At 31.1% G+C, this 270,244-nt stretch overlaps 9 protein-coding genes across 14 annotated transcripts; 4 read left to right on the top strand and 5 right to left on the bottom strand.

Annotated features, from left to right (window-relative positions):
- Positions 1–3,843: 3,843 nt before the first annotated feature.
- LOC122272138 (uncharacterized protein CG3556-like) lies at positions 3,844–40,031 on the bottom strand. The gene is made up of 11 exons (XM_043055314.3): positions 39,785–40,031; positions 35,441–35,598; positions 35,155–35,344; positions 32,797–32,916; positions 30,071–30,284; positions 27,168–27,418; positions 23,816–23,994; positions 20,102–20,294; positions 16,881–17,052; positions 15,494–15,615; positions 3,844–3,961 (listed from the first exon to the last, which is right to left on the bottom strand). The coding sequence occupies exons 1-11, from the start codon at positions 39,864–39,866 to the stop codon at positions 3,894–3,896; spliced, it is 1,749 nt and encodes a 582-aa protein (XP_042911248.2). The 5' UTR covers positions 39,867–40,031; the 3' UTR covers positions 3,844–3,893.
- A 9,403-nt stretch (positions 40,032–49,434) lies between these two features.
- Positions 49,435–77,962, top strand: LOC147803401 (uncharacterized). 2 transcript variants are annotated; one of them, XM_087151070.1, is made up of 10 exons: positions 49,435–49,592; positions 52,585–52,748; positions 55,596–55,779; positions 59,532–59,722; positions 61,592–61,754; positions 69,493–69,612; positions 72,242–72,361; positions 76,045–76,191; positions 77,606–77,855; positions 77,909–77,962. In XM_087151070.1, the coding sequence occupies exons 1-9, from the start codon at positions 49,538–49,540 to the stop codon at positions 77,821–77,823; spliced, it is 1,362 nt and encodes a 453-aa protein (XP_087007196.1). In that variant the 5' UTR covers positions 49,435–49,537; the 3' UTR covers positions 77,824–77,855; positions 77,909–77,962. The 2 variants fall into 2 exon arrangements, with proteins under 2 accessions (XP_087007196.1, XP_087007197.1); XM_087151071.1 differs by lacking the exon at positions 72,242–72,361.
- A 4,109-nt stretch (positions 77,963–82,071) lies between these two features.
- On the top strand, positions 82,072–110,544 carry LOC139426931 (uncharacterized protein CG3556-like). 2 transcript variants are annotated; one of them, XM_087151063.1, is made up of 11 exons: positions 82,072–82,222; positions 84,745–84,908; positions 85,621–85,807; positions 90,547–90,666; positions 92,150–92,369; positions 98,107–98,354; positions 99,645–99,823; positions 102,811–103,006; positions 104,620–104,791; positions 107,827–107,963; positions 110,270–110,544. In XM_087151063.1, exons 1-11 carry the CDS (start codon positions 82,168–82,170, stop codon positions 110,335–110,337), a joined length of 1,746 nt encoding a protein of 581 aa, XP_087007189.1. In that variant the 5' UTR covers positions 82,072–82,167; the 3' UTR covers positions 110,338–110,544. The 2 variants fall into 2 exon arrangements, with proteins under 2 accessions (XP_087007189.1, XP_087007190.1); XM_087151064.1 differs by lacking the exon at positions 110,270–110,544 and having other exon boundaries at positions 104,620–104,797; positions 107,827–107,928.
- Positions 110,545–113,310: 2,766 nt separating this feature from the next.
- LOC122272859 (uncharacterized protein CG3556) lies at positions 113,311–144,441 on the bottom strand. Of its 2 annotated transcripts, none has more exons than XM_087151057.1 (13): positions 144,372–144,441; positions 137,104–137,267; positions 133,527–133,710; positions 130,758–130,939; positions 128,982–129,147; positions 127,360–127,479; positions 125,116–125,329; positions 123,144–123,391; positions 120,892–121,070; positions 119,529–119,721; positions 115,810–115,981; positions 114,571–114,710; positions 113,311–113,502 (listed from the first exon to the last, which is right to left on the bottom strand). In XM_087151057.1, exons 1-13 carry the CDS (start codon positions 144,424–144,426, stop codon positions 113,435–113,437), a joined length of 2,085 nt encoding a protein of 694 aa, XP_087007183.1. In that variant the 5' UTR covers positions 144,427–144,441; the 3' UTR covers positions 113,311–113,434. The 2 variants fall into 2 exon arrangements, with proteins under 2 accessions (XP_087007183.1, XP_087007184.1); XM_087151058.1 differs by lacking the exon at positions 144,372–144,441 and adding an exon at positions 141,843–142,060.
- Positions 144,442–151,465: 7,024 nt separating this feature from the next.
- On the bottom strand, positions 151,466–183,938 carry LOC147803400 (uncharacterized). Its single transcript, XM_087151288.1, has 9 exons — positions 183,834–183,938; positions 177,437–177,600; positions 175,918–176,110; positions 172,816–173,009; positions 170,989–171,151; positions 169,860–169,979; positions 162,656–162,772; positions 159,273–159,344; positions 151,466–151,713 (listed from the first exon to the last, which is right to left on the bottom strand). The coding sequence occupies exons 1-9, from the start codon at positions 183,886–183,888 to the stop codon at positions 151,466–151,468; spliced, it is 1,326 nt and encodes a 441-aa protein (XP_087007414.1). The 5' UTR covers positions 183,889–183,938.
- Positions 183,939–188,010: 4,072 nt separating this feature from the next.
- On the bottom strand, positions 188,011–210,612 carry LOC122273277 (uncharacterized protein CG3556). The gene is made up of 11 exons (XM_087151062.1): positions 210,285–210,612; positions 205,876–206,033; positions 205,590–205,779; positions 203,249–203,368; positions 200,505–200,718; positions 197,881–198,131; positions 194,201–194,379; positions 193,509–193,701; positions 192,032–192,203; positions 190,605–190,726; positions 188,011–188,127 (listed from the first exon to the last, which is right to left on the bottom strand). The coding sequence occupies exons 1-11, from the start codon at positions 210,364–210,366 to the stop codon at positions 188,060–188,062; spliced, it is 1,749 nt and encodes a 582-aa protein (XP_087007188.1). The 5' UTR covers positions 210,367–210,612; the 3' UTR covers positions 188,011–188,059.
- A 6,047-nt stretch (positions 210,613–216,659) lies between these two features.
- Positions 216,660–244,567, top strand: LOC107437168 (uncharacterized). Of its 3 annotated transcripts, none has more exons than XM_087151066.1 (9): positions 216,660–216,841; positions 222,893–223,056; positions 224,387–224,570; positions 228,381–228,571; positions 229,825–229,987; positions 236,284–236,403; positions 238,886–239,008; positions 242,695–242,841; positions 244,230–244,567. In XM_087151066.1, exons 1-9 carry the CDS (start codon positions 216,787–216,789, stop codon positions 244,445–244,447), a joined length of 1,365 nt encoding a protein of 454 aa, XP_087007192.1. In that variant the 5' UTR covers positions 216,660–216,786; the 3' UTR covers positions 244,448–244,567. The 3 variants fall into 3 exon arrangements, with proteins under 3 accessions (XP_087007192.1, XP_087007194.1, XP_087007193.1); XM_087151067.1 differs by having other exon boundaries at positions 216,669–216,841; positions 238,889–239,008; XM_087151068.1 differs by lacking the exon at positions 238,886–239,008 and having other exon boundaries at positions 216,662–216,841.
- LOC147803399 (uncharacterized) lies at positions 217,693–219,886 on the bottom strand. Its single transcript, XM_087151056.1, has one exon. It carries the CDS (start codon positions 219,740–219,742, stop codon positions 218,045–218,047), a length of 1,698 nt encoding a protein of 565 aa, XP_087007182.1. The 5' UTR covers positions 219,743–219,886; the 3' UTR covers positions 217,693–218,044.
- A 1,287-nt stretch (positions 244,568–245,854) lies between the features above and the next one.
- LOC147803398 (uncharacterized protein CG3556-like) lies at positions 245,855–267,839 on the top strand. The gene is made up of 10 exons (XM_087151287.1): positions 245,855–245,991; positions 248,822–248,985; positions 249,691–249,877; positions 253,631–253,750; positions 255,246–255,465; positions 257,546–257,793; positions 259,792–259,970; positions 262,814–263,009; positions 264,988–265,159; positions 267,686–267,839. The coding sequence occupies exons 1-10, from the start codon at positions 245,937–245,939 to the stop codon at positions 267,837–267,839; spliced, it is 1,695 nt and encodes a 564-aa protein (XP_087007413.1). The 5' UTR covers positions 245,855–245,936.
- Positions 267,840–270,244: the final 2,405 nt, after the last annotated feature.

Below are 270,244 nucleotides of genomic sequence, written 5' to 3'. Positions count from 1 at the left end.
TACAGATGATTTTAAGTGACCAAGTAGATTGATCAAAGCTACTTCCCTGTTTCTATACGCGCTTATCAAAATGAATGTTATTGTTGCTTCAGAATTATTATGTCATACATTTCACGCGGTTTTAATCAACATATTTATCACTGCAGGATGTTGTGTCTCATTTCAATCGGTAAACTGTCACTTTATCCTAGACAAAAAAATTACATCCATTAATAAACAGATATATTAAAAAAAAACTAGTCAATGAACTAATGAGTCAGTTGACATACTTAACACAAAAACTGATTTTAGTTCTTGGTATTTTTCCCAGTAAGTATTTCCTACGATTATAATAATTTTTTCATAAGTGTGAATATATTCATTGATATATCAATTAATATATTTACTTAAAAAAACTTTTTTTTTTTTAGCTTTCTTTATACAAGTACTTCATTTGACCTAATTAGGGTGTGCGATTTTAAAACTGAAGTTAGTTTTGTTCATAAAGCTGCAGATATTTTTCAAATGATATTTTTAATTTAGAATTTTTATTGTTTTAGCGTACAAGTTTTTAAAGAGTGTATTAAGTTTATATAAATACCTATGTATTTATCTGCTATTTTGAAAATTACGCTAAAGACAAAGAAATATGACCTTTACGTATCGAACAATTCATAGGAAAATTTGCCGTAGACAAACCTATGGTAATCTATGACACCCATAGAATATTGTACGACAGGACGCCATAGGCTTATGGCAACCATGCGGAAATTTTTTCACATGCGGTAACCTGATATTATTCTCTGCACCCCATCCTCTTGGTCCTGTCTTTTTCCACAGCTGGCAGTTTTTAGCGTGGGAGGAAAACGGTCATCTTTTCTGCCCCTTGGCTCTTTACTTTAAAATATAATTTTATGATCTTAACCTTGTGACATTTTCTTTTCCTCTCACAGTGGGTGAACTTTTAATTGCGTACTGGACGGATATCTGTTTTTTTAAAAAAATTTTTTAGCCCTTTGACCTTTCTCACTGTGAAACCACGTGTTGGTCTTACTGTCCTATACTGATTCTTCTATCGACCAATGGTTTCTTCAGGGGTTGAACAGCCCACTTTTTTTTTCATTGCCCTTCCTAGTACCCTTTTTTTCCAATTTTCCCCTCATTGGCTCTTCACGAGGGACCCCTAGTTTTCTTAAGGTGATGCATGACGAAAAAAGCGATACACTCTCTTAAGTCGTCATGAGAATGACGAATTCAATTTTTTTATGACAAGATTTTTGATTTGGTGATGTGAATGTTCGAAATACTTTGAGGAAAATATTGTTTTTTTCTTGTGCTTGATGAAATGATAAAATGTGAAAGCTATTTTATGGAGCAATATCGATGTGTAAAAACGATTCAACAACAATTAAACAGATATTTATAAGTGATCAGTGTTCTGCGTTTTTTTTTACCACAATACAGCATCGCTGTCTCATCGCCGTGTTGGGTGAGTAGTCATTTTTTTAAATAGTTAGCTCAGATAATAATCAAACACACATGAATGTGGTACTTTAAAATGTTTATAGGCATTTTTCCTTATCACTTGTATTAGTTTTTTTGTTTTATTCCCTTATTTCTAAATTTATGACCCAATGGACCTATTGGGTTATTCGGTGTTCAACAATGCTGGACCACCACTATTCGGCCTATTTAAACGCAATTTAAGAAATAATTTATAACCTTGCCATATTCACCTAATTATTAATTTGTTTTAATTTCTCATGCATTCTTGTGGGGTTTGCCTTGCCACATACACAACTTGTCTATATTTTTTTTTAGATTTTATGTGTGTAAAAATTCAATTGTCTTGCCAGTTTTGAGTATTAATCATTAATTTTATAAATCGTTTATGTTTACCTATTACTTTTTAATCTTAACAATATTATTTGTTCTTAATTCCTAACTTGCACATTTTAATATTTAAACCTTTAAACTATAAGACTATGGTAATCTATTACACCCATAGAATATTGTACGACAGGACGCCATAGCCCTATGGCAACCATAGAAATTTGTTTGCATTTATATGGCATAGATACCGTAAGGCTATGGTGACCATAGAAATTTGTAAGGTAGAACACCATAGAACTTTGGTAACATAAAAATTTGTATGACATTTATCTGGCAAGATGCAAGATACTAAAAGCTTATGGTAAACTTAGAAATGTGCACGGTATTTACATGCCAGAGCACCATAAGCCTGTGGTAACTATAGAAACCTGTATAGTATTTATGTATGCAATGGAAAACAAAAAAAAAATGTTACTCGGAGTAATCTGCAGTACAAATTCGAACTGTTTTTTTAATAAATTTAATCTAATGTAGGAAAAGAGAATTACCGTTAATGTCAATCATCATCTACTTTAAGGTAACTTAAGACTAGAACGAGTTGTTATATATATATACAATTTTTGATTAATATATTAAAATGATAAAGATTGTGGCGTAGTCATGCCATTATCTTTTCCCACCAGAATTTTATCAGAGGTAGAATTGGATGAACGAATACCACTAGTTGCCGTTTTTGCTAAAAACCGGGAGAGCTGTATTAAGTTCATCACTAAGTCGTGAGTCTCCGAAAAAGATATATAAATTTGTTAGAAGATAAGACATCATCAAGCTCCTGAAAAGTGTTGAAGATGAGAGATTGATAAAAATGTGACAATTGTGTCTTTAAGATCAAGGTCAGCAAAAGCTGCAGTGTACTACAATTTTTAAGCATCACCCTGAAAATTTTTCTAAAACTCTTTTACTGCTCGAAATCTTGATTTTTCTTATAAAAGAAAGTAAAAAAATAAAATATCTTAGTTGACTTCTCTGTTCTAATAAGTATGACTATTTCTCTGTTGGGACTTTACTACGAAGTCAATGATCTTGGGTTCTAATCCCGTTCAGGGCATGAATGTCTTTCTCTGTCTGTGTTTGTCCTCCGTTGAGTGGAGTTTGAATGTGGATCACATATAAATGGATGTCTTTGTCAAATCGGCGCGTGGGCTAATGTTGTTGGGTAATGTTTTAAGCTATAATAAACAGAAAAAATGGACATATGAACTGGTTAAGTAAAAGAAGGCTTACAACAAAAATTTCTGGAACTATCACGTACTAATCAGTGTGCCAAGTTCGTTCTTCGTTTTATTGTCATTAAAGCACTTCGTTAAATTTTTCATGTTCTGTTTTCATTAAGGAATTACGTGTATTTTAAAATTTTTTAAAAAAAATAGCAAACTCGATAATACGTTGCATTTTAAGCCTTCAGCCTTTCTAAACTTGCAAAGTAAAGACAGAAATCTACTTCCTCTTCGCGTTAAGGCCGACAGTGCCATTACAAGAATACTTTTAAAGTCTCCGGACACGATTTCTAAACTTTATAAGCCAATTTTATTGACATTTCTTTTAAATAATAGATACTGGACAATAATTATTTTTCTTCCTCCAGCGAAACTTATTTAACTGTGCAATATTACGCCAAAGGATAGAATTATTTTGCATATAACTCTGCCAAAAGTTCACGTTTAAATTTTTTTTTTTAATTCCTGAAAACTCCTAACTCTGGGAGGTTTCTGTTGTTTTCTTCTACATGTAATTCAAAAAAGTTCTCCGCGAATGTTATCCTGCCTCAATTCTTAGTCCAGGAGTTGCTTTATATTCTGGTTTGAGTTTAAAATTATAAGGCTCTTTGGATTTTAACTCTGCTGTTGTAAAATCGAAAATTGACTCTGTTGTTCAACGCTGGTTATAGAATAAAATGATGTTTCAACATCTGATTGTTTTATTCCTATTTATTAAAATATTAAGAGACAATGAGTATAAAATCAATAGCAATAAAAAAAGGAAAAGTCAAAACTGTTTTATTAAACAAAAAGATACATTGTTTATAAGATGGCTTTCTTGTACCACATGACAAGATGCTCTTCGTCTTGCATGACTACTTGATCTAGACCTAAGTAGACATATATTACATTAATCATGCTTTTAAAAATGTAAATTTCATGAAAAAAATTCAATTATAGAAAGGAGGAAATTAATGCACTCTACAAAATTTAAGATGATATTATTTTATATCATTTCATGTACTCAACAACTACTTTGATATTCCTAGTTATTTTAGATTTTTTCATGCATCAAATTTTAATGATTCAACAGGTAAACTTTATACTTATTAATTAGGTATAAAAGTATTGATTTTCCTAAATAAATCAGTAAAATAATTCAGCCCATGGGGTCCCCAACCCTACGCCCGCGGGCCCCATGGCGCCTGTCGATCGGTCTAGGTGCGCCCGCTGCTTGTGCCCAAAGATAAAGTATTTCATTTTTCCATTTTACCATTAAATGCTATGTAAATACATACTGAAGTACGCTGGCTCAGAAAAGGTAAAGTACTGGATAGATTTCTACATTTAATTGAAGAAATGAAAAATGATCTTACAGCCAAAAATCAAACATTATTAGAACTAAGAGATCCTCTTTGGCTAGCAGATTTGTCTTTCATAACGGACATAATGGAAAAACTAAATATAATTTAAACTTGGAGCTGCAGGGAAAGGACAAACATATAGCAAAAATGAAATTGCTTAAAGATCAATTTGAAAAGCGCTTTCAACAATTTAATATCATCGAGCCTTAGATAATCTTTTTTGTTAACTCTTTTACCAACCAAATAAACGTGACCGTAATAACAACAAACATTTCAGAATTTCTTCAAGTAAGGCGAGAAGAAGTGGAGATAGAAATTGTGGATCTTTATCCTCAAAACTATTATATCAGATGAGAAACTCTGGAATATAGTTGAAGGAATAAATGCCATTCTTAAAAAGAGCAGCACATAAAATAAGGTCGTTTCTTGGTTCCACATACTTGTGTGAATCATTGTTTTTGACAATGAATTTCATAAAATCAAAATATAGATCCCGACTTACAGATGAACACCTTGGCGATTGCTTGCGAGCAGTTCTCCCAATTATGAAGCGCTGGCCAGCGAAATGCGATGCCAAAGACCATATTGACTGTATTTTATATATAATTTTTATACTTCGTATGTTTTGAAAGCAATTTAGTAATAATTTAATTTACACAAGAATATTAATACTAATTATATTCATATGTTAAATTAATTTTTCTCAATTAAATTTTTTGTGCAATTTATGTCATGTGTATTATCACCTATGTCTATCAACTATAAATTTATCCTGAAAAAATAAATGGTGCCCGCCATTCAACCGATATTCTGGTATTTGCTCTTAGGTACAAAAAGGTTGGGGACCCCTGATTTAGCCAGTGTATTTTTTCTTTTTACCTTATTCGAAAACGCTCGAGCTGCAGAAGTTACCACTAATGCTAGCTCTTACACTGCGCATAAACAATAACTAAATTCTGTTTTTTTTTTAATTTATATATTTCTTTTTTTATTTTACTATATTTTGAATTACTTATATTAATGTAAGGAAGCAAATTTCTACAACATATACTTAAATATTCCTCGTTAGCAGCGATATTTATTTAATAATGATCAACTATGGGTCTTTAGCCCTGTAACGTATCAAGCTATATTAAGAAACAGTTCTTCGGTTTTATTTGAAAAACATTTATTTCACTCCACAACAAATAAAGTAACAAATATAAAGTACCCGTAACGGGATAATTAAATCTTATAAAACAAACTAGATAAACCCGTAACGGTGTATATGGAAACTCAAATTCCACAACAAAAATTCTCTGTTGTTCTGAAAAGGTCATCTAATTTGAGTATTGAGTATAGTTAAGTGCGGCGAGCTCTCTGCTAATTCGCGATCGCAACGAACTATAGGGGGCGTTGTTGTATGAGACGGATACCTGCGATTTCCATATGAACTGTGATTCAGTTATTCTAGAGACGTCTTTAATGTAGCACGTAGCATTGCAACGTTCCTTCTTTATTGTGGCTAATTAAATTTAAAAAAGAAAAATATTTGGTATTCTTTCTTATGCAAACAAAAACAAAATGGTATCTCTTTTTATTAGAGAAGGAATATCCAAAACACATCGGAAAAATATTTGTACATTAACAGAAAAAAATATGTATATTCTGATAAGAGTTAAAACCTAATGCCCGAGAAATATTTCTACTAAATTTAATGATATAACATGAAAGGCCCATTTAAACTTTACATTCTATAGTTTTAAGAATCATATTACTTCGAAAATTAAAATGAACAGAAAGTATACATAAACATTATAATTTTATGAAATTTAATTTTGTAAAAACAGGTTTTTGACAATAATTTTTATCAAAAAATTTCAAGTTTCAATAAAAAACATTATTTAGAAACTAAGAAACGTAAAATAAAGAATGCTGACGAAACAAAAACAAAAAAACAATTCTCTTTTGTCGCCATTTTTAGTGCTACGAAAATTCGTCTTTGGGATTTGCCAAAAACAAAACAAGATGCAATTTTATTTTTTCAGGAGGGAAATATTTTACCGAAAAAACGAAAATGTACCAATTTCCACAACATGAAACTTTTTCTTGGTAAACGTACATTTTGGAAATGTTATTTCATTTGGAATCTTATTTATCAGAGTTCATATGGCGATATGATTGTTTTGAATCTATGCTAAACTCTATATCGGCTCATTTTCCACCGAAATCCGACTGACTACTTTATTTTAAATAAAGTGTTTTATTTTATGATTTGTAGCAAAAAGTTTAAGTCTAGATTGACGGCACTTAAAAACCGCCAAATCTGTAGCGGCTGTGGCGTTAATACGTAAGTACCGAATTTTTATTCCATACTTTTCTGAATCATATTCCTTCAAACATTAGAATATACAAGAAGTATACATAAACACATAATGTTATACCATTTAATTTCTCAAAAAAAGTATTTTGACAACAATTTTTATCAAAAAATTATAAACTAAAAAACGGAAAATAAAGAATTCTTAGGACAAAAAACGATTTTAAGAATTCTTTACATTGAAATAAAAACTTTCATATTGTTTCCTTTTTTATTATTCTTATAGTTCTTAATCAGACGTAAAAAACCATTCTGTAGAGAACTATCATCAGATAAGAAAAAAAAAATATTTGCAAGCAAATTTTTTATTATAAAAATCATAACACTCACCAGTTTAATAAATCCGTAGAATTCCAAATGAAATGTTCTTCGCTTGAAAATTTTATTTTCAAATAATTGTATATGCATAGATTATCCCTTCATTACTTTTAGATAACATACCACACATCAAAATTTTATAAATGTATGATCTCGATATGAATTTGAATATGTAGCTTAAAAACAGAATAGCTGAATTCTAGTTGAAATTATTCCTTCAAAACAAAAATAATAATTACCAAGAAAACGATACAAATTTATTAACAATCAGCACAAATGAATCTATTTCGAGTAGTTCGGATGATTCTTTATTGTTGTTTTACGAATAATATAGATACAGAAATATATACTATTCTATAAAGAAGAACAATATTCTATAACTATATATTAAGCAGTTCTGTACATATTCTGAATTCTTATTTATTCATTGGAATGACGAAAGCAATGCTGATTTCACTTTAATTTGTAATGAATTAAAGACAGAAAAAATTATTTTACCGTAATACACACAATCTGTAACAGCAAGTGATCATGAAATTGGAAGTTATGTTGTTGGTAATAGAGAGGTAAAAATTATAGAGAAATTTTTCTTCAAATGCTTGGCGTGTTCTGCTTCAATGTTTGGCATGTTCTGGTTAGTTTTTTCAAGAAGTTCTACCTTTTCCTTAGGGAAATTTTGCTTCTTATTTGCTGCTAATGAAATGGCGTCCGCCATTGCCAATGGCTTTGTGGGAACTAATGTCCGATATTTTCAGTCTCCCGCTAGATGGCGTACTCGAGCGCTGCGATCGCGAATCGCTTATAGCTCTGAGTCTTCTAATTTTATCGTCTGCTTTTATTTTTTTAATTTATCTTTTTATGTGTTTATTTTATTTATGCTTTTGCCAGCTCGTTATTTTTTGATATTTTTTACCTTTATTCATGCTTTTGATAGCCAATTATTTTTTTAATATTTTTAGACTTTAAAGCCCCTAGTCGCTATGGAATCCAAACCCTGTAATAGCATTCTTCCGGACAACATTCGCGGAGCAGCATTTACAATAAGTTAACGAATTTAGATTCGGCCTAGAAACATATATATAAACATTAATTACTTGGCAACAATTAATTACTTATTAATTATTTAGATTCGGCCTAGAAACATATATATAAACATTAATTACTTGGTGTTACGTTTTGAAATAAGAATCGGATAGGTTTTGTATAATGGAGAGTTGGGTGAAAGCGTTTTTATTTGTCTCCAAATAACTTTTGACTTATACAATGGAACTCGAGTTTATGTTTTAGAAATATGTTGAAATTTTGTATTTTCTTTTAAGAATTTTTGTTTAATAAAATTTAGGAGTGGAAGAAATGTGTTACAATTCTTGCCGTACTCAACATTGTGGTGACCCGGAGTAGTGATAAAGGAATGGATGCAATATTAAGAAAACGCAGAGCTACTAGAGCTTCCTTTACCAAAACGTTTAATACTTTATTTGAAGAATTAAATAAAGAGTTACCAGATGATAAAGTATTAAAAACTAAAAGTGCCACGTTAGAACGACTATATGGAATATTAAATGAATTTGACTCAAGAGTACTGGAAGAAAAGTTTGATACTGAAGAAGAAATTGAAATAGAACATACAAGTACCGAAGAGTATAATGAAAAAATGGATCTCGCTCGTGTAGAAATTGCAGACTATTTCAATAAGAAAGTTGAACCATCCTTGGCTTCCTTTAGTTCGTCGCCAAAGCTAAGCAGACGAAAATTAAAGTTACCCAAGATTGAATTGAAACAATTCGGAGGTGACATTAAGGATTGGCTTACATTCTGGAATCAGTTTAAGCGTATCCACGATGACCTAGAAATGGAAAAAGAAGATAAATTCCATTATTTATATCAAGCAACCGTAGTTGGTTCCAGAGCTAGAGAAATCGTGGAGAGTTTCCTTATTGAATGCTTAAAAAATAGATTTGGTGGTGAAGAATTATTAATTGAATTTTATGTCAGAGAATTATTGAGTCTAGTTATTAAAAATGCCACAGAACAACCGAGAAGAATAAATGTAACTCATTTATACGATAAATTGGAATCGTACCTTCGTTCTTTAGAGTCAATAGGTATGACCAGTGACAAATACGCAGCAATGTTATTCCCTTTGGTTGAATCGTGCATTCCTGAAGAGATTTTAAGAGTTTGGTTAAGGAGTTATTCAACAACAAAGGTTCAAGAAAATACGTATTGTGAAAAATTGAAGCAACTGCTATTGTTTCTGAGAAACGAAGGGGAAGGAGAACAACGAATTTCTTTAGTGAGAACTGGATTCAAATTTATTGCTGCTGGTACTAAGAAAGAAAAGAAGACTGAAGCTGATATATTTATACCAACAGCAAATGAGTTATTTTCTGGAAGTAAAAGCTCGAGGACTGTGGTAGATAAAAGGTGTCTATTTTGCGACAAAAACCACGAGAGTAAAGATTGTTTTACGGCAGCCAAATTGGCTTAACATCAGAAGCAAGAACTAATTAAGAATAAGAAAGCTTGCTTTATATGTCTTAAGTTTGGACAAAAAGCAAAATATTGCAAATCAAGTGTTAAATGTCTAATTTGTGCTAAGAGACATTGGTCGATCATGTGTGCAGAATTATCGCCAAACAAGCACGAAGTAAAAGATGAAAAAGTAATTGATTCGAGTGAATGCCAAAATGTAATACTTGCGAATTCTTGCTGTTCTGGAGAGATATTCCTTCAAACTTTAATGGTAAATATTGAGAGTAAAGAAGGAAAACGTGCTATAAGAGCATTAATTGACACTGGCTCTCAACGCTCATATATTCTGAAGAGCACTGTTGAGGAACTGAAATTTCGCCGAATTGATACTCAAACATTGATTCATAGCTTATTTGGAGGGTCAAAATCAAGCAGCGAAATTAATAATCTTTTTCCTATTAAAGTTACCGATTTGAAAAATAGTTATAGTTGTAATATGCATGTTTTGGATCAACATAAAATTTGCAGTTTTGTTCCACGACTTCATGATGGACCTTGGATGCAGGAAATGGTACTGAAGGGCATCTCACTTAGTGATATTGGGAATCATCGACAGCCTATTGAGTTATTAATTGGAGCCGATGAAGCAGGAAAACTTTACACTGGGAAAGTGTGCAATTTGGCGTGTGGTTTAACTGCAGTAGAGACTTATTTAGGATGGGTCATTATGGGGAAAATGAAACCCTCAGTAATTGACGCCAATCTTTCGAATGTTTTGATTTCTCTATTAACTCAGACCACTGACATAGAAAACCTTTGGAAGCTTGAAGTAATAGGTATAACAGATGCATGTGAAATAAAAGATCAAAAGGAAATAGAGGACGCAGTTCAAGTGCACTTCGAAAGAACAGTTAAATTGAATTCTGAAGGACGGTATGAAATTTATTTGCCATGGATCAAAGAAGCCAACATCTTACCTGACAATAGAAAAGTAGCCGAAAAAAGATTACTATCAACTACAACAAAACTTAACGAAGCTAATATATTTTTTGACTACAATGCAATTTTTGAAAATTGGTATAAGGAAGGTGTTATAGAAGAAGTCCCTGAACAACTTAAAGGCAATAATGCACATTACCTTCCTCACCGAGCAGTTTTTAAAAACAGCTTGAAAACTCCGGTGAGACCCGTTTTTGATGCATCTGCCAAACAGAAAGGATCTTTTTCATTAAATGATTGCTTAGCCAAGGGGCCAAATTTGCTGGAACTGATACCCGTGATAATTCTAAAATTTAGAGAAAACAGCATCGGGGTAATTTCCGATATAAAAGGTGCCTTTCTTCAAATTTCAGTAAATGATAAAGATCGTGACTACTTACGTTTCTTGTGGTGGAAGGATGATAATAAAACAGAAATAAAACTTTTCAGACATTGTCGTGTAGTGTTCGGGGTAAACTGCAGTCCGTTTCTGCTTGGAGCAGTTATCAAATTTCATTTGAGACAGTTTGACTCTGAAATTGCCAAGAAGTTATTATATTCTTTTTATGTGGATAATTGTGTCACTTCTGTGAATACTGAAGAGGAATTGCGGAACTTCATCAATAAATCGACCGAAATAATGGGCAAAGGAAAATTTGACTTAAGATGCTGGGAGCATACGAAAATACATAATGATGAAGATTAAGAAAAAGAGGAAGTAACTAAAGTACTTGGATTACTGTGGAACAAACGAGAAGATTCCTTGTTTTGTGATGTACCAAAAATGAAGATGAAAGATATGCCAATCACACGGCGTACAGTGTTATCTGTCGCTCAAAGAATATTTGATCCAATTGGATTTAGTTGTCCAGTCACATTGATACCAAAATTGATTCTGCAAAGAAGTTGGCAAGAAAAACTAAGTTGGGATACCGAATTAACAGAAGATTTGAAAAAGGAATTCTTAGTTTGGCTTGAGGATTTACCTTTATTATCATCAGTAAGAATTCCTTGCCAAGCAACAGCAGTTAATAGAAGTTCCAGTAGTTTGCATGTTTTTGCTGACGCTTCAAAATATTCGTACGCAACTGCCATTTTTCTTAGAAATGAATCGCAAGATGAAATAAAATTGCAACTTTTACAGGCAAAGTCAAGAGTTTCTCCACTGCGAAAAATTACGATTCCAAGACTTGAATTATTAGCTTGTTATATTGGCGCTAAGTTATCTGAATTCGTCACGAAAAGTTTAACTCTGGAAATAAATGAAACATATTATTGGACGGATTCAACAACTGCCTTGTTCTGGATTAAGAAGAATGACCTACCCTGGGGAACATTCGTTTGTAACAGAGTGAAGAAAATACGTGAATGTAGTGATCCCAAGGATTGGAGACATGTTCCTGGTATTAGTAATCCTGCTGACTTGCCATCTAGGGGATGCACTGTTTCAAAGCTTCTGGAAACTAAATGGTGGGAGGGCCCACTTTGGTTGTCCAAGTCTAAAGAAGAGTGGCCTAATTTAACCCCAATAGAAAATGAAGAGGAAATATACTTAGAGCAGAGAAAAGCCGTTGTGGCAACTCTTTCCTGCGAGAACACTCAAAATTCATTGATGCTAGCATATTTTTCGAGTTACTTAAAAATTTTAAGAATGACGGCATGGATTCTAAGATTCCTCATAAGTGCTCAGAAAACAAAAACTGAACGAGAGATTGGCGAGCTGAAATTGTACGAATTGAATGAGGCTGAAGAGATATTAATGAAGCAGATTCAGCAAAAGTCATTTAATGACGAAGATATCTCAAGGTTAAAATCTTTATGCGTCTTTAAAGACGAAGAAGGTATCTTAAGAGTAAGCACCAAGTTAACTGAAAGAAAAGACCTTGAAAGCTTTATCAGTCCTATACTGCTGCCAAGCACACATAAACGTGTGGAATTAATGATTTTTTACATGCACAAAAGTATGTGCCATGCGGGGATTCAGATATTGATGTCTAAATTAAGAGAACGATTCTGGATTATAAGATCTCGTAAGTCGATTCGCAAAACTTTAGCTCGTTGCGTGAGATGTAAAAGACACCAAACTACGAGGATCGAATGCAATCCAGGAGTGTTACTTGAAAACAGAGTCAAAGATGCATTGGTGTTTGAAATAACAGGAATAGATTTGGCGGGACCTTTGTTGCTTAGAGAAAAATGCAAAGCATGACTAATTATATTTACATGTGCTGTCTACAGAGCCATCCATTTGGAATTGATAACTTCTCAATCAACACAAAGTTTTTTGCTTGGTTTACGACGATTTATAGCCAGACGAGGAAGACCGAAAGATATGTATAGCGATAATGGCACCAATTTTACAGGAGCTAACAACCTATTTAAATCGTTAGATTGGAAAATGATCGAAATTGAAGCATCTGTGAATAGGATTCAATGGAACTTTAATCCTCCTGCTTCCCCATGGTGGGGAGGATTTTGGGAAAGAATGGTGCAGATGGTTATAAAACTTCTTCGTAGGGCTTTAGGTCAATCAGCTTTAAATTATGAAGAAATGACGAGCGTCCTTTGTGATTGTGAGACAACAATAAATTCTAGACCTCTCACTTATGTCTGAGAACAAGGGGATGAACTCATTCCATTGACGCCAGCTATGTTCTTGAAAGAAATAGATGATTTCGGAGTGCCAGATTTAGATCAACTTGATCAAGTAAATTTGAATAAGAGATTAAGGTACCAGCAAAATTTGCGCAATGCTTTAAGAGAAAGATTTAGAAGTGAATACCTTGGGCAATTATTACAACGACCATCAAAGAGTAAACCGATTGAACCTTTGAAAGTAGGAGATATTGTTTTAATCGAAACTGACGGTAAAAAAAGAACTTTATGGCCAATGGCTAAAATAATAGATGTTTTTCCTGGTTAAGATGGGCAAGTACGAGTGGTTCGCCTTAAAACTTCATCCTGTGAACTCGTCAGGCCTGCGCAGAAGATTTTCCCACTCGAAATTTCCTCACCCACTGAACCTAATCTAATAAATAATGAAGCATGCAAGAATAAACCAGAGAAGGACTTGCAGGTAGTTGGAAAAACAGTAAGAACGAGAAGTGGAAGACTTATTAAAGTGCCAATTAAATTTTTGAGCTGAAAAACTTGGACTTTCGGAACAGTATTTAACATTATAATTTTCATTCATTTTACTCATAGAAATATAATTAGTTTTGATTAGTAAAGTAAACCTCCAATCAAAACGGTGGGAGGATTGTTACGTTTTGAAAAAAGAATCGGATAGGTTTCGGAGAGTTGGGTGAAAGCGTTTTTATTTGTCTCCAAATAACTTTTGACTTATACAATGGAACTCGAGTTTATGTTTTAGAAATATGTTGAAATTTTGTATTTTCTTTTAAGAATTTTTGTTTAATAAAATTTAGGAGTGGAAGAAATGTGTTACAATTCTTGCCGTACTCAACACTTGGCAAGTTCAGTTTTTTTTTCACAAAAGAGAAACATCAATACATGTTCAATAATCCAATTAATTATCAGTACAATTAGTTCATCAATACAATTAATTATTCCGTATATTATTTTTCTCACTCAATATTTTTGGATGTCTTAAGTGCGAGTTAACACGAAATGGCGGGTAATTTTTGGATATGCACGATCATATTGCCTTGACAAGAATACTTAACTACTATGCTTCAGTAATTGACGAGAGAACGAAGCGAGCATGGGTCGCGAAGCAACCCGAAAGAAACTACAATAGACCTGAAAACTTAAATTTTCAGTTAAGCAGCCGCCGGTAGATTTTAATAACTCATTTAATAGCCGCTTTTTGAAAACTTTTTTTTTGGTTTATCAAATTAGATGTTTTCTAAAAAATTTTCTATTAAAAATAATCTACGGCTTGAAGAAAAATATTCGAAAATAAAAATAATATAAATAGGCGACATCATTTAGTTTCAGATACTGACTTTAAAGAATATATAAAAATATTTGGGCTGGCAAATTACATTTTATGTATACATTAACACTTTGAAATCTGTGAATTGTTAAAGAATTCTTCTTCCACATAAATCTTTCCACCCCAAATTGATGGACAATTTAATGAAAACTTCTGCTTCCCAGAGTATTTTTTCTACATTGAGCTATTTTTATCATTAAGCGATTTTAAACAAAAAATTATGAGAAAAATGATCCGTAGTTTATTAAATTTAAATCTCCACTTCTTTGTTCTTGACCCCTCACTTGTTGACTGGTTATTTTCAGATCTAAATCTCCACTTATTTTTGCCAACCTGTCAATTGTCGAGTGGTTTTTTTTAGACTAACTACGAAATTTGTCAGGAGGTTGGTGAGCAATGGCAACGCCTCGTATAGGTAGTCCGATCAGACCACTCTGAAGGATATCAACTTACCGAACGAGTCATTTAATACAGAATATAGTTAAAATAAGAGAGTGGTAGTAAATATATGACTAAAAATTTATTTATTTATGAATATTACTGGTTTGCCTTATTGACTTGTCAACGACTACAGATTAAATTCTCAAATACATATATAAGATAAATTTCTATATATAAGATAAATTTCTATATATAAGATTAAAATACTTTTATAAAAGGTTTTGGGTACATGCGCACAACTGGTTCACTTTTTAAACATTCTGCGCGGACTACTTATAAAAGACCGTGTGGAGGTTTCTTGATGTAGGAGGTGATGGCAATAGCCGGCAGGGTTCGGTGGATTTCCATGATTTGCAGTTAGAATTTTTTTTTAATGTATCACTGCGTGTTTTAGATGGGAATGATTTAGATTATTGAACGTACACCGTAGAACAAAATTTTAATTAATCGATGATCATTAATCTGAGTCCTTTCCAAGTCGCAAATTTTCAGAAATGTTAAAATGCAAAAATCTTAGAAAATGTATTACCTTTTATACATCTGCTAATGCTGTGAGTAGCATTGCCTTTGTAACAAAACCAGAACAGTCCTGCTTCTGAATCATTAGTTACTTCATCGATTTGATACACATACATATTTCTGCTCTTAAACCTGAAATTTAAAAGAGAAAAATATAAATTAACTGAAAAATATGTTCTTTCAACTCAAGCCTTTGTTGTCAGGCCACTCTCAGATTTTAGAAAATTTCCTTTTTCTGTTATTTCATGGAAAGAGAATTTCTAAAGGTGTTGGCAAAAATAAGTTCTATATTTTTTGTAAAATAGCGCATAGTGGTGACGTAGCGTATAGTTAAAATAACAAACATATAAGTGGTATAACAAATAGCGTAGCGTATAGCGATATAGTAAAAATAAAAAGAATTTATTTTTTTGGCTGTTGATTTAATATAATTAGATTCATATTGCTGCCGACCAGATGTGTAGTAGTCAGAGAGCTGACCTCACATCAGCTAGGTCCTGGGTTCATACCACGGACAAGGCATGACTGTGGGAGACTAATATGATGCCGGTAAAAGAGTGGCCATGAAACTTGCCCTAAAGATATCCGTATGACGATTATCAGTCTGATGGGAATTGAAATAAAATTCATATTGCTTATGAAACGAATTCAAAGATAACTCCGGCAGTTTAAATCTAATATTTGTGATATTATCTATTTCACCCTATAAGTTTTGTGATTGGATAAAATTGATATTAGTCGTTATTTTTTATAACATAAAGAAGTGGTAAATAAGCTTTAAAATTTTTATCACATTTTAACTTATTATTAATGCCTAGTAACAAAAAGCGGTTTTTATATGAAAAGCACAGACATAAAAAATAGTAGCATTTATTTTGTTCTTTAAATTTCTTTCAATTTTGCTAAATATATCTTAGACCAGTAAGACCACTGCTTGTAAAAGATTTATTTGAAACTTATTGAACCTTCTCATTGTCTTTGAAAACAAAAGGCCACGATTTTTTGGAATCTTTTTTTTCATGAGCACGCATTAAGCAACAAATCGCTCCTGGGTTACAATCTACTAAAAAAAACACGCTTTTTGGACTAAGAACAGGTGTAAATAGAAAAATACGCATTCTTTCAGCAGCAATACTTGCACAACTCATAATTCAACTTGAAGGTAATCTTCGTTTAAGCAAACGAAAGCATTTCTTATGCATTTTGCTTAGCAATGAAAACCCTCTAATCGCAAAAGTTGAGTTTTTGAGTTGTGCCACTATCATCATTTCGCCCATGAGCGAAATGATTAGAATTTTTTGTACATAAGCTGTAGCGGTTCTGTTATCTTTTCCTGCCTGGTACGCATGCTGTACTAGTTATTACCATAAGAAATGTTCTGAAATTATTTGTCTTACGTGAATTTGTAGTCTTTAGATGCTGCCAGCTCCATTACATCATATGCTGTGCAGTTTACGGGTGCCAGTAATGAGATGGTGTGAATCACATCTTTCCTGTCTCCCATATAAAGAGAATATTGAATGCGCATCATTTGACCATCATAGTAGCTCATTTCGGAAGTAAAACTATCTAGAATAATAATTCAAAATATAAGAAAACCATAACGAATCAAAAACTGTACCTACAATATACAGCGACTATGGAGAAAACTTGGAGAGGTGGTTGAGCGTACTGAAATATGTATTTTAGTATAAAAATAGAGGGTCTAAAGTGACCTGTAAAGGTGTGAACACAAAACGTAACAGTGGAGGAAAATTTTGTTTGTTTACAAAATTAACGCTAAGTGCTTATTTGCAGCGATACAGTATTCGCAATGAATGTTCAAAATGCGTTGTAGAAGGGATGGGTAGGAATCGTTAAAACATCAGAACCCTGTTCGTTTCTGCCTACTGCACAACCAGGTAATCACATCTGTAGTTCGCATTACTGTCAGTTGTCGCAATTTTGAATTGAGAATACTGTATTGCTGCAAAGAAGCACTTTTGATATTGTAAATTGATGCATTTTCCCTTCCGTTATCAATTCAATACTTTACTTTAATCTCTATATTCCTAAACAAAAATGCAGGTCTTAAAACTCTCATCCACTCCGCCAAGTTGGCCCCATAATTGTAGAATCAACCGTCATAAATAAAGTCTGATTTTCAAATTCTCCCTATTTCACAAAACTGTCGCTGCAGCAGCTGTTTTGGGTGTTCAATTTTTTTTTAAAAAAAAATTGCTTTCGTGCGTAAAAACTTCTAGACTAAGAAATTCAAAATTAAGAAATCCAAAATTTAAACAAATACCGGTTTTGAAATGTGCTCGTTTCTCTCCAACCTAGCCTTGTTACGTAACAGAACCGGTTGAACTGGCTTTAAATAACAAGATTTAGGCAAATTTTTGTAGAGAAAACAAAACAGTTAATAGGCTCCTTCAATCATCTTAAAAAAAAGAGTATTTTTCTGAATCAGACTTTAACTATAATCACACAGTATATAAAATATTTTATGTACAGTAAACGTTATCCAGATACGTAATTTAAAAACAATTATTAATGATTAATAAAAATTAATTATATAGCTTTGCGGTTTGAAAACTATGACGACGCAGTTTTTAAGATTGCCTAAATGTATTCAAGCAGTATTAAAATCGAAGCGTAAAACGCAGTGAATAAGCTGGGAAAAGTTTCCAACTAAAATGAATATATATATTTACTAAAATGGTTACAAAACTCTACGAATTCTTTTTCTAGAAACTTAACTTTAAGTTTCGTTTATTTAAAATGGTCATCAAATAAGTTTTTAAACATCTACTAAATTTTTTAAATATTATTTTCCTTGTCCAATTTATTTATTTTAAGGAATTGCAACTGTGCCTTTTATGAAAAATGTGTATTTTACTACTTATATTCATATATGGCAACGTTACTTTTAAAAAGTAACGGGTAAAAGTGCAAGTATTTTTAAAAAAAGTAACGAGTAAAAAGTAAAAGTACAAGTACTAAACAAAAAAATTAACGATTTAAAAGAATATTTCTAGGAAGTTGAAAATACAAAGTAACCTAAAATTTTATTGAATAATATTCTTATGTTCTTTAATGTTTTTGCAAAATTGTTGTTATTTATTTAATTATTTTTAATTTTGAAAGTTATGGACATTAATTTATTTTTAAATTCGGAAGAATATTATAATATAATTTTACAATATAATAGTATAATATAATTTTAAAATCAAACGTAATTTTAATATCAAACTATTTATGGATTTGCACGAAAAAGAAATTTTATCTATTGATTTTAACTTTTAGTTTATTATTTTCATTTATTTAAATTACCATTGATTTAAAATTGTTTTACTCTATAGAAACGCGTTTTAAAAGCACAAACATAAACGAAATAATCACGGGGTTTTTAAAAATTTATATTTGCTAATTCAAAATAAATATTTGTTAATTTATTTAAATAAAAAAAAAGATAAAAGTGGTAGAAATCATATTATTGCGGAATAAAATCTAATTCGAATGTTACAAAGCTACTTCAATAGTGAACATTTAAAATACCCAGAAGCCAAACCAGAAGTCAAAATGATCTGTTTACATATAAAAAGGAGCTTTAGATTTGTGTTAATTTTAGAACTATAAATTTTTTTTTACAATTTTATTTTTATTTTCGGAAACTTTATTTTATAAATAAATTAACTTGCTCGACAAATTTGATAAACATTATAACTTATGTTAGAAAATAAATTTTAAAAAAATGCATTCATATACAAACCCCTATAAATCCAATAAACAACAAATTATATTTTGTTTTTAAATATAAATTTTTTTTATTTTAAAATATTTCATAATGGCAATTTTTGGATTTGTCATAACGATGTGCAATATTAAATCCACTCATAATCAAAAATTATGAGCAAAAGTTTTATTTTAAAATTTTATGATATGAATAACTAATACGTTTACGTAATAGTATATATGTTACGTTTAATATAATTCAAAAAAAATATTTTGTTTCAAAATAAAAATAATTATAATATTTTAGATGTCATCCTTTATCACACGCAATTTTCAGAAGATGAATAATGACTGTTCTGGACACACAATTCTGGAGAACACTCCACTCACAATGATAGTTGCAGTCAAAAAAAGATCAAAAGAGCCGTCTTTTCCCTTTCAGGAATGACAATTTTAAAAGGTCAAGGTATTTAAACACGAAGTTAGCTGTGAATGCATATATATTGCACATTATTTTTATAAATTAAAAAAACCTAAGCATTTTTTTAATTTAATTTTTTTTACTTATTAAAATTTAGATTACTTATTTTCGAATTTTTGATTACGAATAATTACAATTTCCACTTGTCATTCTAAATTCTACAATACGTAACTTAATCATACTTGATCAGAAAAAGCGATTGAATATTAAAAAAAAACTTTATTTTTTTTCTGAAATTTTGATGAATTTATCAAATTTTTAATTTGCTATATATGGTAAATATTTTATGAACATAGAAGTAGATAAATAGAAATAATTTAGAATCTAGTAGTCAAATTATAAGAAATTTAAAATTATTACATAATTATAAGAGATTTAAACTTATTACATAAAGTAGGACAAAATTATTCTTTAGATTACCATATCCTTCCCTTTTTGGATTTAAAGAGCAATTGATTTTGGAAATGTCTGAGAGGCTTTTAGCATTTAGAATGGGCAGGACTAAATAACTTGCGAGAAGGTCATGTGACATTTTAAGTTGCTGCATTAGGTAGTGGATAGTTGCATTGATATTCCAGTCTATTGCATTTTCTTGACCACTTGAAATAAGAGCCTGAAACAGGAAATTAATTCATTATATATGAAGTGCACTATTTTATACACGGTGAATCAAAAATGTGAAATATATTTAATATCCTTATCTATAAATTCAGATTTTTAAGAAAATTCTCGAAAATTTTCCAAAAACTATTCACTGATTTTCGAAGAGGTAATTCAATCCCATACAATGATGGCTCATCTTTATAAGAAAAGTACCTTTTTTGGGAATTGAAAAAAAAAAGAAAATTATAAATTTCACTTCTAACTTTTCAAACAAATATGTATGATTAAAAAATTAAGAACAATTGTTATTTAAAGTCTAATAATGATATTTTATAAAATCAATTTGGATATCCAAAAAACAAATTCTTTCAAAATTGAATAAAAAACAATGGATACCCAACTAAAGTAATTAAATTCTATATAACATCATTCAGTTAATTGCATATTATTATGAATAAATTTACTAAACTTCTTTATTAATTTATATAATTTTTACGATGAGCAAATCCAATTCGGGCAAATCCATGGTTAAAAATATGTGTAAAACAGGCAATTCATGTTTCTTTCTCTCTCTTTCTTTCTTAATTAAAGTTAATTTTAAAAAATCATTGAAATTGTACAATTAAATATCAACCTCATTTATTATAAATTTTAAACAATCCAGTATAATATTACCTTGCGCACATCCATTTCGGGCCCATCCTTTAAAACTAATAAATCAATGCACAGCATAACAAATCACTTCAGCAATGCAGTAAGAAAGGCACTTTAAATTCCTCTAGTTACACTCAATTTGCGGTTTTGTTTTCATATTTCGTGATCTGGCAATCTTATTACGAAAATATTTTAAATCATTCTTGAAAATTGTGCCGTTCATGTAAGTTAATTTGAATTCTCTACTCGCTTTACAAATTTCGTCTTCTGTTTTGATCTGCTTTTTTTTTTTTTTTTTTTTTTGGCATTTTATTTTCTGTTTTTTACGTGATAATACTTACTTAATATGTTCTATTCTATTTTGTTTCAGATATTTTTTTAGTGCTTCTCACACTATTGTATTGATATATTTTGCTTTGGCTATATTGATATATTAGAAAGCACTCATTTTTGCAGATATAATCCTGTGAGTTGATGAAGAGATTATATATTTAATTTTTCGGATTTTTATTAAATTTTTATCAATTTATTTTTATAAATATTTTTCATTATTACGTAATTTTTTGCATGTTTTCTCTACATTTTAAACTTATTTTATGAGTTCTATATACTTGCAGCTTATAGGCAGTAAATAAAACTTAATGATTTTCTTAATTTTCTTCGTTTTCCTCTTCTTTTTTTGTCATTTTTGCATTTATTCATTGTGACTCAGCGATTTTTGACTTCAAGTTATGCATTAATTAACATTTGATAGTATTCCCTTTACTAACAACCATGAGAAAGACTTTTTTTCCCTCGACCTTTTTAACCGACCTATTATAATACATTACATTTCCCTAACTTTTATTGAGGAGCACTTAGATTTTGTGTCAGTTGGATGCAAGCTTTTCATGAATATGGCTTAATAAATAATAATTACTTATAGCCTGGTGCATAAACCTGCTTATTTCTAAACTATCGGCAACGTTCTGACGAGTACATAAAAGCTGACGAGTAAATTTCCTCTTTTAAATCGTTTTCGAAGAAATGGCGTGGGGAAGTGTTTTTAAAATCAAGCGATGGCTTTAATCTTTTATAAAGAAAAAAAAAACCTGAGTTACCCAGTTTTTGCCTACGGACTCATGTTTCTGGATACATTGAAACCTTATATTTTTATAAAATATTTTTTTATTTATTATTATCATTATATTATTTAATACTATTATTATATTATTTAATTTTATTATTACATTATTTAATATTATTACTATATTATTTAATATTTTCACTATATTATTAAATATTAATAATAAATATATTTAAATGTAATAAATATATATATATATATAAATATTCTATTTTTTGTAATAAATATATTTAAATATTCTATTTTTTTCATATTTTAACAGTGAACATTTTAAAACTCTTTGATAGAAGTTAAAATGCTAAATAGCATCGAGCAAAAATGTAAATCACAAAGCATAAGTTGACAAAGAACAACTCCCTTACAGTTTTAATACCCATTAGCAAAATTCGTGTTGTTGGGTATGATGGCATGCGCACCGTATTTGGACGTCATCACACTTTTCAACTAGATTCAAGAATAATAGTAAAACAGTGCGCATGCGTCCTCATTCGCATGTGTCTTCTTTTTTTCACTTTTAATTTTGTAATGCATTAAGTTGAAGAGTTTAAATTTGAGATATGGGACCAATGAAATCCCATAAATACTTCTTGAGTTGCGAATAAAAGAGAATTTCATCATAAATAAAGATTGGGGAAAAATTAGACAACAACCATTTGGCAAAGGGTAACCTGTGGTCACCTTTCACGATCACAATTTAAAAAAAAAATTACTTTTGAAAATTAAAGAAATTCCAATGATGAACTGTTTCTCTTAGATCTAAATAACTGCAAATAAGCGCAAATTACTTTTAACGCAGGTAGGAAGTTGTGTGAAAGACTTTACCTTTATCGCAGAAAAAGACGCACACACACATGCATTATTATTTTTTTTATTTCTTTTTAAATTACATTAAACCTTTTAACTCTGAACTTTTAACCATGTTCTAAAATTATTTTGCCCCTTCCTTTGAAATTCTTAGTAACACGATTCTTGATTTAAATTTTTTCTTCCGAAATGCATGAAGCATGTCATTTGCTTACTTTTTCCACTTTAAATTTACCAACCCTACTTCATACAGTCAAACCCCGCTATAGTGAGCCTTCAAAGGACCGAAATTTCGGTTCACTATAACCGGGTGTTCACTATATCCGTTACGCAGGCAATTTCACTAATGGTTCCCAAACTCCTCCCTTTTATTACATTATATTCATATAAATGACTGAAAAATATTATGTAGTAGCAAAAAATGTGTTATTTTTCATCACTCTTCGTCTTGCGTACAAATAAAAATTTGTTATCTTTAGCTGATGAGCAATCCTCAACATCAGATATGGAAACACTTCCCGACTCTCAGATAATTTTTCTTGAACTTCTGTTATTCCGCTTTTTAAACCTGTCTAACCTGCCATTCTAGCACATAAAAGTAGTTTCTATGGATGGTTTTAAAAATCGGTATATGTATTTATTTTGAAGTACAAATTTCAAAATTATTACAAAGAAAAGGGGGGGGGGAATCAGTCGAAGATAGAAAAAAGTTCATTATATCCAACTTCCTCACTTTTTTGGTTCACTATATCCACTAAAAATAGCATTATACGTGTATAGCAGGGCACGTGACTGATCATTTCGTTCACTATATCCGGGAGTTCACTATAAGCCGTGTTCACTATAGCGGGGTTCGACTCTAGTTATTTTGTTAGTTCTGATCGATATAATTTTATTAATATATTTAATTGTATCTACTCTCATAACTTAAATAAATATCTTCTAACCTGAGTTATTAAAGATGTTGTATGAAAATTCCCGAAACTGCCATCTGCAAGCTGCATTTTCTTGAAACGTTGTAATGTATTTTTATACTTAGTTTTTATATTTGCGTTCTTACTATGACTGAAAAACATTCTTTGACTTTCATAGCAAGACAAAGCCATCACAGCAATTGCTTGATAATCTGAAAAATATAATTGATTATTTTTAAGACATCAATATGTTATATTTTAAAACATGGTCGGAAAATATAAACGAATAAGTTAAAAAAAAAGATCTAATAAGCTTTGTAATACTAATATTTATTAAGTGGAAATTCCAGATTAATACAAATCTATGCTGACGAGTAAAAAAAATAAATATTTTATGCATTCTAATGATTCCTAAGAGGAATTAATTTAATTTATACTATAGAGGTAGTGTAACGAATTATTTCAGGTTATGTGCTTTAACTTTTTAGTTTTTACACATCATTTTGTCTTAGACGTTTTTTTGGAAAACGGACAAAGTCAGAATATAGAAAAATGGCACTGTTGATCAAGTTAAAATTCAATTCCTTAACTACTGTACCATTGAAAAATCAACGTAAACGACTAAGTCAAAAATGTGATTTTTACACATTTGGCCTTTTTCGATGATAAATAACGCATCTCAAAAAATTATTCTTTCCAAAATTAATTTTTATTAGCTTTCTTAAATTCTTCTTTAATGTCGGTAGTATTTGAGAGGGAAAGAAGAAAAAAATTTCAAGCCTCTTTTCTCAAAATATACCTTAAACACTTAATTTTAAAAAATATGGATAAGCAATTAGCCATCTAAATGTTAACACATTTAAACGTGACAGAACATGTTGCAGAGGCGGAATCAGCGCTGTCTGTGTAAATAGAAAATAAGCTATTCTATAGTGCAATGATGACACAGACGAATTTTTTTTTAATGGCGAGCACTTGGGATGTATTGCTCCATTGGCCTCTAATGCCAGAACTGCTACTCTCTTCCCAGTGGGCACCCAGTTACCCAGTGGGCACCTGTGGCGAAGCCACGGTGTTGTAGCAGCGTCGCACAACCACAAATCCGTTTATAGGGCGGGTCACATTCACACACAAAGGAGAAAGGACATAGAACACAGAGGGAGAGAGAGAGAAAGAAACATCCATGCCCTGAGCAGGATTCGAACCCGCAACCATCGGCTCCGCAGTCAGGCACGCTAACCACTCGGCCGTCTGGTCGGCACACTGACGAAACCAAAGAAATTAATACTCAATTGTAATAGAAGAATAAAGCTAACCAGCCTTTACAAACCACCCAGAAATGTTTTTACAGAACTACAACTTTAAGACAGTTTAGAAACTATTGTTGTCAGAAATAATAACGAAAACATATTGAGACTTAACGCAAAAAATACTTATGTTGCTTACGCAAAACTACTACTAACGCAAAAAATGTTATGTTACGTTGACGTTTGAGCGGATCTTAGATATTTACGCTTTGCTAGTTTCAAATCTGTAATCGACTTCTTTCTACAAGCTACAGTTTCTTCGTAATATAATATTATATATTGACCCCACTTCTCTGGTACGTAAGGAGTTATAGGAAAAATTGATAGGGGATTCCGTTTCATGATGAGTTACATTGTCAAAGTCATGTGTTTTTGACTGCAAAAAACGTCTGTTGAAAATTGCCCTAGCCTATTAAAGACATAATTAAGGCGAAAATTCGAAAAAGCCACCAACATAAAAGAACACATGACCCAAACATCAAAATTGTGCAAAATATTCAAATTAAGAAAAATAATAATAAACAGGAGGAAATAGCTATATCCGTAACATCCTAAACAACATGGCTTAAAATTATAAATTCCCTGTCACTTAATGTCAGTATCAGTAAAGTTTATGAAGATCATTAAAAAATTGAAGTGTCTACTGACGCAATGAAAAGACAATCCGTATTTGATGAACAACCTATTGAGACTCCAAAAAATGCATTCAGAATAAATACAACGAAATCAAAGAAAATTGAAACCCACTTAACATTATGAAAGTAAGCACCTCTCAAAAAGGGAAAGCTCTTGCACATCATAAAATTAACAATATGCCTGCTTTTGATTCAATTACTTTCCAAAGAAATGGAAACACGTAATTTCATTTTTATATTATAACCCAAGCAAGGGAAAAAAGATCAAAATCCAAAGAACTAGAGACCAATCAGTCTCTTTACTGCACTCTCAAAAATTCTTGAAAAAAATAATCCTAACTGTACGCTTACAGAATGGATTTCCAAAATCATTTCGACTGTAAAATAACTGTTCAGAATATTTTTTTTGAAGTAACTCGTAATTAGAGTTAATTTTTAGCTCAAATATATTTTAATGACATTCCAATTCAGCAGTTAGGTTTAATCTGTCAAATCAACAGTGTTGTCAACAGATTAAAAGAGCTCTCTGTCCCCTTAACCCTCTCATTTGTAAGGCCGATTCTTACTTATTATGTTTTCCCTGTTCTCCATAATCTCAGATAAATGAAAAAAGTAGAATCTTTCCAGAGCAAAGCTCCCAGAAATAAATCTTATCCTTTACATTCTGATATTCATACAAATACATAATCACTCAGTATATTCGTATGAAACACTTAACAGAGGAGAGATCTCAATGCTCCTACCATTAACAAAAATAAATGCAACATTTTTCAGTGAATGCATTAGAAACTAACCATTTAGGCATTTTTAACATCGAGATTATCAAAGAATAATGTTAAGGGATGGGGTTCTAGCTTTTCTACATCGTTCAATATAATCTATGGTAAATATAATTTCTTCACTGTTTTAATCATACGTACCTAATTCAGTTTAGCTTTATGTTTTAGACTTCTCCAAGTTCTACAGGTATTAGTTAGATAACTTAGATAAATGATATTATATTAAATTATATTCGTATGAAACACCTTACGAAGGAGAGATCTCAATACTCCTGCCATCAACGAAAATAAATACTATATGTTTCAGTGAATGCATAAGAAGCTAACCACTAAGGCATTTTTAATATCGAGATTATCAAAGAATAATGATAAGGAATGAGGTTCTAGCTTTTCTACATTGCTCAATATAATCTAAAGACATTGGAAATATAATTTCTTCACTGTTTTAATCATACGTACCAAATTCAGTTTAGCTTTTTGACTTCTGCCAGTTCTACAGATATTAGTTAGATAGCTTAGATAAATGAGTCAATGTCCTCTATAAGCAGAATGCTTAGTAAAAGAAAATTTGTAGGTGTAAAAATATAAATAAATTGCAATAAAAACAACCTATTCGACTTTCGAAAATATTGTATGAAAAGGATTAAGATTCTTTGTAGATTACCTTTAAAGAACTCGTAGAAAGTATTATTGATGCTTAGGGTTTTATCCAGGTCTTGTTCAGCATTGAGAGGCCAGGACTCATTTGCATTGCAAAGACTCAAATAAGTTATGGGGTGCGTGAAGTTCTTTGACGATTCGATTTCTTCCTTGAGGAGTTCTATCAAATTTTGTCCAAAAAAATGACGAGGATTGTGACAAGTTATCAATAAACCATTAATAAGCATACTTAGAAACTCGCTTGACAAGGAATTTCTGTAAAACAATTTTACAATGGAAATAATAAAAAATATAATAAAAATAAGAAATATATTACTATATAAAATATACATAAAATATAGATACATTTATAAAAATAAATTTTGATAATTGGTATGGTAAAAAATTAAAATTGCTATTAAATACAAATCTTTCTACCTTGCTTTTGTATACAGTACGAGTTAATGATTTTACAGACTAGAGTAAACTTAATAGTTAACGTTTTTTTATGATGAGTTTTATAAGACATAAAACAAAAGTAAAAAGCATGAGACTGCAAGCTTATTAAAAAAATATACTACTAAGGGACTCACTCACATACATAGATTCTAGCCTAGATAAAAACCATATGTTCTTAAAAAAATATTTAATCTATAATTTCTTTTATTTAAAATAAAAGTAGAAAACTTCTAATAAGCTATTGAGTTTACATTTATACAAATTATAATATATGAAAAGAAAGTGACGCAATTGTAATGAAACTCCATAAACAAAAAAAACAAAAAAGAAAAACGAAAGGTTTTTATGACGAAAGGTCCTATGAGACATAAAACAAAAAATAGCATGTGATTGCAAGCTTACTAAAAAAATTACTACTAGGGGATTCGTAATCCATACATAGATTCTAGTCTAGATGAAAACTTCTAGTTAGCTATTGAGTTTACATTTATACAAATTATAATATATGAAAAGAAAGTGACGTAATTGTAATGAAACTCCATAAACAAAAAAAAAACAAAAAGAAAAACGAAAGGTTTTTATGACGAAAGGTCCTATGAGACATAAAACAAAAAATAGCATGTGATTGCAAGCTTACTAAAAAAATTACTACTAGGGGATTCGTAATCCATACATAGATTCTAGTCTAGATGAAAACTTCTAGTTAGCTATTGAGTTTACATTTATACAAATTATAATATATGAAAAGAAAGTGACGTAATTGTAATGAAACTCCATAAACAAAAAAAAAAACAAAAAGAAAAACGAAAGGTTTTTATGACGAAAGGTCCTATGAGACATAAAACAAAAAATAGCATGTGATTGCAAGCTTACTAAAAAAATTACTACTAGGGGATTCGTAATCCATACATAGATTCTAGTCTAGATGAAAACTTCTAGTTAGCTATTGAGTTTACATTTATACAAATTATAATATATGAAAAGAAAGTGACGTAATTGTAATGAAACTCCATAAACAAAAAAAAAACAAAAAGAAAAACGAAAGGTTTTTATGACGAAAGGTCCTATGAGACATAAAACAAAAAATAGCATGTGATTGCAAGCTTACTAAAAAAATTACTACTAGGGGATTCGTAATCCATACATAGATTCTAGTCTAGATGAAAACTTCTAGTTAGCTATTGAGTTTACATTTATACAAATTATAATATATGAAAAGAAAGTGACGTAATTGTAATGAAACTCCATAAACAAAAAAAAAAAAACAAAAAGAAAAACGAAAGGTTTTTATGACGAAAGGTCCTATGAGACATAAAACAAAAAACAGCATGTGATTGCAAGCTTACTAAAAAAATTACTACTAGGGGATTCGTAATCCATACATAGATTCTAGTCTAGATGAAAACTTCTAGTTAGCTATTGAGTTTACATTTATACAAATTATAATATATGAAAAGAAAGTGACGTAATTGTAATGAAACTCCATAAACAAAAAAAAAAAACAAAAAGAAAAACGAAAGGTTTTTATGACGAAAGGTCCTATGAGACATAAAACAAAAAATAGCATGTGATTGCAAGCTTACTAAAAAAATTACTACTAGGGGATTCGTAATCCATACATAGATTCTAGTCTAGATGAAAACTTCTAGTAAGCTATTGAGTTTACATTTATACAAATTATAATATATGAAAAGAAAGTGACGCAATCGTAATAAAACTCCATAAACCAAAAAGAAACATATTTTACATTTTATTAAGAAAAAGAAGTACAATAATTATTAATATTTTCAAAATTTTTATTATAGTTCAAGCTCGTTTTCTCTTATTAATATTTGGAAACATGACTGAGTTTATTAAATATACTTTAACTTCTATTTTAAAATATCACAGAAAATCTGAAGAAAATACTTAGACTTCACAAAAATATCTGAATTTCGATTATTTTGATTCTAAATACTGCAAAATCAAATTTTTTTGAAATTCTTATAATTTTTTACAGAAAAGAACTATTGTTTTAAGACCCAACGTGAGAAACGGTGAGTGAATATATGGTCAATAGATGAATCTTTGGGGAGTTTTTAACTTGACTTCAGGTAACCTAAGATTTGAAAAATTCGATTGTAAAATTTCTTTTTAACGATACCTTGCATATTCTCGATGTTTCACACTCGAAGATTATTTATTACGAAAGAAATTTTACTTAATTAGACAATTCAGTGCTTGCTCTGTAGCCTGAAGCATCTTAAACGATACACATAGAGACGCTCTATAAATTGAATCCTTATTTAATATGCAGTTCTTATTCATATTTACAAAAAAATCTTGCCGTAACACATTCTGGAAAAAAAAACTTTTATTTCTACTAGATGACTAAAACTAATGAAGAGTAGATATTATGTTCTCAACAAGAACTTTGAATATTTATAAAAGTACAATTAGCAACTAGAATCAAATAAAATGAATTGATACTTCGATACGGCAACAGATGCTAAGAGCTTTGCTTGTTTTGCCATTAGTTCTTCTTCTAGGTGTGTACCATCAAATCTGCCATATCCTGCTAGGTATAACGCAGAGATCATTCTGGGTGTATTCTCGCGCCAGCCCCATGAAGAAGTGCGTTTACTTTTTATCCATGTTACCTCCTTATCAAGTGCATCTGCAACCCCTTGTACGGTACGTATGCCTGTTTTCAAATTAAATAAAAGCAAATATTAAACAAAAATGTTAATTATAAATATCATGACTGCATATTCTACGCTTCTGAGAACTTTCCGTGATAGTGATAAAATGTTTTTTAAAAAATGATAAATATTTTCCCCCGGTACTCAGTTAAGCTAGGAAACTTTCGGAAAATGAATCAGCTAAACATTCGCAGAGGATTAAAAAAAAAAAAAAAAAAACATTACAACTTTTATGGTTTTTACCATTAAACTACTTATTTATCCCGAATTTTCAGCGAAGAATTTTTTTTTTGTAAATATCCCACCGTACAACAAACGACATAAATTTGAGTTTACGACTAACGTTCAACTCCGTAGCCTTGTTATTTTGAGTCCGAAAACAAAGAAAGTCCTTTTATTTTTGAATTTGGCTTCGTGGACGAGTTTTTATAGAACAAACCAGCATTTGCGTAACATGGAGAGGAAAACCTCCTACGGCAAAGGGTCTTGAACCCATGAATCGTCTACCAGTGGGGATATTTTACGTCAGCACTGTGGTTAGCTTGAGGCTGGTGTGGAATTAACATCGACCAATCATCGTTGGGATTCAAACCCAGTTTATTTCATTGGTAGACGAACGATCTATCCCTTGAGCCACCACGGTTCAGAAAACAATATTATTATATTACAATCGTAGTGGAACAGCCGACCCAAATTTTTGGGTTTACAACTACTAGTGTTCAACTCCGTAGCCTTGTAATTTTGAACCCAATCCAGAAGGCAATGGAAGTTCAAGTATTGGGAGAAACTTCCGTTTGTGGAGCACTTTTTGATGGAAACCAGCATCTGAGTTGCATGGAGAGGAAAACCTCCCGCAGTTAGTCTGACGGGAAGAGCAGTCTAACCCATAATCCGTCACCCAATGAGGATATTTTAAGTCAGCACTGTGGTCGGTGCAAGCCGGATGCGGAATTCGTATAGATCAGCCGATGCTGGGATTTGAATCCGGTTTACCTCATTAGAAGGCCATCACTGTTCTCTGAGAACAATAAAAGAGTTTCCACTCCAATGCGAAAGCATGCGAAAAAAAAGGACTCACTATTTTTCTCAAAGCGAGGAAAAGTGCGACGCTTTTTTCCGCCTAAATGTATACAAAGCCCTACTGTGGTAACAATCTTAACTACTAAATTTGCTACAAACCTAAATTTAAGCATTTTATATAGTATAATATGTATGGTTAAGCCTTAATTGCGCACAGGGGAAAATACAAAAAAGAACCTGCTTAGCTAGCTACTTCCAGGCACTGCTGTTTTATTATTTTTTTCAACTTATTACTCTATTCTTATCAGGACTGATCGTAAAGACACACTGAAGTCAAGCAGCACTGGCTGCGGTCAGTAAACGAGTAGGTGACCACTTTGGTCAGCTTACATAGTGAAAGAGGGTGCGCGATATCTGTTTATTTAAAAACTTTTTATAAACTTGTGCACTCAGACAGAAAATAAACTAAAAATATCCTTTCGGAAAAAACCTGAAACTTTCTTAAAAAAAATGACTTCAGATTTAACCCTTTAACGGGCCCTTTATTTCTAGTAAAGGTAAATTAAAGTATTTTTGGAATTGAAATTGTTTTAAGAACAGTAACTGATATAAAAAAAAACTCATTAAGTTTATAAAAATGCCATTTTTTTGGTGGTAAATAGATTTAACATGACCTATTAGGAACTTTTATACGTTTTTTAAAAGTGACAAATGGTTACCAATTTTATTGAAACTCACTTCAAGAAAGCTGAAGTTATTGAAAAATGGAAACCTAAATTAAATGCGGTAAAACGTGGTGGTAAGTATACTTACGACAGCCTTCAAAACTGCACACCCGAATAAGGTAAGACCAAGTACTTGTATAAATGCAACAAAGAATAAATTCCCCAATTAAATAAACCAATAATTAATTAAATACAATAATTAATAATAATTACAACAGTAATTGATAATTAATTAAACCAAAAGAAATTAATGAGGACTAGAAATAAGTGAATTAATGGTATAAAATTATGCAAACCTTTATAAGGACAGAGGAAAAGTTATTATTATTTCAAAATTATTGTAGTGATTGTGGGGAACGTTAATTATAGTCGATATGAAAATATTTTATATCAGGTCTATGCAACTTAAATAGTAAGTAGTGGAGGAATGCATTTGCCGATGAGCATTTTTTAAAACCATGAATCAAAACATTTTTAAACATCAGCAAAATAATGTCCGAAACTATATAAAGGGTAATTTCAAACTGTAGAATAGTTTATGCTCTTAATCAAACAATGTACCTGCTAAACAAAATCTTGGGCCTTCTAACAAAGGTTCTTTTAACGTAATTTTCCCCACTTACGAATGATAACAAAATATTGAAACAAGCGTGTTCGTTTAGAAACTTCAGATCTTTTCTTCGTAATAAAATTATGGCATGGTTTTTTAAACAAAATTTAAATAGAAAAAGAAATTATGAAGATGCTAAAACTGTAGTTGTATTCTTACCACATCCAAGTTCATCAGCTCCGTCTTCACAATCTTTCATCCCGTCACATACGCCAGCCTTCCGAATACAAATATCTCCGGAGCAATGGAAACTGTCACCATCGACACAATTGATATATTCTTCAAAAAATATATAATTAGGTATATATAGTATATATATGAAAAAGTCTTTGTTATAAAGAAAGAAAAATATATAATGCAAGAAAGCCTTATTGTGCGACAGAAATTGGTCACAAAGAAATTGAAAAATTAAGATATTAGTAACTAGTCTATAATTCAGTTTTGTTTGTCAAAGCTATTGTTGTTGTTGTAATAATCCATTAACACAAGGGGTGCGATTGTGTTTGTTTTCCAGTAGCGCCATCTATGGCCAAGAATTTGACTTCTGCTACGCCCATACGTCACACCCAATTATAGGGCAGACCCATTCATTCATTCCTTCATCCACAGATCATCATTTTGACCTGAACCAGACAACTATCAATTTCCAATTCAGAACTCCCAGAGGAATAATTTGTTATGGGAACGTGGAGGACTTTCTGACCCGATAGAGTTAACGCGCATCAGTCACCATTTACTACAAGGGGAGTCTTCGGTCGGCTCGATTCGAACTCCTGTACTCACGAACGAGAGTCCTGCGCCCTGCCAGATAGGCTGTCCCGGCCATTTAAGATATTTCATAAATTATTATAAAATCATGGCAGAAAACTAGATACAACTAATCCAAAATTAAATACTTGATTAGATGAGTATTTCACAGCTTTTATTGCTGGAAATAAATTACAAACAAAGCAATTTTGCTTCACTCTTTTATTAACATTTTTTCACGGAACATGAAAATATTGAAAATCAGCTTATAACCGCCCCTCAGAGAACCCAACACACAATGAATGTTTTGAGATAAATGATTATATCATAAAATTATATTTAAAAATAAACTAAGCACAAAAAAGTACTGTAAAAAGAGCCAATCATTAAAAATATGGAATATGTATATTTAACAGCTATTATATTTTTTATTTTAATTTTATAACTGTCGTTGAAAAGCCGGTCCATTTTTGAGTTTACGACTACTTATGTTCAATTCCGTAGTCTTATAATTTCGAACCCAATCCAGACGACAAGGGAACTCCTGGATCAAGCATTGAGAGTAATTTGCCTTCGTGGAGGACTTTTTGATGGAACTTACCCACATTTGCGTTGCATTGCATGGGGAGGAAAACCACGAACCCCCCCCACTGTTATATTGACGGCAAAGGGAGTCTAATCCATGATCCTTCTACCACTGAGGATATTTTACGTCAGCACTGTGGTCGGTGCAAGCCGAATGCGGAATTCGTAACAGCCAGGCATCGTAGGGATTCGAACAGGGGTCACCACATTGGAAGGCGAACGCTCTATGCCCTGAGCCAACATGGTGCTAACAACTATTATATTTTATTTTATAACCGCAGTTGAACAGCAGACCCAATTTTTAAGTTTACGTCTACTAATGTGCAACTCCATAGCCTTGTAATTTTCCACCCAATCCAGAAGACAAGGAAATTCCAGGATCAAGTATTTGGAGAAATTTGCCTTCGTGGAGGACTTTTTGTTGGAACAAACTCGAATTTGTGTTACATGGAGAGGAAGACCACCAGAACCTCCCATTAATTTTTTAAAAACGAAACATGATTTTATATTTTATGGATTCCAAGGGGGAATCTGTATAGGAATACATTTTTTTAAACTTATTTCTTTAAACGACAAGTATGTTTATCGAATTTGTTCAACAAATTAATTTGTTATTAAAAATTCCGAAAATAAAACAAAATTTCTAAAGATATAGCAGTGTTAAAATTAATATAAATTAAAACTCCTTTTTATGCAAATATGATTTTTTTCAACGATTACTATGTAAATTAATTTTGCAACATTTCATGCATTTTAAAGTTTCATGCATTTAAATTAAAATTTAAGGCATTTTAAATTTAAAAAATTATATGTTTTCTTACATACTTTAATGAAATTTAAGGTTGCTTTGAAGTTTCAATTTCCTCGAAATGTACTTAAAAGTCGTTGCTTTTTCAGTTTGTTTTTGTTCTTTTTACTCGTTTATTTTTGAACTCATAACATTTTACTCGTTACTCATTATTCAACGTACTCGAACTTGTTCTCGTTATATTTTCAAAGTAATGTTCTCATGTATTGGAAAAACATACGTGAAAGCGTGAATTCCGCACAGTAAAGTGAATAGTTTTGCACTCGAATAAGTAAGTTAAAACAAGAAACGAAAATGTTATTTGAAGTTTGATCCAAAAAGAGCTAATTCTTCTCAAGTTTTCGTAAAAATGACATCAGATGTTATTAAATACTTACTCTGTTGCAAACGTAAAATGAAACTCGCGTTGTACCCATCTGGAAAATTACCAGCCAATACTGTAAAATCAATCTGGATAAGAGTTGCTGTAGTTTTAACCTCTTGCAAAACTGAGCGAGACCAGTAAGGCCAGTACCTTACCCCCCGCTCATCTTCGAGTTTTAAAGTAAGGTTGCCTTCGGAAAGAAGCTAAAAAAGAAATTTTTTTTGAAACTTTTCGCAGGCTACTAAATTATTTTCATTTATTTATCAAAGGGCTATTCTATATCCGTAAAAATCACTTACCTTGTCCATTAATTTCAATTCATCGAGTTGAATGTAAAATTGATTATTTGAAGGATTTTTTACGGTCCAGCACTTATGATATACTCCACTTCCTTGCACTATGTAAAAATCCGAAATAGCTGCATTCATCGATTTTTCCAAACAACCATAGCTCAAATCTACAATGAATAGCGTTTTTATTTACAGAAGTATTATAGAAATTTAATAATTCAAATAGTAAAAGTGGCTGAAATATATATATATATATGTATATATATGTATGCGCGCATATTTCACCTCGTCTCACAAAAATCGGCAGGTCTGTACAGCGCGCCGTTCAGTCACACTGACTTCTTTCACGTGGAGTGTTTGCGTGCGTTCGTCGAAAACAGAAAATGTGTGAAAACACGGAGCAGCGAATATGTATCAATTTTTGCTTTAAGCTCGGTAAAACGCGCACCAAAACCTACGAGATGATGAAAACAGCATCTGGAGATGAAGCGATGAGTCGTGCTCGGGTTTTCGAGCGGTTCCGGCGATTCAAGGAGGGTTGTAAATCAGTGGACAAAACACGTAGCACATCCTCCCTACTCGCCGGACATGTCACCTCCAGATTTCTTCCTCTTTCTCAAGATCAAGAACACCTTAAAAGGACACCGGTTTCAGGACATTGAAACCATAAAACAGAATTCGACGCAGCAGCTTCAGGACATCCCAAAGGCTAAGTTCTAGAAATGTTTCGAGGACTGGAAACATCGTTGGGCCAAGTGTGTTACTGTCAATGGAGCATATTTCGAAGGAGATTGACTCAAAACCTGTTTATGTATGTATGTTTTTGCATAATAAATTCAGTCTCGATACTTTCTGAACAGCCCTCGTGTTTGTATATATATATATATATATATATATATATATATATATATATATATATATATATATATATATATATATATATATATATATATATATATATATATATATATACCCATACGAATAAGGAAATCTTAGGTCCTAATCTACGCCACATCTTTCGTACTTGAGAGAGTCGTGCAGGAAACATCTTTCGCAATAGTCCCATGCAAGATACCACGAAATTCAGAAGGATTCTGACTTCGAGAAAGGCGTAATTGTTGTATATCATAGAAATGGCAAGTAAGTTAAACTTGCTTAAAACAATAATGTCTTCTTGTAATTACACAGTGGAATATGAGTGGTGATTGTCTAAATGTGCTTCGATCCAGCAGACCCGCAAAAATAACACAGAGTCACGAGTTCTGTCCAAAGAGATTGAGGAAAACCGCACTAAACTAAAACCCTACGTACTCCAGGAGTTACAACAAGTATCCGGAACTTAATGTACTAAACACTTTTAAGAAGTTACACAGTATTGTATTTTGTGAAACGTTATTTTGCTCAAATAAAAATATAAATGCGTAAATAAAAGTCAGTTTAGAACTATACTTTTCATGCTTTATAAATCATTTCAACTCTTATAATCTCAACTTTATCTCCAACTCCACAAAGTTGGATGTAAAGAAGAGAAAAAAAGGAATCCTCTAAACACACATATACAAAAAGAAAAGATAAAGGGTATATGGTAAACACAGCTCTGATTATTATAAATGATTTAATTTTCTGCTTTACTATTAATTCCTGTCTGAGGGTAGTAAATGAAGTTATTATTTGAAAGCAGTTAAAATATTACAAAATGCCACTTGTTTAGATATAGCAAAGTGTTAATTTCCTTTTTTTACGCCCCTCTCTCTCAATAATAAGCTCTCTTACTCATCTTTAATTAATAAAAATTTTTCCACCTTCATTTTGTTACATATATATATATATATATATATATATATATATATATATATATATATATATATATATATATATATATATATATATATATATATATATATATATATATATATATATATGTATGTGTGTGTGTGTGTGTGTGTGTGTGTGTGTGTGTACAGTACCGGTCAAAAGTGTAGACTCACTTGTATTTTTTTCAAAACTTTCAAAAATACTTATATATTTCTAGCTTAAACATGTAATTTATCTAACATGAACATCAACAAACTTCCCAAAATCCTATTTCCATTTAAAACTGTTCATTATTTTTTCATTTTGTATCTATTCTATAGTTGATTACAAAATGAACGAAATTTCGTGTAAATACTTAATATAAAAAACGTGTAATTTATTTAAACAATTCCACAAATTTTTTAGTTTATAAACAATTTACTGTTCATATTCGTATTTAAGGTTACTTATAAGTTGATTTCATGTACATAACACATTTAAAGTATCGATATAATAGCCTTAATTTGTCAGAATGACTTGGACATTTTAAAAACAAAGGTTAAAATTTTTTTATATAATTTATTACAGAAATATGGGTCAAAGGCCAAGAAACACGTGCAGTAATTATTGCACTTCATGGAGAAGGCTATAAAATGGACAAATTGCCCTTGAAAACTAATGTTTCCTAGATCATTGTCGTCAGAACTTTGCAAAAGAAGAAAGAAACTGACCGATATAAGACCACCAAAGATCAGGGAGACCTATAATAACAGCCAAATGTGAGGATGAATTTATCTGCATTCAAAGTAAGCGGCAGTGGACTCGAACAGCACCAGAAATCTTTGAGAAATTGAATGTTACTAGACAGAAACCTGTGTCAGTAACTACTATACAACATCGACATAGTGACTAAGGTTTTAAGGGTTGTGCAGCTGCTAAAAAACCTCTTTTGAAAAAACGAAACATAGTTAAACGACTGCAATGAGTTAAAAATCCTGTTAAATGTTCTTCAGAACAGTGGTCAAATGCTTTTTGATTGACGTGTCAAAATTTGAGTTGTTTGGAAGCAAAGGAAGGCAGTATATTCGTCGTTTAGTTGGTGAACATATGAGAAAACAATGTTTACTAGAAAACTGTTAAGCATGGTGGAGATTTAGTTACAGTTTGAGGATGCTTTACCTGCGACAAAGTTGGAAATCTTGTAAGAGTAGAAGGCATTGTAGAAAAAAAAATATTACCATAAGAATAGAAGGAATATTTTTTTGCAGCGTTGCGATTTTTTATGTGGACAGAGAATCGTTAGATCAATCCTCCAACATTAATCCTATTGAGCTCTTGTGGGATGCAATGTACCAATCAAAACATCTCGGGACATCTTTACTTAGTTGCTGGAACCAGATCTCAACCAGAAAATTGCAAAAACTAATAGAAGGAATGCCAAAAATAGGCACTGCTGTGATTAAAGCTTAAGGAGTATGTTTCGAAGAATCCAAGATTGGACGAAATTCATAAGTTATGCATAAAATTATACCATACCTTACCGCATAAGTGTACCTATATTTGCAGAAATAATGTTAATTTGTTGTGATTTTCATTTTAAAAACTTTGTTATTTGTTCATTTTTGAAAATTCAAGAGTGAGGCTAAACTTTTGACCGATACTATATATATATATATATATATATATATATATATATATATATATATATATATATATATATATATATATATATATATATATATATATATATATATATATATATATATATATATATATATATACAGAGGGAGAGAAAGATAAAAACACAAGAAAACAAGAAAAGATAAAACAAAAAAGTCAAATGAAAAAAAATTAAACAAATCAGAGGTTTATATAAGTAGAGAAATAAAATTATTTGAAATTTCAAAAGATAAGAAAACAGAAAAATAAAAACGAAAATATATAATCTCATCATCAGCTCACACTATTATAACGGTAAAAATAATGCTTTCTAATATTGTGTTAATAAAGTCAAATGTAGGATTAACACATAAATTTTCACCTTCAAAACCAACAAAAATAAGCACTTCCTCAATTTTGAAAACTCCGTGAGTATGTACGTACATAAGAATATGTATACGTGCTAATACGCGATGCAATATAAGTGTACGGAATTGTGATCACGTAAGTGTAATCCTGGGCCACTAGAGTCACAAAGGCTTGTTTACTGTATCATTCCAAGATGGGTGAAATGTAAATCAGGCTTTATGTGTGATCACGGTGCTGAAGGGGTTAAAAACCTGATAGATTTATTTTTTCGTTTTATTAATTTAGCACACGTATGAAAAGGGGGACAGATTTTTTCTCTTCTTAAAATATTAAAATTTATTTTTCTCAAAATCTTAATTCAAATGAAAACTATCAGATTTTTAAAACGAATGAGAAATATTTTTAAAATCATAGTGTATATGGACGACTTAAATTAATAACAAATTTTTAATAACTACCATTACTTTAAAATATAAGAATAAAATGTATTTGCAATTGCGGATTATTTTCGAAATAAAAATTTTAACTTACAAATTTGGCAGAGCAGAATTTCTAAAATAAAAATGTGAAAAGTTAACATTTCAAACGCACGCGCTCTTCGACTAATTTCCATCTCAATTTTGAAGCTCGCCCCAAACTTTCCGCTTTTATAAAGGAAACGTTTGGTCTCATTAATTTATTTCAAAGTTATGTTGAAACAAACTGACGTTTATATGTATAGCAATCAATCAGATTTGTCAACAGAAAATGTTTGTTTGAAATCAGTAATTGAATGAAACATACTGCAGAAAACAGAGACGGGATTAATAAAGTTAGAAAACTAATCAAGAAAAAAAGACCCATCTAGGGTATTAGGTTTGCAAGATTCTATCGAAAAGGAAAAAAAAAGTCTTGACATAATATAACACAATTTCCTACTGTTGTGTATTTAATCAAGTAGCTTCACTTTTCCAACTACTGCATTTTCGAAATTAAACAAACTAAATGATGAAATCACTCTGAAATTTGATATTATTTTGGTAAGCAATGGAAAAAAAAGGGATTTGAGACTAAAATTTAAACATGAAAACATGAAAGGGCGCAAAAAAAAAAAAAGAATTCTTAAACAACGATTTCATTCATTTTGAAAAGTTAGTTTATAAGACAAGGAAGTTGCTTCCATCATTTTTATCGTCTCGGACTCTTGAAATCATATTTTAATGATAGACATTTGCGAAGGGAAAACTCCCTTAATTTGTCATTGACCGCTGGCAAGTTTAACCACGTCAATCTTATCTTTATTATAAATTGGACAGAAAAACACATAAATACAGCTCCAATAATTAATAAAGAGTTAAATATCTGTGCAATCTTTTTTACTCAAGTGACTTAGTTGTATAATAGGTATATTTCTTCTTTTATTTTATCATAAAAACCTACTCCGTCAAAATGGCTCATTTAAATTATTTTTTGTATATTCTGGGAATAATTTTTTTGCAAATGTGTAATTAATAAATTTTTTTCATTATATATCTTTAAATTTTTTTTCGTTTTTTTGACATAATATTTAAACATTTCATTTCTTCAATATATTTTATTTTTATTTATTTATTGAAAAATCAAAAAAACGTTTTAGTTCGTGTAACTAGGTTACTTGTTTTTAAAGTGAAACTTTCTTAAAACCTTCAAAAAGAATAGAATATGAATTTTCTGATAAACCTTCTAAAGCTATGAAATCTTAAAGAATGCTATAAAAGAAGGACGTATTTAAGGATGCGATAAAATAAATAAATATTGCTAAAGGAATCCCTATAGAATCACGATAAAAATGCACAGATTTAATAATTATTTGACATTTATCTACGGATTCGATTTGCGACCTACATTCAAATATAATATATTTAAATATTTATTTAAATGTAATCAGATAATTTAAAAAAAATATTTCATATAAAGACTACTTGCAGTGCACAGAAAGATTTTTTAAAAAAATCACTTAAAAAAGGAAAATAAATTTTATTATTTTAAGAAGAGAAAAAAATTCAGCATATTTCATATGTGTGCTAAATTTAACTTCACTTCATATTTTTCTATCAGGTTTTAACCCTTCAGCAACGTGATCACGCATACGTGAACGTTCGATTTACACTACACGGATAACGGTATCATATATAAAACAAGCCTTAGTGACTCTAGCGACTCAATGACGTAAACGTGACAAGGCATGGACGTGATCTCAATTCCGTGCACTTGTACTACACCTCGTATTAGTACGTATACGCATTCTTATGTTCGTATAATTTGCGTGTTAATCCTTAATTAGGGCATAATTTGTGTGTTAATCCTTAATTTTGCTCTTTTTACAATGCTAGAAAGCACTATTGTTTACAGATATAATCGTGTGAGTTGATGATGAGATTATATCTTTTCGTTGTTATTTTTTCTGTTATTTTTTTTTTACTTCTTTAAATATTTAATAATTCTACCTCTTTTTATTTAAAATTCTATTAAAATTCTTTTTTCCTTTTACTTTTTTTAAAATCTTTTCTTTATCGATATATATATATATATATATATATATATATATATATATATATATATATATATATATATATATATATATATATATATATATATATATATATATATAAGTTAAAAAATTGAGAAAATATGGAAAAAAATAAAAAATAATGACAAGAGAAGAAAATTATTAACAATAATTTTTTAAAAGTATTTAAAAAACATAATTTTTAACATCTTAAAAAAAAAATTTAATTAAAATTTGGAAAACAAAACTAAGAAAAGATATAATCTCTTCATCAGCTCACACGATTATATCCGCAAAAGGAGTGCTTTCTAATATTGTATTAATATAGCCAAAGCAAAATATATCAATACAACAGTGTGAGGAGCACTCAAAAACATTTTAAACGAAATTGGAACACATTAAGTAAAAAATATGTACGGAAAAACAAACAAATATATCGAGCAAAAAACTGAAAATAAAATGTAAAGAGATTAGAGAACAGTACACGAAAGGAAATCTACATAGTGAGGAGCGAATTAAATGAACTTACGCGTACCGGAATCTTTCAAGAATGATTTATAATATTTTCGTAATAAGATTGCCAGATTACAATATATGAAAACAGAAGCATAAATAAAGTGATATCTTATGGCACGTTCTTACTGCAAAACTGAAGTGCGTCTAATTTGCTAGTTACCTTGGGTGGGCCCGAAAATGGATGCGCACAAGGTAATAATATAATACAGGATAATTTAAAGTTCGTAATTAAAAAGTTTGATAATTAAAACAATTATTTAAAAAAAAAAACAGGATTTACTCGTTTTGAATTAATTTTTAGCAGGAGCCAAATTATTATTGCTGCTGTAATCCAAAAATTAGGCTCAAAGAGCAATGCTCTAAACACACGAAATTAGAAGACGAACTAAAAACGGGAAAAAAACGAAAGTAAGCTAATAGTAGATAATATTAAGCGCTACAGCTGCTTTAAATATGATCACTATAACATAGCACAATAAAAACAAAACCGAACTAAAAAAGGAAACAAAAAGAAAACGGAAGTAAGGTAACAGTAGATAATATATGCAGCAGAAATGCAGCTTATGCGCAGTTAATAAAACTTATTAATTAGTTTCGTTTCTCTCTTTGTTTTCATTGTGCTATATATATGTATATATATATATATATATATATATATATATATATATATATATATATATATATATATATATATATATATATAATATATATATATATATATATATATATATATATATATATATATAGTATATATATATATATATAGACATATATATATATATATATATAGTATATATATATATATATATATATATAGACATATATATATATATATATATATATATATATATATATATATATATATATATATATATATATATATATATATATATATATATATATATATATATATATATATATATATATATATATATACTTAATCTAACGGTTGTAAATATCTTGAAAATACTAAATGGTAGCGAGATAACCGAATATCCTGTCACTTAAGTGCAAAGTGCCGTGACTGGAGTCCTCCCTATCAGTTAATTTGAATAAAAGTGTTGGTTTTAAGAAAAGATGAAACTTTTAGTGGATTTAAAAAAGATGGTGCAACGCTGAATTGGCTAAGGTTAGTAAATATCTACATTTACTCTCAAAATTGATTATATACCCTTTCAACGTCTATTTTTAAAAATAGAAAAAAAGAGTTTCGCATTTTTAAGATAGAAAATAATCTTTAACTCAGTGGATAAAGAATCGGATATCAAAGATAAATCGGAAATCTTTTGGAGATATCTTCAGAGGGAGGCATTGGTCCACATTGAACTGTCTGGCCAACTATGATGATGAAATATTTATTACTAAATGATTAGAAGTATAAAAATAATCAAAGTCATAATATTTTAATCACGTCAGTTGTTTTTTAAGAACTTAAAATTAATTACAGCGAAATTAAAAAACAATGTGTGCTTTCAAGCTTAAAACTAATGCCTTTATCATATGCTGTTTGGAAGAAAAAAACAGTTTGCAAACTGCAAGTGCATGAAATTATAGATATTTCCTTAGTTTAATTAGTTCTTCTTAATACTTTTATGCTGCTTGACATTATTTTATTTTCTTAAATTTACTTTTAAAAGTAAAACAGTAATTGCTTATTAACAAACAGTGTGATAAAAAGATATTATAATAGAATATAATTGAGAAAGTGCTCAGCACGAATTGTTCTTACTAACTTGAATATAATACTTGGTTTGTAATTAAATTTCATGCTGAGCACTTTTTCAATAATATTAGATTAAAAAAAATATGAACTCTTGAATAAATATATTGTATATATTTGAAGAGTTCGCTAAATCGAAGAGAATACCGAACCTGCAACCTGTCATCGAGCACATCTTGATATTCTTTCTTCTCGGAAATTAGCTGTAACCGACTGCAAGATACAAATGTCATTTTTGTTATCGCGCACTTTTCCCAGCATATAAATATCTGTGAAATCACCAAGCTACTATTGCTACAATAGCAGAAAAAGTGAACAGTTCTAAACAAACTATAAAAATAACAGATTGGCAACTTTTTTCTAATATACTTAAAATAACAGACCTGCCAGAGACCCAAATAAATAACCCAATAGACATCAATAACTCTATCTTTAATATTAACAAGAAATTACTAGCTGCCCATAAAGAGGCTACACAAGAAAAGATAAAAATTCCCCATTATATGAAGCTACCTCCACACATTAGGCAACTAATTCAATATAGAAACAAAATTAGGAAAAAGTGGAGAAAATCCTTCGATCCACAACTAAAAACAATTGTAAATAATCTCAATAAACAAATTAAAAAACAATGCCAAGAACACCGGAATGAAACCTGGGCGGAAAAATTAGAATCATTAAATACGGATGATAATTTCCTCTATAAACTCACAAAAAATCTCAAAAATAATAAAATTATCAATAAGCCAATTCACGGCAAACAAGGCCTAGTGTACACGGCCCTTGAAAAGGCCGAGGCATTCACAGATACCATGGAAGATCAATTCTCGGAAAACACGAATAACTGCGATGAAGACTTCGAAAATATTGTACTCAATGAAAACAGACTATTCTTTAACAATAATAGGCCCAACAATAACCTAGAACCTACAAATTTTAATGAAACAAACACTATAATCAAAAAACTTAAATCTATAACAAAGCACCAGGGGGTGACTTAATAACGAATAAAATGATAAAAGCCCTCCCTCAAAATATCATTAATTAACTCATCATTATTTTTAATAAATGTCTAGCATTTTGTTACTACCCAGAAAAATGGAAAGAAGCAATAATTATACTTTTTCCCAAACCACTTAAAGACCCAGTCATGCCACATAATCATAGGCCCATTAGCTTATTACCTACACTAAGTAAAATCCTTGAAAATATTATATACAATAGACTTAAAGATAAATTGCATTTGCTTCCTGATGAACAATATGGGTTCAGGAGCAAACTCAATACAACCAAACAACTAACTAGAATAATTGACTTCATTGGCCAAGGACTTAAAAATATACAAAAAGCTGCATTTCTAATGCTAGATGTTACCAAGGCATTTGACAGGGTCCGGCACGCTGGCCTTCTTAATAAATTAATAAACCTTAATTTTAACCCAGATCTTATATTTTTACTTAAATCATACCTCCACCAAAGACACTTCAAAATCCGATTAAATAATAATACTGTATCAACTAAAAGAATCATTACAGCGGGAGTTCCCCAGGGAAGCATCCTGGGACCAATTCTCTATTTATTTTATACCATTGACTTCCCAGTAGATAAAAACGATTATAACAGTCTGACGGCCTTCTTTGCCGATGATACAGGCATTATCGTTAAGTCTAATTCATTACCCAACGCCATTAATAAATTACAAGAAAAAATCTGTAATTATGAAAACTGGTGCTCTAAATGGAAAATTGATATTAACGCCCAGAAATCTAATCTCCTCTTAATTAAAAAACCCAGAAACACAGTAATACAACAAAATCTTGCATTCTTCGATAATGATATACCAATAGTCGATAAAGCGACTTATTTAGGACTAACAATCAACAAAAATCTCAACTGGAATGACCACATAAACCATATCATAGCAAAAGCATATAGCATTTATAATAAACTCAAATGTCTTTTAAACCCACATTCTAAATTATCTCTTAAGAATAAAAAATTCATTTATATTACATATATTAGACCCATATTAACATATGCATCACCAGCCTGGTGCAATTTAAATAAAGCACAGGCAAAAAAGCTCAATGTATTCCAAAATAAAATGTTGCGTAGACTCTGCGGAGTCCCATATTTCATCAGAAACAATGCTATTCATAGAGACTTAAAATTAAAAACCTTAACCGAAACTATCACAGATATTAATATTAACTTCTTCAATAAAGCAATAAATTGCGATGTTGCGAACTACAATAAAAAATTTTCAAACTGAAATGTATATTGAGGATAGTAAAATTAGACCGATAGCGCACTTCCTCACGAGTGACGCAATTCTTTCAAATAATTTTAAAATTGCACAATTTAAACCCTGAAATCTAATTTTCTCCTTAATTTAATTGAATTAAAAAAGGCCTTTTTTAGGGCCTAAATTTATCTTCAAATTTTCCTAGTTCACTAATACACCACTATCAAAACTGGCGCTACAAAATAACTTGTACCCCGGAAATTCTAGCCCCGCCCAGATCCCAACTACTGGACCAATCAGATCTTAGCACCACCCCAATATGATCTTAATAGTTCTTTTGCTTAATCTTTTCCTTTCAAGATTCCACATCAAGACAGAAACATCTAAAGACCAACAAGTTGAAGATGAACAGGTAAAAGGCCCCTTCAGGGCCTAAAGGCCTCAGCCAAATCAAGGACGACGACGACTACTATTACCACTACTCAGTGTGTTATACATTTATTTTGTATTTTAATTTATTTTAAGTTGGTCACTCAGTTTCGTGACTGTATATTTTTCCGGGAAATAAAACTTTTATTTTTATCTTCTGATTGTTATGATGTTGTCTTTGGTTCCCGAAAATGTGAGAACGTTATATCTAGTTCCTACATATTTGAATAAATATTTTATATATATATATATATATATATATATATATATATATATATATATATATATATATATATATATATATATATATATATATATTCTTGAAAACTATGAAAATTCAGCAGGAACTGAATTTATTTTGCTATATTAATTTTAGCTTCCTCTTAAACTTTCACATGAACAAGTTAGAGGTACCGCCTAGTCTCCCCATTACCTACCAAGGTAGCAGAGAACCATGAATTACACGTCAAAAATACGTATATTTTACCTTTAAATTTTACAAAGCATTCGTAAAATTTATGTAAAGTTGAAACGTCGAATTATAGCAAAAAAAACGGTTCGAAAGCGTAAAATACATGTAAAAGTATACGTAAATAAATTCGTTTCTTTTAACAAATATTTTATCAGCCACATTTTACTAGTTAAAGGAACAGTTGCTAACGTAAAAGAATGCCACGTTTCAACAACAAATCTGGATCGAGATACCCAGATTACGTCACTTGTAGGCATCCTATTGCAAATGCTCTATGGCAATCGTAATTAACCCTTTCAAAGGCCGTGGGAAGTATACTTACCACTACTTTTAATTTAGGTTTCTAATAACTTCATAAGGATTTGTTAATAACTTTCTTGAAGTGCGTTTGAATAAAATTGAAAACCTTTTGTTAGTTTAAAAAAACGTATAAAATTTTTAAAATACATAATTCCTTTTGATGTTTGTAACATTTATACTTTTTTTTTATAAATAAAGAAAAATAAAAGTCAATATGTTCCTAATGGGTCATGTTAAATGTATTTACCACCAAAAGAATGGCGTTTTTATAAACTAAATGAGTTTTTTTTTTCTTATAGAAATTACTGTTCTTAAAACAATTTCAATTCCAAAAATACTTTAATTTACCTTTACTAGAAATAAATGGCCCATTACAGGGTTAAACTCCTTAAAGCCGCTAACACATCTGTTACCATTTTGTTATTTTTCCCTGTTTATTATTAATATTTCATTAAATATTTCTAACTAGTTAAAAACTTATATTTGCCAAGAGCGAAAGAGTCTAAATTCTTTAAAATCGATAACTATTTAGTAAAAAACTTACATTTACTGATATAGGTACGAATAATATAATTCATTCCGAGGAAATCAGTATGCAAAAAGAAATGATTGATTAGTTTTTTTCAATATTTCTGTTCATTAATCATTGCAATTTTTTTGTTATGGATAAAGTGACATTTAACCATATATGGCAGTACTTTTACTTTCGTTACTTGTACCGCCGGTACAAGTAAAAAGTATGTACTTTTACTTGTACTTCGTTACTTTTTAAATTTAGTACTTTTACTTGTACTTTCGTTACTTTTTTAGGGAAAAAGTACAAGTATTTGTAACGAAAATATCGAATGAAATCGTTACTTTTTTCTAAAACTTTGAAAAAAAAATATTTATGTTTTTTTTAATTTATAAAATTAATGTGCAATATATATGCATTAACAGCCAACTTCGTGTTTAAATACCTTCTGTTTAACTTATACTGCACATTCAATTACTTTTTACTAGCTCAAAGGTCACAAAGCTAACTGAAACCCCGTGTTTGCTTTGTTTACGCTTGTGCTTTTAAAACGCGTCTCTAAAGAGTAGAGCAATTTTAAATCAATGGTAATTTAAATAAATAAAAATAATAAACTAAAAATTAAAATCAATAGATAAAATTTCTTTTTCGTGCAAATCCATAAAAAGTTTGATATTAAAATTATATTTGATTTTAAAATTATATTATACGATTATATTATAAAATTATATTATAATATTCTTCCGAATTTAAAAATAAATTAATATCCATAACTTTCAAAATTAAAAATAATTAAATAAATAACAACAATTTCGCAAAATCATTAAAGAACATAAGAATATTATTCAATAAAAGTTTAGGTTACTTTGAATTTTCGATTTCCTAGGAATGTACTTTTAAGTCGTTACTTTTTTTGTTCAGTACTTGTACTTTTACTTGTACTTTTTACTCATTACTTTTTAAAATAAGAACTTTTTACTTCTTACACGTTACTTTTTTTAAAAATACTTGTACTTTTACTCGTTACTTTTTAAAAGTAACGTTGCCATATATGCATTTAACAGCTAGAAATAAGACATAACATCCTGCAGTGATAAATGTGTTGATAAAACGCGCGTAAAATGTATGACATAATGATTCTGAAGCTACAATTTCATTCATTTTGATAAGCGTGTGTAAAAACAGGGAAGTTGCTTTGATCAGTCGACTCGGGCACTTAAAATCATCTGTAAATCATATCTGAGATGGGATAAATCCCTTGTCAACAGATACTTTATAGCCACAGATCTTTTACATCATATTTAAATTATACACATTTGAGAAGGGAGTATTCCCTTGATTTGTCATTGACCACTGGAAAGTTTGACCTCATTATTGCTATCACTTCTATAAATTGACAGAGTTTATGTGTTATTGTTGGGAGAAAACACATAAATACAGTTTATGCAATTAACAGTTGATGATCTCTTTGCAATCTTTTAATGCGTGTGGAAAGTGTTCTGAATGTATATAAAAGGGTTGGTTTTTCACTCAATTTATCATAAGAATCCAGTCAGTAAAAATGACTAGTTTTAATTTTTTTTTCTGTATTCTAGGAATACTTTTTTGTCAAGTTTGTAAGTAATGAATATTCTTAATAATATTTTTATCTCTTTCTCAAAGTTATATTATACTCGTGTTTATTCGATATTTTATTTAACAATTTTTCCGAAACATATTTATGTAAAGGTTTTAAAACTATTAACCACTGCTATTAATATATTTATAGTAATGTAAAAAAAGAAAACAGTAGCATGGAATTAGCTCTTACCAGCTACCAGCTCAGCACCCAGAAAAAAATAAAATATCAGTAGAAAAATTTCTAAAACAACATTCTGAAAAACTCACCTTTCCAATTATTTAAAAACAATTATGTTGGAGAATTTCTAATTATATACTCTCTACTAATAATAAAATTTATTTGTTCAATTGTTTAACACCATAATTTATTTCATTAATTGTTTAGCAATTAAACAATTGTTTTGTCTAACTGTTAAGCTTAATTTACTTTATTTCAATTTAAGCTATTCTGCTATATTTAAACAGTTGTTTTAGTGTTGTTAAAATTTCTTTCACTTTAAACAATTTAAATCCAGAATCCTGCGAGAAATAGGTTACTTCTGGATACATTTATAATTTATTGTTATTTATATTTATAATACAATTTATTTGTAGAACAAATTTTTTTTTTAATCGTTAAACAATATAGTTTATTTGCTTAATCGTTTAACAATATAATTTATTTTTTCAATTGTTTAACAATGTAATTTATTTCATTAATTGTTTAACAATTAAACAATTGTTTTGTTTAAATGTTAAGCTCAATTTAATTTATTTCAATTTAAGCTATTCTAATATATTTAAACAGTTGTTTTAGTGTTTTTAAAGTTTCTTTCACGTTAAACAGTTTAAATCCAGAATCCCGCGAGAAATAGGTTTCTTCTAGACAAATATGTTTTGAAGGATAATACAATTTATTTGTAGAACAAAAAATTTTTTTTGTTTAATCGTTAAAGAATTTAATTTATTTGCTTAATCGTTTAACAATATAATTTATTTTTTCAATTGTTTAAAAATGTAATTTATTTCATTAATTGTTTAACAATTAAACAATTGTTTTGTTTAAATGTTAAGCTTAATTTAATTTATTTCAATTTAAGCTATTCTAATATATTTAAACAGTTGTTTTAGTGTTTTTAAAGTTTCTTTCACGTTAAACAGTTTAAATCCAGAATCCTGCGAGAAATAGGTTTCTTTTAGACAAATATGTTTTGAAGGATAATACAATTTTTTGTAGAACAAAAAAATTTTTTTGTTTAATCGTTAAACAATATAATTTATTTGCTTAATCGTTTAACAATATAATTTATTTTTTCAATTGTTTAACAATGTAATTTATTTCATTAATTGTTTAACAATTAAACAATTGTTTTGTTTAAATGTTAAGCTTAATTTAATTTATTTCAATTTAAGCTATTCTAATATATTTAAACAGTTGTTTTAGTGTTTTTAAAGTTTCTTTCACGTTAAACAGTTTAAATCCAGAATCCTGCGAGAAATAGTTTTCTTCTGGACAAATATGTTTTGAAGGATAATACAATTTATTTGTAGAACAAAAAAAAAATTTTTTTTAATCGTTAAACAATATAATTTATTTGCTTAATCGTTTAACAATATAATTTATTTGATTAACTGCTTAACAATTAAACAATTGTTTTGTCTAAATGTTAAGCTTAATTTAATTTGATTAAATTTTCCTGGTTTTTGCATTCTTAGTTTTTGCCGTTATCGCACATGTGTTATGATATTAAAATTTCAGAATTTCGGTAGCATTTATTTTAAATTATTTCTGCTAATTACATATAAAATATTTAAAGAAATTTCATAGGCTGAGAAACTACGTTGCGTTACTTTGTATGCGAATCTTTTATTCACTGTTTGCAAAATTTATATTATACTTTATGATTCTTCGTTTAATAATATTGATTAAAAACAATTTTATCCATTGCTATGGCTTAATAATTAAAACATGAATATAACGCGTCATGATGTTAAAAATTTTAAGTGATTCGTACTCACCTGGAAAAAACTAAAAACTGGTATCAATTTTGTTGTTACGTAGCTAAAACTATTTTGTTGCTAGCTTACACTAACAAATTAAAATTACTTATCATCTACCTTCGGATCTTCACATAATTATTATAAAAGAAGATGAAGTATTCTGGTAGTTATAAACATAATTATGAAGGCACCAATTATATCATGCGGATGGTAATGGTATCATTTCAGTATTATATTATTGTGGCCGTTTCAGATACATTTTAATTTAGATATGAAAGAGGTATATTTATCCTTCCTTCATATACTTATCACGAAGCAAATTTTATATTGGTATATAATCTATCTTAATTAAGTGATGAGTTTCATTTTTTTAAAATTCCATTTGCAGAACTTTCAAACATATACGCATTTTAATTTCTACCTACAGGCACATGACATATAGTGGTGATAATACAGTGTCTTACTTTCGGATAATACTTAGTGATAATACAGTTTCGTACTTTCTGTTCTGTTTGCTATTAACTATTTACTCTCAGATGTCTAATCTCAGCCACTATATTAAAGAAATTAGAATTTTATTTCAATTTAAATCCATTTGCTTTAGATAAATTTTTCAAAATTTCTTAAGACTCGGGGAAATTCGTTATATCTTTGAAACATTCTAACTACAAAAGCTATCAACTAACCGTGAAAACTTAGCGGTACTTAATAGAACTATTCAACTCTTTATTCAAAGCAGAACATGTCGAATTTTTAGCACGATATCCACTACATGACAACTACAAGTTAACCCTTTCCACTTCGAAGACACTTATAAGGCGACATTAAAAAATACCACAATAAACTTTAAATTTTTTATAGATTAATAATTAGCAAATTACTGCATTAAGGACTTAAAATGATTTAGCGCTTACGTTAGTTCAAACAGCATTTTTAAGCACTCGGCTTGCAAATTGTAAAAATCTCCCAAACTTAAGAGTTTACTAAAACCAAATATTTATGTTTTAGGTTTGGTCTATTCATCTTGCAAAGAAATAAATGGCTTAACAGGTGATATTTCGTATACCTATTTCGTCAGAGGCGCTAGCCTCTATCATAAATGCTGGTTTTTGAAAAATCCCGAAGAGAATGTGATTTTCATTCAACTTAATAATGTTAGTTTTCATAACAGGGTAAGTACTTATATAAATTCCATGTAATTAAACACATTCTCTTCTAATATAAATTTATACAATGATAATTCGCGAAAAAAAAAACTTCAAAAAAATGCGAAATAAAAAATGACGAGGGATAATGATTAATTTTAATGTTTTCCTAATTTATAAAAACTCACCCGAAGAAATTCATTTTCCTTCACCATAGTAGCATCAATCTACGTCCGATCGTAAGCACCACTGCTTCCTCGGTGGGCTCAGAATTCTAAGGGGAAGTTGAGACTCGTATTTAAATAAGAATTGAAGAAAAAATATTTATTAAATATTGAGTATTATTGTATTTATTTTGTTTGAGTATTCAATTTGTTTCGTATCAAAATTTCATAAAAATAATTCACTACGCATATATTACATTTTATTAATGCAGCATTTAATTAAGTTGCAGAAGCATAAATGCGAGACGAGAAATGGATGTGCTCCTTAGGACAGTGCTACGAGGTTTGGCTTTAATAGGATATGACATCAGTGCCTATACTAACTGCACGACATAAAGTCCAGCGCCTTTCCTTTCCTGGGCTCATGACTCATATTGGTTGGACCCTGGGTCAGATGGGTCACGATTTCAGCTGATAGGTGAGTTCGAGTGCAGTGGCGTACGCAGAATTTTTTCAAGGGGGTGTTAATAATTTTCTGAAACTACTAAAAGAAATTCGAGTATGTAATAAAGCACTATTATTTCCCTAATTTAGACAGCTAGACAATTTTGACTTTTTATTTAGACAGCATTGTTTAGTTAAATTTTGATTTGATTTTTTAAGATTAAGATCATCATGTAATATCTTCTTGCATGTAATATCTTCTGAAAAAGTCCAATGTCATATGGGTGGGAAGTAACACATTGAGGGCCACTTTTACATTTATCAGATTTTGTTATGCTAGAAACATTTTCTTCAACGGGAGTATCACATTTCTGTACAAAACTTATATTGGAATTAGATGCTGTCACCTCACTGATTTCAGATCGTGATTTTTTCTCAAAATGATTAAAAATTGTCAAATTCTTGCGATTTGACGTCCTAAAAATCAAGATCTGTGCCAATATATATATATATATATATATATATATATATATATATATATATATATATATATCAAGGTCAAGGAAACTGAGATGGGCACAGTCGGCCTTGGCCCTCTTAATGGGCTGTCGCGCCACTGAGTTAGTTATATATATATATATATATATATATATATATATATATTGGCACAGAAATATCCGCTACGCTACTATCTCAAAGTTTCGAGCTGGAATGAATAACTTAAACGAGCACAGTATCTCCAATGGTATTGTTACTGATTTCTTCACTAGTCGAAATAGTGGCGACGACGGGTTCGGCGATTGAATGGACTTTTTCTTAAGAAAAAAAAAACAGATTTAGCGACAAGCGGCAGAGATAACTCTTAGTCTGACTAACTAACTCCACTAGCTAATTATTCAAGTTTTATCAGAGTACCTATCCAGAGTTGAATATCTACTCCTTCATCGCAATAGAAAAATAAATTGGAGGATGGGAAGGGGGGTGCTCCGTTAACAGTAAGTTAAATCTCATAATGTACAACAGTTGAAAATCAAAATTCAAGCCTGGGTTATACATAACAATAAAAACGCAATTTGATACATAGTAATAGAAACAATTGAAGATAAAAGAAAATTATTTACACTATATACAAGTACTAACTCCACTGTACTGCGTTCCCCCTTTTATATAATTTTTCACTCCATCTCCAAAATTATCGAATTGTCTCAAAGACGACAGAACGTCTAGGATTCCAGAATCATCGCGTGAAGACCTCGCGAATGACGGCCAGTCTCGAAAACTATCGCGAATGGCAGGACAGAAAGGAACCAGTCGGCAACAGTATCACGTGAATTTGGTTTCAAAAGTACAACCCTATTATAGTAAATGTTTTCTCAGTATTCTGAGAAATACCGTGAGGAAAATAAAAGTAGGCATAAGGCAAATAAAAATATATAGTCTTAAAAAATAGCCCACATAATTTCTACTAAAATTTTTATTTTTTCCATTTTGTCTGAGCTCAAGGGGGTGTTTAGATCCCTAAACCCCTCCCTTGCGTACGCCACTGTTCGAGTGTGGCAAAGACCCCCCCCCCCCCCACGAAATCATAGACCCGAGTTGTTAACAATGAACCGTGCAATCTGGTTGTGGCTCCATATTAGTGTGGACTGCTTTTTCAATGCATGAACTTGGTCCTATGGTCCGATCATTGCCTGTCAATGGTAATGCTCACTTACTTGGAAACCACTTGCAGTTGTTCAAGGACTTCATGCACCCAAACAACGACGGAATATTTATGCGTGGCAATACGTTATGTCAATGGTTCTTAATTAATCACGACTAGTTTGAAGAACATTCTGAATAATTCCAGTAAATGTTTTGGTTACCTAAATTGCCCAACATGAATCCTATCGAACATTTATAGGATATAATCGAGAGACCAGTTCGTGCACAAAATCCTGTGCACCTGCAGCATTTTTGCAATTATGGGCATCCTGAGTATGCATGGATGGATATTCCTGCAAAAGACTTTCTACTATTTGTTCAGTTCATACCACGTCGAGTTTCTACACTTCCTAGAGCTAGAGGTGATCCGACATGATATTTAAGTGTATTCCATGAATTTTGTCACCTCAGTGTATAAAGGGCTTGAACACAGAAAAAAAAAACTCATCATGCCACTGATTTGTTAGTGTTAGTAAATTAATCAGTATTTTTAAATTTTAAGGATTCTGTAGCATACATTAAATTATGTTTTTATTTGTTGAGTATTATTTAATGTTTACAGCCTGCTTCAGGTGGTGTTTTAACAATAAAATTTTTGTCAGAAAACAAAGATTTTAATGTGTCTTCTCAATCTCAACTTCGCAATTTTACAACCACGTCTTCTGTTGTTGAAATCCATTTCAAAGTGAATTCAGGTCGATTTGCCGATGGGATGAAAACAGGTTTCTCATTAGATTTCAATCATAGTAGGTATTATTTTTTTTCCTATTGATGATTTAGAATAATTTAATTAATAAATTCATTTCTCTAACAATTGTTTTCTTCACCTCTATCATTGTTCTCAAACCCATTGATATCGGACTTATTGCGATAAAATAAATAACCCATTGATATCGACTATTACAATATTAGTTATCCAAAATTTCATCTCGCATGAAGAGTAGCAACATCGAGGCCATTATTTGAGACTTCAAGGTCAAAGAGGATAAGGTCGAGACTGCGACACATTTGTCTCGCTTCCTGTATAATGTATCAAGAACATCCCTTTCTGGCTTAACAGTCTCACAGAAACTTAATGCAGGTGGCATGTAGTCTGCGTCTCTTGGACTGTGAAACACAAAAAGAACCATCTATCACGGTGCCGAGAACACCAGTCTTGGACAGAGGATGAATGGAGGCGGGTTCTTTTGAGTGGTGAGTTGAGATTCAGTCAGGACAGTGACTCAAGACACGTTCTCATCTCTCTAGAATCCAGGAGTCGATATCAACCCTCAAACAGTGTCGAAAAGGAACACTAACTTCGAGGTGGTTTGATAGTCTTGATACAACTATTGATACTACTTTAGTATGTATCATGTTAATTAGAGTTAAAAGCTATGACTCATATTAAAGTTAAATTAAATTTTAATGATTAAAAATATCTTGAACACAATTAAACAACATTCTAGAACACAAGTGGGGGAGACACTAAGATTACTCACCAGGGCGTCATATCTAAACCTAGTCACCTTCTAACACTCAGGCACTGCTTCAACTGATTCCTAAATGGGTGCTCTCCCTACAGCAAGAGGGAACTTCGCCAAACTAACCCTTTGGCTCACTTTATCGATGTTTTTGGCGCACTTACTATTTTGGGACTCCTTGCTCTACATCTGTCTTGGTAAGCATAATGGCAGACAAGCATATTAATGTTCATGTTTTCGGTATAAGGTATTCTGATAGGTCAGCGGTGCCGGGACGAGATTTCTGCACCCTGTGTGACACTTTTCTGTGGAACATATGGATCAATTTTCGTCTTTACGGACGATTAACGCCTATTCAGATAAAACTCAGTGGTGAACGAATACCTCCAATCGGTGGATATTTAACGCGTAGAGCAGTGTTTCTCAACCACTATGCCGCGGCCCTTTTGTGTGCCGCAAAATTCTTAAAATGTGCCGCCAAATATTAGAAATGATGAAATAAAAATTATAATGCTTTTTTTTATTATGAGTAAAGCTTAAATTAAAGAAAAGTGTATAGATATATACATACTTTTTATAATTTTTCCACGCTTTAAACGCGTGAACATGTTTGTCGGCGATTGTATTGTCTCTGACAATCTTAAAATAAGATGGAAGTGTTTAAATTGTATATGACGCACAATTTTAAAAAATGTTGTAAGAGCTAATCATTAAAGTAAGCTATGCAATTAATAAACAAATTAGTAAAGGGTAACTAAAAAAACAAATATATAAAAAACAAATTAACAAAGGATAACTAACAAAAATTCATCTAACAATTAATAATTAGCAAAAAAAATAGTTAATAAGAAATCACAAAAAATAACAGTTAATAATTATAGAAAACAAGCTAACAATTAATAACTAGCAAAAAAATAAATAACTGTTACTAACTAATAAAAAATTGGTCGAAAGAAATAATTAATCCTTTTTGTTGGTCGAGAAAAATTATTAATCCCCATTGTGCTTTTGTAGTACATATTATTTTATTTCACATTCATAATTATTATCACAATTTATTTAACACAGTGTAAAATAGGTAATTAAACAACTTCTAATCTAATTTTTTTCATTGTGTGCCGTAAAATTTCGAAATCGCTAAAAGTGTGCCGCAACAAAAAAAAAAGGTTGAGAATCACTGGCGCAGAGTGACATGCGATATCCCCGGATTTTAATCCCAACGGACACGCATTGGACAACCTAGGGGCTCAATTGAAACTCAAAAACCAGAAGAAAACATCTTTGCTGAAACAACACTGCACGCTTAAATTAATATAATACTATTTACTTATTTTTCACTACAAAAAAAAATATTGACTGCAATCGAAGAATAAACACATAATACAGTATAAGGCAAAACTTCAAGGCCAGCGAAAAAATTTTAGGAAAATGAATATAAAAAGAGTTTAAATATTCATATATAATTAATTTTTAAGGTGTTTCAAAAAATGAGCAACAAATGAGTTTTGTAATTACAAAGTTATCAAAAAAGTAGTCTTTCCAAGTTATTATTTCAATTAAAGTAAAAACTTTTTCGCTAACATAAAATGTAGCTCACAAAATATTTAGAAGCTTAAATTAGAGCAATTTTTCCGAATTACTTCAAATGTTCTGTAACTAGTTTTTGACTAAGTTCGGTGTCTCTTTCATACATTTCGTCGACGATTGTAGATTTCAACTCTAATAATGATGTAAAATGCCTTCCATTTGCATTAACTTTTCATACTAAGTCAACCCATAGGTTCTATATTGGGTTGAGACAACACCTCCTAGAATAAGGAAGGCCTCAGCACGGATCAATTTAGTAGTCCGATGTGACAAAGTTAACTGCGCAGTTGATGAAAAATAAGAAAGATGTCATTACGTTCGGGATACTAGGCTGCGCAGTATTTGAAAATACGAAATATGTCATTACGTTTGAACTACTAAAGGATACTTATGGTAACCTGTGCAAAGGCCTACTCTTTTCTAGGAGGTGTTGGTTGAGATCTGGATATTTAGCTGGTGAATTCAAAAAGTATTGGCTTGAAACCAAATTTTTGTATTGTTACTTAAAAGAATAGTTACCTTGCTGTAATATCCAGTTCTTTCCCGTAACTATAATTTTACATTTGGTTTTGCCCATAATTTTTTTCAAAAATAGTTCTGACTATCCTAATAAATTATAAATAATATAAAAGCTAAATATTCCTTCAACAGCCCATTGTTAGCCGAGGGATAACGGCTTTAGCATTAAAGGAGTAATGTGGTCAGTATTGCGCACAAACAACCTTTACTTTCCAGACAAGCTGATACCCATCGGTCTTCAAGCAGCCACTGAAAACTGTATAGGAGTTCTTTACAAGACGGTTCAGTGGCATACACACTGAGGTATCGCGGATCTTTATCATTAATGTAAATATTTATATTAAGATCTAATGTCTGAGTACAGTATTTTTTTTTTCAAAGCTAAAGTGGCAACCGAAGGAAATAATCACTTGATATAAGCAAATATATGCCACCACTTTTTTTTTACATAGCTGTTTTGCATACCCGGACCAAATTTTCTGACAAGGCATTAAAGGGTTAAAATCATTTATTGGAGTCGAGTTTACTTAATTTATTTTTTCTTATTTTATCCATAAACCAAAACCTGGAACACAAACTATAGTTTGTCTATGTAAATAACTCCCCTAGTCATTCGTCAGGAGTAGTGGCGTTGACTATTGTGATGAGGTTTAACTATTTCAGGTAGAGGTATTGGATCATTATTTAAGACATGTTTTAGTTCGGTTCCGCGAGAGAGAATCAGTGGAGCTATTTCTTGTTTCCATAGTAGCAGACGGCCATAGGCTTTGTGGCTAGGGGAGTTCTTTCTATGGACAAACTATAGAGTGTTCTTTCAGACTAGATTCAGTTGTTAAAAAAGTTAATGGTCCAGATTAATGCCATATTCTATATAACGTTGTCACTTTCTTAATTTCCTTTCATTTGATTTAAATTATTATAATTTTCAGACTGCAACAGGATACTGACTGAGCTTTATGGCAGTATAAACACTCCAAATTATCCAAGGTACAGAGGTGTAAAGACAGCAGAATGCATTTATGAAATAAGATTGAGACCAGGATATCTGGTCAATATTACTTTTCACGATGTAGAAATAGGTTACGGTGATAATGATGACTGTAATATAGATTATTTACAGGTGAGATTCTTTTTTTTCCCAAATCACTAAAGAACCGGTACTCTTTGAAGTAATGCGTCTCTAAAGAACCGGTACTCTTTAAAGTAATGCGTCTCTAAAGAACCGATAATGATTAAAAATAACGTTTAATTTTTAACTTAACTAGAGAAAATGGGGATTTTGTGTATTCTATGGTTAATTTGACATCTTTCAGATTTATGCATCATCACGTAAGCTCTACAACGCAAATTTCGAAGTAACTGCGCATGCTCGCGTATTTTCCTGATCCTTATCTTTACGTTATTTGGAGGAGAATAGCGTTATACAACTACAAGCACGAAGGCTTTGTAAACGCTTGAAGATTGTAGCTCAACACAGTGTTGTTTATAGCTGTTGTGAAATTGGTAAAAGATACGTATAAAATTTTAAAAAAGTCAACATTCCATTAAATTTGTTTCAATTTTAGTTAAAATATAGGGAAAAATTATATTACAATGAGCCCCTTAGTGCCCCAAAAAATGCATCCATAATTTTGCGGTTTGGCTGTGTGTTTAGTCACATACAGTGTGCGTGTGTGTGTTCAGTCACACAATAATAATAAATAAGGCAAAAACTATAGAGATATAGTATACAAAACTACTGTATACAAAAACTATTTAAAAGCTATAGAGTCATTTGAGAGCAAAAATATAAGCTTTTATGTATATCTAGAGAACACAAGGTACCTTCAGAAAATTTTATAGTTTCCTATCGCTTTCCTTTTAAAGTGAAATATTTAACATATTCTACGTGCCTCTTCATATTTTAAAAGGTACATGATGGATGCGATGAGTGACAAATCACGGCCCTGGTGGCTAATAGCCAATACATACTACATACCTGCAAACTTTTCCGGAAGATTTTATTTTCATATTTAAAGTGGTAGCAATACTCATGTTATTCCAATTAACTTTTTGAATTATAATGATAATTATAAATGAGTTTGACCACCACTACATATAAATAATTACAACAAATATATGAAAGCATAATAATCCTTGCACAAGCAAAGACCGCTTGTCAAAATTTAAATATATTTTTGAGTCAGATTGTTTTTCGTTCATTGTTTTACAACCACTCTGAAAATCCATATTTGGAAAGAGTAAAGGTTGGCAGGTATGCATACTACATACCTGACAACTTTTAATCCCTTCCATTATGATTTTTCCCAGTGGTAGTAACATGGAATTAAAATTTCGATTGTAAGCAGAAAAATACGTTGCATTTGAAGAAGCATCAGCTGGCAACCATGATATCGACGCATATTAATATATATGCTTAATTTTTTTAAGAATAGTGGTGATCAAAATCATTTAAAAATAAAGTTTATAAATGAAAATATAGTATATATTTACTACCATTTTAAATATAAAAATAAAATTTTACGCCAAATGCGTAAAAGTTGGCAGGTATGATACTAGGACTAGGTTTGTGGTTAGGCTCTTAAAATGTTTTCTGAAAGCTTTAGTCCGAAATTATCTACCACTCTAAAAGATATTTTTTAAGCAATTGTTGTTGCTGGCAATCCTACATACTGATATATTGGTAAAACTTTGGATTCTTGTTATTTAACAGTTTTGCTTTTAATTGACTAAATATTTTCTCCTCCAGGATATCAAACACTCTCTTTTTATGGTAGGGGTCGAGCTCCATCTTGTAGAAATAACCCCTTGTCTTTAAAAATTGTAGGGCGGGAATGTTAAATGTCTGGGTAGCTACTCAATAACATAGACGTGCATAAAAGGACTTGGGAGCTCCAATTGATCACTGATTCAGTTTAATATCTATATTTTTGATTGCATTTTATTTACTGAGATCAACAGCAATGGTATAGCCTTTATCCAATTCTAGATTCGTGATGGTAACACAGAAAAAAGCCCTCTAATTGCCGAGATTTGCGGAAGTATGGAGTCATATTCTGTCAAGTCAACTAGCAATCACTTATGGATGAAGCTCAAAGCTGGTTTTGTTCTAAATAGAGGATTTTATGCAAATTACACAGCAGTAGCAATTGGTAAGATAAATAATTTTAGGTTTTCTTTTAAAGGGTACTATTTTAAGATTTATTAAATTATTTATTTTTATTATTATTGATCTTAACTTTGAAACGTACCTCGTTTTTTTCTCCTTTCATCAAACGTTAGTATTGCTTTGATGTCATTTTTGTATTACATTACAAAACCTTCAAACGTAAACTAAACTAGAATTTTTTTTTTTGTAATCTAATTCTGTTACAATCGATTAAGATTCTGTTCAAGTAGTGGACTTAAGGAAGTAACCTACGTCTATTAACGTTTTCATTTTGAAGGTCTCATGTAGACTTAAATTGTTACCGCATATTATTGAAAAATTTAATAATCTGCTTGTGTTAAAAATAAGTTGATCTCGTGTCTTGGTATTGACTTTACTTAACAGAGGTATTCGGAGTAAAGAGGTTCGGAATATCGAGGACCTACTGCAATCTAAAAATTAATGTCATTCCTAAATTAAAACCTTACAGAAAGTTCAACCTACAATATTTTAATTTGAATAACTGACGCTAATTGCTCCTGTATTATTTCTTTTTTTAATGGTTCCTGAATTTTGAGTTTCGAGCTTAAACTCTAAGGTCATTAGAGACACACTTAACTCAGAAGTTCATTTTAAGAGTATTGAATTTAATGTCTAGAATAAAGATAAATAATTTTTTCTAGCTGCCCACCAAACAGAACGTGTTTTTCATAATATTGAATAGATATAGATAGTGTCCAATTTATTCTCTCTTACAGTTTCCAGCAAAAAGCTCATAGCGTAGGAAAAATTATTTTGATTTTTATTTATATCAAAATGAACAACAATGAGTATTATTACACCTTTCAGAATTTGTACAAGTTTCAGCTTTCTTACCCCATGTTTTCCGACTAATGCTCCGAATTGGTTCAAATGTGTGTATTTAATTAATTCGTATTCAAAAGTATATGTTTCCTTATGCAAAATAACCTATACCTTTAAGATGACCCCTCAAAGTTTGTTTCGGTGCCGTGGGGTTGGTCACTCCCCACTAATAAGGGGTTGGATATTTTTACGGATGGTTCAAGTGTGGAGTTCGCCGAAGAGACCGATAATGGAAGTAGGATAGAGCACAAGACCGGCTATGGAATTATCATCAAGAGAGATGGGATAATCATTAAGGTGGACTCCATTAGACTTTCCAACAACTGCAGTATTTTTATGGCTGAGCTGATGGCAATTAAAAGTGCATTTGATTGGCTGGCTATAAGTGACTACCCGGACGCCACTCTTTTCACTGATTCGCTGTCATCGTTGCAAGCCCTAAGTGACCCAACTCCAAATAAAGGTCTGGTTTCTTAGGACAAGCGCCTTATCTGGGCGTCAGCGGTACGTCAACGTCCAGTTGGCGCCAACAAAATACTGGTTTGTTAGCTCAAGGCTTGGTTTCTTAGAACTAGCGCCGTATTTGCGCGTCAGCGGAAAGTTGACGTAGAGCTGACGCCAAAAAATACTTTTTTGTTAGCTCAGCATGAGCAGTCGGTCAAACGCAGACATTATCTCTCATTGCGCATGCGTTAATAACGTAAACAAATATTTATTTTGAATTTGTATTGATTTTGTTATTGTCGACCAGTGTTTAAGAGAACAAATAATGACTTCGTCTAAGAAAAAACACATTATAGCTGAGCTAAATGAAGAGTGCTATGTTTAATGAAGAAGCTATGTTTAATGTCAAAATTAAAATCTTGGCTGATTTCAATGTGCTGTTGGATGTTGTCCGCCATTGCTTCTGTGGTTAACGTCACGTTGTAATCCAACTGCAGTTGAGTTGGACGGCACTTGTAGTTCAAGATGAGCGTTCGAGGACGTATACTATCAAACTCACAAATGGCCCAATCAGAGGTTAACGCTGATTTCCAGCTGACGGCGTCCTGTCCTAAGAAACCAGGCCTTAACAGAAAATACTAAACAACTATGGAGGCTAAACATTACATGTAACTGAGTCAGGGCTCACATTGGTATCCTAGGCAACGAGGAGGCGGATCAGGCAGCCAAGGAAGCCGTCAATCTCAGCCAAATCAATTTAGAGGTCCCAAGTTCCAAGGTCCAGATCAAAACAATCATCAAATCCACCAACCTAAATAGATGGAAATCAGAGTGGCAGAGCTCCGAGAGAGGTCGACAAACTTATATTTTTTAAAAGACCCTTCCACCAAACGACTACAGGCCAACTTTTACCTAAACCAATTACTTACTGGACACAGGGTGTTAGGAGAATACCAAAATAGACTTTTCAATAAAAACCCAAACTGTACATACTGTGGGGACAATCAAACAATCGAACACTTGATCATGAGCTGTCCACATTTCCAGACACTCCGTAGAAAACATCTTGCAGGACAAAATTTGCACCAATGCTAAGTTGGTCTGTAGGAACATTGTAAAAAAAATTATAAAGGCAACATTGGAGGACATTCTGAACCACATTTAACACTACTCGGAGCCTGCGAAGACTATTGCTGGTGTCTTGTGTTTTTATCTACCATCATTTTAAACTTCTCTAGGATTTAACTTGTATTGTTTTTATCAACTTTTAATTTAACAAGTATTGTTTTTATAAATCTTTAACTGATTGTTTTGATTCTTAACTTGTTTTGCTTTTTAACCTTTATACCAAATTTTAATTTCTAATATTTTATCATTGTTTTGCATGCTTCTGTAAAGTTTTAACATTTATTGGTTTTGGGGTGATTTTGTTTTTTAACCTTTTTACTACTTTACTATTTTAATTGGTTTACGCTTGTTTTATAGAATTGTATTGAACATTATTTTAGATATTCTGATTTTTATACTCACTGTTGATGTAACTTTTAGAGATTTACGTATTTTTAATGTATGTTTTGTGTGTGTATCTACTCTCGTATGCCCTTATATAGAGCGGGGCGAGATACAAATAAACTCATACCTTTAACCCTTTTGAAGGCCGTGGTAAGTATACTTACCACCACGTTTTACCACTTTTAATTTAGGTTTCCATTTTTCATTAACTTCAGCTTTCTTGAAGTGAGTTTGAATAAAATTGGTAACCATTTGTCACTTTTAGAAAAACGTATAAAAGTTATAAAATGCATAATTCCTTTTGAAGTTTGTCGCATTTAAGGAATTTATTTTATAAATAAAGAAAAATAAAAGTCAGTAAGTTCCTAATAGGTCATGTTAAATATATTTACCACCAAAAAAATGGCATTTTTATAAACTAAATGAGTTTTTTTTTATATATCAATTACTGTTCTTATAACAATTTCAATTCCATAAATACTTTAATTTACCTTTACTAGAAATAAAGGGCCCGTTAAAGGGTTAAGATGAGAGAATCTTTGAAACTGCTCATTATTTTAGCAAAAAGTTTGAGCCATATTGTCTTTGTACCAATTATGGACTCTGCTTATGTGAAGGAGCATCATCTTTCTGATATCAAATAGTCTGAGTTTATAGTTTTTTTAGACTCCCCAAATATACTTATCCTAAAATTTCGTCTTTACAGATTTCAGAACACATTTATAATGAAAACCAACAGAAGTTTAACCCTCTCTTCCCAAAACACTTTTTGAAGAACTTTTATTAAATTTGAGCACCGATAATTTTTTTCATGTTTAGTTTCGATAATGACCACAAACGGTCAGTTCAGAGGGTAAGGGATATTGCAGAATAAAAAGTTTCCCATGGGAGAAGATATACTCGTATACTGCGTGTCTCGTGAGAATGCTGACATTTTTTTCGAGTCTTAATTTTTATGACAAGCGGTGGATATGTGTCTCTATTTTTTTAAAGCACTTAATTTAGCAAAAAAATTATAGAAACTAATTAATAAAAACTTTGAAATGGTTAATAGAAACTTTGAATACACTAGATTAATTGTTAAGTTAGCAAAAGTATTTGAATATAAAATAAATCAAGCCAATCAAAAAATACAACTGTCAACAAACCCCATCGTGTGATTTTTACTTTATTTTATGAGTGTTTCGCAAAATATCCAACAAACCGCTCAAAAAGTAATTATAAAAATCCCTTTCAAACATTTTGTTCTAAATTATCTATGAATATTTTAGAAATCTTTAAAGGGTGTTCTAATGATGACATTTCTAGAAAGGATGATCTTCTATATGGATGATATACTTGGATTTCTAAAACATAGATTCTAACATAGACCGATGCTGCTTCCATATTCATGCTAATATGGGCCTTAATTGCTGGAACCAATAATAGTTCACTACTTTTCTTTAATAAAAATGCGTTTTGATTTTAAAAAAAACAACTACTATACAAAGTTAAATTAATAAATTTGTAGATTGTGATGAATTTTTCTGTTCATCGTTAACGTAAATTATTTCAATTTCAGTGCTAAATCTGTGTAGAGATAAAAACGAAATAAATATCTGTGCACAGTTTTTCTACTTTAAAAAAAAGAAGTTTAATTTGCAAACATCATCTAAAAAAATCTCGTAAATTAGCCAGTAACTCTAAAGTAAAACTGGACGAAGTATTTTATGAGTTACTGTTTTTAGGGATGTTATTGTTGTTTTTTTATTTCTTTATTCAAAACGATGTTTTTACTTAAATCTAAATACTGGTTGTTTTCCTACTTAAGAATATCCTTATTGTTTTACAATATTTAAAATTATTATGCCAATAAATATGTTATTGCCATTACCAGCAAGCCTTGCTTCTGTAGAATGAAGAGAATTTAAAGGAGAGGAATGCGCTCCTTGCTTTTTACGCCATAGATGACCAAAAGTACGACTTTGCAACACGCATACGTTACAACCCGCTTTACAGGGAGATCTCATTCACACATCTCTCATCCATTTGCAGATCGTAATTTTGACATGAACTAGAGAACGATCATTCTCCGATCCAGTAGGAGTCCCCAGAGGTATTGATTTGTTACGGGAACTTAAAAGGACTTTGTGACCCTGACAGATTCAGCGTGCACCGCTCACCATTTTGTGCACACCCTTAGGAAAATTTGCCATAGATTTGCCATAAAAAATGCCATAGGATATTCCTATGGGGTTTTGCCTATGGCAAAAATTTTGCCATACACTTTTGCCATATACGTATGGCAGAATTTTGCCATACATGTATGGCAAATTTTTGCCATAGGCAAAACCCCATAGGAATATTCTATGGCATTTTTTTGAATGGCAAAATTTTGCCATAGGCAAAACCCCATAGGAATATCCTATGGCATTTTTTTGTATGGCAAAGTTTTGCCATAAGTGTATGGCAAAATTTTGCCATAGGCAAAACCCCATAGGAATATCCTATGGCATTTTTTTATATGGCAAATTTTTGCCATAAAACTAAGATGTGCTACAGTTTATGAAGAAATATTTTTCCATAGGTTATGGTACACCTTTGCCATACAGCTATGGCAACATTTCTGGTTGATATTTTACCTTACGTCAAAAAATAATTACTTACAAGAATCTTTCGCAATGGATAATATTAAAAATGCAAAACTTAATAATTGTGGAATAAATATATATCCAGAAAGCTTTTTTTAAAATTTCTTTGATAAACTTCTCCTGTTTTACTTGCAGAATCCTTTTTGTATGCGGTTCTTATTCAAATAAATTTCAAACAGTTAGTACTAACTGCTAGAAAATGGGTCCGGTGGTCGGAGCGAGTGGGGAAAATAATGGTTATGTTGATTAGGAACAAAATATATTGAGTACAGGCAACTAATATTTGTTAAAGCTGTAAAAACAAGAAAATAGAAAGTGGGTCCGGAGGTCGGAGCGAGTACAAAAAACATTAATTTGATTGATTGGTATCATAATTAGTTAGATAAGCGTCAGATATTAGAGGAACCTAAAAGAACGCGAAGCAAAATAACGGTCCGATGGTCGGAGCGAGTATGAAAATTCTTTAAATTTCGATATGTGATACTAAACTAAAAATTAAGCAGACTACTAAAACAATAAAATACTATTAAAACTCAAAAGATAAATAGTGGGGCCGGTGGTCGAAGCGAAATTAGTTTAAAATAGATCAAACGGGACAAAAGCTGAATATGTAACGGTGCAACCAGTGGTGGCATGTGAACAAAATTTTATCTATAAAAAAGATGGTATTAGACTATGAAAAGCTAAGAATAGAAAACAGGCTAAATTAATTGATCCCCTACTAATGAGAGATAAAAAAACTCAGAAAATGTATGTTGAGTTGTGATAAGCACATTTAGAAAAGTGAACACAATATAGAAACATTGGTAAATACAAAACATGTTTAAGACATGATTAAAATTGGTAAAATTAATAATTGTTATTGACAAATTTACGCTTGGTCAGGGATAGTAAATAAAAATTAATTGGGTATAGGGAATCACTATGACGAAAAAGTTGTAAACTTAAGGAAAGATTAAATTGTTAAAAGCATTTTTGGTTACAGCAGCAGATGATATGGCCAGGGACTGTCCAGTTGATGATATTGAAGCAAAACAATTGTCAACCAGTAATCCAGCAAATCTAGTTAAGTGATGACCCTAAGCTATGTATAAACATGTAACAGAACATTGTACAAATATATGTGGATACCTAAGAAATATTAGTTGTAAAATAGTAAAACACAAAGACATGATAAAAAACAATTTAATGGCAAGCAAAAATTAAACACAAAATATAAATATAAAGCCCTAACATATGTAAGATAATGTAAAAAAGCATTGCAAGAACCTAAGTGGAATTAAAATAAAAAAACTAATGAGAATGTAAACACTGATAAAAGTACCAGACAGCCGGAAATTAAAAAACTTAATAAATTCAGATAGATAATTGCATAGGTGTTTGCAATAAAATGTTTTTGACCAAGAATGAGATCGAAAAAATATTAAAATAAGTAGCCAAAGTTAGCGAATGATTCCACTTGTAGTGGATGACACGTTAATATGGCGGTCTGATACACTAAGCCTAAATCAATGGAACGTCGGATTTTAAACACTCAAAAATGGAAAAATTGGCCACCCGGAGGCCGGAAAAGACTCACCAGGAATGCCTTGTGGGTTTACATGTTGAATTTAATTAACTTCAGGGTGAAATAATGGATATTTATTTCTTTTAGAAGATGTTTTTGAGGACTCCATAGAAGTTGTTGTTTCGTTGGTGGAGATCTAGATCAGCTTTTCTCTATGGTATACTGCCATACAAATCTTTAAGGTTACCATTGGCCTATGGTATACTGCCATACAAATTTCTGTGGTTGCCATAGGCCAATGGTGACGTGCCATACAAATCCTTATGGTTACCATTAGTCTATGGTATACTGCCATACAAATCTTTATGGTAGCCATAGGCTTTTGGGGTTTTGCCATACAAATCTCTATGGTAACCATAGGCGTATGGTATCTTGCCATATAAATTTCTATGGTAGCCATAGGCTTATGGGGTTGTGCCATACGAATCTCTATGGTAACCATAGGCGTATGGTATCTTGCCATACAAATTTCTATGGTAGCCATAGGTTGCCATAGATTACCATAGGCTTCTCTATGGCAAATTTTCCTAAGGGCAGGAAGTCTTCGATTGGCGGGATTCAATCTTGGAAATGGGGTAACGCCCTACAATCTAGGTCATTCAGGCCTATCAATGTATATTGATCTTAATGAGCAGTTAATAAGTATGCTTAACAAAATTGTTTTTATTCATCTTCTCCGTTATCTCCATCTTAATATTATCATGATCTTCATTATTATTTTGTAGCCCATGATGATTGTTATCCTAGAGACAGCTTCCGTTGTGCAAATAAAACTTGTATTCCAAAAAGTGAGGTTTGCGATGGAATAAAAAACTGCGAAAATGGTGCTGACGAGCTTGGTTGCGGTAAGAGAATCACTTTTAAAATCAATTTATATATATATATATATATATATATATATATATATATATATATATATATATATATATATATATATATATATATATATATATATATATATATATATATATATATATATATATATATATATATATATATATATATATATATATACAGAGATGCCAACTTGCTCCGCTTTGTAAAATAGTATTTTCCAGTGGTAGCGAAATTTAACTTACTCTTAGTTTAGTATTTTTTCTTTTAAATAATTTTTTCACCACTAAATGGCAAAAATTATACGTATTTTTTAAAACTAGGAAGCTTCGCTCCCTACTCGCTGGCGCTCGCCAACCCCCGGAACTGCTTTCGCAGTTCATTTCTTCGATTTTTGTTACCATTTTTTAGTGCTACGAAAATGCGTCTTTGGGATTTGCCAAAAATAGAACAAGATGCAATTTTATTTTTTCAGGAGCGAAATATTTTGCCCATTGTTCACCGAAATCCGATAAAATACTTTGATTTTAAATAAAGTGTTTTATTTTATGATTTACCACAAAAATTTTGGTGTAGATTGGTGGCACTTAAAAATCGCCAAATCTGTAGTTGCGGTGGCGTTATTACGTAAGTACCGAATTTTTATTCCATACTTTTTTGAATCATATTACTTCAAACATTAGAATATGAAAGAAGTATACATTAGCACATAATTTTATACCATTTAATTTTTCAAAACAATTATCTTAACAACAATTTTTATCAAAACATTATAAACTAAAAAGCATAAAATAAGAATTCTTAGGATAAAAAAACGATTTTAAAAATTCCTCATATTGAAATAAAAAACTTCCATATTGTTTCTCTTTTTATTCTTATAGTTCTTAATCAGACGTAAAAAAGCATTCTGTAGAGAACTATAATCAAATAAGAAAAAAAAAATTTATTATAAAAATCATGACACTTACCTTCTTTATAAATCCGCAGAATTCCAAATGAAATGTTCTTCGTTTGAAAGATTTATTTTCAAATAATATGTACATAGATTATCCCTTTATTACTTTTAGATAACATACCACACATCAAAATTTTATAATTGTAAGATCTCGATATGAATTTGAATATGTAGCTTAAAAACAGAACAACTGAATTCTATTTGAAATTATCTATTCTTTCAAAACTAAAAAATACTTACCAAGAAAACGATAAAAAATTTATTAATCATCAGCACAAATGACACTATTTCAAGTAATTAGGATGATTCTTTATTGTTGTTTTCCAAATTATATAAATACAGAAATATATACCGTTCTATAACAAAGAAGAATATTCTATAATAATTGCAGTTCTTGACGTTCTGAATTCACATTTATTTATTGGAATGACGAAAGCAATGTTGACTTCACTTTAATTTGTAATGAATTGAAGACAGAAGAAATGCATTTTACCTTAATACACACATCACATCTGTAACAGTATGCGATAGCGAAATCGGAAGTTATCAGTTGCAAGTTTGTTGATAATAGAAGTTGAAAATTATTGAGGAATTTTCTTCAAATGTTTGGCGTGTTCTGTTTCTGAAAGATTTAACAATGTTCTGGAGAGTTTTTAAGTTTTTGGCTTTTTCCTTAGGGAAATTTCGCTTCTTATTTCGTGGAAAGAAAATGGCGACCGACTCTGGTAGTGATTCTGATGGAACTAAATGAAAAGGTGATAAATTAATGTCTGATATTTACAGGCTCCCGCTAGAGGGCGTTCTCGAGCGTTGCGATCGCGAATACCTTTACTGCTGTTGTTAATTTTATTCTGATGACAACCAAACCAATATTGAAATGAATGAGGAAGAACTGGATCCTACCTCGTGATTTTTAGGCCAATAGCAAGCAGCATTATTATAAATTAGTACCTTTTCACACACATGCGTTCTCGATTTTAATTGGCTGTTTTGTGCGTTACTAACTGTAAGTCTTCTGTGATTGGCTATTTGTTATCATTTCACTCTCTTCTTATATTATATAAAGATATATATTTCTTACACTTAAAAAGCATTAACATTGTAAATTGATAGTGTGGCCGGTGCTTATTGAAAGTAAATTCAGGAACATGGAGAAATAATAGTATTTCATTAAAGTAAGGGCCGAAGCCCCGAAATGAGAATATTATATGCAGGTGGATAGATAGGGAAGCGACAGATTGACCTTGGAAAGTGGGGTTTTTATATCGTTCTGGATAATATATTTAAATATTAATAGGTTTTAGTAACGTGGGACTGATCAATTTCCCAAGCATTCCTGAGATAATTAGACTAATATTATTACTTTCTTTGTGGAAAAGGATTTAAATGATTGCATGTTAGATATATGCTGTACTTATGGATCATATTTAATATATAATTCTTTTAACTTTATCTATATTTATACATATATATGTATATAAAATTTTATACTTTAAAACGTATAATTTTACTGCTTATTTAGAGTAAAACATCGATTCTTTTATGCTAATCAAATTAATCTTTTTTTCTAATCAAAAATTTTACGTTTGAAACGTAATACTTTTGTTTATTTATTTTAACATTATTTAACTTTTTTATATATATTATTTATGTAACATTTTTATTTTATTTTCTATATTTGGCAGTTTATAATGATTGTAAAAGTAATGACAGCTTCCGTTGCTCTGAAAATACTTGCATAGCCAGGAGTGAAGTTTGCGATGGAATGATAAACTGTCCAAATGGTGCTGACGAAATTGGCTGTCGTAAGATTATTTTAGATTTATTTTAATATTACGTAACTATAAAAGTGGTAGACAGTAAATGCTTTAACGAATCTTTATAATGTAACATGCAAAGTTCAAGATAAATCTAGATATACTCAGATTAATGAATGCTTAAACATTTACTTTCTTCTAGGATAACTTTGTAATTTTATAAATGTTTGAATTAAATAATTTAGCTATTGTGTTGTCCGCTCTTGTTATTAATTTATAAATGTTCTAATAAATTTCATAGTACGAAGCATAAAGTACTTCATGGTACAAATCATATAGTAAGTTCTCCCCAATGATCCTCTGCAATAGTCGGATCACCTCTTCATTCTTTAGGAGTTCTTGTAATTCCTGCACTATTGTCACAAGTCTGTGAGTCAGTCCTACTGTTGTGGTAGGATTAGGACGAGAACCGTTTCCAACTGGGACGGGCTTTGCACCCCGTGAAGTTTGCTGTGTGGGTCTCCCCACAGTTGCAACACTTTGGTGGTGTGTGTCTGTCTTTTCGACATTCGTATGATTGGTGTTCGCCGGCGCATTTCACACATTTTGAAGATGCATTGCATGCTTTTTGAATGTGGCCATATTCTTGACGGGAGTTGTGGAACTGCAGCTTCGATGGAATCCTCCATGGGTGGAGCTATGTGAGAATCTTCTGTGGTTTTAGATAGTGGTAAGGAAGTGACGGTCTATAGCGGTGAAGAAGAGCAGCTATTTATAGTCGTAATTAAATAATTATCTTTAGTTTTCTTGACATCAATTTAACTTTTCCTCCTTTGCCACGTCCAGACATAATTGCAAGAGAATGAAATAGGTCTTTAGATATCATGACTTACCTTCGTTCGTTGTTGTAGAACTGGGCATCTGAGGTCTAGATGGCCCCTTTACATGACTTACCTTTCGTTCGTTCGTTGTTGTAGAACTGGGCATCTGAGGCCAAAATGGCCCTTTTCCCATTCATCTTGAAATATCCCATGACGGGAACATACATAGGAAAGATGTGATGTAGGCTCGGAATAGAACCTGAAATGAGGTAAAAATGAAGAAAGGAATCATGTGAGGTGTAGCAGGCATGATGGTGGGGCTCCATATCTACATATTTTGGGTTGGGAGCAAGGAGATGAGTAGAGAGACTATTTTCTCGTCATTCAACAGTTCCTGGAGTTCTTTGAGAATGTTCAGGAATCTAGCTACATTGCTGGGGGCATCGTGAGGTTTCCTTGTGAAGGTGCGCTGGTGTCTTTTTGGCCTAGCACCACAACCCGTACATGACTTACCTAGTCCTAGTGTTTTGATTTTATTGGGCACCTGGGCCGCTAAGCGGCCCCTATCTCATTCATCTGGAATTTTAGAACAGTTTTGGTTGAGCAATGAGGTAAGCAGGCAATGGAGTTGCTTTTATGAATGTTTCAAGCTCTTTGCTTGAATAACTAAAAAGGAATCAAAATAAATTGAGCAGCTTGCTCTAAACTGTGTTTGTTTGATTTTGGAGTTGTTCAGAATTGTATCAGCATGAGTAAACGTTATTTTCAGAAAGGTTGATGAAATTATTTGTTTTGATAGTTATGATATGAGGCGTCGGAGGTGAAATGTGCAGCTATTGGTCTGTAGTTTTTATCTTTGATATAATTTTCAAATTTAAGGATTTCATTAAAATTTGCTGTTTAACATTCTATGGCTTTATCGAAAAAATCTGCGTTTAGCTTGTATATATGCTGTGATAGAGTTGGTATTTTGAGGTCTGCATGTATATTGGTATTCCGGATGAACCATCTTACACAGGTTATTTTTCTAAGGATCTTGTTTTGGCATTGGTTTAATTTCTTCAGTAGATGTTGAGGTATCGTTGTCCAGGCAGGTGAGGCATAGGTAAGTATTGGGCGGATCATTGCTGTATATAGTAGCTTTTTTAGTTTAAGTGACATATTCTGATTATATATTAATGGTTGTATGGCTATTATTGCTGCATTTGCTTTATCTATTGTGCTTTTGATGTGATCATTCCAGGTGAGTTTGCTATTGATTATAAGGCCAAGATAATTTGCTTTTTTAACTATTGGTATTGGTATGATGAACATTTTTGGTTGAAGTTGTGGAAGTATTTTAATTCTTCTTTTTTGTATAATTAATATTTGTGATTTTCCAGCATTTACTGCAGTTTTCCATTTTAAGCACCAGTCTTCTATTTCGTCTATATGGTCTTGTAGTTTTTGAAGAGCATGATTTGGGTTTCTGGATTTAATAATAATACCGGTATCGTCTGCGTAATAGGCTGTTATGCTGTTATAATCGGCTTTGTTTATAGGAAAATCATAAGTGTATAATATGTATAATATCGGTCCCAGAATGCTGCCCTGTGGTACTCCGGCTGTGATGTTTCTCTTTGTGGATTTTTTGTTTTTGATGGTGATTTGAAATGTTCTATTAGAAAGATAGCAGGATAGGAGTTTGATTATGCCGGGTGTAAAATTCAGCTGTATGAGTTTATATATTGTACCAGTTTGCCATACTTTATCAAATGCTTTGGATATGTCGATCATCAGGAAGGCTATTGTTTCTTTATTTATGATTGCTCTGCCAGTAGAGTCTATTATTCGGAGTAACTGTTTGGTGGTATCTAGTTTTTGTCGGAATCCATACTGTTCGTCGGGGAGGGCTGTAAGAAGTGGTTTTATTCTATTGTAGATGATTTTTTCGTATATTTTTCCAAGTATGTTAAGTAGACTGATTGGCGATAACTCTCAGGGCAGCTTGGGTTCTTATTTTTCTTGAGAAATAAAATGACTGATGCGTTTTTCCAGATTTGTGGGTAGTAATTATGAGCAAGGCAGACATTAAAAATATGCGTGATTTTGCAGATGTAGCTGTTTGGTAATAGTTTTATCATCTTATTCTTTATCCCGTCCTCACCTATAGCTTTATTGTTTTTCAGTTTTTGTATGATACAGCTAACTTCTTGATTATTGGTTGAATTTATTGTTTCTGGGATGAGGTGTTCAGTTTGAAAATTATTAACTTCTTCTGTGATGATTTTGGTCAGAGTTGATATGTGGTGAAAATTGATTTTGAAGTGAATCTGCGAATATTTCGATTTTTTCTGATATTGTGTAAGCTGTGCCTGATGGTTCAATTATTGGTCTGTCTATTTGAGGAGTTGTTTTCAGTTTCTTGGCCATTTTCCATATAGAGTTGTTGGTAGTGCAGAGGGAGACGATTTTTGCCCATGACTTACCGGCATATGTGGTGAATTATTTAAGCATACGAATAGTTTAAAAATAGTGGTGGATAAAAATCGACTAAATTGAATTTTTTTAGACAAAACATTAATAAACTACCCCTTGAAAATATTTATTCGCTGTCCGAAGCTAGTTGGCATCTCTGTGTATATAAATAAAACTAATTTTGTGTTCTATATTGCATTAATTTCTTCAAATCATTTTAGTAACGATAATAATATAAAAAAATTAAAAATTTACTCTAATTATGTGTTTATTAATAATCTTGGCTTCGCCGGTCACCGGGGACCCCCCGTGTCATTCATTCAACGTGTTAACAGCATACATACGCATTTGAGTTTCATATATTTATGCATTATATATATTAAAATAAATACATGTTTATATAGATGAAATAATAACAAAATTGGGATATTAATTATATTTATAATTTTACAGATCAAATAGTTGGAATGACAACAAATGTTGATGGCCCAAAAGAAGAAGTAACTACAGATAGTTCTAAGCAAACCGTGCAAACTACTTCCACCATTGACAAGTTTGAATCCACAACAATGGCACAAGAATTGCCTCAATGCGCAAATGGTAAAATATTTTAGACAACTATTTTTGAAGCACTGTCTAATATTTAAAATTGACTTTCGCAAAGTAAAGATGCTTTTGTAACACTGCTCTAATGTTATAATTCAAGAAAAATTCTTTTAAATTATAAACTTAAAATTTAAATATTTTTAAGTGCTCAATTAATCTATTAAAGTCACAAACTATTACCTTTAAAAAATTTATTTTATAATGAATGAAGAAACATCTTGTCTATTTAAAATCAAACTTTTTTATTCGAAGTTGAACAGCAAACCCATTTTTGGGTTTATGGTTACCAATATTCGAATGAGTAAATTAGTAATTTTGATCCCATCTCAGAAAATAAGGGAACTCTGTGATCAAGCATTAGAATAAACGAACCTTCGAGGAGGGCTTTTTGATGGGACTAACCAGCATTTGAATTACATGGAAAAGTAAACCACAAAAACGTCCTACGGTTAGTCCAAAGACACTGGAGCTCTGATCCATGATCAATCCATAACTGAGAAAATTTTAAGTAAGTACTGTTGTCGAGTTGGGAGCAGAATTCGTATTGTCTAATCATCACTGGGATTCGAACATGAGCCCCCTCATTAAGAGGTGAGCGCTCAATTCCATGAGACAGCATGGCTCTAAATCAAATTAATTATCCCTCTTAAATACATCTCGTTTATAGAGCGTTTAAGCTCCTTGGTGGTTCAGGGGCTAGAGCGCTTGCCTTCCAATGAGGTGAATTCGAATCCCAGTGATGGCTGGTCGACACGAATTTCAGACCCGGCTTGTACCGACCACAGTGCAGACGTAAAATATCCTCAGTGGTAGACGGATCATGGGCAAAAGTCCTCTAGCTGTCAGGCGGAACGTGGGAGGTTTTTGTGGTTTTCCTTTTCATGTAACACAAATGTGAGTTAGTTCCATTAAAAAGTCTTTCATGAAGGAACCATTTCACTCAATACTTGATCCAGGAGTTCCTTTTTTTTCTGGATGGCGTTCAAAATTACAAGGCTACGGAGTTGAATATTAGTATTCGTAAACCCAAAAATTGGGTTAGCTGTTTAACAACGGTTATAAAATAAAATAAAATGTACTTTTAATAACAATGGTGTTGTTAAAATGTTTATGTATTGAGATAAAATTTTGATATAAAGCTAACTCGAAGTATCATTTACAGTTACCATATAGTTCTTTTTTATGGTGCTTAAAAAACTTAAATCAAGAGCAAAATAACTTTTTTTTAATCGTTTCCTAAGAATTACAATATTATTTTAACTTATCCAAGTTAATAAGGATAAGTACAAAATCTTGCCCCTTACATGTAATGCGATTCTTCATTAGCATCCGCTACTTAGCGTTGACTCCATGTGAAGAGATTTCAGTATAACTTAAATAATAACCACTCTGTGCAATGTTCTTTTAGGTACCAAGCATTCGACGATCAAGGATGTCATGGATATTGCAGTTGAGGAACATCGTCGTCGTTTGGAAGTGATAGAGCTCCAAAAAAGATATGAAATGGATAGAATTGAATTCCAAAAAATTTTTGAAATTGAAAAACTCAAACAAATGAAACAATACCATAACTTTAAAATTCGAGGAGCTAAAAATAAACTCAGTAAAGATAGTTCTGAGGAATAGACCAGCAAAAGCTGTTCTCATTTATAATTTAGGCTCCGAGTTCTGAGGAATAGACCAGCAAAAGCTGTTCTCATTTATAATTTAGGCTCCGGTATATATTATGTAACCTTCGATCTTGTAAATAAAATAAAATATCGTATTTGGTTTCGTTATTGAAATAAGTGTGATAATTTTCTATTTGCTGGAAAAATTATATACACATTATTCTCTAAAACTAACAAAACTACACTTGTATGCCTCACTAGTACGTTTGAACATTTGAAAACTATAAACTGTAAAATTACGGTATGAACTGTAAATTATCAGCTTGGAATGATTAATACATTTTCAAACTTGTAATGAAACAGAACTCGTCTAGTAAAATATCTCAGCAGGCAAGATACTTAGAGTATAGATGGTGGTTTCAGTAGAAATGTAAACAATAACAATCTCGAACTGTATGCCTGCTCTAGTTCCGGTTAGAAAGTTTGAAGCTGCTTACTACATGTTATTCTGCAAGGCGATATTTTCAAACGGATAAATTTGTTTTCAATAAAAGAAATAAACTAGATAATTTCTGAGCTCAAATCTACCGTATTTCATAAGATATTAATGTTATTATGTAATTCTGGTGAGTTTGAAGTGAAAATTTGATTTAGTTATTTAGAGATATATTGTTAAAAAACATGACATGGTTGCTAGATTTTGAATAACTCGCTTTTTTGGCAGTCTTGATTTGGCCTCTTTCCATAGGTGTATTACTGTTTGTTCTTGTTGCAAGCTGTGCACCATCTTACGTTAGTGTTAGCACTTTTAGCATTGTAAACACAAGTATTGTTAGCATTGTAAACACAAGTAATAAGTAATCAAATACATTGTTTGCAAGAATCTCAAAACAGAATGATGCCAAATAGCTTTGAAATACAATGGAAACAGTAACCCGGAAATTTCACCTGTAGTATATTTCACAATTATGTCAATCATAACCTGTTTAATATTTAACAACATACACAAGACTCAATAAAAATCGCATGTAATAGAGTCAGTCAATCAATATATATATATATATAAATATATATAGTTCAAAATGTATTATATGTATTAAATGTAAAATATATTATTGTTCAAATGAAGACAAAACAAAGGAAAATTATAGACATATGCAAAAGGGAGGGGGGAATAATAATGAAAAAAACAACAACTAACAACTGATTTAAAAGAAAAAAGGATGAAATTTTTTAAAAAGCAAGAAAATAAAAGATATAATCTTTTTATCAGCCTACACGATTATATCCGCAAAAAAGAGTGTTTTCTGATATTGTATCAATATAGCCAAAGCAAAATATATTATTACAATAGTGTGAGGAGCACTCAAAAATTTTTTTTTTACAAAAATTACAATAAATAAAATAGAACACAATAAGTAAAAATAACACGTAAAAACAGAAAATAAAATAAAATAAAAAGAAAAAACAGTGTAAAACAAAACAAAATGTGTAAAGTGAGTAGCGAAATCAGATGTCCTTACATGACCGGGAAATTTTTCAAGAATGATTTAAAAATATTTTCGCAACAGGATTGCCAGATTACAAAATATGAAAACAAAAGCGCAAATTGAGTGTAAATAGAGGATTTTAAAGTGCCGTTCTTACTGCGTGCTGAAGTGATTTGCTATGCTGTGCATTGATTTGTTAGTTGCCATGGATGGGCCTGAAATGAATGTGCGCAAGGTAATATTATACTTGATAATTTAAATAGTTGACCATAAATAATATTAGAATATAAATATTTATTTAAGAAAAAAGAGAAACATAAATTGCATGTTTTGCAAATAGTTTTAGCCACGAATTTGCCCGAAATGGATTTGCACATGGAAAAATTATACAAACTATTAAAGAAAAAATTTTAGTAGATAATTTTAACACGGATTTGCCCGAAATGGATTTGCACATGGAAAAATTAATACAGAAATTTTTAGTACATAATTTTACCCACGGATTTGCCCGAAATGATATCCCTTCTTCATTTTGAACTTATCTAATGAGTTCCGTTTACTTGCAGCTTATGCGCAATTAATGAAACTTATTGTTTTTCTTAACTTTCTTCGTGTTTTCTTGTATTTATTTATTTCGTTGTATATATATATATATATATATATATAGTCAGTCAATCATTTTATTAAGTCAAAAATGAGTCGACTACGGTTACATATATACGGTTATATATACTACGACTAATTACTAATTTTCAGTAGCGCTACAGCTCATAGAGGGCCAAGGTCTACTGTGCCTACCTCAATTTTCTTGATCTTGGGCTCTGGGGTGTAGGAGCAGATTCTCAGGTTAGGTGGTCAACCGGAAGCGGAACCCCCAGTGTTTAGTCCCCAATAATGCTTGGTATTCATTTTATCAAGCCACAGACGGGATGAAAGATTGAATCTACCTTGCCACCGGAACGAGGAAGAACTGTGGGACGAGAACGCTAAACGCTACCACTTAGCTACCGGGCGTCGCTACATATCTATCGTACCTTGTGGCAGTGAAGAGCTGTAAAATATTGTGGGTAATAGCAACAAACATGTTGCTGGAGGAAGCTAGTATAACAGTTTTACTAGTAAAACTGTTGATTTTCAAAAGTGATTGAAATTTCATTAAACAGCGTGCCCGCTAATAAACTTTTTACGATAGTCAGCGTTTTTGATGATTTTCTTCACTCTCTTTAGAAGGATTTTCATTTTAACGAGTCAGTAATACTTTAGCTAAATTTCCTTATTTTTGCAAACCGTCCCTGATTTATTTTAGTCAATCACGAAGTCTTAAATGTTTGTCCAAACTTTCTCCTCACTCGTGTGATTTCCCAGTGCAATTTTGTTACTTTACAATCTTTATTTTTATCCGATTTTTTATTTTGCATTGTACGGCAGGATTATTCAGAGATTATCGAGATTCAATGCATGTATGTTCCTCAGATTCCTTTACATTTTATGATGTGTTTCTAATCAGGTTCTCAATTATTTATATATTGATATAATTATCTATATGTTGCATTAATTTAAGTAAACATAAAGCTTTTGACGAAATTCGTATCCTTAAACTAGAGGAGAATATTATTTACTCACTGTGAGAAAAATTCCTCATGATCTTCGACAGAAACGAATATATTTTTTAAAATTCTTTCCTTGTTTAGTTTCCTGATTGTTTTTTTCAAGGTTATTGCAGTTGAGTCTCAAGTACTTGTCTTGAAACTGTTAATTTAAAAAATGTTTAATCACTTCTATAACTCATTTAAACTGTTCGGATCTCTTTCAGTCTTAAAATGCTGTCAAAAGAGAGGTTATCTAAGGTCATCATGTTCTTTTTCAATTCAGAAAATAGAGTGCCGCATTTAGCTCTTTTAAAAAAAGTGGAATTTAAATAAATGAAGTATATAATGCATGCTTTACATAACATAATTTTACATAAAAAAAAAATTTCAAACTGAGACAAGGAATTTTGTCTTCTGAGCTCATCAAATAAGGTTAGCAAATAAATAAATTCTGAACTGTCATTTAGAATATTTTCTCCTGAGATCAACAAATAAGGTTAGCAAATAAATAAATTCAAAACTTTCACTTAAAATTTTTTTCTACTGAGATAATCAAATAAGGTTAGCAAATAAATAAATTCAAAACTTTCACTTAAAATTTTTTCTACTGAGATAATCAAATAAGGTTAGCAAATAAATAAATTCATAACTGTCACTTAGAATATTTTCTCCTGAGCTCAACAAATAAATAAATTCAAAACTGTCACAAAGAATTTTTTCTCTCGGATTCTTCAAATAAGGTTAACAAATAGTAATTTTGCTAAAATACAAAATTTAAAGCCAGGCTTTTATAATTCTTATCTTCATCTAAATTATTTATTAGTTTAGTAAATTAAGAGAATCTTTTCGACAAAGCAAAATTTTTTCTTTTGTCAATTTAGGGGTAAATCGAACGATTTCAACGAAAGTTTGAGATTGGATTTTTATGCTCTTTGATGCTCAAGGACAGGCATATCTTCAAAAAACAATCAATTAAGCTTTTTTGTTTCCTAAAAAAATTATCTTTATTTGATTCATGTTATTTATTTGACAGCAAAACAAACAAATACCCTTTTCGCAATTAAAGTTTATTGTGTATTTTCAGGTAGATAAACAAAAACAAACAAAGAACTACAGTTATCATTTTTCTCAAAATAAACTTACAATGGATTTATCTAACATTGTTTCACAAATAAATAAAGATAATTTATTTTTAAAAATAACTATAAATGAGAAAGGACATTTTAAGTATTATTAATTAGGTTAAGAACTTCTTAAGTAAAAAGACTATATTTCATAAAAATGATCCGAAGAAATAATTTTTTATTCCTTGTACTTGTAGCATTTAGCACAGCATGTAAGTTCTATTAATATAATTTCTTTTACTTAAATAGATTCACCAAGTCTATTTAATGTGTTTGAAAATATATAGAATGTATTTCTATTTTAAACAATCAAATGATTAGATTTTTCTTCTTCTTTTTAAACGAATGTGGAATTTTTAGTCACATAAAGAAAACTATTTTTTTAACAATAATAATTCTTGTGATGTTTTTGCGAAGGAAGGATACACAAACTATGCTATTTTAACTATTCTATTATTCATATTCAAACTATTATATTCCATTCCGCAATTTTTCTCAAACGTATATTAAAAATACCCCTTTCTAAAATTAGTAAAGTAAAACAAACTAAAGGGTTGCCAAAATCTAGAGAAGTTTGCTAAGTGGTTGCAAAATTGCGAAAAGTTTATTACCATATAATTATAAATTGTTTTAAATTATTCATCGACAGGGTTATACTGAATATAATATAGAATAATTTTAGTGCATGTGGTGCATAGGTCAGTGCATAATTCCTTCTCCTCTAAAAAAAGATTAAAATGGTATGGTTAAATTAATTTGCAACTAATTTGCAGATGATAACGGTTTGACGTTTAAATAATTTAGACCCTATATTATTCTAGTAGGACTGAATACATCAGTTATTTTTGATCTGCATTAAATATTTTGAGATCTGTACACAAAACATAACCTAGAAATATTATCAGGTGCATAATTCAGTGTATAATTACTTCTCATTTAAAAAAAAAGTAAAAATGGTATGGTAAAGTTAATTTGCTCTTTTAGGACCAATTTGCAGACGATAACGGTTTGATATTTAAAGAATTTAGAGCCTGTATTATTCTATTAGGACTTATATATTATTCTATAAGATCTTATTCCATTATCAGTTATTAGCTGTCTTCATTAAATATTTTGAAAATTGTGCACAAAATATAACATTGAATAATTTTAATGCATGAGGTGCATAATTTCCTTCTCCCCTAATAAATGAATATGGTACGGTGAAATTAATTTGTTCTTCTAGAACTAATTTGCAGATAAAAACTGTTTGGTATTTAAAGAGTTTAGAACCTGTATTTATTCTATTATGACTTTACTTCTAATGGCTGTCTTCATTAAATGTTTTTAAAACTGTACACAAAATACAAATAGAATTATCTCAGAGCATGAGGTGCATAATTCATTGCATTATTTCCTTATAGCCTTTCCTTATTTAAATATAGTCTTAACACCATTTCTACAAGATGGCGCTATCAGTACAATTTCTTGTACTTATGCGAATTTGTGTTTCACTTATTATCTGTATTATTTTTATGAAGTCTTTGAGTTTAAATAAGTCATTATGGATAGTTAACTGAATGTAAACAATAACAAGCTTTCTAAAACAGAAAGAAATTTAGAATAATTCTGGTGTATCAATCCGCTGATGTTATGCTGGCGAGGTGATGTGTGAAAAGGCTTAATATTCTAGAAAGTCTTATTATCGTGATTTTGGTTAAAATTTTACCATTTATAAGAGCTTTCTGTGATAGCCAGCCCGTGAACCTAAAACAAATTTAAGAAAATGAATATCACAAAATAAATTAAATATAAGGTTTGCCACGTTTTAAATTTTATTCCTTATTTTGCTAAAATTAAGTAATTTCTCACCGATTGTTATTTTTTGGGAAGCATGTTTGGGGGTCCTTCCGAATTCATTTTTTTTTATTGAAAGTTAAATTGAAAGAAAGTATTATATTACGAACACTATAAGTGCAATAATATTGAATGGGGTGCTTTTCCAAGTTGAGGCGTAACAGGCAATTGAAAGTAGTAACAAGGAAGTCTTACAAGAAATTTTAACCACTAGCGCCATCTGTGCTTAACTTTAACAGTCAACCATCTATTGTGAGTATTATTATTGAATGAAATTGATTATTAATTTTTTGCTTAATATTGAATGAATATTTAATATTGAATGAAATTGATTTTTTTAAAGTAAAATTTGTAACTTGCTTCAATTTTAGCGTTGCAGGGGAATAATGAGTGGAGAGAGCCACGACATTGTTGAGGTGAAAGTGTTAAACTAGTATATATGTATATATATATAGCCCATTTTTACTCACCGATAGAAGGAACCAGAATCAGAACTAAATCAGAAAAAACAATGCATTCACTCGTGCTATCGAATATCATATGCTCTGTGTCGCATAATAAACAGAAATTGAGTTGGCCCTCTATTCCAGCCGTTCACAATTTTTTTCTGGCAACCTTCTCTCGGTGGAATCTTAATTTAATAAATAAAGTACATAGAAACAATTGTGAACACACTAATTTAAATACTATTTTATTTTGAAAAAAAGTGATGGAATCTTTTTCATAGTTTTATCACTAATAATTGTAAATTTGATTCAATGTCCGATGATATTCGAATTTGCAGTCCTGATAGCGAATCTAGTTGTTTCCTTTTGAATCTAGTTTACCGGGCATTTAGGGTGGTTAATTTTTTTTTTAAAAAACGATTTCAATTTATTTGAAACTTTATTTTTTTAAGGTACTGTCTATTCTCAATGTACTGAAATAAAAGCTCAGAGTGGAATACTTTCTCATTCCTTCTACTACTTTAGATACAGTACGCGCCAGCAGTGTTGGACAGTCCCTGTACCAGAAAACAGATTCATTAAACTAGACCAATTCAGTTGGTCCATGTACTCACAGGTATTCTTAATTTTTATGAATGTCTTTCAACAATTGTTTTTCATCAAAAATGTTTCGGATTGAATTTTATTAACCCTTTGAAGCAGAAATTTATTGAGCGTATTTTTTTGCACTTTTTCCATTAAACACGGGTATTTTTCTCTGCGTTAAAGGTAAAATCTTCGAAACACGATTCACTTTCAAACAATAATTTTTCAAATGTAAATTATTTGAAGTTATTTAGATCTAAGAGACTATTATATACCTGTACTATCTGTCCTTACTGTGGGAGTAGCGTTGGCCTACCTAATAAGTGCCCCTGAAAGAATGGCCAACAAACCAGTCCTAACAAGCCTGAATTGACAAATGTCTACCCAGGTGGGCATTAGATATATTAAAAAAAGATCTAAGCGAAAAAGTTTTTTACCATTTAAATTTCTTTAACTTTCAATATCAATTATTGAGAAATTTTTGACTATGAATGAAAAAAAAATACAATTTTTTAGGATTTTATATTTTAGTACAAAACTTATTCCGATAATCAACGAATTTTTTTAGTAACTGTTTGACTTCTATTAATAATTATAAATACCGAAATACATTTTTGCTTAAAATTAGAGCGGCTGAAAAAAAATACAATAAAGAGGACACCCAGTGTTCCATCTGCGTCAAAGGGTTAAATGTAACATTGCAATTTCTTAATTTTTTATTTTTTTTACATTTTCATAAACAGAGTTGCAGTTACGCCTACCTCAAAATCCATGTAAATGATACAAAAGAAACCTATACATTCTGTGGCACCGATTCCTACTCGAAACTGAATCCCATTACTGCATTGACTGATGTTCAGATTGAGTTCTATTTTCAAGAATACAATGGAAATAACAAGAGCCCAAGCTTCAGATTACAGTATGATATAAGTAAGTACATAAAACAATAACAGGGACGTCTAAAACTGCAAGGATTGTGATTAATAAAAATCAAAATATTTTAAAAGAGATAAAAATAAAAAAAATTTCTTGTATATTACTTCCGCTTTACGCACGCTTCCGCTTTAAGAACCAACCTAAGTGCGTTTATTTCGCTTTTAATTTAAAAAAGATTCTTAAAAAGTTTCTTCCGTTCATCCGTTGTAGTGGAAATGGGCGTCTGAGGCCTCAGAGATGCCAACTTGCTCCGGACGCGTATTGACAAAACATACCGTAGATTGTAAACGTGGCGATTGCAGGTGGAGTTGGCGATGGATTACGCGTAAATGTGGTGGGAGAACGAAATTACATTAACCTAAGCAGTGTAATTCGATATTTTCTTCTTCTCCTCGACTAGCCATTATGAATAAAAATAACTCATTAATCCCTTTTAGCAGAGAAAATAAAAAAGAAAATAACACCTTTTTATTGTCAGGATCACTTTACAAATACACTGTATTCATATTTTATTAAGCGCCATAATTTATATTTTATAAAACGATCTAGTTTTTTGATAAAACAGATTCAATTTTTTAATTTTTTTTACAAGAATTGTGTTTGCGAAGAAATAAAAATAATTTATTAATGAACTAATCACAAAAAATAACGCAACATTTTAATACTATGTTTTATTGAAACGCTATTTTGAAGAATTAATTCTATTTAACTTTTATTGTAAGAAAACATAACCTGTTTTATTTTAGTGATATTTTCTATGAAATTAATATTCTCTATAAAAGAATAATGTAAGCTTTTTTATGAAGATTATTTTTTTAGAAATTAACAAAGACATATTATTTACTAGAAAAAAAATAGAGTATTCAAAAATGTTATCACGCTTTAAAGTAATAGTTTCTTGTAAACGAAATAATCAATATTTTTAAAATAAAGTTTGAAAGCGTTTGTTTCATTACTAGAAGCATTCATTATAAAAAAATATATATTAAATTACTTTTTTGCATAATTTTATGAAATAACTTTTTTTTGGAATGAGATGAGATTTTAAACTTTGTGAAAAATTGATTCAATTCCTTAATATATATGAAAGTCGGTAAATACTTCATTCATTATGGAGGTCTTAGATAACTTGATACCTTTTCAATATAAGAATAATAAATGCAATTAATAGAAAATGCACAATTTTAAAAATATATTTTATTTACACGCATTGCGTACAGGTTATAATGCAACTATCATACGTAACATAAATTTATAGATTCCTAAATACTGTTATATGAGTTTGGTAATTAAAAATATAATTAAAAAATAACATAATTAAAAAATAACATAATTAAAAAAAAATTCAACCTTCAATTAAAAACTTCCTGTTGTCATATATTAATAATAATTATAATTTTTAGCAACTTTTTTGGGCACAAATGTTTAATTCTCTAACTTAATACTATCCTTTATATGAAAATATCAGAAAATTTATAAAAGAAAAACTATATTTTAAAATTGAGACATTGGCGACAACAGAGGTTAGATGTATGTGCTGAGTTTAAATAAATTATATGTTATAAAACTCACATTTAAGATTTAGATCAATTTATTATCAGGTCATAAGAGTGTTTTTTAATAAATAAATGTAGTGATTGTTTGATTTACAATTGTAAGGTCCTGGGTGTTTAATGTTAAGTTATACATTTCTTTAGAAATAATATTTGAAATATGCAAAGCAGGGCGGCATTCATTTCAACTTAAAAATCATCAACTTAACTTTCAATAACTATAGATAAATAAAAAACAAAAGTTTGATAGAATCTTTAAAAGAAATGCTTTTAGAAAAATTCTTTCTAAATAATATTTAAATAAAACACAATCACTTCGTCTGAGTGATTCTGTAAGAAATTCTAAACTTTACAATTTTACAAGTTAGGTGAAAAGTAAATATCTACAATAGTGGTAGGGAATTAAGGAAATTCTAAATCTAAAGTTTGAGTCCTAGAACGTAAACATCTGATCATTAGATCAAAAGTTAGTTTTAGATTTTTCGTTTATTGCTCACAGTACACTAAAAGGTGATTTTTTTTTCTTTTGAAAATGTGATTTTAATGCCCTTACTTCAACCTCCTTCGAGTTATGCTTACTTTATAAATTTAATCTCAACTTTATTTTTCTTTTCACTTTTAAACTGTAAAAGACTTTTTCTCCATTTGTAAATTATGAAAAAAGTTATTAATCTGATTGCGTAAACAGTTAATTTATTAAAATTGAACATTCTCAATTAATTCCTTTTAATAGTCCTTTATATTATTAATAATGATTATTTGCACAAAATTATAATAGAGGAAAGTTTGATTAGAAATTTAAAAGTTCTTGCAACAATAATTAGGGAATTTCTATTGACAAATTCAAGTAATTTTTTTTCCGGAGCAAAATGCATTTTTATTTAAAATGGAACAGTACTGACTTAACATTTATACGATAAAACACTCTCTAATCGCTAACACCGATGACAGGAAAAAAATTTCGTTTTTTTTTTCTTTTCCACAAAAAGTTTAGAACTTAAAATGTTGTTCTTTCATTATAAAGCAATAGCATAATATTCTCGTATCATGTAAAACTTTATAACGAAGTTACTTATCTACCGTTTTACAGTTATAAAATGAAATGATTATTGAATTCTACTTGCATTTTAAAATGTCAATGTCTCCATCGTTCAATGAATTTTACGATTATTTTTATAAAACTGTGTATAATGAACATTTCAACTAAAATAATTAGTACAAAATAGCTGCTAATAATTCTCTTAAACATTTATAAATATTATACATTTATAAATTTCAGCTTTTCGCATTATTGCTAAATAATCTCTGCGTCGAAAAATATTTAAGGAATTCCATAATAACTGAAAATTAAATAAAATTTTAAAAAAATTGTAAATGGTTATCGAGCAGAACCATTAAGTTTAATTAATGAATATAGAATTAGTAACAAAGTCACTGCTGAACAATAATTTTTTTTTAATCTTTTAAGTAAACAAACTTTATTGTAATAATCATTTCATTATTAAGGATTAGAGGTTATTGTGAAATTATTAATTTTAATAAGTGGATGAGTAGGTAAAGAAGTTCACTACTCGAAATACGCGTATACATTTAATGAAAGTTATGAAACTATAGAATATGTAATAATGCGTAATTTTTCTATCTTAGTTCTATTACGACCTTTTAAAAAACGCTAATAAACACAATTTAGTCAACAGATACAAACGATTATGTCGGAGCTAAAACAAAAAAATACGCTTTATATTTCATTTAATGCAGAAGAATCTAATGAAGATCAGTTTATTTGAAACTCTGAAATGTGACACCCATATATAACTTGGTGAATGATCGATACGTGATACCGAAAACAAAAACATAAGCACACAGCTGTTTGGCGATTTGCGAGACGCTCCTTCAACGCCGATAGATATTTTCGCCAACCCCTTTACAATCTACGGTATGTTTTGTCAATACGCGCTCCGGACAGCAAATATATATTTTAAAGTGGTAGTTTATCAATTGTGATTCCTATTTTAATAAATTCAATTTAATAGATTTTTATCCACCACTATTTCTAAATAATTCGTTAGCTTATACAATTCACCACTTCTTAGTATTAATGTCACGCTATACCTTTTAAAAAGCAAGCAAATATAGTCAAATATTTACAAAATTTACTTTGTAGTTATTTACCGTGTTTTCAATTATTTTGGAGTGTCCGGAGCAGTTGGCATCCCCAGGCCTGTCGGCTTCTTCCGCAATCATTTTAAAGTTTCTTTTAAAGTGGCTTAGGATATCAGTATCTGAATTATTTAAATGTTGTGGTTGGCAACAAGCTTTTAAATGAAATTTACTAACACAGATCAGAACTGCTCCGGATTCAACAAAACGTTTTGAAAATTTGTAGAGAACTACGAAGTAATATATGTAGATTTTCGGATAATTTTGCCAATTTTATTAAGAGGCTCGACACATCTTTATTGTGACAAAGTAACGCCTCGCATCAGCTACTATCTCAACAAAGCGGAGAAAGTTGGCATTCTTGATGAAATTGGATGCAGTCCTGTACTGTATTAAACATCAGGGCACCTGGGGCCACTTGCGGCCTTTTCCCCATTCATCTTTAGCTTGAAATTTGCGGTGTTTCGATGAGGTGATGGAATGTAAATGATATGAAAATGTATGCAAGGAATATTTTCAGTTTAAATATAGATAATTTAATTAATTGTGATATTTGCGTCTGAATAAATAAATAGATTAACTAAACGAAATTAAGTGTCTATCACTACTTACATTTTTTGGCGCATGTGGCAGCCAAACAATATAACTTAAAAGTTCATTCTAAGTCCTAATTTCAAAGTAGACTTTAAAAACTCTCAAAAAATCAAATAGGTCAGGAGAGCAGTGTTGGCTCAGATAGAGCTCTTGCCTCCCAATAAGGTGAGGTTGGTTCGAGTCCTAGCGATAGTTGGTCGATGCGAATTCCACACCCTGCTCGCATCGACAACAGTGCTGACGTAAAATATCCTCAGTGGTAAACGGATCATGGTCCCCTTGCGGTTAGGCTAACTTTTTTAATTTTTACAAATTGAAGCCACCTTTTGTGGCATTAGTTATATCTATATTAAAGATACCCCTTCACATAATTTCCCCTGATCGTCGCTTCCATGAGTTAATCATTTATCGCTTTAATTTTTGCAGGAGACATTGAATGCGTGAAAAAAGGTAGCTTCAAATGTTCGTCACACTCCTGTATACCTAAATCAAAAGTATGTGATGGAATAGAAGATTGTAAGAATGGAATTGATGAAATAGGTTGTGGTAAGTAAATTAAACGGTTTATATATTTCATAATAATTAAATTAGAGAACTTAAAGCAAATCTAAAGCATTGCTAATTTAATAAATTTGAATCAAACGAATTTTGCCCACCTTTACCACTAATTTGAACAGACATATAAAAGGTCAGATAAACAAATAATTTTTATTTTTTGAAAAAATTTAAATAAAAGTTCTATCTATTAAGAAACTTTTGTTCACTGCTACTGGAAAAATATTTATCCATTAATCGTAAGCGTTTGCTAACTATGTATACGCTTTCTTATGATTAGATAAAGGTCAGCCGTCGAAGAATTCTGAAACTAATTTGAAACTAAAAGTATTATACTCATCCGCAACAAATAAATGTAAGTGTCCAACAGCATGATGGGAACAATCTATTCAGCATTGTCCGATGGCCGCTTTTTGTTCCTAGTCGCCCTGCAGTGAACTGATCATTAAAAGAGATCCCAGTAGATTACCGTAGTATAGCATCACTGGCAGCTCCGCATTCGGCTTGTACCGTGCACAGTGCTGACGTGAAATATCCTCAGTAAAGACGGATCATAGGTTAGAGTCCCCTTGCCGTCAGGCTAACCACAGGAGTTTCTCGTGGTCTTCCTCTTCATGTAACTCCTGGAACGCAAATGCGGGTTAGCTCTATCAAAAAGTCCTCCACGAAATTCTTCCAATACTCGATTCAGGAGTTCTCTTGTCTTCTGGATTGGGTTCAAAATTACAAGACTACGGAGTTGAACATTTGTAGCCGTAAACCCATTAAATAGGGTCGGCTGTTCAACGATGGTTACAAAATAAAATAAAACAGCCCATTGTGAGCCATGATGGCTCTATGGATAGAACTATTGCCTTCCAATGAGGTGAACCGGGTTTGCCAGTGATGGCAAGTCAATACAAATTCCGCATCCGGCTTGCACCAACCACAGTGGTCATAAAATATCCTCAGTGGTAGACGGGTCATGCGTCCCATTGCTGTCAGGCTAATCATGGGAGGATTTACTTTCCATGGTAAGCAACTGTGGATTAGTTCCATAAAAAAAACCTCCACAAAGACAAATTTCTCCCAATGCTTGATCCAGGATTTCCCTCTTGTCACCCTTTGGCTCAAAATTACAAGGCTACGAAGTTGAACATCAGCAGTCGTAAATCCAAGAAATTGGTTTGGCTGTTCAATGACTGTTATAAAATAAAAATAAATAGCCCATAGTGCAGCTCTAGTGCGACGTAAATAAAGTACAAATACCAGCTCCTACTCAATCTGAAACAAATTTATATGAAGCTGTGGTATTCTTCAACCCGCGATTTGGATATAATGCTACTAATACTTGATGAGAATAATTATTTGATTTTCTAAACAAAATGCAGCATTTCTATACCTTACATTTCTATACCCTTCCGTTTTTTTAATTGATATTTTTGCAAGATCTGTCATTTTTGGAGCACTAGCTAATATCAATTCCACATTTCAGATACCGGAATCCTTAGTGTAGTGGGTGTTGACAAAGCGCGGGCTCAAGCAATATCCTGGCTTAAAAGTAAGCGCACCCCTTTTTGGGATTGGCATGAAAACACCCCTAGAGCAGTCACAGCTTTATTTCTCTCTAATGGAGCTTACTTCAATGGCTCAAATCTCGACGAAGAACTAATGGCTAAGCAGTCAGAAGTAAAAATTGCTATAAGTCTGCTTAAGTATGCATTTTTATATTATATCTTCAATGCGTCTTAATCCACTAATCGAAGTTTTCATCTCATATGTTCTTTTTTGAAAAACACACATTTTTTTTCTTCAGTGAAACAAAGTCATTTGTAGATCAAGTAAAACAGCCTGAATTAATCACCAATAAAAGTACTGAGTTGGAAAAGCTATGATTTAGATTTTATAATAAGAACCCCCCTCAGTGTGTAAACCCATAAATTAAGAGATCATTTGTTGTTTAGTCACTGAGAAAGGTTCTTGTTTATAAAACCGAAACAACAGTAGCTCCATTTCAGTACTTTTACTTTATTCCAAGTAGCATAAAGTATACCCTATCCTCTTTTGGGAAATAACTCGTGTCCACCAAAATATATAAATAATTAGAAATGTTTTGCTTAAATGTCATACTTTTACAACATATTTTAGTGTTAAAAAAGTTAATAACATTAGCCGTCTTTGTTAATAAGGTAATTTCCTACCACTTTTTTACAAAAAGATACTTTTTACACTTTATGAACTGTTACTCCTACCAAATGGGAACAGTGATGGATGAAGCAAACCAACTTATTACTTTACGTTTTTCTTTAAAAAATTAGTTTTTTTAAAAGAAAAATATGTAATTAAAATTTTTTTTATACATCTTTAGAAAACATGGGGACTCGTATTTTGTTTGTTTATTGATACACAGACATATGCACTATGCAAGCTTTTGCGATTAAAACCCTTGGCAAATTGAAGAGCGGATAGCACAAATTAGAGAAGGATATCTTATAGATACGACCGGAGCAGCAGCGAGATTCGAACCTGCTACCTCCTCGCTATAAAGCGTTTGGCATATCGGTGTGACCCCTCGGATGGAATGGTCCATATACGGATATTTTGCTTGGATTGTAGATAATAATAAATTCAAATTATTATATCTTTGCGCTGCATCAAAAGTACAGACACAAAGCCTACAGATTTTCAATTAAAATGACCTTCTGAGTTTGAATAGGATCCTTTTTTTCACCTTTTCTGGAGACGCCTACATATACGGAGGAGACCAGTTCTTTTAACTCAAAATACCTGACCAAAAATTAAAAAAAAAAGCACGAGACAAAAGAATCCACAAACTACATCACCAATCAAAATATAAATTAAAAAAAATAAAAAGCACTAACAACATAGTAGCTTCTTCAGGGGGACATTAACATTCAATCAATGAAATAGCAGTTTCTGCAGCTTTATGGCAAAATACCACAATCTTATGTCCTCGACTGTTCCACAAAAAATTAACAAGTTAGATGAAGGTTACATATTGAAACATTGAAAATCGAAGTTGAAGTATGTATATTCAACGGATGAAAAACTCAAGCTTTAGGATCGAAGTCAAATGTCGCAGGTTTGAATATTGAATTTATTCCATAAAACCACCAATTCTGAAACCATAAATAAAAAAAAATTGAAAAACGTAAAACTAAACTAATTGATTGAGTGTATGTATTGGAACTTAATTAAGTTTCAAAGCTAGTCGACCTAACCTTTAGTGCTAGAGTGGCCCAACCACAGCATAAAGCTGAGTATTACTTTATCCTGGTAGGCCACCTACTAATTGGTGCTGTAGTCGGTGGATTCTGTTGTCTCCTACAGTATTTTCTTCTTTTTTGGGGGGATATTTGATCAGGTATTTTGTATTAAAGTATTATTTCTTAAATTAAATTACAATTTCTTTAAGTATTTTTCTTTTTCGATTGACATGAAATTTGAATATGATGTACATTATTTTGTACTTAAACGATGGTAAAAGAATAATGGCGCAGAAATGAATATAAAGCTTAAAGTAGGGTATGGAACAAAAAAAGGCTTTATTTGACATATAGTGGCGTTACACATGATTACCTGAAGAAGCGTAAGTACAACTGGCAGATGTTCCCTAGTATGGAATATGCCCTCCCCTTACTGTAATTGTTGCTTGGCATCGTCTCTCCATGCTAAGCACCAGATTATCCAGGAGTTCTGGGGGTAAACGTCTCCATTCCTCCTTTAACGCATCTTTCTGCTGATGGGTGTTACCAGGAGGATACTGTCGTGTCGCAAGACGTCTCCCTAATGTATCCCACACATGCTCTATGGGATTTAGATCTGGAGAGTAAGCTGGCCAATCCATTCATGCGATATCTTCACTTTCCAGTAGCTCTTGAACATTAGCAGCACGGTGTGGCCGGGCATTGCCATCCATGAAAATGAAGTCTGGTCCAATTGCCCCTCGGAACAGCCGCACATGGGGTAGGATTACCTCATTGCAGTAGCGGTCTCCAGTTACAGAACCTCGGTCGAAGATCTGAAGCTCAGTCCGCCCGTTCATGAAAAATTACACCCCAGACGACAACTCCAGGACCACCGTAACGATCTCTTTCCGCGATGTTATTGAGATGAAATCGAGCTCCAGTCTCGCTCCAGATCAACTGACGTTGAGCATCGCTTGTAGCACTAAAACGACTCTCATCTGTGAAGAGGACGCGATTAAATTGATGAGGTGTCCAGGTTTCGTGTTCTCTGCACCACTCTAAACGGTGCCGCCGATGGCTAACTTCTAAAGGTATGCAGAGTTCAGGACGTCTAGCAAATACACCACCTTTGTGGAGGCGTCTGGCCACAGTAAATCTTGATACTTGTTGTCCTGTGGCTGAGCACAATGGACAATTACAGCACATCATAAATTTTTTTATTTTCATACCTAACTTATTGGAAATTCTCCCCTGAAACCGAAAATCTGATTGTTTTTTGCGGCAAATGTTAATTTATTTAGTTCTTAAACATTTAAATTGCCCCAAAAGGCCTCCGTAAGTGATGCAATCAAAAACGACCCCTGATTGGTTATGACGTCAAATGTGCCGAAGGGAAACGTGCCGTCTCCATCCGCCAAGGCTATTTCAATGCTCTTTTAGTTTTGATATCACATATATCGTATGAACATCCTTTGTAAATTATCAGTAAAAATTTTGTGAATTAAATTTACGGTTCTGAGAGTGTGTGCAAAATGAAAGAAAGATTTTAAAACTTCAAACGTTGTTATTTATCATTAAAATATCTGAAGAAATGATTATGAATGATAAACTCTTTACAGCCAATCAACATTTCTTTTCGGCTGAAATCAGTGGTGTTAAAGTTCATAGAAAATACTATTTTATTCCATTTACTTTTAAATTAAAGTAATGCTTCATTACAACCTAATTACATAATTAAAATAAGTCGCAGATTGGATAGAAATTTTATACATTTTGATATAGGATGAATGATTTTATAATTCGTTATTGCATTAAAACAAATCAGTATTTTCATAAATCTAGTCCATTGAAAAATATCAGTCCATCATCGTTACAATCTATGTGCTAATGATCAAAAATTCAAATAATGTAATTTAATGTTGCTTCTTTAATTTATTTATTTATTACTAGAGTTGAAGGATTTTCCTTTTAAGTAAATATTTACTAATGCAGTTTATGTTATCTTTTTTTTTTGTTTCACTATGCATTAAATATTTAAATACACATTAACGCTTATATTTATTATTCCTAGCTTAAATAGGAATTCCGTTACAGTTCAAAATTATTTTTATTTTTAAATTTATAAATTTTAATTCCTTTTTTTGCAATATAGTATTTATAAAGTATGGTTATTGTTAATTTCTCTCCTTATTTTTGCAAGCTATTTGTCAGTGCTTGCAATGAAGAATTCTAAAATAGTAAAATTAATACATTATACATTTTTAATTAAAAAAAATTTAATAAAATTGTTTTAAAAAAATATCAGGTTATGCATACGGTATAGCCGAAAACGTATCAACACTTTCAAGAATCTAGTCCATTGAAATATATCTGACCATCAACATCACCATAATCTAGTTATATTTAAAATTTCACTTAATTTCTCATTTATCCATATCTAATTAACTTATTTATCCACAAAATGTCAGCGAATATCATTAAGCGGGAAGTTTTTGTTTCACTAAAGCTAGAGAAGAAAAATAAAAAATTAACTTATACAAAATGGAAAGAAATTCTAATGCACATGCTTAATAATTTATTAAATAATTAAAAATAAACAGTAATGTTGATATTTTTTCTCAATATTTTTACTTTTTGAGTAAATAGGAACTTTGCTATGGCGAAATTTTTTTTAATATGCATTTATGAAATTTTATTCCTATTTCTGCAATAAAGAACTAAATAAATGCATATGCTTGATTTCAAATACTTATAGCATAGATTAAGACAATTAAAGTAAAGTTAATAAAGTTTGCTTATAGTAGTTATATATATATATATATATATATATATATATATATATATATATATATATATATATATATATATATATATATATATATATATATATATATATATATATATATATAAAGTTTTGCTGGGATCACAAGTTTTTTAAGAGGTTACTGCTGTGAAGACAATTACATGCTTTGAATTCACGCTAGAATAAATAGATAAAAATTATCAGTAACTTACGCTGTCCTACATTTTAAAATCTAAAACTATTTATTCTACATAAGAAATTGATCCAACATTTCTTTCACTTAAGATGAAAATAAATCTTCCACATGGACTTGAAGTATACATTAAAATTAAGATTATAGTTAAAAAATGAAAAAACGAAGTTATTTTGTATTTATAACGCATCATTTATAAGCAATACCATGCACTTTTTTTATTGAACTAAAAAATCTTAAATATTCCGAGCTAGAAAATTTCGTCAAGTATTAACAATGTTTCAGTGGGTACCACTGAAATTTAACATTATAAAAATACGTTATATCAAATCCAAATTTTTATTAAGCGATATTAAGGCGCAATTTTTTATACAGATAGCTTTAGACCATCTAAAATGGTTGGATTTAATTAGAAAATTTAAACGAAAGCAAGAACGTATTGGTTTTCACAGCACAGCTATTGTTAGTGAACGGCAGATGGACACGTATGACGTCAGTTCGTGAATAATCACGTGACTCCCCGTTTCAGGCGAAAACGAAAGTAAGCGTTTTTTGATTGAAAATAACTAAATAAATAGCCTTCTTAGAAAAGTAATAAAATGTTTTCTGGAAGTTTTGAGGGATTCTGAATGCATTAAAATTATAAAAAAATTTGACTGTAATTGGCCATTGCTGAGATATGGCGCTCGCTGACTGAAAACGGTTTCTTTTCGCCTGGAGGACAATGTAACGATCATCTCTTGGTGTTATTTTCCTTGGACGGCCACCACCAACCTTCCGAACAGCTGTACCAGTAGTTCTAAAGGCATTCCAAGCACGAGAAACAACACTTTTGTTGATCTCGAACTCTTCGGCGACACTGGTCACACTACGCCCCTCCTCAAGCTTCCCAATCATTCTTCCTCGAGTAAAGTCGTCTAAATGATTTCTTGAAGACATGTTTCGCAAAAAAAATCACTTGCAGTGAATGTCTTTAACTACGGTGCGCTTCATCCTTTTATCACAGCTCTGACCTGCGCGCGCCGACCCGCAAGGTTTACGTAAACTTACATCACCTACGACGTTTTACTTCTAAAATTTGCATACATATAATCTTTCTACTGAATTACGTGCATATTATACTGCAATTTCATGGCTGTCTTATACTTTGTTGGGGGAGCTGTGGCTGAAAAACCACTTGTTGCTTAAGTTTTACACACCAGTGTATATATATATATTAAACAACAATTAACATATTACATTTTCAGGAGTCCGATTTCATATGAGCTTTTGAGCACATTCATCAATAGCTTACTGGTAACTTGTCACAGTCCTCGCCACTTCTACGGGCAAAACTTGGTTAAACGTTTGAAGGAACAAGTAGATTCATCTTTAAACTTAACTCATCCTATAGTTTATTTGTCTCTTTGCAATGCTAATGAGAGCTGGCCTCAAAGAGCGCCAAAAGACTTGCTTAAAATTTTAAATAGCAGTTCTGAGTACCATTTTGTTAAAGGTATGCAATTATATTTAGCTCTCTTTTTATTTTGCTTACTTTTCTTCTTCTTTTTTGGGGAAAAATATGAAACCTTTTCAATTATAAATGAGAACAGTATAAATAAAAACAAGGGGTTAACTTTAAAATTTTAATATTTTTCAATTGTAAAGGTACCAATCATATTGCTGTTAAAAATTGATGCTTACAAAATTAATATGTATACCTAAGTGGATTAAAGAAAAATATTGTTTTTCTTCAATAACTCAATATTTTTAAAAGGTTTACTGTTCTAATATTAGCAGGTATTAATTAGTAATAATAATATCCGATTCAGAAAAGAAATCGGTACAGCAAATACCTTGTAAGTGTATACCGATTAATGGTGCTTTACCTTATAATACCATCTAAAAAAAGCTTTGAACACATTAACTGGAAAAAAGCTGAATATATTCCGTGGTAAATCCGGTTGTTATTAATAATACATTATGATTGCTAAAATGCTTGACCTTTTTATTAAACAAAACGAAATAAAATACGAATCTACCTATTGCACCAAAAAATTGCTTTCAACCAAGACTATTAAAATAAAATCATACTTATTGAAAGTTTTGACTAAGCATATGTTCTACTTGGGCAAGTTTTCAATTACCCTTTTATGAATACGTCCCCTTGACAATGTATGAAGTGTTTTATCAATTCTTACAATGTAGGAAGTGTTTTATCAATTCATACTTTGTCACTTAGTTCTAGGCAGTCCATTGAATGATGAATTACAAACATTGCCTGTAGTATACATAAAAGTGTGGCGTTTTAAACTGTAAATACGAATTTCAATTATTAATATGAAATAAATCACATTCATTGAGCTCTGTGTAATGATGTATTCCATTTGAGTTCCTCCTGATTCAACCATTCGAAATCTAGGAATTATTTTGCAATAAGACCTATGTAAAATATGTTAATTTTATCAGTATATTATGGTTTTGTTAACTGGCTTTATTTTATTGAAATATTATGCATTAGTTGTGAGTGAAGGTAATTGTCTTAAACGATATTTACAAGCATATAACAGAAGGCATTCATTCTTATACCAAAATATCTACTACTGATACAAGATAGACAGAGGATTAGAGTACAAAGAAGAAACTACTTTTTTTAATACGGAATATATTTGGTTCTCAATAATTAAATGCGAGCTTAGATTGATTGTCAACTTTGAAAAGTGATAAACGTAACAGGTTTCACTGTATTAATTGAAGTATAAAAGAAGGATTGTTGTTGGCTAAAGTGAAAATTTTTTATTCACAGATATCCAGTCTTATGCTGTAATGGCAGTTGCATGCTACACTAACAATTCGTTCATCATCAATAAGATCAATACTACTACTTTAGTATCACAAGTGAAAATAACATTGGACAAATTCAAAAAGGGCCAACTCCCGGATGGAAGTTTCGGAAATGTACAGACAACTTCCTTAGTAACGCAGGTGATCCAATCTTTATTATTTAGATCAGCTGTTCCCAATTTTTTTCTACTGCGGAACCCTAAATAATCAACCTTCTTTCGGCAGAAATCCGACTTTATAAATAAAGTCAATTAAGGTAAAAATGAACGTTATAGCCTATAAAAGAGTATTTTTAATTATGTGAATGAAGATTTTTCATTGTTTTACCATTAAAAATCTTAAATTAGGTTTTATGTCCGGCATGCTGTCATTGTGCTATAATCTAGTAATGAATTAGGTTTCTGGTGTATTTACATAAGCTGAAAAATGAATAAAATAACCTGAATAATGGTTTACTTCAAAATGAAAGCTTGAAAGAACTGCTATAAATGTTGAAAATGATTATTATGGAAATAAATTTCTTTAATGAAGAATTTGAAAGGCGCGAAAGAAAATACTAATGCAATATTTTATAAATGCTTGCTCTTCTTATAATTTATTCAATATACTAATTAGAAATAATTACATATATTTTTTTATAAAATTCAATTTCATTTGAAATAATTTCATAAGGGCAACAGAAAGATTAGATAAATTAGGAATAATAGTTTGCATTTAAATATAATCAGAGATTTTAAAACTCTTCACTGGTTATAATAAGTACTAACTCGCTGAACCCCTTTAACTCTTCCAAGGAACATCATTTGGTATCCACTGATTTAGAGAATTAGTTAGTACAATACACTCTCGATATATCGAACTTCGATGTCACGAAATCCTTGATATGTCAAAAAAAATATTTTTCCCCTTGGCATTATATATCCAAGTAAGGTAAATTAGAATTCCTTAGAGTTTCTTCTCAAAACCTTGTTAGGTCGAATTTCTTTCAAAATAGAAATTAGAATTTTTTCAGAAAAATCACAAAATAAGTGTATTGTAAACCAATTCTTTTCTATTAAATACATAATTATTTTTGTCTTACTTTTAAAAATAAAATTATCGTTGTTGTATTTAGACTATCGATGTTGTATTAGGCATAGTAAACTATCATTACATACATATTTAATAGTATAGTTATTGTTATTTTTCATTACTCTATTTATTCGGGTAATATTTTAGAATGTATTTTTCTACTTTTTAGTATGCATTTAGTTTTGAACTTGTTATCTCAAACACTCGCTATGTCGAATTTTTTTTAGCATCCCTTCAACTTTGAGATCTCGAGAGTATATTTTATTAGATAATAAAATTTACTTAAAAAATACTAAAAACTACGTTCTTTAAGTGGATTAAAAAAAGATTTAAAAAAAGAGGCCTAAAAAAGGAAAATGTAAGACACTGCACTTTCAAAAGATAGGGAGGGTTTTTCATTGACAGCAGAAGTTTAATACGGATACCTTTTTCGCCACTTAAAGCATAAATTTTAGATTTTTTTTATTTTATTTAATTATTTTCTTTTAGCATTTTGGCTATTTGTCTTAGTTAGAAAACGGTCAAATTTTTACTTGGTGATAAATTTTGTTACACCATTTACTAAACAATTGTAAATTGTGAGGGCATCAAGTGTAGAACTTCAGTTAAAATTTGAGAACTCTATCTCGAGACAAAGTGATCAAATTCGCAATTGACGAATATTTCAATTTGGGGATAAAATTACAATAAATTCTACTCATACTGTTAGGAAAAGATTAATAGTTCCATCGTCACTCGCAAAAGAGCGACTTAATAAAATGGAAATAATGAAATAATCAACCCAAATCACAATTTTAGGCATCCATATTATGAATAAATGATTAAACCATGCATTGAAAAAGTTCAGTCATTAAATGAAACAAACAATTTCTCCATTATTACTGACGAAAATTTGCATTTTTTGTGTAGAGTTTACACTGGCCTAAAAATAATTATTCGACCACCAGAAAGAGAACAAATAACTCTGTTTCAATCCAAAAAGGTGAAACTGATGGTTCTGTGTACTATTGTTATGTGAGATGTCGATTATCATCATTACTAATTTGTAAAAAGTCGATTATTATCATGATTCATTTGTAAGAAGTCGATTATTATCATTATTAATTTGTAAGATGTCGAATGAGAACGATTAAAATATGTCGAATAATATTTTTAATTGCACAAAATTAATTAACAGCCCTTCAAGTAGAAACGGGTGATACTATACATTATTTTGTAAGACGTTGATTATCACCATTATTAATTTGTAAGAATTCGTTTATTATCATTTTTAATTTGTAAGAATTCGTTTCTTATCATTATTAATTTGTAAGAATTTGTTTATATCATTATTAATTTGTAATAATTCGCTTATTATAATTATTAATTTGTAAGAATTTGTTTATTATCATTATTAATTTGAAAGAATTCGTTTATTATCATTATTAATTCGTAAGAGTTCGTTTATTATCATTATTAATTTGTAAGAATTCGTTTACTATAATTATTAATTTGTAAGAATTTGTTTATTATCATTATTAATTTGAAAGAATTCGTTTATTATCATTATTAATTTGTAAGAGTTCGTTTATTATCATTATTAATTTGTAAGAATTCCTTTATTATCATTATTAATTTGTAAAACTGAGAATGAAACTTAACCTCTTAACTTATGAATGAAACTTAATCTCTTAACTTATGAATGAAACTTATTATGACCATTAACTTTCAAGATTATCAACATCAATTTATAAGAAGTAGGTTACTTTCAGTATTAATTTGTAAGATGTTGAATGATTAATTTAATCGCACAAAAGTAAATTTTTTAAAAAATATTTTAAATAGATTCAATTTCAAAACTTACCCAAATATTTAGACTGTAATAGATTCAATTTCAAAACTTACCAATAGATTTACTTTCAAAACTAACTTAATGTTTGCATAATTTCTAAATAAAAGAAGAAAAAAAATGAATTATTTGCTTTTAATCATGTGTTTCATATAGAAATTTTACTGCCTAGTAAAATTTTTAATTAATCTTCAACATTAATTTCATTACTTTCTTAATTTCATAACAGGCTCTAATATCAAGCGGATTAGGTCATGCCAGAGATTGGAACCTAAATGCAACAGTAAAATACTTAATTAAGGAACTTAATTCTACCGACGTTGACTTCCCGACTGTTTATTTAACACTTCCTGTATTCAATGGTAAAAGTCTGACACATATCTTTAAAGTGAATTGTACAGGAAATCCCCGGAAAAGGATCACAGGTAACTTGTATATTCTGTTTACATAATGTGGTTGAAACAAATGTATAATATCTGACGATGTGTTAGTTTTGATTAGTACCCATACTATTTTCTTTAGATACATGGCGGTTATGATCACTCTCTTTTTCTTTCTTTAAGAACTTTTGTGGTTAATTGGCAGTGATAAAGATTATTTAAAAACAAATTTATCACGACTATTATATGTTGTTGTCGTGTCTATGCTAGTGCAAAGATTAGACTCCTCCAAAAGTCTTGATAACAAGATTTGCAAAAGACTAGTATATACATTTCTTAAAGCATTAAAACATGCCGACTGTGTTAACCAATTTGAATCATGTGATGTCACAAGTACTCCTGGATAGAATTGAAAATTAGTGAACCGCGTAAGCCGAATGCTAAATTTACATGTTTGCTTGCATTTCATCGATGAAGATAGTAAGATGACGTTACACCATGAAAAGTATTGATGAGATCAATATATGATGTCTGTAGCCTAGGCTACCCTGGTATGTATTCCTAAGCCTCCTCACTAGAGCAAACAAATTTCAACTAAACTAACAACTGCATTTTCTTTCTTGCATCTAATTAAATCACGATATTAAAGATGTATTGTTTTAGTTTCTGCGACTATGGTGAATGTATATGTTACTGTGAATGACAGAAATTGGTGGTTGGTGACTTTAACCGGTGAATGTTGACAATCACATAGTCGCTTTGGTAAATCTCCGAAATACATACTAGGTCTAGTTAAGTGCCACTGCCTGGATATATTCAACACTGATGCTTTAAAGTTAAGTGACTCTGTCCGGTATGCATTTAAGCGGTATTCCGAACACTGATGCTTCAGCTAATCTATACTCATCAGAAATTAAAATATTGAATAAATATAATAATATCAGCGATTAAATTAATTCGGATATAACAATTATTTCGGACATTCCCCAAAGCGACAATGTGATGACTGTCATTCACCGATAAATGTCGACTTTCTCTTGATTTCTGCCATCATAACAAAGAAACACATAACTCGCCTGTGCAACAGTTTTTTTATTCAGTAAAGCATTTCGTCTTTTTATTTTTTGTATGTCAGGTTTAAACTCAATTCCATAATACTATTATTTTTATTGCTAACATTTCATTTTCAGTCGTTCAATAACAATTTGTAGAAATGTCTAAGTTGACGTTATTTTACATACCTGTTCACTGGCAGTCCATCAATGATCAATCAGTTTTAGAGGGACCAACAACTAGTTGTCATTCACAAACGCAAAATTATGACAAATTATTGGTTTATTCGATATATAGTTCAGCTTCTGGCTTAGACATCTCTATTAGAGTGAAATAAAATACATAACACTAAATTATATCGCTTGCAATCCTTAAAGGAAAATTTTTATTCAAACATTCAAGTGGTAATCAAATATGTTTTTCGTTAAAAATAACATAGAATGTATAGTTTTATTAAACAGTCATTAATTTTTTCCACGTCTATGTTAATTATAGCTGTAATAAGTAACTTGCGTTAAATAGTGATGTGATATAAATTATCTTTCGGAAGTTCAATCAACAACAATTAACATTTTTGTTCATGTTGTGTTTCGTTAACTTTACAGGTAACCTGAAATCTGAAATCGATGAATATGTTGGACCAAAAATAAGAGTTCAGTTTTCTCTTTTCATCGGAGACGAGAAAGATATAATCCACACACTCTTTCTCAGAGTACCAAAAAATTACACAGCGTACCAAGTAATGCGGTACGCGGAAGAAGAGGATATCAAATACAAGTAAGAGTGCGTGGTTTTGCTTGAAATAGTTTAGAACTCGACAAAATATGTTAGAACCAAACAATAATAACAAAATATGTGATATGTACCCGATAAAATATTTGACAAAATATGTCTATATTTATTAAAAAAAATTTTGAAATTTTCGCTTCCCCCCACGTCCTCCTCCGTCTTTAAATGCATACTAAATTCAAGGCCATCTTGTCCAGAGCAGTTGTCATCTCTGAATATGATATGCCATTTCAGAGTTCTGTTAAAAAATTTTGTTTTGAAATATAATTGTTAAGATAGAAATAATTAAGAATCCCTTAGAATTTAAGTTAGTGTTTCAAAGGGTTTAAATAACAATGATTCATAGTAGTAGCTTTTTTTCAGTAAAATATAATATATATTTTGCCTAATTCACATTCCGTGTTATAGGAGGGTGCAAATTTTTGTTTCGAAATTTTTTTAATAGAAATCAATTATTTATCAGTAAATAAATGTATCTTGAAATCAGCAAGAAATTGTTGTCCTAAACAGATAAAGAATTTTTATAAACAAAATGAATTACTCTGGGGAACACATTTTTTGTTGCATTTATACAGAAACTTTATTTTGCCTAACTCGAGAGAAGGGATCCTAAATCCGAAATTAGTCTTACTCCTAATCTACAATTTTTTAAATGAAAGTTTATGCATATTTTTTGTCGAAATGTACAAGTTCAAAAATGTTATATTTAATAAGGAATTACATAAATGTTGCAACAAACTTCTGGGGAAGTTAAAGCACATTATTTGTATTAAAATTGCATAGGTACCCATGCCCGGAAACGTGGAACGCGGCTAGTAGCGATTCCCCAGCATTATGGCCTGTACAAAAGAACACGAAGAAACAGTTCATAATATGGAAGCGCTCCTATTAACGTATGACGACAGTTCCAGGCATGGGATCATATGCAATTTTGATCCCAAATGATATGCCCCAACTCCCCTAGAAGTTTGCGAAACATTTATGTGACTTCCTGTTTCTTAACGTTATAATGACTAAAATGTCATTATAAAAACTAGCTTACAGATTTGAGATCGACGACTTGAAAATAACTAAGATCAATTAGAAAATCTCATGTGCAAGAAAAATAATGTTTCCCGGTTTTGTTATTTCACTTCTAAAAGAACAAAACTTCTTCTAACAGTGTGATAACTTAATAACTCATAATATCAATTTTATTTGAAATATCTCTTAGCTTTATCTGCCCAGCTTATCATTTGTCAATAAAATGGTTATTTTTCTTATACAATCTATATACGAGGGTTGCTATTTATTCTGGCCTTCCTTGGCCTTGGCAACAGTAAGTGTTGCTAGGCGACCGCAGACGATTTTAATCGAAAGTTTGATATTTTTAAACATAAATTCAGCAGACGATTTACCATTATAGCTTCATTTGTGTTGTTGACAGTAAATTGAAAAGTTCTTCTCTTTCAAAAAATGGAATTGAATCGTGAACATTTTCGTGCCATTATTTTTCATAACTTTCGACGTGGATTGTCAAGACAAGAGTGCTTCGGTGAACTCAATTCTTTATTCAGCGATAAAGCGCCATCCTACAGCACTGTAAAAAATTGGTTTAACGAATTTAATCGTGGTCGATGTTCGATCCAGGACGAATCCCGTGCAGGTCGTCCAAAATCCGTTGTTGTGCCAGAAAAGATCGATGCTGTGCGTGAACTGATAAAGCAAGATCGTCATGTGACATACCGTGAGATAGAGGCGTCTTTGGACATTAGTATGACTAGCATCAATAAAATATTGCATGAACATTTGAGCGTAAAAAAATTTGTTCGCGTTGGATCCCGCATAATCTGACAAACGCTCAAAAAAAGGCTCGTGTCGATTGGTGCAAGGAAATGTTGGAAAAATACGTTCAAGGTACATCAAAGGCTGTGTATAACATCTACACAGGTGACGAATTTTGGATCTACGCATATGAGCCGGAAACAAAACAGCAATCAACTGTATGGGTCTTCCAAGACGAGGCAAAACCAACAAAAGTTGTTCGAGGAAGAAGCACATCGAAACAAATGATTGCCTGTTTCTTCGGCATTAACGGTCATGTGGCAACAGTGGCGTTAGAGCAACGCAGGACGGTCAATTCTGAATGATACACGACCATTTGTTTGCCAGAAGTCATCGGAGAAATTCGAAAAAAGCAGAAGAACAGGCGAATCATTCTTCGTCATGACAATGCGAGCTCTCACACATCGACTCAAACAAAGGCATTTCTGACGGAGCGAAAGATCGAACTGATGGGTCATCCGCCGTACAGCCCTGATTTGGCACCCAATGACTTCTTCTTATTCCCACACATCAAAAATAAATTACGTGGACAAGGATTTTTGACCCCCGAAGAAGCGGTTGATGCATTCAAAACGCATGTTTTGGAGTTACCTCAATCGGACTGGAAAAAGTGCTTTGAAAATTGGTTCAAACGCATGCAAAAGTGTATTGATTATCATAGAGAATATTTTGAAAAACAATAAAACCAATTTCGATCCTACATATTTGTTTTTCATTATTAGGCCAGAAACATAAATAGCAACCCTCGTATATATGTAGTGCCAGTTCTGTAGTGCCAGTTCCTATTTGTAGTGCCAGTTCCGATCGGTGGTGCCAGTTCCTGTGCTGTAAGCTGATCTAGCTAGAAATCCAACCAGATTATGTACGCTGCAAGTTAGACCCCGTGCGAATTTCCCTAAGACACGAGAGACACGGGAGCGCGTTTTGGATCTAACCAAAAAGAAGACGCTTATGAATTCCAGAGAGGAGTAGCAATAATAATTTTCTTTTAACTTCACGAAGACGAACTCGTTTATTTTTGTGTTATTTATGTGTTTGTTTATCGTCCATCTTTATGTAAATTAAGCGTTTAATATATGTTTTGTTAAAGTACAGTGTCTCTTATTTTCAAAGACGACCACTCATGCCGTCCCCACATATATATCCTCGTTTTTATTCTATTTTGTATTGTACAGTATGATTCTCTTTTTTTCTTACAGATTTGAATGGAAAAGAATCTTGAACAAAATGTATGTGTATAAAATAGGAAAAATAATTAATGATCCTGACGTTGGAAAATTTTGGTTAGCTTATTTGGGATCCATCAAGTCTTCTGTTTATAAACAAACGACATCAAGTAATTACTTTTTCTGAATACAACTATTTATATCAATACAAAAAAGAGTTTTACCTTTCTCAAAACTAATAAAGAAACACAGCAATAGTTTTTCTACATATTACCAGAAGTCAAGTGTATCGATTTATTTCTTTTAGTTTTGGTAGATAAATCCAATAATTGTTTATATAATGGGCGGATTCGATTAAAATTCGTCATTCATATAAATTATCAAAACTCTAACTTTTAGGGTTTGTCTAGGTTTCCCACAAGTCTTAAAAAAATATAATGTTTATTACATAAAAAAAACCCCGATCATCCGAATTATTTGTGATTTACACAATATTTTATTTTAATAGGAAAATGTATGTGTATGAAAACTCCGACTTTCCAGACTTTAAAACTACTAGTGGTACAATAAAATAAAGCTTCCACTAGCATTGACGGGCATATACTTTCACAGATTTTCTAATGCCTGAAGGTTTTTCTAAAACCTTAGACTTTTTCTTAGACCAAACCTTAGATTAATTTACTGTCACAAGACGAATACTTACAGGAAGTCTGAGCTAGGACAAGGGGAGGGGGATAATAGAAAAATTATTTCATTTCTGGTTTGGGAAAAATTAACCGTATCCATACCTTTACGTCCCAACTACAGTCACTAGTGCGCCAAAGGGTTTTTGTATTTGCAAAATATTTAAAAATATAGCTATGTCATGATTTGCCTATAGTCCTGGACATTTCCGGGTTCGGTCCCCAACGAGTACCCTTAAGTTTGTTCAACACTTTTTGTCCCCTTATCTAGAAGGTAGTGGTTTGCACCTACTTTCTCTCTTAGTCTTTGTTTTCAGTTTCTTGCGAGTTTCTGCTCAGTTGACATCAATACTTGGTGATTTTGGTATAAGTACAGATACGGTAGACACTTTTTTATTGAAGTTATACTTCTTATGCGCATTCCAACAAGGTTAACGTTTAACGCTACATTTTTATTGTCCAGGAAATCACGTGGTAGGATCCAGTTTTACCTCATTCATTGCCATATTGTTTTAGTTCTCACTAGCATAAAAATAATTAAAAGTCATAAAAGCATTGTTTTTCTATAAATATTTTTTTAGTTTGTTTTGATACACAAATATTTTAATAGGGTAGTTTTTTTTATTTTCAAACTTAGTGAATAACAATTGCAAAAAATGAGTGAAAACAATCCCACGAACAATGCGACGGATTTAAGGTTATGTCAAGGTACGTCTCTTGTGAATATCAATTGATTGTTTCTCTTCTGAAATTACATTATGACGCATTCACATTAATAGAAATACATTTTCCATGGCGAGACGATGAGGCAACCACAAGCTCTTCCACTGGTTCAAGAGGTCCACGAGGGAAAAATGCACAATATTTCCGTGATTACAGAGCACGGAAGCGAGCGGAGCTGGAAAAAGAGTCGTTGAATAGAACTAGTGATCATTCTACGACTGCTGATTCTTCTACAATTAACGTCGCAGGTTGTGAAGTTTAACTTATTCCGCGCGGAGGTGCTCCACGCACTATTTTTTTAAAGGTGCAAAACATTTGTAACTGTCACAGCTTTTTAATCGATATAAAATATGCACAGGAATGTTTCTTGCCCGGAAAAATATTTTACTCGTTTCTGAAACAAGCTTGAAACTTAAATTGTATCGACTGCAAGTATTTTCTGTGTACTACAAGTACTTCTGTGAACTCCATGCGAGAGTTTATCTCGTTATGGTAAGAGAATAGTCTCTATTTGTTGAAAACCAATAAACTCATTCCATTGTCTTGGGGAGTTTGCCCAAGTGCTTTGAAGAGGTCATACATGTTAATTTAACCATTGGGCTACAATTGCTTCCATATTGGAAACATGTGCTTTATTTCATAAATCAAAGTTTGGATTTACTTCATTCTTAAAAATTGCTTAAAGATGGAAACATTCATGTTCATTATATAAATAACATTACATAGACATGGAAGGATTATTGCAATATTTATAAAACGAAAAGTGGAAGCTAAAAGTAGAAAATAACAACTTCTTTAAACTATAACAAAATTACATTATAAATTATTTTATTATATTCCTCATTATACGTGAGAAATTTTGTTCTGCTGTGTCTCTTTCTGTAACATGTATTGTTGGTAAAGAATCTATTTCAAGATAATAGTCTTTGATTTTCGTCACCACTAATAAATTTTTCTAAGAACCTGGTGGAAGCCAGATGTTTGTATTTAGAAAAAAAAATTCAGTTACAACGATAAATCTTTTATTTAATTACAAGTGAATAATTATATGCATGTGTTTTAATTTTTAGGTCCAGACCAAATTACATTGAAAGATGAAGATCACCTTGTGATGTGGTACAAAACAGCGACTATTTAAACACGGTGGTGTTATTCCATTCATGTATAATTTTGAATTTTCTGAAAGGGATTCCAATTCTCTACGAATTTTTTTTTGTCATTTTAGAATAAAAAAGTTTGTTTTTGTAAATTAGTTCGAATTTTGAACTGAAAACTTGGTTGCTTAAATATCTGCTATTGTTGTAATATTAGACTTATACTTTGGTTATTAAAAATAATTATATTATTTGGTGGACAATAATTTTAGATTAATTCTGGATTGGTATGCTAAAAATTTCCTTATTGAGAATACTATTTTACTGATATTATATGTTATATTAATTTACAGCTTATATTAGTACATAATTTCTCTTAACATTTGTAAAATAATCATAAAATAAATCATAATAGAATTTCAGTTTTACGGAGCAAAACTATTACTATTACTGTTGCAAAATTATTTTTAGTTTTGTTGTTGTTTTCGTGTTAATATATTTCTCGTTAGTGTTCACAGTTTTATCAAATATTTATAATGAGTGATAATTTTTAAAATACATCAGTACATTAGAAATTACCATTAACATTTTTATTTCCATCAACTTTCATTGAAAAGCTCATTACTTAAAAGAAAATAGTATAGCACGAGATAAATTTAATTTAACGGCGTAGTTTTAAATATTCTGCATGGTGTAGTTTTTCCAATAAAAAATAAAAAGTTTAAAGTTCTGCTGAAAATTTTGCTGCGGAGTGTTTTTGCTATAAAAAAATGGAAACATATTTGTAAAGTAAAAATATATTTGATTTAAATATGAACTTTTTTATTGCAATTTTTCACTTACACCCAACAATATAATTTGGTCCTTACACTCAGGGTAAATATTGAGTTTGATGTTTCATTCTTTAGTAATCGCAATAACGACCTTTTCTCCACCTATAATGTTGTCATCAGCAACCGAGCATACGAATGAAATTTAAGAGAGCCAAAATGTAAGAGATGCAGCTTTTTTTCTTAATTTTGCAAATTCATTAACGTGTCACAGCATGATTAAAATTCCAATTTGCTTGGAAAGGAGGAAAATAACTGGACGTTATAGCAGGGGTCCTAATTGCTTCACTATCTTCAAAAAATTCTATTTTCAGAGAATTGAAGGCTAGATTTTGTAAAAGCTTTTATCGATTCCGAAAATACCTTAAAAACCTCAGTACAAATAATTTGCAACAAAAGTGCATTCAATACACATGTTTCTATTGTTTAAAAGCTTTTGTTGCTACAATAAATTTTTATCAAATCTAACCATACCAAGAATAAAACATAAATTTTGCTACCACAACAAAAAGTTTCCCTACGAACAGTATCAAGCTTACATTTTAGCTTGTTCCAGGTAATAGGGAAATACGTGTGACTACCTTGAATAATTAACCCTTTCGGGACGAGAAGGTCATAAACAGAGATGCCAACTGCTCCGGACACGCCAAAATAATTAAAAAAACGGTAACTAACCACAGAGTGAAATTGGCAAATATATTACTATTTTTGCTTGCTTTTTAAAAGGTACCGCATGACATTGGATTTAAGTGGTGAATTATATAAGCTTACGAATTATTTAGAAATAGTGGTGGATAAAAATCTACTAAATTGAATTTATTAAACCAAGAATCACAAATGATAAACTACCACTTTAAAATATATATTTGTTGTCCGGAGCAAGTTGGCATCTCTGCATAAATGTAATCGTAAGGAATCAGTATCAGGATGATAGAAAGTAAAGAGTAGTAGCTTAGGTTTGGGGCATAGCTAATTTGACAGATTTAGTTCTGCTTTCCTTTAGAACAAAGTGTAACTATACAATTTTTTATTCGAACAAAGTAGTGGTGAATTATATAAAGCAAACTATCATTACCCAGCCCACAATTAAACTGTTACAAAAATAATTTGGCTACCAGTTCTCTCTTTTTAACCCTGATTAATATTTACACCTAATTATTATACCCTTAAATTCTTTGCAAAAAGTGTTGTAGTTGGCAGGCATGGAACTGGTTGTTACTTACCTGCCAACACTTTCGGATTTTCCGGAAGATTTTATTTTCATATTTAAAGTGGTAGCAATACTCAGGCTATTCCAATTAACTTTTTAAATTAGAATGATAATTATAAATGAGTTTGACCACCACTACATACAATAAATATATGAAAGCATAATAATCCTTGCACAAGCGAATTTCAACGGGATCAAAATATAAATATATTTTTGAGTCAGATTGTTTTTCGTTTATTGTTTTACAACCACTATGAAAGTTGGCAGGTATGTTATTATTTCGGATAAAAAGTTCGATGTATACAAGTTGTACTATCAGAATTACTTTTACAGGTAATTAACAGTAATGATAATTGGCAGTACCTAACTAAATGTATGAATGTGAGAGAAAATTTAACCCCTTCCCCTCGAGAGGTGACTGCCAGTCACCTGTAAATTACCCCCACTCTAATTGTGAAATTTTTTTCATCTTAATGTTTAGTTACAACTTCATTCAGTGATCTATTTCCATCAAGCTGACATATCACCCATGATATGCTTTCTTTTCATTTTTAACTTTCAGGTTCACCTGAACCAGTAGTACAACAGTACTATGTATGTCCATTACGGATATTTTATGATGAATGGGAAAAGGGCTAATATTTGGCTACAGGAGCCCAGCCAACCCGAACAGAACATTCAGTGATCTCTGGGTATTATAAGGTAAGTTTGCAAAAAAAAAATCGGTCAAAATGTTAGTAGTTGCGTCCATTTTTTTAACAGTTAAAAGGACTTCGAGTGCAAAAGGTTAAATGTAAAAGATTGTGTTTACCACAATAAGCAATTTTATTTGATTATTATAGTACTTACATTCTTTCTACTGTAAAACATTTAGAATATGTCTATATCATAACTGTTATTTCATTTATACATTCAACTCAAGATTAAATCCCTTCATTTTAAAATTAGAATTCTTAAGTTTACCAAACAACAAAACGCATGAGACGAATCCTTTATTTTTTTTTACATACAAAATAGAACTTAAAGTTTAACATGTGTAAAAAGTACTCTTTTAAATTTTTATTTACACTATCGTTGGTCAAACTAGTAATAAAATACTTTTCAGAAATGTGCTTTCTTGTACCACATGACCAAATGCTCCTTGTCTTGCATAATAAGTTGGTCTGGACCTGAAAAGAATTGTTTCAAAAATTATTTCTTTAACTTTGTTTAGTAAATTGTACGTAAATAGACCGAGAATATTTCATTCAAATAAAAGTAAAGAGTTAATATTAGACACTGTGTGATAAAAAAAAATTTGTTTAATGGCAAACAAATCAAATGTAATTTAATTTTCCCCTTTAGATTCTTAAACGATTAAAAAAAAAGAATATTTTTCTTTGAATCTTTCAATTTCTTCTATAACACTGAGAGTTATTGAAGTTTATAAAATTTGATTTTCAAAACTGAAATTAATGAAATATTTTTTCAGACATTAACTTAAACTGTAAATTAAATAAAGATAAAAAAAAAATAATAAAAAAAAAAGTTTTTATTTAATGGATTCAGCTTTTAAAACAAAAAAATTATTAAAATCCATCTTACTATATACACTTTCATTTTGTTATAAGCCTAAAAAATAATTTAGAGGTAAAAAGTAAATTAGTATGAAAAATGTAGTAAAAATGTATATTAAAAAAAAGTATTAAATTAATTTAAAAAGTATTAAATAAAATTATTAAATTAAAAAGTATTAAATTAAATTATTAAAGTATAAAAAGGCATTAAATTCATTTTCTGATGAAAAAATTTTGCGTTAGCTTTATGTGATCGTAGAAAAATTAAAAAAGTAGTATTCGATTTCCTATTCAAACTATTTCAGTTTCCTTTTGTTTCGCTATCTACATTAAAATAAAATTAAAAATTAAAAATTTCGTTAGATTTCTGTGATCGTAGAAAAATCGTAAAAGTAGTATTCCATTTTCTATTCCAACTATCCAAGTTTCCATTTATTTTTGAAAGAAATAATGTATCCAATGTGACGACTACTTTAAATAATTCAGAAGATATGAATTCAGTACTACAATAACTCGATGAAAAAATATATTATTTTGTAAGTGCTGCTATAAGGAAAAGTTTGTGCTAGAGCTTTGATAAAATTGTGCATACCATTTCAATAAATTTTCAATGCAATATAATTTGAAATATGATTCAATTATTTGAGAAATAAGTTTCTGTAATAAAATTCAAAGACTTACCGAAATTGTAGTGAGTGAGATTGTCTGTCACATTAGCTTGACCTTGATAAAGCAGCCAGAATAATCCAGCTTCTGGGTCATTAGTTACATCACTAATTTCATATACGTACAGCATTCCAGAAATAGATTCGTATTTAAAACTAAAAAAGAAGAAAAATCTAGTAGTGAAGATTATACGTAAATATATATATATATATATATACTATTTCGTTCGATTTATTATGCAGTGTAGAAACTAGAGTTCAGTAATATAGCATTATATCGTCAAATATTGATATTTTTAAAATATTGTGTTAACTTTATTTTAAAGTGTTCTTCTTAGGTATCAAATACAATATTTATGATATCGAATATAAATTATTATCGATGACAATAGATAGAACAAAATATAACAACTAACATTATCAAAAACGATAAATAGAAAATGGCAAACCTGTCATCAAAAATAATAAAGCCATCTTGTATTTAACGACTAGATCACATAGTATTTAAATATGATTATGCATATCCAGCAACAACAAAAAATTGTCCCACAGCTTAATTCATGAGTTTCCTTGTTTTCTGGGTTGGGTTCTAAATTACAAAGCTATGGGGTTAAATGACTGTTCAACGTCTGTTTTAAAATAAAATCAACTTAAGACATATAAGTCACTTTCGTTGAATATTTAAAACTTCTTACAGTTATAGTTATCAGAATTTATAACTAAAGGAAGAATTATGCCTATCTCTCTAATGCAGTGAAAAGTGAAAGAAGCTATTTTTATATTCTTATCAATTCTATATACTTATAAACAAATTTTATGTATTTTTATAAACGCCCTCATTTGTTCGAGATACTAGGAACATTTTGAAAGAGAAAAATTAGATTTTTTTCACGATTAAATAATTACCAGCACTTTTAATCAAAATATCAACTTTCTTGTTGGGCCGACCAAGTGGCCGAGTGGTTATCGTGTTTGACTGCGGAGCCATTGGCCGCGGGTTCGAATCCTGCTGAGGGCATGGATGTTTCTTTCTCTCTGTGTGTGTTCTATGTCCTTTCTCCTTTGTGTGAATGTGACCCGCCCTATAAACGGGTTTGTGGTTGTGTGACGTGGGCGACGCTGCTCCACCGCTGTGGTGCTCACTGGGTAACGAGAAAAGAGCAGCAGTTCTAGCATTCCCGTGGCCGATGGGACAATCCCCAAGTGACCGCCATTAAAAAAAAAGAAAAAAAAACTTTTTTGTTGGTATAGTTACTTAAATTTGCTGTCCTCAGTTTTGGCTAATTCCATTACGTCATAAGCTGTATAGTTTTCTGGCACTCTCAGTGAGATGGTGTGGATGACATCAATTTCGTCCCCAACAAATAGGGAGTACTGGATACGCATTTTTGGACCAGCATAATCACTAATTTCAGATGAAAGATTATCTGTAAATTAATTAAAAGAAATTTATATATTTGAATAAAATTATTATATATATACATTAAAAGTAAAAAAGCCATATTGCATGTTACCACCACTAATTACACAAACATATATAATAGCATACCTGCCAACTTTTAATTCCTTCCATTATCATTTTCCCAGTGGTATTAAAATGGAATTAAAACTTCAACTTTAAGCAAACAAATACGATGTATTTGAGAAAACTTAAGTTAACAACCATGTCGTCGTCGCCGTCGTATCAAATTTACCGAGGCGTTTAGGCCCCGAAGGGGCCTTTTACCTCTCCATATGAAGTTAGAAATCATGAAGTAGTTGCATCGGAGTGGGCCTAGAAGAGAGGGAGAGAAGAAAAAGAAGGTGGTGGGCGTGGCCTGGTGGATGCTGCCCGGTGATTGGCTGGATGGCTGGCTAAGTCTGTTCTGAAGTAAAAATTTTTGAAGTTTTGGAAATTACTAAGTTTTGGAGAAGTGCAAGCACTTCTGGATTGTCCATGAGTTTTTCCAACTCGGCAACGAGTAGGAGAGTTCTGGCTGCAGGTGAAATATTAGGTGGAATGGGTTTTGGTAAATCAGCTCTGGGTTTTCGTCTGGGTTGAAGGCGCCTTTTCAGTTGTCTGGATGGGCAGCCGGTGTAGTTGGCAGTATGGTCGCCGGCACAATTTGCACATTTAGCAGGCGTTGATCTGGGTTTTGTGCAAACGTAGCCGTGGTGTGGCCCCGCACACTTGACACATCTTGGATTGTTGGTGCAGGAGCGCTGAGTATGACCATATCCCTGGCAGTTGTAGCACTGAATCAGGCCACGCCCACCACGGAAATGCTCGATCTTGATTGGTCGGTCGAAGAAAGTCCTCCTTGTGTTCAGGAAAGATTTGCTGAGATTGTTAGCATCATTGCAAATAACTACGAAATCCTTTTTGTTGTTATTATCTGCATTCTTCCGTCTCAATTGGAAAATCCTTGTTGGAATGAGGCCAGTAGTCTCTATCTCAGCTTGGAGAATGTCGGGAGTAATTGTGGCCGAGAAACCTCTAAACAAAAGTTTAGCAGTACGTGAGTTCTCGGTCTCAATTTTTTCCGTCATTGGAATAGCAGGAACCTTCGCAGGGGGATCGGGAATCTTGGGTGGTGAAACATCCACGGGGAGAATCTTTGGCTTAGCTTTTCTCCGCTTCTTTCGGACTGGAGTGCAGGAGGGAGAGGCTGCCGCAGGGGTGTCGGTAGTGGTCCCGGGAGCGGTCTCAGGGTCTGCCGGTGGTGTACTAGCCATCTGATTGGTCGATTCAGCCGAATCCGGGTATAACAACCATGGTAGTAAGCATACCTGCCAACTTTTACGCATTTGGCGTAAAATTTTATTTCTATATTTAAAGTGGTAGTAAAATTTATGCTTTCCATATGTTCCTAACATTTATAAACTTAATTTATAATCTTTTTGATCTACCACTATTTTTAAAAAAATTAAGCATATATATAAATATGCAATACTGTTTAAGAATATTGTCTAAGCTTGTTCAAAGTACAGCGCATTTTTCTGCCTGTAATTGCAATTTATATTCCATTTGACTACCACTGGCGAAAATCATCCTTTGAAGGATTAAAAGTTGGCAGATATGTAGTAAGCATACCTGCCAACTTTTACGCATTTGGCGTAAAATTTTATTTTTATATTTAAAGTGGTAGTAAATATATACTATTTTTTCTTTTATAAACTTAATTTTTAAATGATTTTGTCACCACTATTTTTAAAAAACTTACGCATATATATTAATATGCGTTACTATCAGCTCAAGCTATTTTAATTACAACGTATTTCGTTGCTTAAAATTGGAATTTTAATACCATTGGGAAAAATCATAATGAAAGGGATTAAAAGTTGGCAGGTATGAGTAAGGCAGATTAATATAGCTGCTTAATTTTTCTAAGAATAGTGGTGATTAAAATCATTAAAAAATTAAGTTCATAAAAGAAAAAATAATATATATTTACTACCACTATAAATATAAAAATAAAATCTTCCGGAAGAGTTGGCAGGTATGTAATAGCTTTAATGATGACGCTACACTACGGTACTAACTTATGCATCTCCAGCTTGGTGCAACATCTCCACATCACTCCTTAAAAAACTCAAAATATGCTAGAATAAAATCCTCAGGAAAATAACAAATGTAAGATGGTTTATCCGCAATAAAAACATACATCGCGACCTCAACATAGATTTTTTAGATCATCATATTGCAAAGTTAAATTTCAGATTTTTCGAAAAGACCATAAATCGTGACACCGCAGGATTCAACGAAATTTTTACTTTTGAAAACTTAAGAGAAGACATAAACCCCAGACCGATGGCAGCTCATTTTTGTAGTGACGTAATTTTAACTAAAATACAAAATATTTAATTTACTTTTATTCCAATTGCATTCCAATTACCAGAAAGAACCACCTTAAAGACCACAATACAAGACGAATGGGAAAAAAGCCGCTAACGGCCCCAGGCGCCCAGATATATTTCGATGATGATGACACTACGGTGGGCAAACAACTGAGTAATAAAACATAGGGTTGTAATACATAGAGATGTCTCAAAATCTCTCAAAATAATGTTACTGACAGCTTAAGAAGTCTATCTTCATGCTTATTTTCTTTGCAAGAGGGCAATATTTTATAATTGTCCTTTGTCTTTAATGTCTATTGAGCTTAACGCTCTTTAAAGTTTTGGACTGTTTACTTGGAATAATTACACTTACTAATTTTAAAATTTTCGTTTGCGTATTTAAATATAATTATGAAAAGACAAATGATTCTACAATTAGTATTACTTTCTACGACCAATACTTTAATAGACACAATTTTACCCATTAATGTTCCCACAATTTTGAAGAAAACGGTCAGAAAAAGGCCTTTTTTATTCAATAAATTATGTAAAACTAAGTGGATGTACAACATATGTATTCATATTTAATTTTGAGGTAAATCAGAAATAAGCATATTTGACGAGTTTTGACATCTAGATTAAAATAAGCTAACTCATTACAAATAGTATGATGCCGCCATCTGGGGTCTAGATTGAAAAATATACAAGATTCCGGGCAAAGAAGAAGAAAAGATTGTTTTAATCTTTTGATCACTTCAGCCTAGAAATATCACGGACACTAGAAATAGATTCCCGTCATTTTGACGACAGCGAGAAGGAAGTCGTCTATTTGGATAAAAAAATATTCTTTCGGTATTTTTCTAGAAAACTTCACCAGCACATGTTGCAACTTAACTTTATTACTAAGAGTTATCGTTTATGTCTTGATAGCGAAGACCATTTTAATCCTATTTTAGATCAATAATAAAATCTTGTAACTGAAGTTTTGCTACCACTTTATTTGGGAATAGTATCCGACTGAAAAATTTAAAAATTTGCAGTTTTACGATAAAAGCAGCAAAATCAAGCCAATTCAATAAATAAACAAATGTTCTTTCGAGCTGGAGCTGTTGTCTAACAAAAAAGTAAAATAGAATAGAATGAGAATTTTATTACCATATCCACTTCTCCTTGGATTTAAACTGCAATTTACTTTGGCGACATCTGAAAGGCTTTTGGCATTGAGAACTGGAAGAGCTAGGTAACTCGCCAAAAGATCATGAGGTAGTGATAGTTTACGAATCAGGTGTTTTATGGTGGCATTTAGCTTCCAGTCTTTTGAGTATTCATGGCCACTTGAAAGAAGTGCCTGTAACAGCATGGACACGAGTTAGGGTTAATAACGTGTCTGGTTTCTCAAAAAGAATTTTTTATATTGTTCATGCTTATAATATGATTTGCCTTTAGAATTACAAATGTAATTAAAAAAAACGGTTAATTAACGATATCCATAATTTGTCAATAATGTATAATACCTCGCATGTATGTGAATTACACTAGGTCAACGAAAGACGGCATATGGCGTCATTCTCGGTCAAAAATGTGTTAACACCAGAACTTTACAAAACTCCCGAATTTCACATAACATTTAGATTATTTTCATGGTTTTTAAAACTCGGTCACTTAGAAAACAAAAACAGCTACAGTCTAAGTGTATTTATACTTAAAGCAAAGTGATGATTTTAAACTATATATACTATTTTGCAGTGAAGACCATCATCATCTTGCTGTGTGATCTCGGCTGTAGAACGGACAAATAACTTAAAAATTTTAAAAGTTATTAAACTTTTCACAAATCGCCAATTGGGCGATATTTTTCTACCTAGATTAAAATCATCAAAATCACTACGCTAGTCTCAGTTTTTGAAACTTTTTATGAGCTGAGATAATGCAGCATTAGAGGAAGCTTTTGAACATTAAAAAATTAGACCACAAACGCTTTTCAATTTCACAAAACTGTTGCTTCTCTCCATATAGACGTTTTGCGCTGATGTTGTTGGCTTAAAATAGGCTAAACTTGTCCCAACAGTCATGAGTGACTGTTGCAAACTCACAGCAGTTATGGAAATAGCATATTATTCGCAAAAGAAAAGCATGATTTTATATGAGTCTTCGAAAACAATCCTTAAAGAACAAAGGAAAACTAAAATTTATCCTTATTACTGGTAAGAGATTTGCGGAGACCTGTATTATAGTAAACGGTTAGATATTAAAAGGATAAATTCAATTACTTAATAAACATACCCATCAATAAAAATCTGTGTATAACATTAAATTCTCAGAATAAATGTCCTGAGAACAAGAAAATGAAAATTCAGCTTCAAAACCTCCCTCCCTCTTTTTTATTCAAATACAAATCGCTTTAACAATCGCAAAAATATCACAGGTGGCCCGAGAGCAGCATTATCTACAATAAGCCACGAGCCACAATAATCCAAGCAGTGCCTTAAGATATATAATTTGATTTCTTCCATCTTACCTGAGTTATTAAAGATGTGGTATGAACGTTTCCAAAACTCCCATCGGAATGCTGCATTTGTTTGAACTGTTGAATGATGCGTAGATAATGATTTTTCAGATTGCTGTTTTCAGTTTCTTCAAGAATATTGGTCTGATTCTGGAAACAAGAAATAGCCATGGTTGCGATTGCTTGATAGTCTGTAAAGTCATATAATCAGAAATTAAACGGCAAAAACTTACTTTATTTATTTTAAAATATTATGTCTTTTATATGAAAATTTTTATAAATACACTATTTTTTATTGGTGTTTTAAAACTAAAAGTTTCATCGGAAGTATGTAATTTTCTTAGCTCAGATATAAGCAACAGCTTTATTAATAAAAATAATTTTTCAATATTGAGAATGGTAACTTTATTTCACTTTCAAACAACTGACGTTGCCAATTGAAGCTTGAGTCAGTATCGCTTCTTCGAACTTGTACACCACCAGAAAGTCAGGTCTTTTAGTTACAGTAAAAATAAAAAATAACTTGATATAAAATTTTATTAGTTAATGTGCATTTCGGGAGGCTTTTAGTTAACATTTATGATCTAACTTACTATAATTAAATTTTAATTACGAGAATTACTTGCATGTTATTTTAAAACAATAATTTACATCCAATTTTTTTAAAACCTTCATTAGAGAGCCTACCCAATTTTTGGGCTTACGACTACTAATGTTCAACTCCATAGCCTTGTAATTTTGAACCCAATCCAGAAGACAAGGAAACCTCTGGATCAAGTATTGGAAGAAAATTGCCTTCGTGGAGGACTTTTTGATGGAACTAACCCGCTTTTGCGTTATATGGAGAGGAAGACCACGAGAACCTCCCTCGATTAGCCTGATGGCAAGGGGACTCTAACCCATGATCCGTCTAAAACTGAATATATTTAACGTCAGCACTGTGGTCAGTGCAAGCCGGATGCGGAATTCGTATCGACTGGGATTCCAACCCGGTTCACCTCATTGGAAGGCGAAGGCTCTATCCCCTGAGCCATCGCGGCTCACATTCAATTTTTGTAAGTTTTAATGATAACCTAATTCCCATTAAAAATTACTCCGAGTATTAGCATTTTCCTCAATGTCACCGCTCATATATTCTGGGCAACATTTGATGTAAACACGATACTGCAATAATTGTTTTGGGCAAAGCTTACGTAAGTGAAATCACAATATTTGAGTATTTTGCAACCGAAATTTCCCAACTAACCTACATAAGATTTTCGGGTACCAATGTTTAACACCACAGCAGCTTTCGAAATAAGCGCAGAAATATGGGAATTCTAGGATTGGCATTTAAACAAACTAGCTTCCATGGAGGACTTTTTGATGGAAATGACCATTATTTGTATTTGATGGAGAGAAAAAATCAGGGTCAGCCTCATGGTTAGAGATTTCTTATTCATAATCAGTCTGCTACTGACTAAATATCATGCCTGAACTGTGGTTGGCGAAAGTGTGAGCTGTAAGCCATGGTAAACTTCATTGATAAATGACCGCCTCTTCCTAGTATTCATCCTACCTGTTTTCCTATCTACCTAGGACCACACATATTAAAAAGAAAATTGATATTTGAAGTTTATAAAACAAAAATGTTTACTTATATATTAAATAAGCAAAGATGGAAGAATTTAGGCAAAATAATGCAGATCTAGTTCGACAATGAAAAACAATACTACACAGTCATGGGTGAAAGCGAGACGGAAAAGGGTAAAAGCTGGTAGTAAGCCCATTTCAATTTTAACATGTTTTCGGGAGGAGTTAAACTATTCTCTGTTTTAATTAATCAGTTATATCTACTTTTCTATAAAGAAAGAAGCTGTTCTATATATATGCTAAAATCGTAAAAAATTTCGGTAGTTACAGAAATGTAATGTTTATCGAAAAACATGTTAGAATGAAATGCCTTTCGTACCAGTTTTTGCTCTTTTCGGTCTTGCTATATATAGGCTTTCAGCCATGTACACAGTGCAGACATAAAAAGTTGTAGACAGATTTTAAGCCCAAGCATTATGGGGCTAACTTTCGTGTTTTTGCATCAAACGCAACATCCAAATTGAAGTTCCGAATATTGATTATTTTTTGGAAATTTTAATAAAAAAGAAGCTGGGTCTAATTTCAATTTAGCTTTATGTGTGTAGTTTGAAAACATGTAGCGGATAGTTTAATAAATAGCAAAAATAATTTAAAAAAAAATAGTAACTCATTCCTAAGTAATTTTTACCCACCTCGAATGAAAGGATAGCTAGAATTGGTACTTAAAATTTTATTCAGGTCTCCAATAGCTTTAAGTGGCCAAGATTCCTTAGCATTGCAAAGAGTTAAATACGCTATTGGGTGTGTGAAATTACTTGGCATCTGTACTTGCTCCTTAAGACGTTTGATTAAATTCTGTCCGTAAAAATGACGAGGGTTGTGACATGTTACCAATAATCCATTGATGATCATACTCAGTTGTTCATTTGAAAGTGACTTCCTGAAATAAGAAGGTCAATTTGTACATTCTAATTATTTTATATTTTTATTGTTAGGGATGCTAATTGGTACGCTTTTTGTAAAATATTTTACAGAGTGATGGACAATTAAAAACTGAAGCTTTCAGATTTTTAGTAATTTCGCCAAAAGCATCACCACGTTAAAATAAGTGGTGTTTTATTTGAACTTTTGACTCATTTACGTGTAGGGGTGTGAAAAATAACTTCAATTTATTTTTACAAAACAAAGAATCATACAAAACAAAAAAGTGGAGAAAGTTGGCACATCTGAATTGTATTAAAATATTATATCCCATTGTGATAAACACGTTCACGCCGGGATGCACTGTTGTTGGCGCGAGGCGGGTGCGGAATTCGTATCAACCTGCCATCGCTGGGATTAGAACCCGGTTCAACTCATTAGGCGGGTGCTATATCCTCTTAGCCACCTTGGCGTAACACGTTCACGCCGGGGTGACCCACCGGTGGGTCACGCTAGATTGTCTTATCGGGCGGCCTCACCGGACTAAAAACTGGTAACAAATAAATTTCATTTTTTAATTTTTTTCCCGGGAGTAATAAAAATCCATAACTACCAATTGTTTTTAACGGATGCAATTTTTACATTGAATTGCTTCTTCGCCGTGATAAATTTTCTTACAGTGAATTATTATTGTTGAGAATAGATTAACTCCTCCCGAATATTACCTAATATTGAAATAGTTCTTCTACCAGTATTTTCTCTTTTTCCGGCGTGAACGTGTTAATACGACAATTTCCAGACATCATTTTTTGAAATTATTTTTCTCTTCATAACAATAGATATAATTTACAAATTATTTATTAAAAATTAATTTCTCTGCAAATCCTTTGCAGTTTTTTTTATATAGATTAACTCATTCAGGGGCCATGGTGACCAACCCACTTATTATTGATCATAATATAAACCCCTAAAATTGCAACTTTTAAATCTTAACCTATTCAGGTTTTAATGAACCACTTTTAATTTTGAAAAATGAAACCATAAAACGATTCGTCTGCTTTATGCTCTATTCGTTCGCTTCGAGAAATTTTCACAATAGAATTGCGCTTCGGCGATTTATCATACATTCCTACTCAGATGAATTAGTTAGAGCCCCTCGCGGGGCTGATGCTAAAATAACTGCCACATATGAGTATGAGCAGACGAGAATTCTAACATTAACACAGAACAACTTAACAGTTTAAATGCCGACTTTTTTTATAAACCAATTAGATTTTTTATGATCGATTTCTTTTATAAACCAATTTTTTATAATCCAATCAAATCAAATCCTCTTGCAACATCATATATGTGTTTCATTTCAAAGAATGGCTGTTCTCCCTTATTTATCGAAATGTGTCCCAATGTCAAGGATTCCAATAAGACTACGAAACTACAACCTTTATTTAACAATTTTATGCTATATATTGTAAAAGATGGCAGGAATTAAATTTCTGTCTTACATGTTTAACTTTTTTAAGGCTTTTATATTGTTTTGAAAGCATAATTGTAACGAAATTATACTGTATAATTTGATAACAAACTAAAACTATACGCAGACGCGGATGATTTTTTTCTTAACTCGGAATGGAGTACAGAACATCAACTTTAAAGTTTATTTTAATTTTAAACTTGAAACAAAATATTCAAATGATTTGAAAAAAATTATAAGTTCAAAGAGTATAAAAAATACTTAAAACTTACTTTAATAAGGCAATAGATGTTTTAAGTTCTGAGTGTTTTGCCATTACTTCTTCTTCAAGGTTTTGCCCGTCAAATTTAGCATCACCAGATAAAAATAGGGCCAGGAGAGCCCTGGCCGTATTCTCATTCCAACCCCAGGAGGAAGTGCGCTTACTTTTCAATCTTTGTATTTCCTTCGAGAGTGCCGCAGTTACACCTTCTATTTTAGCTATACCTGTTACAAAATGATTCAGTGCAACTTAGTAAAAACTGTATATTAAAAAGAATTTTGCAAAAGAAGAATATAAAACTCTTTGATGTGTGGTAAACTTTTTAAAAATCACGTCCCGGAGTAAAGTGATTGTAAGGACACGGTTCCCGGTAGAACACTGAAGTCAAGTATAATTGACAGTAGTCAATGAGAGGGTGGGTGACAGCTTTGATTCGCCAGCATTGGAAAAGCTGGTGCGCGGAATAGGTCCGCGTGAAACTGGTCTAACGTAAAGTGCTCCCAAAGAGGGGAAGCCATCCCCTCTGTAGAGAATCAAAACTGAGATGGTATGTTTTCGGATCATCCTTTGAAGACATACCACCACAGTTATGTGTCCGCATTTAAACAATTTTAAAACATTTAAACAATTCTAAAACGGTTTGTTATAAAAACATACTCTTCAAGTATTACGAAATTTCCGTAATTTCAGAAAATATATATTTTTTCCATGGCAATAAAAGTATTGAATTAACATTTTTTATGAATTAAAATTAAATGAATCTCATTTATGCGTATAAGTAATTTAAACTGTTATATAAAAATTCATACAAACCAATTGTCATGTTTATAAAATTTGATAACTCCATTAGTTAGGAAAAATGTAGCTTCAGTTTCCAAACTCTAGAAAAAATTATTGCGAGAAACTCAAATGTTGGAGTTTATGTTAATATAATTTTGAACATGTGCAAACATGTTTTATGATAACAATGTAGCAAAAAAACTGAATATATATTTTTCATGAACCTTTTCTAAACCTTTTGAGTCGTATCTTTACATCATGAGGTTGGTGGCATGGCTCACACATACCTACCAACTTTTAATCTCTTCAAAATAGCTTTAACCTAGGGGTAGTAAAACGAAATTTGAATTGTCATTGTCAGAATTTTCAATTATAATTAATTCACTCAGTGAAAGACGAAACGATTAGTAGTGTTTAAATTAATAAACATAACGGTAATCAAAATCATTTTAAATAAATGTATTCAAACAAGAATCGAGTTTAAATGGATAAAAACTGGCTACCGGTTTAACTGTAAATTTAAGATCTTCCGAAAAATCCGAAAGAGTTGGCAGGTATGTGTATGTATCTCTCTCTTTATATATATATATATGTGTAATACAAAAATTATAAATACTTTTGTATTAATAAAAGCATTAAAGCTCTTTCGTTTTCATAAAATATCTTTGGTAAAGGATAAGTGTAGATATTCTATTTTGGGACTTCAAGATTGAAAACATGCCAATGAATAATAATTAGATTTATATTTCGAAAGAGGAGTTATTTTAAGATCCTTCACTTCCATATAAGGAAGAATTAAACGATTTTCTATGAGTAATAAATAATTTTGATGAGGCGTAAGAATACAGGGAAGGCAATATGACTGGCCTCTTCGCACATTTTAATTATCGTATAAAACAGAGGGAGCAACAGTTTTTGCGTGACTTTTTGGTGTTTCATACTTACCAACTAAACTCCATACAGAGAGAGAGAGACGTGTGTTTTTTAATAACAAATTGAAGGAAATAAGCTAGAAAAAGTTGCTAATTTTAATAGATTTTTGCCCATGATTAGTTATCCCTTTTTAAGATTTTAAGCAAGCTTGATATTTTATTTCTGGAATTTTTTTTTAAAAATTAGAATGTTTTTAACAATTACATAAATGTATAATAATAGTAAACTTATATCTTTTAACTCCATCAGAATAATAATAAAAGTAGTTTTGCTTATATTTAATTTTTCAATTCTCATTTCCCTACGACTTGGGAAATTATTTTTGGAAAGAGACATATATGGCAGGTATGCTACCACTACAAAGAATCTTAGCCGTTTACTTGCAGTAATGGGAAAAATGCGTCTACGAAGAATATAGTAGTGTGTTTTCCGGCTGAATATAAAAGAAATCAATTTCTTGGGAGTAAGTCGATTCATTTAGGAATCTTCATTGTTTGTTCGTTGTATTATAAAACAATGCAATTAAATAAAATTTTCTTACCGCAACCAAATTCATCCGCGCCATTTTCGCAGTTTTTTATTCCATCACAAACCTCACTCTTTGGAACGCAAGTGGTATTGGAACAGTGAAAGTTATCTCCAAGGGAACATTTGCTATGTTCTGGGAATAGACAAAGATGTTGCAGTTACACATAAAAAAACTCACTAATGTATGTAATTCTTCGAATAATAGATACCACAATTATGATACATAGTTTTTCATATAAAATAACATAATTTCCCACTAAATTTACTCAAGAGATTTTTGTTGGAAAATCGGACATGTGAACATCTTTATTCGCGATCGCAATAAATTAAGATATCTGATCCATATTTGGTGAAGTTTGCAAGGTAACTCTGATAAAATTTTGAATTTCAAAAAACTTCTCAGATGCCGATTGAAGAAAGTTGGAACCATTAATTGGATCGTTGAATGACTTTAAAAAGTTTTTTTTTTAAGTTTTTAAACTAAAAATTAGAGGGGTATCGCTGCAGATACAAGATGGTGGTAAAAACAGGTGGTTGAAACAACCAAGGCCTACAGAAGAGTGTTGTGCTCGAGAAAAAGATGAAATAAAAATTAGAAAAGGTAGGAAAATTCTGAAAAGATCGCTTGAAGGAACAAAAGCCTCTAAGGAGATATTGTAGTTACCGAGAATAACTGTGGAGAAGCTGATATCAAATGTGTTAAAACAACGAAATAGCGTTTTAGTATACTGATTTTGTTACTGTTACTACTGATTTTGAAATATTTTTGCCAGGAACAATTTTTTGCTCTTAGTAAAAATATTTCTTAATAAAAAAAAATTTCTCTTAGTAAATATATAATATAGTACATAAAATTTATGTACAGTTAATCAATGTTCTATTTTTTTTTCAATTTCTGTTATAGTTCAGATATTATTTAATTTAATTAATCTCTCTATATGGCTAAGAATAACCATTCGTATTTTAATTATACCCTGGAAACCTGGTATAATACGAAAATATGCATTCAGTGTACCATACTGTGACTAAAATAAAAGACAGATACTGCTTTTTAAACTTTTGTCATCGTAGAGTAAGCCTTATTTCATAACACACTCTTAATAAGTGCACACACTTCATTTCTATTTTTATTATTGAAATATTGATTTATAATTTATCTTCTTTAAATACATTTTAGTTTAAGCAGAGCGGCTCTTGTAATCAAAATTTTACGACTACTTTCCAACCATCTATGAGCCGCGATGCTTGACTTGTTAAAAGCACTGAATTCTCATAGCGAAGGATTGAAGTTCGATCTTCAATGACCGCTTGAAACCCACCCAGCTTCATATGGATGGGTACAAGCTTATCAGGGAAGCAAAGGCAGCCTTTGAGTAGTGTTCTTCACAATACCACAATCATGCCATTGGGCTCGAAGCACAAACAAGGTATTATTTTGTAATGGGTAAAAAGACACCAATTTTGAAAGCTTCAATCATGATTTTTCAAATTGTGCTGGCAGTTTTGCCATTACAAAACATTTGTTGCTAAAAGAAAGATTGTTCACATAGAGTTAGTATAGAACTGTTATATAATTTTGTCCAACCCTTCTACATGAGTGGTTAAAAAAAAGTAATTAATACTGTTTGATCTCACCATTTTCTACAACAGTATAAGCTGCATAAAATCCTCGATACTCAGTAGCACCATCAGTTCTAAAAGTCAATCTTAAGTAATTGTTTGTAGATATTACTGGCTTTGGCACAACATTTCCACAAAACAGTGCGATAACAGAGCTGTTTTTCTCTTCACCATCTTGAATCTAAATTAAAAATTGTAAATGGTTCTGTCTTTTATTATCATAATTTACAAACAAATCATTCAAGATATTATTTTTCAGTAGAAAATTAACTGAGTTATAAATGGGTTTTAAAAAAGCTATTTGTGTTTGAACTATTAAAAACCAATTTTTAAAAAAGTAACAAATATTTAATTACAAATAAGCAACAGAGAAATTTTGTTTATTAAAATATTGCAAAGTTTCATTTGTTTTTATTTAATAAAAATACAACGTAATTAATTTCTCTATGTAATATAGAAACGTGTTATGAATGCATAAAAGAAATTTGAATTGCTGTTGGCCCATTCAAATTAGCCATAAAATTGCATGATACGATCTAATTTTCTCACAGGAATATCAAATTTCGTAGATTGTCATCAGCTTAAAACAATAAAAAATATTACAGTTCACCAGTAAAATATTTATTTATCCCTAATTTTCATGAAGTATACATTATCTGAAGTATAAATCTTTTCTTAGTATATCTTCTGCCTCCATTACGTTTCAAACTTTGTATTCCAAATTAAAGGCATAAAATTAGAAGAAAGTATTTCTTTGTTACAAATACTGTGGCACTACTGGTAAAATCGTAGAATAAACCACCTCAAGGCGACTTTTTGAAATCTCGCCAAATCGGCAATTATTACTGAAACCAACGTTGCTTTTTGATTATTAAGAAATATTTTAAATTAATACATATTGATTAAAATGTGTTTTAATAGAATAAAAATAACTTGACGATAAAAATAACGATGATTTTAACATCAAGAGATCAAAGCATAAATAGCAAAAAAATAAACCCTTTTACCTCTTTTCTAACGAAATCCAACTTTAGCGTAGGTATACATATCAAATAACCAATCAGGTTTAAGAATTTTGGTGGTGTGATCGGGAGTTCAAAATAATCTCCATGAAATATCTTCCGGAAACCTAGTTTGGCGAGATTTCAAAAACGTGTTTGGCGAGATTTCAAAAAATCGTCACGGGGTGGGCCATTTTAGGATCCAACCGGCAGTACCTTATTAAGGAAAATTTTATGATTACTTTTGATAAACTTATGTAAATCTAATTTTTTCAATCTTAATACATAAGATACATAATTTATATTTACCTTGATCAAAAACTTGTGTAAAATTATTTTCAAGTCTACACAGGCAATTAAAATAACGAGTACAAATTGTAGACATAATTGGGAATAACCATTTTTGCACTATTTCTAACTAATCACTCTGTCTAAAAACAAGTTTCTTAAGTAACCAAATATTAAATGGGAATTTTTTGAAAAATATATTAGATGACGTTTTATTGATGTCCAGCCAAATGACTTGATTCCAAATTTAGATCAATAGAATCAGGAACTAAATCTGTGAAACCAAATATGCGTTAATCCAATAAAAAAAACATTTTGGGATCTTTCATTTTAATACACTTGAATTGAATTCAGTTTGAATTAAAACGCATTTTTATTTCCAGTTGAATAGTATGTTATTGACAAAACACACAGACAAAAATGATTATGGTGATTATAGGAGTTGGTGAGCGAAGCTAGCAGGGGCAGAGCCCCTGTGTTAACGGACAAGAAACTACTTTACCTTTAAATAGTCATATTCACATCGGGTCTCACGTTCTATCACCATATTGTTAAATGTAATATTGATTATATGTCCAGGACTCGTACGAATTTCGTATATACATTCTGCTAGAGCTGGATAGTCTGCTGGGTAATATGGACTCTTTAGTATTCCCGTAGGTTTAGTGAAAACTCCACCACATTCTGAAAGTTAAGTATATTTTAATAAGAAAATAAATAGGCAACAGTAGAAGAAATTGTACAAGAAATTATTTCAAAAGAGAATGCAAAACTGCCCACAAATCTATTTTTTGTAGACTGGTAGTATATTGCAAAAATAATTAGAATTTTAAAATCATAAAAATTTACAACACATGTTGTTTGCTTAGCCTTAGAACTGTATGGTCATTTGATGGTCATATGTTTTACATAGAGGAAATAAAATAATTAAAATAGAAGCAGAAATTTAAAATTTAAAGAATGTCGCATCAAAATCTCTTGATTTTAATGAGAATAGTTTTTGTTTTGAATTTTTGGTTCATACTTAGCCGTCACGGTTTTTTTCATATATTTTGCAAGGTTTTTACCAAACCGTTATGGGTATTTTAATTTAATTTTGCTTAGTTTGTGTGTGCTTGCCAAATAAATATGTTTTAATAAAAAAGAACAGTTTCTTTAATGTAGCTTGCTTGATTCGTTACAGCTAATATATATATATATATATATATATATATATATATATATATATATATATATATATATATATATATATATATATATATATATATATATATATATATATATATATATATATATATATATATATATATATATATATATATATATATATATATTCATTGGCAAACAAACTTCATGCTTTAACTCTTTGCACTACGATGGAAGTCATCACTTTAAAATTAAAACTTTTTACATCTTAAAAAGCCACGTCCTGCTCTTAAATCTATTTCTGGCTCAAGTATGCATAATTAAAAGTAAAGAAATTTTTCCTTTTACTCTTTGTGGGAGTCCGGAGATGCCAGCTTGCTCCGGACAGCAAATATATATTTTAAAGTAGTAGTTTATTAATTGTGATTCTTGGCGTAGTAAATTAATTTTAGTGGATTTTTATCCACCACTATTTCTAAATAATTTGTAGGCTTATATAATTAACCACTGTATAATATTTATGTCATGCAATCCGATTAAAAAAGCACGCAAAAATTGTCAAATGTTTGCAAAATTTACTTTGTCCTTATTTACCGTAGTTTTAATTATTTTGTAGTGTCCGGAGCAGTTGGCATCTCTGGGAGTCGCTCGACCTTGTTAATAACCCAATAGTAATTTCTAAGATTTCCCTCTTTTTCCTAGATAGAGATATTTCGGATTTTTTTCTTTTCAGGATTAGAAGGGATAATATGTTTCACGAGTGTTATCTGTTTCAAGAGCAATATCAGTTCAGCATTCAGACACCAATGCCAATTCAGCATCAATTTCATGATTCAGCCAATTGTAATTTTATTTTTGAATTATATTTTGACAAGAGAAAGATTATTTATTCATATCCTATGCCCGTTTCCAGCAGGTTTTATAATCCTGCTCGGCTTGTAAAATGATGCAGTCGGACCGAGTAGGAAAACAGACACAGAATTCTAATGAAAGCAAAATAATTCTTATTTGATCATTCTTTGTTGAGTGACAAGCGAAAAGTAAAGTTTACTCTATCAACGTTCAGTCTTTCTGGCAGGGAAAATCCAAAAATGTCTCGATCTAGGGAAAAGAGTGAAATTTTACAAATTACTATTGGTTTATTAACTAGGTCAAGCGATTCAAAGAGTAAAAGTAAAAAAGTCTTTACTTTTAATTATGCATACTTGAGCCAAAAATAAATTTAAGAACAGGGTGTGGCTTGTTAACCCTTTGACGGTCAGGGAAATGAGCAGTTTTCGCGCAGTATTACGTGCAAACAGTAGTCGAAAGTGGCATCTGTTTTCCACCTCCGTTCTTCCGAAAATGTCACCCTTCTGTGGCGATGCCAACTGCTTCGTCTTCTGGAATTGTAATAGTAAATTTCGTTGGAGACGGACAGTTACGCCTACTTTTTATTAGAGTAACCAGTAGATTGTTGCTATAACGTTGCATTTTAAATGTTACTTATAGTTTTTGAAATTTACTGGTGAGAAAATTACTTAAAAGGAAAAATACTAAACTGAAAGTAACTTGACTTTCGCTATCACTAGGAAATACTATTTTACAAAGCGGAACAAGTTGGCATCTCTGGATGCGGTAGATAACTCGCCTCACGCGTTTTAAAAGTTTCTTAAAGTATTCGTAGTATATAAATAACAGTTTTTACGTACTTTTCGTTTTTAACATATTCAATGCAGAATAATAATGGCGAACGAGTTCAGCTCGTCAGCGCTCATTGGGAAAAAATTTCACTACGCGAGTAGTGCTCGTTACTAACCATTACGGTCAAAATCTTGCTCCCGAGCGGAACTCGTCTGCGCGCATCATGAGGCACGATTCAATTGCGAACTGAACTCGTTCATAACCTTCAAAGGGTTAAAAGCATGAGAAAGCGTTTCCATTAGAATAATTAATTAGGAGTTGTTTTATAGCAAAGAAGTAACATAAAAAGATTAGTAGAAGCTTTTTATGTTGAATATATATAATTCTCAGGAGTTGCAAATTTATGAGTGACTCGAAAAAACGCTTTTTACTCTTTATGAAGATTCATAGGGAATTTTAAATCTCTAAAATACAGGATTATGTAAAGGGAAAGAGTACATACCTTGTCTGAAACTTAATGAGAAGCTTGTTTCCTGATAATCGTTAAACTGGGCTGAATTCACCTTAAACAGGACTTCAACTATTGGTGAAGTTGTTGTAAAATTGCCCATCAGAGATTTCGACCAATAGTAAACAACTTTGTTCTCCGGCTTTAATGTTATGAATAAAACGCCATCTGAAGAAGGCTATAATAAAACTTTTCACGATTAATATTTAAATAAAGATTTATATGATGTAACTAAAAATAACTAATTAGATTTTGACATAAAATATTGGCTGAAAGAATATTTCCTTTTCGCTTTTTTCTCCAAGGAAAGTGATCTATAACTACCACTAGTTTTCTTAATATTTAAATATATATTCGTTTATAAAATTTTAAACGCTCCATTTATCGCGCTGTATCTTTAACTGTTACCATGCCTATTTTTCTCTTTTATTTTCAAGATGAATGGGAAAAGAGCCGCAAAGCCTCAGGTGCCCAGTTCTTATGCAAATGAGGATGATAACATATTAAGCAGTGATGAACAGTCAATAAATAAGAGGCATTATTTTGAACTTAGATTTTTTGCTTGGAATGATTTTTTTTAATATTGAAGTAGGTTATAAATAATGTTCAAGCTTCTAAAATAATTTTTTTCTTCCCTGTAGAAAATTTTACCTCACGATTGTTCAAAGGTCATTTCTTTGAAAGTGAAATGTTTCAAGGATTTTATCCATAGTACGCAACAACACTACTAAGTTTTGTTTTGTTATACTATTAGTACACTGCTGCGCAAAAATTAGTACAAAATGGAAAAACTACCACAGCGCAAAAACAGGCAGTTACAAGGAGGGAAATGTCATTAAGAAGACCAATCAAGGTAAGGTAAAGTAGAAAATTTACCTATGTGCACCATGAGGTACCAGCGGGCTTGTCGTAAGGAAATAAAACGATCTGGTGGTGGAATAGCGGAAGCTCAGTATTTATGTGAATGGAATTATACAGTATCAATAAGTTTAAACGAACTGAATTTGTTGTCATGGAGTGATACGGCTGATAGACAACACAGAAGACGACATCTGGATGAGTTTACGCGAGGTCGTGTCATCGGGAAGTTGGAAGAAGGTCGAAGCGTGACCAGTTTGGCTGAGCAGTTCAAAATCGCCCACAGCATCGTTTCATGAGCTTGGAACATTTTTCAGTGGACAGAAACACCTGTCCAGCGGTTTGGTAGGAGTCGTTCCAGCACAACCGCTGCGGTGGTTGACTGGTATATATTCCTTCAAGGTAGAGGAAACGGGCGGCTGACAGCAGGATAAATCGCTAGGCATACACAGCAAAGTACTGTACGCCCGATATCGAGTTTTATCGTGCCCAATAGACTGAACAAGGGTGGTCTATTTGCTAGACTGAGGTTCATTAACGATAGTTCACCTGATACGCCGTTTAATGTGGTGCCGGGAACACAAAAGTTGGACAGATACGCAATGGAGCCTTACGGATGAGAGCAGATTTAGTCTGACCAGTAATTTTGTACGCATACGCACCCGGAGAGAGGAAGAAACGCGCAATATCTTCTCTAACATCAACGAAAAAGACCGATTTGGAGGGTGCGGAGTTCTTAGGGGGGGGGACGGTATGATGCTTGGTACCCATACTGATCTACTCATCTTCCAAGGAATTTCAAACACTGGTGTCCGTTAATGCACCAAGGCTCTCCTTCCTCTCTTTTTAGATTGCTGTCGATTCTGAGTTCATCTTCCTGGACGATAATGTTACACCTCGTCGTACAATGGCTGTCACAGAACTGTTGGAAAGTAAAGATATTGCATGCATGGTATAGCCGGAGAGATCCCAGGATTTTAAACTAATAGAAAACATGTGGGCACTCTAGGGAGACGCTTATCCACAGTCGCCAGCAACAATTCCGCAGCTGCGATTAGCACTGCAACACGAATAGGCAGCAATTCTTTGTGAAAAAAAGAATATATGGGTGATTTTCACGAAACATGACAATTCTGACCAAAAAATTTCTTCAAATTCAAAGTTTTCAAAATAATCTAAAAAGTTTTTTGTATACTTCTTTAGCTACACTTATTAATATCTTATAGACAGCAGTGTAGTTCATTGACATTTGCTCGAGAGAAAAAAAAATAGAAATTCACCAAATCTTGAATGCCAGGAAAATGTCATATTACCTTAGTTTAAAAAACAGTCATTTTAAGTTAATAGTAAGTAACTCAACTTAAGCCTTTATGTTAAATGGACCATAAATTGCTTAAATTAATTATTTTTATCCACTGTAGAAAGAAACAGAAAAAGTTTTGTTGCTGATATTAGCAGAATAAAATTGTGTATAATAATCAATCATTAAATAAATAAATAACTTTGATTACATCCAAGCATATTACAATCACACATAAACTTGGTATTAGGTTAATATTTGCTTTCCCCCTTTACAGTATAAGCAATTAAAAAGAATTTCTGGTAACACTTCAATGTCCTGGCATTCATAAGCCAGGATAATGACAAATTCGCCATTTTATAGCATATAACTTTACTTTAATTTAATATTTTGGCCTAAGGCGTTTATATTCTGCAGAAAACAACAGTATTTCTTAAAATAACTGAGATAAATCTATGTAGTTTTTGTTATTAATGATTTCAAGAAGCCAGGAAAATGACAGCATAAAAACCTACTCACCTTGAAAAAATTTTTGAAATAGATTTAGAGCCAGAAAATTGGTTCTTTATTCATGAAACAAGACATGTTCAGATAGGAGGGTATCTAATCAATATATTAACATAAGATATTAATTCCTGGTGCTATCTATTTTGGTTACAAATCACTAAATAAAAGTAGCCAGGAAAATGACAGATTTCCATGGGACAAACAAATTATTGACAGAAAAAATTATTTTAAACTAAGTTTTAGTAAGCAATACCCTCTGCGTATATTCTAGAAATGCTTACATAGGATAAGATAAAAAAAATTGGATTTTAAAAAATGTATGGGAAGTTTTAAAGCTAGTTATTATTGGAAATATTGTTTGGGACTTGCCTGGAAAATGACATTTTGATATTCAATTAAATTTCATAAGTATACAACAGTCTTTTAAGTATACAACAGTCAATGCTAGTGCAAAGTCATTTTAAAATGCTAACAGCAATGCTATTTATTATTTTTTTTTTTAAAAAAAGTTCTTTCAGTACTATAGTATTAGATCTTAGAGCAAGAGACAGTGAATGTCATGTTTCGTGAGAATCACCCATACATATTTTTTCCCGGATTTTTATTTATGTATTTTTTGAAATTTTTTTAATGTTATTCTATTTTAATAATTTTTCTTCTTATCTTTTCATTATTCTGTAATTTTTCCATCGTTTCTCTATATTTTGAACTTTACACACACGCACACACATATTATTCATGTCTCACTCAACTAAATGAGTGAATGTTTATTATATCAAGTGTGTAAAAGTAGATGTAATCATGAATAGCTCACCTCTCTTGAATAATCACTAAAGAAAACATTCTTTCTACAAGGCTTTTATCATTTTATATAAGAAGCAAGCTTGTAATAAAAAAAGAGTATACCTTATCGCCTAAATTCAGGCTGTTTAGATCAATGAGGAGTAAATTTTTATCTGAATTATCTATAGTCCAACATTTCTCATACCAGCTTCTTCCACGAACGACATAGGTATCTGAAATAGTGCCATTTGTTTGTCTTCTTTCTGAGCAAGAGCAAAAAACCAAACCTGAAATGTATTGATTTTAGTAACCTTCAAGATTAGTAGCATTTTGTAGAATTATAATTATGTTTTGTAGAATTATAATTGAACCGGAAGAAAGGACTGGTTTGATAATGATTGTTTTGTGGCAACTTATAAAAAGAATGAGGCTTATAAAAGAATGATAAGTTCAAGGCATGCAAGAAATGCTGAAAATGCTTATAAAGAAGCAAGAAGAGAAGAGAAGAAGATCCATAAAGAAAAAAAGAGATTATTTTTCGAAGATCTTTTTGAAAATGTTGAACATTTAAGGGGATCAAGGGAAAGCAGAGCTTTCTTTCGAGAAATAAACTTGGGTCGCAAAGAATTCAAGCCAAGAACAAACTCTTGCAGAAGCAGGGAAGGAACGATCTTAAGCGATAGAGAAGAGGTGCTGAACAGATGGAATGAACACTTTGACCATCTGTTGAATGGTGATGAGGAAGAAGACGAGATAGCAATAGACAATTTACAGATGCATAACCAAGAAATGGTTACACCTCCAACGTTGGAAGAGGTCATCATGGGAATTGACAAATTAAAAAACAATAAAGCTCCTGGCCCTGACACCATACCATCTGAATTAATAAAAGGTGGGGGAATGGAGGTTGCGAAGAAAATATATGATCTATTACTAATTATATGGGAACGGGAAGTAATCCCAGAGGATTGGAAAATTAGTTTGACTTGTGTAATTCATAAAAAGGGAGATGTTCTTGAATGCTCAAACTATCGAGGAATTAACTTACTTTGCACGAGCTATAAGGTATTCTCAAATATTTTATTCAATAGACTTACTATGTTTTCAGAGGGAATAATAGGAGAGTATCAAAGTGGTTTTAGAAGGGGAAGATCAACTACTGAGCAAATTTTTACCATTCGGCAGATATTGGAGAAAACGAGAGAATTTGGAATTGATTTGCACAACCTGTTCATTGACTTTAAAACCGCCTATGATAGTATTAACAGAAAAGCTCTGATCATGGCAATGAGAGAATTTAAAATACCAGAAAAATTGGTGAGATTGATTAACCTAACACTAAGTGAAACTAAAATCATGGTAAAAATACAGAATTGTTTATCAGAGCCATTAGAAATAAAAAATGGTGTGCGACAGGGAGATTCTTTAGCCTGTCTCCTCTTTAATCTAGCACTAGAAAAGGTAATTAGAGATTCAAAAATCAATAACAGAGGAACTATATTTAATAAGTCAATACAATTGTTGGCTTTTGCTGACGATATAGGAATTATTGCTCGAACACCAAGAGCACTTGAAGAGGCCTTTATTTCTTTAGAGAAAGAGGCCCTGAAGATGGGTCTAAAAATAAATGAAAATAAAACTAAATATATGCCTTGTACTAAAACAGCCCACAGGAGTACCCATCTAAAAATTGGGGGACATTCATTCGAGGTAGTGGACAGCTTCACGTATTTAGGCTCTGAAATAAATAACAGGAATGATGTAACTGCAGAAATACGAAAGAGAATCACAGCAGCAAATAGGTGCCTTTATGGATTAAGAAAGTTTTTAAGATCAAATGTAATCAAGAGAAAAACAAAGCTGTTACTATTTAAAGGCCTCATTAGGTCAGTTTTAACATATGCTTGTGAAACATGGACATTGACTCGTGCAGATGAAGAAATGCTGAGCATATTTGAGAGAAAGATATTACGGTGCATTTTTGGAGGAATTAATAAAAACGGTCAGTGGTTAAGAAGATCAAATTTAGAACTCTATCGATCATATAATGAACCAGACATCATAAGATTCATTAAGATCCAAAAGATAAAATGGGCAGGCCACTTAGTAAGAATGGAAGAAGACCGTATTGTGAAAAAGATTTTTGATGCCCGGCCGACAGGAACACGTAGAAGGGGCAGGCCAAATCTCAGATGGCTAGATACCCTGGAGAAAGATTTATCTATATTAAAAATAAAGAATTGGAAGTCCATTGCCAAAGGAAGGACAGCTTGGAAAAAACTACTGGAGAAGGCCAAGGCCCATCCTGGGCTGTCGAGCCAGTGAGGAAGGAAGGAAGAATTATAATTATGTTTAAGCATTAAAGCACTTTAACTCCTGCAGACATAAGAACTTCACCTTATTTTGCGTATATAACCTGGACCATGGATAACGGTTCTTTATCAAATTGCCAGTTAAATTACGATTTATTTTTCTCAGGTTTCTTAAGTGGCAATTGTTAAATTTTTTCTTAAGTAATCTTTAAACCTTTGTAAAGAAAGCAAAAAAGAAAATATATATTCTCTTATAACTTTTGAACTATTGGTTCATTCATTGGATCATTCATTCATTAAATTGTCATGGCAATATCTCAAAGAAATATCTTCATTATTCCGCCCTGGTTATCGGTGACCGTAGCCGAATTCGCTATTTTTTGTCGCAAAACACTCAATTTTTAGAAAGAAACATATAAATTTTTCCTTGAAATTTGATTTATGGATCAAAAATATTCCCTAAAACCAAATTTCATGAAATTCTGACCATTAGGAATTAAAATTTGGCATGAAAAATTGAATGTCTTCAATTTTTGGCATCGGTAGAAACAAATTTACGTAAAGCATCACTTGGGAATCGCGTTGCTCTTTAATGGGTTAACCTAGTGTTTCTTATAGGAATGCCAATTGTTCCTCTTTCTGCTCAAGTTATAAAAAATTGTTAGTGAATTCACTATTGTAACCTATAGAAAGAGAAGAATTACGCCTATTTTTTAAAGCACCATCACAAAATAGTTGCTTGCTTTATTTAGAAAAAACTGGGCACTTGGGACGTGCAGCGGCCCCCATCCCATACATTATAAAAATAAAAAACATTGATATAAAAACATTGAATTTAGCAACATTGGGGTATACAAAATAGTAGCAATGACGATGCATTGGATATGATACTTAAAATGTTTTAGATGTAGAGGTGAAAAAGTATATGTAGCTTTGTAGAGGTTTTTTTTACATGGAATTAACTTTACGCAAACAAATTTTATAATCGTGCGGAAAAAAAATTTCAATTTTCATTTCAAAAATTTCAATGGCAAAATATGCAAAAGTATAATTAACATTAGGGAGTCCAAAATTTGGATGGCTTTCCTGATTGAACTATGGGAATATGTTTCCCAGATTGCGGCTACCCCCTATATTTTAAGGGTCAGAAATCCGATTTCGTCGAATAAAGGTATCTTTAGTCAGAGAAAGTACGCTTTTGTGTCTGATTTCGTTACTTATAAATTAATTAGCATATTTGAGGTCACTGCCTCCGACCATTAAGTTTGAGTCCTAAAACGTGAAGATTTAATCTTTAAATCAAGAGTTACTCAGGGTGGAGCGCTTTTTACCTGTCTGTGTATGCAAATATTCTTTCAAATTAAAGCTTTAGACAATAGTTTTTGAAAAAAAATAATAATAATTTGCTTAATTAAACAAATATATATATATATATATATATATATATATATATATATATATATATATATATATATATATATATATATATATATATATATATATATATATATATATATATATATATATATATATATATATATATATATATATATATATATATATATATATATATATATATATTTGTTTAATTAAGCAAATTATTATTTTTTTTTCAAAAACTAATGTCTAAAGCTTAATATATATATATATATATATATATATATATATATATATATATATATATATATATATATATATATATATAGCATAATAAATTAATACAAAAAGGAAAAAAACACGAAGAAAATTAAGCAAAACGAAAAGGTTTATTTACTGTGCATAATCTGTAAGTAAATAGAACTTATAAAATAAGTTCAAAGTGTAGAGCAGACATGGAAAAAATTACAGAACAATGAAAAAAGGGAAAAAAAGAAAAAAAATTATAAAAATAACAAGACACTGGGGAAAAAATGAATAAAACATATAAAGAGACCAACATATCTCATTGTATGCAAAAAAAAATTCTAACAAATTGTTCTGCTAGCTCATCTGTGGATCTTACAAACGTATAACAGTGGTGGTAAGTTTACGTAGAGGGAGTAATTTTAATAAAATATCATTTTAATAAAGTATCTCTTTAATAAAGTATCACTTTAATAAAGCGTAACTTCAGCGATTAGAGTTCTGATCCTGCAACTTGGGGCTGCTTAAAAGTCTGAGAACAATTTTACTTCCTTAAAAAATGCTGTGGTGGTCACAAATATTAGTAACTATTGATACTGGTTGATTTTCATGTTTTTGAAATTTGTTTTTTAAAAATTTGTAACACTGGTGATGATCCTGCTTAAAAATGATACAGAACAGATGTAAATATTCTCATTTAAATATTAGTTCAATTAATCATAACTTTAACATTTTTGTTTATAATTATTTTGAAACTATTACATATTGGTTGTTTTTGACTTAAACTGTTATCTAGAATTTTCTCCATATGAAGGAATAATAAAAATATAAAAAATACCGATTGTTTATTTTTTCTTTTATGACGAATTATACTTTAATAAAGCAGAGAAAATGTTAAAAATATGGCAATAAAACTTCGATACTCACACATTTGGCCGAATAATATTCCTAGAATGCAGAAGAAAATACTATTTCCAATCATTTCTACTGACTAAAATTCTTTCTATAATACTCTAATATTATAAACTACAAAATTTACTTACACTCTTTTATATACGTTTACTGAGAAAAAAATAAGATAACATCCACGAGGTCAAACTTGCCGATGGTCAGTGATAATATAAGGGAAATTTCCCCTTTTCTTTAATTATATGTATCTTTTGAAGAGGATTTCAAGTGCTCAAGAGGTTTAAGATGATAAACAAAACTTTTCTGTGCAATACAAAAGCTTATCAATATGAATGAAATCATTGTTTAAAAATCCATATTTCAATCAAATATGTTTATTTTATCAAATGATGATGCATTTCTCTTTTAAAAGTTGTTCCTTAAAAAAAAATAAGTTTTTATTTTTATTCGGAAACAAGTTTTAATAAAGAATCAAACAGAAAAAAAACGATAACAAAATTAAACAAATAATTTAAAAGTTGTGTTTTTCCAATAGAATAAATCGGAGAAAATAATTTTAATTTGTTGGAACTAAAACGAGTGGTAATGGAGAGGACTTTCGATGGACTTTTCGATATAATGTTCATGTCTGGGGATTTTGGCGGCCAGCGGAAGTGTCCAAATTCAGAAGAGTGCTCTTGGATCCATTCCCAGACAGAACATTTTTGAACATATTTGGGATGCCTTGCAACGTGATGTTCAGAAGATATCCCCACCCCCTCCTACTCCCACTGGTTTATGGACAGCCCTGCAGGATTCATGGTATCAATTATCTCCAGCACTACTGCACACATTGATCGAATCCATGCCACGTCGTGTTGCGGCACTTCTGCTTACTCGCGAGGGCCCTACACGATATTAGGCAGGTATACCAGTTTTTTTGGCTCTTCAGTGTATATACTAACGATAAAAAGATTAATAATTATTTTAAAAATATTTTTTTTAATGGTTAAGAAATAAAAGCTTTAAAATTAGTTTTCATCTCAGGCAGTTGAATTCACGGGTATTGGAATGGTTTCTAATCTAGTTCTAAGAGTTAGTTTATGGAGCATGCATAAGCTGAAAATAAAATAAGCTGAATTATGGTTTTCAAAAAAATTTTTTTAGAGAAACTCTTTTCTTATTTATGTTTCACTATTTCACTTTAAATTAAAAATATGAGAAAAACTTATGCAAACTTTTATAAATGCATATCCTTTTCGTAATTGATTCAATAAATTGTAGGATTTTTATAAATAAAAAACTTTTTTGTAATTAACATTTTACTTAAATAATTTCGGAAAATTAACTGAAACATTAAACAAATTATAGATCTTGATATTAATATATAAATATAATTACAAAATATAACTTTTACTTTAATGGATTTCAAAGAGTTTAAGGCATATTGATAAAATTTTTTTATTTATCTACTAATATTTTTTAAAACAAAAATATAGTGATTATTGAATTTCTCCAAGAAGTTAAGTCATAACTAATCTATTTCCGAAAGTAAAAGTAAAATTCTAAAGATTTTGAATTTCAAAAAAAAGATAAAACTCCTTCTTACATGAAAATATTGAGTTTTGATATCTAGTTGTGATTCTGGGAGTTTTCAACGTTCATTATTTCATCGAATCACGTAACATTTTCTTAATTTTACACATTTGATTTAATTTTAAAAAATTAAATTTTTTTCAAATTAAAAAGAAATTATACTTTGGTTTTATTTTGTTTTAAATTATATTTCTCAATTTTTAATATAAATTAAGGTACATCTGGGTTTTGATTTTTTCGAAATGTACTTCAAAAGCGTTACTTTTTTTCTATTTTGTGTATGTACTTTTTTGTTATACTCACACTCCTTACTTTCCGAAATCAAATTTTCTTTCTTTTTATTCATTATTTTTTTTAAAGTAATGTATGTTCAATTATACTGGCGTGAAAAATTACTTTACACCAAATTTACTAAACAATCATATAAAACATTAACTTTTTTCCCCACAAAACATTTGAAAGTTGGCAGCCCTGTGTTTAACTCTATGACCCCCAAGTAGGTGTGAATATCAAAATACTAATAATATAACGAAAATTTATTACATATTATAATTGTGCCTATGTTATAGCTAGCTCAAAAACTTTTTGGACGATGATATGTAATATTTATAGTAAGAAGAACGCACACAGTAACATGTTTCTCAATATCAAAATATTATTATATTTAATAAATATCACTCATACGAATCAAAAGATTTGTAAATAAATATGGAATGTATATACTATTGGGCATACACAGGATATAAGATGAAATATACTCTTTTCTAAAGAATAAAAAAAATTATTTTCTCAAAATTTTGATTAAAATAAAAACAATCAGATTTATAAAAATATTTAAAATTATGAAGGATGTTTTTAATTAATAACAAAATTCCTTAATATCTAATAACTTTTACTTTTAAGTTTAATATATATATATATATACTTACGCACGCATATGAAATCAAAGCAATTTTCGAAATAGTAACTTACAAATTCGGCCGAACAGAATTTCTGAAATGAAAAATAAAAAGTAAAAAGTTAACATTGCAAACACACTCGCTCTTCGACTAATTTCTATTACAACATTGAAGCTTGGAATCAATTGTTTTTATAGCAAGAAGAATTTGATCTCATATCAATTTATTTCAACGTTATGTTGAAACAAATTGAAGTTTACGTAGAACTATGAATCAGAGATGTCAATCGAAAGTATTTATTTGTAATCAATAATTAAATGAGGCATGTTACATAACAGATAAATGGCATAATTAAAGTTAGATAACTAATAAATAAAAAGACCACTCCAGTGTAGTAGGATTGAAAGTGGCTTTGGTAATATAATTCTTTAGGTAATAAAAGAAAACTTTTAATTCTTCTGCTTTTTACTTTTGCATTTAGTTATTACTGCATTTTTCCTAATCGAGCAAACGAATCATGAGCCAACTCTAAATTCATAATAATTTTGGAAAGTAATTAAGAAAAGATTTATGACTCTAAGAATTGAATGTGGCAACATCATTGTTGTCTAACAAATCAATTTAAATTTAATTAGAGTCACAAACAAATTTTCGATAATTGTATGAATGAAATACAGGTAAAATGTCCCCTTAACCCAATTTTGATTCTTCGGCTACCGATGTTCAACTCCGTAGCCTTGTAGTTTTGAACCCAATCCAGAAGACAAGTGAACTCCTGGATCAAGTGGAGGGAGAAGTTTGCCTTTTGGGAGACTTTTTGATAGAACTAACCAGCATTAGTGTTACATGATGAGGAAAACGACAAAACCTTCCAAGACAACCCCTTAGTCTGACGGGATTCTAACCCATGATTCGTCTACTACTGAGGATATTTTATTGCAGCACTGTGATCGGTGCTAGTTGGATGCAGAATTCGTATCGACCAGCCAGCGCAGGGATTCGTGCCGGAGTCACCTCAATGGGAAAGGACGGTTCTATGTAATGCTTATAAAAAATACAATTTAGGTATTAAAGTTTTAGGAAGTGCCATGAAGCTACGGTGTTTCCGAGGATAGAGCATAGAAAACTATAACCTCATTAATTATTATAAATTTAAATAATTATTAATTAAATATTTGTTTGAACATTAAGTACTTGTACAAAATAAATTTAATTTGAAGTTGATTGAATGGAAATTTCAATACTCTATTTTTAATTGTATATGCAATTATGTAATTTATAATAATTATTGTTATAAATAATTTATCAATTAGCAGTAGTCTCTTAAGGAGGGTGTAAATCTTTTGATGAGTTAAAATTAGTAAAATGAGACACTATTAATAGTATTTGAGAGGGTAATTGTACTACAATATATATTCTGATTAATTAATTTTTCAAAATGAATAAGATTGTTTAGACAAAGAATGTAGAAATAAATTTTTCATTTGGAAAAGAAAAGCCTGTAGTGAGTATGTTAAAAGATTTTACCAAAATAGCTCCATTTTATAATAAGTTTTCTATTATAGAACGCACCTGTTTCCATCTACTGTACCTTTTGCAAAAACAAATCTGTATTTAAAGGAAAATTGAACCCAGAATTTGGCAAAAACCCAGAATTTAGAGTATCAGTTGAAAGGAAAAGCATCTAATTACTCAGTTATTTACTGCTTCTCTTATGGCAGCTGGACTAAAAAGAATAGTTTCTGATTTTAGATTAGTTCAGTACAAAGTGTGAAATTGCTTAAGGACTAAATAGTTTCATTTTTGTTTAAATATTTTAGTAAGAAATAAAGAGAGATTTTATGATATTTAAAATTTTTAGTTTCAGGAATTTGTCATAACGCTTTAGATTAAATTTATATTCTGCATTTTAATGAGAACCGAAAGTGTATTTTATTTAATTTTATAACTCTTGTTTCCCAATATTTTGATCGATTAAAACTTTGTTAATTGCAAAAGAAATATTAAATGATACTGTAAACATATAATTATTTATTAATGAAATGTGAATGTATATTGTGAATATTGGTCATTCATAATATATTCATTCATGTATGAATTAAATTTTAATATACTAATTAAATAACAGATTAATTATATTATCAGAATTTCTGCATGTTCATTAAATTTTTCCTTTAATTTCTGTTTAGAGTGTATTAATTGATTAACATATTAATTAAATAACATATTAATTAAATTTATTAGAATTTCTGCATGTTCATTAAATTCTTAAATCATTTTTTAATTTTAGTCTGAATGTACAAGTCTGTCTAGAACGTATTAATTAATTAATATATTACTTAAATTTATCAGAATTTCTGCATGTTCACTTAATTACAGTTATATTTAGATGACACTTAAAAAAAAGTTCTTATTCCAAAAGTTTTACTCTTTAATTCGCAGCCAATTTGCTAAAACTAAAGGAGAAAGCGGAGCAGTTGGCATCCATATTAGCATAATGTCTTATTTTAAATTTTCTCAAGTCAAGAAATTGTTGCATTATTTTTTATAAAAAAATTTAATTTTGCAATCACCATTTATATTGTGTCGTTCAAAAACTAAACAAAAATTTTTTTTAAAGCTATAGAATATTATGTGGCGATTCAATCGCTATTTAGATTATTTTTCAACTGTTTTATTGAACTAAGGGTTCTCGCGGCCCTTCAAGTACTTACGTGGTAGCAAAAATAAGAAAATTAGCTGTATTAAAATATGTTTATCATGATTTTTAATTCTTCCAAATGTAAATATCTGTGAAATCTTTTATAAAGAAACACGCGTTCATTTACAGAGATGCCAACTTGCTCCGGACAGCAAATATATATTTTAAAGTGGTAGTTTATCAATTGTGATTCTTGATTTAATGAATTCAATTTAGTACATTTTTATCCACCACTATTTCTAAATAATTTGTAGGCTTATATAATTCACCTCTCTACGTTACTTAAATAAAGCCATACGTTTTAAAAAGCGAGCAAAAATAGTCAGATAATTGCAAAATTTACTTTGTAGCTCTTTACCGTTTTTTTATAATTATTTTGGCTTGTCCGGAACAATTAGCATTACTCTTCAACCTTTACGAGACTGGCGAGTCATAAATGTAGTCGTATGCATACCTGCCAACTCTTCCGGATTTTCCGGAAGATTTTATTTTCATATCTAAAGTGGTAGTAAATATATACTATTTTTTCTTTTATAATTTTAATTTTTAAATGATTTTGATCACCACTATACTTACAAAAATTAAGCATATATATTAATATGCGTTACTATCATGGTTGTCAACTTAAATTTTCTCAAATCCAACGTATTTGTTTGCTTAAAATTGAAGTTTTAATTCCATTTCAATATCACTGGGAAAAATGATAAAGGAAAGGATTAAAAGTTGGCAGGTATGCGTATGGTATCAGAATCCGGATAATAAAAAACTGTAGCTTAAGCTTGGGCATAGCTACTTTCTCAGACTTATTTTTGCTTTCACATTAAAACTAACACATACAAGCCTAAGTGCTAAAAGTGTAACTATACAATTTTTAATTCCAACTAAGTAGTGGTGAATTAAATAAAGTAAACTATTATTACCCCGCCCACAAATAAACTGCTTTGAAAAATAGTTTGGCAGCCAGTTCTATCTTTTTTTTTATCCTGATTATCGACACCGCCTGAGAATGCATATATGACTCGTCCGTCTCGAAGAGGTTAACTTCTTTAAGGGCCGTGCAAATGCAAACCCTTAACCATACCTGCCAACTTTTACGCATTTGGCGTAAAATTTTATTTCAATCTTTAAAGTGGTAGTAAAATGTATGCTTTTCATTTATTTCTTGCATTTATAAACTTAATTTATAATCTTTTTCACTACCACTACTTTTAAAAATATTAAGCACATATATAAATGTATAATACTGAGGTAGAGTCTTTCGCAAACTTTATCAAAATACTGTGTGTGTTTCTACCTAAAATTGTAATTTAAATTCCATCTTACTACCACTGGGGAAAATGATCATCGAAAGGTTTAAAAGTTGGCAGGTATGCTTAACCCTTTCGCACCGATTGTCACAAATACGTGCCAGCATTAAACCGTATCAATCAGGGTAAAAAGATAAAACTGGCAATCAAAGTAGTTCTTTAGCAGTTTATTTGTGGGCGGGGTTATAATTGTTTGCTTTATTTAATTCACCATTACTTAGTTCAAAATAAAATTATTTAGTTATACTATGAACTAATATTGATTACTTGTATGATTAAACTAACAACAGTTAAAGTAAAAGCAAAGTAAGTCTGTCAAATTAGCAACGCCTACATTTAAGTTACCGTTTTTTATTTATTTACATCCTGATTTTGTACGAATGCTTTTATGAATCACCCGTCCCCAAGGGGTTAAACCCCTTCCTGCCATCTTTTGCACAGAATTATACTTTTATATTTAATTTGGTAGCAAAGTTTATGTATTCATATTTTATTCTTAAATGTGCTTTAAATTTACTTTATATTCCACTAAATTTGAATAATTTAAACACATTTATAGTATTGTATCTCTTAAAATATGCTTAAGTGAAAACTAATCAGCTTATTAACTTAATTAAAATAGTATTTTTGAAATTAGACAAAATTGGCAGATGTGATTTAACTCGAGTAAATGATTTAAATTTTGGTACAGGTATGAACATCTTAAAAATAACGTTAAATCCGACTTATTATTTGGTTTTGAAGGCTCTGAATTGAAGCTTTTCATCAACAATTATAGTTTTTAACCCTTCGCACTCGGAGTACTTTAAAAAGCTGTTTGATCTATTATCAGCACTATAGCATTAAAAATACAATATTATTATACAATTTAAAAATTCTTATAATAATGTGGTTACTAATTATTAAGTTGTAAAATTTCTTAATTTTAAAGTGGTGACTGTTGATGGTGCCTTAGTGGAGAGATCGAAGTGTTAGGAATCATTACATTTAGTTTTTAGCCATCAACTTCGATTCTAATTAGGAAAAGTAAGAAAAATATCAGTATGAAGAAAAACCAAGATTTTGTCTCAAAGAAAAGGAAATTATCAGTCTTCTTTGAGTATTATTATTGAATGCAAAATAGATCTACTTTTTGCATTCAACTTTTAATAGCGATTAAATATTTGATTAACACAGTAATATTTGGTGTTACAGATTTTTATTATTTCACCGATTTTATTAAAATAACAGTTGTTGAAGCTAAAGTTATTATTCAAGCTACATATGTGGAAAGTACGACTTTTATTTAAGTAACAGTTCTGTTTCAGGTTTTGAAGTTACAGTTCTTGGTTGTACGGTAATTATTAAAGTTACAGTTCTGGTAGATACTGTTAAGATTAAAGTTACAGCTATTTGAAGGTACGGTTTTGATTGAACCAACAGTTCTTGAAAGTATGCTTATTATTGAGATTACATTTCTTGAAAATGCTGTTATAATTTGTGTTAGATTTTTTGAAGGTATGATTGTTATTGAAGTTACAGTTCTTGAAGGTACAGTGTCTATTCAGGTTACAGTTATTTACGTAAACCCAGCGATGAATATGAACTACTTTATAAAAAATGTCAGTAATTAATCCACGTTTTTCAGTTTCAAAACGAGCCGAAAGATTTTTCTTATCAATTAAATTGCCTTCCGTTTATAACCGAAAAGAAAGCTGGAAAAAGGAATCTTGAGTAAAAATAGGCTTTTTTTGTCCTTTGTCAATGTTCAATGAATAAGCTCCTCTTTTATCAACAGCAGAAGAAAAGAAAGCAAATGAGTGAAAAATGAGCTGAAAGTTATAATTAATTCGCTTTCTCTTTGAAACAACAACAGCCTTTTTTGTAGTTGTAAGTATTTTATGTAACCTTATATTATGTATGTTACCTTGCAGTGCGCAACAAAATAAGATCACATTTTTTGTGTGACTTTTATTATAAGTAATATACATTTTTCAAAATTAAATATAGTTAATTAAATGAATGAAAAACAGAATATGTTCATATCATTTAATATAAATATTTTATATTTAACTATAAATAATTTGCTAACAATATCAAAATCCCCCCTCAAATATCTGTTACAAAATTATTGAACCGCCATTTAAAATAAATTTGTTGACAAAACTAAAAAGATGTTGATCCACAAGTTTTCAGGTTAACTTCAAAGACTGACTTTTTCATCTACTCTACCAAATTTTCAATTAAAGTCTTAGGAATTTTGTCCCATTCATCCATGATAGCTACTTCCAGGTCGTATACAGATTCATATTGGTGGTTAATTGCCTACACTTGTCAAGTGAAGTAGACACACAAGTTTTCTGTAAGATTGAGATCAGGACTAGGGCTTGGCCAGTTTTAGAAATCGATTTTTGATTTCAAAAACTAATTAATTTTAAGTTGATTGGGACGCATGGCATGACCATTGTCTTACTGCAATTTCCAGTTTGACCCTTTTAGATGTTGTCCAAAGGGTATGAGGTGTTGGTAAAGTAGTTTTTAATAACGATTGCATTTACTGCAGGTCACATTTACTATCAGATTCTAAGGCTCCCAAGACCACCACCCATCTGCCTACATAAGTAATCTAAAGATCTTGTTTGCAAATGATACCAGAAGTAATTTTTACCATAAGGATCATCCATATTGAACTTCTTTATGTCGGAAAAATATATTTTTCCAAGCAGCTTCATAGGTCGTAACCTCCTTAGCCTCTCTTCTTTATGATGCTTCAACAGTTTTGACTTTCTTTTTAATTTTTGAAGTACAGCATTTGAATTTATTCTCAAAATGCGTCAGATTGTTAAATGGGATATTTATATGTCACACAGTGCGTCAAGTATATGCTAGATATAATCTAAGTATCTTGCTTGCTGAGATATTTTGAGAGAAGAAAAGTTCTGTTTCGTTGAAATTTTGAAAATATATCGATTATTCCAAGTTGATAATTTACAGTTCATACTGTAATCTTACGATTTATGGCCCTAGAAATGTAAGGTTGTTAGTTTTAGCCAATAATGTGTATTTAATTTGTCCATTAGCAGAAAATCACCACACTTATTTCAATAACAAAACCAAATACAATGTTTATTTATTTTTTCACAAATTCAAAGGTTTTAAGCAGAAACAGATAGCGGTGCGTCAATTATGGATGACAACAGCTTTTGCTGACCTATTCCCAAAAACTATCCTAATTGCGTCTTCTTGTAGCTCCTCGAATTTTAAAGTTATGGTATTGTTTCTTTGTTTCAGTCTTTCAATTTCAATTTGTTTTTGGAATTCAATTCTAGCCATTTCGTATTTTTTTTGGAGCTCTATCACTTCTAAACGACGACGATGTTCCTTAACTTCCATATCCATGAAATCCTTTATAGTCGAGTGCGTGGCTCCTAAAAGAACATTGCACAAAGTGAATACACAAGTGGGCGACCTTTGTGCTAAAATACAAACTAAGGTAAACAACGTTAAAGAGCACAAAAATATTATTAAAAGCAGACAGCTGTTTCGGATGCTCAAAGGGCAACCTTCATCAGTGCAACTATTGCACTGATGAAGGTTGCCCTTTGAGCATCCGAAACAGCTGTCTGCTTTTAATAATATTTTTGTGCTCTTTAACGTTGTTTACCTTAGATTGCACAGAGTGATTATTATTAAAGTAGCCCTGTAATCTCTATGCAGTCAACTCTAAATAATAGATGTAAATGAAGAATCGCATTACACATTAGGGGCGAGATTTTATACTTATAAACTTGGAAGAGTTAAAATAATACATTGATTCTTACTAAACTATAAATAAAAGTTATATTGCCCTTAATTCAAGTTTTTTTAAGCAACCATAAGAACTATATGGTTACTGTAAATGATAATTCGAGTTAGCATTGCAGATATTAAAATTTCATCTCAGTAAGTGAACAATTCAACAACACCATCGCAATTAAAAGTACATTTTATTTTATTTCATAACCGTCGTTTAAGAACTGTCGGGTTTACGAATACTAATGTTTAATTCCGTAGCCTTTTAATTTGGAACTCAATCCAAGGGAACTGGATCAAGTATTGAGGTAAATTCTTCCTCCGTCGGGGACTTTTCGATAGAACTAACCAGCATTTGCGTTACATGGAGAGGAAAACCGCAAAAATCTCCCATGATTTGAGTGATATAGAGGGGACATTAACCCATGATCTGTCTACTACTGAGGATATATTACGTCGGCACTGTGGTCGGTAAGAGTTGTTTGCGAAATTGGTATCGACCAGCCGTCGCTGAATTCAAACCCGGTTCACCTCGCTCTATATTCCTTGAACCATCAAGTTGAACGTTCTTTAAATGAGTTGTATTTAAAAGGGATGATTAGCAGTGTTGCCAGATTAGGGGTTTTCCCTCTAAATTTAGGGGGATTTTTTATCTTCAATGGGTATTTTAGGGGAATTTGTTTTTAGGGGTTTGTTTTAGGGTTATTTTTGAAGTTCACTAGTTTCATTTTGGTTACGTTCTAATATCAAATTTTATAACTGAATGTGTGAGATGGTAATATGAAAATCAATATGATAAACCAAAACAAAAAGATTAAGATTTAATTTTAGAACGTAACCCCTTTGTTGAATGTAGTAGGTTATTACTTAGCTCGATCAACCTGTACGTTGGTGAATTTGAATTCAAATTATTTAAAATTTTTAATGTGCATGGTTTAAAAATAATGCCAAAGGATAAAGAAAAAAAGAAGTACGTATCAAAGTACAAGAAAGATTGGGAACACGAAAAGCAGTTTAAAGGTAAATTAATAGTACAATTGTTCATCATTTTTTTAAAATTATGAGCACATTATTAATTTGTTGATAATAAAATATTAAGAAGTATTCAAGCAACGTTTTTTATACATTATTTAACTTTTGTACTATTTTTTAAAACTTATTCATTAAGTTAAAAATTTTGGGGTTTTTTAAAAATTTTTAGGGGATTTTACAACGCCATCTGGGGGTGAACGGTTAGCGAATTGCCAAAACATACCGTAGATTGCAAAGGGCTGGCGAAAGTTTCTATTGGTGTTAAAGGAGCGTTCTCGAAATCGCCAAACAGCTGTGTGCTTATGTTTTTGTTTTATTTTCGATATCGCATAGCATTCAACAAGTTAGATATGGGTGCGACATTTAAATTAAGCGGGTCTTCATTTGATTCTTCTGCATCAAATAAAATATAAAGCGTATTTTTTTGTTATAGCGCCAACATAATCGTTTGTATCTGTTGACTAAATTGTGTTTATTAGCGTTTTTTAATAAGTCGTAATAGAACTAAGATAGAAAAATTACGCATTATTACATATTCTATAGTTTCATAACTTTCATTAAATGCATTTCGAGTAGTGAAATTCTTTTCCTACTCATCCACTAATTAGAATTAATAATTTCACAATAACCTTTAATCCTTAATAATGAAATGATTATTATAATAAAGTTTGTTTACTTAAAAGATTAAAAAAATTTTTTTTATTGTTTATCAGAGACTTTGTTTCCAATTCTATATTCATTAATTAAACTTGATGGTTCTGCTCAATAACCATTTAAAATTTTTTTAAAATTTTATTTAATTTTCTATTATTATGAAATTCTTTAAATATTTTTCGACGTAGAGATTATTTAGCAATAATGCGAAAAGCTGAAATTTATAAATGTATAGTATTTATAAATGTTTAAGAGAATTTTTAGCAGCTATTTTGTTCTAATTATTTTAATTTAAATGTTCATTATACGCAGTTTTATAATAATAATCGTAAAATTCATTGAACAATTGAGTATTACATTTTAAAATGCAAGTATAATTTAATAATTATTTCATTTTATAACTGCAAAACGGTAGATAAGTAACTTCGTTATAAAGTTTTACATATGATACGAGAATATTATACGATTGCTTTATAATGAAAGAACAACAATTTAAGTTTTAAACTTTTTGTGAAAAAGAAAAAATTGAAAATTTCTCCTGTCATCGGTGTTAGCGATTAGAGAGTCTTTTATCGTATAAATATTAAATCAGTATTGTTCCCTTTTAAATAAAAATGCATTTTGCTCCGGAAAAAAAATTACTTGAATTTTGTCCATAGAAATTCCCTATTTATAGCAGCAAAAAGTTTTAAATTTCTAATCAAACTTTCCCTCATTATAATTTTGTGTAAATAATAATTATTAATAATATAAATGACTATTGAAAGGAATTAATTGAGAATGTCCAATTTTAATGAATTAACTGTTTACGCAATCAGATTAATAATTTTTTTCATAATTTACAAATGGAGAAAAAGTCAAAAAGAGAAAAATATAGTTGAGATTAAATTAATAAAGTAAGCACAACCCGAAGGAGATCGAAGTAATGGCATTAAAATCGAAATGTCAAAAGAAAAAAAATCACGTTTTAGTGTACAGTGAGCAGTAAACAAAAATCTAAAACTAACTTTTGATCTAATGATCAGATGTTTACGTTCTAGGACTCAATTTTAATGGATCGAGAGGGTGAGTTCAAATATGCCGCTTAATTATAGCAGATAATATATTTTAAGTTCGGAAATCAGACACTAAAACGAGCCTACTTTGAGAAATTTTTTTCCTGCGTATTCCGATTTTTGATCACCAGTATATAGGGGTTGCCGCAATCTGGAAATATTATCCCAATAGTTTGGTCAGGAAAGCAAATGCAATGTTAGGACCCCTTAGTGTTAACTTTACTTTTTGCGCATTTCACCATATCTTGGGAACTTTAAGTGAATTGAAAATTTTTTGCACTCAATGTTTTAATTTAATTTATATTATTTTTAATTTTTAATTTATATTTAATTTATTATTAATAACTAATGTTCATTTGATTTAATTTCCTTAATTTCCTACCACTATTGTAAGATATTTACTTTTCACCTAACTTGTAAAATTAAAAAGTTTATAATTCTTTACAAAATCACTCAGGCGAAGTGATTGCGTTTTATTTAAATCTTATTTAGAAGGTATTTTTCTAAAAGTATTTCATTTAAAGTTTTTATCTAATTTTTGTTTCTTATTTATCTATAGTTATTGAAAGTTAAGTTGATATATTTTAAGTTGAAATGAATGTCGCCCTGCTTTGCATAGTTCAAAAATTATTTCAAAGGAAACATAACTTAACATTAAACACTCAGGACTTACAATTATAAATCAAACAATCACTAATATTAAAAAACACTCTTATGAACTGATAATAAATTGATCTAAGTCCTAAATGTGAGTTCTATAATATATAATTCATTTAAACTCAGTATATACATCTGACCTCTGTTGTTGCCAATGGCTCAATTTTAAAATATAGTTTTTCTTTTACAAATTTTCGGATATTTTCATATGAAGGATAGTATTAAGTTTGAGAATTGAAAATTTTTGTTTAAAAAAGCTGTTAAAAATTATAATTATTATTAATACTTGACAACAGGAAGCTTTTAATTAAAGGTTGAAATGTTTTTTAATTATGTTATTTTTTAATTATGTTATTTTTTAATTATGTTATTTTTTTAATTATGTTTTTAATTATCTAATTCATATAACAGTATTTAGGAATCTATAAATTTATGCTACTTATGATCCTTGCAGAATAACCTGTACACAATATATGTAAATAAAATATATTTTTAAAATTGTGCATTTTCTATTAATTGCATTTATTATTCTTATACTGAAAGAGTATCAAAATATCTATGACCTCCATAATAAGTGAAGTATTTACGGACTTTTTTTTATATATATTAAGGAATTGAATCAATTTTTCACGAAGTTTAAGACTTCATCCCATTGAAAAAAAAGTTATTTAATAAATATTTTTTTACAATAAATGCTTTTAGTAATAAAACAAACGCGATATAGGTCATTGAAGAAAACTCCCTTCATTTGTACATTTTTGCCTTCTTGAAATTATTTCACGTATTTCTTTTTTCACTAGCGAATTTCCGATTACTTTAAAATTCTAAAAATATCGATTTTTTCATTTGCAAGAAATTTTTACTTTAAAGCGTGATAGATAACATTTTTGAATACTCCAATTTTTTTTCTAATAAATAATATGTCTTTGTTAATTTCTAAAAAAAAAATGTTCACAAAAAAGTTTACATTATTCTTTTATCAAGATTGATTTAACAGAGAAAATCACTAAATTAAAACAGGTTATGTTTTCTTACAATAAAAGCTAAACAGAATTAATTCTTCAAAATAGTGTTCCAATAAAACAAGGTATTAAAATGTTACGTTATTTTTTTGTGATTGGTTCATTAATAAATTATTTTTATTTCTTCACAAACACAATTCTTGTAAAAAAAAATTAAAAAATTAAATCTGTTATATCAAAAAACTAGATCGTTTTATAAAATACAAATTATTGCGCTTAATAAAATATAAATACAGTTTATTTGTAACCGGATCCTGAGAATAAAAAGGTTATTTTCTTTTTTAATTCTCTACTAAAATGAATTAATGAGTTATTTTTATTCATCATGGCTAGTCGAGGAGGAGAAAAAAAATATCGAATTTCACTGTTTAGGTTAATGTAATTTCGTTCTCCCACCACATTTACGCGTAATCCATCGCCAATTCCACTTGCAATCTAAACTAAACTAACTCAGTGGCGCGACAGCCCATTAAGAGGGCCAAGGCCGACTGTGCCCATCTCAGTTTTCTTGACCTTGGGCTCTGGGGTGCAGGGGCATATGTTCCGGTCAGGTGGTCAGCCGAACGCGGAACCCCCAGTGTTAGTTCCCAAGCATGCTTGGTACTCATTTTATCGACCCACTGAAGGGATGAAAGGCTGAGTCGGCCTTGCCCGGCCCAAGGATCGAACCAAGGACCTGTGGCACGACAGCGCGAAGCGCTACCGCTCAGCCACCGGGCGTCCCACTTGCAATCGCCTAGTTTATAATCTACGGTATGTTTTGTCAATTCGCGAACGGTTATCGGTACCTGGCAACACTGATGATTAGTTTAATTAAGAGTCGTGGTGACTCAAGGAATTGAGCTCTCACTCCTTAATGAGAGGACTCATGTTTGAATCCCAGTGATGGCTGGACAATACAAATTCATCTCCCAGCTCGACTTAAAATATCCTCAGCTGTGAACGGATGCTGGATCAGAGCTCCCGTGACTTTGCACATACCGCGGGAATTGAATTGAATGTAGGGTTTAATGGCACAAAGTGCCTCATAAGGAAATGCAGCGCCAAACAAACGGTTTTAAATTAAATCTTAGATAAATACATACTACAAATTTTTCTTACTAGAATCACATGAGATTTATAAAATTGAATACAACTTAACAGACGTATTCAAAAGTGAGTAAAATCAGATAAAATGTAAAAACAGTAATACATCATAAAACAGCTGCATTCTAAGATGGAAAAAAACCGATAAAATTTGAAATAGGATAAAACAGTTATATACAGTATAAAATACCAATTGCAACTAAAAGAACCAAAATGTTAGGATGATGGGAGTCACCTAACAAATCCTTAAGAGTTAAAATAGAACTACCGGAAAAGGTAAGACGATGACGGTTAAAACGTGGGTAAATAATTAAAATATGATGAACAGTGAGTAAACCTTTGCAAGTTCTGCATTGGGGAGATGGTTCTCCAAATAGAAAATGCATGTGGGTCAGGCGTATGTGGCCGAATCGGAGACGGTTTAACTTAACATCCGCATGCCACTGGCACAATACAGTATAAGGGATAAAATATGTTTTTACTGAATGCAATTTATTATAAATTTCAAGATCCCATTGTTGTTTCCATAGAGATGTGATAAATTGTCGAATATAAGTTTTTGTGTCCAAGAAAGGCACAGATAGAGTTAAAACAGTGGCAGCAGATCTTGCTGCCGAATCAGCCAAGTCATTCCCTGGACGACGTGACTCGGTATCCAACAAAATAAAATATGAAATCTATTTTTGTGAAGGATAATCAATAAATTATTAAAGAAACATAAAATTGGATGAGTATCATTGTTAAAATTTTCCAACTGACGCAAAACAATCATACTGTCGGAGTTTATGCAATACTTCCTTGTAGAACGCGTAGAGATCAGCCGCAATGCCAAGAGGAAGGCAACAGCTTCAGCAGTAAAGACGAAACAAATATCTGGGATTTTGAAGCTATGGGCATCATCAGCGATGATGACGCCACAATTGACACATCTCGCAGATTTTGAAACGTCAATGAAAACATATTCAGGATACTGATGAGAAGAGTGAAGAGTTGTTGATAAATGGTGAGATCAACATAATATTTACTATACTTCATAAAAGGGGAATAAAATTGATATGGTGGGATATTCTATGGAAGTATGAGAATTTGATCCACTAAATGCTATGGTTATTCGCAAATGTCAAAAGCTTGAATGAATCAACACATGCGAGCATTAAATGGACGGACGCGAGAAGATCTAGCTGTATATAATCTCTCCAAGCTTCATGAAACTACGTAATGCTTTAGTGGGTGATATCTAGATGATGTACTCATCGTGGCAAGTTTTCATGGTTTCCCTCTCCATGATATACAAATGCGGGTTAGTTCCATTAAAGAGTTCTCCATGAAGGCAATTTTCTCCCAATACTTGATCCAGGAGTTCACTTGACTTCTAGATCGAATACTCATTTGAATATTGCATAGTCATAAATCCAAAAATGGGTTTGCTGTTTAACTTCGGATATAAAATAAAGTGGTTTGATTTGAAAGCGACAAAATGTTTCGTCATTCAATGTAAAATTAGCTTTTTAAAGGTAAAAGTTTGAGATTTTAGTATATTATTATCACAGATTAATTATGCGCTTAAAATATTTAAACTCTAGGTTTATAAGAATTTTTTTTGAATTATAAAACATTAGAGCAGTGTTTGCAGTAGTCAATTTTAAATATTAGACAGCGTTTTAAAAATAGTTGTCTAAAATATTTTACCATTTGCACTTGGAGGCAATTCGTGTGTCATTGTTATGGATTCCAACTTGTCGTCGGCGGAATTATCGTCATCTGAAAAATTATTAATGTAATTAGTATCTCTATTTTGTTACTATTTCATCCATATAAACATGCATTTGTTATAATAATATATATAATATATAAATATATCGCAAATGCGTATGTATGCTGTTAAAAAAAACGTTGTTTAATTTTCCTTATCAGTTGGGCAGCAAATGAATGAAATGTCAAGCGAGAGAGAAGCCAAAAACCTGAACGCTTTAGCGCACATGCTTACAAATTTTTGAATGAAAATTCTTTCTTCGCTTGGGTAATAAAAAGTTGAAACAAACTGAGCTATAGCTGTGCAGAAATTAAACGGTATGTAGATAAATTGTTCGTGTAAGCAAACAATTTACATATTTGTTTTAATTGTACTAATAAGTTCTAGTAATTTCGACCAAAATGACAAATTGATGAAAACGTTTTAATAAATTAGTATAGAATTAAATAATAAAACTTGTAGAGTAAGGAAAATTACGCCTACTCTTTAAAAGAGTAACGATGAGATAAAAGCAATAATATTTAAAACTTTCTTAAAAGAGACTAAGAATTAGTAGGTTTCTTTTTCATGAACTTCAATCCCTCATCTGAGATTGACCCTACAGAGACTACTAGCTTAACAAACTTACAGAGACTACTACCAACAGAGACTACTAGCTTAAACAAGAAGTATATGATTGTTTTTGCTTTAAATATGAATAAATTTGAATTGCAAGACATGGTGGTACTAACGTTTGAATTATTAGAGATGTTAAATAAATAAAAATGTAGTGAGTTTCTACTACTTTTCAAAATTGTAGCCACTCGGGCTATCTGCATTAACCCTTTCGCGCCGAATGTCACAAATACCTGGCAGCATAAAACCGTATCAATCAGGGTAAAAAGATAAAACTGATAACATAAGTAGTTCTTTAGCAGTTTATTTGTGGGCGGGTTTAATTGTTTGATTTATTTAATTCACCATTACTTTAGTTCAAAGTAAAACTATTTAGTTATACTTTGAACTAACAGTGATTATATATATGATTAAACTAACAGTAATTAAAGTAAAGACAAAGTAAGTTCGTCAAATTAGCAATGCCTACATTTAAGTTACCGTTTTTTATTTTTTTGCATCGTGATTTTGTATGAATGCTTTTATGAATCACCCGTCCCCGAGGGGTTAACAAAGATGCCAACTGTTCCGGATTCGACAAAATATTCTAAAAAAAGGTAAGAAATACAAACTATAATATGCCGTTTTTAGGTTAATTTTGCTAACATTTTTCAAGGCCCAACTCAGCTCACCTGTAAAAAAGTGGTGTGTCTCATAAGCCTGCGAATTATTTCAGACATGCCAACTGCTCCGGACAAGTCAAAATAATCTAAAAAACGGTAAAAAACTACAAAGTAAGTTTTGCAAACATTTGACTTTTTTTGCTTACTCTTGAAAAGGTATAGCTTGTCATAAGTACAAATCAGAGGTGAATTATATAAACCTACGAATTATTTAGAAATAGCGGTGAATAAAAGCTACAAATTGAATTTATTAAACCAAAAATCACAATTGATAAACTATCACTTTAAAATATATATTTGCTGTCCGGAGCAAGTTGGCATCTTTGTTATTTAGAAGTGGTGGTCAGTAAAAACTCTATGAATCGAATTTATTAAACCAAAAAACACTCATTATAAGACTACCACTCGAATATAATTATCCGCTGTCCGAAGCAAGTTGGCATCTCTGCATTAATTGAATTTTTATTTTTAAACGTATATAAATAAACAATGTGCTAAAACGCTAAGTTAACACGTTCACGCCGGGAGATTTTCTCATCTTGGCGGCACACCGGAGTAAAAACTGGTAAAATAAATTTCATTTTTTAGTTTTTTTCCTGGAATAATAAAAATCCATAACTATCAATTGTTTTTAACGGATGCAATTTTTATATAGAATTGCTTCTTCGCCGTGATAAATTTCCTTACAGTGAATTGTTATTGTTGAGAATAGATTAACTCCTCCCGAATATTATCTAATCTTGAAATTGTTTTTCTACCGTATTTTCTCTTTTCCCGTACCAGTATTTACACTTTTCCCGGCGTGAACATATTAATGGGCAATAGTTTTTATTTCGAAATTCATTTAACCCTAGAAAATCGTCTTACTCAGATGACGCTTAATTATTTTGATACTATGTAAATCTGGTAACAATGGTAAATTGCGCAGTTTCGATAAAATCTTATAAAATGGTTTTTCCGTTATTTCAGAAAATATTTTTTTAGTGGTAGCAAAGATCTATTTTAATATATAGATATTTTAGAGATATTTTAATGAATTAGAATTAAAAGAACTTTTTCACACCACTGCTTATATGTATTTTATTCTGCTGAGTTCAGATAGATAGGTGGTGAAGTCTTTTTCAAATTTTTACAAGAATTCTATTTTTTTTTCTTTTTTAATTCGGATTTAGTTTGCTGCCACTGATAAATGTGTTTCGTACAAAACTCGAATAAAGGATTATGTCGTAAAGTACTAAATATAACATAGGTACAAGTATTATAATGATTATTTACCCCTTGAAAGGGATATAAATAGGAAAAATTGATCGTGGTAAATTTTGACTATCATGTCAAGTGAGGCTAAATACAGTTAATATTTACTCTGTTGGGATGAACGACAAAAAACGAGTTTTCCTTAGTTTAATAACGTAAAGTTATTAGAAAGGATGACAAATAATATTGCATAAATAAAAATTGAAATTATTTTAGCTTTATTAATTGAAGAACTTAGTGGAAGACCGAAATAAGTGACATTTTCGGAGAGGCCATTATTGTAATGCGAAAAAAGTGCTTTCTGAGCTATTTTATTCGAATTTTTTAGAAATCGGGACTAACAATTCTTTCCCTCATTATTTACCGTTGCTTAATTTGAAATAAAAATCATGCAAGCATACTAAAAAGTAAAGTGGATTACTTAGTTAAGATTAAAGTCAAGGTAAAAACAATTCTGTTACATTAAACATATCCATATTGATGCAACCACCTTATGTTGCGTTCTCTTATTCACCAATTTCCCGAAAATGTTACTTACCTGGTTCTTCCACTAAGTTCTTCAATAGTGTTGATACACGTCTTTTAATTTTGAGCATGGCTGCATAGGGTTTCTCAGTACTGATGTATTGATTTTTTTCGTTTTTATCCTCGTTTTCTCTTATTCACTCCGTGTGAAGAACGAGTATTAAGCTAATTACATTATAAGGATTTAGAAAAAAAAACATTTATTAAATACCACTTCATTTTTGTAGTTCTTTATCATTAAAATAAATCTAAACTTCTCTTACGACAGTCAATTTCGTCAGCACCATTTTGACAGTTTATCATTCCATCGCAAACTTCACTCTTGGCAATACAAGTATTTTCAGAACAACGGAAGCTGTCATTCCCTTCACAATTAATCACTGCAAATGTAGAAAATAAAATGAAAATGTAACATAAAAAATGTAAAAGGACCGCAAGGCCCCAGACGCTCAGTTCTATTACAACGAAAGAACGAACATAAAAAGTGTATTACTTTTCATACATAAAATTTTTTATTAGAATATAGATATAAAAGAATCGATATATATATATATATATATATATATATATATATATATATATATATATATATATATATATATATATATATATGGGTCATTCTCACGAAAACTGTCATTTTTCAGTTCATAAAATCCCGAAAAAGTAAAGTGAATAAAAAGCTCTGAAATTTTTTATATTAATAGAAATATGTAATGGCATTATAAAGAAAGTATATATCCTATAAAATATACTTAATATTTAAATTAATTAATTTTTTAAATAATTAATTTATAATTAATTAATTTATTTTTCAAATTAATTAATAAGTAAATTAATAATTTTCACTATTTAAAAAGTGAGGGAATGACACTAATAGTGAGGGAATGATATTTTATTTTAATACATGTTTTTATCTAAGTTACATCTACCTAAAGTTTGAAAATGATAACATACTAAGTATATCTAATATTTATTATAATTTACTCTTATATATTTAATAGTTTTTACAGGTTTGGGAAATAAAATTGGCTGGCACGATTGGACAAAAAAAAATTTAATAATATACTCATCTTGAATCATTCCCTCACTTCAGCGTCATTCCCTCACTTTATACACTAGTGAGGGAATGACGAATTCAATAAAATTTAAAAATAACAGTTAGGCCTAATTAATTTCTGAAGTCAATAACATACAATTATATTCATACAAGAAAGCAACATATAATTATCCACTTTCTCGATGAAGTTGTATTTTATTTTACTCTAAAAAATGACATTGAGGGAATGACAAATGTAAAAAATTTTACCTGGTTTGATGCATTCAAATTTATTCCACAGCAAGGCTTCATTAAGTTGAAGATGGAAACATACTGCAATTTTGTTCTATGATGCCACTTGTTAACTTCTGAAGTTTTTATTAAAATATTTTTATTCTAAGAAGATTGCAGGTGATAAGAACATTGTTGTGAGGGAATGACGCGAAACACTGGGGACAAAGTTTAAAATAGTGTTGTGTTAATATTTTTATCAGAAATTAAATTTAAAATTGATTTTCTGAATTCTATATTTTAGTATTCTGAAATAAAAAACACGAATTTGTAAAAAAATTTTTTTTTATTTTAGTAACAATTTTATTCTTTTTTTAAACAAGTGAGGGAATTAATCGCATATTGGTATATTTTAATTACCTAAAATAAATAAAAAATAAAAATTGATAATTTTATTTTTATTCTTTTGTTAGCTTGCATTCTGAAGGACACTTTCCCTGAATTTTTTTTTTTTTCGTAAGCTGTAAAACAAACATAAAATATACTGGGGACAGGAAAATGACTGTTTTTGTGAGAATGACCCATATATATATATATATATATATATATATATATATATATATATATATATATATATATATATATATATATATATATATATATATATATATATATATATATATATATATATATATATATGTATATATATATATATATATATATATGATGATAATATTAATTTCAATTTTTTGGATTTGGGTATTATAAAAGCACGCAAAGCAAGGTATTATATGACGATAAAAGAAATGATTTTAATTTTAGTATTAATAAACTAATTACTTGGAATTCTAATGTTTCTAGGAGAATCTATTTAAATTCCACTTTTAATGAAATGAACATAATTAAAAGAATGTGTAGTAATATCTATTTATCCAAAAAACAAATCGATAAACTCTTTCAAAATTTGATAAAAAAATAATTGATACCCAACTAACGTAATAAAATTTTATATAAAATCATTGAATTAATCGCATATTTTTGTGGATATATTTACTAAACATTTTCTTTGTTAATTTATATAATTTTCCCATGTGCAAATCCATTTCAGGCCAATCCATGGCTAAAATTATTTACTAAAAATTTCTTTATTAATTTATAAAATTTTTCCATGTGCAAATCCATTTTTGGCAAATCTGTGGGTAAAATTATTTATTAAAAATTTCTTTATTAACTAGGAGGCTTCGCCCCCTGCTCGCTGGCGCTCACCAACCCCCGGAACTGCTTTCACAGTTTATTTCGGATTGCTTCGCAATCCAATGCTCGCTTTGCTCGCTCATTGGATACGTTCTTAGCGTCTAGTTTTTGTATACTTTTTTGAATACTGAAGTTCCGAAAACTTTTCACTGTAGAAAATTCTAAACCTGTACATTTCAATATTAATTTGAAATTGCAAACAGTTCACATATTTTTCTTAATCACACTATTCTAAATTTCAGTTGCTGAGAAAAGAAACTGTTGTAAGTTTTGTTTTAAAGTCTTTCCCATCAGAGGGCTAAAGTCACGTGTTGTAAAACAATATGAAATAATAGTCTGCCACTGAACGCCGGATGTAAAGCATCGGCTTTGATGAAGATAATTTTGTATTTTTAATTCTCTGAAGGGCGCCACCTTAATAATATGGAGTTTGTAAAATAAATGTATGTACTTTTGATTGTTGATGAAGCCCATTATTTTGTGTTTTCATCAGTGTTCAGAAGCAGAACAACTATAAGTTTTTTATTTTATCACAAAAAAATAAAATTTATAAAAAACAAAGAAAAGAGTAAGAAAATGAGTATAGTCATAGAAAAAGTTAAAATTATATAGTATTTGTCAGTTAAAATAAAACATTTTGTTTAAGTCATTGCCAACAATTGAAATTTCTCCGAGGCAATTCTAAAGTATAAATTAAGGTAGTATTGTTAAGTTGAAACACAATATTTTTAGTTTTGATGTCTACAATACAATTCAATTTTTCACAAAAACGATTGTTTCCATTGTTAAGTTCAATGTCAACAATTCAAAATTTTTCTGAGGCAACTCTTAACCTCTAAATATTATTTTTTTTATGTACACATTTCTAAATGTCAGTATTCAACCACAAAACAACTTAAAGTCCTCAAATTTAGCATTCAGTTGTAAAATGTAATGAAAGAGGGTCATAGCAATAATGAAAGTAGAAGTAAAGTCAGTACTGTAAAATTAAAACAATATTTTTAATCAATGAGCCAAGTTCTTCCAGAAGCAGTTGTAGAAGTAGGTTGTTTATTTAAAACTTTTTATAGAATTTCGTTAAGAACACAATTGTTAATTTGGGCATTTGGCGATACAACACTTTTAGAGTTGAAGGATTTGTTACGTCAAGCGCTCAGGTATCATAATTTTGATCTAGTTGCGCTTCTATGTCATTTTGATTTATGTTGCTAAGTTAACTTTCAAATAATTCTATGGCTGGCAACAGCATTTATATTTTTTAAGTTGCTTACTTTTATTTCTTTTAGAATTCATTATTTTTTTAGCGAAATGTTTTTTAACCTAACCGAATTCTTTGCCGACTGTTTTCTCTATGAATGAAGAAAATGAAGTAAATATTTAACTGTTGTGAAAAGAATCTTATTTAGTTGTACAAAGTATTTCAGCCAAAATTTGGGAGCCACGTAAGAGAATTATATATATTAGATCAGAAACACATCATTAAAAGGCAGAATGCTTTGGTGTTTTCAAAACAAAGCAAACGTTGCCACCGACGGAAAAGAAATACAGCCAAAATTTGGGAGCCACGTAAGAGAATTATATATAATAGATTTATAAAATTTTTCCATGTGCAAATCCATTTCGGCCGAATCCGTGTGAAAATTATCTATTAAAATTTTTTTTCTTTCATAATTTATATAATTTTTCCATGTGCAAATCCATTTCGGGCAAATCCGTGGCTAAAATTATTTGCAAAACAGGCAATTTATGTTTCTCTTTTATATTTTATTTTAAATAAGCATCTATTTTCTAAAACTGCTAATGGTCAACTTTTTTAAATTATACAGTATAATATTACCTTGCGCACATCCATTTCGGGTCCATCCTTGGTAACTAACAAATCACTTCAGCAATGCAGTAAGAACAGCACTTAAAACCCTCTAGTTAATCTCAATTTGCGCTTTTGTTTTCACATTTTGTAATCTGGCAATCTTGTAGCGAAAACATTTTTAAATCATTCTTGAAAAATTTCCCGTCCATGTAAGTACATCTGATTTCGCTACTCGCATTATAGTCTATGTTTTATACTGATTTTTCTTTTTATTTTATTTTCTGTTTTTATAAGTTAATTTTACTTATTGTGTTCTATTTTATTTGTTGTAATTTTTGTAAAAATATTTTTTGAGTGCTCCTCACACTATTGTATTAATATATTTTGCTCTGGCTACACTAATACAATATCAGAAAGCACTCTTTTTTGCGGATATAATCGTGTGAGCTGATGAAAAGATTATATCTTTTTTTTTCCCGGTTTTTTTAAATAAAATATCATCCATTTTTTTTTAAACTGTTGTTTGTTATTTTTTTACTTATTATTGCCCCCCTTTTTTATATGTCTATAATTTTTCTTCATTTTGAACTTATATATATATATATATATATATAATGTTAAAAGAATTATATATTAACACGTTGAATGCCATTGGGGTCACCGAGGTGACCGGCACTGAGTTTGTTCGCAACGCCGTGGGAGGTCACCGGTGAAGCAAAGGTTATTAGAAACACATAATTCGAGCAACGCACAAAAATAGTTATATCTATATACACACAGAGATGCCAACTTGCTCGAGACAGTGAATAAATATTTTCAAGTGGTAGTTTATTATTTGTGATTCTTGGTTTAATAAATTCAATTTAATAGATTTTTATCCACCACTATATCTAAACAGTTCGTACGCTTATATAATTCACCACTTTTTACCGTATAAATCATGCTTAACCTTTTAAAAAGTTAGCAAAATCTACCTAATATTTGCGAATTTAATATGTAGTATTTTAGTTAGTAAATTGGCCAGACGTCGAACGGTCTGTGTAGGGGGCAGGGAACTGTCCTTGCATCAGAAAGGTTCTGGGTTCGAATTCCGGGCAAGACATGGATGCTCTTTCCTTATCTGTCCTCACTGTGGGAGCGACGTTGGCCCACCTAATATGGTGCCCAGAAAGAGAGGCCAACAAAATCGCCCTGTATGTGCCTGAATTGACGGATGTTAACACAAGTGGGCATTGGGGAAAAAAATAATTGGCCAGACGAGTAAGCAATGTAAAATTAGAGTGGATTTCTACGTGATAAATATTAACCTCAAATAGAGTTTATAACTAACGCTCAAACGTTTAAAACCTTTCCATCAAAGAAAGTTATAGTATTGGTCTAATTAGCTCAGAAAATGCGATGATGTATGTTTAGTAGCTAGAAAAATTGATCAGGCCCTCGCTAAGAAAGTCTATTAAGATTTAAATATAATGTTTTATAAATGACTTTATGAATAATAAGTGTTTCAGGAATGAAACAATGAGTATAAAGACTGCAAACATTATTTATTTCTTCTTCCGTGGATGAATAATTTAATAAATTTGGAAAACTACAGTTCGGAACAATGGATCCAGTTTATTCCAGGAAAATAACTTTTCACAAATTCTGAAAATTGGACAATATAAAAAATTTAATTAATTTTGTTTATCATCGCGTGAATGAAGAAATTCTGACGCATAGGCTAACTTATTGGTCAGACCTTTCTTCAGAGAGGGGATATCATGTAAAGTTAAAAGAATTATATATAAAATATAATCCATAAAAAGAGCATATATTTAACGCGCAATCATTTAAAACCTTTACCACAAAGAAAGTAATAATATTGATCTAATTATCTCAGAAAATGTGCAGACGCCAACTGCCCCTGACGAGCCATATTTGTTTGATAAACGGTAAACAACTATAAATTAAAATTTGCAAATATTTGACTACTTTTGCTTACTTTTTAAACCGTTTAGCACGACTTAATTATATTGATACAACATACATTTCCAGGCTTGTGTGCTCAATTAAGGCTTATAAAACCTTGTCAAATAGAAGGACAGATGGCACAACACAGAGGAGGATATCACAATGAATGCATCAAGGGTTACAGCGGGATTCCAACCCTCCACCTCCACGCTTTACAGAGCGTTTGGCGGGCGATACCATACCTGGCAACTTTTAATCCCTTCCTTTATCATTTTTCCCAGTGGTATTAAAATGGAATTAAAACTTCAATTTTAAGCAAACAAATACGTTGTATTTGAGAAAACTTTGGTTGACGACCATGATAGTAACGCATATTATTATATGTACTTAATTTTTGTAAGAATAGTGGTGATCAAAATCATTTAAAAATTAAGTTTATAAAAGAAAAAAAAGTATCTATTTACTACCACTTTAAATATGAAAATGAAATCTTTCGAAAAATCCGGAAGAGTTAGCAGATATGCGATATTGCTCTGCCAGGGAGGCCCCTACTTAATTAAGTCCTAGTGTTTCGATTTTATTGGGCACCCGGGCCGCGAAGCCGCCCCTATCCCATTCATCTGGAATTTTAGAACAGTTTTGGTTGAACAATGAGGTAAGCAGGCAATGGAGTTGCTCCAACTTAATTAAAACAAAGTGGCGAATAATATAAGCTTTCGAATTAATTAGAAATAGTGGGGGATAAAAACCACATAAATTAAATTTTGTAAACCAAAAATCACTCATTAATAAACTACCACTCGAAAATATTTGCTGCCCGGAACAAGTTGGCATCTCTGGATTTGTTTTTAATAGCTTCGGAAATTGATCAGTCTCACGTTACTTAGATCTATTAATACTTAAATATATTGGTTAAAAAGATATAAAAACCCTCTTTCCAAGGTCAATCTCTCTCTTCTCTATCAATCCACCAGCATGTAATATTCTCAACATGAGGCTCCGAACCCTCATTTTAATAAAATTCTATTATTTCTCCATGTTTCTGAATTTATTTTCAATAATCACCGGCCACACTACCCATTTAATATGTTAATTGTTTCAAAGAGTAACAGATATATATACATACATTGCGAACCACTGCCTTTTTATTTTACTGTGATAATGATTTTAAATGCGATTCTCTTACCACAACCAAACTCGTCTTCGCCATCTTCGCAGTTTTTTATTCCATCGCAGACTTCACTCCGTGGAATACAAGTGATACGGTCACAACCGAAGCTATCTCTAGGATAACAATCCTCATATTCTGAAGGAAGAAAAATAATGAAAGTGATAAGGATTATATGAATAAGATGGAGAAGATGAATTTAAAACAGTTTTGTTAAGCACACTTATTCATTGGCCATTCAGATCAATATTCATTGGTAGGTCGGGATGGCCTGGATAGTAGGGAGTTATCCAATTTTCAAAACGTACTGAGTTTGAATTCCGCCGATCGAAGACTTACCATGTAAAAAATTGCGACTGTTGCATGCTAAATTTGTCGGGGTCACAAAGTCCTTTTAAGTTCCCGTAACAAATAAATGCCTCTGGGGGCTACTACTGGATCGGAGAATGATCTTTCTCTAGTTCAGGTCAAAATTACGATCTGCAAATGGATGAGAGATGTGGGAATGAGATCTCCCTTGTAACGTATGTGCGTGACAAAGTCGTATATTTGACCTTCTGTCACGCTAAAAACAAGGAGCACATTCCTCTGCCTTATATTCTCTTTAATCTACCGAAGCAAGGCTTGCTGGTATTGGCAACAGCGTATTTACTGGTGCAATAATTTTAAAAATTGTAAAATAATAAGGATATTTTTAAATAGGAAAAGAAACAGTAGTTAAATTTAAGTTAAAACATCGTTTTAAATTAATAAATAAAAAATAAAAAAACAACAATAACATCCTAAGAACACTAGCACATAATAGCAGTTCTTTTTTATAATCTGTGGTACTGGACACTTTTCGGCTTTTTTAAAATTATGTATGTTAATTAAACTTTGGGTTTTTATTGAAAGTAGAAAACCATGAGAGTTGTATGGAGATATTTATCTTGTTTTTATCCCTACCCAGAACTTAGCAGTGAAATTGGAATGATATACTTCAAAAAATGAAAAGAAAAATTAATCATAATTTCAAAGCAGTACTTACGTTTGATTAAGAGAGAAAATAAAGAGGTAAGCTTCCAAGTTAAGATCAATAATAATAAAAATGTTAAATATATCTTAAAATATTACGCTTTAAAAGAAAACCTAAAACTATTTATCTTACCAATCTCTACTGCGTTGTAACTAGCATAAAATCCTTTATTTAGAAAATGGCTAGCTTTGAGTTTCATCCATAGGTGATTGCTTGTTGACTGGACAGAAAACGACTCCGAACTTCCGCAAATCAAGCGAATTGGACGACTTTTTTCAGTGTTTCCATCATTAATCTAGAATAGGATAAATACTATACCATTGCTGTTGATCGCAATATCATACCTGCCAACTTTTAATCCCTTCCATTATCATTTCTCCCAGTGGTATTAAAATGGAATTAAAACTTCAATTTTAAGCAAACAAATACGTTGCATTTGAAAAATTTCAAGTTGACAACCATGATTGTAACGCATATTAATATATGTGCTTCATTTTTGTAAGAATAGTGGTGATCAAAATCATTTAAAAATTAAGTTTATAAAAGAAAAAATAGTATATATTTACTACCACTTTAAATAGGAAAATAAAATCTTCCGGAAAATCCGGAAGAGTTGGACCGGTATGCAATATATAAAATGAAATGAACTAAGATATTAAACTGAATCAGTGATCAATTATGCAGATCGGTTATGCAGGTCTGAATTATAAAGTAAGCGACCCCAGGCATACCCCCAATAATACTCCCGCCCTATAATTTTTAACTGGTGAGGGCAGTATAATTTTTATAGAGCCCTTACCAGTGACGTATATTTCAGAAAAATGGGCCAAGAATGGAAATTTTTTTTGACTGTTTATTTTTTTTTCTTCTATATATTATTATAAAAGTTAGAAAATGGTTTTTAATTACAAAAATAAAATTTTAAATGCAATAACTACTGTATTTATAATTTTTACATTCACATAAAAAAGTAATGGATTACACACATCTTATTCAATCAAAATTTTGAAATTAAATACAGGGTGTTCATAAAGTCCCGGACCCATTTTGATGTTTAATAACTTATAAAATAATAAAGATAGATTCAAATTAATAACGTAAATGGTTAGATAGATTCAAAAAGTTTCATGATCCTTTCCAATGAACTTCCACGTGTGCTACCTTCGTCGCAAGTCGATAGTCAATTTCACGCCAGGTAGCGGCAAGCATGTCGGCATCCACAGAGGCTATTGCGGTTGTAATTCTGGCTTTTAGGTCATCAATGTTTGACACAATCCTCCTGCAAACATTGTCCTTTATAAATCCCCAAGGAAAAAAACTCCAGCGGCGTTATATCAGGTTATCTGGTTGGCCAAGGAATTGGACCTCCTCGCCCAATCCATCTTCCTGGAAAATGGTCATTCAAAGAACTACGAACGATGATTCCCCAATGAGGTGGTGCACCATGTTGTTGCAAAAAGACATGTGGCTGAAGCTCTTCTAGTTGTGGAAGTACGAAGTTTTCCAACATGTCTAAGAATACGACTGATGAGACCGTCTTTTCTGTAAAAAAGAAAGGCCCAATGACTCGGTCGTACATTAGTCCACACCACACATTAACCTTGGGGGATCCCTTTGTATCTCAAGGTATTCATGGGGGTTTTCAGATCCCATATGCGCACATTATGGGGATTAACATGCCAGATACATGAAAGAGCTGTATGATGCTTATCGCTTCCAAACAACGCAAAGATAAGTATCAGGAAAATACGCGAGTTACTTCAAAACTTGCGTTATAGAGCTTACGTGATGATGCGTAAATCTGAGAGATGTCAAATTAAGCATAGATTACACAAAATCCCCATTTTCCCTAGTTAAGTTAAAAATTAAACGTTATTTTTAATCATTATCGGTTCTTTAGTGAATCATTACTTAAAAGGGTACCGGTTCTTTAGTGATTAGAAAAAAAAAGAATCTTACCTCTAGATAATCTTCACTACAACCATCACGATAAAAATGAGAGCCTATTTTTACATCGTGATAAGTAATATTAACCAGATATCCTGGTCTCAATCTTATTATATAAATGCATTCTGCTCCCAGTATACGTCTATTTTGTTGATAATATGGACTGTATATACTGCCATTAAACTCAGTCAGCACCCTGTTACAGTCTGAAAAATTATAATAATTTTAAGTCAAACGAAAAGAAATTATAAAAGTGACTATGTCACATAGAATCTGGGCCATTATGAGGCCTTTACCTTTTTAACAACAAAATCTAGGCTGAAATAAACAAAGAAATTATAAACAATAAGAACTCCGTATAGTTTTTCTATAGAAAGAACTCCACTCGCCAAGAAATCTAAGGCCGTCTGTTGTTATGGAAACAAGAAATAGCGCATTTCACAGAGGGGAGCTTCTTGCCCTGATTTTTTTTCTCTCGCCGACACGAACCAAAACCTGTCTTAACCCGTTTTGTCCCGACTTTATATATTGAAATGATACAAGAAGTGGTTTTATGAAAAAGGTGGTATAATATATTATCGAAATTAATTGGTTTTTCTACTGTTAGGGCATTCAAAAAGTCTTTGATAGATCAAAAAGTACTTGCTCCAAATGGTTACCAATTTTATTCCAACTCAATTCAAGAAAGCTGAAGTTATTGAAAAATGGAAACCTAAATTAAAAGTGGTAAAATGTGGTGGTAAGTATACTTACCACGGCCTTCAAAAGGGTTAATTCACCCAGATAAATGAAAAATCTGAAAAATGTTTCCCACCACAATGAATGTCTTTGAAAAAAGGAACTGTCCTAAATATATGACGCTGGGCGTTAACCGGTTAATGATATAATACCGCTGCATAACCCCTTGACATACGAGACGTCTGGGAGACGTCATTTGTTTCTTATGTCAAAACAATAATTGACGTGTCTCAGACGTCGTCAGCACAGAGATGCCAACTTGCTGTTTTTTTTAAAAACTATTTTGGGATGTCCGGAGCAGTTGGCTTCTCTGTCAACATTTCGTTGCGAGTTGCTGTTTTCAGCGCAGTCAAAGATCATTTCTATATCAAGAAATAATTATTTCCCCACAGTTTAGATTTTGTTTAATGATATGCCAAAGGGTAAAAATAGTTAAACCTCTTCACTATAGTCACCGCCATTATTCCAGACGATTGCCTAGGAGAGTTCTTTACATAGACAAACCATAGTTCATACCTGCCAACTCTTCCGGTTTTTCCGGAAGATTTTAATTTTGTATTTAAAGTGGTACCGAAACTCATGTCATGTCATTAAAATTTTTAAATTATAATAATAATTTTAAATGAGCTTGACCACCACTACGTTTAAATAATTACAACAAATATATCAAAGCATACTAATCTTAACGATAGCGAATTTTAACCTAGTCAAAATACAAAATATTATATTTTTGAGTAAGGTTGTTTTTCTGTAATTGTTTCACTACCACTTGTAAAATTCATTCTCAGAAAGAGTGAAAGTTGGCAGGTATACGTGTTTCATACTTCGGTTCATTATAATATGAACAATAAATATATAAACTCGTCGCCAGTAATTGATTCGATACTTAAAAATATACCAATAAACTATCTTTAACCCTAGAGTGCCTGTTTTACGCAAAACAGCTGTGTAAAAAAAGTGGTATCAAAAATTTGCTTATATCAAGCGATTATTTCTTTCGGTTGCCACTTAGCTTTGAAAAAAAGTACCGTACTTTGACATTAGATCCTAATATAAATATTTACACTAAAAATAATGATCAGCGAATCCTCAGTGGTTATCGCACCACACAGTTCTCAGTGGTTGCTTGAAAACAGGTCGGTATCAGTTTGTCTGGAAAGTAAAGGCTATCTGTGCTCAATGCCGACAGTATTGCTATTTTGAGCAGCGATGGTTCAGGGGGAGGAGCGTTCGCCTTCCAATAAGGCGAACTGGGTTCGAATCCCAGTCGATACGAATTCCGCATCCGGCTTGTACCGACCACAGTGCTGATGTGAATTATCCTCAGTGGTAGACATATCACGGGTTAGAGTCTCCTTCCCATCAGACTGACCGTGAGAGGTTCTCGTGGTCTTCCTCTCCATGTAACGAAAATGCGGGTTAGCTCCATCAAAAAATCCTCCAAGGCAAATTTGTCCCAATACTAAATCCAGGAGTTCGCCTGTCTTCTGGATTTGGTTCAAAATCACAAAGCTACGCGTTGAACATTAGTAGTCGTAAACTAATAAAATTAGGTTGGCTATTCAACGACATAAATTTTTTTTTATAAAATAAAAAGCATTGTCATTTTAATGCTGAAGCCCTTGGCTCACAATGAGCTGTTGCGGGACTATTTAACTTTTATATTATTAATTATATATTAGAGTAGTCAGAACTATCTTATTAAGTCCTAAATTACGGACAAAACCAAATGTAAAATTATAATCACTGGAAAGAACTGGATAGTACATCAAGGCAAAGCAGCTATTCTTTCAAGAAATGTGCCTTCCAAGACTATCAAACCACCTCGAGGTCAGTGTTCCTTTTCGACAATGTTAGAGGGTCGATATCGACTCCTGGGTTCTCGCCAGATGAGAATGCGTCTTGAGCCACCGTCCAGACTGAATCGCGACTCATCACTAGCAAAAAATCCGCCTACACTCATCTTCTGTCTAAGACTGGTGTTCTCGGCTCCGTGCTAGGCAGGTTCTTTTTGTGTTTCATAGTGAAAGAAACTACATGTCACCTGCATTGAGTTTCTGTTCGACTGTTATCCCTGAAATGGATATTTTTGATGCACTACACAGGATGCGAGTCAAATGTGTCACGGTCTCATCCGTTTTGACCTTGAAGTCTCAAGTAACGGTCTTGAGTCGATGGTGCTGCTCTTCATGCGAGATGAAATTATGGAAAACAAACTTTTACATAAAGAAATATCCGTCTTTTATGTGTATTGTAATATTTAAAGTCCGGTATCAAAGAGTTAGAGAACAATGATAGAGGTGAGGAAAAAATTGCGAGAGAAATGAATTTATTAATTAAATTATTCTAAATTATGAATATAAAAATAATACCTACTATGAGTGAAATTTAATGAGAAACCTGTCTTCATCCCATCGGCAAGCTGAGCTGCATTCACTTTGAAGTGGATTTCAACAACAGAAGATGTGGTTGTAAAATTGCGTAGTTGAGATTGAGAAGACAAATTAAAAACTTCGTTTTCTGGCAAGAATTTTATTGTTAAAACACCACCTGAAGCAGGCTGCAAACACTAAATAATAATCAAAACAAAAAAAGACATAATTTAATGTATGCTACAGAATCCTTATAATTTCAAAATTCTGATTAATTTATTAATACTAACAAATCAAAGGCATGATGTTTTTTTTTCTTCTGTGTTCAAGCCCTTTATACACTGCGATGACAAAAGTCATGGAATACCTTTAAATATCGTGTCGGATCTCCTCTAGCTCAAGGTAGTGTAGAAACTCGACGTGGTATGAACACAACAAACAGTAGGAAATCTTTTACAGGAATATTCATCCATGCATACTCAATAGATGGCCCATAATTGCGAAAATGTTGCGGGTGCACAGGATTTTGTGCACGAACTGGTCTCTCGATTATGTCCCATAAATGCTCGATGGGATTCATGTTGACAATTTAGGTAAGCAATTCATTCACTGGAATTATTCAGAATGTTCTTCAAACCAGCAGTCGCGATTAATGAAGACCAGTTAGCATGGCGCATTGACAGGCATAAAAATCCCATCGTTGTTTGGGTGCGTGAAGTCCTTGAATGACTGCAAGTAGGTGAACGCGACCATTTACAGACAATGATCAGTGCAATCGGACCATAGGACCAAGTCCATGCCATGAAAAAGCAGTCCACACTATTATGGAGCCACAACCAGATTACACAGGGCATTGCTCACAACTCGGGTCTATGATTTCGTGGGGTCTTTGCCACCCTCGAACTCTCCTATCATCTTAAATCGTAACTCATCTAACCCAGGGTCCAACCAATATGAGTCACGAGTCCAGGAAAGGTGCTGGACTTTATGTTGACCGGTTAGTAAAGGCGCTGCTGTCATATCCCATTACCGCCAAACTCCGGCTTACTGTCCAAACAGGCACATCCATTTTCTCGTCTCACATTTAAGCTTCTACAATTCAATTAACTGCTGCATTAATAAAATGTTATATACGCGTAGTGAAATATTTTTATGAAATTTTGATACGAAACAAGTTAAATACTCAAACAAATTAAATACAATAATACTCAATATTTAATAAATATTTTTAAATATTTATTCTTCAATTCTTATTTATATACGAGTCTCAACTTCCCCCTAGAATTCTGAGCCTACCGAGGAAGCAGTGGCGCCTACGATGGGGCGTAGATTCATGCTAATGAGGTGAAGGAAAATGAATTTCTTAAAGTTTTTAAAAATTAGGAAAACATTAAAATTCAAATTAAGATTCCCTCTTCATTTTTAATTTCGCACTTTTTGAAAGTTTTTTTTTCGTGGATTATTATTGTTATAATTGAATGGAATGCGTTTAATTACATGGAATTTATGTAAGATATACTTACTCCGTTATGTAAAGTAATGTTATTGAGTTGAATGAAAATCACATTCTTGTCTGGATTTTCCAAAGTCCAACATTTATGATAGAGCCTATCCCCTAAGATGGAGTAGGAATGAGAAATAGCGCCACTTAGGTCTTCTATTTTTTCGCAAGATGAATAGATCAAACCTAGAACATAAATATTTGATTTTAGTAAACTCAAATTTTGAAAGATTTTAACCTTTTGCACGCAGATTGGTTAACACTAGGTTTATGGTACGCGTCATTTTGAGTTTTGTAACGAAAATTACAAAACCAGATAGAAGTTTTATTTTATATCTTGTAATGACTTTTATCCATTGATCGAGGTAACTATATATTGAAGTCTATTTTCTTCAAAAGCGTTGAAATATTGAAATTTTCTTTGTGGTATACCTATCTCTATGCGTCTATTTGACGCGCTGGTAATTTAGACAAAATTTTGAGTAAATATGCAAACATCACATCAATAATAAATAGGAATGTACCGACAATACTTCGATCTAAGGCTCCTATACTATCAGAGCTGACCTATCAAGCAATATTGAAGCAAACAAGTTCGCAAGTTAACGTTATTTTACTATTCGTTATGCAGAGATGCCAACTGCTGCGGACACGCCAAAATAATTTAAAAAACGGTAAATAACTACAAAGTAAATTTTGCAAATAGTTGACAATATTTGCTTGCTTTTAAAAATGTAAAGCATGTAAAAATTACTATAAAGTGGTGAATTATATAAGCCTACGCATTGTTTAGAAATAATGGTGGATTAAAATCTACTAAATTGAACTTATGAAACCAAGAATTACAATTAATAAACTACCACTTGAAAATATTTATTCGCTGTGCTTATGATAGCTCTTTGCTCCAACAATAAATGATAGGTCGGCCTGTCTAATTCAGGGGCTCTACTTCGATCCGTTATCCGATATCGTTATCTCAAATGAAACAAGCGATAAACAACTGTTGCCGATAAGCAATAATCGAAAGAACAAACGCAGAATGTCAATTGATTTCAGATTTTGAAGGTTTCAGTTATTTAGTTCGATTATTGAAAAAAAAAATACAAGAATATTTCATAAATATATATCTCATATCTACATTTTTTTCTTGACTTGGCGGTGAGAACAGTTTTACGTTTGGTTCAGTTCTCATGAGAGTCAAAACAAAGATGAATAAATGCAAAGGGAATTTTTATTTTATTTTTATATATTTTTTGTGTGATTAGAAACGATAGTTTAATCTTTGATGTGAAAAAGACTGAAATACAATCTGTGAACTTTGATAATTAAATTTACGGACAGAAAAACATGCTGGAAAGTTCTTAAAAGAACATCTTATTATTTCATAAACAGAAAGATTTCGTCTTTCTAACTACAATCATAATTAGAATCGTCCAAGACACGGACGAGAGAGGTTGTTCCTCGAATACGGATCTCTACTACAATAGATTACGAAGACATCGACGGATCTGCAGGTGCAGGACAGAAAATACTGGTAGAAGAACTATTAAAATACACTGGTTATCATAAATTAAGGAAAATTCACAAAAATCGCGATAACTCAAGAAATTACACATGGAATTTTATGAAACTTACCCACAATATACAACACATAGTAAGGTATTAAACAACATAAAAAGAAATTATCAGACATTAATAGTAGTATAGAAATTAGCACATGTATAAAATAAACAAATTGGAAGTATCGGTTTGCAATAGAAAAAGTACCTTTAATATGGAATATGATTGCCTCTAGAAGCAATACAGCACAAACAGCGATGTGTGATGCTTTCAATTATGCGGTCTATCAGTTCAATAGGAAGTGAGAGCCATTGCTCTTGTAAAGCAGTTGCAAGCGTGGCAAGGGTCTGAGGGGGCGGATTGATGGCAGATACACGCCTCCCTAGAGCATCCCAAACGTGCTCGATAGGATTCAAGTCCGGGGATCGAGCTGGCCACTCCATGCAAGTAATTGTTTCCTGTTGAAGATAATCATCAACAATGCGAGCTCTGTGTGGTCTTGCATTATCGTCCTGTAACAGGAAGCAATCACCAATTGCCCCGGCATATGGGCGCACATAAGCATCAAGGATGTTGTCTCGATAAACCTGAGCATTCACGGTTCCCCTTGGAAAGACATGGAGGTATGTGCGCCCTCCTAAGGATATGCCTCCCCAAACACAGACACTGCCTCTTCCGTATGCATCTCTTTCACGGATGTTTGATGGATGATAACGGGTCCCAGGTTCTCTCCATATCAAATAACGTCTACTGTCACTTTCTAGACTAAACCTGGACTCATCCGTAAAGAGAACAGGCCTCCATTGATCTGACGTCCAGTGGACATGTTGTCGGGCCCACTGCAAACGGTCTCTCCTATGGCGTGATGTGAGCGGCACGCAAATGGCTGGTCGTCTCGCATACAGACCACCTTCGTGGAGCCTTCTGCGCACAGTTGACGTTGACACCAACCTTCCGGTGGCTGCAGCAAGAGAGGATCTAAGATGTGTCGGAGTAGCGGTTCTATTCCTGCGTGCACTTAATGTCAAATATCGGTCATCGGCACTGGTCGTAACAGTTGGCCGTCCTTGACTGAACCTCCTAGATGCCGAATCTGTGGTTTGAAATTGCCTCCAAAGTCTATGAACCACAGATGGACTCACATTTAGCCATCTGGCCACTTCTGATTGACTCTGCCCTGCCTCTAGTCTCCCGATGGCTCTCCATCGTAGTTCTTCAGGCAAATGATGCCTAGAGGTCATTATTACGAATTGGCTATCTCAGATTTTCAATGTCGCAATCACAGTAAAATTTGTGTGCTTTCTCTCAAACTTGGACTTTTATGCTCCAGGCAGATGACGTAAGCCGAGTGCAGCGCCACTAATTTGCATATTGCAATTTTACTCAGCTACTCTTAGTGGACAACATATGCAAATTTTGCACGGTTTGGCTTACTTTTGAAAGAGTTATCGCTATTTTTGTGATTTTTCCTTAATTTATGATAACCAGTGTAGTTCTTCTACCAGTATTTTTTCTATTCCCGTACCAGTATTTTCACTTTTCCCGGCGTGAACGTGTTAATTCACTGCCGTAACTAAATTGAAGACAAAATCTGTTTATAACTCTTTTTGTAACCACAAAAATGTTCCAGTTGCATTGTTAATTCTCAGTATTTTGGCGATTAGATATATTATTTTCAAACTTAATATTGACTGCGGGAGGGGGGGGGAGGTGAGTGGCTTTGTTCTAGGCTATCTTATGTTTCTATAAATCGCCATCCACGGTTCTCTTCCCATGCTCCTAATTGTCCGTTGGGAACAATTCACTTACTTATAATTTTCAATTCTTGGCGTAGGTACTGGAAGCTTAGGCTCTAAGCCCCAACTCTAATTAATCGTTTTTCTAGAGAACATAACAAGAATGTTTCTTTTGATCTCTTTAAAAGACTTTCTTTAGTTTATAATTTTTGAATCGGCCATGTTGAATACAATAAGATTTACATAATAAATCAAATTTTCCTAAACGACTTTATTTCTTTTTCTGGGATCCCTCCTTCATATCTAAATTGAAATGTATCTGAAACGGCCATAATAAAATAATACTGCAATGATACTACCTCCCCTAACCGCTAAAAATGGACTAACCATCCCCATGATATGATTGGTGCCTTCATAATTATGTTTGCAGATACCGGAATATTCTATCTTCTTTCAGTGTTGTTGTTGTTTCGAATCCCCAAGAGGTCCATCCTAATTAGACCAATTCCATAAGTCCAAAAATGTCCAGGAAGTCTAAAAACAGATAAGGTTTTGAAAAAACCTCGTCGATCTTAAAATCGATACAGTTTAGAATATGCTCGGACGAAGCCTGAGCAGTCCTACATTTAGTGCAAAGTCCAAAAGTCTTTTGCCCCTGAACATACGAGAGACACCTCAAGTGACCACTTGCAAAGCGAGATAAACAAGTCTGCTGGCTTCTAGGTCCCTCAATTTCAGTAATCCTCTTCTTTCAGTAATTATACCTAGATCCGAAGGTGAAGGATATGAAATTTTAATTTGTTAGTAGAAGCTATCATTAAAATAGTTTCTTAACAACAAAATTGATACCAGTTTTAAATTTTTTCTAGGTGTGTTCGAACTACTGTAAATTTGTAACAACATGGCGTGTTATATCCATGTTTTAAATATTTAGCCTTAATAATGGATAGAATTATTTTAAATCAAAATTATTAAACGAAGAATCATTGAGTATAACATAAATTTTGAAACGAGTAAATAAAAGATTCGTCCAGAAAGCAACACTACGTAGCATATTAGCCTATGGAATTCCTTTAAATCTTTTATACGTAATTAATAGAAATAATTTAAAATCAATGACACCGAAATTCTGGAATTTTAAAATCATGACGCACGTGAGGAAACTAAGAATGTGTACGAACATTTACACGGCCAACGAAGGCACCTCAGTACCTGTGTGATGTTTGCGGACACATTGGGTGAAATTAAAATTAAGTAGGATTAAACTAGTAATTAGTTATTAATGAAATTGAGAAAAGTTAAAAAAGAAAAAAGAAAGGACAGCGCAATCATAACAACACACAGAGAATTAAATAACGCATGGGATTAATAGAGGTATACACCGAAGAGCCATTACATTATGACCATTGAAGAGTCATTACATTACATTACTAATAACATGTAGGACCACCTTTAGCCCTCAAAACTGCTAGCACCCGTCATGGCATTGATTCCACAAGGTGCTGATAGGTAGTCTGAGGTATCTGGTACCAAGCGCTCACCAACTGGTCCTGCAATTCCCTCACATTGCGAGCGGGTAGCGTGGCAGCACGAATTTGGTTTTCCAAGTAGGATCACAAATGCTCTATTGGATTAAGGTCAGGTGAATTGAGGGCCAAGACATGACTTGAAAATCACTGGAATGTTCCTTGAACCAATCCATGACGACTCGACCCTTATGACATGGTGCATTATCCTGTTGGTAACCACCATCTCCCGCAGAAAAAACTGTTGTCATGAATGGGTGAACCTGGTCTGCAACTATGTTCAAGTAGCTTCAGACGTCAGGGATTGTGCTATGAGGATTATGGGTCCTAATGTGCCCCATGAAAACATTGCTCCTGGGCTAGAAACCATGAAAAGCTGGGCGAGCCCGTTGTTATAGATGGAGGATGGTCATAATGTAATGGCTCTTCGGTGTATATATATCATACATGTTACTGTGAATCAGCGTTTTGTTAAGCTAAGGAGATAGAAAAAAAATATTCATTTTTTCATGTAAGTGTTCTCATATATATGTTACTGTGAATGACCGAAATTGGTGGTTGTTAAATTCCACCGGTGAATGTTGACCGATTTGGTAAAAAAACCGAACCGACCGGTGAATAGCCGATTTGGTAAAAAACCGAAATATATACGAGGTCTAGTTAAATGACACTGCCCGGTGTACCCTAAATCAATGTTTTTTTTTTAAGGTTCAGAGCCGCTACCCGGCATAGCTTTAACTTAAAACAATTAAGTTTAGCTTAACATTTTGACAAAACAATTGTTTAATTGTTAAACAAATAAATTATTTTGTTAAATGGTTAAACAAATAAGTTATATTGTTAAACAAATAAATTTCAGTTTCTTTCAGAGCATGATTATCCAGAAGAAAACTATTTGTTTCAGAATGCTGTATTCAAACTGCTTAAAGTGGAAGAAATCTAGGAAACTAAAAAAGACCAATAAATTGACTTGAAGTATTTGAAGAATAGCTTAAATTTAAACAAATTACATGTAGCTTAACATTTTTACAAAACATTTTAATTGTTAAATAATTAAAAAAATAAATTATATTGTTAAACAAATAACTTTGAGGTAATAATTGTCCGGAAGAAACCTATTTCTTTCAGGATGTAGGATTAAAGTGAAAGAAACTTAAAAAACACTAATACAACTTTTTAAAAATATTAGGATAGGTTAAATTCAAACAAATTAAATTTATCTTAACAATTTAGACCAAACGATTATTGTAAAACAATTAAACAAATAAATTACATTATTAGAGATTCTCTAAAATATTTTTTTAAATAATTGGAAAGGTGAGTTTTAGAATATTATTTTAGAAATTTCGCTGCTGATTTTTTTACGCTGACAAGCTAAACTTTTGGAAGCTGATAAGCTAAACTTAAGTGCTAATTCCGCGCTACTGTTTTCTTTTTTTACATTGCTATAAATAAATTAACAGTAGCAGGTAATAGGTTTAAATCCTTTACCTAAACGTGTTTCGGAAAAATTGTTATATAAAATAATGAGTAAACACGAGTGTGATATAACTTAGAGAAAGAGATAAAAATATGATTGAGAATATTCATTACTTACAAACTTGACAAAAAAGTATTCCTAGAATACAGAAAAAATAATTAAAACTAGCCATTTTTACTGACTGGATTCTTATGAAAAATTGAGTGAAAAACTAGCCCTTTTATATACATTCAAAAAATTTTCATGTGCATTAAAAGATTGCAAAGAGGTCATCAACTGTTAATTGTATATATGTGTTTTCTCCAAATAAAAACACATAAATTCTGTCAATTTATTGTAGTGAGCAATAATAAGGTCAAACTTTCTAGTGGTCAATGACAAATCAAGGGAATTCATCCTTCTTAAATGTGCATTATTTAAATATGATTTAAAAGATGTGATTTACAGATGATTTTAAGTGACCAAGTAGATTGATCAAAGCTACTTCCCTGTTTCTATACGCGCTTATCAAAATGAATGTTATTGTTGCTTCAGAATTATTATGTCATACATTTCACGCGGTTTTAATCAACATATTTATCACTGCAGGATGTTGTGTCTCATTTCAATCGGTAAACTGTCACTTTATCCTAGACAAAAAAATTACATCCATTAATAAACAGATATATTAAAAAAAAACTAGTCAATGAACTAATGAGTCAGTTGACATACTTAACACAAAAACTGATTTTAGTTCTTGGTATTTTTCCCAGTAAGTATTTCCTACGATTATAATAATTTTTTCATAAGTGTGAATATATTCATTGATATATCAATTAATATATTTACTTAAAAAAACTTTTTTTTTTTTTAGCTTTCTTTATACAAGTACTTCATTTGACCTAATTAGGGTGTGCGATTTTAAAACTGAAGTTAGTTTTGTTCATAAAGCTGCAGATATTTTTCAAATGATATTTTTAATTTAGAATTTTTATTGTTTTAGCGTACAAGTTTTTAAAGAGTGTATTAAGTTTATATAAATACCTATGTATTTATCTGCTATTTTGAAAATTACGCTAAAGACAAAGAAATATGACCTTTACGTATCGAACAATTCATAGGAAAATTTGCCGTAGACAAACCTATGGTAATCTATGACACCCATAGAATATTGTACGACAGGACGCCATAGGCTTATGGCAACCATGCGGAAATTTTTTCACATGCGGTAACCTGATATTATTCTCTGCACCCCATCCTCTTGGTCCTGTCTTTTTCCACAGCTGGCAGTTTTTAGCGTGGGAGGAAAACGGTCATCTTTTCTGCCCCTTGGCTCTTTACTTTAAAATATAATTTTATGATCTTAACCTTGTGACATTTTCTTTTCCTCTCACAGTGGGTGAACTTTTAATTGCGTACTGGACGGATATCTGTTTTTTTAAAAAATTTTTTTAGCCCTTTGACCTTTCTCACTGTGAAACCACGTGTTGGTCTTACTGTCCTATACTGATTCTTCTATCGACCAATGGTTTCTTCAGGGGTTGAACAGCCCACTTTTTTTTTCATTGCCCTTCCTAGTACCCTTTTTTTCCAATTTTCCCCTCATTGGCTCTTCACGAGGGACCCCTAGTTTTCTTAAGGTGATGCATGACGAAAAAAGCGATACACTCTCTTAAGTCGTCATGAGAATGACGAATTCAATTTTTTTATGACAAGATTTTTGATTTGGTGATGTGAATGTTCGAAATACTTTGAGGAAAATATTGTTTTTTTCTTGTGCTTGATGAAATGATAAAATGTGAAAGCTATTTTATTGAGCAAAATCGATGTGTAAAAACGATTCAACAACAATTAAACAGATATTTATAAGTGATCAGTGTTCTGCGTTTTTTTTACCACAATACAGCATCGCTGTCTCATCGCCGTGTTGGGTGAGTAGTCATTTTTTTAAATAGTTAGCTCAGATAATAATCAAACACACATGAATGTGGTACTTTAAAATGTTTATAGGCATTTTTCCTTATCACTTGTATTAGTTTTTTTGTTTTATTCCCTTATTTCTAAATTTATGACTCAATGGACCTATTGGGTTATTCGGTGTTCAACAATGCTGGACCACCACTATTCGGCCTATTTAAACGCAATTTAAGAAATAATTTATAACCTTGCCATATTCACCTAATTATTAATCTGTTTTAATTTCTCATGCATTCTTGTGGGGTTTGCCTTGCCACATACACAACTTGTCTATATTTTTTTTTAGATTTTATGTGTGTAAAAATTCAATTGTCTTGCCAGTTTTGAGTATTAATCATTAATTTTATAAATCGTTTATGTTTACCTATTACTTTTTAATCTTAACAATATTATTTGTTCTTAATTCCTAACTTGCACATTTTAATATTTAAACCTTTAAACTATAAGACTATGGTAATCTATTACACCCATAGAATATTGTACGACAGGACGCCATAGCCCTATGGCAACCATAGAAATTTGTTTGCATTTATATGGCATAGATACCGTAAGGCTATGGTGACCATAGAAATTTGTAAGGTAGAACACCATAGAACTTTGGTAACATAAAAATTTGTATGACATTTATCTGGCAAGATGCAAGATACTAAAAGCTTATGGTAAACTTAGAAATGTGCACGGTATTTACATGCCAGAGCACCATAAGCCTGTGGTAACTATAGAAACCTGTATAGTATTTATGTATGCAATGGAAAACAAAAAAAAATGTTACTCGGAGTAATCTGCAGTACAAATTCGAACTGTTTTTTTAATAAATTTAATCTAATGTAGGAAAAGAGAATTACCGTTAATGCCAATCATCATCTACTTTAAGGTAACTTAAGACTAGAACGAGTTGTTATATATATATACAATTTTTGATTAATATATTAAAATGATAAAGATTGTGGCGTAGTCATGCCATTATCTTTTCCCACCAGAATTTTATCAGAGGTAGAATTGGATGAACGAATACCACTAGTTGCCGTTTTTGCTAAAAACCGGGAGAGCTGTATTAAGTTCATCACTAAGTCGTGAGTCTCCGAAAAAGATATATAAATTTGTTAGAAGATAAGACATCATCAAGCTCCTGAAAAGTGTTGAAGATGAGAGATTGATAAAAATGTGACAATTGTGTCTTTAAGATCAAGGTCAGCAAAAGCTGCAGTGTACTACAATTTTTAAGCATCACCCTGAAAATTTTTCTAAAACTCTTTTACTGCTCGAAATCTTGATTTTTCTTATAAAAGAAAGTAAAAAAATAAAATATCTTAGTTGACTTCTCTGTTCTAATAAGTATGACTATTTCTCTGTTGGGACTTTACTACGAAGTCAATGATCTTGGGTTCTAATCCCGTTCAGGGCATGAATGTCTTTCTCTGTCTGTGTTTGTCCTCCGTTGAGTGGAGTTTGAATGTGGATCACATATAAATGGATGTCTTTGTCAAATCGGCGCGTGGGCTAATGTTGTTGGGTAATGTTTTAAGCTATAATAAACAGAAAAAATGGACATATGAACTGGTTAAGTAAAAGAAGGCTTACAACAAAAATTTCTGGAACTATCACGTACTAATCAGTGTGCCAAGTTCGTTCTTCGTTTTATTGTCATTAAAGCACTTCGTTAAATTTTTCATGTTCTGTTTTCATTAAGGAATTACGTGTATTTTAAAATTTTTTAAAAAAAATAGCAAACTCGATAATACGTTGCATTTTAAGCCTTCAGCCTTTCTAAACTTGCAAAGTAAAGACAGAAATCTACTTCCTCTTCGCGTTAAGGCCGACAGTGCCATTACAAGAATACTTTTAAAGTCTCCGGACACGATTTCTAAACTTTATAAGCCAATTTTATTGACATTTCTTTTAAATAATAGATACTGGACAATAATTATTTTTCTTCCTCCAGCGAAACTTATTTAACTGTGCAATATTACGCCAAAAGATAGAATTATTTTGCATATAACTCTGCCAAAAGTTCACATTTAAATTTTTTTTTTTAATTCCTGAAAACTCCTAACTCTGGGAGGTTTCTGTTGTTTTCTTCTACATGTAATTCAAAAAAGTTCTCCGCGAATGTTATCCTGCCTCAATTCTTAGTCCAGGAGTTGCTTTATATTCTGATTTGAGTTTAAAATTACAAGACTCTTTGGATTTTAACTCTACTGTTGTAAAACCGAAAATTGACTCTGCTGTTCAACGCTGGTTATAGAATAAAATGATGTTTCAACATCTGATTGTTTTATTCCTATTTATTAAAATATTAAGAGACAATGAGTATAAAATCAATAGCAATAAAAAAAGCAAAAGTCAAAACTGTTTTATTAAACAAAAATAACAAAAAGATACATCGTTTAGAAGGTGGCTTTCTTGTACCACATGACAAGATGCTCTTCGTCTTGCATGACTACTTGATCTAGACCTAAGTAGACATATATTACATTAATCACGCTTTTAAAAATGTAAATTTCATGAAAAAAATTCAATTATAGAAAGAAGGAAATTAATGCACTCTACAAAATTTAAGATGATATTATTTTATATTATTTCATGTACTCAACAACTATTTTGATATTCCTAGTTATGTTACATTTTTTCATGCACTAAAGTTCAATTTTAATGATTCAACAGGTAGACTTTATACTTATTAATTAGGTATAAAAGTATTTATTTTCTAAATAAATCAGTAAAATAATTAAGCCAATGTATTTTTTTTAAACCTTATTCGAAAACGCTCGAGCTGTAGAATTTACCACTAGCGTTAGCTGTTACATTGTACATAAACAATATACAAAATTCGTTTTTTTATTTTTAAATTTATATATATTAAAGTTTTGAGGGCCATCCTTGGTGGAATAAAAATAAATAATTCCTGGAGAAGACGATATAATACTGAACTGTATAAAATCTACAGAGAGCCAGATATTGTGAAATTCATTAAAATAAATCGAATGAACTGGGCAGCTCACATTTTCAGAAGGAATGATGACTCAAATTTAAGGAAAATTCTATTACACAAACCCCTAACGAACAGGAAAAGAGGTAGACCCTGGCTGAAATGGCTGGATTTAGTTGAGACTGATTTCCTTACTCTAAAGGAGAAAAACTGGCAAACAAGTGTCAAAAGTAGAGAGAAGTGGATTCGAATTCAAAGGAAGGCACAGGCCCACCCTGGGCTGTCTAGCCAGATATGATTATATATATATATATATATATATATATATATATATATATATATATATATATATATATATATATATATATATATTATTTGAAATATTTTGAGTGTCTCCCAACGATAATTTAAAGTAACACATTCATACTCGTTAGCAGCGACATTTAATTAATAATTAACAACTATGGGTTTTCAGCCCCTACTCGTTATCGAATCCAAACCCCGTAATAGCATTGTTTCGAACAACATTCGCGGAACAGCATTTACAATACGTTAACGAATTTCGATTCGGTTTTCTGAATCAAAATGCAGTTTTTTTAAACCAAAATATATAGAAACAGTATTTTCTTGGCAAGTTCAGTATTTTTTTTCTCAAAAGAGAAACATTAATATCTATATTAATTATTCCGTATATTATTTTTTATTCTCTCAATAGTTTTGGAGGTCTAAAGTGCTAGTAAACACGAAATGGCGGGTAGTTTTTAGATATGCACGTTCATATTGCCTCGACAAGAGTACTTAAATACCTTGCTTCAGTAATTGATGAGTGAACGCAGCGCGCATGGGTCGCGAAGCAACCCGAAAGGAACTACAATATAACTGCAAATTTGAATTTTCAGGTAGTAGCCAGAGGCCGGTAGATTTTAAGAACTTAGTAGCCACTTTTTCCTCAAACTTAACGAATCTTTGACCGATATCAATAGCATACCTGCCAACTTTTAATCCTTTCCATTATAATTTTTCCCAGTGGTATTAAAATGGAATTGAAACTTCCATTTTAAGCAAACAAATACATTATATTTGAGAAAACTTAAGTTGACAACTATGATAGTAACGCATATTAACATATGTGCTTAATTTTTGTAAGAATAGTGGAGATCAAAATCATATAAAAATTAAATTTGTAAAAGAAAAAATAGTATATATTTACTACCACTTTAAATATGAAAATAAAATCTTCCGCAAAATCCGGAAGAGTTGGCAGGTATGCAATTGATCCAGGTCCTTTTTATTTAATAGCCACTTTTTGTAAGCTTTTTTTTTGTTCATTAAATTAGATATTTTCGAAAAAAAATTCTTATTATAAATAACCTGTAATTACAGAAAGCTTATTCCAAAATTAAAATAATATAAATTTGCGATAAAATTTAGTTAAACATACTGATTTTAAAGAACCTTATATAAAAATGTTTGGGTTGGCAAATTACATTTTATGTATACATTACAACTTTGAAATATGTGAAGTGTTAAAGAATTATTCTTCCACATAAATGTCTCCACTCCAAATTGATGATTACTGATAGATATTTTAATGAAAATTTCTATTTCTAGTCTTTTTCTTCGTTGAACTATTTTTATCATAGAGCGATTTTAAATAAAAGTAACCGGTTGTTTATTTAATTTAAATCTCCACTTATTTTTGTTGACCCGCCACTTGTCGAGTGGTTGCTTTTAGAGAAACTACGAAATTTGTCAGGAAGTTGGTGAGCAGTAGCTGGCAGGGGTCGGTGGTTTTCCGTGATTTGCAGTTAGAATTTTTTTTTTAATGTATCAGTGGATCTTTCGATGGTGTGTTTTAGATGGGAATGATTTAGATTATTTAACGTACACCGTAGAACAAAATTTTAATTAATCGATGATCATTAATCTGAGTCCTTTCCAAGTCGTAAACTTTCAGAAATTTTTCAATGCAAAAAACTTAAAAATAATACAAAATGGATTACCTTTTATACATCTGCTAATGCTGTGAGAAGCGTTGCCATTGTAACAAAACCAGAACAGTCCTGCTTCTGAATCATTAGTTACTTCATCGATTTGATACACATACATATTTCTGCTCTTAAACCTGAAATTTAAAAGAGAAAAATATAAATTGACTGAAAAATATGTTCTTCTTTCAGGTCATATCTCTGTTGTCAGGCAATACTCAAATTTAAGAAAATTTCCCTTTTTTCTGTTATTTAATGGAGAGAGAGAGAGAAAGAGAGAGAGATTAACAAAAAATAAGTTCTCATACAGATATATCTTTTTTTTGTAAAATAGTGTATAGTGGTATAGTTAAAATAGCAAATATATATAAGTGGTATAACAAATAGCGTATAACAAATATATAGAGGTATAACAAATAGCGTAGCTTATAGTGGTATATTTAAAATAACAAGAATTTATTTTTTTGGCTGTTGATTTAATATAATTAGATTCATATTGCTGCCGACCAAATGTGCAGTTGTCAGGGAGCTGACCTCACTTCAGCAAGGTACTGGGTTCAAACCCCGGACAAGGCATAGCTGTTTTGACTGTGAGAGCCTAATATGATGCTGCTAAATGAGTGGCCATTAATCTGCCCTAAAGATACCTGGCTGATGATTATCAATCGGATGCTCATTGAATAATTAAAAGGTTACTCAGGTAGTTTATAACTAGTATTTGTGATATTATCAATTTTACCCTTAAAGTACGAGATATTATAAAATTAATATTAGTCGTCATTTTTTAAAACATAAAGAAGTGGTAAATAAGCTTTGAAATTTTTCGTCGCATTTTAACCCATTATTAATGTCTAGTAACAAAAAGCGGTTTTTATATGAAAGCCACTTACATAGAAAATATGGTAGCAATTGTTTTGTTCTTAAAATTTCTTTCAATTTTGCTAAATATATCTTAGACCAGTAAGACCACTGCTTGTAAAAGATTTATTTGAAACTTATTGAACCTTCTCATTGTCCTTGAAAACAAAAGGCCACGATTTTTTGGAAACTTTTTTTCATGAGCACGCATTAAGCAACAAATCGCTCATGAGTTACAATCTACTAAAAAAAACACGCTTTTAGAACTAAGAACAGGTGTAAATAGAAAAATACACATTGTTTTAGCAGCAATACTTGCACAACTCATAATTCTACTTGAAGGTAATCATCGTTTAAGCAAACGAAAGCATTTCTTATGCATTTTGCTTAGCAATGAAAACTTTAAACCCTCTTTACGCAAAAATTGAGTTTTTGATTTATGCCACTATCATCTTTTCGCCCATCAGCGAAATGATTGGAATTTTTTGTACATAAGATGTAGCAGCTCTCTTATCTTTTCCTGCCTGCTACGCGTGCTGTACTAGTAATAACCATAAGAAATGTTCTGAAAACATTTGTCTTACGTGAATTTGTAGTCCTTAGATGCTGCCAGCTCCATTACATTATAGGCTGTGCAGTTTACGGGCGCCAGTAATGAGATGGTATGAATCACATCTTTCTTGTCCCCCATGTAAAGAGAATATTGAATGCGCATCGTCTGACCTTCATAGTAGCTCATTTCGGAGGTAAAACTATCTAGATTAATCATTTAAAACATGAGAAAACCATAAATAATCAAAAATATACATACAATGTACTGCGACCATGGAGCAAACTTGGAGAGGTGGTTGAGCGTACTGAAATATGTATTTTAGTATAAAAATAGAAGGTCTAAAGTGACCTGTTAAGGTATGCACACAAAACGTAACAGTGGAGGAAAATTTTGTTTGTTTACAAAATTAACGCTAAGTGCTTATTTGCAGGGATACAGTATTCGCAATGAATGTTCAAAATGATGACTATCAACTATTCTGGGAGCGTTGTAGAAGGGATGGGTAGGAGTCGTTAATACATCAGAACTCTGTTCGCTTCCGCCTATTGCATAACCAGGCAATCACATCAGTAGTTCGTATTACTGTCAGGTGTCGCAGTTTTGAATTGAGATAGAAATTGAAAATACTGTATTGCTGCAAAGAAGCACTTTGCTGATACTGTAAATCGATGCATTTTCCCTTCCGTTGTCAATTTTGTGTTCATGCTTAACGATTCACTTTAGCCTCTATTTTCCTAAACAAAAATGCAGGTTTTAAAACTCTCCTCCACTCCGCCAAGTTGGCCCCATAATTGTAGAATCAAGCGGCATAAATAACGTCTGATTTTCAAATTCTCCCTATATCACAAAACTGTCGCTGCAGCAGCTGTTTTGGGTGTTCAATTTTTTTAAAAAAAATTTTGCTTTGTTGCGCAAAAACTTCTGGACTAAGAAATTTAAAATTATTAAGTTCAAAACTTAACAAATACCGGTTTCGAAATGTGCTTCTCTCCAACCTGAGCTTGTTACGTTGTCTTTACTGCCTATAAATAACAAGATCTAGGCAAATATTTATTTAAAAAAAAAGTTAATATGCTCCTTCAATCATCTTAAAAAAAAAGATTATTTTTCTGAATCAGACTTTAACTATAATCACACAATATATAAAATATTTTATGTACGGTAAACGTGACTAGTTATATTAAATCATATATTTTTTGTGACGCGCCCTTCATTAAGCCTAGAATCTAAAAAAATTTAAATAATTATAGGCAATAATTACAATTTCCATTTTTCATTCTATATTCTACAATACGTAACTTAATCAGAAAAAGCAATTGAATATTGAAAAACACAAACTTAATTTTTTTCTGAAATTTTGATGAATCTATGAAATTTTTAAATTGCTATATATGGTAAGTATTTTTAGAACATAAAAGAATAATAGAAATAATTTAAAATCTAGTAGCAAAATTATAAGAGATTTAAAGTTATTACGTAATGTAGGACAAAAACACTCATTAGATTACCGTATCCTTTCCTTTTTGGATTTAAAGAGCAATTAATTTTGGAAATATCCGAGAGGCTTTTAGCATTTAGAACGGGCAGGACTAAATAACTTGCGAGAAGGTCATGTGGCATTTTAAGTTGCTGCATTAGGTACTGGATAGTTGCATTGGTATTCCAGTCTGTTGCATTTTCTTGGCCACTTGAAATAAGAGCCTGAAACATGAAATTAATACATTATGTATGAAGTGAAAATTAATAAATTTTAATGACGAACTGTTTCTTTTAGATCTAAATAACTGCAAATAAGCGCAAACTACTTTTAACGCAGGTTGGAAGTTATGCCGCGATTGAAAGACTTTACCTTTAACACAGAAAAAGACACCAGTGTTCAATGCTGTATTTTTTATTATTTTTTTATTTCTTGTCAAATTACATTAAACCTTTTAACCATCAAGATAAACTTTTAACAATGTTCTAAAATTATTTTGCCCCTTCCTTTGAAATTCTTAGTAACACGTTTCTTGATTTCAAGTTTTTATTCCTAAGTACATGAAGCATGTCATTTGCTTACTTTTTCAACTTTAAATTTACCAACCTTACTTTATTGTTATTTCATTAGTTCTGATCGATATAATTTTTATTTATATATTTAATTGTTTACATAATAAAATACATATATCTACTGTCATAACTTAAATAAATATCTTCTAACCTGAGTTATTAAAGATGTTGTATGAAAATTCCCGAAACTGCCATCTGCAAGCTGCATTTTCTTGAAACGTTGTAGTGTATTTTCATACTTAGTTTTTATATTTGCGTTCTTACTATGACTGAAAAACATTGTTTGAATTTCATAGCAAGACAAAGCCATCACAGCAATCGCTTGATAATCTGAAAAATATCATTGATTATTTTTAAGACATCAATATGTTGTATTTTAAAGCATGGTCGGAAAATGTAAACGAATAAGTTAAAAACAAAGATCTAATTAGGCTTTGTAATACTAATATTTATTAAGCGGAAATTCCAGATTAATACAAATCTATGCCAATCAGTAAAAAAATGAATATTTCTCGCATTCTAATGATTCCTAGAAGGAATTAATTTATTTTATACTATAGAGGCAGTGTAACGAATAATTTCAGGTTATGTGCTTTAAATTTTTACTCATCATTTTGTCTTAGACGCTTTTTTGGAAAACGGACGAAGTCACAATATAGAAAAATGGCACTGTTGATCAAGTTAAAATTCAATTCCTTAAGTACTGTACCATTGAAAAATCAACGTAAGCGACTAAGTCAAAAATGTGATTTTTACACATTTGACCTTTTTTGATGATAAATAACGCATCTCAAAAAATTCTTCTTTCCCAAATCAATTCTTATTAACTTTCTTAAATTCTTCTTTAACGTTGGTAGTATTTGAAAGGGAAAGAAAAAAAAGTTGTTAAGACTCTTTTTTCAAAATATACCTTAAACACCTAATTTCAAAAAATATAGAAAAAAATTAGCCATCTAAATGTTAACACTTTTAGATGTGGCGGAGCATGATGCAAAGGCACAAGCAGCGCTGTCTGTATAGATAGAAAATATTAAGCTATTCTATTGAGCAATAATGACACTAACTAAACTAAAGAAGTTATTATTCAATAGAAACTGAGGAATAAAGTTACCCCCCTTTACAAACCACCCAGAAATGCTCTTAAAAAAGTACAGCTTACGACTGTCAGAAATAATAACGCAAAAAATATTGAGACTTAAACGCAAAACTTAACTTTACTTAACTCAAAAAATACAAATGTAGCATGAGATGCTTGAGTGGATCTAAGATATTTAAGCTTTGCTAGTTCCAAGTCTGCAATCGGTTTCTTTCTACAAGCTACAATTTTTATGTAATATAATATTACATATTGACTCCACTTCTCTGGTACGTAAGGAGCGGTAGAAAAAATCGATAGTGCCTTTCAGTTTATGATGCGTTACGTTAAAGTTTTTTGACGGCGAAAACGACTGTTGTAAATTGCCTTAAGGCATTAAATACATAATTGAGGCGGAAATTCGAAAAAGCCACCAATACAAAAGAACACATGATCTAAACATCAATAAGTGCAAAATATTTAAATAAAAAAAATCAATGCAATATTCTAAAACATAAGCAGGAGATAATAGTTATATCCCTAACATCCTAAACAACATGGCTTAAAATTATTTATTTCCTGTCACTTAATGTCAGTATCAATGAAGTTTATGATGATCATTAAAAAATTGAAGTGTCTACTGACGCAATTAAAAGACAATCCATATTTGATGAACAACCTATGTATTGAGGCTCCAAAAAATGCATTCAGAATAAATGCAACGAAATCAAAAAAAAAAAACAAAAAAAAATTAAATCAACTTAACACTATCATAGTAATTACTGTAACGAATCAAGCTATAATTAGAAACAGTTCCCTTATTATAAAAAAAAACACATTTATTCCACATCAACGCATAAAGTAACAAAATGAAAGTAGCCGTAAACAGGTGAGTAATAGCCTTACAAACAAATATCGAAAAACCCGTAACGGATTAGTATAAACCTCAAATTCGAAAAACAAAAACTATCTCCTCAAAAATCAACAATTCTCTGATGTTCCATCAAAATCTCGTGCCTTTTTTTTTAAATTTATCTTTTTATATGTTTTTTCTTCTTTTATTCATGCTTTTGTTAGTCAGATATTTTTAATATGTTTAGACTATTTTTTTAATATTTTCAGACTTTATACTACCTTTTAAAAAAAGGAAAGCTCTTGTACATCGTAGAATTAACAATATGTTGTTTAAAAATCTCCCTTACAGAGAGATCAATCAGATCATCAACATAATGAATGTCTGCTTTTGATTAAATTACTTTCCAAGGAAATAGAAAGATGTCATTTTTATAATGTTACCCAAGCAAGGGAAAGGAGATCGAAACCCAAAGAACTAGAGACCAATTAGTCTCTTTACTGCACTCTAAAAAATTCTTGAAAAATTAATCCTAACTACACACTAACCCTACTTAAACAACTTGCCAAACATACAGAATGGATTTGTGAAAACCTTTCGACTTTAAAATAGCTATACGGAATAATTAATTGAATAGAAGTTTCGAGTGAATTGAATAGTGTCAACAATTATTTTTATAGAAATAGCTGTTAATCAGCATGAATTTTTAGCTCAAATAGCCTTTCATCCCTTCAGTGGGTCGATAAATGAGTACCAAGCATGCTTGGGAACTAAACACTGGGGGTTCCGCGTTCGGCTGACCACCTGACCGGAACATCTGCTCCTGCACCCCAGAGCCCAAGGTCAAGAAAACTGAGATGGGCACAGTAGGAATTGGCCCTCTAGGGCTGTCGCGCCGCTGAGTTTAGTTTAGTTTTATTTTTTAATTAGTTCGAATTCAGCAGGTAAGTTTAATCTGTCAAATCAACAATGTTGACAGCAAATTAAAAGAGCTCTCTGTCCTCTAAACCCTCTCATGCGTTAGGTCGATTCTTACTTATTATGTTTTACCTGTTCTCCGTAATCTCAGATAAATTACAAAAAAATAGAGTCTTTCCAGAACAAAGCTCCTTGAAAATAATCTTATCCTTTATATTCTAATACTTATACATATACATAATCAATCACTCAGTATATTCATATGAAACACCTAACGGAGGAGAGATCTCAATGCTCCTACCATTAACGAAAATAATGGCTAAATTTGTCAGTGAATGCATTAGAAGCTAACCACTAAGGCATTTTTAACACTAGATTGCCTAAGGAAGTCATTTTGATTGCTTTTAATTTCAATTAGAAAAACAATGATTTATATAATAGCACAATTTCTTAGAATTTTATACAACATATAATTTTTTTATTGTTAATATTTACTAATAACTTCTTATATAACTGTAAATAATATAAAAAAATATTAAATTAATTTTAAACAAATTTCTTTACACATTATTTATTATTTTAGAATCCAGTCATTTTGACTGCTTTTGGGCAATATAGATATATACTAAGTTTCAGTCTGTCTAGTGTTAATATCGAGATTATCAAAGAATAATGTTAAGGAATGGGATTCTAACTTTTCTACATCGCTCAATATAATCTACAGACATTGGTAAATATAATTTCTTCACTGTTTTAATCATACGTACCTAATTCAGTTTAGCTTTAAGGTAAGGCTTAGGTAAGGTTTTAGACTTCTCCCAGTTTTACAGGTATTAGTTAGATAAACGAGTCAATGTCCTCTATAGGCAGAATGATTAGTAAAAGAAAATTTGTAGGTGCATAAATATAAATAACTCGCAATAAAATCACGGATTCGACTTTCGAAAATATTGTAAGAAAAGGATTAAGATTCTTTGTAAATTACCTTTAAAGAACTCGTAGAAAGAATTATTGATGCTTAGAATTTTATTCAGGTCTTGATCAGCATTAGGTGGCCAGGACTGATTTGCATTGCAAAGGCTTAAATAAGTTATGGGGTGGGTAAAGTTGTTTGACGATTCGATTTCTTCCTTGAGGAGTTCTATCAAATTTTGTCCAAAAAAGTGACGAGGATTGTGACAAGTTATCAATAAACCATTAATAAGCATGCTTAGAAACTCGCTTGATAAGGAATTTCTGTAAAATAATTTTATAATAGAATTAATAAAGAAATATAATAAAAATAAAATAGATATTTGTTATATAAAATGTATATAAAATATAGATACATTTATAAAAATAAATTTTTATGACAATTAGTATGATAAAAAATCAAACATTTTGTTAATTGCAAATTTTTCCATATTGCTTTACTTGATATTTTTCTGTCTAAATTCTAAAATACATAACACGAGTTAATGTTTTGACAGATTAGAGTAAACTTCTATTATATATAATTCTCTTACGTGGCTCCCACATTTTAGCTGTATTTCTTTTCCGCCGGTGGCAACGTTTGCTTTGTTTTGTTTACTTTTTGAAAACACCAAAGCATTCTGCCTTTTAATGATGTGTTTCTGATCTAATATTTATAATTCTCTTACGTGGCTCCCAAATTTTGGCTGAAGTACTTTGTACAACTAAATAAGACTCTTTTCACAACAATTAAATATTTACTTTATTTTCTTCACATTTCAGTCGGCAAAGAATTCTGTTAGGTTAAAAACATTTCGCTAAAAAAATAACGAATTCTAAAACAAATAAAAATAAATAACTTAAAAAATAAAAATGCTGTTGCCAGCCATAGAATTTTTTGAAAGTTAACTTAGCAACATAAATCAAAATGACATAGAAGCGCAACTAGATCAAAATAGAGCCCCTTAATTAGACAGGCCGACTCATCATCTATTTTTGCTCCAAAGAGCTAACATAAGCACAATACTAACATAACGGTAACTTGCGAACTTTTTTGCTCCAATATTGCTTGATAGGTCAGCTCTGATAGTATAGGAGCCTTAGATCAAAATTATGATACCTGAGTGCTTGACGTAACAAATCCTTCAATTCTATAAGTGTTGTATCGCCATTCTTGAAGAACTTGGCTCATTGATTAAAAATATTGTTTTAATTTTACAGTACTAACTTTACTTCTACTTTCATTATTGCTATGACCCTCTTTCATTACATTTTACAACTTCATGCTAAATTTGACGCTTACAACACATGGCTTTATCCCTCTGGTGGGAAAGACTTTGAAACAAAACTTACAACAGTTACTTTTTTCAACAACTGAAATTTAGAATAGTGTGATTAAGAAAAATATGTGAACTGTTTGCAACTTCAAATTAATATTAAAATGTACAGGTTTAGAATTTTCTACAGTGAAAAGTTTTCGGTACTTCAGTATTCAAAAAAGTATACAAAAGTTAGACGTTAAGAACGTATCCAAAGAGCGAGCGAAGCGAGCATTGGATTGTGAAGCAATCCGAAATGAACTGCGAAAGCAGTTCCGGGGGTTGGTGAGCGTTAGCGAGCAGGGGGCGAAGCCTCCTAGTAATATATAATGCTTTTTTATGACGAGAGGTTTAATAAGACATAAAAAAAGCATCTGACTGCAAACTTACTAAAAAAATACTACTAAGGGATTCGCAATCTATACATAGATTATAGTCTAGATAAAAACTTCATGTTCTTAAAAAAAATTATTTAATCTTTATATTTCTTTTAATTATAAGTAGAAAACTTCTAATAAGCTATTGAGTTAACATTTATACAAATTATAATATATGAAAAGAAAGTGACGCAATTGTAATAAAACTCCATAAATCAAAAAAGAAGCATTATTTAAATTTTATTAGGAATAGCAATATACGATAATTAAGAATATACAATAATTAAGAATATTTTTAAATTTTTTATTATAGTTCAAGTTCGTTTTCTCTTATAAATATTTAGAAACATGACTGAGTTTATTGAAATATGCTTTAACTACTATTTAAAAATATCAAAGAAAATCTGAGGAAAATACTTAAAATTCACAAAAATATCTGAATTTCGGTTATTTTGCTCCCAAATGCTGAAAAATCAAAGTTTTTTGAAATTCGTATTGTTATTTACAGAAAAGAACTATTGTTCTAGGACACAATATGAGAAACAGTGAGTGAATATCAATGGATGAAACTTTGGAGAGTTTTTAACTTGACTTCAGGTAATCTAAAAATTGAAAATTTAGATTGTGAAATTTCTGTTTTACGATACCTTGCATATCCCCAGCTTTTTCTAAATTTCATATTCAAAGATTATTTATTATGAAAGAAATTTTACTTCAGGGCAATTCAGTGCTTGCATTGCGGCCTGACACATAGAGACGCTCTACAAATTGAATCCTTATTTAATATGCAGTTCTTATTTATATTTACAAAAACATTTTGCCCTAACCCATTCTGGAAAAAATCTTTTATTTCTACTAGATGACTAAAACTAATGAAGAGTAGATATTATGTTCTCAACAGGAACTTTGAATATTTATAAAAGTACAATTAGCAACTAGAATAAAATAAAATGAATTGATACTTCGATACGGCAACAGATGCTATGAGCTTTGTTTGTTTTGCCATTAGTTCTTCATCAAGGTGTGTACCATCAAATCTGCCATATCCCGCTAGGTATAACGCAGAGATCATTCTGGGTGTATTCTCTTGCCAGCCCCATGAAGAAGAGCGTTTACTTTTTATCCATGTTACCTCCTTATCAAGTGCCTCAGCAACCCCATGTACGGTACGTATGCCTGTTTTCAAATTAAATAAAAGCAAATATTAAACGAAAATGCTAATTACAAATATCATGACTGCATATTCTACGCTTCTGAGGACTTTCCGTGATAGTGATAAAATGTTTTTTAAAAAATGATAAATATTTTCCCCCGGTACTCAGTTAAGCTAGGAAACTTTCGGAAAATGAATCAGCTAAACATTCGCAGAGGATTAAAAAAAAAAAAAAAAAAAAAAAAACATTACAACTTTTATGGTTTTTACCATTAAACTACTTATTTATCCCGAATTTTCAGCGAAGATTTTTTTTTTTTGTAAATATCCCACCGTACAACAAACGACATAAATTTGAGTTTACGACTAATGTTCAACTCCGTAGCCTTGTTATTTTGAGTCCGAAAACAAAGAAACTCCTTTTATTTTTTAATTTGGCTTCGTGGACGAGTTTTTATAGAACAAACCAGCATTTGCGTAACATGGAGAGGAAAACCTACGGCAAAGGGTCTTGAACCCATGAATCGTCTACCAATGGGGATATTTTACGTCAGCACTGTGGTTAGCTTGAGGCTGGTGTGGAATTAACATCGACCAATCATCGCTGGGATTCAAGCCCAGTTTATTTCATTGGTAGACGAACGATATATCCCTTGAGCCACCACGGTTCAGAAAACAATATTATTATATTACAATCGTAGTGGAACAGCCGACCCAATTTTTTGGGTTTACAACTACTCCGTAGCCTTGTAATTTTGAACCCAATCCAGAAGGCAATGGAAGTTCTGTTCAAGTATTGGGAGAAACTTCCGTTTGTGGAGGACTTTTTGATGGAAACCAGCATCTGAGTTGCATGGAGAGGAAAACCTCCCACAGTTAGTCTGACGTTAAGGGCAGTCTAACTCATGATCCGCCAACCACTGAGGATATTTTACGTCAGCACTGTGGTCGGTGCGAGACGGATGCGGAATTCGTATAGCCTAGCGGATGCTGAGATTCGAACCCGGTTTACCTCATTAGAAGGCCATCACTGTTCTCTGAGAACAATAAAAGAGTTTCCACTCCAATACGAAAGCATGCGAAAAAAAGGAAAGCGAGGAAAAGTGCGAGGTTTTTTTCCGCCTAAATGTATACAAAGCCCTACTGTTGTAACAATCTTAACTACTAAATTTGCTACAAACCTAAATTTGAGCATTTTATATAGTATAATATGTATGGTTAAGCCTTAATTGCGCACAGGGGAAAATACAAAAAAGAACCTGCTTAGCTAGCTACTTCCAGGCACTGCTGTTTTATTATTTTTTTTCAACTTATTACTCTATTCTTATCCGGACTGATCGTAAAGACACACTGAAGTCAAGCAGCACTGGCTGCGGTCAGTAAACGAGTAGGTGACCACTTTGGTCAGCTTACATAGTGAAAGAGGGTGCGCGATATCTGTTTATTTAAAAACAAGCAGAAAAGTGTTTATGTATGCTTATAAGCATTTACGCTTTTTATAAACTTGTGCACTCAGACAGAAAATAAGCTAAAAATATCCTTTTGGAAAAAACCTGAAACTTTCTAAAAAAAATGACTTCAGATTTAACCCTTTAACGGGCCCTTTATTTCTAGTAAAGGTAAATTAAAGTATTTTTGGAATTGAAATTGTTTTAAGAACAGTAACTGATATAAAAAAAAAACTCATAAAGTTTATAAAAATGCCATTTTTTTGGTGGTAAATAGATTTAACATGACTTATTAGGAACTTTTATACGTTTTTTAAAAGTGACAAATGGTTACCAATTTTATTCAAACTCACTTCAAGATTGAAAAATGGAAACCTAAATTAAATGCGGTAAAACGTGGTGGTAAGTATACTTACCACGGCCTTCAAAAGGGTTAAAAACTGCACACCCGAATAAGGTAAGATCAAGTACTTGTATAAATGCAACAAAGAATAAATTCCACAATTAATTAAACCAATAATTAATTAAATACAATAATTAATAATAATTACAACAATAATTGATAATTAATTAAACCAAAAGAAATTAATGAGGACTAGAAATAAGTGAATTAATGGTATAAAATAATGCAAACCTTTATAAGGACAGGAAAAGTTATTATTATTTTAAAATTATTGTAGTGATTGTGGGGAGCGTTAATGAGAGTCGAAATGAAAATATTTTATATCAGGTCTATGCAACTTAAATAGTAAGTAGTGGAGGAATGCATTTGCCGATAAACATTTTTTAAAACCATGAATCAAAACATTTTTAAACATCAGCAAAATAATGTTCGCAACTATATAAAGGCTAATTTCAAACAGTAGAATAGTTTATGCTCTTAATCAAACAATGTACCTTCTAAACAAAATCTTGGACCTTCTAACAAAGGTTCTTTTAACGTAATTTTCCCCACTTACGAATGATAACAAAATATTGAAACAAGCGTGTTCGTTTAGAAACTTCAGATCTTTTCTTCGTAATAAAATTATGGCATGGTTTTTTAAACAAAATTTAAATAGAAAAAGAAATTATGAAGATGCTGAAACTGTAGTTGTATTCTTACCACATCCAAGTTCATCAGCTCCGTCTTCACAATCTCTCTTCCCGTCACATACGTCAGACTTGCGAATACAAATATCTCCTGAGCAATGGAAACTGTCACCATCGACACAATTGATATATTCTTCAAAAAATATATAATTAGGTATATATTATATATATGAAAAAGTCTTTGTTATGAAGAAAAAAAATATATAATGCAAGAAAGCCTTATTGTGCGACAGAAATTGGTCACAAAGAAATTGAAAAATTAAGATATTAGTAACTAGTCTATAATTCAGTTTGGTTTGTCAAAGCTATTGTTGTTGTAGTAATCCATTAACAAAAGGGGTGCGATTGTGTTTGTTTTCCAGTAGCGCCATCTATGGCCAAGAATTTGACTTCTGCCACTGCCATACGTCACACCCAATTATAGGGCAGACCCATTCATTCATTTCTTCATCCACAGATCATCATTTTGACCTGAACCAGAGAACTATCAATTTCCAATTCAGAACTCCCAGAGGAATAATTTGTTATGGGAACGTGGAGGACTTTCTGACCCGATAGAGTTAACGCGCATCAGTCACCATTTACTACAAGGGGAGTCTTCGGTCGGCTCGATTCGAACTCCTGTTCTCACGAACTCGAGTCCTGCTCCCTGCCAGATAGGCTGTCCCGGCCATGTAAGATATTACATAAATTATTATAAAATCATGGCAGAAAACTATATACAACTAATCCAAAATTAAATACTTGATTAGATGAGTATTTTACAGCTTTTATTGTTGGAAATTAATTACAACCAAAGCAATTTTGCTTCACTCTTTTATTAAAAATTTTTTCACGGAATATGAAAATCAGCTTATAACCGCCCGTCAGAAAACCCAACCCACAATGAATTTTTTGAGATAAATGATTATATCATAAAATTATATTTAAAAATAAACTAAGCACAAAAAAAGTTCTCTGGAAAAAGAGCCAATCATTAAAAATATGGAATATGTATATTTAACAGCTATTATATTTTATTTTAATTTTATAACCGTCGTTGAAAAGCCGGCCCATTTTTGAGTTTACGGCTACTTATGTTCAATTCCGTAGTCTTATAATTTCGAACCCAATCCAGACGACAAAGGAACTCCTGGATCAAGCATCGGGAGTAATTTGCCTTCGTGGAGGACTTTTTGATGGAACTAACCCGCATTTGCGTTGCATGGGGAGGAAAACCACAAAACCCTCCCTCTGTTATATTGACGGCAAAGGGAGTCTAATCCATGATCCTTCTATCACTGACGATATTTTACGTCAGCACTGTGGTCGGTGCAAGCCGAATGCGGAATTCGTAACAGCCAGCCATCGCAGGGATTCAAACCGGGGTCACCACATTGGAAGGCGAACGCTCTATGCCCTGAGCCCTCATGGTGCTAACAACTATTATATTTTATTTTATAACCGTCGTTGAACAGCAGACCCAATTTTTAGGTTTACGTCTACTAATGTGCAACTCTATAGCCTTGTAATTTTGAACCCAATCCAGAAGACAAGGGAATTCCTGGATCAAGTATTGGGAGAAATTTGCCTTCGTGGAAGACTTTTTGTTGGAACCAACTCACATTTGTGTTACATGAAGAGGAAGACCACTAGAACCTCCCATAAGTTTTTCAAAAACGAAACATAATTTTTAATGTAATGGATTCCAAGGGGCTATCTGTACAGGAATACTTTTTTTTAAACTTATTTCTTTAAAGAACAAGTATGTTTATCGAATTTGTTCAACAAATTAATTTATTATTAAAAATTCCGAAAATAAAACAAAATTTCAAAAGATATAGCAGTTTTAAAATTATCATAAATTAAAACTCCTTTTTTATGCGAATTTGAATTTTTCCACGCTTACTATGTCAATTAATTTTGCAATATTTTCATGCATTTTAAAGTTTCATGCATTTAAATTAAAATTTAATGCATTTTAAATTTAAAAAATTATATGTTTTCTTATATACTTTAATGAAATTTGAGGTTACTTTGAAATTTCAATTTCCTCAAAATGTACTTAAAAGTCGTTGCTTTTTCAGTTTGTTCTTGTTCTTTTTACTCGTTTATTTTTGAACTCATAACTTTTTACTCGTTTCTCATTATTCAACGTACTTGAACTTGTTCTCGTTATATTTTCAAAGTAATGTTCTCATGTATTGGAAAAACATACGTGAAAGCGTGAATTCCGCACAGTAAAGTGAATAGTTTTGCACTCGAATAAGTAAGTTAAAACAAGAAACGAAAATGTTATTTGAAGTATGATCCAAAAAGAGCTAATTCTTCCCAAGTTTTCGTAAAAATGACATCAGATGTTATTAAATACTTACTCTGTTGCAAACGTAAAATGAAACTCGCGTTGTACCCATCTGGAAAATTACCAGCCAATACTGTAAAATCAATCTGGATAAGAGTTGCTGTAGTTTTAACCTCTTGCAAAACTGAGCGAGACCAGTAAGGCCAGTACCTTACCCCCCGCTCATCTTCGAGTTTTAAAGTAAGGTTGCCTTCGGAAAGAAGTTAAAAAAGAAATTTTTTTTGAAACTTTTCGCAGGCCACTAAATTATTTTCATTTATTTATCAAAGGGCTATTCTATATCCGTAAAAATCACTTACCTTGTCCATTAATTTCAATTCATCGAGTTGAATGTAAAATTGATTATTTGAAGGATTTTTTACGGTCCAGCACTTATGATATACTCCACTTCCTTGCACTATGTAAAAATCCGAAATAGCTGCATTCATCGATTTTTCCAAACAACCATAGCTCAAATCTACAATGAATAGCGTTTTTATTTACAGAAGTATTATAGAAATTTAATAATTCAAATAGTAAAAGTGGCTGAAATATATATATATATGTATATATATGTATGCGCGCATATTTCACCTCGTCTCACAAAAATCGGCAGGTCTGTACAGCGCGCCGTTCAGTCACACTGACTTCTTTCACGTGGAGTGTTTGCGTGCGTTCGTCGAAAACAGAAAATGTGTGAGACCACGGAGCAGCGAATCTGTATCAATTTTTGCTTCAAGCTCGGTAAAACGGGCACCGAAACCTACGAGATGATGAAAACAGCATCTGGAGATGAAGCGATGAGTCGTGCTCGGGTTTTCGAGCGGTTCCGGCGATTCAAGGAGGGTTGTAAATCAGTGGACAAAACACGTAGCACATCCTCCCTACTCGCCGGACATGTCACCTCCAGATTTCTTCCTCTTTCCCAAGATCAAGAACACCTTAAAAGGACACCGGTTTCAGGACATTGAAACCATAAAACAGAATTCGACGCAGCAGCTTCAGGCCATCCCAAAGTCTGAGTTCTAGAAATGTTTCGAGGACTGGAAACATCGTTGGGCCAAGTGTGTTACTGTCAATGGAGCATATTTCGAAGGAGATTGACTCAAAACCTGTTTATGCATGTATGTTTTTGCATAATAAATTCAGTCTCGATATTTTCTGATACTAATTGGTATATATATATATATATATATATATATATATATATATATATATATATATATATATATATATATATATATATATATATATATATATATATATATATATATATATATATATATATATATATATATATATATATATATACACCAATTAGTATACCAATTAGACACCCATACGAATAAGGAAATCTTAGGTCCTAATCTACGCCACATCTTTCGTACTTGTGAGAGTCGTGCAGGAAACATCATTCGCAACAGTCCCGTGCAAGATACCACAAAATTCAAAAGGATTCTGGCTTCGAGAAAGGCGTAATTGTTGGATATCATGGAAGTCGCTGATCCTTGAGGGATATATATCCAGTAAGTTAAAATTGTTTAAATCAATAATGTCTTCTTGTAATTACATAGTGGAATGTGAGTGGTGATTGTCTAAATGTGCTTCGATCCAGCAGACCCGCAAAAATAACGAGTTCTGTCCAAAGAGATTCAGGAAAACCGCACTAAACTAAAACCCCACATACTCGAGGAGTTACAACAAGTATCCGAGGAGTTACAACAAGTAACTTAATATACTAAACACTTTTAAGAAGTTACACAGTATTGTATCTTGTGAAAAGTTATTTTGCTCAAATAAAAATATAAATACGTAAATAAATGTCAGTTTAAAACTTTAAAAGTATACTTTTCATGCTTTATAAATCATTTCAACTCTTATAATCTCAACTTTATCTCCCACTCCACAAAATTGGATGTAAGCAAGAGAAAAAAAGGAATCATTTAAACACACATATACAAAAAGGAAAGATAAAGGGTATATGATAAACACAGCTCTGACTATTATAAATGATTTCATTTTCTGACTTGCTATTAATTCCTGTCTGAGGGTAGTAAATGAAGTTATTATTTGAAAGCAGTTAAAATATTACAAAATGCCACTTGTTTAGATATAGCAAAGTGTTAATTTCCTTCTTTGCCCCCCCCCCTTTCTCTCAGAGTTGAGCTCTCTTACTCATCTTTAATTAATAAAAAATTTTCCACCTTTATTTTGTTACGAATATATATATATATATACATACAGAACCGGTCAAAAGTTTTGACTCGTATTTTTTTCAAAACTTTCAAAAATACTTATTATATTTCTAGCTTAAACATGTAATTTATCAAACATGAACATGAACAAACTTCCCAAAATCCTATTTCCATTTAAAACTGTGCAGTATTTTTTCATTTTGTATCTATTCTATAGTTGATAACGAAATGAACGAAAGTGCGTGTAAATACTTAATCTAAAAAAAGTGTAATTTATTTTAAAAAATTCCACTAATTTTTAGTTTATAAACAATTTACTTTTCATCTTCGTATTTAAGGTTCCTTATAAGTTGATTTCATGTACATAACACATTTAAAGTATCGATATAATAGCCTTAATTTGTCATAATGACTTGGACATTTTAAAAACAAAGGTTAAAATTTTTTTATATAATTTATTACAGAAATATGGGTCAAAGGCCAAGAAACACGTGCAGTAATTATTGCACTTTATGGAGTAGGCCATAAAATGGACAAATTGTCCATGAAAACTAATGTTTCCTAGACCAGTGTTGTCAGAACTTTGCAAAAGAAGAAAGAAACTGACCAAAATAAGACCACCAAAGATCATGGAGACCTATAATAATAACCAAACGTGAGGATAAATTTATCTGCATTCAAAGTAAGCGTCAGCGGACTCGAACAACACCAGAAATCCGTGAGAAATTGAATGTTACTAGACAGAAACCTGTGTCAGTAACTACTATACAACATCGACATAGTGACTAAGGTTTTAAGAGTTGTGCAGCTGCTAAAAAACCTCTTTTGAAAAACCGAAACATAGTTAAACGACTGCAAAGAGTTAAAAAACCTGTTAAATGTTCTTCAGAACAGTGGTCAAATGCTTTTTTATTGACGTGTCAAAATTTGAGTTGTTTGGAAGCAAACGAAGGCAGTATATTCGTCGTTTAGTTGGTGAACATATGAGAAAACAATGTTTACTAGAAAACTGTTAAGCATGGTGGAGATTCAGTTACAGTTTGAGGATGCTTTACTGGCGACAAAGTTGGAAATCTTGTAAGAATAGAAGGAATTATAGAAAAAAAATATTACCATAGAATATTGCAGCGTTACGATTTTTTATGTGGACAGAGAATCGTTAGTCAAAGATTCGTTTTTCAGCAAGATAATGTTCTGAGACATTCATCGAAATTGTGAAGAAGCTACATTGCATCAAAAGAAAAGAAAAAAGTACTGAAATACATGGATTGATCCCCTCAATCCTCCAATATTATTCCTATTGAGCTCTTGTGGGATGCAATGTACCAACCAAAACATCTCGGAACATCTTTACTTAGTTGCTGGAACCAGATCTCAACCAGAAAATTGCAAAAACTAATAGAAGGAATGCCAAAAATAGGCACTGCTGTGATTAAAGCTTAAGGAGTATGTTTCGAAGAATCCAAGATTGGACGAAATTCATAAGTTATACATAAAATTATACCATACCTTACCGCATAAGTGTACCTATATTTGCAGAAATAATGTTAATTTGTTGTGATTTTCATTTTAAAAACTTTGTTATTTGTTCATTTTTGAAAATTCAAGAATGAGGCTAAACTTTTGACCGGAATTTTAAACTTTTTTTTTTGATATATATATATATATATATATATATATATATATATATATATATATATATATATATATATATATATATATATATATATATATATATATATATATATACACAGAGGTTATATATATATATATATAAAAACACAATAAAACAAAAAAGTAAAAGGAGAAAAAATTAAACAAATCAGAGGTTTATATAAGTAGAGAAATAAAATTATTTGAAATTTCAAAAGATAAGAAAACAGAAAAATAACAACGAAAAGATATAATCTCATCATCAGCTCACACTATTATAACTGTAAAAATAATGCTTTCTAATATTGTGTTAATAAAGCCAAATGTAGGATTAACACATAAATTTTCACCTTCAAAACCAACAAAAATAAGCACTTCCTCAATTTTGAAAACTCCGTGAGTATGTACGTACATAAGAATATGTATACGTGCTAATACGCGATGCAATACAAGTGTACGGAATTGTGATCACGTAAGTGTAATCCTGTGACACTAGAGTCACAAAGGCTTGTTTTATATATCATACCATGATGGGTGAAATGTAAATCAGGCTTTATGTGTGATCACGGTACTGAAGGGGTTAAAAACCTGATAGATTTATTTTTTCGTTTTATTAATTTAGCACAAGTATGAAAAGGGGGAAAGATTTTTTCTCTTCTTAAAATAATAAAATTATTTTTTCTCAAAATCTTAATTCAAATGAAAACTATCAGATTTTTAAAACGAATGAGAAATGTTTTTAAAGTCATAGTGTATATGGACGACTTAAATTAATAACAAATTTTTAATAACTACCATTACTTTAAAATATAAGAATAAAATGTATTTGCAATTGCGGATAAGAAATTAAGATAATTTTCGAAATAAAAATTTTAACTTACAAATTTGGCAGAGCAGAACTTCCAAAATAAAAATGTGAAAAGTTAACATTTCAAACGCACGCGCTCTTCGACTAATTTCCATCTCAATTTTGAAGCTCGCCCCAAACTTTCCGCTTTTATAAAGGAAACGTTTGGTCTCATTAATTTATTTCAAAGTTATGTTGAAACAAACTGACGTTTATATGTATAGCAATCAATCAGATTTGTCAACAGAAAATGTTTGTTTGAAATCAGTAATTGAATGAAACATACTGCAGAAAACAGAGACGGGATGAATAAAGTTAGAAAACTAATCAAGAAAAAAAGACCCATCCAGGGTATTAGGTTTGCAAGATTCGATCGAAAAGGAAAAAAAAAGTCTTGACATAATATAACACTTCCTACTGTTGTGTATTTAATCAAGTAGCTTCACTTTTCCAACTACTGCATTTTCGAAATTAAACAAACTAAATGATAAAATCACTCTGAAATTTGATATTATTTTGGTAAGCAATGGAAAAAAAAAGGGATTTGAGACTAAAATTTAAACATGAAAACATGAAAGGGCGCAAAAAAAAGAATTCTTAAACAACGATTTCATTCATTTTGAAAAGTTAGTTTATAAGACAAGGAAGTTGCTTCCATCATTTTTATCGTCTCGGACTCTTGAAATCATATTTTAATGATAGACATTTGCGAAGGGAAAACTCCCTTAATTTGTCATTGACCGCTGGCAAGTTTAACCACGTCAATCTTATCTTTATTATAAATTGGACAGAAAAACACAGAAATACAGCTCCAATAATTAATAAAGAGTTAAATATCTGTGCAATCTTTTTTACTCAAGTGACTTAGTTGTATAATAGGTATATTTCTTCTTTTATTTTATCATAAAAATCTACTCAGTCAAAATGGCTCATTTAAATTATTTTTTGTATATTCTGGGAATAATTTTTTTGCAATTGTGTAATTAATAAATTTTTATCATTATATATCTTTAAATCTTTTTCGTTTTTTTGACATAATATTTTAACATTTCATTTCTTCAATATATTTTATTTTTATTTATTTATTGAAAAATCAAAAAAACGTTTTAGTTCGTGTAACTAGGTTACTTGTTTTTAAAGTGAAACTTTCTTAAAACCTTCAAAAAGAATAGAATATGAATTTTCTGACAAATCTTATAAAGCTATGAAATCTTAAAGAATGCTATAAAAGAAGGACTACTATAAGACGTATTTAAGGATGCGATAAAATAAATAAATATTGCTAAAGGAATCCCCATAGGATCACGATAAAAATGCACAGATTTAATAATTATTTGAAATTTATCTACGGATTCGATTTGCGACCTACATTCAAATATAATATATTTAAATATTTATTTAAATGTAATCAGATAATTTTTTAAAAAAATTATTTCATATAAAGACTACTTGCAGTGCACAGAAAGATTTTTTTAAAAAATCACTTAAAAAAGGAAAATAAATTTTATTATTTTAAGAAGAGAAAAAAATTCAGCATATTTCATATGTGTGCTAAATTTAACTTCACTTCATATTTTTCTATCAGGTTTTAACCCTTCAGCAACGTGATCACGCATACGTGAACGCTCGATTTACACTACACGGATAACGGTACCATATATAAAACAAGCCTTAGTGACTCTAGCGACTCAATGACGTAAACGTGACAAGGCATGGACGTGATCTCAATTCCGTACACTTGTACTACATCTCGTATTAGTACGTATACGCATTCTTATGTTCGTATAATTTGCGTGTTAATCCTTAATTAGGGCATAATTTGTGTGTTAATCCTTAATTTTGCTCTTTTTACACAATGTTAGAAAGCACTATTGTTTACAGATATAATCGTGTGAGTTGATGATGAGATTATATCTTTTCGTTGCTATTTTTCTGTTGTTTTTTTTTTACTTTTTTAAATATTTAATAATTCTACCTCTTTTTATTTAAAATTCTATTAAAATTCTTTTTTCCTTTTACTTTTTTTAAAATCTTTTCTTTATCGATATATATACTTAATCTAACGGTTGTAAATATCTTGCAAACACTAAATGGTAGCGAGATAACCGAATATCCTGTCACTTAAGTGCAAAGTGCCGTGACTGGAGTCCTCTCTATCAGTTAATTTGAATAAAAGTGTTGGTTTTAAGAAAAACTAAAACTTTAATATATCTACATAATAATATCTAATCTGCATAACATCTAATCTACATATCTAATCTACATCTAATCTAACCTACATAAATATCTACATTTACTCTCAAAATTGATTATATACCCTTTCAACGTCTATTTTAAAAAATAGAAAAAAGGAGTTTCGCATTTTTAAGATAGAAAATAATCTTTAACTCAGTGGATAAAGAATCGGATATCAAAGATAAATCGGAAATCTTTTGGAGATATCTTCAGAGGGAGGCATTGGCCCACATTGAACTGTCTGGCCAACTATGATGATGAAATATTTATCACTAAATGATTAGAAGTATAAAAATAATCAAAGTCATAATATTTTAATCACGTCAGTTGTTTTTCAAGAACTTAAAATTAATTACAGCAAAATTAAAAAACAATGCGTGCTTTCAACCTGAAAATTAATGCTTTTATCATATGCTGTTAGTAAAAAAAAAAACAGTTAGCAAACTGCAAGTGCATGGAATTATAGATATTTCCTTAGTTTAATTAGTTCTTCTTAATACTTTTATGCTGCTTGACATTATTTTATTTTATTAAATTTGCTTTTAAAAGTAAAACAGTAATTGCTTATTAACAAACAGTGCGATAAAAAAAGATTATAATCGAATATAATTGATAAAGTGTTCAGCACGAATTGTACAAACTAATTTGAATATAATACTTGGTTTGTAATTAAATTTCATGCTGAGCACTTTTTTAATTATATTCGATGAAAAGAAATGTGAATTCTTGAGTATATATTGTATATATTTGAATAAATATTTATCTATATATTCTTGGAAAAAATATGAAAATTCAGCATGAACTGAATTTATTTTGCTATACAAATTTTTTGTTATTATCTCCCTCTTAAAATTTCAAATGAACAAGTTAGAGGTACCGCCTAGACTCCACATTACCTACCAGGGTAGCAGAGGACCATCAATTTACGTGTCAAAAATACGTATATTTCATCTTTAAATTTTACAAAGCATTCGTAAAATTTATGTAAAATTGAAACGTCGAATTATAGCAAAAAGAAAAAAAAACGGTTATCCCAAAAGCGTAAAATACATGTAAAATTATACTTAAATAAATTTTTTTCTTTAACAAATATTTTATCAACCAAATTTTACTAGGTAAAAGAATGAGTACGTTATTTTTACATTTTGAAAAAGAATCGCAGAACGTCAAGCTATAGCAAAAAGTAGTTATACAAAAAGCAGAAAACTTAACGTAAATAAATTCGTTCTTTTTTACGAGTATTTTACTTTTAGCACTTATTGTTCTGTTCAGTATGACGTTATTTTTTTGAAACCTTTAAAGGTCGATGAGAAGGCATATGTAGTAGTTAAGTAGTAGTGAGAAAATTCAAATGCTTTGTATCTAGATAAGAGTACTTAGAGGGAGGGATTAAAATATTCTAGTAGCTATAAAAACAGCTCCTCCCGGTTTGAGATTACAGAAAATATTGTTTTTACCATTTATAAATTGCATCGAATTTCACCTTACGTTGAGAAAAGCATGTTTTCTTATCAGAAAGTCTCTACATAGTTTTATATAAGTATTCTGCGCAGACTATTTAAAAAGTGAACCGGCTATGCGCCTGAACCCAATTTTTATATAAAGTGTGACTGAGAGAAATTTATCATACATATTTGAGAATTGAATCTGTATTGGTAAACCGAGAGGAGGCTTTCAGTTGTAGGAGGCGTTGGCAAAACACGATCTCCAATTTTGTTTTGTTGGTTTGAGAACCAGTCTAAGGAAACGGTTCTCAAATGTTGTTCTGGAAGGGGCGAGACCGAGAGTCATGACATTTTTAAACAGCTTCTTTTTAACATCTTTAATTATATTTAGATCCAATCAATAATCCATTATTTACTTATCATTTCGATTGATTGGCAGCAATTAAAGTAATATGCAGAAGAGCAATAAAGAAAAAATTATTAAATTTTAATTTATAATTTTTCTAATAAAAATTATCAAAAGAAAATGCAATCGCAGTAGTATTTCACATTGCTCTTTACAAATCAAAATAAAATAACAGAATTCTTTAATAAAGAAATGTGTTTCCCTAATAACTATTTTCAATGTTTATAACAGTTCTTTTTTTTATGGCAATATAGGAACATAATTAATTAATAACTAATTTAACTAATTTAAGGTAATTAATTATAAAACGATGTTTTCATTTCAATCACCTTTTTAAATATTTTTTTTTCTAATGGCAGGCACTGAATTTGAATCTTTTGCCTATACTATGCCAGAATTGTTGCTCATTTCGCGTTACCCAGTGGGCACCAGTGAACCAAAGTCACGGAGGCGAGCAACATTGCCCACGCCACACTGCCACAAGCCCGTTTTATAGGGTGGGCCACATTCACACATCATACACACACAACAGAGGACAGCACAAAGAGAGAGAGAAACATCCATGCCCAGAGCGGGATTCGAACCCGCAGCCTATGGCTTTGCAGTCAGGCACGCTAACCGCTCGGCCACCAGGCAAGCACCTTTTTAAATATAAAAAATCTCAATATAGAGTAATTTTTTTAACGGTTTATACGAACACTGTTGTATTTATTTACTTTAATTGGGCATTTGCACATCAAGAGGAAGACCTTTCATACCCACACACTTAACCTATGACGTCAGCTAATCTTTATCAACACAAAGTTGAGCTAAGTTTCTCCACATAAGTTAGAATGTTAATTAATGATAAGTTAATTAAATACAGAGCTGCATCGCACATCGAATTAGTTGAAATATAAGTCTTTCTTGTCTACTTCTTTCACTTAACTTAGATTTGTTATTTGTTTATGTATTTTATTGAAATCGTGATATATTTTTGTTTTGCGTACCTGGCAACTTCGAAGCATAATAAGTTTATTTATGTTGCACGGGGCTCTGTGCCTGTCTTTGTGTTAAGTCACTGTATAAATATATAGAGAAAGAATTGAAATTTTTGAGAAAGAATCGTTGTGAAAGAATTTAGAATGTATCACTTAAGAGAATTGATACTTGACTAACTTGGCTTACTCGAAATAGAATGGAAAGAACAGTTGCTAACGTAAAAGAATGCCACGTTTCAACAACAAATCAGGATCGAGATACCCACACTACGTCACTTGTAGGCATCCTATTGAAGGCAGTGGGAAGTATACTTACCACCACTTTTTTACCCCGCTTAATTTAGCTTTCCTTTTGTTAATAACTTCAGCTTTCTTGAAGTGAGTTTGAATAAAATTGATAACCATTTGATAGTTTAAAAAAACGTATTAAAGTTTTAAAATAGATAATTCCTTTTGAAGTTTGTAGCATTTATAAAATTTATTTTATAAATGAAAAAAAATAAAAGTCAATAAGTTCCTAATAGGTCGTGTTAAATACATTTACCACCAAAAAAATGCCATTTTTATAAACTAAATGAGTTTTTTTTCTTATACTGTTCTTAAAACAATTCCAATTCCAAAAATACTTTAATTTACCTTTACTAGAAATAAATGGCCCGTTAAAGGGTTAAACTCCTTAAAGCCGCTAACACATCTGTTACCATTTTGTTATTTTTCCCTGTTTATTATTAATTTTTCATTAAATATTGCTAACTAGTTAAACACTTATATTTACCAAGTGCGAAAGAGTCTAAATTCTTTAAAATCGATAACTATTTAGTAAAAAACTTACATTTACTTATATAGGTACGAATAATATAATTCATTCCGAGGAAATCAGTATGCAAAAAGAAATGATTGATTAGTTTTTTTCAATATTTCTGTTCATTAATCATTGCAATTTTTTTGTTATTGATAAAGTGACAGTTTACAGCTAGAAATGAGACATGTCATCCTGCAGTCATAAATGTGTTGATAAAACGCGTGTAAAATGTATGACATAATGATTCTGAAGCTACAATTTCATTCATTTTGATAAGCGTGTGTAAAAACAGGGAAGTTGCTTTGATCAGTCGACTCGGGCACTTAAAATCATCTGTAAATCATATCTGAGATGGGATAAATCCCTTGTCAACAGATACTTTATAGCCTCAGATCTTTTACATCATATTTAAATTATACACATTTGAGAAGGGAGTATTCCCTTGATTTGTCATTGACCACTGGAAAGTTTGACCTCATTATTGCTATCACTTCTATAAATTGACAGAGTTTATGTGTTATTGTTGGGAGAAAACACATAAATACAGTTTATGCAATTAACAGTTGATGATCTCTTTGCAATCTTTTAATGCGTGTGGAAAGTGTTCTGAAGGTATATAAAAGGGTTAGTTTTTCACTAAATTTATCATAAGAATCCAGTCAGTAAAAATGGCTTGTTTTAATTATTTTTTCTGTATTCTAGGAATTCTTTTTTGTCAAGTTTGTAAGTAATGAATATTCTTAATAATATTTTTATCTCTTTCTCAAAGTTATATTATACTCGTGTTTATTCGATATTTTATTTAACAATTTTTCCGAAACATATTTATGTAAAGGTTTTAAAACTATTAACCACTGCTATTAATCTATTTATAGTAATGTAAAAAAAGAAAACAGTAGCATGGAATTAGCACTTACCAGCTACCAGCTCAGCACCCAGAAAAAAATAAAATATCAGTAGAAAAATTTCTAAAACAACATTCTAAAAAACTCACCTTTCCAATTATTTAAAAACAATTATGTTGGAGAATTTCTAATTATATACTCTCTACTAATAATAAAATTTATTTGTTCAATTGTTTAACAGCATAATTTATTTCATTAATTGTTTAGCAATTAAACAATTGTTTTGTCTAACTGTTAAGCTTAATTTACTTTATTTAAATTTAAGCTATTCTGCTATATTTAAACAGTTGTTTTAGTGTTTTTAAAATTTCTTTCACGTTAAACAGTTTAAATCCAGAATCCTGCGAGAAATAGGTTACTTACATTTATAATTACACATTTACATAATTTACATTTATGGGAAGCAAGACGTTTTCGACACCGAAAAATTGATAAATTTCAACATAACGATAAGTTATTTTTCACACCTTTAGATAAACTTCAATGTTTTGAATGTTTTATTTATGGAAAGTACATATTATTGTAATTAAAAATCAATCAAAGAAAATGTACAATTATAATATATAAATATTTTTATTAATTTTTTAAAATTTTAAGAAATTAATTTTTTTTAAACGCTACCATAACTTTTGGTACGCTTAAAAAATTTTCTATTTGATAAATTCCCAAATATTTTGCATAAATTCATGTAAATATGTTTGAAAAATGATGTTAACTAAATTTTATTGTAATATATGCAGAATATACTATTTAAAATAAAAAAGAATGGAGCATTTCTTAAAAATTGCAAAAAAGCATGATAAATTGTGAACAAAATTGCTCTGTACAAAAAATTGCAAAGTAATTAAAACATTTCAAATAGTTAATTAAATGCACATAAGATGTACTTACAAGTAAAAAAAATTTCAGAAGGATGTAATAAATAGTATTTTGTACGAGCGTACCTATATGTTTAAAAAATGCAATTTGAGAAAATTCAAAAAAACTAAAAAATGTCACTTAAATGTTCACTAACAACACTCTAATGCTTTCCAGATGCATATTGATCATCCATTTTTGTTTCCAATGTGTCCCTCTTTCTTTTCTGCTGTCTCTTTAGAGTCCTAGCTTCTCTATGAATTTTTTTTATCCCTATTTCAGCCTGACGTATTCGCCTGCTGTCGATTTTTCCAACAGCTTCTTCCATGTTTCTGCCAGAAGAAATTCCCATTTCCTCCATAACTTGCAGGCGGCTTTGAACTCCATCATTAAAGCATATTACTGAGTCCATTACACCAATTTTAAGAGTTTCAATTCCGATAAAGGTATTTTTTGGAACTTTCTCCCAAATGCAGTTGTTGAAGCTCTCATTGGGGTTTTGTGTTCGACCATGCAAGCATTTCTTCAACAGATCCTTTGAAGATAAATCACGAAAAATTCTTTTCACTGTTAAAAGTACAGGTTGGGGAAGTGAATGTTCATGTTTGTAAGTGTTGCCCAAAGCCATGCTTTTTTGGTAGCCACACCAACTATCCTCGCCCATAGGGCATAGAGCATGTTGCGGATTATCGTCAGTGGACAATTTGTGGAAATAAATTGCCCATATGGCCTTTGACATATCTTGAACTGATTTTTTGCAGTTTCGGCGTATAGCAAGACCATAATAAGTTTGCAAAAGAAGGATTTCATTATCAGTCAATCGTCCACGTCCAGAAAGGAGCTTACCATCAGACAGTTTTTTTGATTTCATTTCATTTTTCACCACTTTCAACCTTGACCCCATTCTTTTCTGGACATGGCCAATGCACTCTAGTTTCTCTATATCAATATCACCATAAACATTGGCTTCTTTTACTTTTAAAAACCCTTTCGAGTCTCCGTCTCCAAGGTATTTTATATAGCGAACATTTCTTGTGGTCTCGGAGCGCTTAAAAATTCGCAGTACTCCCTCTGTCTCCATGCCACCACTTGAACCACCATAATTTTTTTGGCACTCATCACAACTATCTAAATTTCTTTTACACTTGAAGCAGTATTTGGTTAGGCACTCGAAATCTAAAACTTTTCCGTTATCAATGGAAATAACAGTCACTACACCATTTATCGAGGTGTGGCCCCTCTTTTGCCAACTTCCATCAACGGAAATAGCAATGTCTCTATTATTATCATTTGCAGTAACAGCATCCTCAGAACTTTTGATCATTGATTTTGTGCTTACAGTCGTTAGAGCATTTGATAAAACTGTATGAAATCGGTCAAATTTCTCAGGAGGAGAAGGCAAGTTCATAACCGAGCAAAATGTTTCAGCAGCACTTTTACCTTTGCCTATGCATCTCATTGCATAGACAAGTCTCATATTTATGTCATAGCCAATGTTTGAAATTGTGGAAGTGCATTTGGTACTTCCTTGTTTACAAATCTTGCAACAGATGGATATAAATGAAGCTAATCCCTTACGATTATTTTGTTCTTCTGTGATTTCAAAACAAGCAGACGATTTGCAAAATTTACATGTTGATATTTCATTTATCAATGCACTTAGTATTGGCAAACTAATAATAATATTTTTATCATCAATATTCATACTTTTATTTTCATTTGATGCACAAGACTGATTAATCTTTTGTTTTGAAGCACTTGTAGGAGAGTTTTCACAATCAGAAGCAGCCACATTTGCATAAGTTTGAGTATGCTGATTTGGATGTCGTTTCTTTTTACCAAAACTTCTCTGGCGTGGCATAATTGTAAGAAAAAATAACAAACAAATAACTTAACAAAGAAAAAAAACTAAAATTCAACAATAATTTATAATAACAATAACGAAATTGAAGAATAAAAAATGTCGAGATAAAAATCGTGTTCGATTGCTTCGAAAACAAACAATGAATGCAAAGGAAATCATTTACACAGCTTGAAATTCAGCTTTGGATGATTGCTGTTGCCAGATTTTTATGTAGGATAAATGAAGCTTATTCAAATATCAATCAATCAATAATTTTTATTCCAATTGGTATCTTTTTTAGAACCTTTCAAAAACCGAAACTGTATGCTAAGGGGGCGTGGCAGTTTTGTTTACATTTTATTTTCGTTAATTTTAAGTGTTCAAAATTATCAAAAATATAAGTGTTATATATTTTCGGATTCAGAAAAATGTGTTTAATTCAAAACTATCATAATTGAAAAATCGATTTTTTGAAGGTGAAAAACGTCTTGCTTCCCTTAATACATTTATAATTTATTGTCATTTATATTTATAATACAATTTATTTGTAGAACAAAAATTTTGTTTGTTTAATCGTTAAACAATATAGTTTATTTGCTTTATCGTTTAACAATATAATTTATTTTTTCAATTGTTTAACAATGTAATTTATTTCATTAATTGTTTAACAATTAAAGAATTGTTTTGTTTAAATGTTAAGATTAATTTAATTTATTTCAATTTAAGCTATTCTAATATATTTAAACAGTTGTTTTAGTGTTTTTAAAGTTTCTTTCACGTTAAACAGTTTAAATCCAGAATCCTGCGAGAAATAGGTTTCTTCTAGACCAGGGATGGCGAACCAGAGGCACGCGTGCCACGTATGGCACGCGACACGATATTTTGGGCACGCCACCGATCCCAAAGTTTACTATGAAGCATATTAACAATTCAATTAAAATTCACAAAAAGGTGCAATTAAGCGAACAATAAATAACTAGCAAAAAAAAATTAACAGTTCTGCTTAAACTAACATCTTATAACCGTAATATAAGTTATTTGTCATCTAATTTGCAGCAACAGAAGTCACACTGATGTTAATTTAAGTTGAATTACGCGTACAACTGAGACATTGCAAAAGTTGAGAATTTGCATTTTTTCGTAGTAAATAAAGAGTTTTGAGTTGATAAAATTTAGTATTATTATTTACCCAAAAATCACGAAATCATAACTATTTGTCGGCACGTCTATGACCTCATTAAAATATATTTTAGAAAAAATGGCACGTTGGTGCATGAAGGTTCGCCACCCCTGTTCTAGACAAATATGTTTTGAAGGATAATACAATTTATTTGTGGAACAAAAATTTTTTTTTTGTTTAATCATTAAACAATCTAATTTATTTGCTTAATCGTTTAACAATATAATTTATTTTTTCAATTGTTTAACAATGTAATTTATTTCATTAATTTGTTTAACAATTAAACAATTGTTTTGTTTAAATGTTAAGCTTAATTTAATTTATTTCAATTTAAGCTATTCTAATATATTTAAACAGTTGTTTTAGTGTTTTTAAAGTTTCTTTCACGTTAAACAGTTTAAATCCAGAATCCTGCGAGAAGTAGTTTTCTTCTGGACAAATATGTTTTGAAGGATAATACAATTTATTTGTAGAACAAAAATTTTTTTTGGTTTAATCGTTAAACAATATAATTTATTTGCTTAATCGTTTAACAATATAATTTATTTGATTAACTGTTTAACAATTAAACAATTGTTTTGTCTAAATGTTAAGCTTAATTTAATTTGATTAAATTTTCCTGGTTTTTGCCGTTATCGCACATGTGTTATGATATTAAAATTTCAGAATTTCGGTAGCATTTATTTTAAATTATTTCTGTTAATTACATATAAAATATTTAAAGAAATTTCATAGGCTGAGAAACTACGTTGCGTTACTTTGTATGCGAATCTTTTATTCACTGGTTGCAACATTTATGTTATACTCTATGATTCTTCGTTTAATAATATTGATTTAAAACAATTTTATCCATTGCTATGGCTTAATAAGTAAAATATGGATATAACACGTCATGTTGTTACAAATTTAAAGTGATTCGTACGCAACTAGAAAAAGTTAAAAACTGGTATCAATTTTGCTGTTACGTAGCTAAAACTATTGTAATGCTAGCTTACACTAACAAATTAAAATTACTTATCATCTACACTCGGATCTTCATATAATTATTAAAAGAAGATGAAGTATTCTGGTAGCTACAAACATAATTATAAAGGCACGAATTAACATAATTATAAAGGCACAGATGGTTAGTCTAATTTTAGTGGTTAGGGGAGATAGTATCATTGCAGTATTATATTATTGTGGCCGTTTCAGATACATTTTAAATTAGATATGAAGGAGGGATATTTATCTTTCCTTCATATACTTATCACGGAGCAAATTTAATATTGGTATATAATTTACATTAATAAAGTGATGAGTTTCATTTTTTTAAAAATACCATTTGCAGAACTTTCATGCAAACATGCATTTTAATTTTTACATACAGGCACATGACATATAGTGGTGATAATACATTTTCTTACTTTTTGATAATACTTAGTGATAATACAGTTTCTTACTTTTTGATAATACTTGGTGATAATACAGTTTCGTACTTTCTGTTCTGTTTGCTGTTAACCCTTGGTTCTCGGAGGTCTAATCTCAGTCACTATATCTAGGAATCTAGGATTTTATTTCAATTTAAATCCATTTGCTTCAGATAAATTTTTCAAAATTTCTTAAGACTCGGGGAAATTCTGTTATATCTTTGAAACATTCTAACTACAAAAGCTATCAACTAACCGTGAAAACTTAGCGGTACTTATTAGAACTATTCAACTCTGTATTCAAAGCAGAACATGTCGAATTTTTAGCACAATATCCACTACATGACAACTACAAGTTAACCCTTTCCACTTCGATGACACTTATAAGGCGACATTAAAAAATACCACATTAAAATTTAAATTTTTTTATAGATTAATAATTAGCAAATTACTGCATTAAGTACTTAAAATGATTTAGCGCTTACGTTAGTTCAAACAGCATTTTTAAGCACTCGGCGTGCAAATTCTAAAAATCTCCCTAACTTAAGAGTGTACTAAAACCAAATATTTATGCTTTAGGTTTGGTCTATTCATCTTGCAGAGAAATAAATGACTTTACAGGTGATATTTCGTATACCTATTCCGTCAGAGGGGCTAGCCTCTATCATAAATGCTGGTCTTTGAAAAATCCCGAAGAGAATGTGATTTTCATTCAACTTAATAATGTTAGTTTTCATAACAGGGTAAGTACTTATGTAAATTCCATGTAATTAAACACATTCTCTTCTAATATAAATTTATACAATGATAATTCGCGAAAAAAAAACTTCAAAAAAATGCGAAATAAAAAATGACGAGGGATAATGATTAATTTTAATGTTTTCCTAATTTATAAAAACTCACCCGAAGAAATTCATTTTCCTTCACCATAGTAGCATCAATCTACATCCGATCGTAGGCACCACTGCTTCCTCGGTGGCTCAAAATTCTAAGGGGAAGTTGAGACTCGTATTTAAATAAGAATTGGAGAAAAAATATTTATTAAATATTGAGTATTTTTGTATTTAATTTGTTTGAGTATTCAACTTGTTTCGTATCAAAATTTCATAAAAATAATTCACTACGCATATATTACATTTTATTAATGCAGCAGTTAATTAAGTTACAGAAGCATAAATGCGAGACAAGAAATGGATGTGCTCCTTAGGACAGTGCTACGAAGTTTGGCTTTAATAGGATATGACATCAGTGCCTATACTAACTGCACCACATAAAGTGCAGCGCCTTTCCTTTCCTGGGCTCATGACTCATATTGGTTGGACCCTGGGTCAGATGAGTCACGATTTCAGCTGATAGGAGAGTTCGAGTGTGGCAAAGACCCCCCGAAATCATAGATCCGAGTTGTTAACAATGAACCGTGCAATCTGGTTGTGGCTCCATAATAGTGTGGACTGCTTTTTCAATGCATGAACTTGGTCCTATGGTCCGATCATTGCCTGTAAATGGTAATGCTCACTTACTTGGAAACCACTTGCAGTTGTTCAAGGACTTCATGCACCCAAACAACGACGGAATATTTATGCGTGGCAATGCGTTATGTCAACGGTTCTTAATTAATCGCGACTAGTTTGAAGAACATTCTGAATAATTCCAGTAAATGTTTTGGTTACCTAAATTGCCCAACATGAATCCTATCGAACATTTATAGGATATAAGAGAGCGACCAGTTCGTGCACAAAATCCTGTGCACCTGCAACATTTTTGCAATTATGGGCATCTATTAAGTATGCATGGATGAATATTCCTACAAAAGACTTTTTACTATTTGTTGAGTTCATACCACGTCGAGTTTCTACACTTCCTAGAGCTAGAGGTGATCCGACACGATATTTAAGTGTATTCCATGACTTTTGTCACCTCAGTGTATAAAGGGCTTGAACACAGAAAAAAAAAACTCATCATGCCACTGATTTGTTAGTGTTAGTAAATTAATCAGTATTTTTAAATTTTAAGGATTCTGTAGCATACATTAAAATATGTTTTTATTTGTTGATTATTATTTAATGTTTACAGCCTGCTTCAGGTGGTGTTTTAACAATAAAATTTTTGTCAGAAAACAAAGATTTTAATGTGTCTTCTCAATCTCAACTACGCAATTTTACAACCACGTCTTCTGTTGTTGAAATCCATTTCAAAGTGAATTCAGGTCAATTTGCCGATGGGATGAAAACAGGTTTCTCTTTAGATTTCAATCATGGTAGGTATTATTTTTTTTTCTATTGATAATTTAGAATAATTTAATTACTAAATTCATTTCTCTAACAATTGTTTTCTTCACCTCTATCATTGTTCTCTAACCCATTGATATCGGACTTATTGCGATAAAATAAATAACCCATAGATATCGACTATTACAATATTAGTTATCCAAAATTTCATCTCGCATGAAGAGCAGCAACATCGAGGTCGTTATTTGAGACTTCAAGGTCAAAACGGAAAAAGGCCGAAACTGCGACACATTTGTCTCGCATCCTGTGTAATGTATCAAGAACATCCATTTCAGGCTTAACAGTCACGCAGAAACTTAATGCAGGTGACATGTAATCTGCGTCTCTTGGACTGCGAAACACAAAAAGAACCATCTATCACGGTGCCGAGAACACCAGTCTTGGACAGAGGATGAATGGAGGCGGGTTCTTTTGAGTGGTGAGTTGCGATTCAGTCTGAACAGTGACTGAAGGCACGTTCTCATCTCTCTAGAATCCAGGAGTCGATATCAACCCTCAAACAGTGTCGAAAAGGAACACTAACCTCGAGGTGGTTTGATAGTCTTGCTACAACTATTGATACTACTTTAGTATGTATCACGTTAATTAGAGTTAAAAGCTATGACTCATATTAAAATTAAATTTTAATGATTAAAAATATCTTGAATACAATTGAACAACATTCTAGAATACAAGTGGGGGGTACACTAAGATTACTCACCAGGGCGTCATATCTAAACCTAGTCACCTTTTAACACTCAGGCACTGCTTCAACTGATTCCTAAATGGGTGCACCCCCTACAGCAAGAGGGAACTTCGCCAAACTCACCCTTTGGCTCACTTTATCGATGTTTCTGGCGCACTTACTATTTTGGGACTCCTTGCTCTACATCTGTCTTGGTAAGCATAATGGCAGACAAGCATATTAATGTTCATGTTTTCGGTATAAGGTATTCTGATAGGTCAGCGGTGCCGGGACGAGATTTTTGCATCCTGTGTGACACTTTTCTGTGGAACATATGGATCAATTTTCGTCTTTACGGACGATTAACGCCTATTCACATAAAACTCAGTGGTGAACGAATACCTCCAATCGGTGGATATTTAACGCGTAAAGCAGTGTTTCTCAACCACTATGCCGCGGCACTTTTGTGTGCCGCAAAATTCTTAAAATGTGCCGCCAAATATTAGAAATGATAAAATAAAAATTATAATTTTTTTTTTATTATGAGTAAAGCTTAAATTACTTTTTATAATTTTTCCACGTTTTAACTGCGTGAACATGTTTGTCGGCGATTGTATTGTCTCTGACAATCTTAAAATAAGATGGAAGTGTTTAAATTGTATATGACACACAATTTTAAAAAATGTTGTAAGAGCTAATCATTAAAGTAAGCTATGCAATTAATAAACAAATTAGTAAAGGGTAACTAAAAAAACCAATATATAAAAAGCAAATTAACAAAGGATAACTAACAAAAATTCATCTAACAATTAATAATTAGCAAAAAAACTAGTTAATAAGAAATCACAAAAAATAACAGTTAATATTTATAGAAAACAAGCTAACAATTAATAAGTAGCAAAAAAATAAATAACTGCTACTAACTAATAAAAAATTGGTCGAAAGAAATAATTAATCCTTTTTGTTGGTCGAGAAAAATTATTAATCCCCATTGTGCTTTTGTAGTACATATTATTTTATTTCACATTCATAATTATTATCACAATTTATTTAACACAGTGTAAAATAGGTAATTAAACAACTTCTAATCTAATTTTTTTCATTGTGTGCCGTCAAATTTCGAAATCGCTAAAAGTGTGCCGCAACAAAAAAAAGGTTGAGAATCACTGGCGCAGAGTGACATGCGATATCCTTGGATTTTAATCCCAACGGACACGCATTGGACAACCTAGGGGCTCAATTGAAACTCAAAAACCAGAAGAAAACATCTTTGCTGAAACAACACTGCACGCTTAAATTAATATAATACTATTTACTTATTTTTCACTACAAAAAAAAATATTGACTGCAATCGAAGAATAAACACATAATACAGTATAAGGCAAAACTTGAAGGTCAGTGAAAAAATTTTGGAAAAATGAACATAAAAAGAGTTTAAATATTCATATATAATTAATTTTTAAGGTGTTTTAAAAAATGAGCAACAAATTAGATTTGTAATTACTAAGTTATCAAAAAAGTAGTCTTTCCAAGTTATTATTTCAATTAAAGTAAAAGCTTTTTCGCTAACATAAAATGTAGCTCACAAAATATTTAGAAGCTTAAATAAGAGCAATTTTTCCGAATTACTTCAAATGTTCTGTAACTAGTTTTTGACTAAGTTCGGTGTCTCTTTCATACATTTCGTCGACGATTGTAGATTTCAACTCTAATAATGATGTAAAATGCCTTCCATTTGCATTAACTTTTCATACTAAGTCAACCCATAGGTTCTATATTGGGTTGAGACAACACCTCCTAGAATAAGGAAGGCCTCAGCACGGATCAATTTAGTAGTCCGATGTGACAAAGTTAACTGCGCAGTTGATGAAAAATAAGAAAGATGTAATTACGTTCGGGGTACTAAGCTGCGCAGTATTTGAAAATACGAAATATGTCATTACGTTTGGACTACTAAAGGATATTTATGGTAACCCGTGCAGAGGCCTACTCTTTTCTAGGAGGTGTTGGTTGAGATCTGGATATTTAGCTGGTGAATTCAAAAAGTATTGGCTTGAAACCAAATTTTTGTATTGTTACTTAAAAGAATAGTTACCTTGCTGTAATATTCAGTTCTTTCCCTTAACTATAATTTTACATTTGGTTTTGCCCTTACTTTTTTTCAGAAATAGTTCTGACTATCCTAATATATTATAAACAATATAAAAGCTAAATCAGCCCATTGTTAGCCAAGGGATAACGGCTTTAGCATTAAAGGGGTAATGTGGTCAGCATTGCGCACAAACCACCTTTACTTTCCAGACAAGCTGATACCCATCGGTCTTCAAGCAGCCACTGAAAACTGTATAGGAGTTCTTTACAAGACAGTTCAGTGGCATACACACTGAGGTATTACGGATCATTATCATTAATATTAATATGTAAACTAGGATCTAATGTCTGAGTACAGTATTTTTTTTCAAAGCTAAAGTGGCAACCGAAGGAAATAATCACTTGATATAAGCAAATATATGCCACCACTTTTTTTTACATAGCTGTTTTGCATACCCGGACCAAATTTTTTGGCAAGGCATTAACGGGTTAAAATTATTTATTGGTGTCTTCTTTAGTGTCTAATCATGTATTGGAGTCGAGTTTACTTAATTTATTTTTTCTTATTTTATCCATAACCCAAAACCTGGAACACAAACTATAGTTTGTCTATGTAAATAAATCCCCTAGTCATTCTTCAGGAGTAGTGGCGTTGACTATTGTGATGAGGTTTAACTATTTCAGGTAGAGGTATTGGATCATTATTTAAGACATGTTTTAGTTCGGGTCCGCGAGAGAAAGAGAATCAGTGGAGCTATTTCTTGTTTCCATAGCAGCAGACGGCCATAGGCTTTGTGGCTAGGGGAGTTCTTTCTATGGACAAACTATAAAGTGTTCTTTCAGACTAGATTCAGTTGTTAAAAAAGTTAATGGTCCAGATTAATGCCATATTCTATATAACGTTGTCACATTTCATTTGATTGTTCACTTGATATATGATATATTCGTTGATATATTCACTTGATATATTCGTAGTCACATTTCATTTCGTTGTTCATTTGATTTAAATTATTGTAATTTTCAGACTGCAACAGGATACTGACTGAGCTTAACGGCAGTATAAACACTCCAAATTATCCATGGTACAGAGGTGTAACGACAGCAGAATGCATTTATGAAATAAGATTGAGACCAGGATATCTGGTCAATATTACTTTTCACGATGTAAATATAGGTAACGGTGATAATGATGACTGTAATATAGATTATTTACAGGTGAGATTCTTTTTTTTTCCCAAATCACTAAAGAACCGGTACTCTTTGAAGTAATGCGTCTCTAAAGAACCGGTACTCTTTAAAGTAATGCGTCTCTAAAGAACCGATAATGATTAAAAATAACGTTTCATTTTTAACTTAAGTAGAGAAAATGGGGATTTTGTGTATTCTATGGTTAATTTGACATCTTTCAGATTTATGCATCATCACGTAAGCTCTACAACGCAAGTTTCGAAGCAACTGCGCATGCTCGCGTATTTTCCTGATACTTATCTTTACGTTATTTGGAGGAGATTAGCGTTATACAACTACAAGAACGAAAGCTTTGTAAACGCTTGAAGATTGTAGCTTAACACAGTGTTGTTTATAACTGTAGAGAAATTGGTAAAAGATACGAATAAAATTTAAAAAAAGGCAACATTATATTAAGTTTGTTTCAATTTTAGTTAAAATATGGGGAAAAATTATATTACAATGAGCCCCTTAGTGCCCCAACAAATGCATCCATAATTTTGCGGCTTGGCTGAGTGTTTAGTCACATACAGTGTGCATGTGTGTGTTCAGTCACACAATAATAATAAATAAGGCAAAAACTATAGAGATATAGTATACAAAACTATAGTATACAAAACTATAGTATACAAAAACTATTTGAAAGTTATAGAGTCATTTGAGAGCAAAAATATAATCTTGTATGTATATCTAGAGAACACAAGGCACCTTCAGAAAATTTTATAGTTTCCTATCGCTCTCCTTTTAAAGGGAAATATTTAAGATATTCTATGTGCCACTTCATATTTTAAAAGGTACATGATGGATGGGATGAGGGACGCTTCGCAGTCCTGGTGCCTAATAGCCAATACATACTAGGACTAGTTGTTTGTGGTGAGGTTCTTAAAATGTTTTCTGAAAGCTTTAGTCCGAAATTATCTACCACTCTAAAAAATATTTTTCAAGAATTGTAGTTGTTGGCAAACCTGCATACGGCTTGATTGGTAAAACTTTAGATTCTTGTTATTTAATAGTTTTGCTTTTAATTGTTTAAAAATTTTCTCCTCCAGGACATCAAACATTCTCTTGGTATGGTGGGCGGTCGAGATCTATATTGCATGAAACACATCTTGTAGAAATAATAAAAGGGCTTGAGAGTTGCAACTGATTATTCATAAAGTTTAATATCTATATTTGCTGATTACATTTTAATTCATGAGATCAACAGCAATGGTGTAGCCTTTATCTGTTTCCGATTCTAGATTCGTGATGGTGACACCGAAAAAAGCCCTCTAATTGCCGATATTTGCGGAAGTATGGAGTCATATTCTGTCAAGTCAACTAGCAATCACTTATGGATGAAACTCAAAGCTGGTTATTTTCTAAATGACGGATTTTATGCAAATTACAGCGCAGTAGCAATTGGTAAGATAAATAATTTTAGGTTTTCTTTTAAAGGGTAATATTTTAAGATTTATTAAATTTAGTTATTTTTATTATTATTGATCTTAACTTTGAAACTTAACTGGTTTTTTCCTCCTTTCATCAAACGTTAGTATTGCTTTGATGTCATTTTTGTATGACGTTACAAAACCTTCAAACTTAGAAATAAAACTAGAATTTTTTTTTTGTAATCTAATTCTGTTACAATCGATTAAGATTCTCTTCAAGTAGTGGATTTAAGGAAGTAACCTACGTCTATTAACGTTTTCATTTTGAAGGTCTCATGTAGACTTAAATTGTTACCGCATATTATTGAAAAATTTAATAATCTGCTTGTGTTAAAAATAAGTTGATCTCGTGTCTTGGTATTGACTTTACTTAAGGGGACAGTGAAGTAAAATTCTTTCAAAAATTTGATTTTTTGAATTTGACATCATCTATTAGCCTATACTTTTCTGATTAAGAAAATATATAGGTTTGCTAATTTTCATAAATTGAAAGTGCTTTAAAAGCAATAAAACAAAAGTAAACAAAAGTGGCACGCCCACATTTCAAGGTTTCGTTTTCTGTTTTCTTTAGAATTCTACTGTTTTTTATGTTTTTTTACATTCTGCCTTGCGCCTAGAAACGAAATAAAGAAAGAAGCTCTTTTGTGGATCGTTAGTGACGGAATCTAACTTATTTATTGATTTATTGAAATTACATGCATTTGCTGACTTGTGTGCTCAATATATAGGCTTATAAGTCATTGTCAAGTAGAAAATACAGATAGAACAATTCAGAGAAAGACATCACAAAGAATACATCCAGGGTTACGGTGGGATTCGAACCCGCTACCTCGAGATATAACAAGTTATGGTGCTGGAGAGCTTTAAATTTATGAATTATTTTTAACTATATGTTTTTTTACCTTTAAATCTGTTTTTCTCAAAACATTATTTTTTGTTACTTAGGTACATATATCTCTTGTTCTATACAATTTAAAAAGATAAAACTTGGTAGGCTTATACATCATTGATTGTTTTATACAGTAAACCTCAAATTTAGTTAAAAATTTAAACATTTTGAAATCTGGAGTAAAATTTAATTGCCGAAAATCAGCAAAAATTGGTATTTTGAAACAGTCAATTTTTTATTCTGCAAAAAATTTTGCATTTTAGTCTAATTTTAGGTATACTGTATACTCTAGGCTATATATTGTGTGTATAATTTTTTTCAGACAATTATATTGAGTAGTTGTAGTTTTATATGTACCTTACTGATGACATAATTTGAAAATTTAACAAAAATTTGCCTATAAATTGTATGAATAAAAATTATTGTCTAACTTAATTTGTATATTTTACTGCAGAAATACATTTAAAAAAACCCAACAAATAAATATTAAAAAATTTAGAAACCTATCATTAAAATTAAATTTTTTGTAGCAGTTATTGCAAAAGTCACTTCACGCCGCATTTTCGTTCAGCGAGATGTTCAATGTCCCCTTAACAGAGGTATTCGGAATATCGAGGACCTACTGCAATCTAAAAATTAATGTCATTCCTAAATTAAAACCTTACAGAAAGTTCAACCTACAATATTTTAATTTGAATAACTGACGCTAATTGCTCCTGTATTATTTCTTTTTTTAATGGTTCCTGAATTTTGAGTTTCGAGCTTAAACTCTAAGGTCATTAGAGACACACTTAACTCAGAAGTTCATTTTAAGAGTATTGAATTTAATGTCTAGAATAAAGATAAATAATTTTTTCTAGCTGCCCACCAAACAGAACGTGTTTTTCATAATATTGAATAGATATAGATAGTGTCCAATTTATTCTCTCTTACAGTTTCCAGCAAAAAGCTCATAGCGTAGGAAAAATTATTTTGATTTTTATTTATATCAAAATGAACAACAATGAGTATTATTACACCTTTCAGAATTTGTACAAGTTTCAGCTTTCTTACCCCATGTTTTCCGACTAATGCTCCGAATTGGTTCAAATGTGTGTATTTAATTAATTCGTATTCAAAAGTATATGTTTCCTTATGCAAAATAACCTATACCTTTAAGATGACCCCTCAAAGTTTGTTTCGGTGCCGTGGGGTTGGTCACTCCCCACTAATAAGGGGTTGGATATTTTTACGGATGGTTCAAGTGTGGAGTTCGCCGAAGAGACCGATAATGGAAGTAGGATAGAGCACAAGACCGGCTATGGAATTATCATCAAGAGAGATGGGATAATCATTAAGGTGGACTCCATTAGACTTTCCAACAACTGCAGTATTTTTATGGCTGAGCTGATGGCAATTAAAAGTGCATTTGATTGGCTGGCTATATGTGACTACCCGGACGCCACTCTTTTCACTGATTCGCTGTCATCGTTGCAAGCCCTAAGTGACCCAACTCCAAATAAAGGTCTGGTTTCTTAGGACAAGCGCCTTATCTGGGCGTCAGCGGTACGTCAACGTCCAGTTGGCGCCAACAAAATACTGGTTTGTTAGCTCATGGCTTGGTTTCTTAGAACTAGCGCCGTATTTGCGCGTCAGCGGAAAGTTGACGTAGAGCTGACGCCAAAAAATACTTTTTTGTTAGCTCAGCATGAGCAGTTGGTCAAACGCAGACATTATCTCTCATTGCGCATGCGTTAATAACGTAAACAAATATTTATTTTGAATTTGTATTGATTTTGTTATTGTCGACCAGTGTTTAAGAGAACAAATAATGACTTCGTCTAAGAAAAAACACATTATAGCTGAGCTAAATGAAGAGTGCTATGTTTAATGAAGAAGCTATGTTTAATGTCAAAATTAAAATCTTGGCTGATTTCAATGTGCTGTTGGATGTTGTCCGCCATTGCTTCTGTGGTTAACGTCACGTTGTAATCCAACTGTAGTTGAGTTGGACGGCACTTGTAGTTCAAGATGAGCGTTCGATGACGTATACTATCAAACTCACAAATGGCCCAATCAGAGGTTAACGCTGATTTCCAGCTGACGGCGTCCTGTCCTAAGAAACCAGGCCTTAACAGAAAATACTAAACAACTATGGAGGCTAAACATTACATGTAACTGAGTCAGGGCTCACATTGGTATCCTAGGCAACGAGGAGGCGGATCAGGCAGCCAAGGAAGCCGTCAATCTCAGCCAAATCAATTTAGAGGTCCCAAGTTCCAAGGCCCAGATCAAAACAATCATCAAATCCACCAACCTAAATAGATGGAAATCAGAGTGGCAGAGCTCCGAGAGAGGTCGACAAACTTATATTTTTTTAAAAGACCCTTCCACCAAAACGACTACAACTTTTACCTAAACCAATTACTTACTGGACACAGGGTGTTAGGAGAATACCAAAATAGACTTTTCAATAAAAACCCAAACTGTACCTACTGTGGGGACAATCAAACAATCGAACACTTGATCATGAACTGTCCATACTTCCAGACACTCCGTAGAAAACATCTTGCAGGACAAAATTTGCATCAATGCAAAGTTGGTCTGTAGAAACATTGTTAAAAAAATTATAAAGGTAACATTGGAGGACATTCTGAACCACATTTAACTCTACTCGGAGCCTGCGAACACTATTGCTGGTGTCTTGTGTTTTTATCTACCATCATTTTAAACTTCTCTAGGATTTAACTTGTATTGTTTTTATCAACTTTTAATTTAACAAGTATTGTTTTTATAAATCTTTAACTGATTGTTTTGATTCTTAACTTGTTTTGCTTTTTAACCTTTATACCAAATTTTAATTTCTAATATTTTATCACTGTTTTGCATGCTTCTGTAAAGTTTTAACATTTATTGGTTTTGGGGTGATTTTGTTTTTTAACCTTTTTACTACTTTACTATTTTAATTGGTTTACGCTTGTTTTATAGAATTGTTTTATAGAATTATTTTAGATATTCTGATTTTTATACTCACTGTTGATGTAACTTTTAGAGATTTACGTATTTTTAATGTATGTTTTGTGTGTGTATCTACTCTCGTATGCCCTTATATAGGGCGGGGCGAGATACAAATAAACTCATAACTTTAACCCTTTTGAAGGCCGTAGTAAGTATACTTACCACCACGTTTTACCACTTTTAATTTAGGTTTCCATTTTTCAATAACTTCAGCTTTCTTGAAGTGAGTTTGAATAAAATTGGTAACCATTTGTCACCTTTAAAAAAAACGTATAAAAGTTATAAAATACATAATTCCTTTTGAAGTTTGTAGCATTTAAGGAATTTATTTTATAAATAAAGAAAAATAAAAGTCAGTAGGTTGCTAATAGGTCATGTTAAATATATTTACCACCAAAAAAATGGCATTTTTATAAACTAGAGGAGTTTTTTTTTATATTTTTATATATCAATTACTGTTCTTAAAACAATTTCAATTCCATTAATACTTTAATTTACCTTTACTAGAAATAAAGGGCCCGTTAAAGGGTTAAGATAAGAGAAGCTTTGAAACTGCTCATTATTTTAGCAAAAAGTTTGAGCCATATTGTCTTTGTACCAATTATGGACTCTGCTTATGTGAAGGAGCATCATCTTTCTGATATCAAATAGTCTGAGTTTATAGTTTTTTTAGACTCCCCAAATATACTTATCCTAAAATTTCGTCTTTACACACTTCAGAACACATTTATAATGAAACCAACAGAAGTTTTAACCTCTCTTCCCAAAAGCATTTATGAAGAACTTTCATTAAAGTTGAGCACCGATATTTTTTTTTCATGTTTAGTTTCGATAATGACCACAAACGGTCAGTTCAGAGAGCATGGGATATTGCAGAATAAAAAGTTTCTCATGGGAGAAGATATACTCGTATACTGCGTGTCTCGTAAGAATGCTGACATTTTTTTCGAGTCTTAATTTTTATGACAAGCGGTGATATGTGTCTCTATTCTTTTAAAGCACTTAATTTAGCAAAAAATTTATAAAAACTAATTAATAAAAACTAATTAATAAAAACTTTGAAATGGTTAATAGAAACATTGAATACATTAGATTAATTGTTAAGTTAGCAAAAGTATTTGAATATAAAATAAATCAAGCCAATCAAAAAATACAACTGTCAACAAACCCCATCGTGTGATTTTTACTTTATTTTATGAGTGTTTCGCAAAATATCCAACAAACCGCTCAAAAAGTAATTATAAAAATCCCTTTCAAACATTTTGCTCTAAATTATCTATGAATATTTTAGAAATCTTTAAAGGGTGTTCTAATGACGACAATCCTAGAAAGGATGATCTTCTATATGGATGATGTACTTAGATTTCTAAAACATAGATTCTAACATAGACCGATGCTGCTTCCATATTCATGCTAATATGGGCCTTAATTGCTGGAACCAATAATAGTTCACTACTTTTCTTTAATAAAAATGCATTTTGATTTAAAAAAAAAAAACTACTACACAAAGTTAAATTAATAAATTTCTAGATTGTGATGAACTTTTCTGTTCATCGTTAACGTAAATGATTTCAATTTCAGTGCTAAATCTGTGTAGAGATAAAAACGAAATAAATATCTGTGCACAGTTTTTCTACTTTAAAAAAAAAAAGTTTAATTTGTAAACATCATCAAAAAAAATCTCGTAAATTAGCCAGTAACTCTCCAGTAAAACTGGACGAAGTATTTTATGAGTTACTGTTTTTAGGGATGTTATTGTTGTTTTATTATTTCTTTATTCAAAACGATGTTTTTACTTAAATCTAAATATTGATTGTTTTCCTACTTAAAAATATCCTCATTGTTTTACAATTTTTAAAATTATTATGCCAATAAATATGTTGTTGCCATTACCAGCAAGCCTTGCTTCTGTAGAATGAAGAGAATTTAAAGGAGAGGAATGCGCTCCTTGCTTTTAACGCCATAGATGACCAAAAGTACGACTTTGCAACATGCATACGTTACAACTCGCTTTACAGGGAGATCTCATTCACACATCTCTCATCCATTTGCAGATCGTAATTTTGACATGAACTAGAGAACGATCATTCTCCGATCCAGTAGGAGTCCCCAGAGGTATTGATTTGTTACGGGAACTTAAAAGGACTTTGTGACCCTGACAGATTCAGCGTTCACCGCTCACGATTTTATGCACAGGAAGTCTGCGATTGGCGGGATTCAATCTTGGAAATGGGGTAACGCCCTACAATCTAGGCCATCCCGGCCTATCAATGTATATTGATCTTAATGAGCAGTTAATAAGTATGCTTAACAAAATTGTTTTTATTCATCTTCTCCGTTATCTCCATCTTAATATTATCATGATCTTCATTATTATTTTGTAGCCCATGATGATTGTTATCCTAGAGACAGCTTCCGTTGTGCAAATAACACTTGTATTCCAAAGAGTGAGGTTTGCGATGGAATAAAAAACTGCGAAAATGGTGCTGACGAGCTTGGTTGTGGTAAGAGAATCACTTTTAAAATCAATTTATATATATACAGAGATGCCAACTTGCTCCGCTTAGTAAAATAGTATTTTCCAGTGGTAGCGAAATTTAAGTTACTCTTAGTTTAGTATTTTATCTTTTAAATAATTTTTTCACCACTAAATAGCAAAAATTATACGTATTTTTTAAAACTAGGAAGCTTCGCCCCCTACTCGCTGGCGCTCGCCAACCCCCGGAACTGCTTTCGCAGTTCATTTCTTCGATTTTTGTTACCATTTTTTAGTGCTACGAAAATGCGTCTTTGGGATTTGCCAAAAATAGAACAAGATGCAATTTTATTTTTTCAGGAGCGAAATATTTTGCACATTGTTCACCGAAATCCGATAAAATACTTTGATTTTAAATAAAGTGTTTTATTTTATGATTTACCACAAAAATTTTGGTGTAGATTGGTGGCACTTAAAAATCGCCAAATCTGTAGTTGCTGTGGCGTTATTACGTAAGTACCGAATTTTTATTCCATACTTTTTTGAATCATATTACTTCAAACATTAGAATATGCAAGAAGTATACATTAGCACATAATTTTATACCATTTAATTTTTCAAAACAATTATCTTAGCAACAATTTTTATCAAAACATTATAAACTAAAAAGCATAAAATAAAGAATTCTTAGGATAAAAAAACGATTTTAAAAATTCCTCATATTGAAATAAAAAACTTCCATATTGTTTCTCTTTTTATTCTTATAGTTCTTAATCAGACGTAAAAAAGCATTCTGTAGAGAACTATAATCAAATAAGAAAAAAAAATTTATTATAAAAATCATGACACTTACCTTCTTTATAAATCCGCAGAATTCCAAATGAAATGTTCTTCGTTTGAAAGATTTATTTTCAAATAATATGTACATAGATTATCCCTTTATTACTTTTAGATAACATACCACACATCAAAATTTTATAATTGTAAGATCTCGATATGAATTTGAATATGTAGCTTAAAAACAGAACAACTGAATTCTATTTGAAATTATCTATTCTTTCAAAACTAAAAAATACTTACCAAGAAAACGATAAAAAATTTATTAATCATCAGCACAAATGACACTATTTCAAGTAATTAGGATGATTCTTTATTGTTGTTTTCCAAATTATATAAATACAGAAATATATACCGTTCTATAACAAAGAAGAATATTCTATAATAATTGCAGTTCTTGACGTTCTGAATTCACATTTATTTATTGGAATGACGAAAGCAATGTTGACTTCACTTTAATTTGTAATGAATTGAAGACAGAAGAAATGCATTTTACCTTAATACACGCATCACATCTGTAACAGTATGCGATAGCGAAATCGGAAGTTATCAGTTGCAAGTTTGTTGATAATAGAAGTTGAAAATTATTGGGGAATTTTCTTCAAATGTTTGGCGTGTTCTGTTTTTGAAAGATTTAACAATGTTCTGGAGAGTTTTTAAGTTTTTGGCTTTTTCCTTAGGGAAATTTCGCTTCTTATTTCGTGCAAAGAAAATGGCGACCGACTCTGCCAGTGATTCTGATGAAACTAAATGAAAACGTGATAAATTAATGTCTGATATTTACAGTCTCCCGCTAGAGGGCGTTCTCGAGCGTTGCGATCGCGAATACCTTTACTGCTGTTGTTAATTTTATTCTGATGACAACCAAACCAATATTGAAATGAATGAGGAAAAACTGGATCCTACCTCGTGATTTTTAGGCCAATAGCAAGCAGCATTATTATAAATTAGTACCTTTTCACACACATGCGTTCTCGATTTTAATTGGCTGTTTTGTGCGTTACTAACCGTAAGTCTTCTGTGATTGGCTATTTGTTATCATTTCACTCTCTTCTTATATTATATAAAGATATATATTTCTTACACTTAAAAAGCATTAACATTGTAAATTGATAGTGTGGCCGGTGCTTATTGAAAGTAAATTCAGGAACATGGAGAAATAATAGTATTTCATTTAAGTAAGGGCCGGAGCCCCGAAATGAGAATATTATATGCAGGTGGATAGATAGGGAAGCGACAGATTGACCTTGGAAAGTGGGTTTTTTATATCGTTCTGGATAATATCTTTAAATATTAATAGGTTTTAGTAACGTAGGACTGATCAATTTCCCAAGCATTCCTGAGATAATTAGATTAATATTATTACTTTCTTCGTGGAAAAGGATTTAAATGATTGCATGTTAGATATATGCTGTACTTATGGATCATATTTAATATATAATTCTTTTAACATTATCTATATTTATACATATATATGTATATAAAATTTTATACTTTAAAACGTATAATTTTACTGCTTATTTAGAGTAAAACATAATCAAATCAATCTTTTTTTCTAATCAAAAATTTTATGTTGTTTGAAAAGTAATACTTTTGTTTATTTATTTTAACATTATTTAACTTTTTTATATATATTATTTATGTAACATTTTTATTTTATTTTCTATATTTGGCAGTTTATAATGATTGTAAAAGTAATGACAGCTTCCGTTGCTCTGAAAATACTTGCATAGCCAGGAGTGAAGTTTGCGATGGAATGATAAACTGTCCAAATGGTGCTGACGAAATTGGCTGTCGTAAGATTATTTTAGATTTATTTTAATATTACGTAACTATAAAAGTGGTAGACAGTAAATGCTTTAACGAATCTTTATAATGTAACATGCAAAGTTCAAGATAAATCTAGATATACTCAGATTAATGAATGCTTAAACATTTACTTTCTTCTAGGATAACTTTGTAATTTTATAAATGTTTGAATTAAATAATTTAGCTATTGTGTTGTCCGCTCTTGTTATTAATTTATAAATGTTCTAATAAATTTCATAGTACGAAGCATAAAGTACTTCATGGTACAAATCATATAGTAAGTTCTCCCCAATGATCCTCTGCAATAGTCGGATCACCTCTTCATTCTTTAGGAGTTCTTGTAATTCCTGCACTATTGTCACAAGTCTGTGAGTCAGTCCTACTGTTGTGGTAGGATTAGGACGAGAACCGTTTCCAACTGGGACGGGCTTTGCACCCCGTGAAGTTTGCTGTGTGGGTTTCCCCACAGTTGCAACACTTTGGTGGTGTGTGTCTGTCTTTTCGACATTCGTATGATTGGTGTTCGCCGGCGCATTTCACACATTTTGAAGATGCATTGCATGCTTTTTGAATATGGCCATATTCTTGACGGGAGTTGTGGAACTGCAGCTTCGATGGAATCCTCCATGGGTGGAGCTATGTGAGAATCTGCTGTGGTTTTAGATAGTGGTAAGGAAGTGACGGTCTATAGCGGTGAAGAAGAGCAGCTATTTATAGTCGTAATTAAATAATTATCTTTAGTTTTCTTGACATCAATTTAACTTTTCCTCCTTTGCCACGTCCAGACATAATTGCAAGAGAATGAAATAGGTCTTTAGATATCATGACTTACCTTCGTTCGTTGTTGTAGAACTGGGCATCTGAGGTCTAGATGGCCCCTTTACATGACTTACCTTTCGTTCGTTCGTTGTTGTAGAACTGGGCATCTGAGGCCTAAATGACCCTTTTCCCATTCATCTTGAAATATCCCATGACGGGAACATACATAGGAAAGATGTGATGTAGGCTCGGAATAGAACCTGAAATGAGGTAAAAATGAAGAAAGGAATCATGTGAGGTGTAGCAGGCATGATGGTGGGGCTCCATATCTACATATTTTGGGTTGGGAGCAAGGAGATGAGTAGAGAGACTATTTTCTCGTCATTCAACAGTTCCTGGAGTTCTTTGAGAATGTTCAGGAATCTAGCTACATTGCTGGGGGCATCGTGAGGTTTCCTTGTGAAGGTGCGCTGGTGTCTTTTTGGCCTAGCACCACAACCCGTACATGACTTACCTAGTCCTAGTGTTTTGATTTTATTGGGCACCAGGGCCGCGAAGCGGCCCCTATCCCATTCATCTGGAATTTTAGAACAGTTTTGGTTGAGCAATGAGGTAAGCAGGCAATGGAGTTGCTTTTATGAATGTTTCAAGCTCTTTGCTTGAATAACTAAAAAGGAATCAAAAATAAATTGAGCAGCTTGCTCTAAACTGTGTTTGTTTGATTTTGGAGTTGTTCAGAATTGTATCAGCATGAGTAAACGTTATTTTCAGAAAGGTTGATGAAATTATTTGTTTTGATAGTTATGATATGAGGCGTCGGAGGTGAAATGTGCAGCTATTGGTCTCTAGTTTTTATCTTTGATATAATTTTCAAATTTAAGGATTTCATTAAAATTAGCTGTTTAACATTCTATGGCTTTATCGAAAAAATCTGCGTTTAGCTTGTATATATGCTGTGATAGAGTTGGTATTTTGAGGTCTGTATGTATATTGGTATTCCGGATGAACCATCTTGCACAGGTTATTTTTCTAAGGATCTTGTTTTGGCATTGGTTTAATTTCTTCAGTAGATGTTGAGGTATCGTTGTCCAGGCAGGTGAGGCATAGGTAAGTATTGGGCGGATCATTGCTGTATATAGTAGCTTTTTTAGTTTAAGTGACATATTCTGATTATATATTAACGGTTGTATGGCTATTATTGCTGCATTTGCTTTATCTATTGTGCTTTTGATGTGATCATTCCAGGTGAGTTTGCTATTGATTATAAGGCCAAGATAATTTGCTTTTTTAACTATTGGTATTGGTATGATGAACATTTTTGGTTGAAGTTGTGGAAGTATTTTAATTCTTCTTTTTTGTATAATTAATATTTGTGATTTTCCAGCATTTACTGCAGTTTTCCATTTTAAGCACCAGTCTTCTATTTCGTCTATATGGTCTTGTAGTTTTTGAAGAGCATGATTTGGGTTTCTGGATTTAATAATAATACCGGTATCGTCTGCGTAATAGGCTGTTATGCTGTTATAATCGGCTTTGTTTATAGGAAAATCATAAGTGTATAATATGTATAATATCGGTCCCAGAATGCTGCCCTGTGGTACTCCGGCTGTGATGTTTCTCTTTGTGGATTTTTTGTTTTTGATGGTGATTTGAAATGTTCTATTAGAAAGATAGCAGGATAGGAGTTTGATTATGCCGGGTGTAAAATTCAGCTGTATGAGTTTATATATTGTACCAGTTTGCCATACTTTATCAAATGCTTTGGATATGTCGATCATCAGGAAGGCTATTGTTTCTTTATTTATGATTGCTCTGCCAGTAGAGTCTATTATTCGGAGTAACTGTTTGGTGGTATCTAGTTTTTGTCGGAATCCATACTGTTCGTCGGGGAGGGCTGTAAGAAGTGGTTTTATTCTATTGTAGATGATTTTTTCGTATATTTTTCCAAGTATGTTAAGTAGACTGATTGGGCGATAACTCTCAGGGCAGCTTGGGTTCTTATTTTTCTTGAGAAATAGAATGACTGATGCGTTTTTCCAGATTTGTGGGTAGTAATTATGAGCAAGGCAGACATTAAAAATATGCGTGATTTTGCAGATGTAGCTGTTTGGTAATAGTTTTATCATCTTATTCTTTATCCCGTCCTCACCTATAGCTTTATTGTTTTTCAGTTTTTGTATGATACAGCTAACTTCTTGATTATTGGTTGAATTTATTGTTTCTGGGATGAGGTGTTCAGTTTGAAAATTATTAACTTCTTCTGTGATGATTTTGGTCAGAGTTGATATGTGGTGAAAATTGATTTTGAAGTGAATCTGCGAATATTTCGATTTTTTCTGATATTGTGTAAGCTGTGCCTGATGGTCCAATTATTGGTCTGTCTATTTGAGGAGTTGTTTTCAGTTTCTTGGCCATTTTCCATATAGAGTTGTTGGTAGTGCAGAGGGAGACGATTTTTGCCCATGACTTACCGGCATATGTGGTGAATTATTTAAGCATACGAATAGTTTAAAAATAGTGGTGGATAAAAATCTACTAAATTGAATTTTTTTAGACAAAACATTAATAAACTACCGCTTGAAAATATTTATTCGCTGTCCGAAGCTAGTTGGCATCTCTGTGTATATAAATAAAACTAATTTTGTGTGTTCTATATTGCATTAATTTCTTCAAATCATTTATTAACGATAATAATATAAAAAAATTAAAAATTTACTCTAATTATGTGTTTATTAATAATCTTGGCTTCGCCGGTCACCGGGGACCCCCCGTGTCATTCATTCAACGTGTTAAAAGCATACATACGCATTTGAGTTTCATATATTTATGCATTATATATATTAAAATAAATACATGTTTATATAGATGAAATAATAACAAAATTGGGATATTAATTATATTTATAATTTTACAGATCAAATAGTTGGAATGACAACAAATGTTGATGGCTCAAAAGAAGAAGTAACTACAGATAGTTCTAAGCAAACCGTGCAAACTACTTCCACCATTGACAAGTTTGAATCCACAACAATGGCACAAGAATTGCCTCAATGCGCAAATGGTAAAATATTTTAGACAACTATTTTTGAAGCACTGTCTAATACTTAAAATTGACTTTCGCAAAGTAAAGATGCTTTTGTAACACTGCTCTAATGTTATAATTCAAGAAAAATTCTTTTAAATTATAAACCTAAAATTTAAATATTTTTAAGTGCTCAATTAATCTATTAAAGTCACAAACTATTACCTTTAAAAAATTTATTTTATAATGAATGAAGAAACATCTTGTCTATTTAAAATCAAACTATTTTATTTTTTATTCGAAGTTGAACAGCAAACCCATTTTTGGGTTTATGGTTACCAATATTCAAATGAGTAAATTAGGAATTTTGATCCCATCTCAGAAAATAAGGGAACTCTGTGATCAATTAGAATATTGATGGGACTAACCAGCATTTGCATTACATAGAAAAGTAAACCATAAAACGGTTAGTCCAAAGACACGGGAGCTCTGATCCATGATCAATCCATCACTGAGGATATTTTAAGTAAGTACTGTTGTCGAGCTGGGAGCCTAATTCGTATTGTCCAGTCATCACTGGGATTCGAACACGAGCCCCCCTCATTAAGAGGTGAGCGCTCAATTCCATGTGACAACATGGCTCTAAATCAAATTAATTATCCCTCTTAAATGCATCTCGTTTATAGAGCGTTTAAGTTCCTTGGTGGTTCAGGGGCTAGAGAGCTTGCCTTCCAATGAGGTGAATTCGAATCCCAGTGATGGCTGGTCGATACGAATTTCAGACCCGGCTTGTACCGACAACAGTGCAGACGTAAAATATCCTCAGTTGTAGACGGATCATGGACAAAAGTCCTCTAGCTGTCAGGCGGAACGTGGGAGGTTTTCGTGGTTTTCCTTTTCATGTAACACAAATGTGAGTTAGTTCCATTAAAAAGTCTTTCATGAAGGAAGCATTTCACTCAATACTTGATCTAGGAGTTCCTTCGTTTTTTGGATGGCGTTCAAAATTACAAGGCTACGGAGTTGAATATTAGTATTCGTAAACCCAAAAATTGGGTTAGCTGTTTAACGACGGTTATAAAATAAAATAAAATGCACTTTTAATAACAATGGTGTTGTTAAAATGTTTATGTATTGAGATGAAATTTTAATATAAAGCTAACTCGAAGTATCATTTACAGTTACCATATAGTTCTTTTTTATGGTGCTTAAAAAACTTAAATCAAGAGCAAAATAACTTTTTTTTAATCGTTTCGTAAGAATTACAATATTATTTTAACTTATCCAAGTTAATAAGGATAAGTACAAAATCTTGTCCCTTACATGTAATGTGATTCTTCATTAACATCCGCTACTTAGCGTTGACTCCATGTGAAGAGATTTCAGTATAACCTAAATAATAACCACTCTGTGCAATGTTTTTTTAGGTACCAAGCATTCGACGATCAAGGATGTCATGGATATTGCAGTTGAGGAACATCGTCGTCGTTTGGAAGTGATAGAGCTCCAAAAAAGATATGAAATGGATAGAATTGAATTCCAAAAAAAATTTGAAACTGAAAAACTCAAACAAATGAAACAATACCATAACTTTAAAATTCGAGGAGCTGAAAAAAGATTCAGTAAGGATAGTTCTGAGGAATAGGTCAGCAAAAGCTGTTCTCATTTATAATTTAGGCGCTGCTATATGTTTCTGCTATTTTTTAGGCAACGCTATACATTATGTAGCCTTTGATCTTGTAAAAAAATAAAAAAAAAATTTGTACTTGGTTTTGATATTGAAATAAGTGTGATAATTTTCTGTTGTTGGAAAAATTAAATACACATTATTGTCTAAAACTAACAAACCTACATTTATATGTAGGTTTGTACGTTTGAAAAACTATAAACCGTAAAATTACGGTATGAACTGTAAATTATCAGCTTGGAATAATAAATACATTTTCAAACTTGCTATTAAACAGAACTTGTCCAGCAAAATATCTCAGCAGGCAAGATACTTAAAGTATATCTAGTATATACTTAACGTTCTGTGCGGCATATAAATCTCCCATTTAACAGTCTGGCGCATTTTTAAATCAAATTCAAATGTTGTGCTTCAAAAATTAAAAGGAAAGTCAAAACTGTTAAACATCATAAAATTTTTGAAGAAGTTAAATTTATATGGCCCTTATGGTAAAAATTACTTCTAGTATAATTTGCGAACAAGATCTTTAGATTTCTTACGTAGGCAGATAGGTGGTGGTCTTGGGAGCCTTAGTCGAGCTACTGAGATAATCAAATAAGTTTAGCAAATAAATAAATTCAAAACTGTCATTTAGAATATTTTCTCCTGAGATCAACAAATAAGGTTAGCAAATAAATAAATTCAAAATTGTCATTTAGAATTTTTTCTCCTGAGATCAACAAATAAGGTTAGCAAATAAATAAATTCAAAACTTTTACTTAAAATTTTTTCTACTGAGATAATCAAATAAGGTTAGCAAATAAATAAATTCAAAACTGTCACTTAGAATATTTTCTCCTGAGCTCAACAAATAAATAAATTCAAAAATGTCACAAAGAATTTTTTCTCCCGGATTCTTCAAATAAGGTTAACAAGTAGTAATTTTGCTAAAATACAAAATTTAAAACCAGACTTTTATAATTCTTTTTCTTCATCTAAATTATTTCTTAGTTTAGTAAATTAAAAGTCATCTTTTCGACAAAGCAAAATTTTTTTCTTTTGTCAATTTAGGGGTAAATCGAACGATTTCAACGAAAGTTTGAGATTGGGTTTTTCTGCTCGTTGTCGCTCAAGGACAGACATATCTTCAAAAAACAATCAATTAAGCTTTTTTGTTTCCTAAAGAAATTATCTTTATTTGATTCATGTTATTTATTTGACAGCAAAACAAACAAACAAATACCCTTTTCGCAATTAAAGTTTATTGTGTATTTTCATGTAGATAAACAAAAACAAACAAAGAACTACAGTTATCATTTTTCTCAAAATAAACTTACAATGGATTTATCTAACATTGTTTCACAAATAAATAAAGATAAAATTTTTTTAAAAATTTCTATAGATGAGAAAGGACATTTTAGGTATTATGTTAAGAACTTTTTAAGTAAAAAGACTATATTTCATAAAAATGATCCGAAGAAATAATTTTTTATTCCTTGTACTTGTAGCATTTAGCACAGCATGTAAGTTCTATTAATATAATTTCTTTTACTTAAATAGATTCACCAAGTCTATTTAATGTGTTTGAAAATATATAGAATGTATTTCTATTTTAAACAATAAAATGATTAGATTTTTCTTTTTTTTTTTAAACGAATGTGGAATTTTTAGTCACATAAACAAATCTATTTTTTTAACAATAATAATTCTTATGATGTTTTTGCGAAGGAAGGATACACAAACTATGCTATTTTAACTATTCTATTATTCATAATCCAACTATTATATTCCATTCCCACAATTTTTCTCAAACGTAAATTAAAAATATCCCTTTCTAAAATTAGCAAAGTAAAACATACTAAAGGGTTGCCAAAATCTAGAGAAGTTTGCTAAAGGTAAGTGGTTGCAAAATTGCGAAAAGTTTATTATCATATTGTTTTAAATTATTCATCGACAGGGTTATACTGAATATAATATAGAATAATTCTAGTGCATGTGGTGCATAGTTCAGTGCATAATTCCTTCTCCTCTAAAAAAAGATTAAAATGGTATGGTTAAATTAATTTGTCGCAGAATTCATTTTTTTTTTTTTTGTTGAAAGTTAAACTGAAAAAGAAATGTAATATTACGAACTCTATAAGTGTGATAATATTGAATGGGGCGCTTTTGCAAGCTGAGGCGTAATAAGTGATTGAAACTAGTAACGCGGAAGTCTTACAAGGAATTTTAGGCAGCCAAACGCGCCATTTGTTCTAGCACAATAGATCTCCAGGTACTGAGGACCCCCAAACAGGGTAAAACAAACATTAGAAATATCTTAACTTCAATATGGAAGAATCAATGGGAGAGCAGTAATAAGGGTCGTCAGACATTTAAATTTATTAAGACCCCGTCAGTTAAAAGATTACAAACAAATTTTTATCTGAACTAATATTTGACGGGGCACGGAGTGTCCGGGGTCTACCAAAAAAAGTATTTTAATAAAAGTGATACCAGTAATAACTGTGAAGATATTCAAACAATTGAGCACCTACTCTTTCACTGCGACAGATTCCGAACACTCAGACAAAACCACTTCCTCGGGAGGAATGAACAACAAATTTTCGCGAGTAATACTTGCAAATCCATTATTAAAGAGATCATTAAAATTACTCTCGAGGAGATGCTGGCCCAATTTAACAACTAATTTGCTCTCCCCAATAAATATAGTTAAATACTCCTTGGACCACTTCATTTAATAATTTTACTCGTAGTATTTTAAATTTCAAACTTTTAGTATATAATATTTTAAATTTTAGACCTTGTATTTACATTTTTTGTGTTTTAGACATCGCTTTCTATTTTACTTAATACTTTTTAATTGTTGCTCGGCTGGTTGTTTTACACTGGTCTGTTATTGATTTTAACTGTTAATTATTCAACTTTTAAATGATTTTCTTTTTAATTTTTATACACAATTAGCTTTTATCCTTGATTTTGCATACCACTTTTTTTTAGTATTTGTCAAAACACGCTTTTAAATTTTGATTTGCCAACATTTTTAAATTTTAAATGAATTTTATAACATTTACGTCCCTTTTGGACGAATATATATTAATGATTTTAATCTTAGGGTATATTTTATCTATACTTGTTATTTTATCAATTTTGTCTTTTTACATCTTTATCCTATCTTTTATCCACAAATAATTTTATACCTTGAAATATTATGCATGTAAACGGCTTTGTACAGTCGATTTTTTATTTTTAAACATAATGTTTTAAAATTGTAACGTTTTTACAATTTTCATTTTACTGATTTTTACAAATTTTATGTCCTTTAGGACATGCTAGTACTAATGTGTACTTTTATCTTGTGAGTAATTCTTAACTATTTCCTATTACCCAGCAACTAGCTCTAGCTCTCAATTCGATCCTATTGATACCTTTATTCAACTGTAGTATCTAGTAAGTAAAAATGAGTTCGTGATGTTACAAACATTTCGTTACAATAAGGGTCTGTTGGCCTGAACGGTACAACACCAAGCACGATCAATATTGTTTTAATTTGTTTTTATGTTAAATTGTTGAACGATATGTTAAATTATAAGGGTCCGTTGACCTTCTTTCTGATGTGTTTCAATGTTTTCGAGGCTTGTTGCCATCGCTGTTACTGTAAAATTTTTAACATTTTATTTCTATATAATTGCTGTCAAATTAAAAATTGTTGTTCCACTGTATTCGGCGAATGGGCCTATAGGCTTAGGCCTCTGTAAAATTTCCTTACAAGGAATTTTAACCCCTAGCGCCTTCCGTGCTTAACTTTAAACAGTCAACCATGAATTGTGAGTATAATTAGTGAATAAAATTGAATATTTTTTTTAAAGTAAAATTTGTGACTTGCTTCAATTTTAGCGTAGCATGGGATATATATAGCCCGTTCCCACTCTCCAATAGAAGGCACCAGAAATCAGAAAAAGCAATACCCGTGTTATCGAATATCATATGCTCGGTGTCGCATAATAAACAGAGATAGAGTGGGTCCAGCCGCTCACAATTTTTTTCTGGCAACCTTCTTTCGGTGGCATCTCAATTTTATAAATAAAGTACATAGAAACAATTCTGAACACACTAATTTAAATACTGTTTTATTTTGAAAAAAAGTAATGGAAGGTAAGAAGTTTTTTCATAGTTTTATCACTAATAATCGTAAATTTGATTCAATGTCCGATGATGTTCGAATTCGCAGTCCTGAAGGCGAAACTCGTTGTTTCCTTTTGAATCTAGTTTACTAAGCGCTTAGGTTAGTTATTTATTTATTTATTTTTTTTTGAAAAATGATTTCAATTTATTTGAAACTTTATTTTTTTTAAGGTACTGTCTATTCTCAATGTACTGAAATAAAAGCTCAGAGTGGAATACTTTCTCATTCCTTCTACTACTTTAGATACAGTACGCGTCAGCAGTGTTGGACAATCCCTGTGCCAGAAAACAGATTCATTAAACTAGACCAATTCAGTTGGTCCATGTACTCACAGGTATCTTAATTTTTTACGAATTTCTTTCAACAATTTTTTTGCACCAAAAATGTTTCCGATTGAATTTTACTAACCCTTTGAAGCAGAAATTTATTGATCATATTTTTTTATACTTTTTCCATGAATCACGGATGTCTTTCTCTGCGTTAAAGGTCAAATCTTCCAAACACGATTCACTTTCAAACAATGATTTTTAAAACGTACAGTTATTTAGATCTAAGAGACTATCATCTATCTGTCCTTACTGTGAGAGTAACGTTGGCCTACCTAATAAGTGCCCCTAAAAGAATGGCCAACAAATCTGCCCTAACAAGCCTGAATTGATAAATGTCAACACAGGTTGGCATTAGATAAAAAAAAAAAGTCTAAGAGAAAAAGTTATTCACCATTTAAATTTCTTTAACTTTCAAAATCAATCATTGATAAATTATTGAATATGAATGGAAAAAAAATTAAAATACATTTTTAATTTTATATTTTAGTACAAATATAATTTCGATAATATAACAGATTTTTTTAGTAATTGTTAAACTTCTGTTTATAATTATAAATACCAAAATATATTTTTGCTTATAATAGAGCGGTAGAAAAAAATACATAAAAGGGACACCGGTGTCCCGTTTGTGTCAAAGGGTTAAATGCAACCTTTGCTTTTTGTGTTCCTTTCCTATTTGTTAACATGTTTTTTTACGTTTTCATAAACAGAGTTGTAGTTATGCCTACCTCAAAATCCATGTAAATGATACAAATGAAACCTATACATTCTGTGGCAGTGATTCCTATTCGAAACTGAATCCCATTACTGCATTGACTGATGTTCAGATTGAGTTCTATTTTCAAGAATATAATGGAAATAGCAGGAGCCCAAGCTTCAGATTACAATATGATATAAGTAAGTATATAAAAGAATTACAGGGATGCAACGTACGCCTAAAACTGTAAAGATTGGTGATTAATAAAAAGCAAACTCTTTTAAAAGAGATTAAAAAAAACTAATTTTTTTTCTTGTATATTACTTCCGCTTTTTAACTCTTTCGGGTCGACTGTCACCAGGGGTGAAAGCGAGACGGAAAAGAGGAAAGGCTGGTAGTAAAACCATTTCAGTTATAGCTAGTTTTGGGGAGGAGTTTACTTATTCTTTTTCTAAATTTTTCAACAATATCTACTTTATCTTGGAAAAGAAGCAGTTTTATATATATGCCAGAATTATAAAAGAAATCTTGATAGTTACAGATATTTCATTTTTTTCGAAAAAAATGCTGGAATGAAATGTTTTACGTACCAGGTTTTTCTCTTTTCCGTCTTGCTATATAAGGGCTTTCACCCATGACTGTCACAAATACATGCCGGCATAAAACCGTATCAATCAAGGTAAAAAGATAAAACTGGTAATCAAAGTATTTCATTAGCAGTTTATTTGTGGGAGGAGTTATAATTGTCTGATTTATTTATTTCACCATTACTTTGTTCAAATTAAAACTATTTAGTTATAATTTGAATTAGCATTGATTATATATATGATTAAACTAACAATACTTAAAGTAAAAGCAAAGTAAGTCTGTCAAATTAGCAACGACTCCTTTTTAGTTACCGTTTTTTATTTAATTACAACTTGATTCTGATTTTGTACGAATGCTTTTCTGAATCAACCGTCCCCAAGGGGTTAAGCAAGAAAATTAAGAACTTATGTAATTGCGTTTATTTAGCTTCGAATTATAAAGATTCTTTAAGGAATAATTCAGGGCTCGAAAAACCGCCCGTCCGCCCGTTCTGGGCCGTCAAAAATTCCTAGCGGGCAACGAATTTCTCGAATCCGACGTCCGCGAGGACGGCCATTTTTCCGTTAATGTTCGTGATACATTTTCAATTTTTGTTATCTTACAATCTTTTTTGAAGGAGTAGATAAAGAAATTTTTTCTCAAGAATGGGTGTCATTAAAATTTAAGATACATAACATCGTTAAACACCAGAAAACTTCATTCCTCCGAGCCTAAGCTATTTATAAAGCCTAATGCCGCAAAATGACCCACAATACAGCAACATACTGCGCATGGTGGAATTGAATTTTTTCTGTCTAGGAGTACTGCAGTGGTTAAAAGGGGCTTTTCAGCAATGAACTTACAAAAAAAAAAAAAAAAAAAACACATTGCGTACTGGTCTTAAACAAGAAGCGTTAAACGCAATTATGAGCGTCTACCTAAATGGAAAACCCCTTTCAGATTTCTGTGCAGAAACCTCTGTAAATCATTGGCTTGATTGTGGAACTGGCAAACGTCATATTTGATTCCTTTAAAAAACGCAGTACCCTCGGATATATTGACATTCCAGATAACTTGACCTTTGTAATTTAAATTATTTCATAAAAGAAATAAATTATCTCCTAAAAGAAATAAATTATTTCATAAAAGAAATAAATTATCTCCTAAAAGAAATAAATTATTTCATAAAAGAAATAAATTATTTCATAAAGGAAATAAATTTTTTCCTAACAGAAATACTAGGTTACTATTAGTAACCGAGTATTTCTTTTATTACTGCATAATGTAATCCTAGTATTTGTAATCCTAGTAACTACTAATTCATTATGCAATCTATATAAATGTTTACAATAAATAAGAGAAAATTATAATTTTATTTATTTAGAAGCTACGGGTTAGTTTCAAAGGAGGACGGGTACATTGTTGGACAAGCCGTCCTCGGGGACGGGTAAAATTTCTGAGTTTTTTCGAGCCCTGGAATAATTTTATTGGAATTGGTTTATTGGAATTACATACATATGCTCGTGCTCAATTTATAGCACGATAAATTGAAGACAGATATCACAATGATACATCCAGGGTAACAGCCCTCCTCGCATTTCACAGCTTTTGGTGGGCGATTCCACTATGCTATGAAGGCTCCTGGGAACAATTTTCTTCTTTTTTGTTTAGGAACTGTGCATCTGAGGCCATACTGGTTCTTTCCCCATCCATCTTGCAGTAACCTATAGTATATTTTACAATTTTGTCTATCACAACACATTAATCATTTCACAACTTACAAAATACATAATAAGAATCCCAAATAATAGTGTCAGTCAATCATTTTATTATTAAAATCACCTTATGGTGCATTATTTTAAGAATCACGTTCAAGTGCGATAGAAATATAAATAAGCAATCGGGTTTTTTTTTCCTTCGAAATTCAGGACATTACGTAACTAAAAATGTGTTGCCTTAATGATAATATTGTAATTAAATGGTGTCCCCGCGTCTTGAGTTTTTAATTTTTGCCACCAGGTGCCACTGAAAATAATTACTATCAAAAGATTTTTTATTTTACATCTAAATATCTCTTATGGTTATAAGCTGTGGTATTTTCAGTTATGGATTGTTTTTGAAAGAGGGCAAGAATTTTTTTTTAAATAAAAAATGCATATAATTCTATTTGAATTCTTGTTTTTTCCATAAATAATGTTTACTTCGCATTTGATTTGGTCATATACTATCAAAATTGCCACGTCTGTTACCACAAATTTTACTATTTTTGCATATTCTAAATTCTTATTCCACTCGACTCTGTCTAGTTATTGGTGAGGTACCTGCTTTCGCTAGCGGGCACTAAACCTCTAAATCTATAATTTGCCCTAGGGCAACTGTGACTACTGGCATAGGTACTAAATTCTTACTATTCATCATCATCATCATCATAAAATTTTATCTGGGCGCCTGAGACCGTTAGCGGTCCTTTTCCCAACTTACTATTCAATTTAAACTTTTATTTCTTTATATACGATATTGACATGCAGCGTAAAAAGAAAAGAGTGGTAGCAAAATTATTTCGTTATCAAGTTTTTATGTCAATTTAGATTTACTTAATTCACTACTGCTTATTTCGAAATAAAAGTATACTTTAGAACTAAAATCTATCTGATATAATAGAATTAAAGTCAATGCAATTAAAAATGTCCCATGGTAGCCAAATTCAAGAAAAATTGAAACTATGAAACAAAATATGTTAACTAAGCACCATCGATTGAATATATTTATAAATACACGTGTTATATCTGACCAATTGAATTTGTGTAATTAACTTGTAATTAACTCTACAAAATTTACGATAACCTAACTAAAGTGGCCATGACTCAGAGGAAAGAGCGTTCGCCTTCCAATGAGGTGAACCGGGTTCGAATCCCAGCGATGGCTTGCACCGACCACAGTGCTGACGTGAAGTATTCTCAGTAGTGGTAGACGGATCACGGATTTGAATCCCCTTGCATCAAGCTAACTGAGAGAGATTCTCGTGGTCTTCCTCTCCATGTAACGCAAATGCGGGTTAGTTCCATTAACAAGTCCTCCACCAAGGCAAATTTCTCCCAATACTTGATTCAGGAGTTCCCTTGTCTTTTGGATTGGATTCAAATTTAACAATGCAACGGAGTTGAACATTAGTAGTCGTAAACCCAGCTTTGTGTCTGCTGCTCAACGACGGTTATAAAATAAAATAAGATAACCTAACTAAGCATTAGTCACCACTTTTTTAATTTTTTCAAATTGTAGCCAGCTTACTTTGCATTAGTTACATCCATAGCTAAGCTACCACTTTACATATTTTCCCCTGATCGTTGTTTCCATGAGTTAATTTTTTCTCGCTTTAATTTTCGCAGGAGACATTGAATGTGTGAAAAAAGGTAGCTTCAAATGTTCTTCACACTCCTGCATACCTAAATCTAAAGTATGTGATGGAATAGAGGATTGTAAGAATGGAATTGATGAAATAGGTTGTGGTAAGTAAATTAAACGGTTTATATATTCCATAATAATTAAACCAGATAACTTAAAGCAAATATATAGCAATGCTGAATTAATAAATTTGAATTAAACGAATTTTGCCCACCTTTACCCACCACTAATTTGAACAGACATATAAAAGGTCAGATAAACAAATAATTCTTAATTTTTTGACAAAATTTAAATAAAAGTTCTATCTATTAAGAAACTTTTGTTCACTGCTACTGGAAAAATATTCATCCATTAATCGTAAGCGTTTGCTAACTATATATGCGCTTTCTTATGATTCGATAAAGGTCAGCCGTCGAAGAATTCTGAAACTAATTTGAAACTAAAAGTATTATACTCATCCGCAACAAATAAATGTAAGTGTCCAACAGCATGATGGGAACAATCTATTCAGCATTGTCCGATGGCCGCTTTGTGTTCCTGGTCGTCCTGCAGTGGACTGATCATTAAGACAGATCCCAGTAGATTACCGTAGTATAGCATCACTGGCAGCTCCGCATCCGGCTTTTACCGTGCACAGTGCTGACGTGAAATACCCTCAGTAGAAGACGGATCATAGGTTAGAGTCCCCTTGCCGTCAGGCTAACCACAGGAGTTTCTCGTGGTCTTCCTCTCCATTTAACTCCTGGAACGCAAATGCGGGTAAGCTCTATCAAAAAGTCCTCCACGAAGTTCATCCAATACTCGATTCAGGAGTTCTCTTGTCTTCTGGATTGGGTTCAAAATTACAAGGCTACGGAGTTGAACATTAGTAGCCGTAAACCCATAAAATTGGGTCGGCTGTTCAACGACGTTTATAAAATAAAATAAAACAGCCCATTGTGAGCCGTGATGGTTCTATGGATAGAACTATTGCCTTCCAATGACGTGAACCGGGTTTGAATCCCAGTGATGGCAAGTCAATACAAATTCCGCATCCGGCTTGCACCGACCACAGTGGACATAAAATATCCTCAGTGGTAGGCGGATCATGCGTTAGAGTCCCATTGCTGTCAGGCTAACCGTGGGAGGATTTACTTTCCATGGTAAGCAAATGTGGATTTGTTCCATAAAAAAAAAACCTCCACAAAGACAAATTTCTCCCAATGCTTGATCCAGGATTTCCCTCTTGTCACCCTTTGGCTCAAAATTACAAGGCTACGAAGTTAAACATCAGCAGTCGTAAATCCAAGAAATTGGTTTGGCTGTTCAACGACTGTTATAAAATAAAAATAAATAGCCCATAGTGCAGCTCTAGTGCGACGTAAATAAAGTACAAATACCAGTTCCTACTCAATCTGAAACAAATTTATATGAAGCTGTGTTATTCTTCAAACCGCGATTTGGATATTATGCTACTAATGCTTGATGAGAATAATTAATTGATTTCCTAAACAAAATGCAGCAAACCTTACATTTCTATACCCTTCCGTTTTTTTAATTGATATTTTCGCAAGATCTGTCATTTTTGGAGCACTGGCTAATATCAATTCCACATTTCAGATACCGGAATCCTCAGTGTAGTGGGTGTTGACAAAGCGCGGGCTCAAGCAATATCCTGGCTTAAAAGTAAGCGCACCCCTTTTTGGGGTTGGCATGAAAACACCCCTAGAGCAGTCACAGCTTTATTTCTCTCTAATGGAGCTTTCTTCAATGGATCAAATCTCGACGAAGAACTAATGGCTAAGCAGTCAGAAGTAAAAATTGCTATAAGTCTGCTTAAGTATGCATTTTTATATTATATCTTTAATGCGTCTTAATCAACTAACCGAGGTCCTTGTCATCTCATGTGTTCTTCATAAAAATGTGGCCTTTTGTGTGTGTTTTTTAACACACACAAAAGGCCACATTTTTATTTTTCTTCTTCAGTGAAACTAAGTCATTCGTAGATCAAGTAAGGCAGCGTGAATTAAGCACCAATAAAAGTACTGAGATAGAAGAGCTGAAATTTCGGTTTTATAACAGAACCCTCCTCGGTGTCTAAACCCATAAATAACGTGATCATTCAGTGTGTTTAAACACCGACAAAGGTTCTTCTTTATAAAACCAAAACTACAGTATGTTCATTTCAGTACTTTTACTTAATTCCAAGTATCATAAAGTATAATCATATTCTCTTTTGGGAAATAATTCGTGTCCACCAAAATATATTAAAAATTAGAAATGCTTTGTTTAGATATCATGCTTTTACAATATATTTTAGAATTAAAAAGGTAATAACATTAGAAATTGTCGTCTCGGTTTAGAAAGTAATATCCTGCCACTTTTTTCAAAAAGGTACTTATTACGTCTCTACGAAGTGTTACTCAAACAAAACGTGAAAAGAAATGGATCAAAGCATAGCTGTCTTATTATTATCAGTTTTTTCTTAAAACACATTACTTTTTTGAAGAAAAATGTATACATCGCTAGTGGACTGCAATAGCGGCACAACTTAAAAAATCAAGTTTTGAGATAAATGGGTTTAAAGTTTTCATTGCTAAGCAAGAAGCGTAAAAAATGCTTTAGTTAGCTTAAACGAAGATAACCATCAAGTTAAATTATGAGTTATGCTAGTATTGCTGCTGAAAGAGCGTGTTTTTTGAGTTGTGCTACTATTGCAGTCCATGCAATTAAAAAATTCTTATACATCTTTAAAAAACATGGGGACGCATATTTTCTTTATTTATTGATATATGCAATATGCAAGCTTTTGTGATTAAAAACCCTTGGCAAATTGAAAAGCGGATAGCACAAATCAGAGAAGGACATCTCATAAATACGATCGGAACAACAGCGAGATTCGAATCTGCTACTTCCACGCTATAAGGCATCAGGCATAACGATGTGACCTCTTGGACTGAGTGGCCCATAAACGGATATTTTGTTTGGATTGTAGATAATAATAAAATTCCAATTATTCAAGAACTGGTACGATTAATATCTTTGCGCTGCGTCAAAAAAGTACAGACACAATATATATATATATATATATATATATATATATATATATATATATATATATATATATATATATATATATATATATATATCCTGAGGAGACCAGTTCTTTTAATTCAAATTATATATTCGACGGATTAAAAACTCTAGCTTTAGGATGAAAGTCAAATGTCGCAGGTTTGAATATTGAATTTATTCTATAAAACCACCAATTCTGAAACCATAAATAAAAAAAAATTGAAAAACGTAAAACTAAACTAATTGATTGAGTGTATGTATTGGAACTTAATTAAGTTTCAAAGCTAGTCGACCTAACCTTTAGTGCTAGAGTGGCCCAACCACAGCATAAAGCTGAGTATTACTTTATCCTGGTCCTACTAATTAGTGCTGTTGTCGGTGGATTCTGTTGTCTCCTACTGTATTTTCTTCTTTTTTTCGGATATTTGATCAGGTATTTTGTATTAAAGTATTATTTCTTAAATTAAATTACAATTTCTTTAAGTATTTTTCTTCATATTATAAATTTAGTTTAGGTGTTCTATTTTTTAATTCAATGAAACTTCCCATTGGGAAACCTTAAAAGTTATAAGATTTGAAAGAAAATAATTAAAAATTAAAGAAATAAAATTAAGGCAACTAAATAAAATTAAAAGACATAAAACCAAACTAACTGATTGAGAGTATCCTGTATATATATATATATATATATATATATATATATATATATATATATATATATATATATATATATATATATATATATATATATATATATATATATATATATATATATATATATATATATGTGTGTGTGTGTGTGTGTGTGTATATATTAAACAACAATTAACATATTACATTTTCAGGAGTCCGATTTCATATGAGCTTTTGAGCACATTCATCAATAGCTTACTGGTAACTTGTCACAGCCCTCGCCACTTCTACGGGCAAAACTTGGTTAAACGTTTGAAGGAACAAGTAGATTCATCTTTAAACTTAACTCATCCTATAGTTTATTTGTCTCTTTGCAATGCTAATGAGAGCTGGCCTCAAAGAGCGCCAAAAGACTTGCTTAAAATTTTAAATAGCAGTTCTGAGTACCATTTTGTTAAAGGTATGAAATTACATTCAGCTTTCTTTTTATTTTGCTTACTTTTCCTCTCCTTTTTTGTGGAAAAATATGAAACCTTTTCAATTGAGAACAGTATAAATGAAAACAAAAGTGTAACTTCAAAATTTCAATATCCTTCAATTGTAAAAGTAACGATCATATTGCTGTTAAAATTTGATGCTTACAACATTAACCTATACACCTAAGTGGATTAAAGAAAAATATTTTTTTTCAATAAACCAATACTTTGAAAAGGTTCATTGTTCTAATATTAGCTGGTATTAGTAATAATAATATCTGATTCAGAAAAGAAATCAGTATAGCAAATACCGTGTAAATGTATACCGATTAATGGTGCTTTACCTTATAATTACATATAAAAAATGCTTCAAACACATTAACTGGAAATAAGCTAAATATATTTCGTGGTAAATCCGGTTGTTATTAATAATACATGATGATTACTAAAATGCTTGACCTTTTTATTAAACAAATTGAAATAGAATATGAATCTGCCTATTCCACCAAAAAATTGCTTTCAACCAAGACTATTAAAATAAAATCATACTTATTGAAAGTTTTGACTAAGCATATATTCTACTTGGGCAAGTTTTCAATTACCTTTTTAACAATACGTCCCCTTGACAACGCATGAAGTGTTTATCAATTCATACTTTGTCACTTAGTCCTACGCATTCCCAGTAGTGTACATAAAAATACATACCTGCCAACTTTAAATCCATTTGAGGATGATTTTCGTCAGTGGTAGTATAATGAAATTTAAATTGCAATTTTAGTCAGAAACATTTGCTGTATATAGGAAAAGTTTGAGCTGACTCCAATTACACTGAAACATTTTAAAATATATCTTTAATTTTTAAAAAAAAATAGTGGTGGTCAGAAAGATTACAAATTAAGTTTATAAATGCGAGGAATACAAAGAAAGCACGCAATTTACTGCCACTTTAAAAATGGAAATAAAACTTTACGCCAAATGCGTAAAAGTTGGCAGGTATGAAAATTTGACATTTTAACAGTAAATACGAATTTCAATTATTAATATGAAATTAATCACATTCATTGAGCTTTGTGCAATGATGTATTCTGCTTGAGTTCCTTCTGATTCAACAATTTGAAATCTTGGAATTCTTTCGCAATAATACCCATATAAAATATGTTAATTTTATCAGTATATTGTGTTTTTGTTAACTAGCTTTATTTTATTGAAATATTATGCATTAGTTGTGAATGAAGGTCTTAAAATGATATAAAAGATATTTACAAGTATAACATTGCCGAAAGAAGACACAGTTCATACATTTACCAAAATATCTACTACTGACACAAGATAGACAGGGGGTCAGATTACAAAGAAAAAACTCCTTTTTTTAATACGAACTATATACTGTTCTTAATAATAAATGCGAGCTTAGATTGTCAACTTTAAAACAGCTCTCCCGCTTAATTTCAGAAAAAAAATTCCTTGACTTTTCCAGGTATATCAGGTAAATTTTAATGAAAATCCATTCCATATTTTATCTATACTACGAAATTTTTCATCAGAAAACTTTTATTCTTTTATTTGTTATGCCAAGTATTAGATTTTCTGTGTAAAATAAATATCATTATATGAGAAAGGAAGCATCTCAGTTTGTCTAAAATGTGAAATTTTTACAATAAATAATTGTAATAAATGTTAGAATTATTTAACTCGAATCTCAAAAACTGAGTACTGTTACTGGCAATTTTAAGACTGGTTATTTTCCAGGTATAATATAGGAATTTTTCAGGTTTTTGTAAAAAATTTGCAACTTTCCCTGACTATTCCCTGATTTTTGGAGTTGAAATAAAATTCCCAGACAATTCCAGGTTTTCCCTGTTCTCCCTGACCCGTGGGAACCCTGTTGATAGGTGATCAACTTAACAGGTTTCACTGTACTAATTAAAGAAGTATAAAAGAAGGATTGTTGCTGGCTAAAGTGAATTTTTTTTTATTCTCAGATATCCAGTCTTATGCTGTAATGGCAGTTGCATGCTACACTAACAATTCGTTCATCATCAATAAGATCAATACTACTACTTTAGTATCACAAGTGAAAATAACATTGGACAAATTCAAAAAGAGCCAACTCCCGGATGGAAGTTTCGGAAATGTACAGACAACTTCCTTAGTAACGCAGGTGATCCAATCTTTATTATTTAGATCAGCTGTTCCCAATTTTTTTCTACTGCGGAACGCTAAATAATCAACCTTCCTTCGGCAAAACTCCGACTTTATAAATAAAGTAAATTAAGGTAAAAATGAACGTTATAACCTATAAAAGAATATTTTTTAAAATACTTAATTATGTGAATGAAGATTTTTTATTGTTTTATCATTAAAAATCTTAAATTAGGTTTTATGCCCGGCAGTTAAATTTGCTGCCTTTGTGCTATAGTCTAGTAATGAAGTGTAGTTTTTGGTGTATTTACATAAGCTGCAAATGAATAAAATAAGCGAATTATGGTTTACTTCAAAATGAAAGCTTGAAGGAACTGCTATAAGCGTTGAAAATGATTATTATGGAAATAAATTTCTTTAATAAAGAATTTGAAAAGCGCGAAAGAAAATGCTAATGCAATATTTTATAAATGCTTGCTCTTTTCATAATTTATTCAATATGCTAATTAGAAATATTATACATATTTTTCCTTTGAATCTTTATATATATTTTTTAATATTTTTATATATATTTTATATATTTGAAATTTATCTACATTTCATTTGAAATAATTTCATGAAGGCAACAGAAAGATTAAATAAATTAGGAATAATAGTTTGCATTTAAATATAATCAGAGGTTTTAAAACTCTTCACTGGTTATAAAAAGCACTAACTCGCTGAACCCCTTTAACTCTTCCACGGAACATCATTTGATATCAACTGATTTAGAGAATTAGTTAGTACAGTACACTCTCGATATATCGAACTTCGATACATAGAGTTTCGATGTCACGAAATCCTTGATATGTCACAAAAAATATTTTTCCCCTTGGCATTATATAGCCAACTAAGGTTAATTAGAATTCCTTAGAGTTTCTTCTCAAAACCTTGTTAGGTCGAATCTCTTTCAAAATAGAAATTAGAATTTTTTCTTAGAAAAATCACAAAATAAGTGTATTCTAAACCAAATCTTTTCTATTAAATACATACATATTTTTGTCTTACTTTTAAAAAAAAAATTATCGTTGTTGTATTTAGGCTATCGTTGTTGTATTAGGTATAGTAAACTATCATTACATACATATTTAATAGTATAGTTATAGTTATTTTTCATTACTCTATTTATTCGAGTAATATTTTAGAATGTATTTTTCTACTTTTTAGTATGTATTTAGTTTTGAACTTGTTATCTCAAACACTTGCTATGTCGAAATTTTTTTTAGCATCCCTTCAACTTTGAGATATCGAGAGTATATTTTATTAGATAATAAAATTTACTTAAAAAATACTTAAACCTACGTTCTTTAAGTGGATTAAAATAATATTTAAAAAAAAGAGGCCTAAAAAAGGAAAATGTAAAACACTGCACTTTTAAAAGATAGGGAGGGTTTTTCATTGGTAGCAGAAGTTTAATACGGATACCTTTTTCACCACTTAAAGCATAAATTTTAGATTTTTTTCATTTTATTTAATTATTTTCTTTTAGCTTTTTGGCTATTTGTCTTAGTTAGAAAACGGTCAAATTTTTACTTGGTGATAAATTTTGTTGCACCATTTACTAAACAATTGTAAATTGTGAATGCATCAAGTGTAGAACTTCTGTTAAAATTTGAGAACTCTATCTCGAGACAAAGTGATCAAATTCGCAATTGACGAATATTTCAACAAAGTGATCAAATTACAATAAATTATACTCATACTGTTAGGAAAAGATTAATAGTTCCATCGTCACTCGCAAAAGAGCGACTTAATAAAATGGAAATAATGAAATAATCAACCCAAATCACAATTTTAAGCATCCATATTAATAAATGATTAAACCATGCGTTAAAAAAGTTCAGTCATTAAATGAAACAAAAAATCGCTCCATTATTACTGACGAAAATTTGCATTTTTTGTATAGAGTTTACACTGACCTAAAAAAAACTTATTCGACCACTAGAAAGAGAACAAATAACTCTGTTTCAATCCAAAACGGTAAAACTGATGGTTCTGTGTACTAGTACTGTTATGTAACACGTCGATTATCATCATTACTAATTTGTAAGAAGTCGATTATTATCATTAATCATTTGTAAGATGTCGAATGAGAAAGATTAAAATATGTCGAATAATATTTTTAATTGCACAAAATTAATTAGCAGCCTTTCAATTAGAAACGGGTGATACTGTACATTATTTTGTAAGACGTTGATTATCATCATTATTAATTTGTAAGAATTAGTTTATTATCATTTTTAATTTGTAAGAATTCGTTTTTTATCATTATTAATTTGTAAGAATTCGTTTATTATAATTATTAATTTGTAAGAATTTTTTTATTATCATTATTAATTTGTAAGAGTTCGTTTATTATCATTATTAATTTGTAAGAATTCGTTTATTATCATTATTAATTTGTAAAACTGAGAATGAAACTTAACCTCTTAACTTATGAATGAAACTTATTATCACCATTAACTTTCAAGATTATCAATATCAATTTATAAGAAGTAGATCACTTTCAGTATTAATTTGTAAGATGTCGAATGATTAATTTAATCGCACAAAAGTAATTTTTTTTATTTTGGATAAAAAATATTTTAAATAGATTCAATTTCAAAACTTACCCAAATAATTAGATTGTAATAGATTCAGTTTCAAAACTTACCAATAGATTCACTTTCAAAACTAACTTAATGTTTGCATAATTTCTAAATAAAAGAAAAAAAATGAATTATTTGCTTTTAATCATGTGTTTCATACAGAATTTTCAATGCCAAGTAAAATTTCTAATTAATCTTCAACATTAATTTAGTTACTTTCTTAATTTCATAACAGGCTCTAATATCAAGCGGACTAGGTCATGCCAGAGATTGGAACCTAAATGCAACAGTAAAATACTTAATTAAGGAACTTAATTCTACCGACGTTGACTTCCCGACTGTTTATTTAACACTTCCTGTATTCAATGGTAAAAGTCTGACACATATCTTTAAAGTGAACTGTACAGGAAATCCCCGGAAAAGGATCACAGGTAAGATATTCTGTTTACATAATGTGGTTGAAAGAAATGTTTAATATCTGACAATGTGTTAATAAATCAACTTAATTTAACTAGTACCCATACTAATTATTTTAAAAAAATTCTCAAGACTAGTATATACATTTGTGAAAGCGCTAAAACACGTCAACCAATCTGTATCATATGATTTCACAACTACTCCTGGATAGCATTGAAAGTGAGTAAACCGCGTAAGCAGAATGCTAGTTCACAGGTTTGTTAGCATTTCATCGATGAGGATAGTAAGATGACGCTACACCATGAAAAGTATTGATGAGATCAATATCTGATGTCTGTAGCCTAGACTACCCTGGTATGTATTCCTAAGTTTCCTCACTGGAGCAAGCCCATTACAACTAAACTAATAACTGCATTTTCTTTCTTTCATCTAATTAAATCGCGATATTAAAAATGATATTGTTTTAGTGTCTTCGACTATGTTGAATGTACACTGAAGAGCCAAAAAAACTGGTGCAGGCATGAGTATGCAAATAAAGGGGTATGGAGCCAATCAAAGTACAGCGCTGCGATCGGCAACGCATATATAAGACAACGAGTGTCTAGCAGAGTTCTTAAATCGGTTACTGCTGCTACAATGCCAGGTTATACAGATTTAAGTGAGTTTGAACGTGGTGTTATAGTCAGATCACGAGAGATGGGACATAGCATCTCCCAGATAGCAATGAAATTTGGATTTTCACGTACGACCATTTCACGAGTATATCGTGAGTATCGGAAATCCACCAAAATCCCCAGACATGCACATTATTGAACATATTTGGGATGCTTTGCAACGTGATGTTCAGAAGATATCCCCACACCCTCTTACTCCCACTGGTTTATGGACAGCCCTGCAGGATTCGTGGTGTCAATTATCTCCAGCACTACTTCACATTTATCGAATCCATACCACGTCGTGGTGCGGCACTTCTGCGAGCTCGCGGTGGCTCTACACGATATTAGGCAGGTATACCAGTTTTTTTGGCTCTTCAGTGTATATGTTACTGTGAATGATCCAAACTGGTGATTGTTGATTTTCACCGGTGAATGTTGACAATCACATAGTCGCTTTGGTAAATGTCCGAAATACATGCTAGGTCTAGTTTTTTTGAAGTTAAATGTCTCTGCCCGGTATGCATTTAAGCGGTACTCCGAACACTGATGTTTCTTTTAATCTATACTCATCAGATATTAAAATATTGAATAAATATAATAATATCAACGATGAAATTAATATCAATTCGGATATAACAATTATTTCGGACATACACCAAAGCGAGTCTGTGATGGTTGACATTCATCGGTGAAAGACGGCATTTTCCTCATACACACAACTCGCCTGTGCACCAGTTTTTCTTTCAGTTATGCTTTTTGTTTATTTATATTCTGCACATCAGGTTTAAACTGCAATTCTATTATTTTTATTGCTAATATGACAATATAGGTCATTCATTGACAATTACGCTCTGTAGAAATGTCTAAGTTGGCAGTCCATCAATGATCAATCAGTTTCAGATGGACCAATAGGAATGGGTTTCTATTAAAATAGGAATACGAATCGTTCAATAGGAATGGTGCTATTAACTAGTTGCCATTCACAAACGCAAAATTATGAAATTTTATTGGTTTATTCATAGTTTAGCCTCTGGCTTAGACATCTGTATTAGAATGAAATGAAATGCATAACACTGGAGCATATCGTTTGCAATCCTTAAAGGAAAATTTCTATTCAAACGTTTCGATTAGAAGTGGTTATTAAACATATTTCCCTTAAAAATAACATAGAATGCATAATTTTATTAAACAGTCATTAATTTTTTCCACGTCTATGTAAATTATTGCTGTAATAAGTAACTTGTGTTATATAGTGATGCGATATAAATTATCTTTCGGAAGTTCAATCAACAACAATTAAAATTTTTGTTCATGTTGTGTTTCGTTAACTTTACAGGTAACCTGAAATCTGAAATCGATGAATATGTTGGACCAAAAATAAGAGTTCAGTTTTCTCTTTTCATCGGAGACGAGAAAGATATCATCCATACACTCTTTCTCAGAGTACCAAACAATTATACCGCGTACAAAGTAATGCGGTACGCGGAAGAAGAGGATATCAAATACAAGTAAGAGTGCGTGATTTTGCTTGAAACAGTTTAGAACTCGACAAAATATGTGAGAATCAAACAATAATAAAAAATATGTGATGTGCACCCGACAAAATATTTGACAAAATATGTTATATTTAATGAACATTGTTTGAAATTTTCGCTCATTTATTTCCCACGTCCTCCTTCGCAAACTAAATTCAAGGTCATCTTAATAAACTTCTTCCTCCAAAGATTATCTTTTAATGTCTTGAGGTCTGCCTTAATGCAATCCATCCATCTTCTGTAAGTGAAGTCTTTTTATTCCTAGTACCCACGGCACTTGCAAAGGTCGCAGTAATGATGCTCGTTGTGACATTTCTCTTACAATTCTCTTCTACAATTAAACAGTTGATTAGAATTTCGTGGTCTGATCTTCTGCAATCGAATCAAAACGTCAATATTGGCCTTATAACTTTTTAGAATCCTTTTTGTAACATCATGAATGAACTTCGTTTTCGAAATAAGTGTTAGGGATCACGTTTTTATCCCATTAAGTTAAATACTTGGGGAAATAAATATTAAGAACCAGAACGGCAAATCAACAAACCATCTTAGCACATATTACTCACGATGAAGAGTAAAACGATTTCTTTATTTTTGTTTCATATTATTATTAAATAGTATTGTTTTCCCATTGATAATTTACAAAAATAAAATTCAATTTAACTAATAAAAAAATATATAAATTTAAATAAAACCTGAACTTTATTGTTCAATGTATTTTTTATTTCCAAGTACGCCATCGTCGCCTTATGGTGCCTTTTATGCAAACGGTTATTTATTAAACAGAGTTCCAGCTGTCTCAACTAAAAATGTGCCAAAGTCATCAAATACGAATATTTTTTATGACTCTAGCAATATTTGTCCGTTTCTATTTTCTATAGATTTCCTAAGACAACATTTACATCTATCATTTTCTATAATTGGAAAAAATAGCTTACGAAGATTTTTTAACAGATTAAAATCTGCCTTTATGCAATTTTGTTAAGGGCTAACCTCTAATACCATTCAATATGATATGTCATTTAAGAGTTGTAAATTTTTTTTCTTCAAATTTAATTGTTAAGATCGAAATAATTAAGAATCCCTTAGAATTTAAGTTAGTGTTTCAAAGGGTTTAAATAACAATGATTCATAGTAGTAGCTTTTTTTCAGTAAAATATAATATATATTTTGCCTAATTCACATTCCGTGTTATAGGAGGGGGCAAATTTTTGTTTCGAAATTTTTTTTAATAGAAATCAATTATTTATCAGTAAATAAATGTATCTTGAAATCAGCAAGAAATTGTTGTCCTAAACAGATAAAGAATTTTTATAAACAAAATGAATTACTCTGGGGAACACATTTTTTGTTGCATTTATACAGAAACTTTATTTTGCCTAACTCGAGAGAAGGGATTCTAAATCCGAAATTAGTCTTACTCCTAAACTACAATTTTTTAAATGAAAGTTTATGCATATTTTTTGTCGAAATGTACAAGTTCAAAAATGTTATATTTAATAAGGAATTACATAAATGTTGCAACAAACTTCTGGGGAAGTTAAAGCACATTATTTGTATTAAAATTGCATAGGTACCCATGCCCGGAAACGTGGAACGCGGCTAGTAGCGATTCCCCAGCATTATGGCCTGTACAAAAGAACACGAAGAAACAGTTCATAATATGGAAGCACTCCTATTAACGTATGACGACAGTTCCAGGCATGGGATCATATGCAATTTTAATCCCAAATGATGTGCCCCAACTCCCCTAGAAGTTTGTAAAACATTTATGTGACTTCCTGTTTTTTAACGTTTAACGATTTTACAATTTGTTTTGACTAAAATGTCATTATAAAAACTAGCTTGCAGATTTGAGATCGACGACTTGAAAATAACTAAGATCAATTAGAAAATCTCATGTGCCAGAAAAATAATGTTTCCCGGTTTTGCTATTTCACTTCTAAAAGAACAAAACTTCTTCTAACAGTGTGATAACTTAATAACTCATAATATCAATTTTATTTGAAATATCTCTTAGCTTTATCTGCTCAGCATATCATTTGTAAATAAAATGGTTATTTATCTTATACAATCTCTCTATATATGTAGTGCCAGTTCCTATTTGTAGTGCCAGTTCCGATCTGTGGTGCCAGTTCCTGTGCTGTTAGCTGATCTAGCTAGAAATCCAACCAGATTATGTAAGCTGCAAGTTAGACCCCGTGCGAATTTCCCTAAGACACGGGAACGCGTTTTGGAACTAACCAAAAAGAAAACGCTTATGAATTCCAGAGAGGAGTAGCAATAATAATTTTCTTTTAACTTCACGAAGACGAACTCGTTTATTTCTGTGTTTGTTTATCGTCCATCTTTATGTAAATTTAGCGTTTAATATATGTTTTGTTAAAATACAGTGTCTCTTATTTTCAAAGACGACCACTCATGCCGTCCCCACATATATATCCTCGTTTTTGTTCTATTTTGTATTGTACAGTATGATTCTCTTTTTTTTTCTTACAGATTTGAATGGAAAAGAATTTTGAACAAAATGTATGTGTATAAAATAGGAAAAATAATTAATGATCCTGACGTTGGAAAATTTTGGTTAGCTTATTTGGGATCCATCAAGTCTACTGTTTATAAACAAACAACATTAAGTAATTACTTTTTCTGAATACAACTATTTATATCAATACAAAAAAGAGTTTTATCTTTCTCAAAACTAATAAAGAAACAGAGCAATATTTTTTCTACATATTACCAGAAGTCAAGTGTATCGATTTATTTCTTTTAGTTTTGGTAGATAAATTCAATAATTGTTTATATAATGGGCCGATTCGATTAAAATTCGTCATTCATATAAATTATCAAAAAACTAACTTTTAGGGTTAATCTAGGTTTCCCACAAGTCTTAAAAAAATATAATGTTTATTACATAAAAAGAACCTCGATCATCCGAATTATTTGTGATTTACACAATATTTTATTTTAAAAGGAAAATGTATGTGTATGAAAACTCCGACTTTCCAGATTTTAAAACTAATAGTGGTATAATAAAATGAAGCTTCCACTAGCATTGACGTGAAAGAATATATACTTTCACAGATTTTCTAATGTCTGTAGGTTTTTCTAAGACTTTTTCTGAGATCGAACTTTAAATTAATTTACTGTCACAAGACGAATACTTACAGGAAGTCTGAGCTAAAACAAGGGGATGGGGATAATAGATAAATTTTTTCATTTCTGGTTTGAGAAAAATTAACTCTATCCGTACCTCTTCGTCCCAGTTACAGTCACTAGAGCGCCAAAGGGTTTTTGTATTTGCAAAATATTTAAAAATATAGCTATGTCGTGGTTTGCCTATAGTCTTGGACATTTCCGGGTTTGGTCCCCTATGAGTATCCTTAAGTTTGTCCAACACTCCTTGTCCCCTTATCTAAAAGATATTGGTTTGCACCTAATTTTTCTCTGAGTCTTTGTTTTCAGTTTTTTTTTTGTGAGTTACTGCTTGGTTGGCGCCAATACTTGGCGATGTTGGCATAGGTACCTATACGGAAGACACCTTTTTATTTTTTTAAAGGTGCAAAGCATTCGTAGCTGTCATGGGTCTTTAATCGATATAAAATATGCACAGGAATATTTCTTGCCGGGAAAATTATTTTACTCCTTTCTGAAACAAGCTTGAAACTTAAATTTTATCTTCTGCAAGTATTTTCTCACTTCTGTGAACTCCACGCGAGAGTTTATCTCGTGATGGTAAGAGAATAGTTTCTGTTTGTTGAAAACCAATAAACTCATTCCATTGCCCTCGGGAGTTTACCCAAATGCTTTGACGAGATCATACATGTTAATTTAACCCTTAGGCAACAATTGCTTCCATATTGGAATCATGTCCTTTATTTCATAAGTCAAAGTTTAGAATTAATTCATTCTTATATAACGATTGCTTAAAATTGAAAATACTCATGCTCATTATATCAATAACATTATATAGACATGGAAGGATCCTTACAATATTTATAAAATGAAAATTGGAAACTAAAACTAGAAAATAACAACTTCTTTAAACTATAACCCATTTACATTATAAATTATTTTATTATATTCATCATTATACGTGAGAAATTTTGTTCTGCTGTGTCTCTTTCTGTAACATATATTGTTGGTAAAGAATCTATTTCAAGATAATAGTCTTTGATTTTCGTCACCACTAATAAATTTTTCTAAGAACCTGGTGGAAGCCAGATGTTTATATTTCGAAAAAAAATTCATTTACAACGATAAATCTTTTATTTAATAACAACTAAATAATTATATGCATGTGTTTTAATTTTTAGGTCCAGATCAAATTACATTGAAAGATGAAGATCACCTTGTAATGTGGTACAAAACAGCGACTATTTAAACACGGTGGTGTTATTCCATTCATGTATAATTTTGAATTTTCTGAAAGGGATTCCAATTCTCTACGAATTTTTTTTGTTATTTTAGAATAAAAAAGTTTGCCTTTGTAAATTAGTTCGAATTTTGAACTGTAAACTTGGTTGTTTAAATATATGCTATTGTTGTATTATTACTTCAGACTTATACTTTGGTTATTAAAAGTACAGTGGAGCATCGTTTATACGACGATCACTTATACGACGTTTACATTTATACGACGTTTTAGTGTGGTCCCAAATCATTCCCATTCATTTTAATGTAAAAATATATCGTTTATACGACGAAAAGAATCGGTTATACGTCGATTTTTAGATTTTGCTCTTTATTTAATTTTTTTATTTTTTCTTGTGTATTTTAAAAAAGGGCGGAATTTGCCAACATGAATGATACAGAAAAGGGTGTCAACAAGAATGCTTGGATGACGACCGTAATTTTTACTAGATGACTGAAAAAACTAGACAATGTTATGAAGAGGAAAAAGCGAAAAATTTTGCTATTCATCGACCAATGTCCAGCGCACCCATCGATACTAATTATTTTGGAAAATGTAAAAGCTCTCTTTTTTCCTGCACATTGCACAAGTGCGCTTCAGCCATTAGATTTGGCCGTGATTAGAAATCTAAAATTGCATCGTAG

This window comes from Parasteatoda tepidariorum, chromosome 9 (assembly GCF_982258835.1).
Source record: "Parasteatoda tepidariorum strain Cologne lab strain chromosome 9, Ptep-v5.0, whole genome shotgun sequence".
In the NCBI taxonomy this organism is placed as follows: Eukaryota; Metazoa; Arthropoda; class Arachnida; order Araneae; family Theridiidae; genus Parasteatoda; species Parasteatoda tepidariorum.
Note: the sequence above shows the minus strand (reverse complement) of the source record. Positions and strands in the feature narration are given on the sequence as shown.

What these genes read in the sequence shown, in the direction of transcription:
- LOC107437168 (XM_087151066.1), top strand. Translation starts at nt 216,787, where the DNA reads ATGGCTTGTTTTAATTATTTTTTCTGTATTCTAGGAATTCTTTTTTGT. An exon ending in CTCTTTAGATTTCAATCATG is followed by an intron (nt 224,571 to 228,380) that starts GTAGGTATTATT and finishes TGTAATTTTCAG; the next exon opens with ACTGCAACAGGATACTGACT. An exon ending in TGCTGACGAAATTGGCTGTC is followed by an intron (nt 239,009 to 242,694) that starts GTAAGATTATTT and finishes ATAATTTTACAG; the next exon opens with ATCAAATAGTTGGAATGACA.
- LOC122272138 (XM_043055314.3), bottom strand. Translation starts at nt 39,866, where the DNA reads ATGGAAATTAGTCGAAGAGCGCGTGCGTTTGAAATGTTAACTTTTCAC. An exon ending in AGCTGATGAACTTGGATGTG is followed by an intron (nt 30,285 to 32,796) that starts GTAAGAATACAA and finishes ATTTGAAAACAG; the next exon opens with GCATACGTACCGTACAAGGG. An exon ending in CATTAGCAGATGTATAAAAG is followed by an intron (nt 3,962 to 15,493) that starts GTAATACATTTT and finishes ATGTCTACTTAG; the next exon opens with GTCTAGATCAAGTAGTCATG.
- LOC122272859 (XM_087151057.1), bottom strand. Translation starts at nt 144,426, where the DNA reads ATGTTAACTTTTTACTTTTTATTTTTCATTTCAGAAATTCTGTTCGGC. An exon ending in TTATACTGTTGTAGAAAATG is followed by an intron (nt 127,480 to 128,981) that starts GTGAGATCAAAC and finishes GTCTATTCCCAG; the next exon opens with AACATAGCAAATGTTCCCTT. An exon ending in CGCGGATGAATTTGGTTGCG is followed by an intron (nt 125,330 to 127,359) that starts GTAAGAAAATTT and finishes ATTTTGTAACAG; the next exon opens with GTATAGCTAAAATAGAAGGT.
- LOC122273277 (XM_087151062.1), bottom strand. Translation starts at nt 210,366, where the DNA reads ATGGAAATTAGTCGAAGAGCGCGTGCGTTTGAAATGTTAACTTTTCAC. An exon ending in CAACATCTTTAATAACTCAG is followed by an intron (nt 193,702 to 194,200) that starts GTTAGAAGATAT and finishes TTCATGTTTCAG; the next exon opens with GCTCTTATTTCAAGTGGCCA. An exon ending in TCCAAAAAGGAAAGGATACG is followed by an intron (nt 192,204 to 193,508) that starts GTAATCTAATGA and finishes TGATTAATCTAG; the next exon opens with ATAGTTTTACCTCCGAAATG.
- LOC147803398 (XM_087151287.1), top strand. Translation starts at nt 245,937, where the DNA reads ATGATCCGAAGAAATAATTTTTTATTCCTTGTACTTGTAGCATTTAGC. An exon ending in AATTGATGAAATAGGTTGTG is followed by an intron (nt 253,751 to 255,245) that starts GTAAGTAAATTA and finishes TCCACATTTCAG; the next exon opens with ATACCGGAATCCTCAGTGTA. An exon ending in CAACTTCCTTAGTAACGCAG is followed by an intron (nt 259,971 to 262,813) that starts GTGATCCAATCT and finishes ATTTCATAACAG; the next exon opens with GCTCTAATATCAAGCGGACT.
- LOC147803400 (XM_087151288.1), bottom strand. Translation starts at nt 183,888, where the DNA reads ATGGCTAGTTTTAATTATTTTTTCTGTATTCTAGGAATACTTTTTTGT. An exon ending in CTCATTAAATTTCACTCATA is followed by an intron (nt 173,010 to 175,917) that starts GTAGGTATTATT and finishes ATAATTTTTCAG; the next exon opens with ACTGTAACAGGGTGCTGACT. An exon ending in GTAGTGAAGATTATCTAGAG is followed by an intron (nt 171,152 to 172,815) that starts GTAAGATTCTTT and finishes ATCCTATTCTAG; the next exon opens with ATTAATGATGGAAACACTGA.
- LOC147803401 (XM_087151070.1), top strand. Translation starts at nt 49,538, where the DNA reads ATGACTAGTTTTAATTTTTTTTTCTGTATTCTAGGAATACTTTTTTGT. An exon ending in ATGTTAGTTTTCATAACAGG is followed by an intron (nt 52,749 to 55,595) that starts GTAAGTACTTAT and finishes TAATGTTTACAG; the next exon opens with CCTGCTTCAGGTGGTGTTTT. An exon ending in GTAATATAGATTATTTACAG is followed by an intron (nt 59,723 to 61,591) that starts GTGAGATTCTTT and finishes ATCCAATTCTAG; the next exon opens with ATTCGTGATGGTAACACAGA.
- LOC139426931 (XM_087151063.1), top strand. Translation starts at nt 82,168, where the DNA reads ATGATCCGAAGAAATAATTTTTTATTCCTTGTACTTGTAGCATTTAGC. An exon ending in TCCCCGGAAAAGGATCACAG is followed by an intron (nt 103,007 to 104,619) that starts GTAACTTGTATA and finishes TTAACTTTACAG; the next exon opens with GTAACCTGAAATCTGAAATC. An exon ending in GAAGAGGATATCAAATACAA is followed by an intron (nt 104,792 to 107,826) that starts GTAAGAGTGCGT and finishes TTTTTCTTACAG; the next exon opens with ATTTGAATGGAAAAGAATCT.
- LOC147803399 (XM_087151056.1), bottom strand. Translation starts at nt 219,742, where the DNA reads ATGCCACGCCAGAGAAGTTTTGGTAAAAAGAAACGACATCCAAATCAG.